The sequence below is a fragment of the Anguilla rostrata genome, chromosome 9, assembly GCF_018555375.3.
Source record: "Anguilla rostrata isolate EN2019 chromosome 9, ASM1855537v3, whole genome shotgun sequence".
NCBI classification, from domain to species: Eukaryota; Metazoa; Chordata; class Actinopteri; order Anguilliformes; family Anguillidae; genus Anguilla; species Anguilla rostrata.
In genome coordinates, this window is record NC_057941.1 from 22,088,388 (window position 1) to 22,317,238 (window position 228,851).

Consider the following 228,851-nt stretch of genomic DNA (forward strand, 5'->3'; position numbering starts at 1 on the left):
ACTGTTTTTTTCTACCAGAAAGCAGGCATGTATTTGTTTGCTGCTCCTCTATCCAACAGACTTCTGCAACCCTGAACCTCTAGAGGCAGGATACATAACCTACCATTTCATAACAAAGAGCCTAAATTGGAAACACACTTGTAGATTTTTTTATTTTTTTGTTCATTTTGTTTCGTTTCTTTAAAAATGTGTAGGACCCCCGATTCTGTCTATTTTCTTTTTCTTTTTCAGAGCAGCTTTAAATAGTATTGTTTACGTACACATACGCAATAAAATATTAACTACCAGTACAGTCTGTTGACTAGAGGAATATTGACTACACATTTGTTGTACTGTGCTGCTGTACATATCGTGAAGGGGGGTCCATGTTAAGAAAATGTTCCCCAAAGGTCACAAAGAGTTTGAGATATAAGATACAGGGTTCAGGCGCCAATCAGAACGCTCCTGCACCGCGACTGGTAAACTTGGCCCTCAAGCTCTGATAGTCATCTTGGCCATCGACTTGGACAATAGAAGAGACTTGCACAATGTGGGCTACAAACCATACCATGACACGTCAGATGAAATGGCCAAGTAAACCATCATGCCAGGTCCAAGTTTTTTGGAGTTGCAGTCTTGTTTCCTCCACAATTTCCACTGGTTATGATTATCTTTGTTTGTCAGCTTTCAGAAGAGGAGAAAGAAAATGATCCATGATTGCCCATTTAAATTTTCTCTTCTTACAACTTTGGCTAAAACACTATAGCTGTATGGGTACTTAGGCGAGTTAAAGTTGGAGTGACGCAAGGGTCTTTCAAGGTCGTAACAAATTAATTCAACTTAAAAGTTGTTAATAATATCGAATACTACAAATCAGAGGTAAGAAATCCATTACAATCGAAGGTAATCATAACCAGTAATAAAAACAAGTCATCATCCGTCAAGAGATTGTTTGAAAAGACGCACTGCATGGATCAGATTTTGACAACCCAGATCTTGTTATTAAATATGGATTCGATCAAAACCCTGTATCTGCCTCACACTCTTTACGGACAATTTATATATGTCACTCAGAAAATGTATGGTGTACAATCTGTATTTATTCATTAAATTTTATACAGAACTGAAATTCTGTGCTTCTAAGAAGCCTATGCGTGAATAAAATATCAATATTTATTTAATGTTACAGTATTGCTTAAAGCAGCAATGGATATAAAAATAAAATAAAGTAACTTTCTTATATCTCAAAAAATGACACACTAAACAAACAAAAATAACCCTTTCCCCAAGTGCGGATAAAAATATCCGCAATGGTTACTAACGTTACATTTTGTTATATAATTATATTTAATAATATGAAGTCTTAAACCTAAATTCATTTGTAGCATTTAGCAAAATTTGATTATTCACATTGTAGATATCTATAATAGAGGTCTGCTACATGTCAAGTCACACCTTTCCAATGAAGCAGATTTTAAACAATATATTCCCATTCAACCATAAGCTTCCTTTGTGTGCGCCATTTTAAATTTATACAAAAAATATATTGCCAGACCTTGCTTATATTTACAACGTGAGACAAAAGTGTGTGTCTGAGTGTGCGTCAGTGGTAGACCATGACAGCATATTTCATACTTTTCTCCCTCAACTGTGACCAGGTCCCGGGTTCGCTAGCAAGGCCAAACTGTCTAACTGTTGCCAATCAGCTTCCGCTTCTCTTTCTCTAGATTTGCACCAAATCGCCATGTGCAATGCCATCATTAATATTATGCACCATATTTTTTTGGAAAACGACCTATATAATTGCGCAGTGGCCCCAAACGAATAAACTGGAGAGGGATGACACATTATTGACTGAACATTTCAAGGATCCGTGAGATTCCTATTAATTTCAGTATATTCTCTTGATCTAGTGAGCACAGGCTAGTAGAGTGGTGAATGGCAACTCTCCAGCTTCGTAGGGCGTTGTTTAGTGATACTGTTTTGAAATAATAATAAAAAATCGGGCAACCTGCGGAGTCAGGCTCTACAGTTTTATGGAACCGAGTAGAATGCCCAATGTTAATTAAATTCTAACAGAGTAGGCTACATATGAGTATAATAGGGACCATAGCCTATATAATCTGTAAGAGTTTATTTAAAACTGAACATTTTACTGTGAAGAATATTGAATGGAGTCCGGATGATGCCATATATGCCTAATTATTTTTCATAGGCTACAACTATTGCGAAAAAGCTAGTGTTTTACACGCTGAACAACAGTGAAAGACTTGGACTCTATTCTTACTCCAGTTATTTCTGGCGTCATCTCATTAAACGCATGAAAGGAAATATTCGAGCTTCAGTATGAAAACATGCACGCGCACGCATGTTGGCCACTTACACACGCATTTACTCAAGGTATACTATAGTCTATGTCATATGTACCGTAGTGTTTAGCAACATAATTGCTAAAAATAGAAATTATTTAAATTAAGACTTACTTTTAAACATTAGGCCTACATCTTCAACGCGCCAGACACACAGCACATTCTACCGTGTAGCCTACTTTATTGTCTATTTTTCTCCGTGGCATAAATAAGAAACAGTAACCGTCTTGTCTTTTTCTGAATCTGTTACAAAAATATCTTTTGATAAATAGCAACGATGCCCATCTACCTTACCTAACAAGGATAGGTCTCTAGCGACACATATTGGCCGTCAGCAGACGCCGAACACGACCGAATTATACCGCGCGGTCTAGTCTATTATTCTTGTACCATCAGACGCAAACGCGCATGCAAAGGACAGCCATTCTCTCACTCGATATTTATAGCAGTAAATATTATATAGAATCTCATACGTACACACAGTTTCGACGTAAAAAAAAATGTTTTAAAAAAATCCCACAAAGAATGTATAAGTCTGTCGGCAAAGCATATCCACAATCTAAAGCAATATTTTTAAATGCACGTCCGATTATGTTTAGGAAAATGTATAAATCGCTGCCACTTTCATAGATGAAATGCACCACATATACTGCATCTTGAATTATATTTAAAAAGCACATATATTTTGTAAATAAACTGCACAATACACGATGATTTGCACGTATGAGTGGCAATGATTGATATGTTGGCCAACTGAAATAAATAGCCTAAAGAAAACCAGTCACTGAATTTTAGAGAAAACTTATAATGAACAATAATACGCACGTTATATGCAAATACGTTATATGTAGCACACATCAAGGCCGTGCGGAGACTCTCTCAGGGCCGATGCTCAAAGTGAGAAAAGGGCAAAGAAACCTAGAACCTAGTTATTTCACAGAATATATTTTGTCAAAACAAATGAATACAAATGTATGACAGCAACAATAATAATACTTTTTTTTAAATCAAATCAATGGGGCACATCGGGCACTTGGGGCAAAAAGGGCAGGTGCTCTGGTTACCCGAAGCCCTCCCTGCATGAGCCTGCCACACATTAACTTTTACTACACAGGGACTGATTTAGTAATGCTAAGTTTAAACGTTGGTGAACGTATGCAGTGAAATAATTGCCATGGCATAACAATAATTACGCTATGTGAACAGATCTTATTAGTTGAAAGATCATTGCACACAACCAAGCTTGTTATAAAAATAAACAAGAAAGATTGATTGGTGTCATATTACAAATGCATGTGTGGACCGTATAGTGGTTCCATAATGTTTGTTTGTGTGAGGAATGTACGTTTATTGATGTGCTTACAGTGATTATACACTGAATATGGACGATTCAGCATTTTAAGAAAAATGGTACTGCAATCATGAGTGAAATTTAAAAAAATGATTTGCTAACATGATGACAAACCTGACCTGAACACCACACTACACCCTATCAACAATTAATTAATTAATTAATTAATTAATTAATTCAGATAACAGAGCTGCATCCTGACTGTCCAAGCACTGTAGGCAGGTATATGTTCATAAGACCTTCCTGAAAAACCAGGCCCATTCAATCTATCCACTCCCCTGCATGTTACCATATATTGATATTTCCTATTTGCTTATACACTCTTAGAATCTTATACATAAGATCTATATGTATAAATTTTCCATCATATATATTATCTATGTCTTTTAAAATACATATTCTTCAGTGGATGACTGGAATAAATTGACATCAAATAAAGTTAGCTTACTTTTGAGTAATGTTTTTTAAGTTTAGATACTGTCCCTAGCTAGTATTAGCCCAGCATTAGGACAACTTAATTTAGCCTATAGCTTAGGCGACACTATATCAATGAGCACTAAGCAATAATCTGAAAATTAAGTCCTGATCGGGAGAACATATGTGTGTCAGCCAATGACTGGGTAGGTATTTATTTTGATTTACAGGCATACTATGCAGGATTTCTTTTCTTGCTTTTCTCCTGTGTTTACAATCAAAAGTATCTCCTCCATTCTCGATCCTGCCTACAACCCCACGGTAGTGACGAAGCTCACACACTAACAAAACAACAAGATATTTTCCTCTGGCTAGCAATGTCGTTAGATTTGTAACATCATATTGCAGACTGCTGGAATATAGCGATAGCTACATTCATACCAGTTAGGCAGCCACAAGTATGCCAAAATGTTCGACTGACATCTGATAGCAAAAACATTCACTTCGCTGTCACAGCTAACTTTAGCTTAGTGGTGATGGAACTGACCTACGCTAGCCACTACTAGCACAGCACCAGTGGGTTCCAATCTACCCCAGCCTGCCTGGAAGAAAGGCAAAATTCTGTAACATTAGCACATATTCATAAACACATCATTTCATTGTCGCTTTTATTTTTATTGATTTATTATTATAATTTTCTTTTGCATCTTTTCATAGTCTAACTTTGTGTGTCAGACTGAGTTATATAGCAGCAAAGTTATATTGCTCTCCCGCTTTGTAGCTCAATGGAAGGCCACCTTCCCCCAAATCGGTGAAGAAGCCTAAAAGACCTCCAACTTGCTGCCTAGTACAAGCCAACCCCTATAGCAACAAAGGCATAAGACCGCACATTCACCTAAAATGTGAATTCAGTGAAAAATGCAATGTGTCTCTCTGACCACTGTCTGTTGTAATCAAACTGCAGCCGTATCCAGAAAAAATACATAACTTATACGCAATAGTAGGATTTGCCGACTGGTAGTCTCACCCCTATTTCCCAGCTAATGATAGCCAGCCAGCCCATATAAGCCGAGAGAAGTGGATTGGAATCTAATTTTGTTATTCTTATTCTATTGTTACTTAGTAAAAAATGTAACCCACTACAAATTCACAGGCCATCATGGCCAGCCAGCTAACAATGCAAAACATACCTGAATTTAGTTATCTAATAACGACAGCTACCTAACATTAGCGAACGCTCACCAGCCACTTGGTTAGCGTTAGGATAGCTACTAAGGTGGCCTTATCTCTCCAACACTAACCCAGCTGAATAGGCACCACTGTAGTAGCCAATCCATACACTTTTCAGAATAACAAATGCAGGCAAGCAAGTCAGTTTTTATAATATTTTCAAGGTGAAAAATCCTGCATAGTATGCCTTAAAACAAAAAAACAGAGAGGAAAAAGAAAACAGCAGTTTTAAGCCGAGCACTAATATGTGTTAATTTTGCCCTCAAAACATATACAAATGCTCCTTTTATACATTTCTTAATTATTTCATATAGCTATTTTCTGTAGTCATCCACATCTTCCTGGCATTCTCTGCCTTGCATTCAGCAAATTTATGTACTGTGTCAATGTATAAAATATATCAACAAATGTGTGTTTAATATTTGTAAAAGATTCAGTGGCATCTGCCTTCAAAATGAATTAAAATATATTTCACCAATTTGCGGAGTAAATTCACTGACCAAACATTACTCTGAAAAAACCACACAAATGCCTAATGTCTGTAATTCATATTTTTAGATTTAAAAGTAAGCCATTATTTGGGGTCTGTAAAAATAACACATTGATTAATGATGGATAGATTTTCCACATCCAATCAGCACAGCTTAACGTACATGGTAGCCCTTGGGAAACAGTTGGAGCAGTCGGCACAGGATGCAGGCTTATAAAAGGCAAATTCTATGTTCTGCAGTGTACATATCTGTCCTACTCTCAATAGTCCTTTCCAATCCAAGCTCCACTGAATGTTTTTTCAAGCTCACTATTACAGATCACTATGCCATGTAGTCACAGACTTTTCACTATTTTCAGTAAGGTTTGCCTGGTATTCTCCACCAAGCTTACAGCTTAGCAAAACTGGAAAGGGCTTTTTAAAGATTCAATTCCAAAGGCCCAGTGTCAATTTCACTGCTACGTTCTTTTGTCCTTAGAAACACATTCTTACACCACATAGGCTGTATTGTCAACCAGGGATGGGAAGTTTCAATTGACTTGGATTACAGGGCCTCATCATTCATTTGCAATTCCCACACTTTGATTGTGCCAGTGATGTAACTGTACTTCCATACGTCTGACTGCTGCACACACAGACTCATGTCTATGTGAGCCTGACTTGTGAACTGCGGTGTGATATTAAGTGGTTGTATGTTTGTCTGCGCTCTCCCAAACAGAGAAGAATTGCAGCAGTGAGCACTCTTATGAAGCAATACAGCACAAGAGCCTTTGCTGTATCATGAATAGAGTCACTGCTACAGGGGTATTATTAGGCACAACGCAAAGCAGAGTGCCGGCAACCCCCTGTAGTCATGACTGTATTCAAGATGCAGCATGACCTCTCATAAAATGGTTACAATATATAGAAGCAATTAATTGTTGATGCACTATTATTTGTTTTGTAATATTAGTTCTAAGTAAGGATTTGTATGTGGAGTGATCCTGTTTACATCTACATCGACATTTACATCCATATCAGGTGATCTGCGTAGTAGTTACAGCCAACAGAAATAAACAGGAACTTAAGATCAGAACTTAAGATAGCCACAGTACAGGCCTGGGAGAGCATCACCAGGGAACAGTCTGGTGATGTCTATGGGTCACAGACTTCCGCAGTCATCAGATGCAATCACGGCTTTAGTGCAGATTATGCTAATTATGTTAATTCGTCTAATTACCTTTGCTCACCTAAAATGGGGGGACTATGTATAAAAAATAATTTCTACAGTGATCACCCAATATGGATGTAAATACCCTCAAATTAAACCACACATTCTGAACTTTAACTTCACATTCATTGTTTCATTTCAAATACAATGTGCTGGAGTACGGAGCCAAAACAACAAAAATAGTGTCACTGTCCCAATACTCCTGCATTTACCTATATATACAATTAGGCATTCCAAATTGAGGAGAAAAGAAATTAAGATTAATTTCCATAAATTATTTGCATTTAAGTGAAATAGATATATATCTGATGTAATATTATGATCTGTCAGATCAAATTTTCCATTTTGTTGCATGAAGTTCAGACGATTCTACCTTTGCTGACCCCCAGAGGTAAAGCGTAAAATTATTACATCAAGAAATGTGGTTTTAGCCAAAGTTTCTACCTGATTAAATTAACCAAAATCCTAAATGAATGACAAAATGAATTATGTCAGTACTGAAACAAAAATAAACGAATGAGACACGGCAAAAAATTGACCACTTTCATAAATTGCTGGCATTTCTAAATTGGAATTAATATTGCAATATAACAGTCAACCTCATGGATATACTTTACATTCTAGAATAGTGTATGGTACCAACAGACACAGGATCAATAGTTAGTTTTTTTTTTTTTTTTTTTTTGTTTTTGATAATGTAGTCGATAAGCTTTTTTGAGTATGAAAGTGAGGAAAACAGCAAATGCATTTACTCTTACTTTTCATTGTTTTAAAAATTATATAAAAGCAAAGTAAGACACTTAACTCTTTTTCAACTGCATTGTATTCAACTTAACTTAACACAGCAAGTGTCTATTTGGCTATCCAATGGAAAACAATTGTCAATGCATTACATTTGTTGGTCTAAAACCAAATAATTCCTATACAAAAGGAAAGTATTTATTGCAAGTTCTACCCCCATTGTTTCCATTTGATAACCGGCAGATTTTCACAATAATGAAGCGTCCTTCTCTCAAAGAAGACCAGGGGTTTGATGAAAAGGTGTCTCTATTCACAAGATGGAAATCACATCTACTGATACTGCTTATCAAAAGACTATGGAATACTCACAGAAAACTTATTTTAGATTTTTATGCTATGGTATAGTACACCAACTTCAATGCTGGTTTTGCAGTACTACAAGTCAAAAACCCAATCAAAACCTAAATAATGGCTAATTTGACCAAAAACGAAACAAGTAGCAGTAAGTTTCCTCATAAAGTTGTACAACTATTTTCCTTATGCACAGCAACCACAGAGCTTCAATATTAAAGAAAAAAAGTGCCACCTGTTTAAATGAGTTTATTTAAGGGAAAATTATATTTTAGCTAGACTGAATCTGTCCATACTATTCCTCCATTATAAAATGCTGCTGTCCTTATTTCTCCATGTCAACATGCTGTTATCCTATGCTTAGCCAAAATGTCTGCACACACAGTAAGTTTAGGGGAAGGAATAAAGACTCCTCACCCATCCTCCAGTTAAACAAAATCTGTATGAAATGAAAATTATCACAACCATGTAAACAGATCGAGTTCAAAGTACTTTTTTGTTGCTACAAAATGTTAATGTGTATACATAGCACCTCCTTTGATGTCACATTTTAAAAAATAAATAAACCACCAAGAAGTGGACTACAAATACTTCTGCACCTTCCACTTTAAATTTCCTTGGCTAAAACGACAGAAAAAAAAAGTATTTTTAGTGTTCTTGAAATATATTTAAAGTGGAAGCTTCAAACTGTGACTAAAGATTCCTGCCAACTACACAAATGTAACCTCTTCAACCCTTTATCCTTTGAAGCCTACATGATATTAATTTCAGGAGCACACTGCCTTGACAAAAGCTTAGGGGTGTGTCATTTATCACTAAAAGAACAAAATTTTGTCTTCCGCCACATCAAGTGCCAGGCCAGATGTTAGTCATTGACTTTCTGCAGCATGTGAACGATTTGCAAATGTGTATTTTTGTTTCATTCAAGCTACTTAGTCCATTAAAATGAAACTAAGACATGGATAATATGAAGGGACTTAATTAAAGTTTCAAGAGACTTCCCAGCCTTTAGTGACCTAAGGTAACCATCGTTCCACAACTACATAATGTATTTAGTGTGCCCAGCAGTAAGAGCGTAACATGCCACCAGTGGCCCAGCAACCACACACATCTCAGCCCTACAGCCTCAGAGTCCTCCGAGCGGGTCAAACGCTCACACTATCCTGACATCGCCCTGCTGCCCATGTATAATCATAATATTACAACATCTATGTCAAATAATCAACATTAGATCGCACCAGTAATAAATGAAATGTTTAGAAAAATCACTGTTGTGGAAAAGCACCAATTTGAGCCTTGAGAGATGTTGTGCAGTGGGTGTTAAAAAGCTTGCAGCAGACAGACCTTAAATCAGACCTTAAATCACAAATACTGTTGAGTCACTGTTTCATTTAATGGCAATTTGATCACGGCCCCTTAATGTAGTGCCCTGGATTTGAAAATTTTAAATTATGAGTCTCAAAGCTTTCTACACATTTGCAACAGAAAGGTAGTTTTTAGAACCTTTGTCCAGGGAAGTGGTCTCCAGTTCAGCTACTAACCAATCTGTTGCACATTTCACATAGAAATGCTCATTTTGGGAGAAGTAGAGCCACTTGTTAAACCATTGCAATTAAGGTCATTGTCTACTGACTATATATAATTTAATGATGATTCCCATGAGTTGATTTTGGTTTGTTTGGTTGTATTTACCAGTTCCTTAGGCAGAATTTAATCGCACATTCTGATGCCATTTACACATTTTAGTGCACTACTGACCAGCCTGAGAGTCAGTGATGGACTTCTGGCTCCGTTCATGTGACCTAACATTGGTTGTGCTGCTCTTCTTTTTGCATACTATGTATGCACATTTCTGTGACTGGCCCAGGTCTGTCACATGGGCAGCTTCAAACAGTCAGGGAAAAGTACACACTGTGTGCAATGAGAAAAGCAACACAGCCAGAAGCAGGAACAAAGATCACTGATCTGGGATGCGACCCCTGCCCAGGAAGGAGAAACGGACTGGGAGGAACCCGCCCTATTGACACTCACTCCAGCCAAGTTTAGGTCTTGGCTTCTTTTGGTATCTCTCAGGGCCAGCTTTAACTTCAGCCCAGCTGTGTATACTGAGATACAGGGGTGTGATGGCTCTGACCACATGATGATGCAAACATTTGCTAGACTGAATTGCTCTCATCTGAGAAATGGATGGTCACAAATAGGTCAACAGGACTGTACTCATGACATCCCACAGGAGTCATAGTATCAGACCAGAAAAACCTTGGTACAAACACACCTCTGGTCAGGTTGACTTCTGTGAGTGGGGGAGGCGGACGCCTGCGGCAATGGGTTGTGACAGCAGAACCCCCATGCAGCATTACCACCACCGCCCCACTGCAGCAAATACGCAATGGTTCAGTCCAGACCAGTCCATGTCCATTCCTACTGGAGAATACACACAAACATGTACAGATTAAGCACCCTTTGATGTTGAGAATCTAAAATAAACACTTCAGCTGCAATAGATGGCCTCTTGTAGCCCCGCTATCCCACAATTGTGTTTGTCCCATCAGTGAGTTTGAGGCCTCTTCATGGTACAGAATGCAGACGTGAGGACTTTGGAGGTGCCTGTAGGCCACAGCTGGGCAACTACACAAAGTAACAACAAACAGCAACAACTTATATGACCCAATGGATGTCAAGGCTACAAATATGGCCAACAAAGACAGTTAATTTAGTTTTACAAATAAAAATAAAAAACAGGCAACTAGATGCATTATGAGCCCCAGAGAGGCCCATAAGAAGCCTTCTATATATTTAAGTTAGAGCTCTCCCCAACATGAAATAAAAAATACTATAGTATCTTATGGCACAAAATCCTATCCTCCTCACAGTACAGTACATGTGTTGTTTTTATTGATTAAGGAAGTGGTAGTATTTTTGGCATTACTATAGTACTTTTTGTGTCTAGGGATAGGAGCCCTCTAAACCAAACATACTGGCAAGAGTGCAAGGAATATGAATAAAATGTGACGACAAATGTATATAGCCACTGAGCACCATAACCAAGATTTTGCTCCAGTGCAATTTTGTTTTTCTTTTTTTGGCTTTTTCAGAAGAGAATAAGCCAAAACCTAATAGTGAAAACACACATGAAAAGGCGTCGGTTATAATGATAGCACTTAAATGCTCAACAAGTATTTTTTTAAATCTACAAATATAAAATCTCCCTTTATATTTGACATTCTATTTAGGGTTACATTTGTGTTTGGCTGCAGCGAAGAAAACAACCCTCTGTTCAAAACAGGCGCATCTCTGATTGTGCTTTACATTAGAAAGCCTTTCCTGTGGTTTGACAATATGAAACATTCAAAGGAACCAAGTGGTGCTTCTGAAATTTTAACTAAGGTTTAAGAATTTATCATGGTCCACGAATAGTGAAAGAAGAGAACCAAGGACACCCCGCCTATGACTGAAGTGTGAATTTTACAAAACATGCTTTTGCTATTTTACAGGAATCTTGTGTGTTTAAGTGGAAAATCAACACAGCAAATTATCTACAGGAACATGATAACAGCTTACTGTGAAAAGTTCAATGTTAACTGTTGTTGTTAACATCGTTAACTGTTAATTAACAGATTAAATAAAGAATTCTGCTTTAAATAGAAATACAAATAAATCTGTCTAAGGGAAGGTGTAAGTCCATGTGTTGTTACTAAACCCTTGTCTGTGGTAAACTGTTCAGTATTCTGAGGTATATATTGTAGAAGCAAAAACCCTGTGTTCTACAAATGAGGTGACTGTCCCTAAGGAAGGGAACACCGGCAGACTAAAGCATATGACGGAATGTGAGCAGTGTGATTGGTTGCTGTAAACGACTGTGACCCACTAGACTTTAGGTTGCAAAATCTTTTGATGGTCTGTTAAGTTGCAGGAACACTGAGCAAAGTTTCTCAACAAAATGTCATAATAATACTGTAATAGATTTTTGAAAAAGGTTTGACATACATTTTTAAATGACTAAACATTAAAATAAACGTTTTACCATCTAAATCTTATACATTCCTAGTGATCTGGTCCCTTGTAAATTAGGCAACCTTTTGAAAGCTACGCCTTCCCCTCTAATTTTCTGTTTTGTTTTGCACTGGAGTAAAACTTTGGAAAAAAAAATGAATAAAGCACTCTTCATTCAATTAATAAAACAACAACAGTACAACCCCAAAGGGTAAAACCATTGGTTCTGGATGCGGATGGCAATCAGTGATTTGCTGGGCCAAATCAGGTGATATTCAGTGGAGAAGGTTGCAAGGTGAGATGGAAAGGGGTAGAGACATGGTTTTAGCTGGGCGGTCTCAGAGAAGCGTGGCGTGGTCTGGGTCCCCTGTATCCATGCTGGCCAGAATGGCTTTCTGGTCCTCCCGGGGCGGGCGGCGGTACAGCAGAGCGGAGAAGCGGGCGTACGGGTCCTGTCTGGCCGGCCTTTTCTTCTTCTTGCGGAGGTAGAGAGCTTCTTCGGGCTGGAGTACCTGAGAGGCGTGGAGCTGCTGGGTCTGAGAGGGGGCCACACCTGGGAAGGGTGATGACGGGCAGTCAGAGAACCAGCAAAGATGGGCTGGCATGAACATGCGCTAAGCAAAGAGTCAAAATGGCCAAAGACAAAAACTGGGAACACCACACCATTTGGGTTCAAATAACCAGCCCAATATCAATGGTGTAGTAAGCCATTGTTTTATTTTGCATTATACCTAAACATTAAACTTCTTTTGAAAAACAACAACAAAGCATTGAGACTACTGAGAAGTTGCGGCTAAAGCCGCGTTTCCACCGCAGGAACTTTACCCCGGAACTAGGAACCTTTTGAGGAACTCAGTGCGTTTCCACCGCAGGAACTAGGGTCTAAATTATTTATTTTGGGGGTCTTTATTTTACCCCCAAAAAGGTTCCTGCTCGGGGGGTAGTACTTTCCAAAAGTACAGGAACCTTTGGGGTGGGGCGCAAGCACTGAAAATTTCTGATTGGTCGACTACTTGCAGTGTTATTTTTTTTTACTTTCAACCGCCATGTTTAAAAATATCCAGCCACAAACCGATTGATTTTCATAATAACTTAAAATCAAACTTGTATGTTATGCGGTGCAGTAGCCTAGTTTTGGTTATAGCCTGCCAACGTCTTGGAATTATACGTGTGCTCTTCTGTTCTTTTCTTGCTTTAGTATTTGTTTTATAAAATGCTAAGCATTCGTGCTGGGACAGCATATTACGTACCAAAACATTCAAACGGATTAATTTGGTTGCTGAATATTTTCTTCCTGATTTTCTTTGTTAGCCCGTTGTAATTGACTCAAAACGTTTGATACAGTTATGTGAGGTATGCGGTAGTTCTGCGTAATTCACATTGGTGATAGCCTACAGTAAAAGCAAATTGGAAATCACCTTCCGCACTTTTTGTCAGGGTAAAATAACAGGTTAATTCTAGTAATCGTCCCTTTAGCTTTTTCAGACTGCCATAATTTTTTATGGGATATATAAAACAGTTACAATCTGACTATTGGCCTGTTATATCCTATTTGTTGCATAACAACGGTCCAAGTTCAACTACCAATGACAGTTTTGCTTGACAACGGTAAAATATGCCCAAACGGCTGCAGAAGAATATTTCAATTCCAGGTGATTAAATCGATAAAAATCAATAAATACAAAAGTAACCATATACAGTCATTGTTGGTAGCCCGTTGTATATAAGTGGAATAAACCCCTCCGGACTGTCCCGGTTATTAGAAAATAATGTAGGCTACTTCGGTGGTAGTATGGGGTTACAGAAGAAATCATAGGACAGATGGACCGACGACAACGTCGCTTTTTCATACGTCAGTGGGCTAATTTGCCTAATCTTCGCGGGACTTTAGACTGCGGTGGAAACGCAGACAACCATGGGCTGAAGGAACCTTTTAGTTCCTTGAAAAGTAGTTCCGGGTACTTTTGGTGGAAGTACTTATGAGTCATAGCACTTTCAAGACACTAATCAACATCAAAATTGAATTCTCTTAAAAAGTTATATCCATTGAAATTCAATAAATTTATAAAACTTTTTCTTTGGAGCTTAATATTGCATACAGTCACAAGCAAATAAAATATAGGGGAGTCTATTTTCCTGCATGATATGGTTTCTAGTAGGTTTTTCCCCGGTGTCTCTAGTATTGCATAGTGGGAATTCTTCTTGTCCAGAAAGACAAATGCACCAGCTCCTTTGGGATAATTCCTGTTGCCTCCTTTTGCATTTATGCCCTCCAGCAACCTCTTGGTGACTATCACCATAATATGCTTTCATTAACATTTATGAAGATTAGATAGCCATGAGTACGAAGATGAGTAAGTGATTCGTCACATGGTTGAGAGAGCGAATGGTTTCCGGTGGGTACAGTTGAGGTTGAGTATTATTTATGACAAAGGTTAGCATCCAGGTGAGGTTTTTTAGGAGAGTGAACAGTACAGAAGCCATGATAACCACTTGTCTGGAGTGGCTACAGCTACTGCAGAAGTGATTTACAATACTACCTTCTCACACCTCAGTGGAGGGATGCTGGGTAGTCTGAATCACCTGCTGCATAAGCATAACCTGACTGAAGCCTGCAAGACAGGAAGTGTCCCATTAATCCCTGCCTGACCACAGTGACTGCAGGTCTGCAGCACAAACGGCCAAGGATACATTTGACCAGTATGCAGTTAAACCAATTTGAACTCCAATTTTTACTTTTGCTCCAAATTTCGGATGGTATCCAAAGGCTTGTCTCATCATTATGGTATCCTCCTGTGAATGTTAAAGGGTCCAGGGAAGCACTTTTCCGCCTCCAAAGCAAGGTTGCCAGTCACTCCTTCTATTCAATCTGTAGTCCACCAACTAGGCTCTGCGTTAAGGGAGTGCACGTCTGATATAGCTGGTCCAAGTAGACTGCAGGTGACCAATTGATTGCAGAAGTTTCTTGGAAACAATCCTACTGACTTCTCACACCGTTGATAATGCTATAACCAATTATACCCTTCCCATTGGGGCTACAGTGGCAACAATCAGAACTGGAACCAGGAATGGTCAGGATGTCATATCAGACTGTGTGGCAGGTAGGATGAGTCACCAAAGAGTCTGAAATATATAGCATACACTATACCATTCTCATGTGCTTTTTCTGTGCTCTACCTAGTCGTCATAATAAAATGAATATTACTGCTGTTACTACTACAACCATCACTACTACTACTACTCCTACTAATAGTACGAACACTTAGACAGAAGACAAAACATGTTGAGTTCTAAGATTACAACTTCAGATTGTACAATAGACTGGATTATAGTTTTCTGAGGCAAGAGGTAATGGATTTAAAACTTCCATCAAATAGCATGCAATCACCTGTTTTTCTTCTAGATTTAGAATTGTTGTTGTTGATGACAACCTTCTTGGCTTTTTTTATGCGTTGATATCTCAGTGCGTCCATCCTCTCAGACCCTGCAGTGGCACTCGATGCACCTAGACGTTTTCTGGGAAGAGAACAGGGAAAAATGCCAAATCAGTTTGGGGCAGACCTCATTCTGGACGTCCTGATGTCCGCTATTTGTGTTTCCAGCACCCTCTCCTCAAGTCAAGTGGTGCCAGTGTCAGTGCCATGCTATAGGCAGCCATTGGCAACCTACAAATCAACTCCAGTTACATCCTCAGATTCATCCAAATAATCTGGAATTATTGTTGTTGTTACCATTATAACTATTATTATCATTACTATTATTATTATTGTTGTTGTTGCAAATTTCTTGTGTGACAGAAACAAAGATAATACCCTGTCATACAACATTTTGTGATGTAAAATTGTGCTAAGATTTGATTATGATCATCAAGTGATTTGAAGCCTATATGAGTAATGGCACTTTTCTCAGTGCCAAATCAGCAGATCTATGTGAAGTGCACTTTTCCCATTCATCTATTTTTTGCAATATATTTTATCAATATGGCCAGGTCTAAGAGTGTGTGTGTGTGTGTGCGAGCTGTTGTCTTCCTGTCAAGACTTTGGCACTCTTTTGTTTATTGACACCCTGCAGATGCTTGCAAATACACACACAGGGTTTTCACGAGGCACAGAAACAAGGGAAACAGCGTTATAGGGAGGCTGTCCTTCTGCCGCTGCTGTGGAGAGAGAGATTGGAGGCCATTAGCAGGGGGGGAAAACACAGCTGAGCGACAAAAGCATCATCGATACTGTATGCGTTCATAGACATGGATACTGTCTACAATGGGCTTCACCATGCTGACAGGGGGAGAGATGGCGGGAGGGGGAAATGGCTACTTGGGAACAGTCACAGAAAGAAAATAAACCAAAACACTTGGACGACAAATGTAACAACTTTATTAAGAGACTGGTTCTCTTTTTTCTCTCTTTTTTTGGAACTGAAGAGCAATATTTAGCGATGGCATGCATGGCATTTTGCACATGGAACATGACTTTAAAGGGGAATACACTCAAAAGCACTTCATGGTGCAGTCAACCACAAATTCAGCAGCAACCAAGCTGCCGTACATCCCATTCTAACGGGCATTTCCCCACTTTTAACACATTTCATCAATACATGTTAATATTTTTGAAGGACACTTGCTTCTCATGGATTTTTGGAAAAAAAGAAAAGAAAATTGAGGCTGTTCTGCAGTCCAAAATATCATTTACAAGTACATGCTTCAAGTATCTGAGCAGATCATTTGCTACACATTAATCACAAGAATGAACACAAGAATGTACTATTACTGGTCAAGTGCTTTTGTATTTTCCAGTACTGTAATAATCCATTTTTGGCACATATGTAAGCATCCAAAAATTGGTGACAATATTTTTTGTGATTCATAGACTAAGTGTGTATTATGAATAACTGAAATGTACAGCTTTCAGTTATGCGCATTTCTGTTAAAGTGCAAATACAGTGAAAAATGTACATTCTTTTTCTCTTTCACTTTTATCACCAAGCAGGATAAAAGGTCACCTGTTTAATATCACTCAAAACTGATGAAATGTAAAAAAAGACTCCTTTCAGGTAATGGCTGACTGTCAGTGTGAAATGGCTGGAAGAAAGGAGGGGTGTGTTAAGTGACAGCACTTAAGACCCCGTGGGAGTGAACAGGGAAGTGGACATCTGAGAGAAAGCGAAGGGAAAACAGTTACTCACCTATATGTTCTCATGGTATTTTTTGAGGAAGCCACACTTTCACACAATCATTCTTTTACCCAGATCAAAGTACAAAACTTATACAAGCTGTCAGTGATCTACTTCTCACCAAGGCTATGCCCCCTCCCCCAAATAAAAGACTAGCTGACTGAGTGAGGGATGTTTTATTGTGGTTCTGGTAAGCAATCAGGCAAGATGAGATTATCATGAGACTTTCAACTCAGTGATATTACATGAAGCAACACATCCCTATTTTTCAATACTGCAGAATTAAAGGCTTTCCATCAAAGAAGTGAGGAAAAGACATCAATGCTTTTGGCACCTCAAGGCTGGCAACCCAACCTGTAAGTCCACAATCAATCAATCAAACAATCAAAATTCAAGTGAAAATGCTTTCATTGAAAATCATGAAATGACTTGTGAGTCAATATTTTCTTCCTCCTTATTAAAATCCAATCTCTTTAGCCTTTCTTATCAGTAAAACAATATTCTCCACCCCAAAGCATGCTGTCACAATTTAACCATTGTCAAGTATTCCACTATAGTGCAACCATCATCCACATATTACATGGGGCTACAAGGATCCCTTCTATTTTGTAATTCTCATCCACATGTACCCTGAGTATTGTTGAGACCCACACTTTCACTTCAGCACCAATAATGTACATCTCTAAAAGGCTCCTCAACCCCAGAAAGCACAGTAAATGTTTTCTACTAGAATCTTCTGTTTCAGCTGTTAATAGTTCAGCTGATATTGCTGTAAGCTGTGTACCTCAATTGAAACTTTGTTTCTATTTAGGGCAGCGTAATTCCATGAAAAAAAACATGGAAAAAACACTCAAAAAATTCCCTCAAAAGTAATTTATATGTATGAAACCTTGTTATATGTGGCTATGTTATATGGTCCAATTGGACAGCTCTCCAAAAACATACCAGCATAGGCTATCCATCACCTTTTATGTCCCATGTTATAAATCACAGTTTCAATTTCATGTAATTTCTTAAGAGAATTAGTGCACACCTGGTTAAATAAATTCCAAACCATCTTTCTTTCTTTTCTGTAGCTATACCCACAAAAGCACATTGAGAGGTGTTGTCAGAGCCTATTGTGGCATCATCAAGCAAAGGTGTCGAAGGTCATTTTTACACCTTTAACTCAACAATCTGTTACAAAATTTTACATCGTTGGTTAGCTCATTACACAATAAATTATAAAAAATCACTGTATTTGATCTTTAAAGCACATTCTCCAATAACCTAACATAAAATCTGTTTCTGTGCTAACATACTGTGTGGACACCTAATTATTCTGCAATTAGTACAGCGAGAGTACACAAATTATTTAAGACTGCAGAACTCATATACAAAACTTGAAAGGAGAAAATAAAATACGATCTCTTAAGTTGGCACGGGTATATAGTTGGAGCGAATTAAAGAAAGCAAGACCCGTAGACTCGTATTCCCCTTTAAAGGAAGAGGTGATCATAAGCCCCACCTGCTGCCCCCCCCCTTTCAGACATGGATCCAACCCTTACCTATTGCGATGGAGAAGACCTGGTCACAACAACGCTGCCCAGATAGCTGAGATCAATCAAAAAACAAAGCAGGTCAGACTCCCGAGGCCATTACAATGACCAAACTGTCCCTAATTGAGAATGATGGAGACATTGCAACAAGATGAGAGCGGACAATCGAGCTGCAACATGGTTTTTTTTTTGGGCTGAGTAAGCCTTCCACCTCCCCCCTTGGCAGTTAAACCTGGGGCTCCCTAGGGCAGGGGGTGGGAGAGAAGGGTAGGGGAACAGGCGATCATGCGGTCAGGCCACTATAGAAGAGGATATTCCCCACCACCCCTCGCCTCCACCCTGGTTCCACCCCTCGGTTTGCTATGTTGTTCAGCACACTGCTTACTGTAAGCACTCTCCACATTGCATCACAAACAGCGGGGGTTCCTAAAAAGCCTGAAGTTAGTCACAACAAGAAGTTTGTTTTGCCTCAATTGAGATGGTAATGTAGGGCGGTGGGGGTGGGTTAAGGCGTTGGGTGGGGTCTTGTTGCTGGGTGAAAGAGAGGTAAAGCCATGAAACAAACCAAAAAAAATAAAAATAAAGCACGAACAAAAGGGAAATTGGGATCAGCAAGTGGTTGCTGGATGCACTAGAGTCAAATCAGAAATGCAAGTTCAAGTAATTAACTACACAGTGAAAGAATTTGAAGATTTGAAAGGTTGAATTCTCCAGAATTTGATTATGAAGAAAGGTGGCACTTGCTTCACAGCAAAAAAGATAAGAACCCTTAAAGTTTATCTAGTTAAAGTTAAACTAGTGTTCAGAGGATGAAATGTGGATAAAAAATAGATTTTCTTTAAATATGTCAAATAATTTTAATTGGGAAGGGAGGGAAGCCAGAATTTTAGGATTTTAAAGATGGCACTTCATGGATGAGTGATAAAATTAGACACTACACACACAGACACAATAAGCAGCTGAGTGAAATGGGAGCTATTCCTCATGAACTATTCAGATGAACAGAGTGACTTCAGAATAAGAAAGGACATATTTTCTAAATGGAAATGATTTTCACCTTAATATGCAGCTGTTTGATAAGCGGTTATAGTACAAGAACAGTGAAGTCCTGAGAGCTGTTCTTGATAAAAAATATATCGATCACAGATAATCTTTTGAAAACCTTTCAATATTTTTGGATGTTGAGGTTAGGCATGTGATGCAGTGAAACACAACAACTTATTAATATTTCTGAGAATTGAAGTCTCAGTGCATCTGAAAAATGAGAAAACCTGACTTGGGGGGTTGCAGGGACAGGGAGGGCAATCCTTTTCTGCAGATTTGGCGGGAAGGTGAAAGCTACTTCCCCCTGACGGCCTAGTGCACCTACCCAGAAGCTGACAACTGAGGTGGAGAGGGCTCTGATGGAAGCATCTCCTCGTCTGTCCTCCTCTGGGATGGCATCTGCCCAAAAACGTCGCTGCTTTCCATGGGGGGTGATGGGGATTGGGATGGATAGCTTGTGGCGGTGGTGGCAAAGGCCATGTGGGAGCGGTAGCTGGGGCTTGCCCGCCTGCTACCCTGGCCCTGGGCGGGCGAGGAAGAGGGAGACGACCTCCGGGAGAAGCTGGCCGCAGCTGGGGGCTGCAGGGTGATCTCAGACAACTCCGGAGGTATGGAGGGCTGGACAATGCCGGGGCGGGGCCGGGGCCGGACTACAATCTCCGGGGAGCCCTCGTGAGAGCTCAAGGGGCTCTGGGTCAGCGGGGAGAGTCGTGATGGCTGGAGGACCACCTGGTGCATGCTGGGCTCCATTCTGCGAGGGGCCCTGGGACTGAGTCGGGGCCCAGGATCGTACCAGCGTGTGTCCAGGCTACCAAGTGTGCTTGGGCTGCCAATGTAGGCTGCCGGGTCAGGGTAAGGCAATACCGGTACACCCATACCGTGGCTCGTGTGTCTTAGCTGCCCTAAACTCTGTGCCCCTTGCATAGTTAAACGCTTGGCTGGAGGGCCCTGAGGCTTAACCTTGCTGGGAGACTTGCCCGGGCGGCTCTTTGGGGCCTCCAATGGCAGGATGCCAGGGTAAGAGGTGACCTGGAGGGAGGAGGGCTGGAGGCTGCTGGGTGGAAAGAAGTGGGGAGGAGGCATGGTAGGGTCTCGGTGAAGATACAAAGGGTGATGAGGCGGGAGGATGAAGTGGGGCCCCTCCAGACCGGAGAAAGAAAAATCAGGGTGTTGCCAGATGTCCGGAGAGTGGGAGGAAGGAACGTGCGTCAAGGGGAGGGTGCTGCCAGAGGAAGCATAGTGCTGGATCTCCCCTTCCCCCATCTCTTCTGGGATGGTGGGGTGACCAAAGGGCCCCTCAATGGGAAGGTAAGGGGGTGAGGACATAACAGAGCTAAGCGGGCTGGTTTCAGGCATGTAGAAGGGAGGCAGGGGGTCAGGATCCCCGGGGCTGCCAAGGTAGCCGTAGTACTGGCTATGGGTATAGATCCTGTGGTGCGGCGGGGCTCTGATTTGCCCTGTAGCTTGAAGCCGACTGCTCTCCATGATGGTCATACCTTCCATGGGTCTGTGGAACCGGGGACTGTAGGCTGGGGGCTGCATGTAGGATTCCTGGCTGGAGGAAATTGGGGAGATCTGTTGGGGCCTGAGCGTAGCCATTACAGGGGGCATGGGCCCGGGATCATCATTCTCTTCATCCGACTGACGGAACTCAGGGTACAGGTCGGACTCCTCCACGAAGGGGAAGCCCTCGATGCGCCGCAGCTTGACAGAGGTCTCCATTTCGGAGGGGTCCATAACAAAGCGGCCATCGGGGCCTCGGCTGATCAGCTCAATGGGTGTGGTGGCCTCTGCTTCATGTTTGGACACGCTGTACTTCTTGCTTATTATGGCCCTCTTGGTCTTCTTATAGAGGGACAGCTCCTTTTCCTTGCCAGGGCTCTGAGGAACCTTCTTCGCAGGCGGGCCCCGCCCATCTTCTGAAGACTCGGATGGGGGTCCGAGGGAGCGGATGCTCTCAGGGCTCACTTTCCCAGAGGACCTGTGGGAGAGACAGAGTACAGAAGTTCATTCAGTGCAGTACTCCCACTCTCATGGGTCACAGAGGTCAAGAGGAAAGCAGCAAGCTTCTACATTCTCTGGGAAAAAAAGTTCACAGCCAGCCAAATTGAAAATGGATAAGAGTAGCTTAAACCTTCTGCTACAGACACTAATATTGTGAACCACCTTTCAAAAAAACAAGGAACCTGTACATCACCTACACATGGGGATAAGCACCATCAGCACAATAACTCAATGCAATCAACTATTTGTATACACCCAACCACAGACAAATAGGAAACCTCTATTTCATATTCAGTATACGGATAGGTTCCCCATTCAAAAAATGATTTCACAAATTTGAAAGATCAATAAAATATCAATTATGTATCTACTGTTTATGAATGCTGAGTGTTTTATTTTATGAACTTCCAGATGTCTAAGTCCCATTACTTTAGCCACTGAGTAACTGAATGGCAATTCACATTCTTCGACAGCAGACTGGGCAAGAGAATTGTTGTGGTGAGTGGCTCAACCATTTTTCCTATTAACAAAAACAGCACTATGAGGTCTATGGTTGCAGACACACTATTCCAAGTCATGTGACTTTACTGGTCAACCATGGAGTCACACAACTCCTTGTAACACCCCACTCTGCAGTATTGTTTGTGTCAGAGGTGTTCAACAGTCGTTTCAGTGTTTTTCAGTTGCATCACGTCAAGAACACACTATAGGCCCATGGGCATTAATTAAATATGAGGGTCATATCTCATCTGATCAGAAAAAATGGGTGGGGCAAGTGACCTCATCATCAGTGTCACATTCCCTCACCTTATGCTCCCACCATTAATCATGATCTTGTCTTGTCAGGTTAGGCAATGCTCACCAAATAACCTGCTGTGCTGGCTGTACACAGGCTAATGCTCCTTTATTATTTGTGTCAGAGTGTGCTGTATTTAATTTGGAGGGCCACATCCCCAGCCGAGAGGTTTACCTAGAATTGACTGTATCCTGGTTTCACCCTTATGAAAAACCATATGAAATGTGCCTTTTCATGTGTGCAAATCATAAATTCACAAATGAATTAAAATATTCACATATTTTAATTCAAGAAATTCACTTTTCAAGTGAAAAGAAAATGTCACATATGAATTGAACATTTTCGCTTACTTGGCTTTTTTCACGCGAGTGAAAATTTCAACTTGCAAAAACAAGACGTGACATGAAATCACGTGACTGAATAGTTCAAACGTGAACTACAATTTTCACATGTAAAACAAAACATGTAACTTGAAATAGCATAAGTTACTTTTTCCTGCGCTCATCTTAAAATTGGCATTATTTTTATAGTTCAAGTGTATTCTTCACGTTGGGTGTTCACATGTGGTTTTTGAACATGTGATTTTTTCATAAGGGCAGCCAGTCCAGATAAGACCAATATATAATCAGTAACACACATCCTTACTGTCCCAGTGACCCCTGACCTCCATGCATCAGTTGCATTGTTGGTCAACACACTCACTGCTGGTCTGCATTTCTCTTATTTATTTCTGGATATGTCTTGTCATTACTCAACCTTCCTTGGGACACATACTCTCCAGTCAAAGTGATCTTTACACTTTCACCATTGGTCTCTGAAACAATGTCAGTTTTCACCCACACATTAATGTATTTTTAATTGTTCTAATTTGTCAGTTTTGATTTAAAAATATGTAATTCTGGTATAAAATATCAGAAGGTATCAACATAAGTGAGATTATTCACTCACTGTATAGCTTAAAGTTTGTAATGAAAAAGTGCGCACTTAGAATATATTACATTCTAAGTTGATTTGTAAATTTCAATGTTTCTGTGTGTACCAGTATGTGAATCAAGAGAGTATTCATTAAGAACTGAGGAATAACAAGCATGTTCCAGAAAATAAAAAGAGAAATTAACACCATTGGTTTCATTCCATAACAATTTATTGACAGTAGCAAAAATACAGCTTGTGTTTGAATGTTCATAGATGATCACTTTTTTCCTCCTGAAATGTTGGGTTGAACAACTAGGTTTGTGCACATGACAGTGGTGGTGAAGGAGCTGTACTTCCATGACAATCAACTTTTGAAGCAATGTTGTTCCTTCTGTTACTTCCAGTCCTCCTTCACAATGTCTTCTGAAACCGACTGAAGTGCAGTGTGTGACAGAATTACAGTCTACTGACCATGGATGTACAGCTGAGGGTACAAAGACATGACCGCCATTGGCCAGGCAGTGTCCATAAAGATCCATCTACAATGACTAAAGTAACAGCTAACACTTTAAAGAGATTCAAATTAAATTAAATCACCAAAATTTAAATACAGAATGTGACTTCATACAAAACAATCAAAATACTGCAGATAATAACTCACACTACGTGAGGGATATATTTTGGGAAAGCAGAGTATTATGTTTCCTTTTATACTTTGATGTTGATTTTGGGAAAATAATCTAAATAGTTTTCATATTTCAGTTCACTTAACTGCATTAAACGCACCTCAACTTACTGATTGTCGCTGCAATGGTGATCCCTGTATTGAACCACACCCATGACTTAGGTGAAGAGTTAATTTGTCACAGGATATCGATGCAGATAAAAATGCAAACATAATTTTAACGTCCTGTATTCACAATGAAAACATAACCATAGGTGTCCAGTAAGTATGACCTGTCCTGTTCATAATGCTGGGGGGTTTTGTGCTTCTCAATAATAATAATAATCACTGATGTATGACTTATATATCTATATAATGAATACTGCATGACACTGGAAGACAAAATGCAGCTGCTAACTGAAACACACTATAATTTTGACCACTGTACATAAGCTTACAGTCAATATAAAATTATTAATGAACTAACTTTTAAGTGATATTACGAAACAGAATCTCAGAATAAATAAAATGAAAGACAACTGTAGAGGCACTGGCCGAGAAAAAAACGCACTATGAACTCATAATATAACTAAATTTTATGTCACCATGCATTGCAAACTCATTAAAAACAAAAAACAAGTCAGCAGGTGGGCGAGCATCGGCACCCAGCAGAATGACTGGCATGGTGCGGTCAAGCTCGGGTGTGCAGTAGCGTGTTCGTCACAATGAGGCAGTGATTCAGGGGCCGTTTCCCTGCGAAAAATCTGGAAAGATACGAGGCACATTGAGAGGATCATTCTCTGACAGTCTCGGGGGCACTCACTGGCACCCCCTGGCATCACATGCTATTTGACCGTGACAAGAAGCCATTTTGGTGATCATGACCACTACACAGTGAAAACTGTATCTGTTTCCTATAAGAGTTAATGTCAGTTTGAAGATGACAGTGTCACTTCACCACAATTTGCAGCAGGGAGAGAATTTACTGAATCTGTGAAAACATCGTTTTTAAAATAAAAGTTTTACTTATTGTTCGAGATTCGGCAACAGCAAATATCAAGGGTCGACAGGTTGTGATAGGGTCCTTTCTTGGTATCTTCAGCTTTCTCACCCTAAACTGTGCTTTATCCAGTGAGGAATATATACATAGACCTTTCAATTACAATCCTTATGTCATTTCTATTTGCCAAGTCCCAGAAAAAATGTGTTGAAACAAAATGTTTCACTTTTTTTTAAAGAAAGCATTAGTATTGGTAATACATTCTATGAAAGGTCCTTCATAAGACCGACATTAGTCCACCACAAGCAACACATAAACACTGATAAATTGTTATGTCAACAACCACAAATAGGCATACAGCGTGTTATGGTATGATATGGTGTTATGTGGTATTAAGGACCATTCATAGAAAGCTTTGCCATAAACTTTATTGTGATGTTAAGTTCTGACATATAGATGATTTTTCTGCAGATGAAAAGGTGCTCTTTGTTTTCTGACAGAAACATTTTGTCAGTCACAGGCTCCACACTTGTATAAGTCTATAGCCGCGTTTCCACCAAAATTACCCGGAACTTTCAGTCCCAGGAACTACTTTACCAGGAACTAAAAGGTTCCTTCAGCCAATGGTTGTCTGCGTTTCCACCGGGGTCTAAAGTACCGCGAAGATTAGGCAAATTAGCCCACTGATGTATGAAAAAGCGACGTTGTCGTCGGTCCATCTGTCATATGATTTCTTCTGTAACCCCATACTACCACCGAAGTAGCCTATGTTATTTTCTAATAACCGGGACAGCCCGGAGGGGTTTATTCCACTTATATACAACGGGTTACCAACAATGACTATATATGGTTACTTTTGTATTTATTGATTTTCATATATCCTCTCAAACACATTCATTATGTTTTTATGCGAACATTCGCTTTCATGTCTTGACATCCGAAGCGACAGAATGCATTCACATTTATATGTATAACTGGCAACAACAGCAGAAAACATGCACACGTTGTAAACAATTTGCTGTTTGATTACTTTCTCGTCGTCAATTCCATATAGGCTAATCGCAAAATGACAAGAACAGAACGAAAACTCGGACTTGCGTGAAAATGTAAATTAGTAGTGGTACAGCCACCGTTTGCTTTCCTTCGAAGTTACTGCTAGCCGAGCAGCGAAGTGTGCCCTCCAGATGCGAACCATGCACCATAAATTAGTCCATAGTCTTCCTGGTCTTTTCGTGGAATTGAAAAATGGCAGTAAAATGGAGTAAAATTACGGCAGTCTGAAAAAGCTAAAGGGACGAATTAACCTGTTATTTTACCCTGACAAAAACTGTGATTTCCAGTTTGCTTGTACTGTATCACCAATGTTAATTACGCAGAACTACCGCATACCTCACATAACTGTATCAAACGTTTTGAGTCAATTACAACGGGCTAACAAAGAAAATCCGGAAGAAAATATTCAGCAACCGAATTAATCCGTTTGAATGTTTTAGTACGTAATATGCTGTCCCAGCACGAATGCTTAGCATTTTATAAAACAAATACTAAAGCAAGAAAAGAGCAGAAGAGCACACGTTATAATTCCAAGACGTTGGCAGGCTATAACCAAAAGTAGGCTACTGCGCCGCATAACATACAAGTTTGATTTGAAGTTATTATGAAAATAAATTGGTTTGCGCCTGCATATTTTTAAACATGGCGCCTGAAAACAAAAAACACATAAAAATGCTGCGAGTACTCGGCCAATCAGAAATGTTCAGCGCTGCAAGCTCCACCCAAAAGGTTCCTGTACTTTCGGAAAGTACTACCCCCCGAGCAGGAACCTTTTGGGGGGTAAAATAAAGCCCCAGGAACTAAATTTAGACCCTAGTTCCTGCGGTGGAAACGCACTGAGTTCCTCAAAAGGTTCCTAGTTCCGGGGTATAGTTCCTGCGGTGGAAACGCGGCTTATATAACTAGATTGAATAATCACAGTCGTCACCCCTTAATAACCGTGACTTGTTACTCTGGGATATACAGCCTGCCTATGCTTTTGAGGCAGTTGCCGATTTTCACTAAAGGGAGATATTCACCAACATGTGATGCATTTAGCGAAGATGCATTCTCTGAAATGTGGTGAGGGTTAGAAGTGAAACTTGGATTTGCTTTTACAGAAATCACCACACCGTGCCACTATCCTGAAAGTGTAGATAAAAAGTATTTATCAGGGTCAGAAAATGTAACATTGAAGTGAATAATCATTTTATGTCTGTGAATGTAGTGTAGTTGTTGCCAATGAAATTATAACATACAAATCTGTCTTCAATCTACCACAGTAAAAGAAATACTGTAGGAATCTTCTAAAGAGCACGATGTTGGTAGTTAGTAGGCACAAAAAGTACACACACAAAGGGGCAAATCACAACCAAATCAATGAACAAAAAGAATAAAGTGGGGAGTCTTCTCTGGGCTTTGCTAAATCCCATACACTGCAAACCCACAACCACATGTCAAATCCCATCATTACAAGATCAATTCATGAGATCGGTTAAAATATATGGTAAGGACGCCTTTCATTGTTAGACTTGCCTGGACCTTCCAGATGATAAGGACAGCTAAAACTGTACATGGTCTGATTAACAATGACAAGGTCACACACAGTGGAACCCACTGTTACCCGAAGCTTAGCTTCTCAGCACCCGTATTGGCAGGAGGAGTAGAAGGGGGCAGGAGGGTTGTAGGGAGAGGGCATAGCTGGGACCTGTAGGAATAAGTTTGCCATGGTGCAGGAATACAAGGTTGCCACGGCGCAGAGAAGATGAAAAGCAGTAGCAGGGGAAAGGGGGGGAGAGATACCCATGGGATGGGAAGAGTCTGGCCAAAGGGGGGGGGGGGGGGAGGAGCCAGCGGTTCAATGCTGCCAAGGCAATGGCCAGTGACACAGGCCTCTATAGACACACAGGAAAGTCAAATCTACCTCGACCCCAATACATTTTCAGCATCTGAGCTGTAAGGGTCTTATGTGCCCAGCAGCTGTCAAGCATAAATTAATTAAAAAAACAGCTGATAATTATTGAAAAAAGCTGTGCATGTGCATGATGGCTTCTCATAAAGCCATGGCTAATATTGCATTGCTGTACCTGGATTATAATGCCGGCACAGCAGGCACAGTAGTTTAATGTAAAGGGAACTGCTGGCAATGAGAATAATGTCCAAAGCAGGGGTTATATTCTACTCTTCCTTTATCAAATATCTACCTCACGCGTTAAGTGGCTTTATGCCTCTTTGACCTTTACGAGAGAAATGTCCTCACCTGCTGGCCACCTAAGACAGACTATCGCAGAGAGCCAAATGCAGGGACAGCCTCTGTTGGTCATACGGAAATGTAAAGTGCCTTGTTTTTTTAAAAATTAGTCTGTTTTGGCATTGCCTGCGAGTGGACTGTGCCTAGCACCACACATGGAACATGCCGCCAAGCCAGCGCACACTGCTGAATGAGGTGCGGGCACTCACTGAGGACTGGCGGGTGGGGGCCTGTAGCTGCTCCCTTCTGGCCCCTCCCAGTAGGGCTCAATACCAGGCAAGGGGGTAAGAGGAGTCCTGTGGAGGGGGAGACACAATAGAGATGGGAGGGGAAAGTTGGCCATCAATTAGGCTGCACGCTTCCACAGACCAAAAGAGCAGGAGGCGAAAAGAGAGAGAGAGGAAAGGCTGCATGAGAGAGGGAAGAGAGGAAAAGGAGGACAACTGGGTAAGTACTACAGTGAGATGTCACTGATTATAGAGAGACAGTGAGACAGGGAGGGAAGGAGAGAAAGGATGAAGGGAACAAGAGAAAAAGAAAGAAAAGGAGAATGAGAGAGCAAGAGACACAAGAAGAGATGTGGCCGCTGCACTTCAAAGTCTCTGTTTATTAGTCACAATGATTCATACATCATACAGTTCAAAGCCCAGGCATGCTAAGAATATATAATCATCTCATGCAATTTTAAATTAACATCCCTCAGTAGTCTTGGCTTGACACAATAATTTTGCAACTGTATGATTTTTGGCAGACTTTTGATATACTTATAGATTCAGTCGCTAAGCCAGTACATGCTATTAAAACTAAGGTGATGGCATTACATTATAAGTATAAAAGCTACAGTTTGCTGAACAGGCTGGTTCAATTTTGTAGTCAAGAAAACTGCAGCACACAAAACAATCTGATCCTAGATCAGGCGAGACAGCTGAAATAAGGCATTGGCACTTCAACCACACTCCATCATCCACGTAGGGCACCATAAGAGTCGAAGGCAGTAGTTCACAAAAGGGAAGCTCATTATTCTTATTATTAGGCTTGCCAGGATTCAGTGAAGTGGATAGAAATGATGGCTACTACTGACATTTGTTTGTGTTTATTTTCTGGATATCACATAATCAGCCCCAGGAACATCATTCTAAAATGGACAACAAAGACCTAAGTAGCAAATTTGAAAATGATGATTGAGGAATGTTCTCTCTATGCAAAAAGGTGTCCATAAAATCCAGGTAGGTGCTACATGCCAATCTCAGTAAGGTCACTATGAAAAGATCCTGAGATAAGATGAAAAGTGCTAAATAATAATAAAAATAGTAATAATAGATGGTTTTCAATTACATCCCCCGGTCTCACATGTGATTTTGAAACCGTCCTTCTGTCTGTATTCCAGGTCTTATAAATGGGAATGGGAATAGGAATATTTAGGAATGTCAATCAGACAGAGTTGTATGAATCGATATTTACCAGTTTAGTTTAAAGATGATGATAGAATGTTGGCAAGCCCAGTCATACTGCAATTCATCACTGCTGTTACTTTAAGATGCCAGCATTAATAGGCAGATATAAGTGGCACAATAGGTTTACATTATTAGGACCTAAGAGAAGTCAACAGACATCTGGCTACTGTTGCAATGCTTTTCAAATTCAGAATGTTGGTAAGGACTGCTGTGTTGTAAACTGTGAGGTAAAATTTATTGCCAACAGTTTGAAATCCTGTAAAATTTTGAATGCCTTGTAAAATAAAGTGTGGAGGTACAGTGTACGGGGTAAAAGTGGATGTTCTCAGGAGTTTGGTTCCAATATACTTAATGTGAAGCACCATAGAGAGAAGCGGTACACTGCTTGTCTTATGAAATAATTCAGAAGCTTTGATAAAATACTGGCAAACATTAGTACACAATTCACTGGTTTTCTCAAGATAACTGTCCACAGACCTCATTAGCTGAATAATAGACAATATCTAGAAGAAACTGGAAACACATCTTGAGGTTTGGAGTGTTTGCAAAATGATGCCACAATTAAGGTATACATTTAACTCTGTAATGGAGAAAAAGCTCAACAACAAATTCCTGTACTGACAATGAGTCTCAGAGTTACAATGATGTACAATTCTAACCATAGCATCAAATACACAGAGGAACTCGTTTATATAATCCAAACATAAGCCAAATCCATAAGTCATCAAAGGTCGAAGTTATTATAACTGGAAGAAGAAAAACACACACAAAAAGTAGGGTTAATAAAAAGAAAAAAAATGCTTTCCTCATTATTCCAATGCAGAATCATTTTTGCTTTGTTTTGCAGCTCATTTTATTCATTTTATAAAATATTGTATAATCAGGAAAATACACAAAGCATTGCAAAAATTCTACCAGAGCTGGCTTTCACATGAGTTTACCATGGTAAAAAAAACCCTTAAAGAAGAAGGTCAAAGTATGGAAAAGCCAAGGCCAAGCATGGTAGGAAGGCGTGTCAAACAGTAAAAGCGGAACACCACAACATGCACATTTACCATGGTAAACTTAGGCAGAAAATTACTGCATGGTTGCCAGACATACATATACGATATACGTGTGTGTGTGTACAGGTACTCTCAACACTGGAAGCATTCTCTGACAGAAACACGATTTTGGACACTGATGCAGGAAATAATATGGTACCTCTTGTTAATAGCCTTCATTTTAAAACACACTTGTCCAACACCGAGACAAATTAATGAAAGTCACCAAAATCTTGTCTATTGCTATTACCGAACCAATTAAGTTTCTCTGAAAGACTTCTGGACTTCCTGATTCATAAATCTGTCAGGTTTTGGACCAGATTATTGTATGAAAGTGTGTGTATATGTACACTTCAGCACAGAGGCGTGTATCACGATAAAGGCAAGGAGTCCCCTTCACCAGTTTGTGAATTGTTAAAAAAAAAAAAAAACAACTCACATGTACTGTTTGTAATGCGATAATGCACCACTTTTCAACCACTGCTTTTCGGTCAATGTCTCTGAGGTCCTGATCACACAGCAGCATGCAGACAGAAGAGAAACTCAGACTGAAAACCAGTGACAGTGTGACCGTGCTATGCGGCCACTCCAGTTTCAAACTGAATCCCAGTGACACTGTAAATTCTGTTTCCACCCCAATTTCTGACGGCAACCTGCTGACAATGTGAACTCTGTTTCAACCAAGTTTCTGAACCTTTGTTTCTGAGTATGGACACACTACAATATGAGGGTGCTAATGTGACCATTTAAAGCACTGCACTTAGCTGGTCAATCACATTATGGCTAGGGTAATAAAAGCTTAAATATAGAGACACACATGCCCGCACACTCATTCTACTTAAAATTATGTTGTTAAATAAATGCAGAAGTAATTAAATAAACTGTGACAAGCTCTCCAAGATGGACAGCATATAAATTTAGCAGTTACATTTGACATGAACATGTGTAATACAAACATATTCAACTTCATCAAAGTTCCTGGAAAGTGAACAACAAAAATGTTAATTTGGCCGTGCAGTGAAAGTGTGCTGTTTGTTTCCTATTAAAGCAAAGATCAAGACCTCAAATTTAGATGAAGGAACCCAATGTTGCCTGCACACTGCTAGATTCGGTCTGCAAACGAGATCATTCGTACTTCTTATGTCAGAAGTGTGGGCAGGGCTGATCGTGTTAGTATCAAAGTGCTAACTGTCCACTGATCATGCCTACACACCACCCACAACTTTTATCACTGATTATGACACCCTCTTAACTCCAGGTCAAACTCTCTGAACTAGGTGTGCCTTTTATTTACTCTGCCAGTAGTGATAAATTGTATGGTTGATTTGTTGCTGTTAATGAAGCAGTATTCCAAAACAACTAACTGCAGCAAAGCCAGGAGAAGAGAGTGAGTGACAAGCAAATCCAGCACGCAAAACACTGGAGCCAGAACCACTATAGACACCAGTCCATTAGGCAGCAATGGGAACAGTGAAAAAAGATCGCTCCATTATAGTTCCATTAAGTTACCAAGCTTTCATGAATTACAGAAAACCTGGGAACTGGTATCCCCCTCATAATTTAAAACAGTATTTTTCACATTTCATTGGAAGGAAAAGACAGCACGCACAGTATACAGACAGCAAAACACAATATGTGCATATCAATTTATTCCTTTCAAAATATATAAATCTCCTTACTGAGTTACCTTTTTTCAAATAAATTCATACGAAAATGAAGCTCTCGACAAACAAATAGCAAAAGGTAGCATACTTTTCACAAAATGAAACGAAATCTAAAATTATAATGTGATGTAACTAATTTAGGAAATCATTGCCTGTATTGTGGATGTGTTATTTTCATTATTTAATCTAGAATGAAAAATAAAAAAGAATATGAAATGAAGCACTTTTAAAATATTCAAAAATAAACATCTCATTTGAATGAACTAATTCTACCAATGTGCGTACACTATTGCTGGTATTTAAATTAGGCAATGGTTTACTAAAGATTGCTTATATGCCAGGCATGAAATTCTGAGCAAGCCAGTACTTTATACTTTATATTTTGGAAAACTAAAAAGAAAATGTGAGCCAATCAAAATAACTGAATTTGAAATATTAATTAGATAAATTCAATCAATATGCCCAGATGGTAGGAGGTGGAATGTGACAGCAGCTGACATTGATCAATCACTGGAAACCAGAAACTGACATGGTCAGCACTAGCCAGTAAGAGTTTATTATCTTTTGTCTGTAGCTTCAAAATGGCCAAAGCTGTGCAAAACCACCTGCCAGGTATCTTTACTGATATGAACTAAAGCCCATAACACAGCGCTGTCATATGATTTATTACTTACGGAGTCTCAACGCTTTTTCTGCAGTGTGTGATCGAAAGAGGGGGATCTAGAAGAGAAAATAGAGGGAGGAAAACTGAAGATGAGTTTATTAATGTCTGATCAAACATTTGGAAGGACAGCAACAAGTAAACACTTTCAGCAGGGGCCTGTATGACAAAGCAGGATTACAGAGTTGGATAACTGCACTAAGTTAAACCTGGAACAGCTCTTTTTACTTCAGTTCATGTTCCAGATTTGGGAGTGTTCTAGGTTTTTACTTCTTGCAGTTGTGTAGCGAACGCAGTAATCCTGCTTTCAGATACAGGCCCCCGGGGCTCTCAAATCGACACTGCTCCTGGTTCTGCTGCTTTTGGTTCTTACTTGGCACTGAATTTATCGATTAAATCAACCCAGTTAACTCATGTCACCAGGTTTTTTGGGCCTGGTTACTGAGTTTAAGGTGAACACAAAAACCAGCAGAGGCTGCAGCCCCCTAGGATGTATAAGGCTAGAGTAGTCCTGATGCAAAGCATTGGGCACAATCTGGGGGGCAGGTTGGGACAAACTGGGAGAGTGTGAGCGAAATTCCTAAGATCATACTGTACATGCGATAAGTCAGCAGAGCTGAAAATTTACTTAAGGTGTCAAGATAAAGACCCTCTATAGGCTATATCATCGGGGCCTCATATGGTATTTCTGGCTGCAAGTCCATTTCTCTGCAGGTCCATTGCGATGCACTTGTACTGGTGTAGGGCCATTATTTCTGCTCTCTAATTCAATGGCTTGAAAGATTTATGAGCCCATAACCCACTTAATGAGAGAATATATGGTCTATGACTCACCCTTATTAAAAGTTAGCCCTGACATGTGTTCCGGCATATGTTAAAATATGGAATTATTATGTTTTAAATGTATGTCGAAACAACAGTTCATGTGAACTCTACCTAGTGCAAATCATGCAATGGGTGTCATATTTGATCTGACGTAGTTGAATGTCAATGAAAAAGTGTTGCATACAGCAAGTTATTTGTGAGTCCTGTATTATTCTGCAAACTGTTTCAAATCCTCCCATGAACCACTAGGGGGTCTCCCACAGTTTTGGAACCACTTATAGAAAGCCCAGACACACACTGTATACGTTAGTAATTGGAAAATGAGATATCCTGAAACCAAAAAAAAAAAGGAGAAGCAATATGTTTCATCAGTTACATTCCGAATTGAACCAATCAACGTGTTCTGCAGTGGAGAGCAAGATCCTGTGATTGGTTCAAACAAGTTCATTGTTGCTCCACCCATTATAGGGTCCAGGAAACCGCACTCTCCAATCACTAGTTGTCTGGTTCCTATATAACTGCACCCGAGGACAAATCTTTCAATGGGCAGCAGGCGACACTCACCTCGCCTTCTCTTGAGCTTGCGGCGGCGCTGCTTGTTGACAAAGCAGGCTGCCAGCGTGCTGAACAGGATGGCGGCCGCCAGGAAGCAGATGGTGGCCACGATGCCAGCCACCACGGGCCTCGCCAGACCCTCGTCCACTATGTCTGGGGGAGGAAAAAAATCTGAGGGAGACAGAGGGGCACACCTCCAGGGTCAGACACTGGTGTGGTATCACCAGAGATACTGTAAAGTTCCAACATGGCAGACCTCACAGGCCTTATGTCCCACGTGTTGCTGAAGCTTCTGTTCCAGCAGTAGATTGTCTAGCGGCTCTAAGTCTCCAGTATCATTTTGTGATATTAGTCAATTTGTGTTAGAATATTTGCACAATATTTACAGAGAACGACTCATACTCCCACAAAGCCACAAACTGTCAATATTATGAGGAATTGTTAACTTGGTATTAACATAAATCAAATGAATCACAGTTTTTAAATCAATGACATTTTAACACATTTTCCAGACACTTTTACTAAACAAAAAGCTGAAAACAAGAACATCCCGATAAGCACAGTCAGGTGTCACAAATGGCCAATGGCCCAGTTTGTATTGAGTGTGAACACACTGACACTCAATATGTTAGTGGTTAAAGGGGCAGTTCACCCAAAAATTAAATGAAGGTATGTTTCCAATTACCCGGATTAGTGTCTGTCCATCCATAGAGTTCAGTTGAAATGTGACACGTTTTCGCGATATAGGCCGCCACTCAAACTGAAAAAAAAGGGCCTCGCGTTTCCATCTTCATGTGGCCTAAAAGCTCCAGAGCTTAAAGTATGTCAATAATATCCGTCCAAGTCCAATGCAGGCGGACTAGTATAAAATTTCAGTGGTGGGATCGTGACTTTGAGAAAAGCGACCGTTCGTTCGTTGCAGATTCAATATAGCAACTTTTTAACAACGTACTTTATTAAAGCACAGAACAGATTATAAATTCATGGTTTAGATATTAACAGGTGTACAATTTAGGCTTTGTTGTAAAACATAACGTGAAACTCGCTTAGGCTTATGTTAAATACAGACCTTATTTTTTGCATAAATTGAAAACACTTTGGGAAAAACAAACCTTGGAAACCTGTAGAGGGAATCCATCACTAAAAAATACTAACCCACTTCTGGGTATTGAGACTACAAACTGCAACCCTTGGCGTGGTTTGTTTGAAACTATGCAGATAGGCCTATCTGGAGAACAGGTCACATTTCAGCAAACCTATCGATCTGGATGGACAGATACTCCGGGTAAGTGGAAACATACCTTAATTTCATTTTTGAAGAGTATACATACAAAACAATATGAATATTATTCATACAAACTGTACAGCAATGCTGCCTCAAAGCTCCCACATAGGGGTTAAATATTGCAAGTTTTTTTAAAGGATGTCCATATATTGTACAAAACAACTGCAGTCATCAGCATTTAAACTTGGATTCGATATCTGGCTGCCACACTGGAATGTGGATCTTGATTTTTAACTTTACAGCAATGCACTAAAAGTACTAAAAAGAGAAGCCTATGCCTATATCTTGTATATACGTGGACATTTTCTTATATTTATTATGTAAGTGTATGTGATCATGCATACATCTTTCTTATTTAAGCTTGTCCATTCCAGTGCAAACTTATATTAAAATATACCTCAAAGATTGTTCAGCACCACAACATTCTTTTGCAATATCAATATTCACTAAATAATGTTCTCGCTTAATTCCAAAAACAAAACATATAAAGACATGTAAAACTACATTTAAAAAATAAAGCTTACAACCCTTTCAGAACAAAAGCTTAGAATAATATAAGCAGGGTCACCATTTTTTCCTAAAGGAGTTTTTGCCTTTGCATTTCAGTCATCCCTCAGCAGTAGCCATCTTTGATTTCATAGAATTGTTAGAAATTAAGCACATTACACCTCCCCAGCCATCCACGTTGGTAAGTCAATTGCCACTTAATTGTGATTGACAGAAATGTTACCACACTATCACATTCCACATTCAGTGTGGTTATTGGAACAACAGACACATGAGAGTAGCACATTATAGCGTTGTGCGACATAATTGTCTTTTTAAAAGAAGAAAAAATATGAAATGCTACTCATAATAATAAAAAGGTCTGGAACAGGGGTGGGCTAAAAAGAATATGAATTTGATTAAAACAGACAGACATTAAATTAAAATATAAGGTTTAAAATTAGTGATTCAATTAAATCATAGTTAATTTTTAAACAGTGTCCTCTGTCTTTACTTAGTGTAAACTTAATGTAAACCATTTGAAGAGACAGATCTTTCTGAATTTATGGCTGGAAGTATGGTTTTGCTTTCTGTGCAATCTTTGGAATTATTTTCTTGCCTGTCCCAGAACACCCCCGGTGACACTGCAGTGCTGTTTTCTCATGATGAAAATAATTTGTAATAGAGGAGTTTGGAAGAATTGCTCTCATCAAATCCATGAATCTAGACCAAAAGGAGTTTTGTCAAGTCAAATCTGCACACTTGCTTCAGGTTAAAAACCATAATAACCTTAAGGAACTTGAGAGCTGGTTGAAAGAAAAGCAATTTCTTTTGGAGTGCATCTATGCTGTAAAATGTCAGTATCTCAGCAACTTCTCAGATTGTTTTGACGCATTGCATATTTATTGTTCCGACTGTGCTGTGCATCTGCTGAGCCAGTGTTTGGTATTTATTTTTCTGTTTCATGTAGTCTGATATCTCTACTCTCAAATCAGCAGATCATTTCAGAAAGGATTTTGCCATGTTCTACATTTAATGCAAGCTGTGCCCCAAAATTCTTGTTGCACAACAACCCCATAAGCTGCTGCTGCCAGCACAGTAGTATTTAGTGAGATGTTTATTTCCAGGTCCACAAATCTGGAACTGAAACTAGGACTTTATCCAAAAGAGCACAGTACATTTGCCTACTACTGAGTATACTCAATAGTAGGTTTCAGACTCACCCTGGGAATGTTAGGACACAGCAGAATAGCACCTGACCAATCTTGTTTTGCTCGGATCAGGTGGGGGTTTTTATTGGTACGTCTGAACCTTGCTCCATTATTGCATTCCTTAGAAGAGATTTGTAGTGCAACTTTGCAATGTTTAAAAAACTATTTTTTAGCAACTCCCAATACATTATCAACTTTGGTGCAATCTGATGCAACAGTTTTTCCTTGCAATACACATACAGCAATGTGAAAACGAAGGTACACCCGGTCAATATCTCAAATCCATCGGTATATAAGTCTGACTCTAAACTTGGTTGCTCAAAGACATTTTATTGTCTGTCCATGTTCACTTCTTCTCCATGTGCTGGTAAACGAAAGTGCTTTTATGAAGGTCACAATTAACTACTAACTGTATGATTAATCAAGTGATTGTGCTAATCCAGTGCCTAGGGGGATCCTATGAGGATATTGATTTTAAAACAAGGTTAAATCTGCGAGTCATGTGCTTTAAAAAATGAGGACACATATTACAAGTACTGAAGTGTCAAATCCAAGAGAAAGTTATGAATCATTCTCCATGATAAAAGTAGTTCATACACCACACTGCATTTCCTGAGGAAAGGATTTTGCTGGATAAGTTATTTTTTTCCAAGAACGGCTTTGCATGTTGAAAGTGGGTCTGTTCATTTATCCAACAGGGGGCAGCAATGCACTTTCAATTGAGAGACCTAGCAGAACTGGACTAAAAAAGCAAAGAATGCGGCATTGCTCATACAGCATGCCTTGGTTGCTGGAAACCAAATGACGTAATCTCCGTTTCCTAATAATACAGTTTAACCAACTGCTCCCTTACAAAGGATGCACTACACCATGGCACCATTAAATTATGGCTACTCAACTCCAGGTCCTGTGGGCCACAATGTCTACAGGTTTTTGCGCCAACCATGTACTACACCACCTGATTTCACTAATGAGCTTACTGTACTTCCTGAACCAAAGAGGTGTAGTAATTAGTGAAAACAGGTGGTGCAACCCATGATTGGAGCAAAAACCTGTGGACAACGTGGCCCGCGGCAGCAGGATTTGAGTAGCGCTGCCTTAGGATGCTGCTTTTACTAATTTTGGACAAGCTGCACTTCCATCTCAAACGTCATTTCTCACCACATTGATCTCATTAATTGTGCTCTTGTTTGCGGTATAGTAACGGTCAGCATTTTGCACACAGGTCTTCCTTTTCACTCACCTGTACTCGAGACTCCCACTACGTTACTGGGCTCACTTGTCAGGTCCTCCATCACGGCCATTACACGAAACTCATACCAAGAGTCCTGCAGCAAAAAGAACCAGCTCGTGAAATTGTGCTTAAACCTGGCTTGCCTCTGTGGACGGCTGATGGTGAACTGCTAAATGCTTTCCTGCATTTTTGATGCGAAGACGCCTCGTGTTTTTTTTATCCAGCTGTGGTCCGACTTTCTTGTAATGTAGAGGCATTCCGTCAAAATATACAACTTCTGGTCTGTTGTGTGACAGTAGCCCACGATCAGACTTGGGTGTAGCACAGCGAGTTAGCCGGAACATTCTGGCCATTTTCAATAACGGTGAGACAGGAGGCCCCTTGTCTTGTGCGCCCAATAATGTAGCAAATGGCTCAACATCAACATCCTCCCACGTCTGGTGTCACACTTCTCATCGCTCTTCAGCCCCCAACACCTCAACACTGAGGTCACACACAGAGACCGCCGCACAGGTTCCAGAATATTCTGCTGCTGTCATAGCAACTGCTCCCTCACACATGCACACATACACACACAGACACATGCACTCACACACACACAGACACACACACACAGGTCTGCAGGGGTTGTAACTAGTGCCCTCTGTGAACAACCATGCTAATCAATACTCCAGGGGAGGGAAAGAAAATGTAACTTTCTGAAAATAAAGCTAGAAATGAGACATTAACCATAATTCAAACAAGCTGAGAAGCAAAGTGCAATCTCTATTTATCGAGTAACAGTGAGAAGCACAGTCTCCACACAGCTACCAAAATTGGTTTGCTGCTTTGGATAGGGACATCTCCTAAGCGCACACAATCGTAAGACGTATGAATTGTGATGCATTCAGGTTCACCGCTTGGAAAAAGAACAACAAAGTGCTGGTGCTGTAAAGATCGTATGGGCAATTGCATACATGGGCAAAGGACCCTTAAACAGGACAGCAGCTCTAATGCCACTGGGGGGCGATAATGTCAAAAGAGACCAGAAGAAAACTGGCAGTTTATTCTGAACAGACTTTTTATTTCTGACCTGAACCCATCGGGAACTGTTTGGGTGAGGTCGGACTTATTTTATCAAATACATACTTCAGGTCAGTTTCAGAACGCATTTCCACATTTGCATTTCTATATCCCGAAATAGCACAGGCCAGTGTGTACACCGTAAAAAGTCCAATGTTAATTCAACTCTAACAGTGTTAATTTGACTGTTATCTGTTAAATGTTATTAACAGATAACATTTGGCCCACATTCCAGAGTGGGACCGAATGTTACCTGACAAATGTTGAATTAACACTGGACATTTTACTGTGTACATGCTCCCAACATTTTTATTTAATTAGGCAATAATGCACACTATTGCTTGCAATGCTTGGTTTAATTTGGTAATGATGCAACAAGCCTATTTGGATGTACTTAATTTTGTTTGCATAATAAAATGTACTAGCTGAAAATGTTTAATTAAGTCGCATTTGTGGCGTTGCTTGGACAGAAGGCAAGAATGCACTCCATTTTGTTAAGATCTTTTAAACAGAACAGAGTATTAGGCTATTCAATTTGTTGCTTTTGAGAACATGGTTAAATGAAGCAGAGAAATGGGATTTGGGCTTTGCCTGAGAGGTAACATATAGCCTACAAGTTCAACAATTTGGGAATTAGCCTATTAGCTGACATTCATTTCATTTACTCAATTTTAGAAATTGAAAGGCCAAAAAGCAATATATTATGCAGCCTACATAACTTTTCCTTAATTGTTTTTGGATGCCTATTTAACTATATTTCTTTTCTTATGTTGTGTTATATTGTGGTTAAACATATGTATTTTATTTTTTTCATCCAATAAGCCAAATCTTACTATGACAGCACTATGGGGGAAAATGGAAATTCTTGTTGTGACTGAAGATATATTTCAGCATTATTTCAGTTGGATCAGGTCAGGCCATTACTGTATATTCAAATTTAAATTTCAGGCCCAATCAAAACTCTACCTGTACTCAAAATCAGAAACATTTTTAAGAACAACATGTTTTGTTGTACATTATAAAGAAAAATGCGTACGGAAAAAACTGCTTTACGGGGGAAAAAAATCATAGTGTCTTTCTGTCACAGTAATGGGGGGCAATTCACCTGAGAAGCACAGACTGTAGTTGAATGTGATTAGCTCAAAAGCTCCCAGACTGAACATGCTGAGTGTTTGCTAAATCTAAACCTTCACCAAACTCTAGGGTTGTTGAAAGGGTACAGTACCTGCTGCTTATAAACATCACTCTGCTGGCTGCTAGGCTCTTTAAACCAGCCGAAGAACAGGTTTCATCCACACACTAGAAAAACTCAAAGCTATTTACACAATTTTTTCTCTGAAAACTAAATGTCAACTTAAAATGCGTTGCACCATTAAACTTCTGTAACGGTGACAATAGCAATGTTGCTGACAATAATACTAATGCTAATAATACAGAAGCTTCAACACGGTCACGGGTGGGTGGGTATGTATGTATGTGCAGGTGTGTGTGTGTGAGTCTATCTTCAGCTGACTGCATGTCTATAATTATATTTGTCTGCAGTCTTAAGTGTTAAATCTTTTGTCTTGGTGTAACTTAGTCTTATATTTGTTTTCATTGCACAAAATTCCAACATTCAGTTTCATTCCATTCATCAGTTTCCTTCACCAAGCCACTTCTTTTCTCTCCGACCCCCTTTTCTCTCTGTGCTGTCCCTAAGCCCGATGTACACAGAAGGACATCTGCGAGCCTAATTAGTATTCTAAAAACATTATGTTTACACTTTCAATGGAGGGTCCTAAATTAGAACTATGCCACCATAGCATTAATATTTCATACACAAGGACAGTATATGAGAGGGGAAAATGGGCATTTGGGTTACTGTATTGCTCACATAGGCATGATATAGTTTTACAAAAGACTGTATGCAGTTGCCATATTAGACCTGCTACTAACAGTCTTGGTAGTCTCAATAGTCTCTAAGTATAAATGGCAAGATAACTGTACTGAGCATAATAGGGTGTTACTGTGCACTAGGTTTGGATATGGCTGCAGGCACTGCAGGAATGCGTTCAAAACAATCTGATCTGCACACATTCACCCTGCTCTTTCACTTTATATTTCATCAAAAGTAAAGTTCAAATGTCCACCCCAACTTGCGCCATTGATTTGAAGTTATTTCTATCCCGTTTCCAAAACAAAAGGCTAACCTAAGAATTCCAAAGGTGATTTAACAATATACACACTACTGTGGCTGCATTTTTTCCCCTTTACTCACGGTACTTTAACTAATTAAATGCATTTGTTTTCTGTAGTAAGTGCAGCACCTTAAGAGCCTGCATTGAACATGCCTGCATTAATTATTATAAATATCATTAAGGCAGCGAATGCCAGAGGATGGAAGTTAAAAGGTGTTCAATTATTCAAAAGGAATTTTATTTGAAATAAAGTGTTGGTAAACAGCGTAGCCGGGTCTCCGATTGCTGGGCGCGGGCGCGCCGTGGAAACAGCGTGGAACACACCTGGACCAGGTCTCTCGCCAGCAGCTCCGTCTCTCCAGCTGCGATGGCGTCGTCCAGGACGTCCCACCTCTCCCCGAGGCGGAACTCCATGATGTAGCGATCGATTGGCGACGTGTGATTGGCTGGAGGGATCCATGTCAATAGGACTCCCTGCTGTGTCCGATTGGCTGTGAGGCACCTCGGTGGGGTAAGCAGCACCAATGGTTCAGGGGTACTTATAGGAAATACTGAGGAAGAGAGAGAGAGAAACAAGGAGGAGTTTGGAATATTTCTATTGACATAAATATATAGATGACCGACAGCATACTCAAGCCATATCTTTTCAACAGTTCTTTTTCAAATGCTTGGATGGGACACAATACGTATCACTGTATTTTTTGTTAACAAGCAATATGTTTTAAAATCAAGTAACCATCATAACATGACTTATAAACAATGGTTGTTCCTTGTTCATTTTTTCAATTTCTCTAGCTACACTGAGAAAGTCCACAGCTTGAGTAACATTATTGCATAAACAGGAAATCATTGGGAAAAATCATTTCAAAGGTGTGGGTATTTAAATGCAAAAATTGATTTTTCTATGAATTTACAACAGTACATTTGTGCTAACTCATTGATACTGTGAAACTGTGATGACTGGAGTATTTTTCAGGATGGTTATTATGCAAACACATGCACATATCATCACAAACACAAGTCAAGACATGCCTAGCAGTGAGTGATTATTGGAGGCTAAAAAATGTAATGGGGACAATATTATGCAGGGCTACTTCAATATAGCAACACAATCAGTCACCACAAGTATCACTACAGCTAACTGAGGCTTTTCAAAGCAAGTAACACTGGTTAAGCATTTCCAGAACAATTTGAAGGACAATCTCTGCAATTTCGTGAAAAGGCCTATCGTGACTGATATAAAATCACATCACCCACCCCTCGTTCCTTTGGTGCTGAATTAATATCATTTGTACCTGATGAGAAACTAAGGAAGACCTTGCTTACGTTATACAGAAAAAATCATACAGTTGCATTACATATAGTGTACATACATCTACATACATAGAAAAAAATCTGAAATATAAAATATACCTGTACCTATACCACATACAAAGACAGACAGACAGGCAGATATATCAGACGGGTAGATATATAGACGGGCAGACGTACATATAGTGCAGACATACAGCCTGAGCACTATGCCCTCTGTCACTCACCTAGCGTGTTCACAGTGACGACCTCACTGAAAGGCCCTGTGCCCAGCTTGTTCTGAGCCAGGACGCTGAACTGGTACGCCGTCTCGGGCTCCAGCCCCTGCACCAGCAGCCAGTTCTGAGTGCCAGTCACGGGCGTGGAGAGCCAGTCGTGGGGCCCCAGCTGTGCCCTCTTCACCCTGCGCCAAGACAAGCGGGCACAAGCGCCCCGCACGGTCATTTCACGCCCTTCATCCGTCGAGACGTTTGGAACTTACACCACACATACTTAGGCACCCGGCTCTCCCATGGGAAAAAATCTGACCCGTCAGACTATTCACCAGAGCCAATTCATGTCAGCCCACGGTGCTGGGTTTGCTTGAATTCAAAAACATTTTTTAAGGTTATTCTCCTCCGTGACCAAATAATGCAGTTTTGGGGTTGGTACAGATGAAAGGACTAGAACTTCCCCGGTTTTCAACAGACAGAGTGACAGCCACCTGCATGCTCATCTCTCAGTGGTTACCATTAGCGTTCACCTCCTGAGCACTGAACAGGTGACCCATTTCCTTTGCTTTCCAGCTGCATAGAGCCCCGATTGGAGTGTAGGGCTGGACCATGGCCTGGAGGTATGGGGGTGCACCTCCGTTAGCAGCCTTGTATGCCAACATCAGTTTTGAATTCGTAACCATGCCTATGCACATAGTTCATTACTCTGAATAAGTGTATCACTCAGATTTGATTTGTCCTTATAATAACAGGCATTAAAGACATTTGGAAGCATACAACTTAAATGAAGATGTGTCCACAAAGGTTAAATTCATCAGCGGACAGAGCACAGAACACAGATCATCTCACATAAGTACCTCTTTAAAAGGTGTCATGTTCCCTATGATTTGTATTAAAATATTCATTGATGGTGAGTAAAAAGGGGTATAATTTCAGCTGACAGACGCACGGAGTGCCTGAATGTGGGGGGGGATGAAACAGGAGGGCCAGCGCTTATACTAAATCACAGAAAGCGTACAGCGCATTAACCCGGGCCAGGGCAACGTACTGTACAGTACATTAGTCGCACACACGCGATTCTCACGTCCGCTCTCCCGACACATATAATGGGGATAAAGGGGGTAAAGAATCTCACACACGCATTAGAGAGTGGGACGCGTCTCCCCCCCGTGCTAACTACAGGTCCGAGGGGCACGAGGCTGTGCTGGGGTCGAGCGACGCGTTCCCTCCGCCCGTCAATGTGCGCGCATACGGCCTGGCCTGTCTGTCAGCGAGGCTTCGGGGGGGAAATCTTCATCTCTGAAAGGCGCATCGAAGGGCAGCTCCGGTGACGGATGAAACGCTGTCGTGGCGGGCAGGCGCTAGACGGCCACACGCGCGCGCACACTGAAGCCTAATGCCGTTATTAGCCCTGACAAGAACACAATGTTTTACGACTCCCTGGCAGGGAGGAGAAGAGCACAGACAACTTAATTACGGGTGCCGCTTTCCTGTCAAGATGTTTGAGAGGCTTTTGGAACCAAAACAAGGGCCACTCCTCCCCGGACAATAACTACGGGAGATTTAGATGGATGAACTGAAAAGGACAAACTGAAGGGGAGCGGAGGACGCGTGGACCATACAAACAACGTCCAGATGGTGAACTCTTAATCTAGGGACTTTTTTTCAGTTCAGGGACATAGAGAGATCTGGACTTGGCCATCTCAACTCACAGCAGTGTGGGAGGGAGGTCTTCAACTACTGACCATTTACATCTCAGAGCAGTGTGGGAGGGTGGTCTTCAACTACTGACCATTTACATCCCGAGCAGTGTGGGGGGGGTCTTCAACCACTGACCATTTACATCCAGAGCAGTGTGGGAGGGGGGTCTTCAACCACTGACCATTTACATCCAGAGCAGTATGGGGGGCGGGTCTTCAACCACTGACCATTTACACATCTCAGAGCAGTGTGGCAGGGGTGTCTTCAACCACTGACCATTTACATCCAGAGCAGTATGGGGGGGGTCTTCAACCACTGACCATTTACACATCTCAGAGCAGTGTGGGGGAGGTCTTCAACCACTGACCATGTACATCTCAGAGCAGTGTAGGAGGGGGGTCTTCAACCACGGACCATTTACATCCAGAGCAGTGTGGGAGGGGGGTCTTCAACCACTGACCATTTACATCTCAGAGCAGTGTGGCAGGGGGGTATTCAACCACTGACCATTTACATCCAGAGCAGTGTGGGAGGGGGGTCTTCAACCACTGACCATTTACATCTCAGAGCAGTGTGGTAGGGGGGTATTCAACCACTGACCATTTACATCCAGAGCAGTGTGGGAGGGAGGTCTTCAACCACTGACCACCCACATCTCAGTACAGTGTGTGGCCTTCAACCACTTTCCACGTATATCTCGGAGCTTCTGGATTACACCCCTAAGCTGAAGGCAGAGGGGCCCTGTGTTCACACGCGCATTAGCATCTGCTGTATGCCTGCGGTGACAGCCTGCCTCAGCAGGAGCGCATCTGTATTCTAATCAGGCCCGTGCTGTCCTTAAAGGATACAGTCCCGGTCCACTTAGCACAGACTGCAAAGAACAGATCCTACAGTACACAGGGAGACGACGCCTTACACTGCATTGACCTTACCCAGGCTACATATGATGACAGGACATGTGTACTGTTCCCAGAGCAGAGACTGGAAAGTGCCAGTTCTGAACCACCATAGTGTAAATGTATGTGTGTGTGCATATGAATATTTATATAATTATACATTATATATTAAATATATACATGCTCTATGTATGTATGTATGTATATATGCATGGATGTGCATGGAATGTGTGTTTGTCAGTTTTTGAGCATGGGTGTGGGTAAGCATGCTGCCTTTGCCAAAGGACCTTGAAATTACAGCGCCGGTTCATGTTAATCTCCCCAGCACCACGGGCCTCTCAGCATACTGAAGCTGTCCTCTTCTGCCAGGCCTGCCGCTCAAAGTCAGGAACGTGAGCTGCTTGTTCCACTCTGCCCCTCTCACGTCCATCCCTCTAACACCCCTCCCCCCCCTCCTCACTCCCTGCTAAAGCCCCACCCGTCCCATCTCCGTCCCTGTTTGCACACCGTGGAGAGCAAGGTTACCCTCACGTCCTGCCTTCTCTCAGACTGCTGCACTGGGACAGTCACAGAACATAAAGATGTCACATTGGAACACTTACAATAGATGTGCAGAGGTTGCCTATTCACCCCCTAAGGAGAGGGAGACTGGGAGGACATCAGCGCTAAAATGGGAGAACCCATCGGCTGAACATTTGCGAGATTGAGCATCTGAAAGATGCCCCGTGATGGCATAGAATGACATAGTGTGGATGATAACACGTACATAAACAATCTCAACAGATATAAATTCGGTATAAATCAGCCAAGCGAGAAACAGTGGAGCACACATTCCCACCCCCCCATCATCCGTTATCCACCCCTCCCCCACACCAACCCACCACCACAAAACAGAGCAGAGCTGCGAAGCAGGCTTCCATTCTATAGGAGCGCAAGCAGAGGGGTCTATAGAATGCGGATATTCAGCGGGAATATCGGCAGTATGGGATTGGCGGAGGGGGAGCGCAGCTGCGCAGGCGTGCGTTATCCGTTCTGCTCCGAGCCAGCGCACACAGAAAAAGCAGATGCAGAGCATGGCCCCTCAAGCCGGTCGTCATAGCACCAGGTAGAAGTATTTTTCGCTTCACGTGTCACATAACAGTCCCACACATTCTCAGAACGCTGTCTTCCAAGCTACGACCTTCAACCTTTCACCCTTCACCTTCACAAGACTCACTTTGGTCCTCACTGACTGTCGTCTGGTCGTTTTTAGAACAGTTTTTGCCTCACATGACACCACCTTAATGGAGAGAGGGAGGGCTCTGCGATGACCATGGCTCTTTGACCTTTCCCCCAGGGACAAGACTGTAAAACTACACAGAGCCTTCCTCCTCCATATGAAGGACTACGTTCTGCTGGCTAACAGCTGTAGCTCTGAAGCAGCAAGCTTTGCACATCACCATCTTTGTCTGGAATCAGTCACTTGCAATTCAATATTATTTGGTCGAAATGGTCAATAAATATAAAACATGCTTAGGGGGCTGTGATATATTTTTAGCACTACAATATAAAACAGTGTAGACGGCACAGCTGTTGCTGCGGCTGAGTATTCTAGTGACATTCTGAATCGTGCTTCATCAGAATAGTGTCAGTGCAGACGGCATCAATCCCTGCATGGCAAGCAGGGTTTGAGTTCTATCACTACAAAGAGCAGTGCCTCAGTTAGCAGTCACTACAGAATACATACACAGCACAATCTCCTTCTCCATGGAGAAGCAAACTAAAATGAACTGTTTTTAACATATAAAAAAGGCTAATGAAAACCCACAAATATACTACAGACAAGTCTATGAAAAACAGGCTGTTTCTATTTATGGCGTCTAAAATGAGTGTCAAATGTTATTAAAAAGAAGGCGAAGGTGAATTCATTTCCTCGGCATAGTGTGACCCAGTTTATCATGTGTCTACTGGTGCGGCATATGGCAAGGGTTGCATGTCATTAGCCTTTAAAGCACGTTCCCTTATTTCTTTTCACAGTGATGGAGTGCTTGAAGGCCAGGCTAATTACACACAGCAGTGCTATGTGATTGTCTTTATGGTCTTATTAAAGCGTTCCATATAGGCCATCGTTCATTAGGATTCAGTCCCCAGGATGGTTATGGCCTGATGATTTTGCCCTGATTATATTTGTATACCCAACGGTCAGGGGGCCACGTGTTGTGGATGACCAGTCGGTGTGCTTTACTGTCCTATATGATTACTGTGGGTAGATGTCTCTGCTGCAGGAAACAGAATTCAATAAGACCCACGGCTCTCTGTTGATCTCGGTCTAGCTCAGTCTCTCTCCTGCAACAGCTCTGAAAATTCTTCCTCCAGTAACAGTTGTGCATTGACCTCAAGAAATTAGCTTCAGAATATCTGTAACCTGCCTGTTAGTGGTTAAAATATGACCGGACTGGATACTGAGACACTGAACATGAGCAAATATATAATTAATGAAACCGTGCAAATCCATAATCCGAAACTATCATGTGCCCTGATTCCAGACAAAATCCTGTCTTTCAGGGGGAGTTTGGTTCATGCTGGTAGCAGATGACTGATTCCTTAAAGACCAACCGGCTGTACAGTCAATGCACAGTAAAATGTTCGTTGTTAAATCTAAATTTACCCTATTGGACTAATATGTACTCTGTAAGATTTCAGTTAACACTGGACATTTTACTATGTACAACAGACTGCACCCATGTACTCTCTTCCTGCTCTTCCTGCTCTTCCTCACCTCCCCCCCCCCCCCACCCCCATCCCCATCCCACACCCCTCCCAACACTGCAGCAGCCGAGTCTCGCTGGCCATGCCCCACCCCCCCCCACGCACCCCCTTGGTGTCACAGCTTCTCACAAGCAGGGTAGAGCTCAGGTACAAATGAGAAGGAAAGAAGCAGAAGCAAAGCATGCAGGGATGACTCACACATGGCCGTACCAGACTGAGAATGTCTGTTCATATCCGCCATCATATCCAGGCTCCCAGGAGACATTCGCCAAGGTCGTCGAGGCCGAAACATGGACATTGGTTGGGGGGTGTGGGCTTGTGCCTGGGGAGACACACAACAGTTTCATCAGCGCATTCATGTCCGTCCTATTCTGGAGATGTGACGGCACGATGAACACAGGTACAGATCTCAGGTCAGTCCAATTCTGGAGATTTCACAGCACTATGAACACAGGTACAGATCCCAGGTCAGTACTATTCTGGAGATTTCACGGCACTATGAACACAGGTACAGATCCCAGGTCAGTACTATTCTGGATATTTCAAAGCGCTATACACACTAGTTCATCCAGCTGAAAACATGGGCCTTGTATAGGCCATGTCTATGGCCACAGACTATTCAAGAGTGATCTTCCCTGTACAGAAACAGGTACCTATCACTGTCTGTCTCTCAGAAACACACACACGCACACACACACACTCGTGAATGCACGTGCACACACATATACACTGCTGCACACATTCATACGTAACCACAACAATATACTCTTGGCAACACCCACCCAGTCTGAACACAAAAGGCTTAAAATACCACTACATATTTCAAAAGTAAATTCATTTAGGGTCAAGAAAAGTATGCATTGAAAAGATATTTGCATACCTGGCAGAGCCTTTATACAACTTACAAGGCATTAGATAAAATAACATAACCTTTGCTTCATGCCAAGAACATCCGTTTCCATGACAACACTGGCACTTTACCCAGATTTTCCTGTAAGTAAACACATGAGCAATTTTCTAAGCTGTGAATTTCAGTTACATTCAATTTAAATGTAGGAATAGCTTTGCAATAGATAGGCTTCAGTATTACTCATTACTCATAAAGCCTACAAGCAGCACAGATTTACTTTGGTAGAGATTTTGTTCCAGAGCTGAGGACATCGGGCCTGATTCTGACTACGCTGGACAGCTGTTGGGAATTTAACTGGTAAGCAGAGAGGAAGAGATCTGTATTCTGGGAGTGGTAGCGCTCAAGTGAGTTACTTACCTTGAAAGGCTTCTGTAAGCATCCTGCTGTGTACCTGGTTAGCACCTACTGTGTGAGTCATCGGGCAGAAAGATGTCTGCTTAGCACACGAACAGTGTCATGCAATGCAGAATATGGGATGGCTCCACTAACAGGAGATATTGCAGGAAGGAGCATGGGGGCCAGTTCAGGTCTGGGGTAGTGGTAATGGAGGTCACCTACATACTCCTTAAAATATTCACATAATCTCCACAGAGCAGCCACACTCCACCTTTGACTGCTTAAGGGGGGGGGGGGGAGTGGGTGGTAGGTGGGGGCGGGGGTAGAGGTTGTCATAAAGGTCTGCAGATTTCCACATAAAATCGTTAAAGCTTAGCTCCTGGCTGGCATCCCCTCACCTCCAGGGCTGCTGGGAGTTTTTGATAATGATGTCAATTTGATGTGTCTGCTGGCAGGAGGTCATAGGTCAAAGCCATTTAATTTAGAGCCAGGTTTCACCTCAGCCAGGCACATGGATGGGACTGCATCCCATCCAAACCGTGCTCTCCTAAGCATCTTTCCAGGCTAAGAATGAAACCTCATAAAAATGATTGACCATATACCAAGAGTATACGTATCAATTTGTTAGCTTTTAAATCATCTTCTGAGATTCAGTAGCATTCATGTGACTCAGTGAAGAAGCTGGCAATACAACACAACAAAATGTTCTTTCAACCCCCTCGATTTACATGCACTATGTACATCTCACACCTTACTTTGTCAAGAATGTAGGAAATCAGAGTGGAAATGGAAACGAGATAAACTGGAAGTTTACTATGAGATTTTTAAAGATGGCCTGGCCACTTTCCAAGAAGCTGTCACAAAGAGTGGACAAGGGCAAAATATAATTTCCAAAAACTGCCATAGACCTAAAATTATCTTTAGCAGCATTCATTCTATACTTAACTCCCCTGTTTACTTTGGTGTAGATGCCTCCACTGAATTTCAGACTTTGAAATTTTTTGTGAGGTTGCGGTTGAGAACATTAGATCAAACATCACTCCCTCTGATTCTGACTCCTCTTCATATGTGGCATGTCCATGGAATTAAAGTTTGAACCATTTTCTCTCCCCTCCTTATCAGATGTTGTACCTCACAGGAAGTCCACGGCCTCTCCGCTTGACGTTATCCCTTCCCGTCTCAATAAAGAGTCATTTAATGTGAAGGTGCCGGTATTCTCTGTATTATTAACACCTGTTTAGCCACTGGTATTGTCCCTGCCTGTTTCAAACACACAGTTGTTCAACCCCATCGTAAGAAGCCCACCCTTGACTCCAGAACGCTTAGCGATTTTCATCCTATTTCTAAACTGTTTTTCCTTTCCAAAATCCTGGAAAATGTAGTCCATTTCCAGTCTATTTTAAAATCCATTTTAAGGTTTTACTTTTTGTGTTTAAAGCTCTTAATGGGCTGGCTCCCTCTTGTATTACTGACCTGCTCTGCCCATACGCCACTCCTAGGCCACTGAAGTAATTCAACCAGTTGCTTCTGTCTGTTCCACAGCCCCGGCTAAAGCTCAAGGGTGACCATACTTTTGCAGTCTTTGCTCCAAGACTGTGGAACAGCTTACCACTCAATATCAGGTCTGCCCATCCATCTGTTTTTAAATCGACTTAAAACACACCTATATGCCCTAGCATTTCCAAATGTCTTATGTTAAGATTTTCATTTTTTTCCCTGTGTGTTCACATTTGTATATATGTGTATTTATTTTGTACAGCACTTCGGTTCAACAGTTGTTCTTTTAAATGTGATTTAGAAATAAAATGTACTTAGTAATTTACTCACTGTACATAATAGTAAGGTATCAATCAGACACCTCTCAAAAAGCAAATTCAGGAGAAAAAATATGTTAATTCTATCACCATTCTATTAGTCCTCCTAACATGCTTTAAATGTGCATTGGCTGTCTTTAATGCACTCTGTGAGGCATTATGTTAGACTGCTACTGTATATGCAATAGTCTTTTATTGAGTGGCTAATTGATTTGTCAAATTTGCCATTTGCTTCCTTGTTTAACTAGCCTATCCCCAGTATGGATGGGAATTGACTTGTTAACACTGGCTGTAAAACTGTTCAGAGGTGATTTGAAAAGGCGATATCAGGAAAAAATAATGTATTAAAAAAACAGCACAAAACTGAAAATTCTGCAAAGCAGGCATTTATTCCTGTCGACACTTCCTCACCACACTTCCTTTTTTGTCCCACCAGGGAGAATGGAGGATGCGAGGATATGTTTTTTTTAGCCACAATCGAGCAGAGCAGCAGCCAATTACACAACAGGGATTTAACAGGCCTGGAAAACAACTACCCAACACCTGGTTATTGGCAGGAGGTGATGGCTGCTTGGTTGCTATTCAGAGACTGTGAGTGCACAGATCTCTCTAAAGAGTACCCAATTACAGCGCAGCGACAGACTTCAACAACCCCACAAAACAAGACCCACTCAGGCAATGTCAGCATAGTAAACCAACTCATACGGTACAGCCTGACCACTCAGAAATGGGATGAATTATTGGACACAAATCTCTCTTTTTTTATTTTTTAAACCTGACATCTACAAAAAGCTTCTGTGATTTCCTGGAGGTTGTAATGCATGATAACTATTTCCATATTCATTTGCCTTAATTGCAAGTGTCACTTTAGCACTTTAGTAAACTGCTGCACATCTGTGGTCAACAGTTTTTGCATTTTTACAGCAGTTAGCTTTTAACACTCCCTTTTACCTTTTATATGTACATGTTTCTTTCACTTCCTTTCATGTAAAATATTTATAATCAGACCTGCAGGATTTACCAGCAAGCAACAGGGCAGTGTTGTTAGTAGAAAGAACCCAGCCATCTACTCAGAAGGTTACAGGCTTGATGCATAGGTCCTGTTTTGTTATGCCTTTGATAATTGCTTCAGCAAGCATCTAGCCAAATAAATGTTAAGTGGGCTATATACTTTTAAGTATTTATTAGTGCACAGTCTCAACTGCACTTAAAACTACACTGAAATTACGATGTTTACCACTTATTTTGATACTAATATGCAACCTGTGGTGCTACCTATGAGAAAACGACAGTTTCTGAAGGGGTTTGGTTGGGTGTGCCAAGGACGCATAAATCTGCTTTGCCGTGGCCATTGGCTCAATGATCTGGCACGTCCAACTAATGACTTTTCCAAGGGTTCATTTCCCATCAAACACTGACATTTTTTCCTTTTTTTTAAAGAAAATAAATGTTATTCACCGATTACACAGGCAGCTAAAAGGCAACAAGGACATCACTACATGCAGCAGCTCTGGCTGACTGAAGCCCACCCTATCCATGCCCGAATGAGGCCAGCAGTGCCCTGGCTCCTCTCAGTCCTGCTCAATGATGCCCAGCCTGAGCTCCATCTTACTTAATGAGCCACGCGGGGGTCTTTTTTAAGCATTGTGTGTCCGCGTTAAGCTGTAACTGTAAGACAGAATGGGTGAAGTGCCTTGAGCTGGCGGCTGAGGGGGACTCGTACCGATCACAAGGAGGTGCGTGCTGGCAGTGATGCTTGTGGCCACGTTGGTAGCGACACACTCCCACTCCCCATGGTCCTCCTTGCTGAGGGATTTGAACTGTAAGCTGCCTCTCGGTAGGACGTTGTGCTTGCTCCTGCTGGGCTTTCCTACCTTTACACAGGAGGAAAACAACGAAGGCATCAGCAGAGAGAGACAGGCAGACTGAAACAGTCAAGGGCAGTCAGACAGACAGACAGACAAACATACAGCTGTAGACACAGACTGCATCAGTTAAAGACAGACAGAAAAACAGACAGATAGGGAAGCAGATATAGATGTGCAAGCAAGGAAGATACAAAGACATACAGGCAAAGACAGATTACATACAGATATACATACAGACACAAAAATACCCACAAGCCTATACAGACAGACAAGTGAAGACACAGAGAGACAGTGGTACCACAATAAACACTCTCAGAAACTAAAACAGCAAAGACAGATGGATACTGGCAAAGACAAACAAACAGAAACAGATATGCAAAGACTTACAGAGAGGCAAACGGACTGACAGATAAGAACCAAACAGTCAGAAATATGGGGTCACAACATCATGTGAAAATGCAACGAAGAAAATATCTTGTTGCATAAAAAATTAGCCATAGAAAGCCCAACTAAAGCCTTTCACGAGGGTTCAATCATAAATGCACATTGACCTCCTTCAGTGGCGCACTGACTAGAAGAGCCAGATCCACATGAGTACGTTGAATGTAACTGTGCCAGTGTTCCAGTCATGGGTCTACAGGAGACATTTGCGAGTGGGCTGGGAGAGGAGGCAGACTGCAAGCACAAACAGGGGGGGCCTTTGATTTTTATGTGTACCAATCAAAAACTGGGCGTGCCTTGGACACCCAGTACACAGTGTGCTGGCACTAGTGCACCGTACGGTAAAATAACAGTAATTCAGGGCCCAGTGAACGTTATTAGCCAGGATAGTGGAGGATGTTCAGCGTGCACGGAGGGATCGGAGGTGACCTGCCTTTCTCCATGTGATGTTTGGAAATGGGTCTCCCTCCGCCTCACAAGGGATCACCAGCTCTCTCCCTGCCTCCTGCCGGTATTCTCCTCCCGGTACCACCGAGAATTTAGGGGGATCCTGTGGGACACGGGGAAGAACGCCGTCTCAGCTGCGGCCCAACGCACGGTGCCACGCCCACTGGGCTCTTTTGGGTGGAGCAGTACCCTACTGTACCTTTAGCACCAGGGGGGCCGGGGGGGATTGTCCCATGGTACCCAGGGCGTTGTAAGGCACACAGGTGTAGGTGCCAAGGGAATCCTCTGTCACCTCCGCCACACGAATGCTCCCATCTTCCATTTGGCTCCAACCAGGGTACTGGGACAGAGGAGGACCACAAAGATGCCACAGTGAAAAATCACTTAAAACAAATAAGCTTTTCGTATTACAGCCTCATTAATAATTTAACTAACTCCCCACCTTAGACAGTGAACTCACCGACTGACAGGTTTGGAATTTAACATTTTGACTGAACTTGTCAGCTTCATCAACAGGCACATTTGTAATGTTGTAGTACAGACTGACATTTTGACTGACTGTAGCACTTAGTTACAATGTCATTGGTTCTTTTGTGCCCACTTTACAATGACATTGACATTAGCATTAGTAATTCATTATTTTCACACCCCAACAGTAGCACTTTTAACCATGTATTAGTACTGTCAGAAATGTATGAAAGGACTGAGGGTGGAACCTGTATCCTTTGACTGAGAGCCAAAAGGGGAGGGTGAGAATGTGAAAATGAAGTGTAAAAGCTTATCTCCAGGAGTGTGCAGAAGCTAACCCTTCTGCAAACGAAGCAAAACTCAAAATACGCCATTTCATTAAAATTGTCATATTCTCTACCATACTGATTGCCTATTGTGAATGGCCTTGATTTTGAATATGGAGGATCTGTGGAGAAATTAGAGGGTAGAGTTGTGTCTGTTTCTGGTACTACCGAATGCTAGGGAGTTCTAAAGATAGCAGGAATATTCTCCAGCAGCGGGGCTGCTGACTGTGCTGTGGTCTTACGTTTAGTGTGCAAGTGCGTGGTGCCTGAACACACGTTTTCCCTTTTCCACTGCCGCAGTTAAACGTGCAGTTTAATCTCGCAATCCCTTTTTATATAAACGGCAGGCAGTTGCTTCAGATATAGCCAATATACTGCGGTTGTTTTTTTCACAATCTGAAGGCATTTATAGCCTAATGTCTTTTTCAATTAAGGCTGCTTTGTCCTGGAATAAATAGCAGCATTTTTTCCCATTAACTGCACTGAGATTACAATTTAAAAAAGTGATATTCTGAAGCTGCCTGAGTGGGAGTTATTGTTTTTTAATGGCTGTGAAGTGAGGAAGAATGCAAAAGCCATGTGTATTCTTCTTCTTCTTCAGGTCGGCAGGCATTGGGGGCTTAGGTGTGTGGACTCTATTCTGTTCTTTGTGATCTATATGCCTGTCAAGCACATCTGAACCAGATTGTTTGCTCCCTGTCTTGTAATGAGAAAGCAGTGGTAAAATAGTTATGATTTATAAATTCTGAAAAAATTGGTAATACAGAGAACCGTGATATTTTAGGTCATTCAGTCCTAAAAACCGGTACTGGAATAATGCTACTAGAGCACCCTGTCAACCTTTTTTTGTTCACTTTTTCTTGACACTTTAAAACCTTTCATATTGCTCCAACACGCTAAGAGATGCTCATCTATACCAAGAATATTGCAGTTAGATCAGCTGGGTTTCTCCTATGCATCCGCCAATCATGTTAGGCCGACTGGATGTGCAGCCAATATGAGGGCAACTTTAGAGTGATTCACCTTCTCCACTCTCAGAGGGAGGCCATCTTTCCTCCACTTGACCATCGTCACGGGCGGGTTGGCATCCACAGGGCACCGAATGAATCCTGGCAGGCCAATGGCCACATAGATGACTGGCGGCATGTTTACGACTCTCGCAGGATCTGGGATAAGGAAGAACCCACAGACACACACACACACACACACACACACACACGAGTGTGTCAGCTAAGGCTGAAGAAAAATACATAATTTAAAGTAGTTTAGGTACTGTGTTGCACAAATGTGAACTGTGTTCCTGTGGAAAATGTTTACATGGGTATACTTTTTTTCTCTGCGGTTACGTTTGTTTAAGTTAATCATCATGACAGATACTCAAATGGCCTGTCACTGGTTGAACAGATGCCCCTTTAGATGACATTAAAAGCAGGCTGAATGTACAGTCCCTTGAAAAAAAGGTCAACCCATTTAAACAGCCTCTCTCTCTCTCTCTCTCTCTCTCCTCCTCCTCACTTACACACACACACACACACACACACACACACACATATATATGTACAGTATACATACACACTATTTGTAGCTCACACGAAGAGGATAAAATGGCACCTAAACAAAATGAGATGGTGCTTCAGCGAAAGCACATCAGTTAAGTCTATTCGTGACTGAAGGACAGTAATAAACCAGTACATGTATGTCAGTCAGATCACATGAGGCTCTCTATGTTGCCACCGGACTCTTTACGGAAAAGTTTCACAGCCCTGTCAAAAATCTAAAATCTAAAATCGGGCCAACGTCATTAGAAATTACACTGGGTGCTTAAGCTGAGCAGACAGACTAAAACTCCATCAAGTAATTAGATTGTGCAACAAAATGAAAATACACTGGATAGACAGTATAGAGTATGGCTTGCATTGAAATTTGTGGTTGAACCCTCTTGATGACATCTATGTATGACCACTTGCACCTCTAATTATATGGCCTCGCGCACCTTATGGAAATATGCGAAAATACCAATTTATTTCAGGATGCGCTTGATCATTATTATTCCAACCGTCAGCATGGCCCTGATAACCTTGTTTTGAATACTCAAACCATGATCATCCCGCTGGTCCCTCAAAAAGAGACAGGATGATGGCTGGTCTGGGTAGGCGGATGTGCTTTTTTTAAAAAGGCAGAGCAGAAGCTGAGATGTGCAAAGGAGAAACCTGTCAACGACATCTTACAGTGACACCAGCATGAAGGACACTGACGTTAGCACTGAGAAGACATGAGCACTGCGACTGACTGTGAGGCGTCATCATTAATCGTCGTTTTCTCAGCTGCGTGTGCTTTCATTAAGGACAAGCCACAGCCGTCTTCACAGGCGAAGAGTAACTAATCAACGGTCAAATTTCAATTTCACTGCTATTTTTCTCTCCATTTTTTTTAGCCAGCTGATAAAAATTCTCTTTCCATTTAGCTTTTATCACTGATCCCCTGTGATGGAATTCTGTCCTTAAAGAAGATTTGGTGATTACGGCTGTCGTCGTGTCGACTCATTGTCTTGCAGAGCCAGCAGACATCCGCAGCACATCACACGGTAAGAGGCGCGGGCGGCGGAGCTAGGGCACGCGTGGAGATGCTCGGGAATAAAAGCTGAGTGAAATCCATCTCGCCGTTGCTCAGCGAGGTGGCCCGCGCTATTTTTAGCTGCAACGGCGCTCTGGGAGTGCAGACAGACGCGGAGCTCTTGTGTTCCCCCCCCCCCTCCCCCTCCCCCACCCCCTCCTCCCGCCATTCTGCTGTTCGCCTCTCTGTGGCGCTGTGGTGTCGCGATACCGTCGCGCGTCTCCGGGGGCCCACCGGGTGTCTATGGAGGCCACCTGCCAAGTGTCTGCAGGTGACGTCATTGCAGAAGCGAGGGCTTCCGCTGTGCTGGAGCAATGATGTCACCTCTTCTAACACCCCCCCCCCCCCTCCTGCTCCCCATCCAACACTACAGCAGATAATTATCTCTTTCTGGCATATAGCCACCTCACCTGGATACCCAGCCTCCTACCCCCGACTCAACCCTCCAGGGACTGCAGGAAAGGCCTGCTGTCATTAGATGTCCCCAGAATAATCACAGAAATCACAGAGAGGGGTTTTAATAATGTGGTGTGCCAGGCTCCAGTGTGCTGCAGAGGTATATCCATGCACTTGTCTCTCTCCCTCTCTCTTCCTCCCTCTGTTTCCCTCTCTCTCTGTCATCTAAAATCCTGAAAAAATCCTTGTTTTCCACCCAGTAAGACATCTTGACTGTCAAAGCAATGTGAGGCTTCAGAGAGGTGCATATGTGGCAGAGGAGGCAAGCGTTACGCTGTTTTAAGGACTATGATGTCACTAGCACAAACCATTGTTATTGGTAGATTGTGGAAGGTTTATCGCAGTATTTGCTTAGAGCTGCCCTCCACAGCTTGCCTCTGCTGTGATGTCATAATCCTCCCTGCTGCACTGCTGGCTCCTCAGGGCTAAACCTTACTCAAACAAAACAGAATTTCAGGTTGGGAGCAATAAAGTCCACCTGCCTGTTGCCCTGGATACCTATTTTTGGGTACGGTATGTTTCATACGCGTCAACCGCTTCTGCACGCTCTGCTTAGCCCTTTGTATCTATCGTAAACAGCCTAACCAATCTTCAAAAAATGTTTTACACATTTGGAAGAAAAAAATTCACTAAACTAAAATTGTTATTGAGGGGGGGGAAAAATTAAGTAATTTGACAGATCTCCTTCTGGGCACAAGGCTGATGTGATATACAATGGGCTTGCAGCCAGGAAGAAAACATCTGGATTGCCGGCAGACTGAAGGTCAACGATTGTGGGAACAAAGGAGCGCTTCAATCTGCAGGCTCTCATAAAAGCGAGCCAGTGTTCCAGGGATCAGAGCTGGGGCTAATGTGCCTTGACTTCCAGCAGTCGGAATTTGCTCAGAGACTGAAGAAAGCCCCTCCTCAATTAAAAGCGATGTGGATGCAGAACTCCTTAGTCTGATCCCAGTTTAAAAACCCACAGCAGCCTGTTGTAGGCCTAAAAGAAGCTTGCCACTGTTGCACTGCATTGCATTCCATCCCATGTACAGGGCATCTGTAAATGCGTACATTTTATTCATTTATCAACCCCAATGAACAGCGTGCTATGTGTTAGATACAGTAGTAAAGGCTCCCACCAACATTATAAAACTTAACCTTTTCCTTAGAAGGCCACTACCTTCTTCACTAGTTGTAAAAAGCGAATCACAGCATTTCAGCAAAATATTTGCAAATAATATTAGCAAAATCGATAATTAGGGGGCCAGGGCAGACAGACAGACATCCTCCCATCTGGTGTCCGTCTGTACCGACTCCTGAATGGTGGAACAAATGACCTAGCGTCTCAGAACCTGAGAATAAATGTCCATCTTCAGACACCAAATGAATCCTGGTTCCCCTCTCCTCCCCACTCTAACACTTTTCATCACATTGCATTTTTCTTCTTAGGGCTTGTTATGGATATAATCTTTAGGGTTTTAGCCAGGTCTGGGACCATTGCTCATGTAAATCAGGTGAATGCACTTATGTTCTTCTGTAGTTGCTATGGATAAAAGCTTTTGCTAAATTAGTGCAAAGCCTGTCAGAACTATATATACATCATGGTGAAATATATATACTATGGTACAACTCAGCAAGAATCGGATCTTCATGGCATGTAAACAGTGCATTTCTTCTCATTGATAAGTAGTAATGAATGTCTTTCTGCACATCACTGTATATAGATAATTGTATATAGATTGTACATCATTGTATATAGATATAGATACATATAGTTACAGAACTAGAGACCTATATAATGAATATAAAAATATATACTGACCCTAAAAATGACTGGTTTCTCTAAAGCATACAGCCAAAGGACCAGGAGCACAAACGTATAGCCAATGAAATACTCATACTCACATTGCACCGTCAGGTATGCTGAAGCAGACGGTGGGCGGCCAAGGCTGTTACTGGGGCTACAAGTGTATTTCCCAGCATCCTCTGGTTTCACTTGGGAGATGATGAGTGACCCGTCAACCAAAATTCTCACCCTGCGCTTCAAATCACTAGATGGGTAGAAAATAAAGATAGTGCAAACATTAGCAAATTGAACATGGACAGGGAAGGCAAGTATTCAGTTGTCAAAGGTGGACAATGGAAAATGGTCACAGTGATGCTATGTAGCTATTAATTAGTTGCTTACACTATCGAACCAACACAAGGGCTAAAAAGAAAGTGTTAAAATGGCAGCACAGAGAAGTAACTGTCCCATCTTTCTGAAATGCACCAAAATGGCCTCACAGAACGATTTGATCTACAGCATGTGATGCACAGCATATGCTGACGTGAAACTACAAAGTTTATTTTCATTATGAACTCGGCTGACATACTGTAGTCAATGAACATCTCCCGCATTTCAGCAGGGGTCGGGCCAACTTCTCTGAAATGTCCAGGGGGAAAGTGTAAGCATGAACTGCTTGATGCAGACCAGCATGTAATCAATGGAGGACCTAGGGGATGTAATGTTTCTCTGACTTCAGCAGATGCCCTGACAGTTAAGGTGCATACAGATACAGCTCAAAGCACATCTTCATTACCTCAGCAAGGTAATTCAGATGAAAATCATGGGGAAGACTGATGTGATATCAAAGAACCAGTGTACTGTACTGGGCTGTGGTGTGTAAACTTCCAGATTAGTATAAAAACTGCATTATATCAAAGTACTGTATATGCAAGGACATCGTGGTTCTGGTTTGCTAGGGCATATGTGAGGATGGTGTGGTTCTGGATTAGTACAGTGCATGAGGAAATGGTGTGGTGCTAGATTAGTACAAGAATACATGAATTTGAATAATATGTGTTATTTTTTATTGAGATTATCTACTAGCTGTATTTATAGGATATTGTTTTCTCTTTTTTTTCCCTCAAAAATCGATGATCTGAAGGGAAACTTCCATTTAAAACAGAACCTAGAGTCGCTCAATGAGAACGCTAAACCCCAGGGACAGCGTTAAGTAAGAAATACCAAGCATTTATAGAATGTACTTACTGTGAGCTGAGTACAACCAAATGAACTCTTTCCTTTGGGTTCATTTCTCTCTCTTAATTAACTGTAAGCTTCAATTAGGTAAAAAAAAAAGTTGTGTGACCATTTTAAGGGGTAACCTACTTACATTTTGTGAACACTTGGTGCTATTCAATATTTATTTATGTATGGTTTAGAAAACCAGTGAAACAAACTGGTGTCAAAAAAGTGAAATTATAACTGTACATTACAGATAAGCGAGCTCTCTCAAGTCTCGACAACTGAAAATGCCTTCTCTGACAAAATGGCGCCACAGCAACTTTTGCATCTACAATTGCACCCTCCTCACACTGTTTCCACATGTCAGGGAAGCCTGGAAAATACTGTAGACAGAGAGAAGAACTTCTCTGGAGTCTATAGGTCACGCACGAGGGGCTCTGGAATACCTCAAGGCTACACTTTCTTTATAATCAGCTTTAGCCAAGCGTGTGATCACACAAGCACCATGTCACAAGTTATCCTTGTCATGGACAGAAAACCTGCAGTATTTGCACCACAGTGGACCTTGGCCCTGCCCTGCAGGCACAGGACCCTGTGGTTGGCAACAGGACCCAGCCCAACTGAGAATTCTACAACTACTGTAAAAACAAGTCTGCCAACAGGTCGGAACCTGAACTTCTGCACTGTTCAACCCACAACAGTTTTCCAGACTCATACAGTAAGTGAATATGTCAGCCTTGTGAGGCCCGTGCCATCGGAGAAAAAACAAAGCTACGCAAAGGACATGTCAGAGCAGAGGTCATGTTTGAGAGAGTCATGTGGTGGTGGTGGCAACATGCTGTTGGGAGGTACTGATCTGCACACCATCTGGATGGGACATCCCCTGTCCACTATGATATCAGCCCATCCACAAGATTTGTGTAATTATTGAGGGAAACAGGGCTTAAAAGATTTGTAGCCCTTAAAGGGCATGTCTATCAAACAGAAAGAAAAGACTATAATATTTCTACAGTTCCAGTATAACAAACTCCCCCATGGCTGTAAAAACATTTCCTGGAACCTTGGAAATGCATGGCTACTTCACAGCCAGAGCAAACACAGCAACATTTACGCTTTTTGAATTCAAATAAGCCAACATATGTGGAAGTGCTGTCAGGTGAACCCCAGAATGCATCTCTCCCCCTCTCCTTATCCCCCCCTTCCCTTACCCCCAGTGACCTTGGACTTGTTTAAATGATGCACTCAGTGATACACTGTGACCTACTGCACATGGGAGAGAGAATTTGACAGAATTGATACGAGGATGATACGGAATGTCTTTTCACATCACCAGTGGCCAAGAGTAGTGAAAAAGAGGGCTACAATTCCGCCAGACCGGAATAAAAAATGGAGAAAAAAACAGACAGGATCCAACCAGCCTGTGCTTATTCATTCAAACACTAAATAATGTGAGTCACATCTAATGCTGTAAAGAGATGATACTTGCATCGACAAAGCTCTATGTGACAGAAACGCTGCAATCAATAAATGTTTTTTTGGCAAACATCACACAGTGTGCAGGAGTTCTCCTTATTCACTTAAGTTTTTGTTTCTCCTGTGCACCTGTGACAAGCCTGTTTTCAGGCGCGCATTTAGCTCTTCACGGACACATCTAATGCCTGCCTTCCATGCAGGGTGCATTCAGCCACATTGCACATCTACAATTATTTTTCCATAGACAGCATGCAGGATTCATAATTAACATTAGGGCTCATTTTGGGGTCACCAAGCTCACAACACTTTCATTCTGAGCTGTGCCGCTGTGCTGCTTTGTGTCTAAATGCATTGTGGGAATGAGGATGCTTGAAATATAACTTGTGGTCATTACGCCAAATTAAAGGTCACAAATGGCTGACACACTAAGCATTTTCCTTCACCAAGATCTTTGACTGTAATTTGTTGAACTGAATACATATGCTTACAGTGTGCCGTTGCCATGACAACATTCGGAGAAAGCATGTCCCAGGGTGACATGATCACATGATTGGGATGCCATTAAGCATGACTGTCTGTTTTTCTACTCTAATGTAAGATCAGTTGTGATGTCATAAGGCGTCAACAAACAGAGAAACTAGGAATAAAGAAATGTAGAATGACAAATACAACCAACAGAAACATTGCAGTGCTGAGATGAGCAGACCTCTCAGGACATATCCTGCACAATAAAAATGAATTAGCGACGCATTCACCTATATATACATAACTGTCAACCAACTTCACACAAATTTAATTTAAGAGGTCATTCGCTCACCATGAAACAGCAGCAGAGCATGCTATAAGCAACATTCAGTACTGCACAGACTACACCCTAAGCATGTGTCACAAACCTATAATCACAGAGCTCAGACAGTGAGAATGGTACAGTAATGAACCCGATCATAACTTTACTTCTTGAAGTAGACATTATCTTCCTCCCAGAACCAGGTATATGTCAGGTTGCCAGGATACGCCTCAGCTTGGCAGGTGAAGAATGCATCCTGGGATATGTTTACTGTTATGTTCTCCGGTGGCGACACAATAAATGGTGGTCCTGGAAGAAAATAAAAAGTAAAGAGTCAAAAGTCATTTAAAGTCATGGAAACAGGTCACAAAGGCTTCAAAGAGTCCACGATAGACAGGCCGTGAATCATTTGGGGGGTGGGATGGGTAGAGACAGTTCTAACAGATTATCATCTTTTGAAAAAAAAGTGCTACATTATGAACATAATTGATTGATCACCCAAGTTTTTCTCAGCACAAATAACAAAACGAAATTCTCACAGGAAAGGTTTTTCTGACCGATGTTTGCACAAGCTGTACTGATGGAACTGGGTCTCCCAGTCGGCACTGTGGGTCAAAATCCGATCCGGATCACGGGGCACATCGCTGCACAGATAGCTTGGGTCTGAAATGATTGTGTCTGCAACGTGAGAGGCCACTTGGTCCCGCTGCCATTTGTTGTGGCAGGCGTTCATTATGAATTAATAATGAGCACACAAATTTTAAATGTTTGTGATCACAACAGTGCTCAATACTGGTGGTGCCTCCCTAAGGATGACTGGGCTAATCACCAAATTGTGATTATAATATTTCTACCAACAAATCATGGTGAACATAATATACACTAATATTCCATAACTTCTACATAAAAGTATCAGCTGAGCTGGGTCTGAAAAGAGCCTTGTGAAGTTTGGACAGATGCACCACGTACATCTTTTCTGTTTATGTTACAACATGTTGTACAAGGAGCAGATTTGCGCATATAGAGAACATGCCATGAGCATGCCCGGCAACGGCCTTTTTCTTGAGGGTGCAGTGCAGGGAAACAAAAGAAGCATGTTTCCTTTGTACTGCGTGTACTGTAGTGTATTACATAACGTTTGCTTATATGAAATAAACCCTTCCCCCGTTTCAGGCTTCACCCAAGCCAATGCAAGACTCCAACTTCATGTTTCTCCAGCTGTGTAATGGCTTTTCTCTGTTCCCACTGTCCCCTGTGGCACCAAGTTTTGTTGAGATCACTACAAAAGAAGAGCTTTACTCAAAGCAGAGCTTTCTGCGGAAGAAAACCAACACCGGAAGGAGAGTCCGTATTTTCAGACAAAGCTCCAAGAAGCATGATGGATCAGATCACATAAAAGGCAGCAAAGTGTATGGGCAGTTCTGTGAGGTACATGTTCAGTGATACCGACAAGAAGAGCCAGTTTGTCATTGGTATTATTATCGGAAATACAGAAATACTGATTGTTTTCTGGCCAGTGTTAATGTGTTTTTGTGGTCTGTGTGTTTGGAACTTCCTAAATGTTTTGCCAGAGAACAGACCGCAGGCGACCTTTAAAGTAAGGTGACTCAGTCAGCAGCCATAAACAACCCGGCACTGGCAGCCAAGTTAGATTAGAGGAAATTGTGAGACCGTAACAAGCGTAAGAGGCGATCTCGCTTCCGCCAGCGAGCCGCCCGGGGGAAGGGAGCGGGGAATGAGTCAGCATTCCCCTCGCCGCCGTCTGAGCAGACGTCTGGGTGCTCGTAAAGCAGCGGGGGCTTCTGGGAGCGCGGCGGCCCAGATGGACGCGGCGCTCCCGTTCGCCGGTGATGAAGTGCGGACGAGCGGCGCCGGTTAATCTCCTGGCCCCGCGCCGTCCCCCCCGGGCGACTCGCCGGTTATACGGGCGCCTGCGCCAGAGGGGGGGGGGGGGGGGGGGGCGGGGACCGTGTTCCAGATGCTCGCCGTTACTTAAGCCAGACGGCGCGGCTCGGTCACGGCGCAGGGGGGATCACCGTCACGGATTTTAATCAAGGAGCCGATTCCTCCCCGCCTGACTTTACACTAATGGTGCATGAAATGCTCTCTCAATATGCATTCTGGGAGAGGAGGAGGGGAAAACGAAGAGAAAAAAAAAGCTCAGATACAGAGAGAGGAGAAAAGTAAAAGGGAGAGAAAGAGGGAATATGAGAGACAGGCCTTGAAAGCAAGGTGTGTGGATTTCCAAGCCAATCAATGACTTAAATGAACCACTGGTGCTGAGAACACCCCAAAAGCCAGCAGACACTGCGGGCCTCCAGAACTGGAGTTCTGTGCTCAAATACATGCCCTGGTCCCATTCTCTTAAATTTCTAATTCCCTAAGTCAAACAGAGGGGGGTGGGGTCAGGGTGTGGCATATTGTCAAAAATAGTGAGTCTTGCACAAAAAAATGTCACATTGCAATTTTTAAAAAATGATTAAGAACTGTAATTACAAATGTATTTTTAAAAAAACCAATGTGTACATATTACATCTTTATGATTGTCTGAGATGTGGAATTTGATTAAACAGATATTTTAATAGTCTACGGCTCCCAAGACTACATTCAAGTAATTGAACCAGACTTATTTTTCTTCTCAAGGCATTGCATGAGAATAGTTTTCTGCATAAATAATCACACTGCAAACAGATCTACACAAACTTACACTTTCAGGCATGACATACTACTATCAATTATTAATGAATTACCTGTTATTTCTGGTAGTGTTCATGAATATTTAATGAGAAAATGAGGTTTGAACAGCATGATCATTGTATTAATGAAAACTTCAAAACAGGTGAAAGAGAGTGATTGTGCGTGTGTGTGTGTACGTGTGCCGGTGTAGCCAGCTGCCAGATCTGGCCTCTCAGAAGCTTCACAGGAAAGTGTGGATCATATTAGTAAATCAGCTGTGAGCAGTGTATGGACAGGACTAGGCTGGGAGAAAAATCCAATGGTGGAGATGTGCTCGAGATGATCCTTTTCTGGATTTTTCATTTGCCTGGAGTTTAGAGTGATCCCCAGGAGAAAGGATACAGCACAGTGCAGTACATTAGGGGGGCGTACCTGCGTGTTCTACTCTGACTGATGTCTGGTACAAGAGACTGAACATGAATGTTAAAACTCAAAACAGCCTGGGAATTGATTTGGTCTAGAATTTGCTCCATTAATTCCGTGCTCTCCAGTTGTCCTTGTTCCCCTGTGGAAATCACTTGTCCGTTTCCGATGTGTTGTGAGCGCAGTCAATACGGCCCATTGCAGGATCAAGTACACACACGCGTGGACGCACACAGCTGGCGCGCTTACCTTGGACAAGCAGGCGTGTGGTGTGGACAGCCTCTCCCTGCACGCTGTAGGCCCGGCAGGTGTAAGCCCCTCTGTCCTCCCGGCTGATCGACATCACCGTCAGACTTCCATCGCTCACCTGTGCGTACAGAGGCATGGTTAGCAACAGACATGAGATTACTGCACATTCGCACCTGCTGTTCAGTAATAATTCCATCGCCCATCACACAGTGAAACAGAATTTCAACAAGGCCGACTGCAATGATACCTCAGCACATTGTATTGCTGTTACGTTACATCTTGCAAAAGCGACTATGGGGCTGTAGTTTTGTGACAATGTAACCGTAAACGCACCTGGGCGCAAATGGAATGGCTAGTTTCATCTCGCACAAATGGAATATTTTTTGCCTGTGCCAGGTTTGGTAGCCTCGTGGTCAGCAGTAAACCCGTTGGAATCAAGATGGGTTTGGCGCCACGATAGGGGGCATGTCATTGGAAACATCTGTCGCTGTGTTAAGTTTGGTGGTCAGTAAAGCGTTTGCATTTTAAACCAACTCAGACCGGGTTTACTGTGATGTTGCTATGAATGCGCCTCACAAAACCAGGGTCAGAAATGAACTCCCGCCAAGCGCTGAATGTGGGTAAAAAGTTCGGTCTTTGTTGGATGAATAAATTGAGGTCTCCTGCCAAGCTGGCTGGTATCTTTTTCTGAAACCGTTTGACTTTAACCGCTATGTTTATGGGGCTGAGATGATGTGGGAATGATGATATGACCCTCACTGTCCACTGCACCCACTCACAGATATAACAGGCCTGTCGTTGGCTGTTTGACATTGCAGTTTCTCTCTTGAATTTTTCATCAGTTACACTCCATCAATCCTCACTCGTGTGACACGTAGTTCATTTTTAGCATCTAGCCTTACACATGTGGTAACACATTGAAGGAGTTAAGCCTCCAAAAAAAGAAAATTAAGACGGAAAAAACAGGAAGAAGTTTTTGCAAAACTGACGTTATAATGACATATCAGAGTATGATCCTCACTCTGCTGTTGAGTTGTGGCACACTGACAGAAGCCTAATTTTCTGAAATTACAGGGCAGAGAGGTGTGTAAGGGCACAGAAGAAGGAGATTTCTATGCAAAGACACACACTCATTCACTTAGCATTAGCATGACTGTGAGATTGTATAGTACCCGCAGATTGTTGTAGACTGTACACAAGTTTTGGTACTGGTGGAGTGAAACAGGTAACAACTGGAGTCCTGTCGGGCCAGTATCTATGGCTCTTAATAGCATGTGCTCTGTTCACTGCAATATTAAACATGTACTTAAACATGCCACTGCATGTGAATGCTCAGGTTTGCTGTTCTGTGCCGTGTTGAGGTACTCTCATGGTTGTGTGCACCCCTCTCTGCACATCTTTTAGGTATGTTGCCATAGCATAGTGCCCTGGAGCTTTCCATATTACACTCTGACCTCTAACTTCGTAATATTTTTGTAAATATTTTTGGCTGGATAAAACTAAATTCTGGCTGCTAAATTTTGTGTGTTTCAACACACAACAGAGATGTGAGAAATATTTTGTTTATTTCAATTTGACGATGATATGCAAACTGTGTTCAGATATGCAGCCCAATGTTGGCTAGACATTGCAACTGTATGGAGTTAATCAATGTAAGCTACTTGAATGAAAGACACAAAGAACGTGGGAGACAAGCACCTTCGGCTAGCATTTGGTTGTTAAAATAGGGCCCACCAAGTCCATGGATATTATGACTATTTCTATGTGTCAACATCAATTACATACTACATTTTTGCCATAATTTAGCTTTTTCTACTCTCTTGATATCATTCCTTTGATGTTTTCCAGAGGGGAAAATATGTGTAAAAACATTAGCTTCACCGATTCGATAGGCAAGATGTTCAAGGGCTGATCATGTCTCAGTGTTAAATTAAAAATGTGTGTGAGTTAGTGAATGCGTATGAAGGCAGTATGTTTTGAATGCAACAGAATAAACCTCCACTACATCAAACATCACAGTCTCTGAGTGTCTTTAAACATGGTCCAAGTCTGTTTGCAACATCTTACAGATATATTGTCAAAATGTCTGCCGTGCAGGAAGAGTTTTTTTTCTCTCTTTGCCTTGAGCAGTATCCTGGCAGGAGCCAATTACATGTTACACGTAGGATCCCCGGGGTTAAGGAACGGTGCATCTGCATTTCAGAATGTTGTGTACATATGCCAGCCAATCAGAAGCATCAGCACTTTAACATGTGCCACACCGCCAGCCGCCAACAGAATCAAAGGTAGCAATTCCCAGCAATATGCAACTGAAGCATGACTGCAGATTTTAAATAAACATAACGGTAACAATGCCAATACTTAACAGTGAGGGCGCACATAAAATCTTGGCAAGTGTATACTCATAACAATGATGTCATTGCCATTGTGCTTAATGAGTATGTGCAATAAGCAGATCTGTAAAACTTGCCAAAAGTAATTACAGGAATAATTAGAGGATCTAACATTACATAAATACTAATCTGTAATTTAAACAGCCATTATGTCTTGCTCTATGCAGAAAATGTTCAAGAGCAAACGAGGCTATACGGTGTATCATCCAACAGAAGCAAGATGCAAGCCACAATGAAATGTGAATTAATTATGAAATCATATGAAAAATCAAATTTCCATGAAATCGAGAGATCAAAAAAGAACTCCCCATTTAAGTAGAGCAACTACAATGTTGAGACAAATGAGGAGGCATGCTAATTAAATGTTAATTAAGATGTACACCTGAACACATGTAAAGGTTCTGATGTTATTGAAGATCTGTGGTAGCATACCCACCCACACAAAGTTATTTTTCTCCACATTCAGACTTTAATTTGTCGCATAAAAATGGATCAATGCACATGTTGTTTAGAAATTAAATGAATGTAAAGGATGTCCACAAATTAGTATACTTAAGTGTTTTAAAAATATGATTTTTATACAGTATATTTTGCAACAACAAGGCAAAACCACAATATAATTAAACATGGCAACAGAGATCTACAGTGGATAGCCTGAATAAGTGTTTGAAAAAAATGTAATAGTAGTACATCTTTTGGGGATGGAAACAAAGTTCTTAAAGTACACTTACAGAAAGTATATTTTCATTTCATTAATGTACATGCATTTTAGTATCCTTCTTGAAAATATACATTAAATATGTATTATTATAAACAGGTTCGGCAATGAATGGACAAGTTCTATACTAAATATAGCATCTCATCTGTGTTATGATATCATTCTACTTCATGTGCTATTTTGATATAATATATAATTGTATAGATTGTGATGTTACTGCACACAATTTGTACAGTTCATACAAAATTAGTGAATATTTATTAAAAATGTACATTAAAAAAAGTATACTTACAGTATAATATTTTTTGCTTGGGTAGTTATTTTGTTACAATTTCAGTATTACTGATTGCAAATGTGCACATCATCAATTTTTTTTCAATGTGCATGCATAGAAATCCCCTTTCTCAAAGAAATGACATCCAAACCCAGTTTAACTTAACTCAGCTAAATTAGCCACATTTCCAGCTACTGCATGCCAATGCAGTTGGCATGGTTGGCTGGGAACCCAGCCTCCTTTCCTCCAATTTGGATCGCCTAATTGTGTTTTCAGGCCCACCTCATCATTGCAACATCTCTCACCAATTTAGGAGAGCGCACACAAGCTGGTGCTCTGGTGTTCTGGTCTGCCTGGGTGCAAATTCTCTGGCTGTCCCATTTTAAAGCCCATCTAATTGCAGAGGCTGGCCAAGTCAAGCGTGATATCTACTGCTTCGACCCTTCACCAAGACTTCACCCACAGTAGCCCGTCACCGGTAATGATGACATCCGTCAAGACTCTGGACAAGAACTCCTTTATTTAAATCCACAGAGATCCACTCTGCTTCTTTAACCAGCTTATCTCTGTATTTTGCATGAGATGTCAAACCAAGGTCCTGACTCACTGTGGTCATTAAAGGTTCCATAATTCTAAACAGCAATAATAATCATAATAACAATAATAAAATTAAATGCCAGTTATAAAACCATCAAGTCTAACTCTAAAAGATACCTCAGGTAGTTATTTCTTTGAAAAAATAAAATAAAATGGGGGAACAAAGGGATGCAGATGATTGCTCAGTATACATTAGCTGGCATTCAGGGCTATGTTGATGCCTTAAGCTGACAAGAACTGACATTCTTTTCAATTATTGATTCTTTAAAGATATTAAGCCAGGTATAGAGGATGGAGTGGAAGACTCTCAAAATATAGAAAAAAATGCCTATGGTACATTGAGTACGTTACACATACAATAGGACTACTAGAGTAGACCGATGTCTGCGTCGGAGTTGCGTTCAAACCGCCCTGGGCATATGAATGAGCAAGACCTAACCTTCTCTCGATGAAGCATAATGTAGCCTTGAAGATATAAATCGTCATTTACCATTTACACACAACTGCTCAGAAAATGAAAAGCGTAACAGCACTAGACAAGCGGGCGTACATCCTCTCATAGAAACGCTTATTTCTACTTTTTCCATTTTTTGCAGGTGGCATTAAGATTTCACTGAGCCCCGTGAAAAATGCATAAGGTCGCTTTTCTACCGGGAGATCTGCGGGTAGGTTACGACATGGAGGCCAGCCATTTACCAGACGCGGAAATGTGGAGAGACGTATCACACGATCCCGCCAGTCGCCTACGATGGGTATTGAAGAGAGCGGAGGCTTTGGCCGGTAAATAATTCAGGTTCTCCATCAGCTTTGCTCCGTTACATCAGTAGCAGCTGAGCTGCCTTGTAAGGATCACAGAGCGCGTTTGACTGTAAGATGAAGTGAGGCTGCGCCCCTCCGCCTCCTACGCAACTTCTCCTCTTTAGCGCGGCTCGGCGCACCTGCAGCTGCGCGCGGAGAGTACCGCTCAAATGCTGCTGGCCCAATGGAGTGCGTCCACATCTCCTCCCAGCATTACTGCGCAGACCTGCGATTATGATACGCTAAAACTGGGCTGCTATGCTACAGGTGAAATGTGTGCACACACAGCTGGACTGATACCTCTGGAACCACGCCACTAAAAATGACCCAAAACCTTGCCAGTTCCTTAGTGGAGGGAGGCATTATCAAACGATAGCCCAATTGGCATGAGGGAAACATTGGCTCATTAAATAGAATTAAATGGTTAGGGTAAAAGTATGAGGACGGTAGCCTTACAATGGATGAGAAAGTCTTTTCAGTCAAAAAAAAATATTTATGCCCAATCAGTAAAACCACTAAAGATTAAAAAGTCAAGATGCTTTTTGCCTGACAAGCGCAAGTGGCACAGACCATAATCTAAACTTCTACAGGCAGATTGCCATGGTGACTGATGGGTGCCTGCAGACTCTAGAGCGGTTACACCACATGTCTATTCCCTGCTCTTCACTTAAAACTGGCATTTCCTCCTGTGTTCCAAATGGATAGAGGATAGACGGATGGACAGAAGGAGACAGAGACTCGGAAGACTGCTACGGAGAAGAGGAAGAGGATATGTAGTAGATACGTCAGATAATGCAATGGCTAGTGACAAGAGGAGGAGAAGAAGAGGCTTGACCCGCTGCTTGTGAACCTTTGTGCACACACTGCAATGCAACCCCGTCACAAATGTGAGCTGATGGCACAAGAGATGACATGGAAATGCTGATTCCATCACATACACTGTTTGTACCGCAACTAAAGAACACTCAGAAACGCTCTGCACAGCATATATTCTGAACTGAAGAAATTCTGAAATTTATGGACTTCCGTAATTACATTTTGTGGCCTGGTCTGATATGCAATCTTTTTTCTTGTACTTCTAAGCAGTACACTGTAATGGAACTATTGACAGGAGACAGAGAGGTGGAGTTTGATCAACAGCTATGGCTAGTCATGAATGGTTATGTCAATAAATGGCTATGGCTACTGTAAGTAATTAATAATGAGTTACCACACTAAAACTTTCCGTTAAGGTTAAGTGTATTACATCAACAGTTTTCAGAAGTGAATTGTTTAAATTAATTTGCTACAGTACATATTTTACATATTAAAAAATAAATCCATATTGCACATTATTCTATAATTGTAATTCAAGTCTAACACCCACAACCTATATCATGGCTATCTAAGCACACAGTATAAAACTACAGTACCCTGTACAGCTGTACAACTGCTCACATACACACACGTATTCCCATGCAGACAAGCACACAAACTCCTAAATGAGTGCATAAAATAACAATATGAATAGAAATGTACCGAAACCTAATATACCTAAACTTTAAGTGTGGGCATTGTGCAGACCTAGAGGAGAGAACCAGCACTGTTATACTTACATCTCATGGCATGGTGATTAACTGATTATATAGACAGGCTGTAACATGTAGTGCTACTCCTAATACAGAATACACACCTGAAGATGAACTGTCAGGTACAGTAGAAAAAAATAATAATAATAAAATCTTTTAGCACTCCTCAAGACAAGAGATTATTGTGATTATGATGACGATGGTGCCAAATAGAAGTCGTAACAAATTACTCATAGCCTACTTGCGCTTAAATTAAATACATTTGTACATAAATTTAAAAATTGAGACCAATAAATTCTCCATTCTAAACTGCTCCATGAAACCCTGGCAGGGGAAAAAACTCATATTGGAAAAAAGATGATTGGTTTAATGAATAGTCGTGCTCCTTCTGGTGCAGAGGGAAGATGGATGTGTAATTGGCCTGTCATTCTCAGCCATGACCTCCGTTGTTTGAAATAGAGCTCAGCACCCAGCTGAAGCAACACACTCGAATCAGCCACTTCACTTTAGAATCATAAACTGTGCCATTAAGGACTGCCAGATCTTATTTCTGTCTTTGGCAGTTCACATGCAATGCCATCAGTCAGATCAGTGCTGTTTGTTACAAGGGTCTTAATTTTAAAACTATTTTTAAAAATAAAAATGCATTTCAGCCGTAAGAACCCATGGGTGCTTATCCGTATCTAAGCCCAGTAAGACACTGTGATACAAATACACCCTGTAAAAAATGTATGGATTTTACAGTACAAGTCTGTAAGACAGCAAAGAAATGAAATTCTAAATGGCTGAAATGTAAATAACTGTATTATTTATGGTGAAACACCGTAATAAATTGAACATTTGTTGGGTATACAGGCTCCCACCATATGCTTAACACATTGTTATTGTGTTAATATAAAATTAAATTTTTTTTTTACTGTGCTCTCAGACATTTCAAACTGGGAAAACAAAACTAACTGCACTCAAAGTCCACAATAGCAGTTAAGTTTGAAACATTCCATATGGATAAAAATACTTCCAATGAAAGACTGTGACCTGCTGCTGCACCCCATGCACAATGTCTCCTAATTGGACAAGATGGCAGGGCTCTCCAGACACAGCTGCAATTTGAGCGCATGCTTTCTCAGTCTAATTAAAATAATAAATTATTTAGCACAGCATAAAAATTAACAGTGTTATGCTAAAAAAAAAAAAAACTTTTATTGAGGCAGAATTAAAAAATAATCAGTCAAACCCGCAGACAGTTTAATATGTTTCAGCAATTATTATCAAGCACAGCCACACAAGAGTGTGCACTGTCCAGAAAGCCATTTCAAAAAACACTCCAGGCATACAAACGCCAGTGTCACAAAGCCTTTCACAGAGAGTATGACGGGATGTGCAGTCAGAACCCTGAAGTGTGCTTGACAATGTCTGGACTCCACTTCCCATCAGCCCTTTTGTGAAACACTCTGTGGTGCCCCAGATTTAGGAAAATGCTGAATCTGCTTTGACTGCCCCCAACTGTGCTCATAACTGTGACATATGTCTCATGTCTCCTGGCAGAAAATTGATCTACCGAGCTGCCGGGTCGTTGTGTTTAACGTGATGTTTCAATTAAGTCACTGAGATATGAGGCCTTTCAGCTTCTTTTAAGGTATTCTCCCATGTGGTGCTGTAAATGTGACTGGCAGGGCTACTCCATAGTAGTTTTAAACAGGGGAGTTACACTTACGACTTAAGGCCAGAAAAACCAGAAAAATAAAATCTATTTCAATCTTCACATCAAAAAAATGATGTGCTTTTTATTTCAGATAGTTACATACCTCGATTTGTAGCCATGTTGAGTGGACTGAGATATTCTGGACCAACTGATTTCAAGAACAAAATTGGCTCACAGCTAGTACTTAGACTGAGTGTAATAGTAGCATGAATTTTAAGTGAAGCAAAAATAGAGTTAATCAGCCACTCAGAAACAATACGATCACTCACTCTAGTGAGCCTGTTAAATGTGACAGTGCCTCCCTGGTGACCTCCCATTGGCCCGTGGCAGGGGCAGGCAGCGAGGTGGGCAGAGAGGCAGAGGCTGGGAGACGGGGCCCGGGTGGGGATTTGGCCCGTGGCAGGGGCAGGCAGCGAGGTGGGCAGAGAGGCAGAGGCCGGGAGACGGGGCCCGGGTGGGGATTATTGGGAACAGGGAGAGAAAGAGAAAGCCGCTGAGGCCTGTCACTTCCGCTCCATCACAGACCAGGGAGCGCGAGCGGGAGTCTCAGTCCGGCCAGACCAGGGAGCGCGAGCGGGAGCCTCAGTCCGGCCAGACCAGGGAGCGGGAGCGGGAGCCTCAGTCCGGCCAGACCAGGGAGCGCGAGCGGGAGCCTCAGTCCGGCCAGACCAGGGAGCGAGCGGAGCCTCAGTCTGGCGTCGGTGAAGGAATGTCACGCTGCACGCGCACAATAACCGATATACACCGAGCTGAGGGGGTGGGGGGGTCACTGAGGAGAACAGTGAGGAACAGAGGGTGGGAGGGCCATCATTTATGACACAGTTCAAAAGGCTCCTGGGACCCTTCTTCAGCTGGTAGAGGAAGAGTACACGCCATTACTGAGTACACAATAGTACAAGCACCTCCCTGTGGATTTTTACTTTCTATAGCCCTGCCAATAGCTTCTTCTTGTACCAATTACCAACACCCCCCGCACGCAATCTGGCCATGGGACACATAGTGCACAGGCAACACACCTCTCAACAACTGAAACAGGGAGGTGCTTGTACTCTTGTGTACTCAGTAATGGTGTGTACTCTCGTACACAGTTTCAGCTGTGAGATGTACAGGGAGCGCTGTACGCTGCACAGTGCATTGACTGACAGTGGGAGAGAGCTGGGATTCAAACAAAATAACTAAAATAAAAAGATAAAATAATTCCTTTGAGCTCAACAGCGTGTTACATAAAAACAAGAATCTGAATGAATGATTCACTTTTCCAGGCTACTGGAGAACTGTAATTAGAGAAATGAAACAATGGAACTGTGACCTACGCTTTGGGGCTTCCCTCAGGAACAGTAAACACACATTTTAAAATGCTTTAAATTAGCTTCTAATTTCAGTTTCAAATGAACGCATGATCATAAATCATTAGAACTGATTCATGGTCATGCATTCTAGACAAGAGAACACTGAATGCAGAATAGAGTTAAGAACACCACAGAGTATCATTCAATCAGATGAAGGTCACAAAATCTCAAGTCCAGTCAAGCACGACCTACGGTCTGTGCCCTACAGTAGTTCTTGTCAGGAAGTGTGGCTATTGAATTAATCTTGTCGGCATGGGTGCCCGGGATAAAAAGTGCAGCCCAGACACCCAGATAAGGTCAGTGGAAAAGCAGGGATGTCATAGGTGGCTTACCTTGTACTTCCTGCTGTTCCCCAGTAGTTCCCCCTCTCTCAACCAGCTCACCACAGGTTTCGGGTTCCCAAAGGCAGTGCAGCTCAGAGTTATGCTGCCCCCTTCCTTGGCCTCCACATACTGTGGGGGCGTGTCTGTGAAAGTGGGAGGGGCTACAGAAAAGAGAAGGAGAGAAAATGTAGTGTAAAACTTGTTTCAGACTCATAAGATTCCATTTCTTTTTATGACAAATACTTTTGAGACTTACAGAGTATGCATTTCACCAACCATACAGAGACAATGAGTAAATAAAAACAAAACAAAAACGGCAAGCAAAATGGCCCACCAAATAAAATGAACAAAGCAAATCAATTCTAGATACCTCTACCCTCCTGACCCCTCAACATTAAACCATTTTTGCCCAAAACCATTCCCATCCCACATCTGCCCCAGACCAACCAAACCCCACCCCAAAGACCCAGTGGGGGGCATTCTATTCTAGGAGTGTGCAATCTTATCCAAAATGGCTGATGTAGGAGCAGGTTTTTGTTTTAGTTCAGCACTAAGACACCTGATTCTACTTACCAAGGTCTTAATTGAAGGTGTCCTTGTGCTGGGCTAAAACAAAAACCTGCGCCCACATTGGCCCCTGTCAGATGAGACTGGACACCCTTGTGCTCCACCATGGCCGAACATACAAAGGGAGAATGCTGAAGCCGTTTGAGTTTAGGTACCCGTCGATGCTGTTCTGAGCACAATCGAGAGGTGACCCACAGCAATTAATCCTGCAGGTGCACCTCAGCGAGACATTTATGGCCACCTACGATATACGAGCTGACTCCGGTAGGTGCTTTCGCAGTCACCTCAAACCGCATTCCCTGTGAACCATTTCCCCTTCTTTCCCTCTGTTTGCATATCTCTGGAGACTTCTCCCTTCCAGGCTCTTGATTTAAGAGTAACACCGTGACCGTGACCGTGACCGCACACACATACACGCACACACGCACGCACGCACGCACTCCCTTTCAGTAGCACACAGAATGAGAAGGTCGTGGGTCTCTGTGCGGGCACCAGGTCTGAGTACTCGGCTTCATTTCCCGCCTCAGTGCATTTGTGCCACGTACTGTGTCGGTTTTTCAGAATTTTTTGTTAGTTATATTGTGGGGCGACCTAGCTCAGGAGGTTGTCTGGCACTCGGAGGGTTGTCGGTTCGATCCCCCGCCCTGGGCGTGTCAAAGTGTCCCTGAGCAAGACACCTAACCCCTAATTGCTCCCAACGAGCTGATTGGTACCTTGCATGGCAGCCTTTCACCATTGGTGTGGGAATGGGTGAATGAGAAGCATCAAGTGTAAAGCACTTTGGATAAAAGCGCTACATAAATGCAGTCCATTTACCATTTATGTGGAATATCGACAAAAGCATTACATGTTTCAGCTGTTAATATGTGATTTTAGAAGTCTGCGGAACAGGGAACTAATTGCCCCTCTCGTTGAACCCCACAGACCTTTATAAAAGATTTCCTGTTGTTCTACTGGATTGCTGCAAGCACATTATTGGATCTGGATATTTCCGTGAATTAATTTCATTTGCTGATAATCCACTTCAAACAGGAGTTTATAGACACATATATATCGAAAATCCCATTTGCAAGATGTTATTAAGTACAGTCACTTCAGTTTCTCTTCTAATAAAATAGTTTGCTAATCATTCCAATCATCTGAGATATACCAACTTTCCAAAGTGTTCACTCTCGAAAAGGATGTGTTAATATCCAACACACGTTTGCGTTACTACATACCACATAACCTTCAAAAAATTTTCTGTCAAAGTTACTACTTTTGCTTTACTGTACAAATGTACATTTTATGTGTTACAAAGGGAAAGTTTCTAAAACAGGCCATGTTGAAAGTAACACAAAATGTGTTCTCCTTACAGTAACTAGACACGGAGGTGTGTTAGAAAATGACACATGATGTGATTATCTGTTATCTTCTTTGGAAGTGTTCAGGGAAAGGTTCTCAGTGCTCTTCTATGTTTAGATCCGAGTGTGGAATGCATTATTAGCATTATTATAAATAAGCTCCAACTCGAAGCAGTGAAATGAGGGGAAAGATTCTCTGATTTCTCAAGCGTGGATCTGAGGCAGGATGTTGGGGAAAGGGAGAATCCACCCCAGCTTACCCTTCATTATTTCACTCACGGTGGAGGCATATTCCACTGTCCCCACTGTCCTCCGATTAACATGACCATCTGCCAGCCTCTGCATTTACATACCACAGTATCTTAGTCACTCTTTACTTGCCCTTGCAGCTATGATTTACCATACAGTATACAGAGAAGAACAAAACTCAGCAAAGTTAAATGCTTGCAAAATAAAGCAAAGGGAATATTAAACATTAAGAGTTTAAAAAATACACTTCAAGTCACATTTATTCACAATTAAATACAAATATCAATTTTATATTACACTAATACTTCTTTCCTTGAGTGCAACCATCTCTGTTACATGTGCCTGTCAAGGCAGTTTTTTTTTTTTTTTTGCTTTAAGGCACAAACCCACAAATGCCCCTAAAAAATATGTAAAATATCCTAAATTGCACAGGAAAACTGTCTGGGCCATTACTAAAACAGCAGAACTGAAATTATGCTTTTAGAACTCCACAAAGTGAACTATTCCTTAAAGTTTACTCTACAAGAATCATTCAGCTGAGCTGGTGGACTGCACAAAGAAAAAAAGGAGAGCATGTCCACTTGTGAAACACAGCGTGAAATGGACCTAAGAATCTAATTGGACGTTTTCTTTTAATGTTTCTGGGAGACAATAAAAGAAATTGGTTTTATAAAAAAAAAAACTAAAAAAACAACCCCGAACTACTGCATATGCAAATGGAAATTTCAGCGATATCGGTGGGACCAGGGGGAAGCTGGGTGTCCCCATCTGTAGGTACAAACGCAAGGAGGCTTAAGGGCAGGGTTTTACGATAACGCTGGTGGAAAAAAAAATCCCGGATTTGGCCCGAGCGCTTGCGAAAAGCCGCAGCAGCAGCCGGGAGGGGGGAGAGCGGCGCTCCGGCGCTCGTCGGGACTGGCGGCGTATCGCTCGGCCCGGGAAGCGGAAGACGGCCGCAGTGCTGCAGCAGAGCCGAGGAGCCGCTCCAGCGCGCGCGGCTGCGCGACTCCCAATGACGCGCAGTCTGGACCGGAGGTCATGCTTGGGTGAGCTACACTCAAGGCTCAGGAGGGCGGCAGTGAACTATGATGGTGGCGCTGTGATGGTGCTTTATGAGGACGAGACAATGGAATCTGTAGGTCCAGAGAAGCACACACTCGCATGCAGAGGTGTACGGTACACACACACACACTCTCTCTCTCTCACTCACGCAAGCACATCCACATTAAAAACATTAAAACACAGCCACAATTTCACAGGCTTACACACACACACACGCACACACGCACAGTATGTATTTAATGAAGGTGTTGAACATAATAGATCAATTCAAGCAAAGATGTAATTGGCCAATTTAAGACTGACCTAAGCATGAGTGAGTAAGAGGCTGTTAGCTGAAGGACCTGCGTGTGCATGGGCGGTGTGTGACGTGAGCGAGTCGGAGTCATCAATGAGAGTTTGCTCCCAAGAGCACTGCCTACTGCAGCAGCCTAGCCCTCCCTGTCCTACATTCTGCCTCATTCTGAATGTGGTGACATCATCCCTGAGAATGAAGCAATGCTACACTCCTCTTTGCAGTGTGTCATAATGTCTCAGCTGAGTTTTTCCCCAGGTGGCCTTGGAGTGTCAGGGTAGGAGAGAGAGGGAGAGAGAGAGAGTGAAAGAGAGAGAGACCAAGAGAGAGGAAAGGCAAGTTTTCAACTGTATTGCCAAAATATTAACATTCTATATATTTCACACTAAGCTGGTTTATCCGAGGGCAAACTAAAGATAAGATAAGAAGTAAAGAAGGAACTTACACCCCACACAGCATAAACTACTATCAAAAAAATACTTCATGTATACGGACATAGGTCTGTGTGAATGACATAAATGAAAAGCCAGAATGACAGAGTCAGCGAAAGAGAGGAAGGCAAAAAAGCAGAAAGCAAGAAAGTAAGAGGGAAAACACTACAGACAGACCGTCAGTCAGACAGACAGACAGACTGAGGGAGGCTTGGCTGACTCTCAGACAGTCACCCCCAGATGATGAGGCGGTTTTGGTGCTGAATAGAAGCAGTCTTCACAATCCCTTCACTGTCCCCAGGTGGGGAGGAGCAGGAGGGGGGAGGGAGGGGGGACACCTGCAGAAGGAGGGCAGGCCCGGATCCAGCGGCGGCCCTCTCTCTCGGCTTGGCGGGCCGCCCGGCGCGGCCGGCGGGAATCAAAGCGCCAGTGTAGTGCGCGCCTGGAAAAGGGCCGCGAGCACAGGGGCCGCTGTGTGCCGCGGGACACCTGCGTTTCCGCTAAAACAGCCCATTCCACGCGGCCGAGGGGGGATTCAGTCTGAATGCCGGGTCTATCACGGCTCCCCTTCCTAAAAAAGCACCGGCTTTCTGGACCTTTCTCTGCCTCTTTATTCCCTCCAGCGCCTCGGGGCAGCTGGAACAGGCGCAGAAAACGAAGGCCTGATTTAGGCAGATTTATTTTTCTTCCTGTGGCCAGTTGCATCTGCATCCCAGAGTGATCAAGTGCGCGACTGAGAGTCATGTAATGGGCAGAGGCCATCTGTGCATTGCGCCTATATGCCAGGGCTGAATATATAAGTGTATTCAGGCAATCACTCACTCACACACACACACACACACACGCATGCATGCGTAAGGCATTTATACGCACACTTGTAAGCACACATCAGATACACACCCGTGCACACAGACACAATGAACACATTCAAACACGTGCTAACACACAGAGATATACATACGCACACGGTAAATGAATATGCACACACTGAACACACACTGAACGCACACACAGACATACACACACACACACACACACACACAAGCAAGCGCACACACAAATCACTATCCCTCATCCGCACTACATAATCGTTATTCTGGAGATTTAAAACTGGAGCAGGGGACAGATTACATCATCGGTGTGTGAAGAAATGACACCACTGTGAGCGCGTATCGCGAGCGCAGATTAAAACAGTGCGAAAAGCGGCTAGCTATAACAAGCCCTGGAGGCAGCTGGCAGCAAGGTGCCGAAAATGCACGCAGATGTTCCTGCTCCCCCTCCCCCCTACTCCCCCTGCCACACCCGCAGCAGCACAGGTGAGATCGGATTGGCAAAAACCTATGAAGACCAGGAGCGGTGACAAGGAGTTGGTAGTTTTTAGTGATGTGGTGTTAAATTCTAAACTGCTGCTTCTCATGTAATCTACAAGGTCTTCTTCATGTCATTTCCCTTCCACATCTTCCTCCACTGGCTACCTATACCAGCTTTGATCCAATTCAAAACCATGGTCCTAGCCTGGCAGGAGCTGTCTGAAAGGACTGCTTCATTATATCTTCAAAGATCCTCAGACCCTGCACACTATACCAGAGGTGGGCAACAAGGGCCATATCTGTTTCTGGTTTTCATGCCAACTTCTGGCCTTAACTATGCAATTAGCCCTAACATTTACGCCATCTGACCTTTTTGCTTCATTCCTTGATAAGCATGTGAATGACAGCCGAAGACTGTTCTTGTGTCCCTATCTGAAACGTGTTTCTGTGATCTAATTTACAAGTGAACCAGTGTTGGTTTACACAGTCAATCAGCTCATTTACCCAGGGCAATTGGTGGAAACAAAAACCTGCATGCACACCGGTCCTCCAGGACCAAAACTGCCCACCCCTGCACTAGACAGACCTCTCTGTTCTGCAAGCTCAGGGCATCTGGCGCCGCCCCCTGCACTGCCATGTCACGTCTCCTGTCTGTTCTGGCCCCGCCCCCTGCACTGCCATGTCACGTCTCCTGTCTGTTCTGGCCCCGCCCCCTGCACTGCCATGTCATGTCTCATGTCTGTTCTGGCCCCCTTGGCGGTAGAATGAGCTTCCCACCGCTGTCGGAACAGCAGAAACCCTGCCCAACGTCTGACACGGACTGAAGACCCACTTCTTCAGACTGCACCATGGCTCTCCTGGCTCTTCAGCAATCTGTTTCTTTCTTTTTGCATTTCCCTTTGAGATAATGCTCTAGGTATGGCTGTGTAAAGATGGTCATCTGTATAGTGGTATTTAGTTTTGTTTGTTTGTTTGCAATTCTAATTGTTGGTTTGTTCAGCAAACTTTTCTAATGTAATGTTATTTTATGCTTTGGTCTGAAATTTCCTCAACCCCTACCCTCACCCCCCTGAAACAAAGTTTCAAAGTGAAATCAACTTATAGAGCACATTTTATTTATTTTCAACTCAAATTCTGTTGAAGTTGAATTATACTGCATGCGTTTTATACACTGCGATAGATTGGCAGCCTGTCCCGGGTGTATTCCTCCCTCTCGCCCAATGCATGCTGGGATAGGCTCCAGCACCCCCCGTGACCCTGCTCAGGATAAGCGGGTATAGATAATGGATAGATGGATGTGTTTTATACATTTTACTGTAGACACTAAACCTAACCTCCACCTTCCCCCAACCCACAGGAGAGTATGAGATAACGGACTCATGCAAAGCTTTTGTTCATTTTATTCTTTGTAAAATTCACGAGCAACACTCAACAAGCATATTTTCATGGAAGAAAAGTCAGTGTGTTTCTGCACACAGAAAACTGCAGGCTCTAATGACAATATTCCACCTAGGAGTTCCAAATGATGTTTTGGAGAGTTAAATAGCACCACATAACAAACAGCTCACACTGACATTTTGCAAACAGGGACATTTGATGTCTTTTATTGCAACTGTGACTATTACTGTACATAGAAGATCCAGACGGACAATAAACAGAAAATAATGGCTAAGACGGTAAATAGAAAAGGCATTTAGTGGAATACATTTTCCTATACTTACAGTAAGGCCATGCCCTGTGCACTATGCATCCATCATGCTGTATTTCAAACGATATTATCATCACACCATAATTCTCATCTGTGGCATGAAATATAAGTATAAAACTGGAGCTTCACTAAGACATAGGGATGAGGCACACAGACCCACACAAATGCATAAACATGCATGAATACATGCACATACACACACAGGCTCACACACACACACAGATGCAACTACATGCAAGCATAAAAAACGCACACATCAAACACACATACACATGCACACACGTATGCACATACAAACACAAACATCACAGACACCAGTAAGCTGAGTTTAGGCTTATGTTTCATGACATACATCTTAAATATTTATTTTCCAGATGCATTGGCTGGATTGCTGTACACCGCAACATTAAGTAATCTAAGATCACACCTACAGTTTACAAATTATGTTAAATCACAGGAACACATGAAAAGATCTAATAGATCAAATATTAAAATAAATACGAACTCAGAAAACAATTTCTAGATTAAATATGATACCGCTTTCCTAATGCTCTGGCTTGCTCTATGTTTTGAAAAAAGTGAGAATTTATAAGACATTCCACTCACATTCAGCTGAATATAAACTACTTGCACCAATACGTATACATTGTAACTCTGCAATATTAGTGAAAATGTTTAGATTTCCTTTGGAAAAAACAAATTCCCACATTTATGTCTTTCATGTCTGGGTATAGGTTATGTCAAACAAGCTCCAACTTTTCATGAGTTATCAAGAGAATTTTACCTTGCATACACAACAACACATAGTGAAGGTCAGTGAGCTTTAATTAGGGGATGCTAACATGAACCCAGAGACTGTCCTGACTCAAATGTGTGATTTTTAAATGTGTGATCACCCTGCAGGTGCTGACGTCCTTTTTAATTGTCTGGATGGGCTAGGATGTAGTTGGACTATGTCTGTAAGTTTGAGTACTTAGTAGTACTGTGTCTGTGTACGGTTGCGTAGATAGTAGGACTATGTCTGTTTAAAGCTGTGTATTTGGACTATGTCTGTTTAAGGTTGTGCAGTTAGTAGGGCTATGCCTGTGTAAGACTGTGTACTTGGACAGTGTCTGTGTAAGGTTGTGTACTTAGTAGAACTATGTCTGTGTAAGGTTGTGTACTTAGTAGGACTATGTCTGTGTAAGGTTGTGTACTTAGTAGAACTTAGTAGATCTTTCTATAAGATTGGGTATTGCTCTGTATGAACTTGTATTATTGCAAAGAGATTTGTTATATTAAATTATTTTGATTTACAAAGCTTAACTTATTTTAGTTTAACTATTTGTAATTACCTTACAATATTAGACAAATATCATTATTCATCATATTTTCTATTCAAATATTGTGGAAATTCAACACAGAATTAGACGCTGATAATAAAAAGTAATTTGTTTTGATTGGTTATCTTATGTATGTAACATTAAATACACATAACAATTGAAAAATGGTTTGGTAAAAATAAAAACAAAACAATACAGATCATGGGTTAGGGAATACGAGGTTGGAAAAGAAAGCAGGATTGGGTGAGGGGGGAGGGGGGAGGGGGATTCATAACCCATTCACTTGGTGAAAGCAATCAGTGAAGAAAACACATTTTCTTATCAAGGGAGACGCTTTCTTGCCAGAGACAAATTGCATGTGATCAGAAGCATACTGAAGTATTTGAAAACTGGACATTGTGGATAAGTGGAAGTGGAAGTGGGGGGTATCTATATGATCTCATTGCAAGCAATGTGTGACATTGGCTCCAGTCTAGAATTTGCCAACTCTTTTTATTATTATTCCTGTATGTATGTTTTTCCCACACCTGTACATACTTGTTCTTTCATTTTATCATCTGTATTTGTGGTCTGCTGGTACTCATACTCATTATACCATGTAAGGTGACCTTGAGCGTGCAGACAGGCATGTTTTGTGGAACTTGAAAGCTCAAGTCAAAATGTCTCAGATACTGTAGAATAGACACAGTGACCTATCAAGCCATATGTGATCTCTCTTCCATGAAATGGGAGAGTATGCAGTTTGCACAGGGTGTTGTTGCAACGCAGGCATTATTCTGTGTCGCGCAGTAAATCTTCACCCATGTACAGTGGCATGCTTTTATGTGACCTAGCAGCAGTTTTGCTTTTAACATATTTTAATATGCTTTCAACATATCAGATGAATATTACTATAAATTCATTACATAATGACTTCATCCTTACACGGCAGAAGAAAAAAACATTTCAGCAAAGCATGAGAGAAATGTGTTAACCATCAACATAAAATATCTGGGAAAATATCATGCAAAGGGGGCTATAATGCTAGATAAAAATGCTATAATAGAAGCTAAATGACTCGACTGAGGGTCTGTTAGGAGCTCATTTGGGAAACTCAAAGCAGTTGACATTCAAAGCAGGCTGCTGAAAGGGAAGGATTGAAATGGAAAACCGAGAAGATTCAATAGAAGAAAGAGGGTAAGAAAACTCTGATGTGCGGATATGCGGCGCTAATTAAGAAAAGAGGAGCAAAGGAGAAACAAAGCGGCGGGTTCTGTTACGTGACATTCGGAGACGAATGCAAATCCCGTCTCAAGAACCTCCTAGTTTTCAGCTGATTACGATCTGGAAATCATCCACAGAGACAATTGATGCTGGGGGCCTGGCAGAAAATTCTGCTCCCAGACACCCCCCCTCAAAAAAAATGTCTAACGCACAACAATGACACCTCACAAGACATAGCCAATGTGCCATGCAGATTTTTTGCTTTTTAATTCCTTTCTTTTTTTATATAATACACATACGTAATCACCTTAAGAGACCTGATCTGCTTACACATGTAATCCCTCTGCTTTGTCCTTCTCGCTCTGCTCTCCTGAAATCATGGCTGCAGGCTAATTTCACGCAGTCAGGGTTAAAAATAAAAAAAAAGAAGTAGCAACGCAACACTTATCGTTTTGCATAATCGACTTAGGGGCTGGCGACAGCGACCATGGATGGTAATGCAGTCTCACTCAAACTGTCCTTTTCCATTCAGTATTTTCCCACACTGGCCCCCCTGCGGTGGCACAGACACAGCAAGCTTTTCTTCAGGACAAACAGATGAAATGGAGCAGATGGGCTCCTTGGAGTCAGGCTCGGTGCTGTATTCATCAACATGGTGCCCACTGTCATTAAGAGTGGCCAAGTTTTAATTATAATGCAATTATCAGACAAAGAGATCAGCGTGTGCTACCAAAATAAAGGCATTATATTGCTAGACAGCACAAAGAACGCTGGTAACTGCACATTCATCCACATTAATTTTGAGTGTAATACAGCATTCTGGGCCTTATAATGTGGTGTATCCAGTTGAGGCACCTAAGCTAAGTGCAGTGATATGATCTATGGTTCAGCTTGAATCTAGAAAATGGCATCCAAAATATGGGCAGGGTGACAGTGACCATGCAGCCATCCAACATCGCAGATATACTTCTTCACAAAAAAGAACCCCGCAAATGCTGGCACTTTATGACACCCCCAATGATATGCATCAACCGCAGAAACCGCATCCCAACAGGAGTGTGAAGGAACAGACTATATTGACGAGAAGTTTAAAAAAAAAGGTAGGACACAGCAAATCAAGAAGGCTCTTAAAACTGTGATAGTGGGCCAGACCAATGAGTGAACTAAGCTGAGAGCACTGGTTTAAATCAGAGCTTGTCGAAACTAGAATTGTGTGAACAGTTCATTGATACCACGATTCACATAATAAGTAAGTACAGTAACTGCGGTTTTAGGAGGAAGTAGCTGTAGTGTCAAAGCAGAAGCAGTTTCAGTGAAGAGGCCATCTTTCAGGAATACAGACAGCTACCATCAGCGCCTGGACACTAGATGGGAGAGTGAGGTTCCCCGAGCCACAGTAGGCATGGGCACAGACACAATGAGCTGTCCATCACTGATATGCTTGAACCAACCACAAGGTCAAACATTATTTTTCCACCACTGCAGGAGAATCAGCCTGCTTTCAGTACCATGGACAGTTACCCAAGATTCAGGGAGACGCAGGGCCTTCAGGACCAGGGACAGCGACCGCCTTCAGCCTTGCATGCTGCATGCTACACTTGCAGTCCCAAATTAGCACGGCTGAAATGGAGTCCCTCATAAAAGCGGGACTGAGTAAAAGGGGTTCTGCTCTGAAGAAAATCAGACTAGACCCATTGCTTTACCAAAAATCTATTTAAATATGACTTAGTGCACTGTACAGTATATCAATTGCAATTTGACATAGTACACTGTACAGTATATACACTGCGTTCGCGCTGTCCACTGGAATAATATATAGCCTCCTGAGACTGAGCAATTCATTTTTGTCTGTTGTAGGAGACATGAGTCTCTGGTCTTAATCTCAAGAACCATATATCCTACATCACAAGGCTTTCAATAAAAAATTTTTTTGAAAATATTTTCACTGCAAGACGTTTTTATCATCCAAGACATTTGTATTGTCAAAAAAGTAAAATATTTTTTTTCTGCCAGGTGTTAGGATATCTCACAGTGAAAGAGAGTAATGGAACTATAGATGGCTATTTCACCGTTAACTGTGACTCTTCAAACTGCTGTTCAGACAGCACAGAGCAAGAGCTGAACAGAATGTACAAACTGCAGCAGGCTTACAGCATTTGTCTAAACGCTGGAAAAACTGAAAAGAGAATCAAAGGAGTGCTGAGCCGGTTAATCAACGGCTGAGGATGATGTCATCTTGTGGGATTAAAACACTGGATCCTCAATATGCCATAGTAAGAGTAGCTCATTATTCCCTTCCCTTAAAGAGGCATCAACACACATTGTCACAAGCCTCTACTCCCAGGCACAGTTTCTTAATTAAACACAGAGCCGTCTACCATCTAATTAGCACCTGGCAGACCTGGTGATGATGATGTCATGAGCCAGGCTGGGTAAGGAGTGGAGGAGTGTGATTTTTATCTTGTTCTATTTCCTGTGGCAGAATTTCAGACACACGACCGTGACGGACACCAAAAACACCATTTTGCAAAGTTTGCCAACTTCTAGCACCTCGACGGTAACTCTCCTTTAGAGAAGTAGACCAACCGTCAGTCTCTTGCTCGCAGGATAGTAGATCTGGGACCAGGAATGCTTCACATAATGACATGGCTGAGGCGTCATGTTGGACTGTCTTGCACCATAAATACTGAAAGGCTTTAAAAAAAATCAATTTGATGGATTTGTGCTTGTTTTTTTAGATTAGCCTTTTGCTTTTTGTGTGTTCAGTGGCTAATTCACATAGAGTACGGAACTGTACCTATTTACTTATTCATCTGTAAGCCGACCAGGGAAATACTGTCACTGTCAGTTTTCTGCTAAAACCCAGCCTCACAAGCCATCTCACAAACCAACCAGAGCAAAGAAAATCACTCAGTGGTAAATAAAAGAAAAAACAAACAGGAAATAAAGATGTAAATTCCTTCCCTCTGTGGGTATTCTGCTAAATCTCTGAGGATTAGTGGTGACCTGGAGTCACGCAAAAATCATTTCACCAAGGTCATCCTGCCAGGATTTGCAGCAGATTTTTGATACCGAGTCTCAAAGGTAGCTTGTGCGTGAGAGCATGCGAGCCGTCTTCTCCACCTGAGCACGCCTCGCTTTGAGTGGCAGGGCTTGTGTGGGCGGGCGACCACGGGGCACCAATACACTGCCCCCGTTTAAGTATTCCCTCGCTGGAATTCAATTACTAAGCCACTGATTGGCAGCCTTGTGGTTTGAGCGTCCGCCACAAATGTGTGGTACACCAAAGATTTTTTAATGGCGCCTTGGCACTGAACGAGACGTGAATGGACAGTAAACCTCTGAAATGAAATACACCCGGGAAGGATTGTAGAACTGCTCGACTGTCAGGATTTACAGCCATTTTCACATACCTACAGAACCGTGCCAGGGAGGTAAATTGATTAAATCGAGATTGTCATTGGATTCAGATGATTTAAGTGACAGAAAATGATTGTGTGAACTAGAGGTACAAGCCTGCATCCTGAGCTCTGTGACATCAGGTCAGATTGGCTATGGGCCTGCTGCTAACACGGAAGTTTGTGAATATTAGCATAGCAATACTTCTTCCAGCTGTTAAAAACTATTGACAACAGGGGCGCAAAGCTTCCAGATATTGTCGTGTACCATTATGCTCAGCTAGCTTAAAACAGCTGTATTTGACAGCACGGGAGAGGCTTAAGTTACTCAGAATCATTCTCAGGACTAGGTAAGTTACTCTGAGCCACAGTGACCCCCAGCACTCAGAGTATGATTTACTCTGAGTAACTCAATAGACTACTAAAAGCCTAGCCAGCAGTGCTGCTTTTTATATGAATTAAGGTCTGGCATATATTTAAACGTGAAGGTATCATCTTTCAAATCATAAATCACTTTAATTACTTAAGATCATTGGACCTTTCAATAATTTAATTAACTCATGTATTTCCATAGAGCTGAAGAGTTACTCAGGAAGAGTGCTCAGATATGCAAGTCAGATATGAGATATAATGCTACACTTTGGATGTATCCTTCCACAGGATTAGTTCCCTTTGGCTGATGACCTTATGCATTTGCTCAGCAGGCTAACCATACCTCTTGTATTGCGGAGTGACCGGTGAGGGCAGACCTACTCCCGTTACAGATGCACTTAGTTGCTCTGGATAGATATATGCCTACTAAATAATACATGTGAATGTAAAGGTAAAGACACAATGGGATGCAGTGATACAAGGAAAAAACCATCTAGCTTCAGCGCAGCATCCAGCCCATGGGCATTTAGAGCACGGCTACAAATCAGGTGAAAGGGTCAGATTGGTTTATCACTGTAACACTTCCAACCAGAAGGAAAACAACCAGAAAAATGTTGGGGATTAAAACCGCCAATGTGGACCACGCATAAGATGCACTGATATCACATTAACCTGGGGATGCGCTGAAAGCAGCCCCTGGGAAGGCTGAGATTACGCCTCTCCGCACACCATTACCATCGTCCTGAGAAGCCAGCTACCCAACGCAGACACATGGCCAAGCCTCGGTAGCAGAGTCAGCGATGGAAGAGGTCAGTGAAGAGGATAACAACAGCTAAGCCACAGGGTTTTCCTATAGGGTCTGGCCAGTATAGGAGCCAGAACAGCAAGGCAGGATCTCTAACCTGTTGGTATATATGTGAATATGAATCTTCTGTAGCAACTGACGTCATTGCAACACCCTCCAAAACCTTCAGACACATCCAGAATTTCAAAGAGAAAAATGAATAATGGAAGCAGCGCTTCCTGCAAACTTCTACTGCAAGTGCATGACATGATTGACATGTTTGATTTCTTCCGCATCTGCATGTGGGATAGTTCTGATGTCTCTGTTAGTACTTCACACAGAAATAGCTTGTTAAAACAAAGGGGATCAGTGGGACACTTTGTCCACTGTTTATCATAAGTGCCTGCATCCAGTGTGCTGAAACAATGACATCACGCCCAGGCGAAACGCACCGCCACCGGAGAACGCGTTCACTTGCAAATGAACCATTCCCTTTGACGGCTGAACTGCAAAGCGCTGCTAAAAATAATGGTGGCAAATATTAGCGGTAGCTGCTTGTGTACTGTCGCGCACCGCTGTGTTCTGACGGAGACAGATCTGGGGCCAGGCCTCGTCTATGTGGCGGCGCGTCACCTTCAGGTGGACCCAACGCCATTTGCTCCCACCCCCGTGATTCAGCTCAACAGGGAGGCTTTGGGTGCCATGAACGCACATCGTTTGGGTCTCTTTGCTCACTGCTCTTACTCATGAACAGGGTGAGCCATGACTATAGGTCATATATAATAAACTCATTTCCAGGAATGGCAGGTAGGATTTTTCCATAAGATTTTCTTTTTTAAACGCTGACATTGTCCTGAGTTCAGCACAAAAAGTAGGTTTGCAAGTACCAACTGATGAATTAACACATTTGCAGTGCACGGTGAAGATCGAAGGTTTTGCTGAACAATAAAGATTGAGAGGTAGGAGTTTGACTGTTACCTAACTTTACAGCACCTATAAATGCTGCACCTATTTTCCATGTAACTTGTTCCTGTTACTGTCTTACTCAAAAGGTCATCTTGAAACTGTCTGGTTTGGCAAGACCTTAGATAATAAAAGAACATCCAAGAACATCATTCATTGCTTCCCAAACCACAAATGATTCTTATGACCGTTTCCATTGTCACTTTTCAAATCAAAATACATCAAAATCATGCAGTGCAGCCTGGTACTCCTGCCAATATAACCCTGCCTCCCAGCTGCACAGAGCTCACTGCATCATCTCCTCGCGGGCCCCGCCCCCTTTTTCCTTAACTGGCGTGACATGTTCCTCACGGCACCCTAGGCAGGCTGCCGACGTGTGAGGGTGCTGAATATCACAGGAACACAGCATTGCCGCGGTGGGCGGGGTGTTCTGGGGGGGGGGTGAGGTGGGGTGAGGGGGGGTAATCAACTCACTGACAGCCCCAGAAAAGCTCTGCCCTCTTATCACGCCACCAGCAGCTTCTAGCAGCTCGAATGACAGGCTGCGCAAACGGCAGCTTCATCCATCATAATTACATGCGGTGTGCCAGCCTTGGGGAATCTGCGAATATCCAGCAACAGAAATACATTCTTGGACGAGCGCAAGGCGTCTGGTTTTTTTTGGGTTAAAGGCGGTCGCCGGTGACATCATATGATGGGAAAAGGGACGGTGATGTAATTTCAGCTCTTTCGCAGCTCCTAACCTCTCAACACCACCACTAAGGTCCAGCAGTCGAAAGGGTGTTCGCATCTTAACACTGTCCTTGACCTCAGTGCATGTGACCATACTAACACACTAAATCAGCATAAAGCAATATAGCCAAGAAACATATTTACTGTATCATCCTAGGCACATTAATATGTGGCAACATAGTCATTAATGAGGGGCAAAAATGTTTTAACAAAAACTCAATATTTGTGGTAATTAGGTGTATCTATAAAATCATTATTCTATTCTTAATACAGTACTTCCATAAGATGTAAAAATTGGGCTAAATAATATGTGAGTTATTGCTTACTAGTCAGTAACAGAGAAAATTGCTGAATTATCAGGAGATTAACAATACAAAGGCTGCCTGCTTAAAGTTGCAAAGCAAGAAGACCTCTTAATGTACAGCAGTCCACCGAAACATCAACAGTGAAGACAAACTGATTCAGGCTTTCCCATTACTCACATTATTTATCACTGTATGTTATCGCTCCGAGCAGCAGAAGTACAGGGCTATTCGTTTTTAATGTAATGAGGGATGCGGCTTTATTAAGGAGTTCCGCCTTCGCAGCGAAGCACAGCAAATGGCGATGAGTTCGCCCGCTCTGGCTCCAGGGCACGGCCTTGATAAACTGGCCTGTCACCGCTCCACCTTGTCGGCGATGAGCGGTTCGATTAAAGAGCGCCCGGCCGGACGCGGCATTTTACCGCCTCCCCGTTCTGTATCTCTTCATCAGCCCCCTCTCCCCCGTTGCCTCGCCCCGCTCCACGACCCTGCTCCTGCCCTGTCCCCGGTCGGGCCGGCCGACGATAAGTCGCCTGCCCCCGGCTTTGGGTCCCGCCGGGCCCTCTCTTCCGGATGAGCCGAGCAGCGTCGGAACTCAGGGAAAGATTTAGATGCTATCACAGCTCGCCCTGCTTCCATCTGAACAAGTTGTAATATAACAGTACACGGTGTAACTTCTGTGGCTGGGTTTTCGAAAGGACATTAAAAAGAATAGTGAAGAACAGTGCCCGGCCCAAGGTACCCATAATGCATTTTGCTGCACTACGTTGCTGTAAATACAGCAACAGCAAAATAAATAAATAAGTAAATAAATAAATAAATAAAAGATGCCAGGGCTGTCATCTTAAGTACCCCTGTAGCAGGCTGCAGAAATAGCAGTCGGCTTGTTTATCAGCAGAGAGCAGGGCTACGGAGGCGTGCTAGGCAGCGTTTCAGGAGAACAGGCCTGTGTGTGAGTGCCGCACTCGGCGAAGGTCGTTCTCCGGTCGGCGAAATACCCTCACAGACGGGCGACTGCTTCCGCTCGTAGCGTGCACATGCAAAAATCACCACTGGTGACGAATTACAAAAGGCTTAACATCCTGCATTGCGTTCAGCGCTCACTAGTGAGACTCTTTGGTCACGCAGTGAGGACGATGACGTTCGGAGGGCTTGCTCACCGTTCACCGTGAGGTGCACCCAGCTGCCATTGTGGAAGGTGTCGTACTGCTGCTCCAGCATCAGGACCTTGCACTCGTACCAGCCCTGGTCGTCAGAGCGCACCTGCTCGATCCGCAGCGAGGACTTGCCGTACAGGCTGGCTCTACCTGCGCAGGGGAGAGAACAGAACTAGGGGTCAGGAACGGTCACCTTCCAATGACCGAGTCGACGGCCCACAGACCCCAACAAAGCTACTGTGGTGGACAAGACAAATGGCTGAGTCCTGTGATGTTAAGAAATAAAAAAATTTTAAACAGCATGCAGGCGTTCAGTTTAATTCTTCCACATAAGTTCTAAAATAATGTTTTATCTGCATATGCACCAGCTGATTCTGTTTCAAAAGTAAGAAACTGCAGGAAGGTCTCCCTGAACATGGAGCATTGGCAACATAAATACTGGATGGAAATTCAATAATGCACTGAGTAAATAATGTTCCCCTAGTCCAGGGAAATGCAGCAGACATGCTTAGACATGGGAATGATTGTGGTCAACCTCTTCCAGGCAGAGAAGCAAGGAAGGAGGACTGAGGTAACAGAATGGCAAGAAAGGTGTTGAACAGCTTCGCTAACATCAGGTGCATTATTCTGAGAGAGATACGGGCACCCGATGCAAAAAATCAGACATGGACAACAGACGCAAGAAAATCCACCACTGTGGGCGTAAGGCTGGCAATAATGTCAAAAGTGACATTATCTATTCTTTTTTTTGAGGGGTGTGTGAGTGGGGGGTGAGGGGGGGCGAGGAGGGGGGGAGCGGAGAAAGGCAAATTTGACTGTCTGAGATCGCTCTGGCAGGCTTCACAGCAGATGGCAGCCAACAGCATCAGATAAACAAAGAGCTTTCAGAAGTACTCCAGCTGAAATTGGTAGCTCCATAGTGACACTCACAGCTCTGTTTATTTTTTCTCCATGCCCTTGGAATAAATCTCTTAGCCATGAATGAATGAACTCTAATTTTGCTGAAAGCTACACAGTTGGACCGATATACACATCTCACTACTTTCCCTGCCACTCTAGTCAAGTATTTCCTAATGAAAGAAAAGTCACTACATTGCTGTACGGACATCTTTAAGCAGACCCAAAAGCATATATGGTCACATATCCCAATTAAACCATCAGTATCATAACCGGTGTCAGCACTCCTGCATAAGCGGCCTACTGGATAATCCATTACAATGTTAATTTATAATGGAAACTGTTGAGCTTGGTGAAGCGCTAACCATTACGCAAGTGCAGGACATTAAAGGTACACCCATACTAGGACAATTGGACCTCCACCACTGTATGTGATTGATTTTTACATACCATCAAACTGTGAGTGAATTTTTCCAGAATCCCAAATTCAGAGGTGCAAGAACTAATTCACCTCACATACTGTAGTGAAATGAATGTGTGTATTTTACATTATTAGATTTATTGTTGCCCACTGTTCATGTTATGGCAGTTTTAGTATTTAAAACCAGTTAAATCCAATGATTTTTAATTCATCAATTCACATTCTGAAATGGTATGAGCTGCCAAAACTTGGATGCGTCCACCAAAACTCTAGTCTTATTTAGGTTAGTTGGACAAGACTTTTTCAATATCAACCCATATCATCCAGGCATGTACATGTAAAATGTCAACCAGAAAGTTTCTCACACAAAAAAAAAGCATATCAAAATTTTTTCTGTCTGCATCACACCTGGGCAGGATACTGGGGGATGCTGGGTATTCCTTAAAGATGAATAATGTACCAGGTGACCATTGGTTATAACTATATCTTCTAGTCCATATGTACAGAAGGCATCATTATATGCAGACCACCTCTTTTCAAACTGAAAATTCTCACACACTGGCATGAAAAGGATCTGGAATCATCTGCATTCAAGGATGAATAGAAAAGGCTTTAGAATGCCTCATATGCGGGAAGTGCAAAATAATAGAACATAATGAATTGCTCCAAATCAAGCCTCAGCGCAAATGCCATCCTGTTTTTAATCAACTTCTGAGTGCTGTCCCCCTGGCAGGTGTGGCTCTGTTTATGACAGGTCTCAGGTCTACCATAGAGACCTGGCAGGTGTGGCTCTGTTTATGACAGGTCTCAGGTCTACCGTAGAGACCTGGGGGAGGAAGCAAGCGTCAGTTTTTTTTTTTTAATGTATATTTTTTCAGGGTTTTTTTTTTTTGGTTGAAGTGCTGAAAATCAATACCGCGGGAGGAGAAATAGGCCACGGCCTGGCGGTAACAAAGGAGAGCTTTAAAAGTCAAGTCTATTTTTATACGGCCGATAAAGATTGGATTGGAGTGGAGAGAGACAAAAAAAAAAAAGACAGAAAAAAAACGAACGGTTGCGGGGGCCGCAGTTTGTCCAGCGGGCCGCTTCTTACCGCGGCAGGGGGGCTAACCGCGCCGTACGAGTCGCTCCTGCGCTCCGGTCACCGTGGCGATCAGCCTCAGCTTCGCCTGGCCCAGGGTATCAGCCTCAGCTCCTGCTGCACACGGGCCTCTGCTTAAGCTGTGCAGCGGCTGAGGCTGAACACAAACCCCGCTTTTCCTGTGAGCGCGAGCGCAGGGCCGTGGCTCTGCGGCTGCCGTTCTGCTAGCATGCAGAGTTAGCGCGGCGGGGCGCCGAGGGGTTGCGGTTAGGGTGGCTGCAGGCCAATCAGCGGTCGAGTAAACGCTAATCAAATCAGGTGGTCGAGGTTGCAGGACTACAATGGGAAAGGCCTGAGAGAGCTTAACTTGCTCCATGGCACTGCCCCTTTTAACAGCCCCCGCCCCCCTGCCCTTTCCCCAGTTTTGAATCTCTGTCCCACACATGCCACTGCAGCTACAGCACTGCAATGACTTTTTCACAATACAGGCCACACAATGCAGCAGGATAGATATAGCCCTTTAATTTGGGTGAAGCTGCACACCCCCTATGCCAGACGAAAAGTATTTTTGGTGCCTGGCAGATTCCCTGAAACCCCGGCAACCCTAGAGGATTGTGTCTCTCCACTGTGAATACTGTATATGGTCATATTCAGCTAATAGGGCTGGGCATATATACTGTATCAAGTTTGTCAATCACTTACGGTAAAAGCTACAAGGCTTGAGGCTGATTGGCTGTCTTGACAACACCCACTCTATATCAGTGCTGATGTTTTTACCCTGGAAGCATTTCACATGCCCTCTGAAGTGTGGATGCTTACTACCGCATCAGGTATGATTAAAGAAAAAGATGAAAGAAAGCCAATATTCTGTGTGGCAGTGATGATTGTTAATACACTTCAAAAACATTTCATAATTGTTACGTTTTAGCACCTAGCCCTATCAGTTAATGATCTAGTCCAGGCTCAAATCTACAAAGCCAGTGCTACGGGACTCACCTCCACTGATTGAGCCAGTTGATGGCATTGACGGCTTAACTCTATAATGGTTACATTTCCTAAATGTGCAGTCGTTGATCCCCACAGACACAAATGATCCTTATAAATAATTGTGCATAGAGGACACTCAGGATGGAAGGTCTTTCTCAATTCAACACAACATTTGGTTTTGGTAATCCATGTCTGTCAATCTCTCAAGCAATGTGGACCGAGTGGCTAGAGTGACGCCCATGGAAAAATAACGTTATGAAGGTTCAAAGAAGCATTTAGAACACAATCACTTTTCTCTTAGCATTCAGAGATTGGAAAAGAATAAGCAAGACAGTCATACAATCTATCTATCTGACTCAACTTCCTGTGAGGCACATGAATTGGCACAAATGTAAGGAGCATCAATGTCATCATCACTACAGCCTCCAGTGCCCCATTAACCGCCCACGACCAGCCCACTGCCCCCTGCTTCAGCTCTAGCCTGATAATCAGACCATTGTGTGGATGAGGTGGGGCAGGTCAAAGCCGGTGCTGGATGTGGACCAGGCCAATGGGAGCGCGACTCCTCTCTCACAGCCAGGCTCTCTCTGCCCACTGTCTCCCGTGCCCCGTTCAGCGTCCCCCAAGACAAAGAGTCGCTGTGGCAAGCCCCCGCAACCCGCCGCCCGCTCACAGACCTGGTGCCCAGCATCCAGCGGGTGAGGGAATCTCTGATGGAACAAAACAGATTCCTCCATGTTCACAGGAAATCGGGGTCATGCAATAAAAAGAGAGGAAATTTTCACATCGCTCATTTAATACTGCTCGCGTGTGCGGGGGCTGCTGCGTGCTGGGCTGTGGCGAGAGGGCGCCACAACGCGGACGGACATTTAAAGTTTGCCCCAGATGGACGGCAGCAGGAAAGCAGACCTCTTAACAGGCTCCTTGTCTTGCGTCTTGTTACAGCTCACAAGGGAGAGATTGTCTCACACATGAATGTGCCATTGATTCAGAAACGGGGAAAATGCACGACTGTATTTAATGCTGATATACAGTAAGGCAGTCAACGTTCTGAGGCGTAACTAAGCATCGAGATGCCGGAAAAGAGCATGTAGTTATGTATAGTACACCCAGAATAACGCTAGTGTTATTTGGGTAATGGCTGTGGGAGTCAGGCCTCCTCATGTGGGCTTGAAATTGATTTCTGTTCAGAGTTTGAAATTCGAGACACTTTTGATAATGAAAATGTTTTTAGAGCAAACAGACTCCTGATAATTGCAGATGTTCCTTGTGGTGTTCTGCCCTTAACCAGACTGAGTTGACGACAGTAAATGAAGTCGGTTGAAATAACTAAGTACAGTGGTGTCTCAATTGTACATTTCAGACCTAAACTACTTTATTTAAGCTAACTTTATGAGGGAACCTGATCTGCTGGTAAAAAAGGGAAGGTAATTTTGAAGGACAAAGATGCAGGTTAAACAGACAGATGCACTCTGCTCTGTCAGCAGTATTAAAACAGACAAGCTTATTCACATTCCCTGAGAGAACCGGACATTAAAAGCATGCTCCCCGTCTGTAGCGACTTCTTAAGAACCATCACCACTTCTTTGGTTTTCTAAAATTGCCATGGTTTTACATTTGACATTGTCTCTGCTTCAAATCACTGGAGTACATTTTATGATTTAACATACATACATACATTCATAGAAAACACAATTTCCCCATTTTTCTTCTATTCACGGCAGAGAACTCTAATCGGCTGCCCAGCTATCATTAGCTTGCAGTCTGTCTACAGACACCAGATTATGCCAACAAGTACAGTATAATCATTTCATTAGCCCTATTATTTTCACAGCTATTATGTCTCCCTTTGTTGATGTGGCTGTGGCTTCAGCTTCACAGATTTCGCAGCTACCCAGGAATTACTGGATTGCTATATGTTGTGTAAGGAGGGAAGTGAAGCCACGTTCAGAAGCAAGGCCCTTCCTCCACTTCACAATACTCATTTAATGCTCTTAATCAGACATCCAGGGGCAGTGGAGAATGCCTTTTTCCTGTGCTTAAAATATGCCTACTCTTTGAAATTAGGGGGGAAAAGCTCATCCTAATGATCCCTATTTGTAAAAAATTATATTATGCAAAAATAAAATAATCATAAAGTAAATAAAACACATAGCTATATATTTCATGAACGTGCTAAAAACAATGCATTTTCATGGCATCTGGTAGCATTCTGTAATACATTTGCACAGTATTATCTTTTATTTCATTTATTCCTAATTTGTCTTTAGGGAAAGAGGGTCACTGAGCTGTAGAGAAACATAAATATTAACATGCAAAAAATATTAAAAGTGACAGTGTCATTTAAAGAATTATCAAACTGCCATGCTTGGAAACAGGTTTGCTCCTCCGTTATTGTTCTGTGTATAATGCCTTTTAAACTCAATTAAAAAGTATTATCAGGTTACATTTTATCCGATCCTGTAAAATCTTTCGATACCAAGATGCATGATAATTAAAGCCAAATCCGGAAAACAGGCCAGATACAATAAAGTCACAGCTTGTTTGAGCTGAGCTGATATTTCAAGGCAATCGAGGAATAAGCACTTTTCCCATAAAAACTGTCGCCGCTCAGGATGTGACCCAACGACCTGCAGGTGCAGGAGTTCAGTGCTCCAACCTCTCGAGGAGGGTTCTGAAAGGGGTTCCAACACCCCTTTCAAAAGGGCTGCCTTTCATGTCGACAATAGTGAAAGCGCGGGGTTTGATGTGACAAACAGGGTGAGCAGTGTTTCAGCACTCTGTCCCAGTGGGCTCGGTCTTTATCTGATGCAGACGGCCTCTAATCTATGGCCCCCCAAATCAAATGGGATTATTGTTCCCTAATTGCACGTGGCACATCAACTGTAAAATGCCTCCAGCTAAACGGACAGGGCGAGTGTATTTCCATGGGAGGGCATTGTAATTAACGCACATGCATATGAACTGGCACAATTTAAATTTAAATTAACACTACACTGCTCTTGGACTACTTCCCATGGACACTCATTTTAACCTGTGGTTTGTTTTTGGTTCTCTGCAAAAACCTAAAAAGTTTTGGTATTAATCTGACGGCATGTGCATTGGTTTGAGCGTGAACTAAGTGAAATGCCCTTACGGGGTGGATTAGCACATAAAACCATTTTTTCTTGATGCTGTTAATTTCTCGGAAAGTGAATGTCTTGGAAAGCCTTTATTGCAATATTTTACAAAATGGTTGATATTTTAAATCTGCTGCGAAGCATTCGTTAGCATTGATCCTTGATGGCAGAAAGTAGATTCATAGGATTAAACTCCATTGGCAGAGAGAGCTAAAGGTTTAACAGCTTCAAGTATCAGGCCTCCATCTACATCTGAGAATATATTCCAAACAAGAGCTCTTTTAAAATTTGCACGTGCCCCAGGGAATGGGAGCAGGAGGTGGGGAGTCAGTGTGAATCATGCAATGCTGAACGCTGAGACTTCCTGCCAACAGAGAGAAGTTCAGAGCCTCTTACCAGCATACTCTGGGTCCACATGGGGAGGGTAGAAGCGGAAGTTGATGAAGAAGGGGATGGGAACTCCAAACTTGAACCACTCCACCACATAGGGCTGGCCGTTCAGGGGGTGGGCCACGTCACATCCCAGGATCACGCTCTCTCCAGCGCGCGCCGTCACAAACTGGGGCTCCTCTCTGTTTCCGTGGGCACCTGGAATGGGGGCATCAAGGAGGACTGCATTGAGCAAAGTGATGATGATGTCAGCGTCTTTACGTTTCAGCCCGTTTTATATGCTTCACAGAAATGTGACGTGCATAGATAGTTTCCCATGTCTGAACACTGAAAACTGAAAATCCTCCAAATGCTTGTTTGACATTATTTAAAAATAACCTTCGGACTTATGGCCTCTTTGGACGTTTTTAGTTGTTACTTTCTCATAGATTGGAACTGGGAAGCTAGCTCATTGCAGATTCCCAATCCATCAAAAAAAGGGAATTAAACCCTGTGAGATATCTAGTGTTTAGTTTATGGCCTTAGAGTGAGAAACAATGTAATTGGACAGGACAAACTTGTTTGAGGCCTATAGAATATAATATTGTTATTAAGAATGTCGCCAATGAAAGTCACACTGATACACTCTATGGGTCACACCTCCGGCAAAGTTGTCCCTGAAGACACCAGAACACAAAGCTATTTATGGGGTGTCTGGGTCTGGATTGTCATAAGGATTCTAGTTTCCTTTTTCCCATTTTAAGTTTGAATTCCAATCAGCGATATTCGATTGAAATCAACTGAAAGTCCTAATGTCTATGTAAATTTGGTTGTTGAGGCATGCGAGTTGTAATTTACAAACATCACATCTGTTGTTAAAAGCAGGAACACATTTCCATCTTGTAGAGGTATTCATTAGCTGAGCTGAATTACCTCCTAACATTTTCCCGTTTGGTCTTGTTAGAAAGTGGCTAAAACCACGAATCTTTCGATAATAAAATCGTGGTGCTCTGCCCTGCTTTCAACAACATAATTAATAAGTATTTTAATTAATAAGTACACGGACAGTTTTTAGATAGGCCAGTCCTTGCCATAAATTAAAGGTACCTAACCCCCTTTCCACACCTTAACTCAGCATCACCTAATCAAGCACCCTCAATCCCTGCTGGGCTAGGCATTTAAGATGGGCACAAGAAAAACTTGTCTTGCGGTTGGTGAAGAAGGGTTTTCCTCTTTTCATTGTTATTCTAATTGACTGCTTCTTACTGAAATTACTTAATCTGATATCGACTTTATATACAAGTTTGTTTTGACTTACTGGTTGATTCCACCAGGTTACTGTACACTGGCCTACCAACAACACATTTGGAGATTTAATTTATCATTGTCATTTTCACTAATAATTATTTAATTAAATCACTTCAAATATATTTTATATGTAGGTTGTGAAGGGTTTTAGCATGCAATACCACTTGTGTTCAGTATTCAGAGTCCTAAACATTTTAACAAGGGCACTGACTGTTGGAACCACTGTATTCAGAAAATAAACATATTTTTTACTTAATCCTCACCCCTCAGACAACCCATAGCCGTCCACTGTCAGGGACGTCACTTTAGCCATTGGACCAGGCCCACATTGTTTGACTGAAGGATGTTAAAATTTTTACTGATGCATGCAAACTGGTTGAAATACACCTTTTCACTTGTCACTTCTTGAGTTACTTTAGCATGCAATTCAGATGAGGCCAGCATATGGGTGAAAAGATTTACTCTGTGAACAAAAATACTGTGTTTAATTACAGAAGCACCTAATAAGTGTTCTCTTGAGAAACACTAGTCATTGTACAGGAGTCGAGAGCTAAACAAGCCTGACAGGACATTTGCGCAACAGCCAGGGTTCTGATTAAATTACCAGAAACCACTCTTCTATCTCTTTCCTGACAGTGTATGGAAAATGTAAAGTGCATTAGTGTGCAAAGTGTGAAGTTTGATGCTTTTTTAATGGTGTTTTATTGCTGCCAATGCCAGAGCATCAACACGACACCAGGCTGGTCATTTAACAAGCCCAATGACCCAAGGGTGATTTTTTTGTTCCGAAAGGTTTTATAACAAGAAACTCACTGGTAGTTAGTCCACACACAAACACACACGGCCTACCTAAAGCTGACCTATTGGAATGCTAAAGGTCAATCTTTCTGCCTCAACAGATAAAGTATGTCTTTTGGTTCACATTCTGGTGAATATTGACTTGTGTTACATACTGTCCGTTCCCACCAATCAGAATTAGGAGAGCAAGGAAGAAACCAATCAGACATGCTCATAAAGCACAATGGGGGGCAAATCATTGCCCCTTGAAAACATGTCCATTGCCCATTATATTAGTGGGGTAGGATCAGGGTGCCTTAAAAAGCTGCCCCGTGCTACACTGGATCAATAACAACCTTTCGCGCTAAAGGATGACTAAGAAAGGCAGACCATATAAACAATGTGCTGAGACTGTAGTGCAGCGAAGGAAACAGGTTTTCACCGGTTTCAGAAGGTTGCAGGTTTGGCTCCTAGGTGGGGAACTGCCAATGATTGCAGCTGAGCTATTGGACTGCAGAGTGAAATAAATCGATGGTTGGCTGCATGCACTTTGGAGGATTTCCAACTCACCTATAGTCAGTCTGAGCTTTGTAACACATTTTAACATATCACTCAATTGGATTTCATTTTGTTTTCACCATATATTTTTTGATGCATTGTGGAGACCTGAATTCTGACACTAAACAATTATAATTTAAAAACAGTCCTCAGTTATGTAGGTCTACTAGAGCATAGCTTGCTTCAGTGATTACTTGTAGTAGAGTTCATTCTGTGATCCAAAGATGCATTCAACTACAAATGAATAGAGAGGGAAGATCCCATTCAGATGAATGTGTTCATTTAATCAAACTCTGTATGTTTTGACCACAAACCTGAAATCTTTGATAAATCAGGATAAATTTTCTTAAGCCTGAAAATATTACAGAGGCCCTTGTAACAAGGTTATAGCCAAATAGTGAAAGGAATAACAACTTTTTTATAACAACCATATGAAATGACCTGGAAAGGGTTCATTTATGGGGAATAAAGATAAAGATAATTCATTTCGGTATAGGCCTAGCTGACTACTACAATCAAAAACAAAGCATTTAATTTTTCCTCAGCAGGCTCATTTACACTTTACACACATAGCAATCCTACCCTGATACACATTGAAGTACACTCTAAATGCATCCCATAAGTCAGAAAACATAAATTATTGCCACCTGTAATTCCATGCAATTCAGAGAAATTAATTAAGAGAAGAAAGAAACCATTTAAATATTTTCCACAATTTACAAATAAACATACATGCATTTTCCAAGGAAACACACAATCAGAAATTAATCAATGGTATCATTATTATTATTATTATATTATTATATTATTATTATTATTATTACCCATCCATCCATCCATCCATCATCTATACCCGCTTATTCCAGTTCAGAGTCACGGAGGGAGGTTGCCGGAGCCTATCCCAGCATGCAATGGGTGAGAGGTAGGAATACAGCCTGGACAGGTTGCCACCAATCTACAGCAGATGATTATTATTATTATTATTATTATTGCTGTTTAAAAATAATAATAATAATGATTATGATGATTACAGGAGAACGATGCAACCAGACATGTCTCCCTCAAGTGTATACCCAAAGTCTCCCCCTTCTCATGCTACCTATTGCAGTATCATGTGGTGATTGGCTGCTGGTGACATCATAAGCTGGAAAAACAAGCCCTGGAAGGGATGACCTCATTGTTTATATCAGGGAGAGCAACAAGCAGTAACGAGCGGGGCCCATGTCTCTTCCTCAAGAGATTCCGCAAGGTTTACGATGAAAGACACCGGGGAAAGGAGGGGGGCAGTCAACAGCCCGCTCAGCGAAATGGCAGGACGAGGGACAGGCTGAAACCTTTCTCAGCCGACGTCGTGTCGAATATACCGTATCGCCCGTCGTCCCATAGAGGGGGCTCAAACATGCTTTCTGTTGCCATGACAGCAGGCTGGCTGGTCCTGGTGTCTGTTGCATCGCTGCATCTGACTGAACGTGTGCTGCGGCTCGCCGAGGCGACAGCAACAAATGGAGGAGAGAGTCACCCTTGATCTGAGGTCGCGGTGTTGCATAAGTCGCACTGCGTCTGCATCGCTCACAGCATGTTACAATGCGCCACAGTTTACACATCTCCACACAGACAGCGGGCCATCCGTATCTTTAATGAACAAAACAAACAGAACTGATTAAATTTACTCTGTGTTGTGCTCTGCAACATCCAGGGGTTTAAACTGAAGGGTGGGATTGATAAGCTGTCCAGGAATCACTCCCTCATCAGTGGAGGCCAGAGTGCAGTCCGATCAGAGCGAACGGAGGTAAGCTCAGTGGCTCGAGACAGAATTCCGGGTGGTAGACCTAGCGCTAACCCGGGAGATAGCATTGACGTCTCTCAGCCGGATGTAGAAAAGATCCAGACCCAAGAGTGTTCTCTCTAACATGCAGAGGGAAGGAGGGGGGGGGCAAAGCAAGTAGGTTAGTAGGCTTCCTGTCTTAGAGCTCAGGATGTGTCAATACACTGAGGATAGATACAGGTGTACAGGGGTATAGGGGTGCACGGTCACCGCAGGGCACTGCTTTTATTGCTCAGCTGGTGTGGAGTAGGGAGGTAATGAAGGAGCAGGTCCCTTTTCTATCCCTAAGAGTAAACCCCATACAACATGTGCAAGGTGGAGAAGCGGATTCACTGTGTGGGAGGACCTTGGAACACCTGCAGTTTGAGAACCCTGGACAAAACTAATTTATCTATGGTGGCTGAAACTGCTGCACAAGGAACAGCTGGGAGGGTTGCAGGATACAAAGTGGAGGGCATCTCCCTCTGTGCCCATGACTTTGGCCCCATTCTGGAGGCTGTTTTATAAACCCCACTCTTCAAATTGCTGGAGATGTCCAATGGAAGATTTTACATAGGTGTACACTATTTCCTCCAAACACATGGCAAGGAAATTCAAGTTGAATGTGTCCATTTTGTGAGTAAGAGTAGGGAAAGGTGCTATAAAAGCATGATGCACCCAGAGATAACCTGATGAGTATGCGTTGGTGCTGGGCACAGAGTCCATGCCTGGCACCAGCACCCACATCTGGCTGAGTCCCAGAGGTCAGGGGGACTTGTCTTTAACTTACAGTATGAGAATCTCAAAGGTCTTCAGACTTGTTATCTGGGTTGGTACTCAGAGGTCTTGCGACTTAGAATCGATTGCTAGAGACTCAGAGGTACTTAAACCTGTTACCTAACTCAGTACTCAGAAGTCTTTCACTTAAAAACTGCTGCTAGAAACTCAGAGGTCTCTTGAGACTTGTTACCTGACACGGTACTCCGAGGTCCCTTATGACTTAGAATCTAGCACTGTCTGTGCACCTAGCTCTGAGTGAGATATGGGGGCTGATTCCGAAATTCAAGCATACATGCCACATTGCCCAGGACACCGTCTCACCAAAGAACACACACACCAGCTCTCTTGGGGTTCATAGCGGGGTTCTATGTATTTTCGAAGCGGTAATAGAGCTGGAAAGGAGGATGCAGATAAGGTGAAAGTATGATGGTTTATTAATGCACATAATCGTCAGTTAAGTCAGCTATGTTAATCATGGAATCAGATTCATATAGCTGAGGTGAACACACTGCTTAAATGTATTTAGGATTTTTTTCTTTGTTTTTCATTATTTATATATTTATTTGTCTTTTTATTTATGGTACATTTAGGCAGATGGGAATTGATCTGTAAATAAATAAACAGTTTTTTTTCCATAGTTGCTTAAACAGTGCTTTGGAAAGTCTCTCTCTCTACCATTTACTGATTCCTTTGGGGCACTGGGAGACTGGCCCCATTCTTACACTGAGTTGGGCTGTTAACCTCTCTTCTGTTTCTACTGTGGAGCTGGCTCAAGCAGGAGCTCACTTACTACCTTTAAAATTACTTCCCCCTTGCATTGCCTGCAGCCAGAGCTGAAAAGTACTGCAAAACTGCTATTATTAACAGCAAACGATATGCAATTAAAAATTCACACTTGCCACACACTTTTTTTAAACACCTGGTAAATACCAAGTCAGTCATCTGTTTGCTGATTTGGTCAAACCTTTCATTTTCAATGACTGAGACGAGAACTCTACTTTTCCTGCTGTAACTACCTCGTATTTCCTGTTTGTTGAGCACCTTTCACATCATTGATCCGTATTGTACTCGGATAAACTCAGTTTACTTAACACTGAATAACAGTGTTGTCTGTGGCACAGTTGAAGTGCAATGCAGTTACAAAGCTAATCTGGCCGAGTTATTGTCGAGCTTGCACAGAAAAGCACCTAAACATGAACAAAGCAAGCCAGTGTGGTTCCAGCTGCGTGGTGGTACAAGAATATCAGTTCCCCTGTTTGACATTTATTGTTGTAATTCAAATTAAGTACCTTGCTCAAAGCGTAGAATCACAGTGTCCCCCCTGGGGTTTAAACCCACACTGTCTATGCTAGAATCCCAATTCCTTAACCACTCCACTAACGGTGGAAACCAACTTAAATGCAGCTGAAAGAGCTTCCTGTTCGTTCCTTCCTGCTAGCTGTCTAAGTGATGTTGCACAGGCTCTTTAAAGTCAGGAGCGGTGCAGCTCGAGAGCTATTTATTCCTCCTCCAGTTCTCCAGTGTCCCTCTCTGTTGTATTTTCTGACAGCCTTGCTTTTGTAACCGCGCCATGCAGCAGTCTCTGTTTCTCTGAACTCTTTGTTTCCAGGCTAAACCTGCGTTTAATCTCTCTCCTGTTTCTCGTTTCCTCCCTGGGCCTGTGAACGCTCCACTCTGGTGTACCCTTCTCCCTTCCCGGTGGATTTCTCTGAGTGCGTTCTTACGTCCTGCCTGCTTTAGCCATGCGGTTCTTTTCCTCGTGGTGCACTGGAACCTGTCCCACACTGAGATCAGCGAGGCTTATTAAACGTGCTGTTTCATCCCCGAGAGCCTCTCTCCACACCCTGCCAGCAGGCTTAATCACTGCTGCTAGCTTCATCCGCAATTCTTCCACTGTGAGGTAGTGGCTACACATGCATACAAAAATACACACAGACACACACACACACACGTACGCAGATACACACACACATGCGCACACACACACACACAAACATAGCTCATCGCTTTGACAAGCACAGAAAAATCATTCCTCACCATTTCATGGTGACAACTACGTGAAATCAAATATTTTCAGAGATACACATGGATCAATTTGTGTGTGAGTATGCGCGTGGGTGGTTGTGTTTGTGTGTAATTACATATAGGTCTGCTAGTTTTGTGCACAGAAATTCATATGACCTCTTACCTGTCTTATGCAGTTATACTTCCTGCTTGTAGAGCCTATATTATCACTGGCACTGGCTCCTGACAACACTGATTAAGAGCTGACTTTCAGTTCTAGAAGGCACCGGCTGTAAAAGCTGCTACGATAATTGGCTCTCGAACTCAGTGGCTGCTGAAGACTGTATAACTGTTAAGATATTACTAGATATTCAACAAGTTTTTTAGTGGTTCATTCCGATGGACCACGTTATCACTATAGCAAACCACAACACGGCATATCTTGACAGAGTCCCCTTTAAAAAATAAGATATTTGAGACAACAGTTCTGCCTTTTTTAGGTAATCAGGGGTAAAACATCGTCTAGCTCTCAATGAAAAGAATAAAACAGCAAGATTGTCTGTGTGAGTAATGTGCGCGCTCTCAAGCAGTGTGCTTACACAGCCGCCTGCAGTGATTCCAATTGAGCTGCTGTCCAGGTAATTCCGCGCACAGTATGACAAGTCTTGCGAGACTCACAGAGGAAACTGTTCTTTAAAAGTAGAAGCACGCTTCTTTAGGACCTTCTTTGGGGCATTTCAATTCAACAACGTCTTCAGAATAGTACTCAGCTACCAACCTATATCTTGGTGCCATATGACAAGACAACGATATCATCAATATCAATATTGTTTTATGCCAACATTCAGCACCCACAGGTCATATATACTGGAGTGTTCGACGGTTGAAAATCTGGCTTATCTTCACAACTGAAAGTATTTTTTGGTTATCCGCTACAGTGGTCTTTTGCTATTGCTGAGCTCGCCAGTGCATTTTTGCTTCCCAACAATGTATCTAATAGTTGATTTTTATGCACCCAATATTTTGGCAATGTCTCTGATTAATTTATTCAGATTTTGAAACCTCGTGGCCTGTTTTACTGGCATTGGCACTTTTTCGGATCTCATGTTGAGAGACAGCAGCACCAGACTCTAAATATAAATTCCACACCTAGACACATCAAGACCTTTTGTTAGCTTTCCTGTGAATGAACTAATGATGCAAAGACACACAGTTGGCCAAGAAACAGCTCAGCAGCCAAGTAGCCAATTACTTTTACTCCACTAAAATAGGGGACATTTGTGTTAAAAGGGCTTTATTTCTTACACGGATCACCTGATATGAATACCCTAAAATTAGAGCTGACAGTCTGCACTTTATCCTCATATGCATTGTTTTATTTGAAATCCAGAGCACTGGAGCACAGAGACAAAACAACAAAACTTGTGTCACTGACCCACTACTTTTGCATTTTACTGTAGTAATGTGTTGCAATATGTTATCATCTGTATATACTGCAATGAATTAAAAAATAACAATGCAACATATCTCACACAAAAATTCATTAATAGAATTGTAGAAATTAAAGTGGAAAGAATGGACATATTTTCTCAATATGGTTTCCATAATGGAGATTACAATTAACACTTTTTAATGTTGGTATTTAGTATTACTGATACATGATACACACAGTTTAGGCTCTCATACATCCATGACAGCTCTCTATAAAATACAATAAAAGTTTACAAAAAAAGATCTAATATAGCAAATATTTCAATTATCCACTGGAATCCATATTGTCAGGGGTGAAATTCCTGATTTTGAGAACCTAATGTAGCTAGATCACCAGGCAATATCTCCACGACAGTCCAAATCTTTGCTGAGAAAAGTGTACAGTGTACAGCAAACCTGTAGGTGCTTGGCTAAATTAAGCCATCCAATTAAACTGCAGCAGCAAATTCACTACAAGTCTCTTTCAATTATAGTTTGCAGTGGAAAGTACAACTGCTAAACAATAGTAATACTGTTAATGAACCACAAGTATTCTAAATATAGCACGGGTTGAAACAGCTACTGTGTTTTTTATTTTTATTTCGCTCTGCAGGGAATACTCTTGCTCCAAACACTGTATGATGTTGTTTCATAGCAATAGATGAACGATACTGTATGTGTACAACCTGAATCTATTATTATCCAACAGTCAGCAACATGACCTGTAACTGACTGGTAGTGAATGAAAAAGATTGACTGGGAAGTGAGAAGGAGATCTATTGTATATCTGTAGTTTTATATTTGACCAGATGTGAAACAAATGGTTTTCAAGAGCAAATGGATCTAATTAAATTACTTCCTTTTGATCACCACCATACTTGCAGCCCATATTGCCGGCTTCAGATTTACTGCTTATAGCAAAAATTCTGTGATGATTTTAGAGGCTAATAAAATAGCAAACTGCAGAAAGAATCTGACCTACTTCAACTAACATTCCACCAACCCCATCTCTCCAACAGCACTACCCCCGAGGATCACCGATTCTGCCGTATAAATCCTCTTTAAAAATTAATCCTGAAAGAGACCGCTTACGGATCCCTTTCTTTCTAATCATTTGTTTTGCTTTCTTATCCCGCTCTTTTATTCTGCTTCGTTGCTATCAGATGGGAGGACTTGCTGAAGCACTGGTTTAGTGCATTGATGCATCCCATTGTCTGGTATCAAGTTCTGACCATGCCAGAGGTAACTGTGGCTGGCAGTCCTGCAGGCCTGTATGTAAGTGGTCATGGAAGGGTTAAGCAGGAATGGAGGGTTTCATCGCCATAGCGACTAGTTGATCAGTCTTTCTGTCAGACAAGTTTCCTCATATTCATAATGGAATACCATCTTCCTGATTTATCCACGGTTTTTGACATGGTTTACCATAAGATCCTCCTGTCTACTCTCACAGAGCTGGGAGATCTCAGGTACTGATCTTTCCAGAAGGCTGTCAGTACCTCATACACGGTCCCCAGGAGAGTGTACTCAACCAATCCTCAGCCGGTTACACATCTCCAGCTACACCTTGTATTTTTACTCTTTATTCAGACAACAGGAAAGAAGAGAGGGTTACAGAGACAGGATCAAAGTGCAGGAAGTGGAATGCTGGGCAACTGAATCCCAGGTCACACGAGGCGAGTGTCTGCATATGGATCAAGACTATGAGCTTGTTGCTTTGCGGCATCATGTTTTCATAACTGCACTACAGTTTCCATCTTGCTATCTGTGTTCCACATTTTTTATTATTTAATGCTTCAGTCACCCTGGATTAGGGCACCTGGCAGAATAAATTAAAACTAATTCAAATAAACAGCACACACAAAAACTGTCATTTACACCGGTTACCACACAAACCTGGATTGAGCCTGTGGGCATAAACTGACCCGACGCACCCTACAAAATTGACTAACCAAAATCCCCCCTCAATTAGTCAACAAGCATCGTTTCAATGGAATGAGCTGCTCTGATGACTCGGGACAGATTTCACAGCAGATCGCAACCTGGTCTCTGTGGGAAACCAGCCAAGAGAAGCACATGGCAGGTTAGCTTCATTGCCCCAAAAATTAGGCTCCTCGGAATTGGCCGCGGGGGTTGCCAGCCTCAGCGCCACCTAGAGTTAGGAGGACCTCAGGCTTGTCCAAGAAGGATTCACGGTAGAGGTATGGGTCTTTTGAATAAAAAGCACCTAAGTGCAAATGTGCAGTTGTGGCCATCTCTTCCTTATTTTGAACAGCGACAGGCTCTGGTGCAGCCTGAAAGTGGAACACGGTGTTCCCGTTCCTCTACAGGAAGCGTGACCGATCCTCACCTTGCCGCCGCGACAACTCACGAGCCCCTCCCACCCCAATCCGCCTCAGTCAGCAACCCCAGCCTCGGCAACCAGCAGCAAGCGCTGTTACAGCGCCACCCTCCATTAAATATTTCATCGGCGTCGTAAATCAGAGCCCGCATGCTTCAATCAGACGGCAGCCCGTGCCTGTGCGGCGCGCTGAGGAGGAGGATGATGATGCAGATCACTGCTCAATGATTTCTTCCATAAAACAGCCCCCGCCTCCGAGATGACATTCAAGGTGAAAGTCGAAACCGAGTCTTATCTGACGATATTAGCCTTTAATAAGCTTAAGGAAGTCCTCGAAAGCGGCCACAGGGCATAATTTTAGAGTAGGGCGGACCGCTAATTTGGGGGGGGAGAGTCAGAGGCAGAGAATAACACAACGATTAGGATTTAATGTCCAGTGAATGGCAGTTCTTTTTGCGTAGGTTGATTGCTTTTTACCCTAACTTGCATTCCGCGATCCGGCGAGATCGTCTTGATGGATATTGTATCTGACAGCTCTGCAAATGGTATCGCGACGGCCTCCTCTGATTGGCTCTTCCTTGCAGTCCCCGCACAATGCTATTTCCATTATAATTTCTCATCTGCCGCACAAAAGCGCTCTTATGCCAACCGTAGATGACTGTTGATTCATAGTGGTCAGAACTGCCGAGGGGACCATCAAGCTCTTAAACTCAAGGTAACACTAAATACGACATTAAAGAAGGGGTTCGATAGGAGAAGGTTGCTTTTTTTTGAACAGCCAGAGAATCTCCACGCTTCTCTTGTTTATCTTCAAACTGTGTGTAAAAAATCTAAGCAAGTGGTATTATTATTATTTATTATTTCATCTAAACAGTATAAAAATATAAATGCAAATTGCTTTAAAAATCAAATTAAATGTATAGCATGAAATACATTGGTTAAATTCAAAAGATGCCTTCTAGTAATCAGAATAAAATATTAATAATCGAAATAGTGTGAGTCAGACAGGATTAACAAGCTACTTTGCTACATATGTCAAACACATTGATTCATGTTCAATTTCAGATAAAGTTAAGTTTATAAGCCAGTTTAAAGTTGGCAGATTTCTCACTGGTGGATGACTTTAAAGAAGACAATAAAGCTGTGTCTGGTTTTCACCCGTTGCTGATTTATTGAGCCTAACTTCAGATGACTGATGATGGGTCGAAACTGCTCTCATCCACTGAGAATATTAATTCTTATCGTACTTTACAACAATAAACAACACCGCTATGTATCTGCTTGACAGCCAATCCAAGCAGTTAATCACCATGACACTTATTGCAAAATTCTAAGAGAATTATGGAATTACATTTTCTTTTTTCTTGCTAATATTCCTCGTTAACTGCAGTATGTTATCCTTCAGATCTCCTTTAAATGTACTGAACGTTTTTTGCTACTTTTTTCCCTACTGTACATTGTGTGCCTTTTCTAAAACCCACTGTTGCAGAAGATTCCAGTAAAACCAACAAGAAATACAATAGGAAGCATCGCTTGTTTAGTTCAGTGTGGGCAAACAGAAATAAAGGTGCAACTGACTGTGAACAGTTTATTGCTGAAAGTATAAAAAAAGAAATTACTTTTAGACAAGCTGCCAAACATAGATCCATAACTAAAGAAAACCCTTTACCAGCTGCACAGGAATCATTCAGTGTGGGCCTAGTGTAGGTATAATGGAAATGTATGGATGAGTCACAGTGCATAAACACAGCTATTGTATTAAAGAAGGAATAGATCCCTTTGGACATCTTTTGTAATTCCCTCCTGTCTTCCTTAATCAATTTTTAATTTTCCACTTTTTTATCTTAAGAAGCTTGTTGTTTCTGCAGTCCTCTCTTTACAAGACCACCATGTCATTTAGAGACCGTGCCTACCACTTTAATCTGCTTTATTCTGCAGAAGAGTTAATCCACTTGGTTTGATTAAGCTTGAACAGTTTTCAGACAGGAAGAGTGTGGATCTAATCAAGTTAAAGTTCAGCGCGTGATGAAAAAGTCTGCTCTTTCCTTCAGTATAGTGCCTTTCTGCTCAAGGTGGTTAAAAAAGTGTGATCAAACTGACTACTGCCCTAAGCCAATCATGAGGCATATACAGTCACAATGGGCCTCATTCACAACTTTTCTTAAATTATTCTTACTTTTGTTCTTAGAAATGTTCCTATGAAAAACCAATATGGAATTCATGACACGTGCATATCTCAGGTGTATGAGATGACGGTTGCTGACGGTTAGTAAATTTCATGCGCAATCCTGTTCATGTGATTAGCATAAGGAAACAGCTATGAGCATACAGAGATAAGAAAAAAATGATGAATGCTGAAATGTTCATGGAAACATTCCTACACGCAGTTTACGATCAAATGTGATCGTATGCATGTTTCGTGAATGAGGCCCATTGTGTGCTGTTCACAACAACAGCTCAAATAACAAGACAAATAAAGGCCAGCCAGGCAGAAGAAAGTTCACAAATACCTCAGCAAGAAAGGACTTATCGATAGCAGCTGAGTGATCAAAACTCACTTGCTCTCTGCCTTAAAGGGCTTCACAGAATGACTGAATATAATTTTACGGTTTTATCACTTCCATTTTGTAGGTGTGGCAATTAGCAATGAGCTGTTTTTCAGATTTATAGCAAAGGTTAAAATGGCCGCTTGCCGTTGAAAGCGGAATGTTAACTGGCCACATTAAAAGCCGTGTGCTTGCAGGATAATGGTCGAAAATCACTTAATTGGGGGCTTCTTGTCGGAGAGGGTGGGGGCTGGGTGTAGAGTCCGCAGTAGTGAGTTTAATTAACACTGTCTGTTCAGTATGTTCTGCATGGTGTGATCACTAGGGCCTTGTGGTTGGGGTGGTATTCGGGGGGCTTGGGGTAGCACTTGCAATCGTGACCCTCAGTGGACGGAAGATCACAAGAGGCATAACAGACCACGCGACAGTGAAAGTCAGGGCTGCTTTCAGCACCTAAATCAGGCACTTACTCAAGCCTGCCTGATTTACACAGTGCAAATGAAATCACAGAACCCGCAAATTCAAAATGTATACTTTCAATCACACCGATGAAGGTGACATCCAAAACACACATTAGGTAATGGGGGGTATTTTAGTGCTCCATCAAATGTATACCAATGAAAAAATATATATCAATGTGTTCATATAAAAGAAGGGAGTGTGGGGTCTGGATATTATGATGTGCTGAGCTGTGCTATAAATTATATAGGGGTGACCTTTTTGAATGAATGTATTTTATTACATGCTTTTCTTAGAAGCAAAAGTGAAGCTTTGCTCAAAGGCAAGAATAAAGTACAGAACTTCCTGGTTCAAAAACGACATCACGCTACAAACCAGGACCCACCGTGGTTTGTCAGGACTGCCAATCAGACATCTAGTGGCAAAGAAGCTGAACCTGACTGAGTGGAGAGAATAAAAGGGGCAGGTTCCAGTGGGACTGCACAGTGCGAAAGCTGTGGTGGCAGGAGTACAGTATTAATTTCAAGCGCCAATGTGTATCAACATCCCAAATGCATTGTGGGAATGATGGAACCAAGGAAAAGTAGATGCACGAGTATTTGGTTAGGGCTCTGTATTCACAAATAGAGGGGTGTGGGCTGGAATCCAGAGGATGTTTCCATTCCCTGCCTGCTGGTTATTCTCTGACCACAGCAGGAATGAAACACAAGGCCCCAGGGGTAACGCTAATCCTCCCTCTGCACCAATCACGTCAGATAGTAAGTTACTGCTTTTTACAGAAACGTGCCATTTTATCGATATATTTACTTACACATTTTTGTTTACGACCTTGTGTTTGTACATGTGTTTGGTATCAAATATACTCTGGATTCATATTTCATCGATAACATAATTCTTAAATATCTGGCAGCTGTAACATTTTTTTTTTCCTATCAGAGGCAGCAAGAGGTTAATCTTCCAGGCAGAAGGAGGATTTATGACTATTGATTGTTATTTATGATTTACAGAATTACTTTTCTCCTATTCCTTCTCTCACTCCCTTCTTTAGAATGATGCCATCGTTTCTCTTGCCGCCACTGTTTCTGTTGTTATTGTTGCTGCTAATGCTACTGAGGTTTTAATGATTCAGTGTGGTTATGTTGGTAATGTAGTTAGGGATGGCTCAATACTCATTCATCCGGGGGAAAAAATATTGGATTTCGCTTATTAAGTTTTAATGGTTGTGTGCCATAATTACACTTTGATTGCTTGCTGGAAAAAAGATATGTCCCTTGTTGAGATAAAAAATTAATCTCAGCGTTCTGTCACAAGGCTCTTTTCTCAAAACCGTGCGACGGAGGTGAAGTATATTTGATGTAAACAACCGCAGCTACAAAACTAAGACAACGCTGTGCATTGCGTTGCTGTGCACAGTATTTCCATCGCCATATAACAGCTGGCTCGCGACAGTCACAATGATGTGGAAGAAACAGCGCTCTGCTCTCTACGCTTGTGAAAGTCCAAATTTTAAGCAGTCCAAAATACTGGCAGCCACATGGCAATTTCTGGGCAAAGCTAGGAAAAGAAACCACATTTTTCAGCAAAGTACAATTACAGCTGACTAAAAGAAAAGTGTGTTAAGAAAAAAAATCAATAAAACGGCTGTTGGGTGGCTCAGGCCTTAAAGACTCTCTCCTAGGCGCTGCAGATTCGCGCCTGGGCTATCCCGCTAGCTGACCAGTACTACTGTAGGTTTATCCAGCAAGGTTCTTCAAGTTACTGTCACATTCATTCCTCCTAGTGAGGTTCCAGGCCGCCAACACGCTGCCAGACGTTTTCAGAAACGTACGTGTCTTCCAGGGACGCGCTAGCTCTCCTGCAGTGCTACAGCATGTGGAGAATGCACACTAGCTAGCGGGCGAGTGCACAGGAGGAGCTTCAGTGGCTGCGCTGCAGACTGTGAGAATCACAGTCGGCCAGGGCTCTGCGTCTCAGGCTCCCCTGAAAAAGAGATCTCCCTCTCGCCTGGGACTCACCTGGATAAATAAGGCAGAAATAAATAAAAACCTTGAGAAAAAATAAATAAATATATGGGAGAAAACGAAAATGTGGCCTACTACAAATTTTCATTAGATTCAGCTCGGTGCTTTTTAACAATTAATCAGCGCATCGTGTAAGATGTTCAGCTGACACAGCAGAAAAGGTTTCTGGATTTAATCAACACTTGTCCCTTTACCTCTGACTTATAATGCAGGCCTAAATCCCAGTAGGAAAAAAAAGGCTTACAGCAAAATCCAGCGTAAGCACCCCTTATAACCCAATGCAAATTTGTATCCTATAAACACATTTTATGGGCAAAGAAAGTTCCAACCCCAGGCCATTTTCTGATATATTCTAAAGATTCAAAAATTGGCACTAAAAAGCATCTGGCTGAACAAAGGAAACGTTCGCAGATTTATCCCAGGGGCTGATGTCCAGGGCTGCACGGTGACAGACACTTGACTCCAGCCTTGAACACACACCAGGCACTGGCAGGAGCATGGCTAAATGAGGCAGGGCAATTAGCCCGTGGACCCTGGATAACATACTGCCTGGCTAATAACGGCTGAATGCCTCCGTCAGACGGTAAGTACTGGAAGGTCAGCGCGCTCCAGGTCGTTAACGTTAGTGCTTTCATTTTCCTAATGGAACGCCGCTGACCTCGGATGATCCTGCAGTTTTATAGACGGCTTTTTAATAGGTGTGTATATTTCGGAGCTCAACGGGGTCATGTCAGCCTTGCACTATTACAGGTTCCCAGCTTGGCCACGTTTGTGCCGCTTGCGGTTTGAAACCACGCGTGTCATTACCCGTTTCGACCAGGAAGTCAATAGACAGGAACAAGGGGCCGGGGAAATGCGACATTGAACTTTCGTTTTAAATGAAGCGACACACAAGCATTGCTTTCCCAATAGTGAGTGTTCAGTCTGATGTGGACTTAAGGGTCTGATGTGGACTTAAGCGGACTTGAGACAGTAGCCATAATGACAGGACTCCAGCAAAGTTCCTTTAAGTGTCAGTATTTGCCACACAAATGGAGCCTCCTCTACTCTTCTATTGGTTAGCTTCGACAGCGCTCATCATCCGGTACAGGCTTAAATTCTAAATAAAAATCAACCAGCATGGTCCGAATTTAAACAACGACTTCACCTCACCTCTCAGTCTCCCATGACGCTAAAGCACTTACACCTGGGGACGAGCCTTGTGCTTCGGGGAGACGTCCTCCTGCCTGTTCACCTAATTGCCCCACTCTTTTACCCCAGCCCTTTCACATGTGACACACGCTGCAGTCTCCCGCTGTCCCCGACCTGCCAAACCCACACCTGCCACCAGCGCTAACGCCGCGCGCTGCTCAGCATCTGGCAGACCGGAATCCATCACCTCAGAAGCGTCGCTGTGATGGGCTCGGGGAGGGAGGGTAAATGAAGAATAAACGGCTGAGGGCTGAGAAGACAGCAGGGGCCCTTCTACAGAGAAAGGCTATGTTTGTTCTGCACCGAGGCGTCTATTTGTCAGCATCTACATGCCACCATCAAATGGCCGCATGGCTGAGACACACCGTGAGGTATCCCTACGCCGATGGCCACTGTGCTCACTCTTTTTATCCGTGAAGGGGGTGGGCCCGCCGACAGGGGGCGTAACCACGCCTGCCGGAAAGGCGGGCGACCAAAGACGGCATGCTGCATGGGTGGACGGGCCATTGACGGGGGCAGGACCGAAACAGCGACTCCGCACGGCCGAAGGTCACCTTGGACAGCGTGGTGAGGTCCGCACCGGGGCCAGAGATCTCCACGCAGTCACGCTAACGCTCAGCTGCTCGCTCTGAACCTGAGCTTTCCATTTCAGTTACATTAAAGTGTGGAGAATACAAAGGGAAAATGGGAAAAAAGCTCAATTATTAATGTTTCTCAAGGGACCAATGCAGCTTATCAATAATCGAAAGAGAAAAATGGAAAATATGTGATTAAGTAAATAATTCAAGATTGCTTTATTATGACTACAAAGAACATTTGTTCAGTGTAGTTGAACACTTGTTCAACTATACTGTACACAAAATTTGGATTTCTTAATAAAATTATGCAAAACAAGCATATAATCATTATTTGCCCCATAAACCAATTTTGAATTAAATGAATTATAATCTGCACAAAATGAGGAAACACATCAAGTTTACTCTTTATGAAAGAGGGAGCATGAATTGAATAGTACTCAAATAAATGAGATACCAAACGCACAGATCAACACTCTATTGTTGGCCAAATAGCAGTGACAGTATGTCCAGTCTTCTGACTGTGCAACTTTCCTGAATGGCGTGTAGCTTTTGTAATTAATGGAACTCACATTTGGAACTTACATTTGATTTTTCTTGAAGGATGAATGATTCTGAGCTGAACTCAGACTGGAAACGAAGGAGACTGGACCGCACTGAAACCGCACACCATTTCTTTCTCTCATTTCCCCCCTTCTCCTCTTACAGTCTGACACCTGTCACTCAATTACCTCGAGGTTAATCGACGGACGAACAGCTTGGCAGTGAAATGAGCAACCAGCTGCTGCTCCGGAGAACAGATCTTAATGAGACTGAGGGAGGTGCAAAGGGAGAGGGAGAGAGAGAGACAGGAGGTGGTTCTGCAGCTCCCAAACCTCATCAGTCATCCCTCATCTTGTGGTGGCAAGGATGCTAAGCGGTAGACCACACAGCATCACCACTGCTAAAGCATCTGCGTTTGATACACGGTAGGGACTATGACATTTGAGTCCAGAATGGATGTGGCTCAGATAAGTGATGTGGCTCAAACAACAATGCTAACCTTGCTGGCCAAAAACAGCAGTGCACTTGCTATGGGGAGGCTGATGGTAATGGACGTGGAACTATACTTTATTATGGAGGAATCTCGATGTACTCAGCTGTTATCAATGCTTTGATCAAAGTACAAAATCAACAGGTACAAATCAATAGCAAAGGCATTTACATGCGATTTATGGACATGTAAGTACTCAGCACAGTCTTACAAAAGTGCAAGTTGATTATTAAAAAGTAGTGGTGAAATAGGGTATTTTGCTTTGGCCAAATGAGTGAAAAACATGCCTGGTATCGACGTACACACACATATACATGCACACTCACAGAAAAAGACATATTATACACTCCCACTGCTTTTCAACAGTGGAATATGCTATTTAAAATGCAATCAAAATCAAATTGAATATGGGGGCAACCTCATGTAATTTCCTTGAGAACATTACATTGCACTACATTATTTAGGCTTATTTTGCTTGCTTATTCAGAGCAGCTTATATGGTTTACAGTACATTCCTTTATAGAGCAGGATATTTTACTAAAATAATTTAGGTACAACGTCAGACCCCACCTGGGATAGGAACCTGCAACTTAAGTTACAAGTACAATTCCTTGCTACATACTAAGGACAGATGGAGGAACTACACTTTATGTGTTACCTCTGCAGGAGAAAGGGAGTCAGAGAGAGAAAGGAGAGAGAGAGGGGGAGAGAGAGAGAAAGTCAAAGAGAATGAGCTGAAGGGAGAGAGAGGGAAAGTTAGAGAGCAAGAGATGGAGCAGAAGTGAGTAAAGGAGCTTATTAAAGTCACCCAAGGACCTAAATTCGAAGCTCACAGGAAACTAATAGCATGCACTGCCTCTCTTGCACTGCAGCCATGCGGCTGTCACTCAAACAGAAGACATGCCTGAATATTTACAAGGCCCGTGCTTTCCCACAGGCTAATTCCCATGCTAAACAGTCTCCAGTAAGCGTTGCGGGGGAAGGATTTGGGTCTTACAGTAATCTTTATCAGAGCGTGACATTGCCTTCATATCAGTGTGGCGAGGAATGGATTTCTCACCCATTATAACTGCACCCTACAGCATCACCACCGCTCTCTTGCTTTACCAAGGCCTGCAGTAATTATCCAAGACAGCTTTTGTGAATGTGAAGGTAACCTAAGAGTACTAAATCAATGATTAAATTTTAGTAGTATGCAATTCAGATAGCAGTTCATGTACTGTACACAATGCATGGTTTTTTACTGGAAAGAAAGGTGAGAATAACTAATAATAGGTAATAATACTGTAGCTAATATGTGAAACAATTGGTTTGCCTATACTGTGGATAATACATTCTCCACACTTACATCAGGCAAGTACAGTATTCCCTGCACTAATCACAGCAAACCAGGTTCGGTCTCATTCAGTGCGATAAATAAAAAAGTAAGTCCCGCCTGAGAAAGGGCTGGCTGCCTTTAGCACACGGCACTGGTAAATTAGTGTTAATGGGCCACACTGTCGCGGTCCTCGCCTCATTCTTCACTTTTTATATGCCTCACTTCACCCCTGGGGCATCGCTGCTGCTTGACACGGTGCGGAAACAGCGCCTCGCTAGCGTGCTAACTGAAGCGCGGACTCCACCTCACCGCAAATCTTTGTTTTGCTGTTCTTTAAAAAAAAAAAAGATGACTGTAAGATGCGCATTTATTCGGAGCTCGGAACTGATTTCGGTTTAGATTTTCCGGAAAACGTCAATAACAACCTCAAAAAGAATGCCGGTTTGGCCGGAACTGCCAAGCAACCACACGATGAGGATTACAGGGCTGATTTCCAAATTTTCACTACTTTCAATGAAGAAGGTCTAGGTTACATAAATCCATCCATCGGCTCTTGAGTGGTTGATTCAGTAACGGTGCTCTCCATGATCACATGCACCCGCATTGTGGGTTTGATCGTGTGAGTCTGCAGGAGTTGGGCACAGTGAGTTCTCTCCTGAAAATGAGCCTGAACTCCTTCAGGTACAACTACATTAACTTCCAAACAATAGAGCCATGCATCTGCAAGTTACCAGCTGTCGTCACTCTTTGGGATTCACCTCTCATCCTATCAGCGCTAGCGCTCCTGAACCGCAGCTAGTGTGTGGCCTGCAGTCTGCAAAATAGCTGTGTGCTCATGGAAAAGAGCGACGGCAGACTGAACACACCTCAGGTCAAATGCTCCTTGCACAAGTGCAGGTGGCACCACGGTGACTCACGCTCCATATTTCCATAATGGCAAGAACACCTTGTGGGTCTTATGAAAGCAACAGCTATTATTCCAACAGTGATAAAAGCAATTCTAAAATGAAAGTAGATAACAATGAACAATTAAAGTGTAACAGAAAAGAAAAAAATTTGAATTGCCCATTCATCGGCTACCAAAAAAGGTAATGTCTCAAGCATAGTGGCACAGGAAATGCTCGTCAGGGAAAGAAGACCGGAGATGAGACCTGGTAGGAAGCACAGGGGAAATGGACTGGGCTAATTTTCATCTCCTGGACTTCCTTTCATTTTTCAGGCAACAAACAGAAGTCGGTCGATTTATAAGCGAGAAAAAAAAGGTTGAGCCAGATGACCTATCCTAACAAGGTCTATGAAGATTTTTAATTATGAAATTTCCTCCCTGTTTTAATTTCCCGTTAGTAAACAACCTCTCTCAACTTACGGAACAAGTTTTCTGGCTATTTTTTGCCTCTTGAGTTACCACTGTACATCCCAGTCCTGTAGGTCAGGAACACTGCAGCTGACGGGAGTGCACTCCTCCACTGCACTCACCTGCATGTCAGCGCCTGTTCACCTGCACGCCTGTCATGCCACTGAGAGTAAGAAATGTAGCGTAGCCGCAGGAGACCTGACTGCCCATCCCCTACAAGCCCAATTGTGTCCTGCTACAGCTCCTATGCAGCCAGGGCTCAAACCACTGTAACATCCAGCATGTTTTTGTGGGGGAACGCCTTTTCTGGCAGGGCCGCTTTGGATGATGGCTTGCCGTTGGCAGTGATGGCTTCCAAAATCTCTCTTCATTTAATCCCATGTTAAGTGGTACTACAGTTCAATGGGTTAAAGAAAAAAGAAAAACTATGGCAAGCAGGCAGTTTATGCACACACACACACACACACACACACACACACACACATGCACGCACACAAACACGCACGCACGCACGCACACACACAAACACAAACACACACACGGAAACACGCAGACATCTTTATCTGGTGCATTACGCACAGACCTGAGAGGACTGGCTGACTACAAGGAGAAATTATCCTCATTTCTGATAGTGTTTATCAAAACCTCTCAAGAGACAAACACGGACGCTTGGCTCAGTTCTACATCACGGTATCAGTAGGCTTACAAGCCTAACAGACACAAGCTGTAGACCACCCCCCCCCCCCAATCCCACCCCAATTCCTCCTCTTTTCCGTGTCGTCCCATTCCGAGAGCTCGTACAAAGTCGCTGTAAACAGCGTGAAATCACGAGCGGGTTCTGTTCCAAGGGCTGCACCGTCGGGGCTCTGTGAGCGCTCCGCGGCGTGACTGAGCGTGACTGAGCGTGACCACGCACGCTTCCAGCCCGCCGGATCGTGCCCGCCCGCGCAGCCAAAGGACTCCTGCCCACTGCCGGGGGCGGCATGTGTGTGCCGCCGTCTGCCAAGTCATGCGTGTGCCGGGGAAAGATAACACAATGAGAGGAGGGAAGGGGCAGGAACCGTAAGACAGACATGCCTAGCACGTTAGGGTTAACATTTCCTTTTAAAAAGCAGAGAAGGAGAGTGACAGGCGGGGGACACACCACTGCCTGTTAAATGAATTGGGGCTAATTGTTTGTTTTTAATGGCCGTTATTGGCCAGTGGATTGAGAACTCAACAGGTAGCAGGGCTGCCCAGACAATAGGATCCGTGACATTGCTGGGCCGTGAGTTCCTCTCCACCTCCCTCCTGTCTGTGGAATCACAGCAGGTGTGCGACAAGAAGCTGCCAGAGACGTGCTGACTTGCCAGGTTTCTTTAAAAAAAAAAAAAAAAAAACGCAGGCTTGACACAATAAGGGAATTTTATTGCCGCCCATGCTTAGTTCTGTTAAACAAGTCAAAAGATAAACTGCTTCAATATCAAAAAGGAGCAACCAACCCACATACACTCTTCCTCAGACTTATTGGCTGAGTGCTGCCTTTTGGGAAACTCTTGGAATCAGTCAGAGAGATATCATAGCAGCCAAGAATGCTTGGGCCTGCAGGTTGTTTAACCTAATTTGTGTGGCACACGCCACAACAGAAAGTGGTACATATGGTTGCGCCATTGTTTTTACAGCAGTTAAACTGGCACGTTCAATGGAACAGAACCTAGAAGAATTGCATACCAACAGAATATTTCATTTCCCTGTTTTTATAGATGTGTATATTAGACAATAGATTATATTATTATATCTCATTGCTGTCTGACATTCGGACATTTCCGAATGGGCTCATTGAATGGTCCTGCTGTAGACCAGGTTTGTTTAAGTGGTCCAGGTTTCCCCTGGTTACTGCCGCATCACTTCCTCCTAACAATATGCCATGTTCCCACAGGCTACAAGTTGCTGTCAGTAAGAATTCCATCTCTCTTCTGATCAATGCTAGCTCTACTGTAGAACTGTGTAGTTTTTAGTATGGAGAAAAGTCACTGAGTTGTGGGTGAATGCACAGCTACCGAAAGACACCGGGGCTAGTTAAAAGGATTCACTTTATGAAAAAACATAAGTCTAATAAAGATTAAAGATGGACTACATATCAGTCACCTACTTGATATCAAATGCCCAGTCAAGGGTGGGGATTTGTGGTAAAATTCCTAATTTAAGCTTTCCACCTTGTAGGAAAATCGGAAACCTTTCCCATGTGACCAAACTGAACTTTTGTCTTTATTGTGGCATAAAATGACAAACTTGGGGACAGGCAAAGGCTAATGGCAGTACTTTACATCCCAGCAAATCAAATCTTACATTCTGAAATGATAAATGACATTAATAACCACTTAGCGTTTTGATAGAATTACCCTGAGTAATGAAATAGTCTGCACAAAAGCTCTCTCTGCATATTTCCTTGTATTACTGAAAGCAGTCTGGCATTTTCACTAGACTTTGATAGAGGGCACAAACTCTATACTCTATGCCACTGCTATCCTTATGTTAACTGCCCTCCACAAGGAGTGGGGTTCTGCTCACACCACTGCCCTGGCTGGTGGTGGGTGTGGTTTGGTCAAGTTTTCAGCTAACGCGCAGCATTGCGGTCTACGTCGAGCAGAGAGCGCCGCCAGTTGCCTTAGCAGTCAGTAGGGTGAGGGGTGGCGGGGTCACTCAGCGGTAACCTGAACAGGCAGAGCGGCAGCAGTTGGCGGCCGCAGCTTTGTGTGCGTGCGCGCGTGTGGCCGAACGGCAGGCGGGCACACAGAGATGATGCATGCTTTCAGGGCGCCCTCAGACAGATAAAGACTGATAAACTTAATTTCTGCAGATCTATAACACCGGCGGACAGGAAAATGGAGATGGATGAGTGGCTGGAGATGTGGAGATGAATGGGAGGGGGGGGGGTGCAGGGTGAGGAGGTGTGTGGGTGAGGAGGGGGGGGAGAGTGGAGGGGGGTGATTCAGGGCCGTGGGTGGTGAACGAGGGCAGGGTCAGGCATGCATCACGGTGGGGAAGAATGAGATTATTTCCTGGGCAGAAGGTAGGCCAGGGCAGCATGAATATTTAATGTGGGCGGAGGAGACGGGGTGGAGAGAGCAGACTGCGCTGCTGCATCAATGGGAAGAGAGAGGAAGTGGATCAGCCAGGGGGGCGGGAGGGGCACAGTGCAAGGCCTTCTCTCTATGCCAGCTCTCTCTCTCTCTCTCTCTCACTGCCTCCCTCTCTCAGCTGAAAATCAGACACAGAAAGTATAGCTTTTCCTGTGACAGTACACACACACACACACACACACACACACACACACACACACAGGGCATGTACTGGGCGCACAATACTTATGCAAATACTAGGGCTGTCAACATTCGCATGGAACTGAATTTGAATATATTCAAATATCACTTGCAAAAATATGTATATTGTCGGGTGTAATTATGTATAATAATATGTACTGACACTCCCTCTAAAATAAGGCCTATGCATCATTGTCCACAAGGGTGTAGTATAGCACAATAGGACATTGCCAACACTGTTCAAAATACAGTGAGCTCCAGTGTTTTGTGTTTGGGACAAAACACATATTTTTTCTTGATTTGGCTCTGTACTCCATAATTTTAGATTTCTAAACAAACAATTCACATGTAGTTAAAGTGCACATTGTCAGATATTATTAAAAGGTATTCTGAAATGTTTAGGTTTCACTATGTAGAAATTACAGCAACCAACACAAGGACCACAGTTGTGCTAATGAGACTCAAGGCCAAACCTTAGGCTTATAAAAATCAACTGTTCAGAACATCATCAAGAAGAATGCACTGGTGAGCTAAGTATGCACAAAGGGCCTGGAAGGCCAAGGACGACCTTTGCAGTTGATTACCAAAGAATTCTCACCATAATGAAGAAAAACCCACAAACACCTGTCCCACAGATCAGAAACACTCTTCAGGAGGCAGGCATGGATGTGTCTGTGAATACTGTATGCAGAAGACTTCACAAACATAACTACAGAGGCTACACTGCAAGATGCAAACCCCTAGTTAGCCACAAAAACAGTATGACCATGTTTCAGTTTGCTAACAAGTACCTAAAAGATTCGGCAGAGTTCTGGAAAAAGGGCCAGTGGACAGATGAGATCAAGATTCACTTGCATCAGAGTGATGGAAAGAGCAAAGTATGCAACACTGTGGTGGGGGTGTCACGGTTTGGGCATGTGTGGCTGCCACAGATACTGGATCACTTGTCTTCATTGATGATGTAACTAATGATAGCAGCAGCAGAATGAATTCTGAAGCATACAGAAGCATCTTATCTGCTCAAGTTCAAGCAAAAGCCTCCAAACTCTTTGGACTATCTCAAGACTATGATCCCAGAGTTTTTCAAAAACTGGAAAATTCTTGTCTGGCCAAGTCATTCACATAATCTGAATCCAAATGAACATGCGTTTCATATGCTGAAGAGAGAATGTATAGCAACGAGCCCCTGAAACAAGCAGGAGCTGAAGATGGCTACAGCAGAGACCTGGCAGAGCATCACCAGAGAAGATACTCCTCAGCACCTGGTGATGTCTATGGGCCACAGACTTCAAGCAGTCATTGTATGCAAAGGATATGCGACAAAGTACCCAACATGACTATTTACATAAACATAACAATAATTAATATGTGTCAAACATTTTGGTGCCCTGAAATGGGGGGGGGGGCTATGTATAAAAAAGTGCTGTAATTTCCACATGGTAAAACCAAAGAGTATAAAAATGCCCTTAAATAAAAGCCGACAATGTGTACGTTAACAACATGTGAACTGCTTCATTACAAATCAAAACCAAATCAAGAAAAAATATGTCTTTATCCCAAACATTATGTTGCTCACCACATAATGTTTTTAGTCATTATGCAACAGTTGGGCTACACTGCTATTCAAACAATCGTGTAATTATCTCAAATAACAACAACTAACCAACAAATCAACCCAGAAAATAAAGCACAATGTTTCAGCAATGCAATTTTCCATGGCTCAGCATTTATTAAACACAATAGAAGATGGCACTATAGCGCCCGTGTGTGTTGTTGTTGGTATGGCAGCCATGTGGACCGTTGCTAACGACCGTTGTTTGTTTTCATTTTGTGATGTGACAGGGGACATTATGTCAGACAGCTACCCATGCCACATAAACACTGAAAAGAGACTTGCATTCATGAATGTGATTTAGTGCTGGAAACACGCACGCGTGTGTGCAGATACAAAGATTTAAATTCACATATATACTATCAGTTTGAATGATATTTGAATATTTTTTGACAGCCCTAACATATACTTATTTACAGACTCATGCACGTACATGCATGCACATCCCTGCAGGTTTATGCACTCTACACACACACGCAGATAGGCACGGACTGTGTGCGCTCACATGCGTGCAGGAGGTCACGTGAACGTGTGCGTGCGTGCGTGCGTGTGCAGAGAGTAATGACAAAACCCACTTCAATGCCACACGAGCATCATCCTGGTGGAGGTATAGATGGTGTAGGAGCGAGCCGACAGCACCTGCAGAGTGATTCAGAGGCTTAAGGACAGCCCCTCCAAGGCTCTGCACCACTCTAAGCATTCCCCAGAAGCAGCTCAGAGTGCTTTCCCTAGTACCCAGCCATTACGCTGCAGGTTCCCTTGAAACACCGCATTTCAATCTTGCATTACACACAGGGCAGTTTCTGCTCTAGGGAAGAGAACATACCAGACCTTAGGGGCTTGAGGCCTTGCAAGTTTTATGGTTTGGCCCATCTTTTATTATTATTATTATTATTATTATTATTATTATTATTATTATTATTATTATTGTTATTATTATTATTAATAATAATAATATAAATATCAATATTAATAATAATAATAACAATAATAATAATAATATTGCTGGTTTTACATATGCCTAATTTCAGAGATTTTAATGAAACTCATCCACAGTTATAGTAGTAGGTGCTCATTTATACCGAAAACACTGGTGATGGCTTTCATTTCCCGATTGGCATTTCCCATAAGACAAATGAGGAAAACGATGGGGGGGAAAGCTAAACTGAAGGCTGCAGCCATGGACATGCTCCCTCCATGCTTGCTTATCAGCTATGTGGGTGAACCTCTTTCCCAGTAACTACACAGGATGAACGACAGAAGTAACTGCGCCATCACGTTTAGCGTGTCTAAATTTAATATACTAAAGGGCGGTGCAGTTGGAAATTAAATTCAGAGAAAGCAATTGGTTGAACATCATGTGTCCATACAAACTTCAGTGTTGAAGTTAATTTTCTCATTTAACTCAATAAAGCAATGATAAACTGATGAGGTGGGTGGCGCTAGTATTAACATCTTTAATAATTTAGCCATCTCTTAACTAGGTCGCCAGCATGAGAACAATTTGCATGATCACCTGGACAAGCAGAAACAGTCCAGTTACGCAATGAAAGTCTAACATTATTTTAAGTGCAGCTGTAAGACAAGTGTGAAGCATACGTAACCTTTTCCGACACATGACAGCACGAGAAAGCGCCAGAATTATTCTTTGTGTTTTATGACGGTTGACGCAAGAGTTATATGTGAAGAATGTAACCATGCATGTTTTATGTGCACTGTGGACTCCATAAAGCCAGGCCATAAAGGCAATGCAATGAACTGTAAGGCAGCAGCCATGGTCGATCGGGAGGAGCGTCTGGAGAAGAACTGGTTAGCAGTGGATGGTGATGGGGGCTTTAATCCAAAGGTCCATTCCAGTCTATTCAGTAACGATAAACTCCATGTGCAACCTACATTATATAATACCGTGTTGAATTCACCTGGTCCTTACATGTGGGCATTGAAAAAGCTCAGAAATAATAAAGAGAGGCATTTTGGGGGTACACAAGGTGATGCGTCCACTAATACCTTTTAGAGACACCCACCCCACCCCACAGTACAGAATTTAATCGTGACTGTACCAGCACTGGCTGTGTCTGGGAGAGGCACAGTGTAAATATGTAATATTAGTGCTGGCACCCAGCAAGGAAGGGACTCAATTGGCGGGATTTCCTTCACCTAATCACACAAGAAAGTCTCTTCTGTTCAAATAGGTGGCTGCAGCCTGCTTACACCAGCTGAGCACAGAGAGCGGACGTCTGGCGCAATGGTAGACTGCAGAGTAAAACTATCAACACCAGGTTGTAAAATTGTAAAAATGTTTGTGGGATAAAATGGCATTACGTAATGAACAAAAAAGAACCTATAAATACTGTTCTGCCTCCAGATGCACCTACTGTTTTGGAGCTGAAGGTGGGCACATGTTTGTTACTGTAAAGAATGTATGATGGTTTGAGAGCCTGCACATTTGCTCGGTTGTACCGTATTTCTTAACGATGTACTGGCTATGGAAACCATGCTAGTAGCCAGAGGGTGGCATGTTAGCACACCGGCCGTGAAACAGCCGCTGCAACCTTAAGCAAGCTCTCGAAGCTGAACTGCTAGACTAAGTATCTAGCCGTACAAATAGATAATTACATTAAATGTAAACCGCAGCGCGTGCTGCGCTCTACCCTGGATGAGGACGCCGGCCGAGACTGTACATAATGTACTGTAATAATTCAGCAGGAGCCGTAATGCGATTGCTGTGGGCTGCAGTTTTTCTCCTCTCTGTCTCCATTCTCTGCAGAGGCCTTGAGCGTAAGCATGAAAATATCTTTAAAAAAACGGTTACCAATCGAGGAGGAAACACAGCCATGAACCTCTTTATGGCAAAAAAAAACAAGAGAAGCCCTTTCCGTACGGGATAATATGTCTTCATGTACTTAGTCTGCACCTGGACAAGCAGTCCAGACTTCGGGCCTGACCCACCGGTCGACCCCGGCCGTGGCATCAGAACGGCATGCTGGGCCAGAGAAGGGGGAGTGTGGGTTACAGGGGAGCTAGGAGCCGCACCGCTTTCCCAGCGGCCATGCTCAAGTGTGCCTGGCCTTGTGCAGCTAATACATGGCCTGCAGCACCAGGAGGAACGGTCAAACATGGCAAAAAAGACACTGGAAATAATGATGCCAGCTCTGCTGTGGCATACGGCAAGAGCGGCAGAATGACAAGAACCCTCAGCAGCTTTAACTGTGCTGGATTGGCCAAAGTGAGCATGCCCACACACTCACACACACACACACACACACACACACAAACCATCATCTCTCATCATTTGACTCTCTCCATCACCACATCTCTCTACAACACGCCCCCTTTCTCGCTATATCAAAGTGCCAAGTGGAAGAACGGGCGTTGCTCATTCTCCCAGCAGCCCTGCAGCCTGACGGACAGAGAGAAGAAGCACAGGACTTTCCCCTCGCTCCCCGAGTCCCGCTTTACCGCCATCGGCAGATTTAGATTCCGCCTGCATTATCGCCCGTTCCATTACTCCTCTTTGCTCCCATAAAATATTTAGCTTTAATCAGCAGATGTGGCCTGGATGCAGATCGAGTCTAATTTGCCCCGTCCTGTCTTTGCCAGATTCTCCGAGTTCCGTCAGAGACTCTGATTCATTCCACAGCGGGGGCACCGCTGATGGATGGGCCACTCAAATCTATTCTAAGCTGACAAGACAATGATGATGCTTCACTTCTGTAGCTCAAGGCAAGAAAACGATAGCGTCAATATTTCTCTTCTTAATAGCGCAATGAAGGAAAAGAAATCTGGACATTACCTTGAGATGTATGTCTTGAGTCCTTCGGCAAGCATATGCTTGACAATGTCCTACTGTGCAAGGATATTTCATTTGAAGAAAGCGTGTTGTCACAGCGCACACAAATGAGTTCCTCCTCATAACTCTCTGATATAAATGCGATATAGAAATATATACATTTATCTCACAATCAGTTATTTCTAGCTATTTGTTCAGAGAACCAGGTCAAACCTAGCACCGGCTTCATGCAAGTAAAATGCAAACCGCATTGATTTTAAGACGCAAATTCTGCATCAATCACACGCAGCGATAGCAATAGGAATCCCATCAATTCAGCTCGTAAATATCACTAACCGCAAGTCCCTTCCCTGGAAGCAGAGCATCCTGACCCAGCAGCTTCTGGGAGAGGAAGCTATAAAAATGCACCGGCTTAAATTCTTTACTCAGGGCTGAACTGATGACTGAACACCCCCGCAGACAGACAAGAGGAAAGTAAAGGAAAAGAGGTGGAGCGATGGATGAGAGAGAGGACACGTAATCATTACCATTCTCGCTATCATTTGCATTAATGCTAATCACGCTCCTGGGAACTTTATGTCTGACTGGGGGCTTACGCACAGTTGCTTATTAAATAGTGTTGCACAGAGCACGAAATGGGTTAACAGCGCACTGTCTCAGATCCAGAGAACTCCAATCACCTTATTCGGTTAATAGCAATTTCACGCTTCTAGCGACAAACTAACTAAAGGAGTGTGATAAGTTTCTTTTTTTTTTTGCTCTCGTCTGCAGAACTGCAGGTGGCCAAATCATTTACATTCACTTAAGGGAAACGGCCAGGCCATTATAACTCAAGCCGGTACGGCCATTTTCTCCCGATGACACGTGTGGTCATGTGACCTCTCACAGCACACCACCTAACTGAACTGGCAGCATATTCGGATTTGAAGGCCAGGAGAGTGACCTCATGGATTGGATAAGCCAGAAGGCTGCTGAGGCATGGACATCTCAGCCTATTGCTGAGCTAGGGGCCCAGCGGGAGCAGGTTCCAATTGGCCGGGCCAAACCCTGCTCTTCGGGGATACAGGATGTCAGTAGCTTCCATGACATCGTCGATATCCGCTGAGGTGTACACCCATGTGGAAAATTTCTATTTTTAAAATAATAATTTTATTTTCAAACAACCATAATACACCCAATACAGTGTATAACCGGACTAAGAAAATAATAAGGAAAAAAATATGCTATTTATTGTGTGTGTGTGTGTGAATGTGTGTGAGAAAGAGCATTTTTTGGCATAAAAAATTACTTCATGATTAAAGCCAGGAATGCCATAAGAGAAACTCCTCCTCCAAGAATGTACTTTGAATAAGCAACACTATGCAACACTGTTTCTTTGTTTAATAGTAGAAACTTACTGCAGCATTTAAGTTTATCTCTCAAGCTTATATCTATTACTGTTATTGTTTGACACAACCGGATATTCAGGCTAAATTGTATTCCTTTATGCATGGGTAAAATCCTGATGACCCGTCTGGGATTCAAACCAGCAGCCTCCTGGTAAGAACAGGTCACACCTGCATGTATAGTTATGCGTTAAAGGGAAGAGAACTCCATCCGCTGAGTGCATGCATTGTTCTGTTCATTCCATGGCAGTAAAGCACACTCAGTGCGCGGAAACAGGCTTCCGAGAACACAGAGCTAAAAACCGTGCTTTCATCCCAGGACGTTCAATTTCAGCAAAGCATCACTGGTTGTGCATTTCCCCCTTGCTCAGTTCCCCAGCGACCATGCAACCCACAAAAAGATCATAAGTTCTCGCCCCTAGTGTCACCGAGACGTGACGAATATAGGAGGCGTCATGCAGGAAAAAAACCCAGAAGAGCAAAGCGACCATTCCCTAGAGGAGGCCACTCCCATGGGCCACGCTCAATCCAATCAAATTTTACCGTGTGCAGATCCACAGAGCTGTGTCCAAATCCTAAGTGTAAAGTAACGTAAAGTAACTAATTTATATTTAAAGCTTGTAGATTACTTTGCAGGCACAAGGCTGTTGTTTTGCTGTTTTCTCGTGTGATATACTGGGTATGAAGACACTACACAGCGTAATCGAATCTCCAAGGCCCAACCCCAACCTCCTAGCTGAGGTATAACTTCCTGCTAACAGAAAAGGTGGTTCTTGTATCCTGGTGCTGAGAACTTCCACACATGGACGGACGGACAGACAGACACACACACACACACACACACAGAAAGAGAGAGAGGGCGCTTGTCTTCCAAGATTCAGAAATTACTTTCAAAGGTTTTTTACTTTTTCAGTTAAAATTGCATGCACTCAAGACACGCACATTCATTCCAAGCTGGACTTATATTAGCCTAATACATTGAACCAACCTCACACTTTACAGAAAATAAAACAACTTACACTCACTGAATATTTGAAGAGCTTGTCAGAGTTGTTAGATTAGACTGCCTGTTTAATAATCACTACAGTTCTAATTATCAGCAAGTGTGATATGGACCATGAAGAAATATCAGAAGAAGAGACATTTGGTATTCATATCGGTAGGCTGTGGATGGCATACATTAATCCAGCCCACATGTCAAATGATGATGGAGCGTTTTTTTCCCCTGTTTTGATAAGACTAAAATAGTTACACATTGACCTTAATGCTGCCAAAAAATGATGCATAATTCATTCACCTCCGCTGCCGCCACCTTTCATCGCACTGCGGTTCCAGGCGACGGCTTTCACCAGCACTTCCTGTCTTGCATCAGTTCATTCCAGATAAGAACCAGAACAACAGGGTCAGTGGTTTTCAGCTCTTACACCAGGGACAGGAAGGGGGGGGGGGGTGCATACACTCAGTCAGTCCTGGCCCAGATATCCCATTGACTGGCATATGAAGGCTGGCAGCTTTTAAGGAGCTCAGCCGCTCGCCCGCAGCGAGAATCCGGTTATCTCCCATCAGCTCCAATACGGACCCGCTGACGGGTCTCGGTCTGAGTGGCCTGGACTCGGTCCAAACGCACGTCCAATTACCGCGCAGAGACCTGCCACCTCCACAAACACTGCCATGGTAACCCCCGCATACCAAGACATACATAAACAGCCGCCTTAACACTGGAGATTGAGCGTGTATCTTATTCAGAGAAGCATTCGTGAGATGACCTAAATCTGATCATAAGTGTAGGAGCATGTGTCTTTGCTGTGGATCAGCATCCCACGTGTGATGGGTATTACGTATGAAAGGAACTCCAAAAATTTTCATTTGGGGCTGGCAGGGAGGTGCAGAATCAGCAACAGTGCCTCGCTGCCAGTAAGGTGCCGGCTGGGCTCGTAAACGGATGGTTGCGAGTTCAATTCCAGCAATACCACTGAGTAAGGCACAGCATGCTGAAACAGCCCTATCTGCTTCAATAAAGATCGACGGCTGCAATATAGGATTAAAGCCATGTAGATAAGGGCCTCTGCAAAGCAGATAAAATAAAGCAGTTCATAAGCCAAGCCGTTCCATACACTGAGTGCCCTGTCTTACGCCATGTCCAGGCCACGGGGGAATATTGCAAACTGAAGGCTGCGCTGAACAGCCTTCGAGGGGCTGGAGAGTGGGGAATGTCATCTGGGGGAGGCAGGCAGATAAGACTCATAGCCTAGCATCCAACAGTGTAGAGCTTTGACTACAACTAACCACCACAGCTGGGCACTTTTAAAAAGGCATATCCCAGAAAGCACGATTATAACAATGAACATTTTTTAATGATAAGATTAATTCACAGTAATAAATGGTGCCCAGCTCCTGTGAAGGACTTGCGAGATTTCCCCATGAGAACTGGGAGCTATGTTTATGTAGTTTTCCCAGAGGAAAACCACACAGGACTTAAGTATGCCATTAAAGTGCATATTGGACATACCTTTCTCTCCTCCCCTTTTGTAACTCCTTAGGTCTGGCTCTCGAGTTGCTGCTGTGCAGCCCTAGACCTGTGTCAGCACCACTGCAGTATTTTAGGGCCTTTCGGGCCATGTAATACTGGAGGTACTGGGCTAGCGACATGACTAGAGAGCTATATCTCTCACTGATGACAACCAGTAGCCTGTGGGCACCTAGCACACTACTGGGAGGAGCTAATGTAGCTTTAACCACAGGAACTCTGCAGGGTTAAATCCACACTACCCCTGGCAGAATGAGGCCAGCATGTATCCCACTCCTGCAGCTAATGACAGATTTGAGATACAAAACATACAGTAACAGTACATCTGCATGGTTTGGCCTATACTTACTCAACATTAAACCGCACCATAAACAACAATTACAAATCTGTATCTTATCAAGCCACCATCTACAAAGCATCTCAGAGTAGGAGCACTAATCCAGGATCAGGTTACTATTGTCCATATCCTAACAATAACCACTAGGATTTTGCATGTGAATGCATGTTTCATACTACATAACTGGAACATCTGACAAGCATTTACAGTATGTCATGATGGTTATGGCTTTGAATGGCAGGGTAGGTATATAATAGATTTCATTACAGAGACAGTTATTGTATATGAGCAATGAGGGTTTGTCTGTTTCTGGTTTTAATGCCTACTTCTGGCCTTAATCGCTTAATTAGCTCTAACATTTACACCATCTGACATTTTAGCTACATTTAAGCACATGAATGACAGCTGAAAACTGTCCTTTTGTATCTATATGTGATGTTTTCCTGTGATCTAATCTACGAGTGAACTAGTATTGGTGTATACAGCCGATTCGCTCATTTAGCCAGGATAATTGGTGAAAATAAAAACCGGCATACACACCGGCCCTCCAGGACCAGAATTGCCCACCTCTAGTGGTATAATGTAAACTAGGATCTTTATGAATGTCATCATCAAGTTAGAAAAGGTTTGCAAATATGGTAATAAAGTTGCAATAACATTAATGTAATGATATTTTTAAGTCAAAAATGTTATATTTAATCCATTTTTGGTGTCTGTTGAGTGTTTATTTCTACCGTACATGAACAATTTTTAGAGTTTTTTGTTAATATTAGTAAGCTAGGTTTTGTATACATCACATATGGTAGTAATACAATTTTATTAATGTCCTATATTCGGTCAAATCATAACTGAAAATATGACCATTGTTAAAGTCAGCTTGTCCCAAGGCAAACCTATCGCTGCGAAGGTAAGTGTGGTTCCCAGACGGTACGGTGAGAGTTCCTTGAGATCTCTTGAGATGCTACCGTCTGAGTTCTGAGACTACATTAATGTCAATGTGCCATTCTGCGGTACTCTGGAAAAGTACCAGACAAAATGTTTCTGCACAAATATGAGAACTTGCTCCAACATTCTGAACTCCTGCTCTCTGCTATTTCATCCAGAGCCTGGGTTTTAGGGTCCATGAAGTTACTGTAGGGGGTCCCTGGCCAGTTGCACCTTCACAAATAGAACCTCCCCTGCCTAATTCTCCCACACCCACTCCCCCTGGTCCGTGATCACAAATCCTGAACCCAGCCCCCACCCCCCAGCCACAATGTCTCCCACCTCCCTCAGGTCCACAATTGCAATCTGAACCTCCTTCTTTTAATAACCCATTTTATTTTATGATGGAGACCCCCGGATGCCTTCGAGCCTGGGTGAGGGCCCCAGAATCAGAAATGGTTGAAAACCCTGGGTCTAGTGTGAAGTTCCATCTCCAATAACTGCAGCATAAATACCTTTTAAAATGGGAAACTGGACCTGTTTCGCACACGGAACAACCTGTGGGCATGACGACTTCTTTTCCACGGAGCTGGGCGGCCATTGCGTCAGAGTGAATTTCATGCGCTGTTGGCGCAGGCAGACAGCCAGTCGACTCATTCACCGTGTGATGATATGGGAGACATGAAACCCACCCTGCTCTGGGGATGCTTTGGCTAACTATGTGCAACCCTTTAGGGAGGTAGGCCACTGTTCGCACTGGCATGGTTAGAATCTAAAACCTTACGTACTTTAAATCTGCCTCCTGAGGCCAGTAGTACCGACTGCCGGTTTTCACTCTTTTCCTCCAACGACAAACTGATTTAACCTGGGACACCAGGGGAGTGGACTTTGTGGCCAATCAATCAGTGCCATTGATCGATCAGTTAATTACCAGGTACAACAGAAAGCTAGGAGTACTACTAGCCTTGAGGGGCTGATTTGAGTCTGCCTTGTCACAGCACTAAACACTACTAAAAACCCTCCTGGAAAATATGTTTATTTACTATAAAGTACAAAACTATTTAAACTGTTTAACTATTTTCTGTCACAGACAGTAAAACCAACACAAATTACCCCATTCCTTACCTGTAAATTATGCCAACAAAGGCATACAGAAATGGCCAGAGCATTGCCATTATGTCTGGCAATGGGCAAAGTAGACAGTAAAGCACAAAGTAGCTATATTGTTGTGTTCCCAGTCTCAAGTTTAAAGACTATTCAGGAATCGCTGCAGTAGAGAAGCATGAAAAAGTATGAAGCACAGTCATGCTTACGGAAACAGTGTGTGACTACACGGCCAACACTGTTACTCCTTTTCCTGCTTAGAAACATGGATCTGGAAACTGGATCTATTGGACATGAAGGTCTTTGTCTCAGTGGGTCACTTACTTGTAAAGTAATGAAAGACAATGACTTTGGCAGCTTTAAATTACTGCCAACTAGGTTCTGGTGACTTTCATGGATTTCAGTTTCTTAAATGCCATTTATCTCACTAAAATCATTGAATGCGAGATCCATTTTTCAGGGTGATTGACAGAATTCATTTCCTGGGTTCAATGGCACTCAAAGCAATTCCCTAACGTGTTCTGTTAAGGCCAATCACCACGTCAGCTGACCAATATTAGACATATTATAACATAAGAATAGGAGAAAAATTTATACATGCCAAGCTCTATTATAAGCCTTCACATTATAGGCGGTGTAATACACTATAGGGGGTGAGAGTAGCTGGCCAAAGACTATCCACATGTGTTCTAATTAAACAGGTTCCGTTTATTCTCCTGAAGAATTCCCAATTCTCGTAAACCACACTGCAGATCGCAGAAGTACAGCAAACAAAACCACAGCTACTTAAAAAGAACATCACCTACTCGCAACACAAAAGTGATCACGACGAAAGAAAAAACACCAGCGGCAGCTGGCATCCACACGGGCCAAATGCGTGGCACACATTACACACCATCATCTCGTTTTCGTTCCAAAACTCCCGCTGACCTAGAAAAGCGAATATGGAGAAGGGTGGCGGTAACCCATCCCCACTCAGAGGACAGGTCTGTCTCGAGCGGTCGCGCTCCCAGATTAGGGCACTCAGGCGCAGAGGGGGAGGGGCTTGCGGGAGGTGCGAGGGTCCGCAGGGCTGAGGGAACTCAAGGTATCTCTGTCTGCTTCTCGAAGTGAGTGGGCAGATTGCTGCTCTACTAAATCTGCCTCCGACACGGCGACTGCAGGGAGATCTCTCATCAGCCCCCACCTGCTCTGACTGCAGCCTGCACGCGAGTGCACGTGCGCATGAGTGTGTGTGTGTAGGCGTGAGAGGGTGTATGTATGTGTGTATGTGTGCGCATGTACAGGTGTGTATGTGGGTGTGCGTGTGTGTGTGTACATGTAGGTGTGTGAGGGTGTATGCGTGTGCCTGTACAGATGTGAGTGTGGGTGTGTGGGTGTGCATGTGTAGGTGTGTATTCTGTGCCCACATGTGTGAAAAGCACCAGATTAGTCATAATCAGTTGAAATGAGAAAGACATCATTCGGCATATGTTCACATCACGTTTAAAGATGCTACATCTTTCGAGAGTGGGTGCAGAGGAGGTGTAGGTGAATGTGGGTGGCTGTATTCAGACTGAACAATTGCAGCACGGTCTGCTACTGTCCTCCGACCCCCACCCCCACCTCCCCAAGGCCCCCGAACAGATCTCGCCCTAGCTATCCCATAAAGTTCGAGGCACTTTTAGCAGAGAGATTTCCGCTGAGTTTGTGTTGATAGAGAAAAGCAGGGGGACTGGCTCCCGTCCAGTGTAGTGCTGGCAAAAGCAGAGCCATTTGCCAGCTGACAGCTTGAGACGGTGGCAGTACAGCAGTAGGCCTGAGCCTGTGCAGCTCTGAGATTCCAACACTACGCGGATCCACAGTTCCACAGTTCTTGGCCGTGAAGAATGGAGAACAAGGAGCATATGCAGGTGTGTGCACGAGGCCAACAGCCTCGGTTACAAACCCATGTAACCAAGGCAAGCATAACCATTATGCTACATGCTACAAGCTCATGAGTACAGTAAGCCTTTTGATGGAATAATACATACAGATATGGATATACAGATTTACTGTATCAGTTTCTCTCAACAAAAAAAAAAACTAAGCTAAAAAACAAGACAGTGCAAAAGACCTGGTCTGCTCCTACCTAAAGAAAAAATATGGAGTGCAGACCATTCCTGAATGTTTCACAGGTATTTCGTTCTGTAATTATAAAGCCTCAATTGCAATATTAAGTGCACACTGAAAACACACAAAAAGTCACCGATCTCTGCATCCTTTGTAGAAAGGATGACAAAGAGGTCTGAATTTTGAATTAGAATTCCAAAAAATCTAGGATCAACACGTATGGCATGGACAAACAGGATAACAGAAAGACAAGTAGTACCACAATACAAACCAAGACAGTACAAAATATCCATTAAAAACCTCGTATCGTTTTACTACATAAAATAGCTTTTTTGGACCTGTCCTTAGCGAAGAAATTGCGGTCTATCACAGCAATTACGCACAGGGTCATAAAATGCACTCCCCCTTGTGGACACCGCTGAAAATGCAAGGCTAAGTAAGTCCACCTGGATGAGGTAAACTAGTATACATTATGTTAAGAATAAATAAATATCAGGCTATTTTTTAGATAAATGCGTCTGGAGTTTTGCACATACAGGAAAAACGTGACTAGCATTTATTGCATCCATGGATTTATATAACTAATTGCAAAACAGGTGGAAATTATACATTTTTTGAAAGCAAAAAGCAACGCACAGATAACTACATTAAAATACATTAAAGTACAATTCAAACATTTCAATCATAATCATTCATGTCATAAAATAACCCCAAGTACTGCACTCTCCCTCACACACACACACATATGCATACGCGAGCGCGCGCGCGCGCATTGTAACCCAAAGACACCAACTCTGCAGTCGTAAAGAAACCAGTCTCCAATTGTATATTTTTACAACAGCATTTGGTGTAAGCGGTTACTCATTACTGTTCTACACCACGCTGGGAGCTCGCACGCCCCATTGCAGAACCATCTACCTAGGCTCGTCACAGTCACATTAATCTCCTGGCAAAAAGGAATTCACAACGAATGGCTATTTATAGAACGTACAACATACCAATTTGATTACAGCGGTCTGTCTGGCAAGTACTGGGTGCCTTCTTTAATCACCAAAATGTTTGGCTATTAATGCATGACTAAGGAAAATCTCGTTATTCTCTTCCACGAATTTCATTCATATTTTCATCAGCACGCAATATTTTAGTGTGGGGCTTTCCCTTTTTTAACTGTGCAGAATAAGGCATCTATAATTACATCAGTAAATCTTCAACAATCAAAGACTAATCTCTTCTAGAACTATAATTGTAATGCCGTGCGTTTCACCATTTTGGTAGATTTATAGCAGACCGCCTAAAATCCTAAACCGCAAATCGTCTTCGTACCAATCCTTGAGACACCAAAGTGTCCAGCGCTGATTTGGTTAAACTAGAATTAATACAATTGCTTATAATGAAACAGCCCGAACACCTGCAACAATACGAAAATAACTGCTGTGAAATTCAAATAATCACGTATTTATATATAACCTGCATGGCAATTTAAAGTGCATTTGAATAATCTCAGAATAAAACATTTACTGAGCAAAAAAACTTGTGCACGGGAAACATCACACATTGCACTTCAACTCACCTTGAGCTGCCGTTCCGCGGGTGCTGACAACACTTGCTATCAAAGTGGCCACATACCAAATCATAGTACTATTGCCAACCAGAAAGAAACCTCATCATATCTCAAACTGCGCCTTTCAATAAATCTTTCATAGCCGACCCCCCTGAACGGTGAACGCACGATCTGCTTCTGATACCCTTATATTCATGCCCTATACACTTTTTCCTCTGCTCTTTCCTTCATTCTTTCCCTCCCCTTCTCTCCGTTCGCATCCTCTCGTTGAGACGGAGCACCTGCACCAGCGAGACGAAGGCTGACGGAGCTGGCTTGCAAAGCCAACGTGAAACCAAGCATGACAATTTAGCTACTGGATCCGCCTCCGCTACATTTCCATTGGATAGCGTGGGAGGTTTTGGGGCGTGGATTGGTTTCTCCTCCGTCGCTCCTGTGAAAGTACCAGGCGAGCCCTGTTTCAAGGTGAGTTGGAGCGTGAAGTTTCACTGGAACCGCAGTATCATGCGCAATAACAGAGAGCCGAGTTAGCATCTTCTCATCATTTCGCCTTGGCCCTTTTTAACACTGGAATTGCACATGAAGTTCAGCAAAGCGATTCCAGCGGAAAGCTGTAGCCTACACTAGATCCACAATATGTAGAATGACCTCATACAAGTCGGTGCGAGGGAAACATTTACGCTACGCTCGTTGTGTGTTAGGGACAGCCTCGCCGCAGCCTGCCAATGCCTGAATGACCGTAAACTTGACTTTAAGCTGCAGACTGTTGCTAGCGAGACACGATCCGCAACAAACTGGCGTCTGTCTAAATGCGTAGCATGTTTTAATATATCGATGTCTTACAGTACGAGTAGCATACCAGCCGTTTGTCTCCGGAAAATTATGTGATCAGTCAACGTGATAGGCTTTCATTACCTGCACCTTGCAAATCTTAGCATACTGTTCCAGTTGCCCGAGTGTCTCCCCCTGGACGTAACATCAAATAAATCTACAATCCAAATTCATTTACATGACGATGTACCGACGCTAGCTGTGCGAATTATTTCCCATTTAAACGCCTGAAAAGCATTTTGTCTCAGGCACGCACGCACGATGTTGTAGATAGCCTAATAGTTATCAAATACAAATAGACATCTTGCAAAAATCGGTAATCTGTGGTGATTTATCTGCATTTTGCCGTAGAACTCGTGCCATTGCGGTTTGTATTCTTATTCTATTGACGCTTATCTTATATCAACGTTACGGATTTCAAAACGTAACGTTAAAAAGTCAGTTTAATCGCTTCACACTTTATACGGTTTGTAAAGATAATCTAAAATTAAAACGGAGCATTGGACCATGAAGCCAAATACAGCACCAGAAATAGATTCCTTCAGACAGACAGACGGGGGCTGACTCCAGTTCGGACTTACGCAGAACATATTCCTTCTAATGAAAGACACATCAAATTAAAAAAAAAGAACCATGTTCTAATTTTTGGCTAATGTGTGTGTGTGTGTGTTGGGGGGGTAACATTCCTGGCCGAAGGGGAAAGTCCACTGTTTAGTCCTACTGTCCAAAGACCATTTGTCAATGGCAATTCAATGTTTGCTCCCTCCTCTAAAATAAAATGGGAATTACTGAGTGCATGATTTAGTAGTAGTGGAAGCAGCAGCAGTAGTAAAAATACTCACATTCATTTTATACTAGAATTCAGTCTAATTACAAATGTGTTTACGAAAGTTTTACAAATATAACCGAAATAACAGTTTAACATTGTGCTAATAACTTCTTGTATTACTCATATTGTAGATTAGATGGAGGAAACCTGGGTGATATCAATCATTAGAAAATGCCCATAGCTCTCAGTAGTAGCTACTAAAAAATTTGGAAATAATTTTTATGACCGCTTTTTAGTGTTCATTTCTGTTCTCTCTCTACTGAAGACATTTTTGGGGCCAAATTCACCTAGCAAAGAAATATTAAAGATGAAAATACACAAAACATTTTATTAAAATACAAAACTCTGCCTAACACTTGTAAGAAGACACCCAGCCTATACAGATGTAAAGATGCACTACAGTAAAATATTTACTGTTGCGTAGGGTACCCCAGACTAATTGGGTGATGAGATCAAATGAGCTAAAGCAACCTTTTCATTGTTATTTTTAAAGACTATTTTGTTTTGAACTTTGCCAACTATGAGTCATGTAGTTTTTGTCTGGTATTTTTGGGAATGAACAACAATTATTCGTCATTAAGATCTAAAACTGAAATCTTCCATGTGTAGGCTTTCGTGGCACTCCAAATTCTGTTGTTCCATCTCCCACACCAATTATTTTTCATCATGTGTTATGCAGTGACATAACGTGCATTCATGTCTGTGGAATGTCTTTTAAAACTGATATGATCAATTTAATTTGTATTTCTATCAAGATAAAAGCTGGCTACTTAGCAACAGTTTGTTGCTGCTGTAATAGTATTTCTTATAGTACAGTACATTTTGCCAAATCTTTCCCATTAAACTGATTAAGTCTGTGAAGGGTATAATAGAAGGTAGTGGAACTAATTAAGCCACACAATAATCAGTTATCTAAAAAAAAAAAAAAATTTAGCTGCATTTCAATTTACGAAGTGGAAAATCATATTGTCTGGATTTTTCATTAAATGACCAGATAGACCATCTGCATTAGAATGCAGACTGACTTAATTGTCTCAATTGTGAATATGCTATTACCATCTAAAACAGACATGGAACACGACATAGGGCACATATTTTATATATAATGAGATTATACAGTGCCCACCAGTAGTGATTTATCCAGGGTTTTGGATTTACACCAGGGGACCAACACTCGCTTCACAGCTGAGTGTGTGCCATTCAAACTGTCATATAGAGGCTAAAGCCCTAACTGGCCTACTGTGTGGCTGCCAGCCACTCTCATGGCCCAAGAGAATCACCAGGGATGGACAGTTCCAGTCAGCAGAGTGTCCCTGGGCTGATTGCTCAATAGTGACACCTCTGGTTGGTCAGAGTCTTGCAAGCCAACATGTACTAAATGACCATGGAGTGTAGAAATGGATGGAAATTAAAAAAATGGTGTTGGTGGGGTGGAGTACAGGACCCTTTCTCTGGCAGTTGGTTGGCCTTGATTGTAAGGTATGTCACCACAAACATTTTTTGGATCTGGCATTCACAAGGCTTATAATAGTGGAGACTGGCCTCATGCCAAGGCGATGAAAGTATTGACTTTTTACTGAGTAAAAAGAAAGGTATCCATCCCAACTGTGTTTCTTTTACATAAAACACAGTTGGTGTGGCAACACGATGTAGATAACTGTTTGCTAATTCCAACCATGGTTGATGTACGACTACCTGCTGAGTCGTTGACTAAGTGTCCGATAAAGTCGACAGACACTCTCAGACACCCTCCCTACATACCTCTGTCTCAGGGGTGATTCATATAAACGAGCCTCGAAGTGAGGACTCCAATCTTGTCTTTGAACATGTTTGCCATGAACGCTTTCTTTCAGCCAGCTGCAGATACAACTTTCCTGTCATCTTTACCAAATGTTGTGTCTGCCTCTTAAGGAATATGCAGATTATTCTGATCCATTGTATTTGCATTTATCGACACCTGAACGCCACATAAATCATACCAGCCTTTCACCCGGTTTGGGAGGCTGGCTGAGTGGGCAGTTGCATAGTGAAATTGCAGTAATCACACAAGATGATGATGGCCCTGATCTAACTTTTCAGCTCTGCATTTGCTTGCACAATCACACACTGCACAGTAGTTCTTTTGTGCAGCCATTCATATACAGTGTTGTTACACATTTTACATTGAAAAGTGAATTACTCCCGAATTACATAAATGCACCTATCCCTCCTATAGGGCATGACTGCATTTACTCTATTTATGGTGAAACAAACAGAACCACCTCCATGATTAGTCACTGCACGGACACTGGTACAGTGTAAATATAAGAAAACTCACGAGGCCTTATCCTTGATGTTCCTACAGGAAAAAATACAACCATAGAACGAGGAGGCACTGATATCAATCAAAGATAACCTTGAGGGAAGCCAATTAGAAATTCTCTTCCATCCATCTGTGCTCAGGGTATGCATTCCATCATATTATCCTTTATGTTTGATCTCACGTACTTTGCCATTATTAAAGATTGATGGGAAATCTTTGAGAATGTCCTCCTGCTTAGGTGTATATTCTCAGCTTTTATGTAAATCCATTTGGGCTTTTTAAAAATACATTTTGGTTTCACCGTTTAGAAATTACAGCACTTATAAATAGTCTTCCCATTTCAGGGCATCATAATGTTTGGGGAAAATGGCGTCAAAGGGGTTTCTGAGCAGAGATGTTTCTGTACACTTCAAAATTCATCCTGCTGCTGCAGTCAGCAGTCATATCAATATAGACCAGTGAGTCAGTTCTAGTGGCAGTCATACATGCCCAAGCCATAACACTACCTCCACCATGCTTCACAGTGGTGGCATGCTTTGGATCATCAGCAGTTCCTTTCTTTCTCCACACCTCTCTTCTTTTCATCACTTTGATTTTTTAACAGATTTTAGCTAACTTGGCTGTTCTTTTCTTGAGGCTTACCAGTGGTTATTATTCTGGTGTACTGTTGTCTTTATGGTAGTTTTTGATACATCTATGCCTCTATTCCGGACAGTTTTCTTGATCAATTTAACTGTTAAAAAAGGGTTTTCCTTCACTGAAAGCATTCTTCGGTCATCTACTACAGTGGTCTTCCATGGTCTACCAGGGCCTTTGCTATTGCTGAGCTCACCAGTGCATTCTTGCTAATTAAATAATGTACTATATTTTGACTCACCCAATGTTTTTGATACATGATGGCCTGCTTTCCTGGCAGTGACACTTCTTTGGTCCCCATGTTGAGAAATGACAACAGACATCAAAATGCAAATTCCATACCTAGAAACAACTCTAGACCCTTTGTTCGCTCTTTTTTGCATGACCTAATGATGCAATAACACACAAATGGCCAGGGAAACAGCTGAGCAGCCAATTGTCCAATTCCTTTTGGTCCCTTAGAAAGGGCTCCAATTTGTACGTGGTTCACCTGATATGGATGTTAATAACCCTCAAATTAAGGCTGACAGTCTGTGTTTGAACCTCATGTTCCCTTTTCATTTCAAATCCAATGTGCTGGAGTACAGAGCCAAAACAAAAATATAATAGCACAAAGTAGGAAGATTTTAAACTATTTTCCTCTATGCTGTCCCTTGTTCCCAAAAAACGCATTTTTAAAAAGCCTTTGGAGAGTCATTGGCTTAGTGTGTGTCTTGCATATCAAATAAATCGCTCCCTGGGGTTCAGTTTTGACTTCTCATCTTTTTTTTCTGAGGAACACTGGCATACTGCCAGGCTCTAGTTGGATTCACTTTAAAAACTGTAAGGTAAACTAATAGCAATCAAAATAATTAAGTATTTTTTATAACACTCAAAAGTAAAAGCATTTTACAATAAATGAACATATATTGTGTTTTTACTCTATCATAATGTACTCTAAGACATTTTACAATAAGATAGAAAAGCAACACATCACACTAATAAAAACTGCTGATCAGTCTTCAGAGAATAAGCTAATGTGGATTTTAATGACTTGTATAAAGGTTATTAAAGGAGCCGTTTAATTGAAGAATCACAGAGAATGCTACAGTATGTCATATTCTATCAAAGTAAAGGACTGAGAAAGTATTTCAGAGTGCTCAGTGAAGCAGCACGAGTCCAGTAAAACCCTGTTTGTTCCTGTTAGCTTAGAGGGACAGGGACTCCAAATTCCATTTTGTTCAGGCTGCAGGACATTGCTGGGAATTGAGTGGTAGTTCTACTCTTGCATTGTCCGTCGGAAAACATGGGCTTTACAGCAAGAAAAAAGCTCAGAGAATTTAGAACATCAAAGCGGCTCCATTTTAAATGTAGTTGCTGAATATACGGTCTGAAAAGCACCAAATAGCTAAATGTGTTTGACAAATCTCCCAAGCTTTCTCTTTAAATCCCTGGGTTTGGATCCGCCAATGTAGTTTTGCATTGGCGAATAAAAGGTTTTTGGATTTTTCACTCTCCAAGTATGACTTTCTCTTCGAGAAGTTGCAGAATGATGCGGTGAACCCATCGTTGGGTCATGACGGGATTTGAAGTGGGTTAAAAGAAATGAAAAAATAACTTCCTATATGTTATGCATTTTCCATAAACTTTCACAGAAGTCAGATTAACCACAACACAAGATACATGCAAAGTAATAGTTTCTTAAAATGACAAGACATTCATTTAGCAGATTTAGCAGCTCCTATCCAGAGCAACTTATAAGTGATATATAAGTACATTCACCTGATTCATATGAGCAAGTTACTGACAAATAACTGATCTGGCTAACAACATGACCAGCAAGTAAAGATGTAGCATCAGTAAAGCACTAGCGGAATTTATCTATAATAAGGACCAAAGTACTAATTCTATATACATACAGACTACAGAAACCAAATGAGATGAGAATTCTGCCAATATTGTATCATTGTAAATGGTTATCTGAAGAAAAATATGTTTTCAGTGTACACAAATGCCAAGTTACAAACACATACAAAGATGTTTTTATTAATGTTTTTAGGACTGTGTGTCTGTGGTCATTGTGGTTGTTACTGTGGGAAACCGTGGAAAGTGACAACTCTCTGTGCAGTATACTGTAGGTATGGGGCATGCCACCTCACCAAGGCGTAACTTGGTGGGATGACATACCTGCTATCCCAATTGTCAAACATGTTTGCATTGTTGTTCTTCACTCTGGACTAAAGTGACTGCTAAATGTGAAAATGTAAATAAATAAAAAAAATGTCATTCATTGTAAATTCACGTCTTGTATATATTTATGATACAATGACATCACAATTTACAAATGCTTAGATGCACTAGTGTGCTTAGCCTCTGCATTGCCACTTGCAGCAGATGTTGAAAAAGGAAAAGTTAAGGAATCCCTGTCTTGAAGGTTGAAACTCCATGACTCATGCCAGCACATTCAGTGACTGACTTACCTGCATCTCTAATAAGCTCTGCAGAAACACAAGCTCTCAGCACGCTGCAGTGAGGGAACTAACACACAGGCCTTGGAGCACCATCGCACCTCACAGAGATGATACTCCAGACATCCGTCTATCCCAAATGGTTTCCTTGTGCATCACAGGGAAACCGTGGATGTTAGTCTGTGCTGTGTTTAACTCAAAGGTACAATATTTCGAAACTGCCAAGGGATTGAACTTCACCGGATCCATCAGACGCACACAAAGGGTCCCACAGGCAGTCACAATAGGTGGACAAAGTGGAGGATTTCATTTATACACCATCCACTGCTTGACAACTACAAGCTCGTTCATTCGTGGTCTGCCACCTTGGATGATAAATCTGTGATTGACTGGGTCCTGTTCAAGTGTAGACAACAGAAGGTCCTTGAGTATGGTGAACAAATCAAACAGCTCATTAAAATTTCAACACCCTTCAAATCTTATCTAGAATCACCATCAGGTACAGTACAGCCTGTCCCACACAATAATGTTGTTTTCACACTAAGTTGTTTAAAGTTAGTAGAAGCTTCCAAAGAAGTCCTTACAGTCTTTAATTGCCGTCTGAATTGCTTCCCTTATTGCAGTGCCCATGGTGTTTGTTCATTCACTCACTGTTGATGATATGAGCAGCACATTTGCGGAAACGTTCTTTGTTCTCTCCAGTCATTCAGCACAGTAAAGAAAGACAGCAGGAATTTTTTCAGATCTGGAGACATTAAATTAAACACCAGTGTTTACAAATTTTAATCTGATATCAAAATGATTTCTGAAACCTTTGTATAGAGCTCAGCTTCCTTCTGTGTGAAACAAATCTGAACCAGTTTAACATTTGTTTTTGTTTTTTTTAATACTGATATTTATTTACTTATTTCCCAAAAACTTTGAGAGGTGGCTCCATAATATTAAATTGATAATGGGAACACAAATTAAAGGATTATTTATGTTCCCTTTGTGGTCCAAAATGTACCAAATACTCTCTGTTTATTCCTCTTGTCTGGATACATGTCAAGGGGCCTCAATTGTGACATGACCTGGATAATTTCAATGTGCTTTTTTTGTGTTGGCGCAGTGTTGTTGGGGGGATGAGAGGGGGGTATGTCTATCCCATGTGCATTGCACCGACCCCCCCACCCTGGGTGTTGGGATCCACTGACTAGGGAGTAATGAGCCGGCAAGCAATCCCCAATCTCCCTCATCACATCCCCATCCGGTGGCACAAATGACATTAGTCTCAAATACTCTTAAAATCCAATATTTCCTTTGCCTCTCACTGTGCGAAAATGTCCTTCTTTCTCAGTTCAGTGACTCGTGGGTATTATGGTTAGTCAAAACAAGACATGTATTTACGATCCATCTCTGCTTAGAGGCACTGATACAGAATGGAGCGTAGCTTTGAGGTACCAATGCTTCTAAAGACAGAAAACTGACTATATTTTATCTCAACCCTTGCGAAACATTGTTGAAAGATAAAATTTCACTGAATATATTAAAAATTTTACTTTTTCCAGAGCACTGCACACCTAGTGTAGCTATCAGAGACAGACTGTGGGTACTTGACTAACCAGGGGAATAATATAACAAACATTAATATGAGACCTTTTTAAATAATAAAAGTATTATTAAAGTTGGCTGCAGTTGCAACCATGCAGATTGTATTTTTATATATTTTATAGATTCACTTCTCATTACTTTCAAAACATAAAATGTTTTTCAGGCTAATGTGTTTTACCTTTAAATTTGAGTAATATACTGTCAATAAGAAACTGCTTTTGTGAGCCCCACAGAAGATCATTCATGAAATGCAATAATCAAATAAGTATAAACAATTTAAACATTGGACTGTGGTGAGATTGGACCAGAGCCAAAGTTTGTATCTGTATTTTAAAATACAATGAACATAATTGCATTACAGCTGGCTCTCTATTATTTTTGGATCAATAAAATACATAGACTTTTAGAGGCTGGCACATTGGGTGTGCTGTAGGGTTTTTTATTTTATTCTATTTTTTAAAGATTTACAAAAGGGAACACTGTCAGGGGAATCCTTCTAGAATTCATGCATGCTTACACAGACTATGCCCTTTTCACAGTTTCAAGTCTGTCTCATTTCTCCTAATGAAAATCGAATAAAAAATTCAATGACAGAAATAAACATTCAACACTCTGACCTCAATGTTGGCAACATTGTCTAAAATCAGTTCCAGTATGTTCATGCATTGATCATTAAAATTAGCATACCTATAAATGACAAGGGTCATAACCAGGCCAAACTATTTTTTTAACATACCCACAGGAGATACGTAAAAGAAATAGCTACTATGTTTTTCCACATCATTAGATGATTTGTATATTTCAGAACAATAGCAAATATGTCTCAAGGCAACTCGTCTCATCTGTGTTTTTGGGTGCATTTGGGCCTGTTTAATAAAATATCACTTGCAGTAGTGATAGCATTATGTGTGGAATAATGCAATTTATCAGATCACTTCCAGTTTTCTGTTTTGACAAGATGACAGCAATGGCAGATGCTGTACTCAGCATGGCAGAAAACCAGGCCTCGGGACCTAAGGGGGGCGTCAAATTTCGGATAATTGGGCCATGTCCTACAGATGCAGCCAATAGGTTATTCCTATAGCCTGTGCACTGACACAGCACAACCTCGTTCCAAAACTTCCTGCCTCTTAAAAAAAAAACAGACTACTTCCCTTTATCTAATCTTTACCCCTCGTAATTATTGTTTTTCTTTATCCACCAGCCCCATTCAACAAAATAAATTACAATTGATCTGACCCTGTCCATGTGGTCAGGGACATTAACCCTGTTAGAATGCAGGCAATATTGAATGCACACATTCAATACACACAATTCATTGTTTTTCTTTGTTTTTTTTTTTTGCTTCAGATTCAGAAAAGAAAATGTGAAGGGCTTTGCGTGAAATATGAAGTTTGCATCATTGCTGTGCCACAGAAAACTCCCTGCAGCTGTCTCAGCCAAGAAGCTTTTGCTTTTATTTTCCAATGCTGTTTGAAATGTTTAGTTCATACTTTATTTCTACTAACAGTGAAGAGAAACTGTACATGTTCCAAATTTAGATTCATTTGTGATGTGTGCTTTAAGCACATCAGAGTAAGTATTCCAAGTGGGATATGCACATAGTTAGTTTGTTATTATTCTTCTATTGCCATCTATGAAACTATATTCAGCTGCACTATTTATCTGAAATCTCCTTATTCATATGACCACACCCACAATATATTTCACAAGAGCTATTCATTCTGAATTAAAAAATGAGAATAGAAGACCAGAGGATTAAAGTGCATATTAATGTGGACATCTAGCCTAAATAATAAATAGCTCTTAGCTCTGGGTTTCATAATTTCTCCCCTAGTCCTGTGCACTCATCCTGCAAAAGACAGTTTAAGAAAAAGGTTTCCCATATTCCTAAGAAATATTTCATGAAGCATAGTATGTTTGCAAGAAATAAATATTGTTGTCTGTTTTTTTATGGTCTTCACTTTGCAAACTCATTGCAGTTTTTTTTAACATAACAGTACTCACATATTTATTTCATGAATTTACATCAATTACTTATAATGTGTATCTTTTTCACATGGGAAAGAACATTGTTCTGAAAGATCTTTTCACAGAGCAATTTAATGTACTCTCATACATTATGAAATTCCATGCATATTGATAGTTCTGTATTAATCTTAGCAACTGAAGTACAATAGTGACAGTGACATTTAATTACAGTGGCACAAGCATGCTCATTTCATTTGCAGCTACATTTGTCATTAATGTGTGAAATTGTTTTCGCCCATGCGCCAAGCCACAAACATGCCACCGATTCAGCATCTTGGTTCTTAATAAATAAACCGAGGACTTGATGAAAATTTATGTTGCTGGGGGTTGCCAAAAATTACAGTACAGTATATGAAAATAGTACTGCATAAAAAAATTGTGTGGCATTCCCTGATAAGCAATCTTGCTCAACACAGATTTCAACCCTGACCATGTTATTGGCAGCTGTAGTAATGTAGAATGGCTGTAGCATCAGTGAGGCTGGGAAGGACTTACACGGCAAGGTATCCCCCGCTTTATTACGCAAGGGCGATTCTTCAGGTCAATCAAGTGCCTGCAGTCTGCCTCTGCCACCGACGCGAGCTTCGCAGGCCTCTGAACACATATCTGCACAGCAGAGATCAGCTGGTGGACTGCGGAGTGAAAAGAAGCAGAGGCTGGCTGTGGAGAATGACTGGCTGACTGGAGGAGAACGCGGAGTGTCGGAGGAGGGGGCTGGCTGACGTGTGGCTGGAAAACACCGTGTCAGCGGGACAGGCCGACAAGGCGTGCTTGGACAGTACTTGGAGAAAAGTATTGAGATAAAAAGTACTCACTGTTGTATAAGGATGCATAGGAGAGGGGCACATGGGCTAGGATCGAGTTCACTCACGCTACAGTCCTTTTACACAAAGACGAGGAAGAAAACAAAATGCACCTGAGCCAGTGGCATGAAAATGAGTGGCATGAAAATGAATGCAACATGTTTGACACTGCATTATATTAAACTGAATGTGGTGTCTGCAGGCAGGGGGGAACTCTATAGGAATAGCCTGAATGCCAGACATGGGGGTGTGGGAGTGGGAGAGGAGAAGTACAAGCAAAGTGACCTATCTGGCATTAAACAGATGTATCAGTGAAGCATCCTTGTCCTGAAGACAATAAAAACATGCTGCTGTGAGCCAGAAATAAAAGCTGACAAGGCCATTAATTTCTCAGCTGTAATGCATTGTTATATTCACTCCTCTTTAGGGATAATCGCTCTTCAAAGTTAAATGCCCAAAATTAATGTGAACCAACATTAAACAGTAGGCTTGACAGCAGCAACTAATCATTTCAGTAAGTTTCATCTCACAATAATGTTTAAAAGATGGCTATATGCATACAAACTCTTTGGCCAAGGGCTTTTTTGTTTTTAAATACAAGATGAATTTACATAAATTTGCAGAGCCACCTAAGAGGTTGTGCTGAGAAAACGTACGTTAGCCAAATACTAAGCATTTCAAATAGCCAATTGCACATGGCAAGCTGTAGACTGCTTGTTCGGTATACTCCCTCTGAAACAGGGTTTACACAGGACCAGAAAATGATGCAAAATTGTATCCATTTTATCACTATTATTAGGATGGCAGTGTCATATAATGGGTAAGAAACTGGTCTTTTAACCTAAAGGTCACAGGTTTGATTCCCAGACACTGCTGCTGTATCCTTGAGCAAGGTACTGTACTTAACCTGCATTGCTTCAGTATACAGTACAACCAGCTGTATAAACGAATGCAATGTAATGCTAAGTTGTGTAAGTCGCTGTCTACTAAATGCCTGTAATTAGACTGCAATGTATGAAACAACAAAGCACCACCTACAGTGAGCTCAATAATGTTTGGGAAAGAAATATATTCTTTCTTTGTATTTGGCTCTGTACTCCACAATTTTAGATTTGTAATCAAACAATTCACATGTGGTTAAGGTGCACATTCTCAGCTCATTCTCAGATTCGTTTTAAGTATTTTTATACACTTTGGTTTCCATACACACAAGAAATATTCCATATTATATTTGATTTATAATTATATTATTAAATAAGAATACTACATATTTTCCAGATTTAATGTATAAATCTGAACAAACAGGATACTTACTAAATATTTGATGCAAATCTTAGAGTATCTGTTACCTTTAGTCAATTCAGTTTGTCATAATTATACCTGGTTGCGGTTGTTCCCTGCACTTGGACCGGTACTTCTCTCTAGGGGTTTTGTCATACTTGTTCCTGGTTATGGTTATACACTTTGTTGTACGTCGCTCTGGATAAGAGCGTCTGCCAAATGCCTGTAATGTAATGTAATGTAATACCTTAATATTTAAATTACTGAAAACACACTAAAATGCATTTTACTTCATGTTCTAGCATGGGTACGCATAACATTAAGGAATGCAATTTATGGAAAATCATGCTTTTGGAGAAACTCATCAGTTTTTCTAATGAAGCTTCATTAAAAACAAATACGCTCATCATATTTAACTGAACATCCCAACCTCAGAGATGTAGTGGAGAACAATATTGATGAAATGCACCATTTAGCTCGAGGGAAAAGGCACAAATCTATTTTTTTTCTACCATTCATGCTCCAGGCAGCCTGACTGAACAGCTCTCAGCCTCACAGCATAGTTCAGTTTTTTTGTCAAAACTCTGACTCAGACAGGACCGATGCAATATAAAAGCAACACACAAAGGTATGCCTATGATTTTAAGGCTAGTATTCATTTCATACCTTGGAAGTGAGCCTAGAAAATTCCTAAATAAAAAAACGTGCAACTACCGTTACTCTGCTTGAAAGCGGCTTTGGTGGGTCAGAAGGGGGCAGTCATTCCTCAGGTCAAAGCAGACCGCCAATTCCCAAGTGTACTGGATGGGACAGCTGTCTTTCTGAAAAGACATTGAGCTAATGTCCTAACCTGAACATTAAGAAATCCCACTACGCTCATTTAAAGAGTAGGTGTCTTCACCCCCATGTTCCAGTAAAATTTCCAAACATTTCCAATATGTGGCCATTTAATCTTCCCTCTTACAGATGACTGGCTTCTTTGTCTCTTTGCCTTCCCTCCCTCTTCACTTCATCACCTAAATACAAAAATTAGCCATGAATTAACTTCTCTAGATAAAGGTAAATAAATGTAAGTAATACATTTATAAATGAAGAAGTACTGCTACCATAAGAAGAAGGAATCAACAATATTTAGAAATAAATGCACCATAGTGATTAAATCAGAACAATTATCTTTGTGAATACAGAATGTTGTATTTATTACTCAAAATATTTAAAAATGAGTTGATTATTTCTACATTCTGGTGTACTGGTGTAGGGGCAGGCCTGGCATGTGTGCCAAAACGAAAGCTGCTGATTGGTCTATGGTCCTTTCATGCTGTGTTGATTGAAGGATGGTAACTGAACTTTCAGAGGTATCAAACCAAAAATTCACTGCCCACTTCGTCACTAGGGAAACAGACAATCTAAAACAATAAAACAACCAATCATTGCCAAGGGCATTTAAGTTCACTGTCAGCATTGTTTCAGCCAAAAAGACAAATCCCAGTTCCTGGTTGTAATCTGTAATTCAGTCGTATTTTTCTGATTACAACTCTTCTTGTAGAAATTCTCAAGTGTTTCAATTTCATATATTCTGTATCTTATGTCGAAAATGCAAGTGTTTGATCTGGCCAGAGAGATAGTATTTCTAGAAATATTCACTCGAGTATTGCTTATTATGAAATAACTAAATTTAAGCTTACAGGCTTCTCTTATTATTTTGCTAAAATGTTAAACTTGTACAGCTCAAAGGTATATTGCAAAGCTTTGTTTGAAAAGTAAAAAGAAAGAAGCTTCTCGTGTGAGATGCCTGTTTAATAAAACTTAAGGAATTGGAGGAGCAATTGGATTCTCGTGAAAAATAACCAAAAACAGGTTCAGGGCAATTATAAATTGAACGATACGTATTCCGACTCCCGTGTTGTGCTCACCGGGCCCCAGTGATTATATTGTAGATTTATTCAAAATTATTTTGGAGCAATGAGCTTTTTGAACGATCAAGTTATTTGTACAACTTGCCTGAGGCTTAGGTTATCAAGAGAAGAAAAATCAAGATTCTCCTTCACAGAAGCATGAGGGGTCAGTTTGTAAATGCAGAAATATATTTAAATGGAATTTATTCACATATACTGCTGGTGTCCACGTTAAGTATTCTATATACAGCATAATGTGTAAACTTGGAGCTACTTTCCACAGAAATATAGCCTAATGCTATGCTACCACTTTTAAAGACTTGCTATTGTTCCACACTAGCGAGTTGGCAGTTGTTGATGTTCACTATGACGCTCTACCATTTTCACATGCCACGCTCAGAATAAAAGGACACCTTTTCAAACTTTATAAAATGAACAAACCAAGCAAAAGTAATCCCCTCATCCTTCTGGTAAGCCAGAGCAAATAATTGCATAGCTGTCGGCAGGCTTCTCTCAGCACTGGCAGGGCTCCATCTCCAGATCCAGGGGTAGCCTGGCATGGAACCCTCGCACTGTGGCACTCCCGATTTTTCGGTGGGAAAGTAGGTCAGCCGGATAGTGGCCAGAGTGCTCCGCGGGTGTTGCTCTAATGCCTACTCCAGTCCAGGGCATTGCTGTGCCTGTCTGACTGACTGCCTGAGAGAAGAGACATAAGGGACTGTATTCTGCTTTCTGTGGTCAGTCTGCAGCCTGAGAGGCCGAGAGATCTGTTTGTCCAGTGTGCACGTCTGCAGGAGTAGACAGGAGTGTGCTGCCGGTGCCCACTGCTGCTCTGTAAAACAGAAGAGCCCAACCTTCCTGCATGTCACAACCTTCAAGCAGCATCCCCCACCCCTCCCCACTCCCATGCAAACTTGACTTTGACTAGCCTGCAACACCCGATGAATCAGAAGAGGACTGAGATAATGTCCTCCTCTCAGGTCAAACACAGCTTATGATTTCACATCGCCCAAAGTGTCATCCCTGCACTTCTACACAAGCAGTTCAGATTATGTGCTGCCTGCGTGAGTTAGCCTGCATGTTTGTGAGCAAAAGAATAGTAAAAATGTAGATATTGAGGAGGACAGTGACTTACAGTTGACACTTGTGAGCTGCCATGATTCATTAGTAGTAAATAATTTTCCCCAAAAACTCTTCCTGTGTTAAATGAATAAAAAAATGTAAACTTACCTACATACCTTCATAGAGGTCTAAAATTCCAAATTCAATATCAAGGGCAGTGATGACTTTCTATGTCTCTTCTCTCCGGTGATGCAAATACGCCCTGCACTCTGCAGCTCCGGCTGCATAATCCCTTCCCATGAGCAAGTGAATTTTTACAAAGGCAGCTTTAATATAGAATAACCGTAAGCCCCATTGCCCGAATGTTTATAGCAAAGTTTCACAGACATCTGTTCCCCCAAGATCCGGGGGAAGTCACACAGTAACACCCCTGCATTGATCATAGGATGAGTGAACTAGCACAGATTTAATAGTGTTCTGGCGTTTGACGTCAGAGTGTAAGTGTATAGCATCCAAGGTCAATCGCAGCCGTGGCGCAGATGTTGTAAATAATTTGCGCTATATCAATGGTGGAATATTTATAATAAGATGACGCTGGTGCTGTGTGGATGATGCGAGTGGTGACAGCAGCAGCTGTGATGTAATTTCGGAGATAACACAGTGTTCATGGTATCATCAACAGATGGCCAACAGTCCACAGGCCTAGAAATCCCCCGTCCTCTGTCAGATAGACAACGTCAGCTGAACGTCACAGCCAGGAGGCAGACAGGGTCCCCGAGTGGTTTGTAGAGGAACGGGGAGTTCGTTCCACCACTGGGGAGCTAGGGTGGAGACGCTCCATGTTCGAAATGAGCGAGAACCATTCACACACACAGAGCAGGAAAAGCAAGTCGCTGTCCTGTAGATAGGAAAGGGGCTGTCATATTGACTGCAGTGGAGGCCACAGTGAAGACTTCGAACCTGACCCTGGAACCAACCGGCAACCAGTGGAGTGACTTCAGCAGGAGAGTGACATGAGATGAGAACTCTGGAGGATCGAAGACAAGTCTAGCAGTGGTGTTCTAGCAGAGTTGTAGTGGCTGTATGGCAAATGCTGGTAGGCTTGTGAGAAGGACACATTGAAATACACTGCTTGTTTTCAAAGAGAGGAAAGGAGGAAAAATCACGCAAGCAGGCAGTGGCAGGCAAGAGGAATGGGGATTGGGGGTGAGGTGGAGGAGCAATTGGAAGGATAAGAGTTTGTGGAGATCGATGACTTTGGCTGCGATGTATCGTATCATCACTGTAGCTTGGTATTTGTTCACAATTGTCTATCGCGCTTCAGTATCAGAGATCTGATAAGCTGGAGAACTCATTTCAGCTCCGCAGGCTTGAGGTGCATAACGCACAGGTTGAGGCGGTGCATTTGGGCCAGAAATATACGTTTGCCACCCTTCAGCTCCATTATAAATCGCAGCTTCATTGGAGAGTGAGTAAGCCATGCTGCAGGCAATTTTCAATGCAGGTCTAGCAGACACCTGGGATGCCACCCTGCTTTGTAATTAAGCAGCATGTTTGAGACCCTCAGCATGATGTTCTATTCAGTTAAGATGTGGGCCAAATAGGAATATATGCTGTTGAGTGTGTTTCTTTCAATTGCCTAAAAGCACATGTGTAAGTATTCATGTGATTCATGCAAGTATGTTGCATGTCCTGTTCATTTGTGCTTGAGAGAGTGTCTGTTGATGAGCACATGTGTGTGAGCACCTGTGTGCATATGCATTTCCTGTAGAGCGTGAATGTGCTCATGAGTTAGCGATGTCTGGATGTTGGTACAGTATGTTCATAAGACAGCGCCAAGAAGACTGTCAGACTCACTTATGCAGGGTTACGCAAGGGAATGACACTATTTTCGTCCTGGTTTCACATTTGATTCATGCAAGGCTGCTCACGGGCCTGTGCCATTTAGCTACTTTATTAGCTGCTGCACACTGGCAAACAAACAAACGAGCACGCACACACACACTGAACCTTAAATGTTTTGCTATTTATGGATATTTGTTCTTCAAAGCTGCCTACCAGTGGATTCATCTTTGCTTTGAACAGACCCCATTTCAATTTTAAACAGACTGGCTGGACAAATACATCATTGGTCAAAGAAGAATATTCACCATACATGTAAAAACCAGAACATGAAATAATAAATAAGATCAAATTCTTGTCGTCCTGTTGTGAGGACATGTCCTCTGCGTCTGAAAATTTGAAGGAATAAGAGACATTGCCTAAAAATAATCAGGTTGAATACAAATTGGAAAGCAAGTGACCAGACACATAGCAAAGTTGTTCAAAGGAGATTTAAAATGTCCAAATAAATTAAATTCACTGGACAAAGTTTTGGACTTTTTTCAATTAAATAAACCATTCCGCCTCCTTATCGGGCTATAGATGAAGCAGCTCTTCGGCCAGCTGATGCCTCATCACCAGTGCTGGTAGTGTATCTCAGTTCCTATTGGCATCAGTATATGCAGTTCACTATCACACCTTCTAAAGTCCTATGTGTCCTCATTTATGTCCAAGACATCAATGACCTTCGGCAATGTTATGCAACACACAACTTCTGAGGGCAGTATTGTAATTGTTCCACCTGACTTATGCAAACACGTGAAGTGCATTTTCAGCAGTCCACACTCCTCTCTATTGGGCTACCATGCATGTTTTTTAAGTTTTCAATTGAATGACAATTAACACAAAATATATGGACAGCCATTGGTCCCCCAACAGCTACCCCTCCAGGGCTGGATCCCCCTGGAAGACTGCAAGAATCAGTTGACCAATCATGTCTTGCTCTAGAATAATTTGCGAATACGTGCACAACCTTACACGTAGCATCATAAATCACCTGGATGTTGATGGGAGTGTGCTCCCTTATGGTTCACATAATATTTATACGGGCAATTTCATTCGTCATCATTACTGCTAATTTGGATCACTATCATGACCATCCATTATGACATGTTGTCTTGTATATTGTATATATATTTTTTATATACATGATAATAATCTTTTACATTGTAATCCTGATATTTTTATGCATGCTTGTACGTCCCCCCGTGTGTGTGAAAGATAGGAGGGTTTATGTGCATTCTGCACCCACCAATGTAGGTGCACATTTGTATCTTAATATTGTGCCCTGAAAATAACAATGAAACTGCGATGTTACTTAAGACCATGTGTTTGTTGGTCATAATGCATACGCTTTCAGCTGCATCAAAATAGCAATACGCCACAAATGACCATGCCCATTTCAAGGCCAAACCCGCGCTACATGGGCCCAAGGTCGTTTGCTATTTAAACAGCATGGGTGCTGGACGGAAAAATGACAATTGCGCATGTCTGATCCCGGCAAAGACGCTCACGCTGGGCTACTGCTGCATTGTGCCGAGTGTATAATCGAGCTCATAGAATACAAAGCTGCAGTATCAGCAGACATTATTAGCCAGTCAGCCGATATTGATAGTTCGCTAAACAATGATACAATGCTGGATATTAAACAATAGCAACCATTCAAACATAAAATTACTGAAAAGTTGACATTCACTACAGGCCTCAAATCGCTTTACAATGACAATGGTGGGGGAGGGGGAGTTCCATGCCTCGATCACCAGCAATAATATCAAATTGAGCATAACTACTCCCATCAAAACCAAAGTCCAATGCACATCAGCACCTCAGGCCTAGAATTCTGGCATGACCAGCACTTGCAATTATGGAACATTAATACACGATCACTTTATGAATCACCATCAAGTACCACTCAACATATTGGTGACCCCTGTTATCATGTTATATCCCTGCTATCAGACGTGCATACGTCTGTATTCTTAGAGTGGTATGAAAGTGCAAAATCTCATGAATGCAGTCTCCGTATCCCCAGTGGTGTGTCTGGCACCCTAAGCAGTGGCAGGATTCTGCCCTGTCCCTGTTCCCCTTGGCCTGACACCCCTCCTTCTCACCCTTCTCAGGTACCCTGCTCTATTCAGCTGCCGTAGGACACAGCTGGCTGTCTCCACTCAAACGTGAATGGGTGATTCCCACAGTTCTCTGGCCTGTATTTACTGTAGACGCAAACAATAATTGGATTTCATTTAAGGGGGAAAATCCTGGGCAATTGAATAGGTAAAAGGAAGGGGGAGGCGGGGGGCTGGTGAAACACTGACATTACCTAATAAAAGCCTACAACAAATGATTCTGGGGCAAAGTGATTACATCAAGTGACCTCATATGAAAAGAGAAAAATGAAAGTGGGGGAAACCAAAAAAAAAAAAAAACCTGCAGTAGAGATGTGTGGGTGCTGCAGTCAAAGGTTATCTCTCCAGTGTCGAGCGAAGAACTAATTACAGAGTTATAGAAAAATCAATGGTAAACACTAACTGAATAAATGTTTGAGAGAGGGTGAGTGGTACTTTACATTCTCCCATATAATAGTGTACACAAATGTGCAACAAGGCCAATTCAACATAAATTCAATACAGAATATATTTTGCCACAACAGGTCCTATTTACAATTCATAAGTGGAGAGATATCAATAATGCGTTTCATGATTTCTAAAACAAACACAAAAGCACAGGCTAGAACACAAGACTGAACTGACTGCTTAAATTGAATTACATTTTTCCATGCTAACATTAACAGGTAACAGTAGCCAACTGGTACAGCTGTAAGGGAACCAGAACCTTGCATGTGTGAATCCTGAGCGAGACTCCTGTACAAAAGTAGCTCATTTCAGTGACCTCATTGAACCCCGGATTCAATTAAATCTGAAGAGTGGAATAAAAAGTACATGAAAAACTTTAACCCTCACTGTATTACTAAAGTACAAGTCCTTCCTTTAAAATGTATTTGCAGGCCTGAATGAATCCAGGGGTCATTGTATTGCAATATGGGGCTAGTTTAGTCAGCTCTATAGAGCAGCTCTACCATACGGAACTATTTTAGTCCATTGCCAGGAGAAAAAAAAAGCAGTGGTGTTGCTAGCTTGCTAATTATGTTTGTACCGGATGTTGACGTGTCTGTGTGTATGAGTGTGAGTGTAGATGCACCCCCTAAACTAGAACCTCAGAGATACAGTACAAATCCGGGGGGTTATATGAAACTCTGAGATGTTCATAACTTTTAAAGTGTTCAATTAAAATGGTTAAAATGGAATGGTTACTTGCATTAATATAGCCTTATTTTTAAGCACACTCTCTCATTACATTACAGGCATTTAGTAGACGTTCTTATCCAGAGTGACTTACACGTTTTTTTTTACATTTACATTTTACATTGTATCCAATTATGCAGCTGGATATATACTGAAGCAATGCTGGTTGAGTACCTTGCTCAAGGGTACAACAACAGGGGAATCGAACCTGTGACCTTTAGGTTACAAGTCCAACTAACAATCAAATAAGCTGCAAAGGGATATCCCTCAAATAGACGTTTTTAAATGCATATAATTTTTACAGATTTTTTGTGCAACTCTCTAGACATAACCACAAATCAGAGAAAACAACATGCAAATATTTCCCATAGAAGAAGGAATGGCCCTAGACAGACCAGAAAGCCCAAAAAGTAAATGTCCACGCAGCCCTGTGGAAAGTGATATTAGCAAGGCTCTGAATGTTTGCTGCAGATTATTGGGAGCCCCTAATCTGCAGGATCATGGAGGTTACGACAGGCTTGGCGTGATCTCTCACTTGGCAAATAATTGGTTGTCATCAAAGGCTTTAAAAGTCATCCAAATACGAAAATGCCACATTGGCACTAAGACCAGGCTGTGTGATTTGATGGCGCGCAGCCATCTCGGTCGAAACTTTGACCCAGCAGATTCGGGCATCAAACAGGGTGTGTTGCTGCAACCACTGGAATTCTCAGCCAGTTAAAGATGAACGTGTGTGGCCTGTACAGATGAGCGCAGAACCCTACCTTCCTGCCACAGAGAAAAGGTTCACTCCACCAATATCAACAGCCTTCCTCAACAGACCCACAGACACCCAAACCGGTAAACGTAATATGCTACTGTACATTATGGGGAGAGCACAGTATGTGTTCATGATTAAACAAATACCTGCAGCATTAATAACATTGATTTCACCTCTTTCAGTGATATCAGGGGGAGAGGAGGATCTTCACTGGGTGCCCAACCCCCTTGCCCCCAGATTCCACAGTTTACAAATGAGAACTATAAGGGACCATGTGTAAACTGTGTCCATTTTAGCATAATGCTAGTAAATAACACACCGTGAGCTCCATAATATTTGGGACAGACGTATGTTTTCATGATTTGGCTCTGTACTACACAATTTTAGATTTGTAATTTTAAAAAATTCATGTGATTAAAGTGCAGAATTTTAGCATTTAGTAAATGGCATTTTTATACACTTTAGTTTCACCATGTAAAAATGACAGCACATTTCATGTATAGCCCCCCATTTCACAGATGGCTATACAGGTATTTGGTCAGGTGTGTTCAATTGCTACCTTTTTGCAGGTATACGAGAGCTTTTAATATCTAGTCTTTAATCTAGGCAGTTGATTGCTTTTGGAGTTTGTTATTGGCGTTTGGCAACGTGAGGAGCAAAGCTGCGCCAATGAAAGTGAAGAAAGCCATTATGAGGCTGAAAAATAAAAAATAAACTGTCAAAGACATTGGGCAAACCGTAGGCTTACCTAAATCAATTGTTTGGAAACTTGTTAAGAAGAGAGTACTGGTGAGCTGAATAGACCACAAAGTGCATGGAAGGGCAAGGATGGCCTCTACAGTTGATGACTAAAGAATTCTCAGCATAATGAAGAAAAACACCTGTCTGACAAATCAGAAACACTCTTCAGGTAGTAGGTGTGAATGTGTCAGCGACTACTGTTCACAGAAGACTTCATGAACAGAACAACAGAGGCTACACTGCAAGATGCAAACCACTAGTTAAGCCGCGTTTCCACCGCAGGAACTATACCCCGGAACTAGGAACCTTTTGAGGAACTCAGTGCGTTTCCACCGCAGGAACTAGGGTCTAAATTTAGTTCTGGGGGCTTTGTTTTACCCCCCAAAACGTTCCTGCTCGGGGGGTAGTACTTTCCGAAAGTACAGGAACCTTTTGGGTGGAGCTTGCAGCGCTGAACATTTCTTATTGGTCGAGTACTCGTAGCGTTTGTGTTGTATTTATTTTCCGCCATTACCCGCCATGTTTGAAAATATGCAGCGGCAAACCAATTTATTTTCATAATAACTTCAAATCAAACTTGTATGTTATGCGGCGCAGTAGCCTACTTTTGGTTATAGCCTGTCAACGTCTTGGAATTATAACGTGTGCTCTTCTGTTCTTTTCTTGCTTTAGTATTCGTTTTATAAAATGCTAAGCATTCGTGCCGGGACAGCATATTACGTAGGCTACCAAAACATTCAAACGGATTAATTCGGTTGCTGAATATTTTCTTCCGGATTTTCTTTGTTAGCCAGTTGTAATTGATTCAAAACGTTTGATACAGTTATGTGAGGTATGCGGTAGTTCTGCATAATTAACATTGGTGATGCAAACTGGAAATCACCTTCCGCACTTTTTATCCGGGTAAAATAACAGGTTAATTCTAGTAATTTTCCCTTTAGCTTTTTCAGACTGCCGTAATTTTACTCAATTTTACTGCCATTTTTCAATTCCACGAAAAGACCAGGAAGACTATGGACTCATTTATGGTGCATGGTTCGCATCTGGAGGGCACACTTCGCTGCTCGGCTAGCAGTAACTTCGAAGGAAAGCAAACGGTGGCTGTACCACTACTAATTTACATTTTCACGCAAGTCCGAGTTTTCGTTCTATTCTTGTCATTTTGCGATTAGCCTATATGGAATTGACAACGAGAAAGTAATAAAACAGCAAAATGTTTACAACGTGTGGATGTTTTCTGCTGTTAATGAATGTGTTTGAGAGGATATATGAAAATCAATAAATACAAAAGTAACCATATATAGTCATTGTTGGTAACCCGTTGTATATAAGTGGAATAAACCCCTCCGGGCTGTCCCGGTTATTAGAAAATAATGTAGGCTAATTCGGTGGTAGTATGGGGTTACAGAAGAAATCATATGACAGATGGACCGACGACAACGTCAGTGGGCTAATTTGCCTAATCTTCGCGGTACTTTAGACCCCGGTGGAAACGCAGACAACCATTGGCTGAAGGAACCTTTTAGTTCCTGGTAAAGTAGTTCCTGGGACTGAAAGTTCCGGGTAATTTTGGTGGAAACGCGGCTTTAGTCACAAAAACAGTATGGCCATGTTAGAGTTTGCTGGTAAGTACCTAAAAGAGTCAGCAGAGGCCTGGAAAAAGTCACAGATGTGTGATAATGACGAGCACGCCTTTATGAGCTGAAGCGCATATTATCATGAGCGCGCTTTTAAGCATCGAAGCGCTTAAACCCGCCACGTCCGCATGTTTCACTCCCGGACAATTTCCCACCTTAAAAATACACTTTCGCGAACTTTCATAATTTACCATACATATTTTATCTCATGACTGTTCCATGCATATGTGAATTAATAAGTGCACAATTATTTCGCATGGCATGGATCAGCAGAGAGATTTTTTATAAGCGCTGTTTAAATGTGAAGTGCTTTTCATTCACTACTCACGCCCAACTCCGTCGCTTCATCTCCGCTTCTGGTTTTGCACTCGCAAACGGCGCGCCAGGGCACGCGCATTGTTAAAGGAATAACCGCACCTATTGTGTTTAGCGAGGGAAGGGGTAGGAATGTAAACTTCGCTACAATGAAGTTAGTGTATTTAGTAATGTTGTACTGGCGATCTGTGCTTGGTTTACAATGTATTGAAGTATGAAAATATTCCGGTTTTCTACAAATATATTTGTATTCCTTTTGAACTGCAGAGACATGTACATGTAGTTTCTGTGAATTGTTTAACTAATTGCCCCGCGGGAATTTGAATTTGGTTTGTCCCTCCACTTTAGCGGGAGGCTGAAGAGGATAAAATCCAGTCTGTGCCGGACTGCGTGGGGGATAGGTCTGTATAATTGCTGTGAGTTACATGTTTTGCAGTGAGTGCAACTTGGGAATAGACTAAGTCAAGTCTGAGCACTTGTAAATATTTATTCTTTTCTTTTGTTTTGCTAAAGTCTTTATTTCACTGTAAATATTTAATCACTATACCACCAGCTGCTCAAAGAAAAATAAAAAATATCTGTTTTTACTGAATCCCTGCCTCCTGAGCCTTCCTACAACCTCCCTTGACTGTGAGACGTTTTACCGCACAACAAAGATGAGACCAAGATTCACTTGCATCGGAGTGATGGCAAGAGCAAAGTATGAAGGGTGAAAGAAACTGCCCAAGATCCAGAGCAAATCTGCTCCCCATTTGTGAAACATGGCGGAGGGCATGGTTTGGGCATGTAAGGCTGCCACTGGTACTGGTACTCACTTGTCTTCATAGATGATGAACTACAGATGACTACAGATAGCAGCAGCTGAATTAATTCTTAAGTATACAGAAATATCTGCTCAAGTTCAAGCAAATGCCTCCAAACCATTTGGATGGTGCTTCATTCAATGATCCCAAACATACTGCTAAAGCAACAAAGGAGTATTTCAAAGTCAAAAAAACTGCAAAGGATATGACACAGAGTAGTAAAGATGACTACTTTCATTTACATAAAAAGTAAATGTCCCAAACAATATGATGCCCTGAAAAGGGGGGAGGAAGGGGGCTATGACTAAATAGATCTGGAATTTCTACATGGTGAAACCAAAGTGTATAAATATACCTTAAATAAAATACCTTAAATATAAATGAAATAAAATCTGTTCTGTTTTGTACATTATGTCCCAACAGCTTAAGATAAAATAGCCAATGGGAATACTGATTGGAAAGCCAGAAGAGCACCTTTGGGCTTTAGTTTTTAAGCTGGAACAAGAAAACTGGTAAATACTTCATACTTTTCTTTTTTAATACATGGTTGCTAAATTAAGAATTATTTTGTAAAGATATTTGAATAATTTACATTTTGTGTAAAGCTGTCCGCAAGCTGTATGGCAAGCAATACTTTGCTTCTTTGTACAGGAAATGTAAAATATTTAAAATGATTCAGCTGTGATGATAAAATTGATATCCTTTCAACACATTCAACTGTGGCTTAACAACTGTGACTTATATAGCACCTTTCAGGTCATGATCTCAAAAGACTTTACCGTGTATGGCAAAAAAAGGGAACTTAGCTCAGTTAGCTACCCAGACTCATCATCACCTCCCCCTTTTTCATTTATTTATTCATTCATTTTTTTGATACCCAAACGCAGGGAGATGACATCCTCCCTACAGCCAGGTGTGATTTCTGCCCCAAATCCAATAAACCCAAGCATATGAGAGGGTATCAGATGTGGTGTATCAGGTGTATCAGCTCTATTACAATTATACTATACACTCAACTCTTTCTAAATAATAATAATAATAATAATAATATATATTATTTATGAAAATGGTTCCTATGTTTCTTTGTTAATTCCCAGTTGACTCGAAAGACTACCTCCTCAACTCCATGAATACACCTCCTGTTAAATCATGTTATAACATGTATTTGCCAGCAGAGGGTGTGCTGAAATTCCACATCTTTTCATTGTTGACACATACATGAATCACCACCTGTCACTATCAGGTAGGCTGCAAGCACAGAGTGGTTCAGTTCTTTCAAATAATTCTCCCAGTAGCTTCATGCATTGTACCAAAAGAATGCTTACAGCATTTCAAGGTTCTTTCATATATTTAAATGGTATGAATTACCAGAGCATTTATAGGAGATAGCCAGTAATCGGTGCCTCATTGAACTGAGAACTTGGCTGCTGGACAAGCAGAAGAAGTATACGACAGAAGTCATTACTCTGAATCCTCAATAAAATAAATGCTCATTGTGTAACAATGATAAAACTTGTTACCTTCGGTCTTGTTTCTAGTTGTCCCAATTACTTGTTTAGACATACTGTACCATACATGCTCATTAACTGCCCTTTTGCGGAATAGTTACAAAGCCCTAATTTAAATTCTTGATGTGTTTGTGGTAATGATAGCATAATATTGCACCAAAAGAACTGCACACTGGAACACAGCTACAGGAACCATTTTTGGACTGTCGCTGTTAATGTTAGGTCATCTGGTCTATACACAATACATACAAAATAACTATTGGCCTCATAGAATATATTACACATATACAATACATTTTTCATAGTTACACCCAAACTCTGCAAGTATTGTATCACCTCTGTTTGAATTGATTTTATACCATTAATATTCACTGGGCACTGTTATCGACATTCAGGTGAACAGGCAAGAGCACAAGTTAGCGTAAACCCACTGCACCCAATATCACAGGGTACAGGGGCACCACCTCGACTACGGCTTAAAAGCTATTAAATAATCAATTACATAATCCCGCTCCAGCCTCCCACATCCCCTCAGGTTACGGGGTGCACGTCTGCAATGGAGAAGATAAGGAGACATTCTCCCGCTCTTCATTTCAAGTGGGAGTGGCTCAATAGTCACATGGTACAAGGAAATTAAACCATGATGTCTTTAAAAGACACTTTTTTTCCCCATGCGCACAAATGAGATTTCCCAATAAAAATCGCTCCAATCTCTTGCAGGCCCCAATGTCCCGTCCAGTCATACTTTGTGATTTTATTCCCCCAGTGGAATTTCAAAGTGCAACAATATCTGTAGATGACCCCCAGCCCTAATGAAATGCTTTGGGTGGATTAAACTGAATTAGTGCACATAAGAATGTGGTGGCAGTTAAAGCATTACAATTAGAGCCTGTGATGGGTGTCTTTGGGTTTGATTTCCTGGTGAGACACTGCGATGTGCCCTTGAACAAGGTGTTATTTTTACCTTAGTTAATGCCATTACATTGTTACATTCATAGTAGACACTGTTATCCAGAATGACTTCCATGACCTAACATTTTTTACATGTTATCAATCATATAAATTAAAACTTTTACAGAAAACAATGCAGTTTTAAGGTGCCTTGCCAAAACAGCAGAACAGCTGCATCTCACCTGGCATTCAAACCCCTCCTGTTCACAATCCCAGTTCTGAAGCTCTACATTGTGCCACTGTGCTGTTACCTCATAATCTAAGCCACTCTAGAACAGAAGGCAATGCATGTTTTCAGTCTTAATGCCAACTTCTGCTCTAAATGATTTAATCAACCCAATCATTAAAACAAGTTACATGTTTTGACAAGCTCACACAACACAGCTGTAGACTGTTCTTGTATCCCTAAATAAAACAGCTTACTGTGATGTACGTAATCTACGAGTGAGCTGGCATTGGAGTTCACCAACCCTGCTCTGTGCATTCAAAGGCCGATATTTTGGTGTGAGTAGTGGTGCGGAATAAGCAGCTATTCTGTGGCTGAAAGTGTTTTCCCTCTTATCTTCCCCCATTGTCAGATAAACAGGGCAAAACATTCTACTGTACATATAGCTCTATCCTGATGGTATTTCTCAGATATCCTTGAAACGATTAACAATGAACTCCTGCGCTTCTGACCAGCAGAAATCTTTGGAGAAGCAATGTAGCCGTGCAAGCAACTGCCAACAGCAGCACAATGCATGCATTAGATTAGTTTCTCACTTCCTAATCTGGTGTCCTGAGATGCACAAAGAGGAATGGTAGTGCAAATGGAGCTCAGAGCAAGAAAATCACAGCTGGTCACATGCCAATAAATTACCACTAGTGGAACAGGAAGCAAGAGCAAGATACACGCAGCATGCCACACAGTTTAAAATCTGCCTTGTATTGGCTATTTACTAATAATGCGTTCATTAACTTCAATTAAATCCTGTTGCAGGGTTATTTAAAAACCCATTTTTATTCGTTTTTATAAGGCCCTCATCTACATTCCATCAATAAGATTAGAACATTTTACTGTATACAGTGACGCCAGTAAAAATAAACATACACATAGGCCTATATTTTGCACAGAAAACCCCAAATGTTTCCCTTCAATGGAATTTCTGTCTTGCCACTAGAAGCCCAAATGTGAGCATAGTCATACTGTTATTTTAGTCTCAGTCATACTGTTAATGCCTAATACCCTCAATTGTACTGTTAATGTTTCATTCTCATGATTACATCTCACTGATCAAAGTAAATCTTCAGTGAGGATTAGCTCATTTTCAGTGCAGACACTCGATGGAAACAGAAAGCACATTTACTGAGTTTGAATGTTTCTTTGTCTTTGAATACTACGTTTGGGGGTGAAATAAAAAGAATTCTGGCCAATTGTTACAATGACAATACAGCTGAATAATTCATCTGGTTTGGCGGAAATTGTGCTGACTATGCTCTCGGTTTAATGGCAGCTGGTCATAACTTATTCCACTTTGCGTTTGTTCTTTTCCTTTACTGTGTTTTATCACTGTGGAACAGTTAACAGTCTCCACTGTAAGAAATCTCCCTCTTCGCTACAGATGCAAGCCTTGTAATTGGGAAACAGATGTCACATGCCCCTTTCTTTCCCGCTTTGAGCTGCTATGTTTTTTTAGAAATTTATTAGTTCTTCTTTTGAAAATGTGTGGATCCCTGTGGGGCACAGTTGCTTGTTTTTGTTGTTGTTTTCTGCCATTTTCACTGTTGATGAACTAGACAGATTCGTTTTCAATCAACTACAGAATGTCGAATGAGTGTCAGCTTCCAGTTCGCTAATTTGTTTCCAGGTTACCTGGAAAGTGAATTGGATTTAAGATATTAGATGAGCTACAAAGTGGTTTTTGTTTACTAAATCCAAGCTAAACAGTTATTTGTATCACAGAAGGATAATAGAATATGGGGTTTGCACAATTATTAATATGTGGTACTGACATGGATATCATGACTAATTCACCAGATGATTGAATGGTGTCAAAGGAAAACACTTCAGAGTCAGACCCTCTCAAAATCTAACATTCAACAATTATCGTTTAGGCAAATTCACAACTCTTCCATCTGATACAATGACTTCACAGCTCAAATTAGGCAGAACACGTAGCATGCTACCTGCTTCCTAATCTGATAGAAGGCATCGAGGCAGGCCGACAGATACGATTGGGCATTTTCAAATCCGGGAGATAAACTTACGCTATCATCCCTCCTCCTGCAAGTATGACTTCTCCTGTAGAAATTGGTCAAAATCTGTGCCCCATCACCGTAACACAAACCTTTTCCATGAACATTTATCATTTTGGCATTTTCCGCAACAAGCAGTAGAAACATTTTTCCACACACCGTCATTAACCCCAGCCACATGTCTTGCTATGTTGCACGCGCAAAAAAAAAAACAGAATAACTCAATATGGCAGTACTTTCAGTCAAAGTCGCTAATTGGTGCTGATGCTCCAGATTATGCAATTGATATTTACCGACGTGAGACACGCAGATTCATCACACATGGCTGCCTTGTTTGTTTGCGTGTGCCAAAGCTAAAGGTTAACAGAGCTTGTGTGACTAGCATACTGCTGATAGGCAGCATCATGTGAAGTGCCAATGACATCACCAGCACGTTTTCCCTCCAGTCGCCTTCTTGTCCAACAAACAACACAAATTAAAAATACTGCAAGAGATGAGTCTCTTGCAACACAATCATACATAAAAAGTTAATGACATTCGCTGTTGTTCTCTTATGTATTCGATGAATATGTTTTTTTTTAAATTTTATACCTAGTTGTGCCAGCTAGCTAATTAAATGACTGACTGGAATAAATTCAGCAGCATAATCTGATCTTCTCTCTCAAGAACATTCAGTAATAATCAGAGCTTTACTGCATGACACACCTACAGTATGTTCATATTGCCAAAGTATTTAACATTTCTAAAGTACACACACAACACACATACATATTTACAGCTAAATGTAAAAGTACTAGGACAGAGGCACAATTTTTCTTGCTTTGGCTCACTCCAGCACATTGAATTTGAAATAAAAGAATGAACAGAACAAGAGATTAAAATGCAGACTGCCAGCTTAATTTGATGGCATTTACATCAATATCTGGTGGTCCGAGTAGGAATTGCAGCCCCTTTTATACATAGCCACCCCCCCCCTTTTTAGTCATGGGACAAATTAACATAATCTGAAATAAAGTCATATTCAGTACTTGGTTGCAAATCCTTTGCATTCATTGACTGCCTGAATTCTGTGACCCGCAGTGCTCACCAGACACTGGGTATCTTCCCTGGTGACGCTCTGCCAGTACTGCAGCCATCTTCAGTTCCCGTTTGTTTCTGGGGCATTTTTCCGTTAGTCTTGTCTTTAGCAAGTGAAACGTATGTTCATTCCTGAAATGGGGAGCTGTGTAGAAATTTTTTTACATTTTTACATTTTATATTTTAATACATTTAAATGTATTCAAATATAATTCAATAAAAGCTGATGATCTGCACTGTAACCACATGTGCACTGTTTGTGTGTGTGTGTGTGTTTGATTTATACGTACAGGTACAATAACACAAACATTTACTTACAAATTATATTTATATATACACATACTTATACATATATGCATACATACATACATATATACATACACATAAACATACACACATTCAGACAAAGAAAGGCCACTATGTGATACACTATTACTCTGTTACCTGGGTTTGAACAGCCAGCCATTTCCAGATCACTAACCACTTCACCTTACAGTTCATTTAAGCTCTCATGTATAAATGCTCAGATGACTAATTTTAACACAAGTATCTTGTGTTAAAAATAGTCATCTGCATATCTTTGAAAGGTTTTGTTTAAAAAAAAAAAGATAGCCTGGATTAGAGTATGCATTTGGACACTCAAAGTTGCGGAAATCTCCTATTCCAACAGTTTTTTAATCCCATTCCTGCTTGTCTACAGGGTACTGTACATCAGAATTATTTGAAGGTAACTTTCTGTGACTTGACCATCTCTTTCTTGCACCAACTCTTTCACACCTTTCTTCAAACACCAGTGTGTGACATTGTGACATCTAAATTGGTGATGCACGGCCTTTTGTACCAGAAAGGGTTGAGAAGGGAGAGAATTTATTTGAAAAAGCCACTTTTATTTTTCTCGTATGCTTCCGTTTCCCCTCTCAAACATCCTGAGTGGCACTGAAGAGGATTCAAAATGAATGCTTGGGAGGGGGGAAAAAAAGCTCACTGGGTGACATCAGCAACAAAGAGTTGGTTTGAGTGGCATGGTAGGACATGTCCAATGACACGGCCGATCTCAGGAGACCACTGGAACCATTTTGGCTTTGGTAACATCTCAGCCAAACAGACAGGAACACGACAGGGGATGAGCTCAGACATACAGGCATCAACGCAAGAAATTTCATTCGGAAACTGTTTTGCAGGTGACCTTTCCAAATCAGATTTTCAAATCCTGCCAACTCATGATACAGATACATTGAAGCTGGGTCACTGAGTCGGCCAGTAAAACCATATAATCTCAAACCACAAAGAGCCAAATAGCCAACTTCATTTAAAGCCCTTTAGACGATACATTTATGGTTAAGGGTTTTAAATATGAATATGCAATAAAAGAATGCATAAAATGAAATTACAGTGTGACTTCCAAGTACAACCCTCTTGTTTTTAAGGCTAGGCAATAAATAGGGGTTCTCAATGAATCTCTGAATGCCTATGAATGCTGCACTACATTGCAGAAAGTATTCTACCGCTTCCATTCTTCTTCATAGATGTGTCAGCTCTCTGGCAAGACAGCTGCTTTATCTGCCAGCATCAACCACCTCCTGCATGGCTTCAAAAATCACATCAGGCTTACCAGTGTGATTGAATTACAAGTTCATATGCTATTAACTTTTAATATGCTATAGTTGGTGCTGTACGTCGCCATAGTGATTTTAAAAGGAAGCATCTTTGTCGATGTAACAGCGGCAATGCATAACGGACAGCTTAATGCGCACATCTGAACATGCAATAAAGTTAATACAGCTCACTGGCCTACTACTTTACTCCACCTCCACCAAAAAGGGATGGTTGCTTGACCTCTGAAACAAAATGTTTCCTTATTAGTGTACGCAGTGCACAGACTCAATACATGCATCCCCACTGTATGTTTGCATCGCACGCCAATGTTCAAAAGTAAGGAAATTATTCTGCGGCCACAGAAAAATAATAAAAATTGAAGTAATAAATAATGAAATGTAACTGCACATTTTGTAGTGGAAGATCAGTTAAAGGGTGCAATCATTGGGAATTACAATCCAACTCAAATCTAATATTCAATAAGTCAATGCATGCGTAGGAATACCAGCTGCGATATAACTAAAGGGACTGGCTGGAACTTGTGTAACGACAGGGGTGGACGTTGGATCTGAGTGGTCTGAATTGAGCAGCTGCAACACGTCTGGCATTTTCTGGGTCTCTATCAGTGGCCACACCTCAGTCTGCAGACAAATCACACCATTAATCTTGGTATTATTTTTACAGGAAAGAGCAATGCTCCATTTGTTCTTTCTTGAATATCACATCAGTGTGTTTATCACTTGTCCCTTCAGCAGACTGTAGAAAATAAAGAAGTGAATAATTTATTGCTTCATTCACATACCCTAACAACATAAACATCGCTGCTCGTAAAAAGGCTCTCCAAGCATAAGATCTTTCAACGGCAATATTATCTGCAACATATAACATTATAATGTCAATGCACATCATGCAGATTCAAAATTCCCAAAGGTATTGACACCAAACAGTCATGGACTTTTTAAAACTTCATGTTGTTTAAATAAAATTTAAAAAAATTAAAAACAATTATTTGAAATAATGGAAATAATAAGAATAACACGTACAAGAATAAGAAATCAAAGGATTGTACTGTTCCTGAGATTTGTTTTTGTAATGTAGTGGTAAAATGGAAAGGGAAAGGCAGAGAGAATTTTAATTGATTTCTTGTTGAGCAGGGGAAAAGGCAAGGACAAATTTTCAGTTCATCTACTTCCAATAACATGGATGAGCAGCCACTGGGGAGGGCACGGAAGATTGCTCAACATGAAGACAATGCATTCAGCATGAGGATAATAATATTTTTACTGGTTTTGCTTTTTTTTACCTTTGTGTGAGCACACAACACAATCTGTGTTCTTACAGAATTTATTATATCAGATTGATTGGATGCAAAAGGTATATTTGTGTGTGAATATAAAGAACTACACAGTAAATAAAGAGAACATGACTGAGAACCGATTCAAAGAAATTCAATCAAAATGACTAGAACTTCACTGTACTGCAACTGTTAAGTTGTGACATAACTGTCGAAACAGAATACTAAGAATATTTTAAACTGGGATCATACTTGCAATAATTATGAACAAAAGTTGTTGTACATTTCGATGTACATTAATGGCTTTCAAATAATCAGTTTGTTCATGAATATATGAGGCCAACAACAGTTCATCCTCAGCACCATACTTGGGGATATTTGTACAGTCAGTGGTGTACGATCTGGCTTAGAGGTCTCTGGCATATCCCTGGGCAGGCTGATGTCAATCATGTGACGTCATGCACACAGGTGAAAAACAGAAATACTCTAGTGACATGGGGTTTGAGAGGCATAAGAAAACCAAACGGAGTGTGAAATGGAGAAGGCAATGAAACTAAACCATAGGGGCGAACAGGAAAAAAAAACTCACAATGGACTCACACAAGATAATCCTTTGAATTCTTTATCTGAATATAAACTGCGCAACATTCATGCAGTGCATTATAATGCAAGCAGTTTGTAGTAGTGGCTTGGTTGGAACTACTGAATGAGCACAACAGTTGGAACAACAGTCAGTATTTTCACCACTGTTACCAAGTGACCCACATATGCCATGTATATATTTCAAAATAGAATAATAAAAATGTAATATTGTAAATGTAATGTAATATTGCTTAGAGTCAGGGCTCAAAAGCATGCTGCCATTACAGGTAAAGGCACTGCTCCCTTGGTATAGTCACATCTGTGGTGGCAGACTTTCTGACAGGGAGCCATTACACTGTGAATCAGTGTGAATGAAGAAGCTGCAAAGAATTTTGTACCATCTGAGATTCTGATTTCCACTGGATCAGACAGCTGGAAAAGTATGGCCCTTAAGTAACTTTATCAAGATTTTATTACTTTGTTTTCTTTTGAGTGAAACAGGCACTCAATCTTCAACTCCCAGTTGGCTATCTAAATAACGATCATTACTTGCATTCCACAAATAAATCACTATTAAAACACAGTGACACTCCAGTGTTCTGTAAGACAGAACTGAACCCTTCAGTTCTGCAGTAGGACTAAGGGACTAAGGTTTGTAATTGGACTTAACCATACAGTTTCTTGGTCCTGAAAAATTATTGAGATATCCAAAATAGTCACCAAATCATTTAATTAAATGTCACTTTTAATAGTACTCTGCTGAAAGTTTTCTGTACAAAACATTGTCAGATGTAATGTGCTTCTGATACCATAATGCAGTTGGATAATTTAATAATTAGGCTTGTATTTCAGAATTTAGAGTGAACAACTTACTTTACATTCGTACATCTCTCTCTCTCTCTCTCTTTTCTCTATTTCAAGCAGTATTGAGATTGAAGAGGACAATGTGTTCTCACAAAAATCAATATCAGTCAATAAACATGCTGGAGGCTGCAAGTTTGTAAAAGGAATTCTAGGGGTAGTAATGGACTCTTCTCACTCTCGATGAATATTTACCAAGAACAAGTAAGAATTTATCAACTGTAATAGAACATTTTTTTTTTTTAATAAAGTGAATAAATATGCTGACTCTTGCCATCTAAATGATTATTCCATATACACTGTATGTGCTTGAATATCCTTAACATATCTAGTCAATTAATCGATTCCATTTCAATTAAACTGTTGCTGGAAAGTCCAGCAATATACAAGAATGGAGCCATCATTTTAATTAATAACATGACGAGTGATGGGATTGGGGGGGGGAGGGGGCTGTGGGACAAATGATAATTAATATGACTTGCTGATGCTTTGCATGAAAAAAATAGTGCTTCAAGGTAATTGGGAAATCTGCAAATGTCTTGTCCCCTCCCTCGCGCGAGCCGTAGTTGGCGCATAGCAGTCCATTAGTCATCCGACAGCTGGGCCAAACAAGCCAGAAAAGCTCCTCCTACGGCCATCTCCAACTGACCTTTAGCGATGATGAGCGGGACCGCTCTCCCAGAGTGCGGCTAGCTTCACCTGCTGCGCTCAGCGGCCTCGTTAGCCACCCAGTCACCTCAGGTGCTCAAAAGCAATGAAATTTATAGTAAGTTGCCCTGTGGTTCTTCTTTCTTTAACCCTGACATCTTCAACTCTATATCGGCACCTTTGCAAAGTGGTAGGACACCTGAGGGAGAAGCCTTTCCAAAATACCCTCACCCCTTGCCTTCTCCAAATGGATTGAATCACTGAAAAGCCAGAGCAATTAAGAAAGGTCCTAACTTTTCAAGAGCAGATCTGTTCTGCTCTGCAGCCTATTACACAATGTTAACATACAGACCATGGCACATACTTAAGAGTCACATCTCCAATGTTCTCTAAGGCAGGGGTGTCCAATCTCGTCCGAAAAGGGCCTGTGTTGGTGCAGGTTTTTGTAAAAGCCCAGCGTTATCACACCTGATTCTAGAACAAAAAGCCGGCACCCACACCGGCCCTTTTTGTATAAGATTGGATACCCCAGCTCTAAGGCCTTATTACACTAAATAAATATATAAATAAATAGGCATTCCTTTTTATGTCAGAAAATGTATAGGCCTAATGTATCCTGGTACAGTTAAAGACCACCAGCAGGATAAGAGATGCAGGTGGGTGTTAGAAATGTTTATTTTGTTTATTTTCTATACTGTCTTGCACCATGTCAAAATTAGTATAAATAGGACACTACCTGTATGACACTTGCCTATTTTACCACTACTTAAGCACCATAGTGGCCAAGGTGAACATCACTTTAAGCCAGAAAGGAAAACATTTTGTGCTTAAATGAGCAGTCTGCAAATAAACGCTCAGTGGTAACAGAAAACAACCACATATTGGCCACATGCATTGAATTTGTATTGACAGGGAAAGGAACAGTAATTCTCACAATCTGGTTCTCTTTGGAAAATGTACTCCAAATCGTGGAACACAAAACAGTACATATACTTGGCACTTAGCGAAACTAAGTGATATATTACCATTTTTTCACCATTATTGGTGATTTTATATGACCCCACTATTTATAAGTAATAAACTAATTCAGAAGAACAATTCAGTTTTTTCTCAGAAAAAGAACAAAAAGACATGGTAACAACAGCATTGCATTCAACACCTCATTGTTTCAGTTCATGCTTTTCTGAGGTTTTTACTGGACCACATCCATTCCAATTTCTCTGATGACGAAAAAAGACAGACAAGCCATAATGGCCACGCATACCCATGCATCCATAACATTCGTCATCGGGGGAGATGGGTGCGATGGCGTTTGATCCCGGCAGCTGAAACACACACCTCTTCTCCCCCTATGCCTGTTACTCATCTGATAATGATGAGCAGCTTAGCCTACATGTGAACAGCATCTGATTTGCTCCACCTCCACAGCAGCTGTTTTCATGCACACAGCCTGGCCATGCCTTCAGATGCGTGACAGGGATTACAGCAGCTCTCCTCAGTGTTCCTGAACGCGCAGTTCTGCATGTGATGCCTAAGTAGGAGGCTTTGATTCTTCTAAAACAGTAGAAATGTGTGCACAAACAAGTAAATGAACTGCATTTTTTCAGAGAAAAGCATGATTGTAATCTCCAACATTGTCTTCGCTGTCTTAATGTTCCTTAGCCGATGTTATTCGGTATTAGTCATTCGTTTATCACTAACTACATGCATTGAGCAATTCTATTTCAACACTTACGCTTTTCCCACCAGGAAAGTGTTAGGCCCACACAAGACACTGCCGCAATGAAGTCAATGCCACGTCTTGATGTTCGCGGTTGTTATTATTAGTAGTATTATACATCACCTGCATTTTATTTATATGCCACTTTTCATTCCAACAGAACCATAGTGTATTCAACAGTCAAGAAATAAAATGAAATGGAATTTGATTTTTTTTTGCTGAAACCACCTTGGTTGAGATTCACCGATGAGAATATGTTAGCCCATCAAGGCCATTCAGTCCAGTATTATGGGAATCAGGAGCCCATGTAAGACGGTTCTGAGCAGCGGGGATATGCAGCGGGTGTGGGCCCTCTCTCAGGGCCAGTGATGGTAATGAGGCGAGCGCATGTGTGGCAGCAGCAGTGTTTCACGGAGATGAGCTCGTAACCCCTGCAGAAAACGCTGAGGTGTGCCACAGTTTGAGTATGGGTACATCAACAATGCATGTTTGCATATTGCAGAGATTTATGCTCCAACCCATAACATACTGCTTCTTCTACTCCCTGCACTAAAGGTTGGTGCATTATGACGTTCCTTTTTTTACAATTACTTCTTTATATTATGCTGGAAACAGCATGTGATGTTTTTGGCATGAATTATGTGACATAAGAGGGTTATGAACGTTAATGTGTAACTTGACAAGAGGCTGTAATAAGAATCAAAACTACAAGTCTTATAAATCATTGATATTAATATGTTTGTGTCTTTCCAAAAATTGGTAATTGGTATGAGTCTAGGCAGGCAGAAAAACAGTTGCAGGCAGGTTTTACATTTTGGTTAGATGCCACGCTTAACCCCAATTAATGACATTACCCTTTCTGCACTGTATGTTTTAATATACAGTAAGTCTACCCAAACTATGTCAACTATGCATGCCCTATGTATGCCTCATTTCAAAAAGACAGTGGCTATTTTTGTGCATGACAAAAAAACAAGAAAACGTGTTTGTATTAAGGCTCGGACAGAATATTTGAAAAACAAAAAAGAAAAACCAAGAATGAGCAGAGTTCCTCACAATCCAATCTAGGGCAGTACTTCCAGAAAACAAGTAGGTCAGTGTGCCTCCTCTCCTCTTTCCTGTAACCTAGTACTTTCCCGTTTCACACGTTCCACAGCACATTTACTGTCTGTCTTCAATTATTTACAGAGACAAAGAAAATGTGGGAAAGAAAAAGAAGCTGCAAACATAGAATATGGACCGAGTGAGAGCGCTTCTCTTTTCTTCTCTTATACCTCATTTTTGCCTCATCAACAGCAGTTCGTCCTCCATGCTCAGCGATTTCTGCAGCGGCTTTCCAGGATGTGGGGGCCATTGTCTGGGCTGAAATAAATGCACAGAATAATAACTACGCCCTCGAGAGGCATTGTTACAACATATAGATCCCTCAGCAGAAATACCGGTAAAGAGAGCAGTATGAATGCACCAGGCAAAGCAATAAGGAACATGCATGAATGCAAATATAAAGATAAACGGACAATCATCTTGAGAATTTAGATAAAACTTAAAAAACAAAACTTTGATTTAAAAAAAAAAAAAAAACAGTGGCATCAAAGCAAATGTGTGTTAATGATTTTGTTTAGGCAGGACGCACGCTCCATTCTCCGTCTCGGAAAGAGAGAGAGAGAGAGAGGCCCGATTAATCAAGTGCTTATCTAAAAGAGTGATGTGAGGACGCTCGGACAGAGATGCATGGGGAATTTTAAAAGGACCCAGTCAATGGAAATTCAGAGCTGCGCAGCGCTTTCATTGCCCCGTCCGACCCACCCCACCGGGCCTGGGGGGGATTACTGTTTAGTAGTCTGTCCCATGATGCACTGCAGCATTTCACCTGAGCGGGGCGAGAGAAAATACCAGCGACTTTTCCGCGCCGATTCTTCACTCGGCCCGCGCTCCGTTTATTGATATCGGCATCGCGCCCCGCAGTTGCTACGGCGCCTGCCTCATTTGCATACAAGGTCAAGTTCGCTTCCTGTTAGGAAGCGCTCTCAATGGCATTTTCTCCCGTGTCCTACGGGTCACCTGATCAATCCTAATTTGCTAACAAGTGAAAAATAAAACAAGCACACTTTCACATGCTCCTGAAGCATATAGCACTCTGTGTAGGAAGTATGGCTGGAATGATGCATGGATTTAGACTGCAGTATTGGAACTTTGGCTCCATTTCTTCCTTTGCTCTATGGGCTGACTGCAAATTTGCTTGTGTCTAGCTCTTGTGGAGTTTGCTTACCATGTTAAATGCACTTGTTGTAAGGTGCTTTGGATAAAAGCCTCTGCCAAATGACTATAGTGTAACTGTATTGCTATTTTGTTCAATTTAGATTTCACTGCTTTCAGATCAGGCAATGGATGAATGCTTTTTATGTTCTTACGAATAATGTCTTCAGTTAAGCAGACTAGTGCCATTTTAAAACCACCTGTGTAAAATATATCTAAGAGTATATCAGTATATTCATACCTTCTCAAACACCTCTTATTACCAGTACATGGTTGCAGGCCAACCCTGGCTCCACCAACATTCATTTTGGGAAAACAACCATGTGAACATTTTCATTTTGCTTCAACAACAGATATCACAATGGTGAGTGAATGGTGGGTGTGTGCTGCGATAGACTGCTGGCTTGTCCAGGGTGTATTCCTGCCTCTCCCCCAATGCATCCTGGGATAGGCTGCAGCACCCTCCGCGACCCTGCCCAGGATAAGTGGGTATAGATAATGGATGGATGGAAAGAGATATCACTCTCAGTAGATTGCGGTAATATTAAAGAAACCCTCATTATTTTTAAATGCCATCGAGGGTCATTTTGCAGATTTCCTACATGAATAAAGACATATTATGGCCCACTGAAAATGCAGGCATATGACATTTCTAGTCAAATGTGTAATTCATTCACATTAGTATGAAAAAGTGGGGCTCTGCGTGTTAAAGGCAGCTGATTTAGGTGCTGATGTGTGAATGAGAGTCAATGTCTACAGAGACCATTAAAAATTTTACTCTAGTATTTATCACCTAGTGTACAATGTTTTAGGAATCAAACATACTATTTTATATTACTTTAGCAGACCCATTTTCAGAAGTGGTTTGTTCATTTGCCAATTGTTTTTGTTTACAGCACAGTTTGCAGGTTTTATTAAAAGGGCAATTCATTCTTCATAGCATCTCATTTGTATTTTCTGCAGATTCTGTCTTCATACAGAACATTTTGCATTTCAAGCGTGGCATTTTGATGGCATTTATTAATGAAGTTTAAACACTACTCCATTTATTTTGTAATTGAAATGTGGACCACAGTCTGATTGCGTTTCAGTGATAAACACTCAGACCAGGTGTCTAATAAAAAAACATGGAATTAGGTATAGCACACTCTGTACTAAATAGACAGAGGTGATGCTGCCATTTTCTTTCCTTACAGCAGGGGTCTGTATAAGAGAGGTATCGACAGGGACTGTGTAACAGGTTGCACTTGAAGCCTTTACATAATAAATTCGGAAGTGAATAAGCCTCTGGGAGATTCCCCTCTATTGTTAATGGGAACCTTCCTGCTGTCTGCTGATGCTGGCCGTACTGTGGGGCCAAATTGGATTTCTGTTTATTAGAAAATGGAAGGCTGTCACCACAGACTGTTAATGGTGAAGCTGTGAGAAATTAATTGAGCCAACTAAGCTCAGACTTGTGGGAGAAACTAAATCAGAGTGTCTTCCACGGTCCTCTTTCAGACGGCAGGCAGTCAGTGACTCGACCAGTGATCTGCCTCTGAACAGCCACAAGTGGTGCTGCTGGGTGTGCTGGACACACAGCCTACTGATATAGTTGGTGCATGGCTACCTATCAAACTCTCTGCTTTGCAAAGACACAATCTAAGACTGTGCAGCTGACATTAATGAAAGCAAACTTAAATTCGCTGATGGATGCTGGAGGATCATATACAGGCCCACTGATTTCGTTCAGGGGTATGGTACCAGCCATGACAAGTGTCAGCTGTACGGTAAGTGTCAGAGTATCAACAGTACAGGCACAAAGTTGTTGTTAACTGCACAAAAGTCTGATTTAATCAACATCCCCGCCCACAGCATCTTGTTTGTTTCTTTTCTTGTGGCAATCCTTAAATTCTAGTGTGCTAACTAGAGCATCTGTTGTTGACTGTCTTAGCCTGAATCATCCAGGCTGTCTTAGGCCTAACTTCTGTCTCTTTCTTGCAGCATCTGGCCATTGCCAAACTGTCCACCTATTTTAAAAGCAAAAATATAAATGTACTCACTACAGCGCGTGGGTGGCTATGATTGGACAAGCAGGTCGGCAGTGGCCTCTCTCACATACAGTTAATTAATACATAAAGTACATTTGCATTCACTTAGCAAGAACATAATGTTTTTTCTGGGGCCTTCGATTTTTTAATGGTTATAACTCATTCATTGATAAAATAAATAAATAAGAAAAAGCCATTTGTTTTACATCAGTTTTAAGGAGAGGCTTCCTAAGAAGATATAGGCTACTGTATTAATCAGCAAGTCTACATAGCAGTGAATGCAATTAGTACAAAATCCAGCAGCCCCAAGTGCTTGCCTCAGGAGTATTTTGCCACACCAAGAATTTCAGTCCTGATCTTCGGTCATTGCTCTAGCTCCTGTTTAAATTCAGGGACGAAGTTAAGGTTCTCCTGACTAACTAAAAACCATTCCATGGCCTTATGCCCTATACATATAGTGCCTGGACCTCACCGTATGCTCCAGGATGCAGTCTTGCTCAGCAAGTGCCGATTTATTTGGTGACCCAGCCAGTCTTCCGAAACCTGGGAAGACCTAAACTATCACCTGACCGGAGGAATGCGGTCGGGACATCCGGACACACGTCGGCTTCCTCCCAGTCCTCCCTCCTTAATGCCTCAGGCCAACGAATCCCCCATTGCATCCTTCACTTATATCCAATCTAGAAGGATATGAACTGGATATCAGGACAACTTCCAAGCAGCACCGCGATGCCCTTTGTCACAGTGTTTGTTTTTTATTCATACAGGCCCCGCTAATGAAGCTGTCTGCCTGTGTGAGTGATTACCCCTGGAGCGCAGTGCGCAGAGACGCAACATGCCTCATCCAAACTTTATTTTTCCCGCACTCAGCGCATAATTACAGTGTAATGGAGTGTCGTTCTTGCTGTAGCCTTTTTAACACGTTCCTTCACTAATTTATTTGTTTTTTTCCCCCCGCAAAGTGCAAATTTCACTCATGGGTGAAAATTCAATTTAGGCGCACTGCTGTAAGTCCCGGCACACACAAGAGTGCGCATTAATAAAACATACAGCCGTAACGCGATACAGATTGGCCATCAGAGGGGATCAAAACAAAAACTTGTTTCTGTATAGAAGTGCACCATGAATTCTTTTATATTTAAATTTTATTCATTATTATTATTTAGACACAGACCTGGGGGGCAGGGGTTGGGAGGACTGCTACAGGGGTGGGAGGTGGGTGGTGGTAATTGACAATTGTATTGCAATGTTTTAATAATGTGAGAATATTGGTAAAACAAAAAGTTCACCATAAGCACGGGAGCAGACATTTGCTACCAGGGCAAAAACCTTCTGTAGACAGAACAGCGGGGACACCTGCGGGCTTTTCTTTGCTTGTGCGATGCTTAACGAACGCACCACACGATCACCTAATCGTGCTTCATTTCACACCCACAAAAACAATGAAGGCATACAGTGCTGAAAGGCTGGCTGTATTCTGTCAAAGAAATTAAGGAGCAGAGAGAATGTAAATGGACTGCATTTATATAGCGCTTTTATCCAAAGCACTTTACAATTGATGCCTCTCATCTATGATTTACAATTGATGCCTCTCATTCACCAGAGCAGTTAGGGGTTAGGTGTCTTGCTCAGCGACACTTCGACACGCCCAGGGCGGGGATCGAACCGGCAACCCTCCGACTGCCAGACAACCGCTCTGACCTCCTGAGCTATGTTGCCCCTTTCTTTTGAATGCTTATCCTCTGTTGGTCTGCACGTTGCCAACACTTTTGCATACTATGTGCACCTTCTCTTTTACAAACATACCACACAAAGCAATATCACTTCTGAAAGAGCACACTTTTCCCTTACTTCCCTCATGAAACCTCTAATGATGTTGACCAACAGTGAACATTTTACAGAGCACAGGAATTATTTGTGTGTTTTATATAGCTTTATATAGGCTTCCAGTGAGAAAGGAACTACATTTACAGTAGTAGAAAATCAGGCCTACAGTAGGTAAAGGTGTAACGGCTTCTTACACTTATACACTCTGAGCAGCGAGTCCCACAGTTCAGTCCCCTCACAGGCCTTCCAAGCCCACCTGTTTTTCCGGCTTATTCACTTTGTCACTAATTACAGTGCCCCCCCCCCCCCCCCCCAAGAGAGCAGTGCACTCTTCTCAGAAGCACCACAGCAGAGAAGAGCAACACTCAACCTGCTGTTGTCTCTTTATCCCTCTCAATCCTTTCAGGCAAGCACTTGCCAAAATGTGCAAAATGTGATCAAAAATGCAGGATTCTATACAGTATGTTATTTTACAGGGTAACCATCCACACACAAAACTACAGTCTTAAATTATGGTATACTCTGTTTACATACAGGTTAAATTGGGACTTGGGAACCCTAAAATGGGATGTATCCTGAGAAATGTGTGGCAGCAGCAGTGATGGTGATGGGGTGGTGGCAGAGGGCAATGGGTAATGAACAACAAAATAAATGTAATACAATGGTACAAGCCATCTGTCATAGCTGAAAAAAGCTGCCACATTGGATGTTATGATAAGCTCTGAAATATATAGGCTACTCTCTGCAATATACTGAGCAAATGCTAGAATGAGCTGCCTGCTAAGCCTTGACCCCATGATTAATAAAATTAAAAATAAAGTACAATACGTATCAGCCTAAAATGTCTCTAATGCACCATGCATACATTTTCAGAAAAGCAATGTTCTAAACAGTATTTATTCTATTGATGCTTTGGCAATACGTACAGTGTTTTTAATTCCGCAAGCGTCATTAATTATGAGTAAAGCTGGGTGTTTGTCATGGTTGGAAGTGTCTTGGATTCTGTGATTTTTGCCTTTATTTCGCCGGTCCGAGACTGCCCCCATTTTTTGTTATTTCCGCATTTTGTTTTTAGTGCTTTCCATGATTTCCCGGCAGTTTTGGATGGTAAGTGTGAACTATAACTATAGAGTTATTTGTAGGCATGTTATGTCTACGAATTGTAAAAATGATGAGAAATCAGTTGTTATCCTGTAAAATAATGTCCGTTCCCTCTTTCGTCCACCTGCTTCTTTACCAATATTTCTTATACAGTCGAATTAAAACGCAGTATAATGTACTTTCAAACAAGGGAAAATTCAATCAACGGTGGCATTTTCTTTGCTCTTTGCATTCATCAGACGGCCGTTTGCTCGTAAGCCACCTCATTTCTTTTTAAAATGCGTAAACAAGCCGGCAAGCAATGTAGTAGCTGCCTACGTTCTCTTAAGTTAAATGGTTTCACTTTAAAACGTCAACCAGTAAAACGCCGGCCAGTAACACAAATTCGCTTATAAGAAATCGTAGCTAACTTTGAAGGGAAGTAAAGTTTTCTAAAAGTTCTAAAATACAACTGATAAATAACTTACTGCTTCTCAACAGGCGCTCTGTTTTGTTCGTTCTGCCCGCGCTGGGTTTCCGCCGCCTCTGTGAATTCATTCAAGAGACATTGATTTTTTTTCATCCTTTTTTCTGATTGGTTGAGTGTGGAAACTAGCTTGTTCGATTCAAGAAAACTTCATTTTTATCCCTAAAGTTGCCTGGACGTCAATAACCATCGTCCCAGTCCAATTTAACCCCTCTGCACATAGTCAGTTTCTTGTATATTTTCTATTTTATGCAGTCGAGTAAAATTTTATCTGCTGCTGATAGGTGACCTTTCTTTATATGCAAACGCTCATGACAAAAAAAGGCACGCCGTCTGAAAAGCCCCCTTAGGAAGACAGATCACAATCAATCTTTATTAATTAACTTTCGGTAGATTTTGATTGACATTGTAGGAAGGGACACGTTCTGCCTTTGTTGTCTGCACAGATTACAGTATGTGTTTTTGAACGTGTGTGTGTATAAAAGGGGGTGACATAGCTCAGGAGGTAAGACCGATTGTCTGGCAGTCGGAAGGTTGCCGGTTCAAACCCCGCTATGGGCGTGTCGAAGTGTCCTTGAGCAAAACACCTAATGCCTAACTCCTCTGGCGAATGAGAGGCATCAATTGTAAAGCGCTTTGGATAAAAGCGCTATATAAATGCAGTCCATTTACCATTTACATAGATGTGTATGTGTTCGCATGTGTACATGAGTGTGTATGTGTCTGAATACATTATGTTCACACATCTGTATTTGTTTATATGTGTATGCATGTGTGCGTGTAAATATGTTTATGTTTATGTATGAATTGTGTGTGGATGTGCACACATACTAATTGTCTATGCTTGCATATGTGAATGGGAGCGCACCATATTAATGTACCTATACATGTATTTGTGAAGTGCTTACATGTGCACACAGCTGAGTCTTGTTTCAGGCTTAATGTAGTCTCTGCATACATTTCACACCCTGAGAAGTGAGCGTTTTCATTATCAACATTGGCTTAAGAGGTCACTAGTGCTTCCATCATTGCCTTGATCTTAGCCGGTGCTCACACAAATCTATTCTCATTTTCTCAATGGTCGCAAAGTTGTAAATCGCCCCCGCCCCCACTCCCTGCTTTGCCCGGCTGATATTTTATTGAGGTGCTTCAGCTTAATTATGATCATGAGAAAATGGAGTGGCTGCCTTGTTCACAGACGAATCTTTATTCCAGGTGGACGGGGGAGTTGGGCATGACTAACAGGAGAAAATCATTGCTGATGGACCATCGCAATAAAAAGAGCCATGAGTCTGGGGATAATGAAAGGATCAAGCTGGCACATTTACATTGGTTACACTGGTTTCCTCAGTCTACCTAGGACTTCTAATGGTCAGTCCACAGCACTCAGAGGTGCACAGTAAGAAAAAAAGAGAGGAACCCGATCTTGATGTATGGCAATGATATACAGTCTCAAGGGCGGGCGACACTGTACACCCTCGGGATTCAGTGGAGTTTTCCTGAACAGCTGATTGAATATGTACACACATTCCTCTGGCTATCCTAAAGCTTTTCCTCTCACAAAGGTTCACAAGTTCACTTCAGATACGGACCCTGTCCCTCATCAATGACCATCTGCTGTTTGCAGGGTGGCTTACATAAGCATGGAGGACTAGTAGGATGTTTTCACCGACTCTGAATTTCTAACCCTTTGCTCCTATCATCCTTTGCTCACTCCAAGAGACCAATTGCATATCCTGTCACACTTACGTTAGACTGGAGAGTCAGCACACCCCCTTTCCCACACTTCAAGCTTACTATGCTTTAAAATCATGCATAAAATAGTACCGCCTGTAAATGTGGGCCATTTTAATTGTTTGTGATTTATTTTTTGTTATTTAGTTATACACATGAGGGGAGACAATAACACTTTCCTTTCATGTCAATTATTAAAGGAGTACCATGGTGATTTTCACACTTTCTCGGTTTTATGTGCCATTTGCGCAAGAGGCATTGAAGAAACACAATGAGCAAAGTATTAAATATGTCCGTTCTGTATTTTTGGAGAAATATGCGTTTTAAATTCATCGTCCCATTTTCAACCGGTTGAGAAAGTTGTCATTTTTCTACGTCACGAATACAGTAACCACTCCTATTTCCACGCCCCGTAAAGAAATCTGACAGGACACACCGTCCTGCTGTTCAGACAATGCAAATATTTGACTAACGTTAGGTCACTTAAATTAGAGTTCCTTTAGATTATTTCTGGTTATATTCATTTAGCTAGCTAGCTAACGTTAGCTAGCTAGGAGGTTTGCTTTCATAAGGCAATGTTATCGATAACGTTAGCTTGCTAGTTCGCTTTTATGAGGACGTTATAGTTGTGCTTTTATCTTAACTTGGCTAGCTAGATAGCAAAAATTGTAACTGGATACAAGTCAACGTCCTTACCTTAGCTATCTATCGATACTTGATATACTACTAAGCTAGCTAGCTTGTGAAAATTCAGTCTCCCAAAGAGAGCGTATCATGGGGGTAGCTATGGTAACGGGGAACGGTCTGTCAATCATAGCTAACTGACAGTTCTCATTACCACGCCCAGACGGTTCGGGTGAATTTTTATAGTGGGAAATTTAGGCTTAGAAAAATACGTTTTAAAGTACATTGAAATGACTGAAGAATAAAAAAATTATGCACATTTGTTTTGTTGTTGCCTGAAGACAACTGGGAAGTGTCACGTTCAACCACCATGGTACTCCTTTAATGCATTATGCAAGCACTTCAGTGTGCCTGCATCTGGTCTGTTTAACATAGTTATTATGTCTGTTTAAAAATTAACACTGTGTTATTCTAATGGGAGGTGTGAGTGAGAGAGAGCAAGTTCTCTGTTGGAGGCGAGACCTGACAGTCAAGAGTTCAAGTCCAGGGTCACTGTCAGCACCTGGAATGATGATTTCTCTTAATATGTTACACAAAACTTCATCATTTATAGTGGCTATGCTTAATTTTTCAGTTTTGGTACATTTGGCGACATCTGTGGTGACTGGTGGACTCAGAAGTTGGCTTTCATACTCCAAATGCCAGAGTTCATTCCAAACTAAGCTATTAGCTACTAGGAGCACACTGAGTGTTTATTTTTCCTAAAAGATAATCCAGCGGTACTGTATTTTGGAGAAAAAAGACTGCCTAGAAACAGCCAATATGAAAAATGAAGGATTGCCACATTTTAAAAAAAGAAAAGAAGCCCTGGAAGAAGTTGTGAAAGAAGCCCTGGAAGGTCATGTACATCCACTGAAAAACCCCTTTCTCCACAAGGAAATCCATCTTTTTTTACATTTTTGAAATGCCAAAAAGTAACATGGACAAATGGTGAAGCCGCCCTTTGATGTAATAATGCTGTGCAGGAACATCTTACATGATTCGGTCTCGATGTGTGACTTTAGCTGCTGATCACCCTCTCTGCTGACATCACCCAACATGTTCTAAGATGCTGTGCCTGTCCCACAGTGGAGACACCAGCCCACCCTTTATGGCCTTCAGAGGTAGAGATCGAGGCAACTTTTACTGATTCACTTGAATGCCTGAGCCTTGGAAAATCCTCCCAGGGGAGCCTGGAGAATGTGAAGCTGTCAGCACGCTGGACTCCTGAGAATGAGCAGGGGGGACCAGCTGTATTTGCATACCTTAGTGCGGCACTTGTTGTGTATGCTCAGCTGTTGTGGCAGGTGACTGAGAGTGACAGCTGGCTTGTGAGTCAAGAGACAGAGGAGGCCCATTAATAATCAATGGAATTCATTTAGAAAGCGATAACCGTTTGTTTGATGTAATTTCCATGACGGGCACTGACGACTGAGGAGGCCGCTCTCTGGCTCTTCAGTAATAAAAATGAATTTGGCTCGTAATGTGAAACAGAGCACTCACCCTGGCGGGTGATTGGTTTAGACTGTAAAAGGGTCCCAGTATATTGCAGGTTTTTTGTTTTGCAAAGTTCACAAATTGTCATTTAAAAGCATTTTTAAAGTCCACCTTAAAAGCTGTTCCTTTATCTTAATTTGCTAGCCGGGATTGTTTTTCCACAGGCAAGACCGAGAGGTTTTGTCATGTTCTGTACAGTAGTGGTAGTCTATGTTTTATCCCTAAAGGATGGCTGGCTGTTAGCAGTTTCTGGCAATTACTGCTGCAGCTTATCAGCTAGCAGCTGACATGGAGTGCATATGAGCTGTATCTACCATGCAGCTGGGCCAAAGAAAGGCCTATGGATTTGGGCTTTGAGATGCAGGCTAAGCTTAGTGACAAACAAATAATGTTCACACATAATTGAATTTCCCCTTGTCACTGTAGGAATCACACTGAGGCAGTAAAACCATCCCAGTAGACCAGGAATAACTAAATATTTCAATAGCTAACCAAGGCTTGCCATTGATTAAGTTCTGTGAATCCAGGCAGTCACCAGATGCTTACTGCTTTAAAACAAATACCTCAGACAAATACAAAAAATGTATAAGTATAACAAAGTCTCAGGCAGTGCGTCTATCCCGTAGCTAGTGGACTGAGGGTGGAATTAACATAAATGAGCTTGGAAATGCAGTTAATAAGCTCTTTGTAAGTGCTTTGGAATTATAGGGCTCAGAACAGCACAGACTGTCGCGCTTTACAAAAAAACAATTTAGCGAGGCCCTCAAAATGGGTCAAGGTTAATTTCATACATTTTTTTATTGTTGTTTTATTTTTTACATTTAAAACATTGCTTGCAAATTGTACACACAAGCTAAAGCTTGTACACGTAAGTAGTTTAAGTGCAGTTTAGTGAATTGCTGAAGAACTGCACATCCCTGTGGTGTTTTAAAATAAGTCACATTACCACTTACTGCCAATGGGAGTTGGATGTAAGGTCTGGGAAGTTGTTTGTGGCTATATTCAAAAATACATGCCAAAATATAACTGCTTCTTGCAGACAATGAACCTTGAAGATCCATAACTGATTACAACTAAAATGCAATCTAGGATCATTTTAGTTTGTGTGAGTTTTTCTGCGGTGAGTTGAAAGGGCAGGCTAAAATCAGAAGTGATAACTTGACTCTGCCTGACTCCGAGGTGTAAGATGATATCTGAACAAAGATGGGTTCAGAATCTCTGTAGTGGGCTGAGAAATGATGCTGGTGCACTATGACACCACTGAGAGCACAATTATGCTTTTTGTCAGAGAAATTACAACTAATACTGTTCTTTCAGACAAATAAGTCATAAAAACTTTTTGGTTTAAGGTAAGAAGACGAATTGAATTATAAGGCATGGTTGATACCGTAAATTCTGGTGAATGATAGCTTTTCAGCTAAAATTTGATGATGTGTGTGACATTGGATTCTGAAGATCAAAGTGTTTCATGCCTTGGCAGTTTAGAGAGGTAGTGCTGGAGTTTTTTTCCATTGGACATCCACGTGGAGAAAGAGTTGTCATGGTGATTGCTAAATTTCTTACACAAGTTGACAAGTGAAAAGAGGGAATTGTAAGATTTTTTGAATTAGACATTAAACTGAGGCACTGATTAACTGTGTCCATTTACAGATCCAGTCATACCTATTGAAAGAGTAAGACTGTTATCTCCTCTGTCCTGAGCACATTATGGTTTATAGTCTGACACTCAATCTGGTTGGCTGATCATCCAGTTTATAGTTTAATAATTTACAATATACTTGTAGCTGTGTACTAAAATGCTTTAAAGATGACAATAAAATATAAATGTTGATTCATATTCAGGACACATTTAATTCCTCTTACAGAAACTAAATGTGAATTTATGTTCTAAATCACATCTGATTTTAAAATAGCTATTTATACAATAAAAAAACGTAGCTCTTGGCTTTTCAAGTGGAACGATACATTCAATTTGCCCAAGCAGTACCATTTTACTTTTACTGTGCCCTCTGGGGTATTTTCATTTGATTGAATGAAAAATCAATGTACCACCTTTTATGTTTAAATACAGCATACATTCTTCAGGTTGGAAATTTGTACAATCAAATCAAATGTGTCATTACCACAGACAATTGCTGGATTCTGTAAATTAACCCTCAAATGCAGATCTTGTAAATTTTAGGATTGATTTCTTTTGGATTTATGTCAAAGGTTTATTTGAATTAATGAAAGCATTAGTTTTATTCTGGACAGCTGCTGTAGCTGGCCTTAATCCAGCACATTCCCCTTTAGCAAGGGAGCTGTGTCAGTGCTTTTGCTGTAAATATGGAAATGCTTCTTTTATCCGTCCCTGTGTGCATATTTGACTTGTGATTAATCTAGTTTTATATGTTTTGACAACTGCTAAATGTATTATTATTGTGGCTACTATGTTCTGCTTTACTAAAACAATGATCTGCACAGACCTTTTTACTGTCCAATTAGCAAGGCTCAGCCAAAGGGAATTTTGCTATTCCACACATTTATCAGTGTGACTGCTGTATTTAAATCTGACTTAAACCCAATAACTTGGGAAATCATTGACTGTCTGTGGCTTTGTTTTCTGAAAATTGAAAGAAAAAAAAAAAAATCTGAATACCTTTGGTAAAAGCATGGTTTTATTGCCTACTGACAGTGTTGACAGACCTGATGCATTAACACAGCTAAAGACAGCCTTAACATGCAGGTAACCATGAAGAGCCATGAACACCATGAAAAAGTATCAGAAATGTATGCTAATTGACGCACTTCTTATGATAAGAGACAATCTACAGCAAACACATTTTGGGACATCAGCAAATGTTCCCTGTTAATCATTGTTATTTGTCCTGTTGTGACCAACTCATGAAAGTCCATAAAACTCTAAGTGTCACACACTCCCCTAGGCATTACATGTTTGCATTATGGCACAGGGCCTCTGCGGTTGCCTGAGTAGGTTTAAATGTAAACCAGTTGTTCAACTCCAATTAGCACAATGAAAAATGTTTTTGTTAATACAACTTCTAATGTACTGCCCAACCCAACCCATGATGAAATTAACAACTTCACTACCACCCAGGTATGTTTTCATTCCTGTTGTGACCAAAATAGGCCCCAGTGAGTGTTTTATGCCGGGTATGCACTGCGCTACAGCAATACCATTTAATTAAGCCTTTCATAATTCATCAGTTTACCCTTTAAATGGCAATACACTGTGGCATTGTTCTCTTGCACTACTCTTTGTGTCTATTTTGATTGAATTCTTGGGCAAACAGACCAAGGTAAGGTTCAGCATTATGAGCTTCATCTTGACTGCCCTCTGCAAGAGCTCAATTTTTCACTGCCTAGGAGGCAGATTTAAGTGTCTTTTCTGAGACCTTGATAATTTAAAAATAACAGATTGTTTTGTTTTGTAGTTGATTATGAATTGCCATGTGGCATTTGATATTAAATTATGTCTATTCAGTCATCAAAAGGTATCACTACTAATTACTGGCAAATCTGCCATTTATTTATTTAAATTTTTTTTTTTTAATTTTCTTTTTTGTGCGAACAGCTAAAAGTTCAAATGTGGTGACTATAGCATTTCATTTTTGGATTGTTTACTTTGACAATTAAGGAAGTAAATGGAGTATGAGTCTTGGTTATTTTACTTGCTTATTTACATTTTCTTTATTTCATTTCACCATTGGTCACAACGGACCATAAAAGAGGTGTATCCTGAATTATAAAGCCCATCTCATTGTTCTTAGACATTTGACATTTGCAGAAATAATAACAGTAATCACAGCTAGAAATCAAAAAGACATTTAGCACCTCTTGTACAAGCACTATAGCCCATTTCAATTATCCTTCAGCATTTCCCATGAAACGACACATCTAATGATGCTATTATTACTCTCTGTTCTCTATTCTTCTGTTTTCTGTTATTGTTACACAATCAGTCCTCTATATATACATATATATATATAGATAGATAGATAGATAGATAGATAGATAGATAGATAGATAGATAGATAGATAGATACATCATATATATGGATATAGATATGCTGCGTAAATTACATAATTCAGTGTTAGGCATAAAACATAAAATACAGAGCAAAGGGTGTTTACGGTAACCTGTGGGGGTGTACTGTAATGGGGTGAATCGTACTTGCAGAGCAGGAGAAGCTGTACAGTGCCAGAGGGGAGGGGACGGCAGGGGTGGGACACCCAGCCAGATGACTGTATGCTGCGCAGGATAACTGTCTCGCTGAGAGCTAGAGCTCACTATTGGACCATGGCTGTGCTTAACTGTGCATAAAACAAACAATGCTTAAAGGATTATCCTGAACCGCAGCAGGCAGCTGTTAATGTCAGGTCACAGCTTTCCGTATTCCACATGCACAAGCAAAGCTGTCTACTCCCACTCAGACAAGCACTGCAGGGGAAGCCCAGTACAAAGGCTCTGTTTTAAAGGAGTTCATCTGTTTTTCATTTTGGAAAAGAAGCACATATATACAGTAATGTCTTACTTAACCTTTTAACCTTCGTAATTCAAAAATACTGCTACTCCTAATAATAACAATAATAATAATAATAATTATGCATTCATTTATGGCGTACCTTTCCAAGTTCTGTACAATCAGTTCTGACACATTTATTCAAGATTATTGTTGCCATTTTTGGTGCCAGTCGGATAGCATGGCCTTTACTCCGATAGAATATATTCAATCCCTCTTGAACTGATGTTCAAGCAACTGATGTAAGCCTACCTACCCCCAAAATAGCAGAGCGCGGGGTCCCCCGCGCAGCGCCGAGGTGCTGATTTGTGGCCTGAGCGCTCTCAGCGGGCGGCGGTAATGGAAGCACGCGCCCGGAGTGATTACCCTCCTCCTGCATTAATGCGCCTTTAATAAAGGGGGAGGGCCCCGTCGCCGTGGGATCCACGCCGAAATGGATAATGCGTCTGGATGTGTTATTGACCCCCCTGTCCCCCCCTGTGCCCCCCTGTCCCCCCCTGTCAGCGGCACGCCAGGCTTGCTGCTCACAAGGGGTCTCATTAAGTGACAGGTCACCTGGAACACTTGAGAGGCTCATGCCTAAATCAAGAGTTCACACATGGCACAGAGGGGACAGCCTAGTTAATTCAAAAACAATTATATATATATATATATATATATATATATATATATATATATACAGTGCTCCATAATGTTTGGGACAAAGGCTCTTTTTTTTAATTTAGCTCTGAAAAGGAACTGCCCAAAAGAACAAAAGCACTTCCACCGCATCAGTGAAACATGGTGGGGAAGAGGGGTTAGGGTTTGGGCATGTATGTCTACCACAGGTACTGACTCACTTGTCTTAATTGATGATGTAACTGATAGCAGTAGCAGAATGAATTCTGAAATGTACAGAAGCATTTCATCTGCTCAAGTTCAACCAAAACCCTTGGACGATGCTTCATCCTACAGCAAGACAATGATCCCAAACATACTGTTAATGCAACAAAGGCATTTCTCAAACCCAAAAACTGGAAAATTCTTGATTGGCCAAGTCAGTCACCCTATCAGAATCCAATTGAATGTGTGTTTCATTCGCTGAAGAGAAAACCTGAGGGAACTAGCCCCTGAAACAAGCAGGAGTTGAAGCTGGCTGCAGTACAGGCCTGGTAGAGAAGATATTCAGCACCTGGTGATATCATATATATGGGTCACAGACTACAGGTAGTCCTTGCATACAAAGTATATGTGACAAAGTAATTGCGGGCTTCTGACCAGATCAGTGCTTCCAATGGGGTATTCACCATCTTGTTTGAGATTGCATTGCCTAGCAATCTCAACACTATTTTGCACAGTGAAGAATGGATCTTGAATCTTGGAATAATTATTTGTCTATATTGTGGAGAAACTGACCAGCAGTAATTTCATAAGTGCACCATGCAGTGAGGAGAAAGTGAATTAATCGTGGGCAATTAAATCAGACAAATGATAATTTCACTGTGCTTTATTGGAGTCAAACATTAGGCAAACATCACGCAGAGTAAGAACAGCAAAATAATCAATTATTAAAAATTCTTTGCCACAACTTAACTAGTTTGTCTTTTTATTCCCTTGCTCGCAAATGTTTTGAAGCCATACTTGTACAGTAACATTACAGGCCAGATACAGTTGGAAAAGCACCGCAGGAAAAACGTCAAACGAAGCCACCTCCTAATTGGTCAATGGGAGTTAAACACAGAATCCGCTCACATGACCTCTCACACCTGATAAATTCAAGCCGACAGTGCCCAAATTAGTTTGACATGTCAAAAATCAATCAGGGGACTGTAAGACTGCAACGTAAAATCTAACATTTTTCTGATGATTTGGTTCCAATCTAAAAAAAAATTGGAAGCCCGCAACTTGTATAATGTTTGCCCACCCTTAGCCGTTTCTGTTCTAATCTTCACTGAAATTGTGGATCTTCTCTAACCAGGTGGCCTCGCCAGCCACACAGATTCAGGGCCACCACTGTGTGTGGATGTTGCCCATTCTGTGGTTGTGCGGGGGACTGTGTGACACTTTGTACATGCAAATGGGGGCAGAAATGACACATAAAAACCCCCCTCCATTTTGGTGATCCATGACAGAGACAGGAACTGAGCAGGTGACTGACTGTCAGGGCTGTGAATGAATCTTTATTACAAATACTCCATGTTTAACAAACCAGCTGGAAACAGAGGAGAGGTGAGGAGTCCAGTAGACAGTCTGTTGTACATGACAAAACAAGGCAAACAGGTCCACTGTTGTGTTGTACAGTATACTGGTGTTTTTCGCATCAGGGAGAACTGCGGTGTGACTCTTCCTTCCTAACCTGTTGTGGCTGAAGAGCCCCACATTTGCGTTTGACAAGTGCCTTTACAGGTTACAAGTTACATCTCCACTGAACAACAATATGAAAGTTTTATCAATAGTAGTAGTTTAATCAATAGGACTGTTTTCATAGTGAGCTGGGCTCACATTGTCGAGATAATAAAGGTCTTGGTCTAAAATCTGAATAGCCATTAATCTCATCTCAAAGAATCCATCCCAAGGTCTATTCAAGGCAGTATGAGTTTGTGAGTTCATGGAGGAGCTTGAATCTTATGTGTTTACACTGAGCGGTGCACTTAGTCTGTTTTTGTGTATTGTGTGTGAGTGTCATTTAGTTGAATAATCTGTTCACACAGGAAGGTAACTCCATTTCTCTTAATTATATCTTGTGGTAACAGGCTTTTTTCCCCACACCAAATTAGGGTATTGAAATGATAAGATACACGGCCAGTCTACTAAAATCAATTTAACTATTACAAAGACAATGCTTTTAACTTAAATTGGCCTGTAATTGCATAGCTTTGAAGGTACAACGTCAAGCAAAGAACGTCAATTCAGATAATGAGGGTAAATTTGTGTGAATTTAAATCCCACAGGGTCTGTACACATTTGCCATCAGTTTTTGATCATCGGATGCATTAAATAAAAAGCCACATATTCAAAAAATTGGCAAATTTGTGCAAATGCTGTCCTATTTTGTGACTTTAAGAAAATGAATGCCATCATGCAATGTAAGTATTACATTATTCAGCTAATTAACTGCTTGATTGTCATTCAGGGAACACAACCAGAAACAGGTTGAGAAAAACTATTAATTTGAAGACCAGCTTTCCGTCACCCCTAATGTCAATTTAATTAAATTATATTTTATTTGAACAGCAGTTTTTACAGTGGCACTAGCACAATGGCGCTTTTTTGAGAAACAAGAAATCGTAAAAATTTGACTCGGTTCAGTTTCCTGATAATGACACTGACATGTATGAGATATTTCAAATACTTCTTCATGATATGTCATTAAAATTTGGCAGTGCTTTCCAAAAGCATGTCTTGAAGACATCGACCTCAGTACATGCTTCAAGATACACAAAGGAAACCCCACTTTCACCCAGGGTACCCAAAACAACTACTGGACTAATCAAGCTTATTATTTCCCACAAAATAAAAAAGAACTTAATCTAGACTTAATCTAAAGTCAATGTTGCAGTTTGCAGAGCCAGTCCCACTGTTATAGCATTTATAGTCTAAGCTTTTTATTTTGTAATTACACCTTCATACTCTTCTGGCTGAATGGAAGCAAATCCCAGCAGCAATGCTCCAACATCTAATATGAATCCTTCCCAGAAGAGTGGAGGTTGTTATAGCAGCAAAGGGTGGACCAACTCCATATTAATGCCCATAAATTGGGATGAGATGTGGGATGTCAGGTGTCCACATACCTTTGGCCATGTAGTGTAGCTGGTAAACTAAGAAGTCCAGACAAAGATGCATACACAGATCAGGAGGAGTGAGGCAATGCTGTGGAATGCTCTGTGAGCACAGAGTGCGGAAAAGGGGAGGAGGCTTCTGGGAGAAGAACAGAAATGTAAATGCATTAGGAACTAGATAATTACTGTATGATGTTATGAAGTACAGCACATGTAGAACTGTGAGTGGTAATTTGGAAAAATCCTATAAAGTGCTATGGCAACATAATGGCAACATATCTGAAAGACTTTCAGACAGGGGGTACACACAACCATGAGAGTGATCCTGGATTGACAGGAGCTCAGTGCAGCAAAGAACAGCAATCTAGAGCATTCACATGCAGTGAATGGGCTCAGGGGCCTTCAGTGATTCAAGGTCAGTTCAGAGTTGCAAGCAGTGACTAGGTAGTAAGAGGTAGTAATTGCAGTGATCATATGATGTCAGGTGATTCTGGTGATAGTTTAACCAATCATAATTGTGCTGAGAGCAACAACATGGTCTGAGTTTACCCAAATCAGTGGTTTACGCCATATGGTAGGTCCAGAAATCAAGGGTGAACAAAGCCATGCTCTATCATCATTGCTTGTAGGCTGTGGTAGAACATGCTTATAGGTCAAAAACTCTCCAACAAAACCTTGAGCTCATAACCGAATGCACTGTTTTCCCTCCTGTTTGTCAATTAGTCAGATAAACCCTTGAATCAAATTTTGGCAATGACCTGTCCCACTATTCCAAGTCACAATATGGCAGTGTGAAACTTGCGCTGTTTCTGCGCACGTCCCATGATGCCATACTCTTACATCCACATAATGCATCTGGCATGAAGCACGCATCTGAGTTAGTAAAATGTTTTACTACTGTATGTCATAACTGAAATTAATAGCCATATATTAGTAGGCTATAGGGAGTATTGAAGTTTCATATTTGCAGAATATACGTCAAGAATATTTACAAAACCGAATATAACTAAAATTGATTTTTTTTTTTTGGTAATGATGTCATACTTTGTTTCACAGTACATTCTCCGTACGCACATTGTGTTATTTTCCACCTAGAAATAATCATCATTCCTCCTCTCTCTTGTTCGTAGCCCAAGGAATGTGGGAAAGTGTCGAATGAGTAATGCTAGATACTGACCGCATCGAAGATCGGCAGATACCACCCTGACTATTATGGCCTCCTGCAAGATGCAGATTAGATCGGGAATGATGTAATGTTTTACACCATTGGGAAGAGGGATTTGGGGAAGGTACAAGTAACACTGGCGGGCCTGAAATTGAAAACATCCAGACCTTTGCTTTCTACAGAAGCTTTGATACCTTCAGCCCAGCAGCACCCTATCTCAAATAGAATCAGGAAAGGCAATTGGCTCACTCCAAAAAATCTGGCTGATCAGGGTATGCCTCACGGGGGCATGAACAGAGATCCACATCACTGAAGTCGCAGAGTGACCTTTATCTAATTAAACTGAAGATGGGGAAAATTTTATTTTATTTCTTTTCACCCCTGTTTACATATACTGCAATATACAGTCAATAAACAAAACTGAGACTTCACCTTGTATCACAATCCAAACCAAAACATTTTGTTTTCATATTTATTTCACCACACAGAATCAATAACAGCTGTGTTCCATTTGTAATGTATAATGCGACCGTTGCTTTGAGCAAAAATTTCTTAATCCTCAAACCACTCCTCTAGCTCAATAAAACATTCTTTAACCCATATTCATGTCTGAATCAACATCACTAGTGTATTTTTAATGATTTATAATATGGTTATTCATGATTTATTAAGAATTTATAAGCAGACAGTGTATTTTTAAAGGATTCATAGTGTACTTACTAATGTTTTATTAAGCATCATGGCAGACAGCATTCTAAAGTGTTATTTTATTAATGATTTATGAATGCCTTGCAATACTAATCTTTGTATATATATATATATATATATATATATATATATTGCAGTATTGCAGATTTGTTTAAAATCTCCAACATACCTAACAAAATTAAATAGAATGACCATGCTTAATTTAAATTCTTCATACCTTAATTCTTCATAACTTGTATAATAACATAATCTTCCTGCAATGTTATTTGGCGATGAGGCTCAAGTGACAGCCAAGGAATAGGAATAATGTTCCTCCTGAAAACATATACCTTATGTTCTGGCAAGAACAAAAAAATCATCATTGAATAAGACATGGCAACTTCCCTCTGGAGCTAGATGGCACTGGTGACAGAATTCTACTCATCATCATTTCCTGAGGCTTTCTTGGAAAAAGTTAACTTGGAGCTGTTGGAGAAAAAAAAATGACCCTATATTTCTTCTTGAAAAAGAAGGTGGGGGTCACATACACAAAAGAGGATTTGGCAGTGGCAACCGGGGAGCTGGAGACAAACCTAACCTTTAAACAAATTATTGCTCGCAACCTGTCTTTGCTTGTTTCCCTATCAAAATATGAATTTGCGTAATGATCAATGCCAGTGGGTGTATTGATTACCAGTTTCATTTCATGATACACTTGTTCTTAATATCACAATAAATGAATAAATAAATACATTTCCTTATATCTACAGATTACTGAACACTTGGATGAATGCCAAAATTGTATAGGCTTACTCACTGGCATTGACCATTCAGCTAATGAATTGCCTGACTTAATGAAGGAAAGGTGAAACAGTTTGAGGACAATCAAAGGTGTACATTTCAGCCTCTTCTATTTCAAGCCGACAAATCACTTCTGCTTCAGAGATGAGCCTTCTAGATTCTAGCCTGGAAACTGGGTGATGTTCATTTTCACAGTCACCCACAGTCACCTCTCCTGTGATCCCTTCCAGACCAAAAACATCCCTCTGAATATTACTGAGCTTGTGGGCTTTTTATATTTTTTTACCAGCCAAATGGGACATGCTGCTGTGGTAGACCAGATGGGATATTCTTCAGTCACCATTTTCAATGAATTAGAAGGGAATAAAGATCAGACGCATGTACGTCATGGAAAGGAATCACGTTTTCACCCCTCACTTTATCATATTTTTAAAATAAATTCAACTGCAAGAAACTGTGCATTTGAAGAAGGCTTTAATATGCAACCATTTTGCTGCCGACACGTATTTCTGAATGAGAGCTGTGAGAAAATCAAGCTGTTGGAGGACAGGTGAACTGAAATACTGATTGTAGATTGTTGCTTTGACTGTTGCCCTTCCAGGGCTTTAGGTGTTATCAGGCAGGTAGTCAGCAAGTTCAGCATCTGTTGATTACTGTAGCTCTGAAGGGACAGGCACTGCAATGTTTCCAGCTTGAGAACTGCAGCATGGAAAATAAATTAGCAAGAATGATTATCGTTCAGGGATCAGTTTCAAGACAAAGGGTTGTTGGTTGATTTTTTTGGTGCTCTTTTGGTTTCTGTCCTGATATGTATGCCTAATTGCCTGTCGCAGTAAACATGGGATGTTCTCTGATGCTTAATGAACAGTCACTCAGGCGTATACTCAGCAATCAATACAAGTCCCCATACTTTTTAGTAACAATCACACATGTACAGAGTGGTCAGTCAATATTTAAATGGTTTATTGCTATGATTTAGTCCCAAGTCAATCGAACTGCAATACTGTGTGCTCTTCATTAACAGTGAGCATGGATTTATTGGTATGTTTTCATATTATATGTATATATTTTATGTGTTTTACATTTCAGTCAAGTTTTATTCACCTTTTTTATTGATTATTGATTAGTGCATATAATTTCTAGGATAGTAAGAATGAATGAGTTGGAGAAGATGTGGGACTAGATGGGGGATGGAGAGAGCCTCTCCTTCTCCCATTCACACACACACCAACGGCGAGGCAGCCATGCAAAGTACCAACCAGCTCATTGGGATCAATTGGGGGTTTGGTGTCTTGCTCAAGGACACTTCGACACACACTCAAAAGACCTGGGATTGAACCGACAACCTTCCAGCTGCCAGATGACTGCTCCGACCGCACTGAAATAAAAATGAATTATACCAAAATATGAGCAAGCATCACCATGTTTTTTTTATTTTCATAATGCCATGACTTCTAAAGATCAGAGAAATTAACATTGAGATCACAAAACAGAATCTAATAACTAAGAAATGAATTACTTTGTTAAGCACAAAGCACATTGTGGTTTGACAGAATCTGGACCACATAACCCTTTTCAAATTGTAAACCATATGGATTGTTTTGACCAGCAAAGTCTAAATAATGGACTGATATTGTATCATTAACATTTCCCACACTGCAGGCTTGCATTGACCAAATGTCAAAATAATTTCCACAGAAATTACAGTCAGTTCATTTATAAGAAGAATTCCAATGCCAAAGTCTGCCTAATATCTGAATATTCCTCAGCACAGCTGTGACTGTTGCTGATCTAAATGTATCAATCAGATGGGGAAAAGCAGCACATCAGAAAAATGTATTTCGTTTTCCTTCAGACGTCTTTATTACACACAGAAAGGAGGATTCCGTGTATCGGAATGTCCTGACAAGCTGACAACCTAAAATACATTGAGCGTGCTCTCCCTCTCCCAGGGGCAACACTCATTACCATATAGAGCAGAGGAATTAATGTTCTCTCACACTCTTGATCGGGGAGCTTTCTTTGGAAGGTATCAATATCTCAAAAAAGTTTGCCAAAGTCAGCACTTCCGCTCTCCGAGAATAAACACATAAATAAATCACACCCAACTCAATGAGGGTGAATAAACAGTAAACAGGTAGCACTCCCACAAGTGGCATTAAACAGAGAGGGAGCTGCAGCCACTGTGAAGGAACTGAGAGAACGGAGAGAACAGGGAACCCTATGGGAAAAGCTAATGACGTATTTGCTATTCAATAAATTACGTAATATACGTGCATTTATTGAATAACAAACCAAAGCGTAAACATGTCTTTTTGGTTTCTACCTACAATAACGCAATAATACATAAAAAATTATCTTAGACACAACTTTCCTCAAAAATAGCCTGCTTTGCCTTTATTTAAAATGAATACAAATGACTGGAAGTCTATACAATCATTTTGAAAATGGGGGGTGTTAGGAAGGTGCAGGGGTAGTTAAATTAGCTGAAATCCTATCTACCTTTATTAAACCACGTTTTTTTTTTAAACCACAGTTAGTCTAATACCATCCTTTTAGTCCAACAGCTCATAGTTGCCATTTCTCTCTAGCTGCATTGAGTTCTTCCTGTGGTTGTGGTGCAATTTTAGCAGTGGTTTCTTTTGCTAGACACAAGATATTTGTCGACTGCCTCTTGATCTTCCTGGTCTTCTCCTGTTAACATCACGGCCCATCAGCTGGACCCTTCTGAGTGTGTGCTGAACGCTGCACCTGGAAACCTTAAGCTTCTTTGCAATTTCTCGCAGGGAATAACCTAGCCAAAATATAGTATGTGTACTTGGCCGTACACACCTAAGCTTTCATGCCTGTTTTACTGGCTCTACAGGCTGAAGGTATTAGGCTACTTGGGGTTTAAAAAAGAAAACCTAAGCTAGATAACATATAAGTCTGTTGTTGATCCACCGATATCTGCCAAGATTTTTGTAATTTCAAATTTGAAAGAACTCATCGACCTTCATTCACATTCATATTCATTTACAGCGACTGCTTATCAGGAAATCTTATACAGCACCACTAACTCTACAGCTTGCAGGTCACAGACTGCACTCAAACAACTGTATATTTATTGAGTAAGTTACCTTGCTTAAGTGTGTTATGGCAGTCCCTTGCCTGGGATCCAATCTGCAGCCTTCTGGCTTCACCGGAATACCCATAATCTCAAACCAAACAATCAGATTCTCCCAAATACAATTAGGCCTTATGTCCAGGAGTTGAGCTGTATGAAATTACAGTTGATAGCAGCTGATTCACAGCCAGAAAGGCAATACAAAGGCTATACAGTTACAGGGCTGGGCTGGTTCAGCGAAAATATGAAACCGTGTCAGTGTGTACGAGGTTTGTGCATTTAATGCATTATTTGTGACATTTCTGCCCATTGACACTTCACTTCACCCCCATCACACACACACACACACTCTCTCTCTCTCTCTCTCTCTCTCTCTGTATCGATCTAACAGGCTGTGGTTTGACACGGTCACGGTCATTAATTCCACTATTGCCCCTGTCGTTTTTTTGGCGCAGTCATTTGTCTTTCTGTCCAATCAGGTGACAGCTGGCAGTTCCTCTGGAGGGGTCCGGCTGGGGCCATAGGGGGGATTGGGAGTGAGTGCAGTGGCCTTACTTCAACCCAGTTTCTCCATGTCTGAGCCTGCATCTTTGGCTCAGATTTTATTCTAAATTGTAGTATTGGGAGGGTAAATAATGTGATCACTCTGTTCTCCTGCACTGCCACACCCCCACAACTCCCTCACACCATCCCACTCCCAAATGTGAAATAAGGGCAATACTACTGTACAGTTGAGTTACAACCTGTCATCCCACCTGTGTGGGAAGTCAGCTTGCGGGGGAGGTCCTGGTCATCAACAGCTGTACATCATGTAGGCGTCTGATGAACCAACTAAACCAATGTGATAAACTGTAATTCTAGTAGCACTGCATGGCACATACAAGCCAAACTCTTAAACATTAAGACATACTGTATTTAAGGATCATTGTCAAAATGAAAATCTCCCTGCAGCACACTAATAAAATTTTCAACAACTTTTGACCCACACACCGGAAAACACACCCCGCAAATCCGCCCTTAATAACGTGAAAACTGGCTGGCTGTGACGCTTGCTGTTAGTTGCATTTAAATGTGTCAGAGGGGTGGCAGAAAGTCTTCAAAGAGCTGGGAAATGAAAACCTCTCGGGTGGACTGCATTGTTTTTTTGTTTTTTTGTCAGTGGACAGCATGGGGTGGAGGAGGATGGAGGCCCTATTCAGTCTGAGAGAGCCTGAGTGCTGAAAGACACTTGAAGAGGGGGTGGAGTGGCCTATCCTCTCTAACCACTCACTCCTTACAAGTCACTGCTGTGTGACTCACTGAGCACCAATACTGAACCTTCCAGACCACATAAGCCCACAGAACCCCCCACATCCATCTTGGAACACTCATGCTAAGCAACTTACCGTGGCATTATTGTACATAACAGTTTAGAAGACTGAACAAATAAATCTCAGGCATGAGTCAGCTCCATGTCCAGTGTAGCATTTTCTCCTGCTTCGTTTATCAATATTTAAAGATCCAAAGTTAGAAAAATTGAAAGTTCTTCTGTCTAAGATAATGATTTCTGATTTGCAGGCCACCACTCAGACTGTTACTTTCAATAAATTTTTTTTTCACCCTATATGAAAAATCAATTCATTTTATTTTATCCAAACAAAGTGTTAGCCAAATAGATTGTGGCATATGCACATTCCATTTTAAGCAATATGGTGCTTATTTACAAAACAAAGAAGATGGCACATTCTTTATGTTCATTAATTTATTCAACAAAATACAACAAACTTCGTCAGTGTTTACTAGCATGTATTAGCATATTTTGTCTATGGCCTTCAACTAGGCCGATCATGAGATTGAAATTATATATTAATTATGTATTTTAAAGAAGTCAAACATACAATAACACAAGTCAATGTAAGCGTTTAAAATGACTTCATCAGACAAATCTAGTTATCGGGAGGGTAAGCTGGGGTTATTGTCAGGTCGGCCATGGAAACGGATGATCACAGTGGATTTACGGTCGCATGCTGAGGCGAATGGGAGGAAGCTGGGGAAAGGCTTCCGTTTCTAATTGCACAGTAAAAGCATGAACGGAGAGCTGCTGAAACCCTGTACCAGTCTCTCAAAACCAGAGCCGCCTGTCTGCCGTCTCAGTTCCCCCCACTCGCCGATCCGCGATGGCAATCTCCCCCATCCCTCCCTTCCTTGAAACAGGTTCAGCCCGTGAGACTGTCAGAAATACGCTCCATTTTTTCAGACGCCAATTTAAAAATAAAATTCTGCTGTCCTCCTCCAGGCATGATGGCACGATGGGATATAGTATCTGAGTAGTTCACAGTTTTCATACCAAATTTTTCTGTGAATTTTTCTGCATGACAGGCACGTCCTCTTAGTGTACTATATTTTTGAATACTATTTTTTTTTTCATACATTCGGGCCCTGCATACAGGAACAATACAGTGATGAAAGCTATTATGCCAACGCCTGGAACTGTGTTAAAATATGTGATGACCCCACGGTCGTTCTTCGCAATCCAGACCTTTCCGGAGCCCTCTAAAGCAAAGCTGATGGACTGCCGCTAAAAGAGAGGGCTGGCTGGCAGCTTGTGCTTCCAAAGAGAGCGTATGCTCATCCGGGCTCCCCCAAATTAACAGACGAAGCCGCCCAAATGAGACGGGCACACGAAGGCGATCCGGGATTCCAAACTCTCATTTAAAAAACTGAGGATAAAAATGAGTGATCAGAAGGACGCCGCACTTCATTTTCACATTGCGGTTGTCCTTCCTCCTGGAGTTTCAGTGACAGAAATAAACGTTTTCCAAAACACTTTCTTTTGAGGAAGTTTCCCTTAAAAGTTTCCAAGGTTTCCGAGCCATGGGTCTGCTATGCCTACACAGCCAGCGCACGTGTTTAAATGGCATGCCTTCTCCACACTAAAACAGTCATTCCACACATGAAGGTCAGTCAGACCTTAGGGATATTTCACAATTTTTCTAAATAATATAGCATGAATAAATACGGGTTTGTTCTTCGCAGCCCACAAACCCTCCTGCCCCCCCCCCCCCCCCACACCTAATGATGCAAATGTGAAATGCTTCATACCCCTTGAGCAATGTGAGTGTCTCATCTTGTTCAGATCTGGCACAAGCTGTACTGTACCTGACATTTGTTGGCGTGAGTCACCTATGTCCATCTGCACAGATTAGTAATTTGTCTCTGATTGAAAGAAATAATAATAAAAATAAAAAAACAGGAAGGGGGGGAGGGGGTGCGGGCTTGGGGGACTTTTTCCTCCTACTGGAAGTATTACACATGAAGCATGAGTCATCAAGCCCCCAACCTCGCCTCCCACCAGACCCCTGTTCGTCATGCAGACTGGCGCAGTTTGGACAAAGGGCTAATTGCAAAAACAGAAAAGAGTACTTGCAACAAATCCGTTGGCAAACCTACCTATTGCGCTCGGCTGCTTTTGCTGTCATCCTATGAAATCCGCTTGAGAATGGCGGCACTTTGTTCCCCAGCGTTGCTATGGTTTCCAGCTTGTTCGTCACACAAGCGTACTATAGCCCCCCCCCACCCACCCTACTCCACAATCACGGTACTTCAGGAAAAGGATGAGAGAGGTGACTCATTTCTCTGAGAGGAGGCATTTGCTGCAGGTATACTGACCAAGAGCCTTGTATTCACATTGCATAGTTGTTACTTATTGATATCTTGCAGGAAAGATTTTTCATTGTTCTATTTCCTTACTGATGCCATGCACATTTCTCAGGGCGCTTGGACCAATTAAGAGTGATGAATTAAATTCTCCTGTTTTGAAAAATGAATTCACTTTATTTTCAAATGTAATTTCAAATTAGCTTGCTTCTAAAATGTATTAATAATAACCAAAAACGTAATAATTTTTTATGCTGTTATTTAAACGTGCAATCCAAAAAATAAATATAACAATGCTGTGCAAATGTTCCGATTCCAGTGTGTGACGGACAGCAAAATATGGGATCAATGCAACATTAAAGCTTTCTGAGTTTTCCAGCAGTCTTCTGAACACTGAGCCTGGTTGACAGGAAGGGGCACTACAGTGCTGGGAAGTGGAGCCGGATCAAAGCCCCTCAATCTGCCATCCAGCACACACGTTCCAAATCCACTGCCGCGTGCGTGCGCTTGTGTACAGAGGAAAGGCGGGAGCCGCAGAATGCAGTGAGCATGTCAGTTAAACGAGGCAGACGAGGAAGCCTGCCTTGGGTGTCCATCATTCTGAAAACCACACTCTTATTTCTTTTTTTTTATTATCAATGAGACACGGATGTAACTCTGCACACCCTGTTATGGTTGAGAGACAAAGGAAAAAGAAATTATGCGAAAAGAACAATCACCTGTAGCTGTGATTGTCAAGGAAATATTAAAATGATATTCCAGTAATTTGTCAGTCTTGAGAATGCTGGATTTATCCCAATCGATAAGTTCATAAGAACATTGACAGAAATCAAGAGGGCATTATTTAAATTGTTTTTTCTTTTCCCATGGATAAATAAAGTACATGAATTGACATAACACATACCAGCTGCAATACCTGGGCAATGACGACTGGCTTGAACTCATGTGTTATAAGCCGGCGGCAGTGTGGTATATTAGACTATTGTACTGTTTAATGTATTGACTAATACTGTTACTGGCAGCTTGCAGGTTTGAATCCCAGCTGGGGTAATGCTATATTGCTGGGATAATACTGTTGTATTCTGGAGTCACATCAACATTCCAACCAATTTGGAAAATTGATGGTAATTGCATTGGTACATAGGCCTTATATGTCCACATGTTTATTCAAGTGATATGCAAAACATATTCAACAAGTGCTATAGAGAAAGGGACATTTGCTAAGCAATTTGATTATTTCATTACACAACTACATTTTTTTTTGTTGCCTGACCTGCCTTCACCAGTGGATTGAATATTTCCCCCTGAATTGAGCCACAGTGCACTTACAGAATCCACTGTAAATTTGGCAGAACATCCTAAAAAGACCCTATGCAGTGTTCTTCAAATAATATAACACACATGAAATCAGCCTCAGTGTATGTGTGGTAGGAGTCGTCAAGGTTTGTGATGAATTTGGAATGTCCAACTAAACTTTCCTTGGATTTCATTAAGTGCTGATCTTCCAACCTATTTCAAGATCTGGCCTAACCATCTAAAAATGTGTTAAAACAAGGAAACTGCCTGACAACCTACAACTTACAACCTACAACGGACAACGGACAACACACAAAAAGCAAAGAGCGTCTTAAAAGGGGTCTGAGTCAAAAAGGAATCTCTCAAAAAGTCCATTGAACTGAGGCATCTTCAGGCCTTATCCACTTGGCTGTTAAGTGGACACAGGTGCGCATCGTCAGCAATCAGGCCCTAATCAGCAACTCCTACAGGACTGAGACATGCGCGCAGATTCAAAGAGCAAAGGAACGTAACACTACGGATATAAAAGAGTTAAGTGTTCATTAAGATGTTGGGGAGAAATACATGCTGATTTTTGTAACTTTAACTAGAGAGAATGGAAAAAAACATGAAATAAATGTGGAATTTGTATACCACATATGTCACTCGATAGTTAAAGTGTTATAAATAAAATAATATCTTTTTTCACACTTCAGTACTTCAGTAGTTTTCTGACCAGATACTTTTTCACTCTTACTCAAGTAATGTTTAGGAGGTCTACTTCTACTTAAACTAAAATACATGTTCTTTCAAGAAACAATACTTGGGCCCAGGTTGTCAGTACTTTACAAACCTCTGGTAGAAAGTTAAAGAGAGTTAGCCTGTAACCATTGGGGGTGAAATAATTGTATTGGAATAGCAAGATCTATCTGAGGTGTTTCCAGGACAGATCAGAAGACATTTATAAACTTTCATTTGACCAGTTGCAAGTTTTGAGGGGGAATCTTATTGGCTTGTGCTCAGGTGGGTGTCTCACACTTTTTTTTGTATCTGCGGTTCAGGAGGCAGGACATAATGTTTTGTGTTGAATGTTCTGGCTCTCGAACAGGAAGTTCGAACCAAACGGTTTTTCACATTTTACAACACTCCTCATGTGGTGTTCCGTGGGTGTGTTATGCGGAACGTTGGCACCACTAGGTTGATGGGAGCCTGGGAGGGTAGCATACTGCAAGAATGCTGCAGTTGGCCACCGTATAATGTGCACTGTTTCATAGCATTGCTCTCTCAGCTGCCATGCCTGCAACTTTCTGGAACCCGATGTTTAATTCAGTCCCGTTTCAGTTTTTAAAATTAGTCTTACAATTTGGTGCTCTTGAATATGTCTCCAGTTTATCCCATCACCAAGTTAACCTGCAATGCCATGCTCCATGGACAAACAAACATCTATAATTCATGCCAAACCTAGATCAATTATCACTTACTTGAGAAGTGATTGTCATTATCTGGGACTCACTTAAGATGCAGTGTTGTACACATTGTGTAACTCATTTATATAGCCGGGTATCTACCACAGTGTATGTAACTTATGTAAAGTGCCCCAGGGTGCAACAGCATTTGACCACCCATAAAACTGAACCCAGGATCCCCTCACATGGACAGTGCTCAGGCACTCTCTCTTATGATCTTAATGGTAAATTAGCAACAACGTTAAAATGAACCATTGCCTCATGATACAAATTTAACGAATGCTTTCAGAAGAAACATGCCCTCTCCTCTGTGAGAGCCATGGAAGAGATCTCTCCCGCAGTTAGCGGATGAGTGAGTCCTGCTGTACTTCACACTAACTTCACACTGTCATATCCACATGCTTTCACATTCAATTAAGTCATAAGGTACTTATTGTTGACAGGAACAAGAAAGTAAATGGTGGTGGAGGAGGAGGGATGTGCAAATCACAGCACAGAAGGAGGATGGGTCAGTAATTACATCCATTATATACTTGCATTCATTAGTAATAGGAAGGTGTGATGGTGTAATCCTTCCTCCAAAACTTAAGTTTTCAAACTTAATTTCGATAGTATAAATATAAATAGTTTAAGAAAGGGATCTGTTGAGTGGTTCATCTTGCTAAGACAGTGTCCTTGTCAATGGGTGTGCCCCACTGTCTGATACGGCATTCTCGCCTGTACCGACTGCGGCTGGGATAAGTGGCCACGTCATAACCCAGGGAGGATGGGGGTTCATTCCATTCGCTTATTTTATCTGACCTTGCCTCCTCGGTCCTTCGATTAAGGCCTGCCATCTTCAAGGAGATTCCAACTTGTTACTGTAAATGCTGCTTCAAAGAGCAAGGCTCGAGTAGCTAGGAGAAAGGGAACATGAGTGCATCCTTTGCAGAAGTATTTTTTTTCGGAACGCAAGACTTATAAATGATAAATCAGTGGATCAACCTCTCCCCATCTGCCACTTGTGTAATTGACATGGCTTCAAACAGATGCTTGAATAATACCCCAATACTGTTTCTTTGATTCGTCTGTCTCCATGTCCTTCCCTTTCTTCCTTTCCTTGCTTCCTCCAATGGGTGGAGGACTCAAGGAAAGGAAGCAAGTAAGTTAAAATTAGCGATTGGAGTGAGCCCAACGTTTCAGCATTCTCTCACCTCAGCGCTCACCAGTGACCTCCCCTGGCCAGTCAGGTAACTGCAGTCTGCTTGGGAGGGGTTGTCGACGCTGTCTTGAATTCATGGAGATTATGCCGTGAGGCAGTCGAAACTAGGAGAAAAAAGCTCAAATCTGGTTATAGATTCACCTCAGTCTCGGTCAAAGGAAAACTGACATTGGATAAAAAGCTGATGCTGGAACCCCAGGGACAAACACTGTTTGCCTGTGATTCACCCAGAGGGCTTGACCTCAAAGATGTTAGTGCTCGTGTGACACATACGGGTTGTGAGTGTTGCAGAGGCCCAGTATGGGGGCTGCTGTGATGCTGCTGCATCTCCAGCAGGAATGACGTATTCTTTTAAAGACAATTTACCCACCTGCTGAGTTTGATAGTTCATGCCAGTACAGTTGCGTGTTTGTTTGTCTTTTTCTTTTCCAAATATATTTCAGGGAAGATTTAACAGTGCTTTTTTCAACAGAACATTTCTTCCTTAAAATCCCCAAGAAGGTACTTGTGTAGGAATACAGCCTTTGATGAGACCATACAATACATACAGTACAAAATCATAACAATAATTATATTTCATAATGGATAAATATTAAATCATGCTTCTCCCTGTCAAGTAAAATAAACAATGAATTTGTATATTTTTGGGAATGACAGGCTTTCACTGAGTTGGTGTTTCTTCTTTGTGAATTTCTCTGTATGTGCCTCCATTTTACTCACAGCAGGGCATGCTGCCATCAGCCTGTCATGCCTTTAGAAATCCCGTGCCACGCCGAGGGAATGCAGGTTCATTTCACTGAGTCAGAGGGACCTGGTGCTGTACAGTGTAATGAATCTGTCATTCAGACTGGAGTACCAAGAGAACTGCTTGTTCTGTCCTCCAGCTTGTATCATTTCGGATTTTTAAAAAACGCAAGCATTGGTCTATAAAAAACATTTGGAGGAGTGATCACGCACTACAGCTGTACCCCTGAATCACTTCACTAAAAATCCAATAATATAATTCATTTAGATTACATTACATTATAGGCATTTAGCAGACGCTCTTATCCAGAGCGACGTACAACAAGTGCATAGGTTTCATGATGTAGAGATGATGATAATAATAATAATAATAATAATAATAATAATAATAATAATAATAATAATAATAATAATAATAATAATAATACTTATTATCACAGTGAAAAAAAGCAAAGCAAAGTATGGAGGCCGAAAAGAACTGCGCAAGATCCAAAGCATCCTTCCTAATCTGTGAAACATGGTGGTGGGGTGTTACCATTTGGGTATACATGGCTGTTACATGTCTTCATTGGCTCACTTGTCTTCATTGATGATGTAATTTCTGATAGGAGCAGCAGAATGAATAGGGCAGGTTGGGGATTTTTCTTCATTATGGTGAGAATTCTTCGGTGATTAACAGTAGAGGTCTCCCTTGGCCTATCAGGCCCTTTGTGATTACTGGGCTCACCAGTGCTCTTTCTTCTCAATGATGTTCCAAACAGTTGATTTTGATAAGCCTAAGGTTTGTCTCTGTTTTTCTTATAGTTATCAGCCTCATAATGGCTTCCTTGACTTTCATTTCACTGGTCCTTATGCCAATTACGCCAGAACAAACTCCAAAGGCAAACAAAAGCTTAGAATCAAGACTAGACAGTGAAAGCTCTCTTATACTTGCAGTAAAGAAGCAACTGAGCACACCTGACTAATCAGAAACACCTGTGAAGCCAGGTGTTATATACAAATAAAAAGTTATTTCTACATGGTGAATCCAAAATGTATAAAAACACCCTTGAATAAAAATTGAAAATCTGCACTTAACTGCACATCTAACCACATATGAATTGTTTAAATACCAAATTAAATTGTTGAGTACAGAACCAAATTAAGAAAAAATACAGGTTTGTCCCAAACGTTATGTAGTTATATATATATATATATATATACCTTGAAAGAAATTGGATAACATGCGTTCTGGCATACATCAGTGTAATCTGGCTCCTTTCTGCTAATAGAGAGAGAATAAATAGTTGTGTGCATACGTGGAGCTGATGTACGTTGTACCCCCAGAGCCAAGGTGTGCAGCAGAGGGAAAAAAAGAAGAATGGTTACCTATGGAGGTTGATTCTTAGTGACTCAATGGTAACGTTGAGCTCATGCTGGTGACTCAAGATCCCAGGAGACATACTACAAGGTTCTAATTCATAACAGTGAACCCAACAGGATTGGATTGCCAGGCAACACGCGTCAGCAATGGCAACTCTAAAGTGGAAGAAAGGAGTGTTAGTCCCCTTCATATGAGGAATGACCAAGAAAGCTTTGATGAGAGTCATGAACATATGTGTGCTCGTGAGCAGATGTACTGTATGTGTGCAGGTGCATGTGATTTACTTAATACTACTGAGGTAATACAGAATGCAGGACAGGTTAAGAACATACTATTTGTATTATTTAGTTGAGGTAATAATGCTGGTATAAAATGTGTGGTTCCTGAGTCAATTAAGCAACCAGCATCCCACCATACCAAGATCTCAGAGACATTGGAAGAGGCATGGTTTGTGGGACAGGTTTGGCAGGAGACTCAGTGATGATGGCAGCTCAATTTGCTGAAGCTCGATGAAGAACCGTGTCTTCGAGTGATGTCGACATGGAACTCTGAGGGAAACAATCAGCAAAGGGCAACTGTGGTCAGAATTGTTGACTCCTGGATCGTGATGTCAGTCCATTTGTTCGAAGTGTTAGGCTAAACAGGTGAGCAACTCTAAATCAATTGACTGCCATTTTCAATATAGGGCATGAGCAGGCAGTTTAGTTAAGAACAGCAGGATACCATCAGGTTTCAGTGCACAAACCTACACAGACATCATTACATCTGCCAGTGCCCTTTTGCAAACACACTGGTGCAAAGAGCACAGGCAGCTGACTGCTGAGCACTGAAGCTAAAGTCAGATGAATCACCCTTCATCGTGTTTTTGACAGACGAGTGAATGCATGTGTGGCTCACACCTAAAGCGTGAATGCTTTGTCCCAGCATTGAAGGGCTCTGGTGGTTCTGTAATGTGTGGGATGCAAATTCAATCCTGATCATTACCTAATGAATTGGAGTGATCACTTTCATCCCATTTATTGCCTGTTGGGCATGGCCAGAATTCTAGGTACTGGTAGATTCTATCCCGTGGTGGATACAAACTGTTCTGGCAGCCCTTGGTAACCCAACACCCTATTTATGTTGGCGTTTCCACCTTTTGGCCACTACCTGGCTGTTCTCAATGCACATTCAACATGCACACATCCACAAGCAAAAAAGCACTCACTACTGGAATACAATTTAATTTATAGGCGATTATATTTTGGTTTAAAAAAAATTGATTATTTTGTATAAGCTTGGAAGGCCGGCACACTTCTATTGATAAACAAAGCGGAAGGTAAAGTTTCTATTGTTCCTAAAAAATCACTTGGGGCAAAAGTATATTTTCTCGGTGGAGTGTTTTCATTGTATTGCCAGGAAAGTGAAGACCTTAAAAAACGACAATTATGCTGAAATGAGTTAACCGCACAATAATTTTAAAATCTTGAAGATGCCTCCAGAGACAGGCTAAGATGGTGCCCTTGTGCATAATTTGGGCTGCATTCATACCTGAATGGTGGTAAATTGGCTGCACTTCAGCAGGGTCTAATGGGAGATTAAATGGCTGTTGTGTTGACCATTATTCATGAAAGAAAACTGATGACACAGCAGCTTTGCCTCTTTAGTGAATTTCACTAAATTTCACTAAATTCACCCAATACAATCCTGCTATTACTCACTATATAAATGCCTGCATTCCTGTCATTGGCCATGATTAAAGCCACTGTGTGTCTGACTTTGAGTTTTAATTATCAGACCTGCACTAATCAGATGCATGTATATAATAGGCCTACTCCCCCCTGCTCAAAATGTAACCTTGAGGATGACCTCAGTATAGAATGGCTGAAGTCACACCATGAGGCCTCTGCGAAGAAAAGAGAATTCAGAAGAATAAAGAGACAGATAGCAGATGGAAATGAGAGGACATAGTGTAGGCTGAGATTTTGGGTGCACACTGTGCCTTTGGGTACACACTAACCCCTAATAATGTCATCCAAGTAACTGAGTGCAAAAGAGGGTGACAGAGAGAGAGAGAGAGAGAGAGAGAGAGAGAAAGAGTTAAAATCAGCTGCATCTGGGTTGACTGTAATAGTCTAGCAGTGAGGAAAGCGATGCCGCGTTGTTCTCACACCACTCTTAGGCTTAAATATCGGGCCTCACACCCCTTGTTTTTCCACGAGGAATGTGATCGCTGGCGTAATGAAAAATCTGCGCTTGCATATCGCACATTGGACTTATTTTTAGTTGCAGCCTTCAAAATGAAAATGATCTCACATTACACCTTATTAACGTTGATTTTCACTTCTCACCAGGCAAGGCACCGAAAGCTTGGCTGGAGCGTAGGAAAAAAGGTCACTGTCGTTCACTTACGACTAGCTAAAATGTCACAACAGCCCTGCTTCCACAGACATCTAAAGAAATGATTTATGGGTTGCTAATGCCCAGCTAACAGTCTCCAGGTTTCAAAATTCCAAAAAAAAATTTCACAGCTCTGATTATAATACAGGCACTGGCTTCTGTTGATACAGAAATGAGAAGATAGAAAAAGAAAAATAACTTTTTAAAATTATGATGTAATGTCATGTACTTAGCAAATGGTTCAGAAAGAACTACTGCTTCTTTTTCTGATTTCAAATCCATTGTGATCAGCCGGTGTTGTTTTATGATGCTTTTATGACTCTTAAACACACTCCAGGGAAAAGTTTAATGTAAATCTTGTGCACAGTGGAAATGGTAGGAATAGGTATGTTCATACAGATTCTAACCCGCATAACTAACTCAATGTCACATACAGTTTGGCCTTTGCTAAACAGATCCATGAAGTCTCCTAAATGAATTATGTTCATTTAGATATATGCATTCAAAGCCAACCCAGATAAATGGTGCAGACATTTGAAAAACCCAACTTTCTGATTTTAGTGAATTAGATTTACCATTTATCCTCAGGAAACAATTTGTCCTATAAAGCTACACATTATAAAAATTCTCCGCAAGAATGAGACGATATTTCAAGCCTGTCTATGCAGCATCAGCAGTAACTCCAGGGGTTGCTGATTTATCAAATATTGCCCTCTAGTGTATACCTGTAGAGCAAATCAGACCCACACACTCCCAGAGTAATCGCTTCAGGTCTGTGAGGGTGAAGAGACATCGTCTGCCACTTATGAAAGCAGGCATACAGCTCAGTAGAGAGATCAGTATCTTCAGCCACTATGACCTCGGCTGATATGAGCTGAAATTAACCATCCAGGACTGAAGGAACATACGTCAGGTCTTCTGCAAAAGCAGGCATTCAAATACTGTATGGGATGGCTTTACTGCAGACAGGGTGTGCATGCGGGAATGCTCAGTTGACATCAGACCGTTTGGCAGTGCTTATGGAGAGTTTATGGTTTTGGTGGTTTTAGGGAGATTTTCATCTTTTCTATATAAAGGACATTGCAGCATGGCCTAGTGTTAGGTCAGCAATTAGAGTAGATAATGGTAGCTCTTTTATATGGAATGTCAGAACATGGTCTGGATGTATGTCTTTCATAGATCTTATATGTCATGAGTCAGGATAATTAAATAGCAGCCTGTTTGGATGCTGGAGATTTCAAGGTCTGGTTACACAAAGCTACTTCACATGCTGTTGGCCAGAATGGGTAAGAAGCTGCACATTCATATACAGTCTTTGGTTGGATTAGGACAGGATGCAGAGTGGGACAGGATGCAATACATTCACTGTTCTGAGAATGAACTTGATTAAACAGGTGTGTCATGTATATAAAAGCGTACACAAATGAAAGTGGCATCAAATCAGACTGCAAAAGTCTGTATACATGAGAGTGGCATTGAATGAGACTCTGCTGTGCCAGCCAGATGCTTTTACTTTTCTCCTTCACTAGATGGAGACCTTTAGACAGAAACATTAATGGGCCATAATGGAAGGGAAATGGAAGGACTGTCCCTCAGGTGCCTTATTTTATGAAAAACATGTTGATTATTGATAGGGTCAGTACGTTAGCCACTGGACCTTACTTGTGAGAAGATGCAGACAATTAAAAGTACTGTTTTCAAAATTCTTCATATGAAAAGTATCTCAGAAAAAAAAGTGTTGATTCTATTGTACAAATGTTTTTTTTATTTTAAATGAAAAAATGAAGACTTTTTTTTTATCAATGAGAAAGGTAAGATTATCTGACATCATATACCAACAGTCATTCTTTTATCATAATTATTTATTTATGCTGTATTCTTATAATTTATTTCAATCTATAAAACAGCTGCGGATGTGCATGGTGGATAATATTTAATAAATAATGAATATATTTTGGCATTACAGAATAATGGGTAGGGAACTGTTTTTGTTCAGGTTCAATTCCCAGGTAGGTTGCTGTCATTTATACCCTTGAGCAAGGTACTTAACCTGCATTGCTTCAGTATATATCCAGCTGTATAAATGGATGCAATGTAAATGCGATGTAAAAAGCTGTGTAAGTCACTCTGGATAAGAGCGTCTGCTGAAGGCCTGTGATGATGGGCAAAACACTGCGGTCTAGTCATCCCAGCAAATGCAGGGCATCTTTCAGAACTCCTCAAGAAAAATAATTCTAGGCCTGTTGGGACTGTTTTTACTGAGTACTTGCAAACAGTCCTGTGTGTATGTACTGTATCTGGTCATTTTTTGTACATTTTGTATTGTGCCTTAAAATGTTTTACTTTCTTTCTATTTGTTTCTGCTATATGCACAGAAAAGTCAAATTTATTCTTTTTAACATGACTAATAAAGAAATCTGAATCATCAACAACATTCAACACCTTGCTAAAATGGAAACTGCGCATACAACAGAACCGGCTGCTGGCATATACACTCAAGGCCATTGTTTAGGGCCACATGGTCCTGGACCACATAATAGCTGTTAAGTGGTGGGTGTGATTTATGTTCGAACACATTGGGGCCACAACAACCTACTTGTTTTGAGCCACCAAAACTCCAGGGTCAGCTCTGCCATACACTTATGTAGAATAAAATAGTTAAAATGCAGAAAAACAGTACTCTGCCACACAAAACACATCAGAAAGATAAGAACATTGTTTTGTATATTGAACTTAAAACAGATTAAACACAAATGGTGTATATTCAAAAGAATGGTATATATTTATTATTACATTATTACTTTATAAAAATAAAGCAACAATGACTGGAAACAAAGATGAGGATTATTAATTACATCTAAGAATGCTTTACACCCGGCCAAACAGGGCAATGCGGAACTTTCTTGCCGTCTCCTTGAAAGGAAACATTCTCAGTATGAAAGGAAAGACAAGTGCTGTAAGTATAATTGGCTCTGCAGTGCGACTGTCGGGAAAAGCGCTTCTATTTTCACTTGGCCATGCCAACCTGTCAGGCCAGGTTATCTGTGGCTGGGCCAAGTTTGTTTTTGATTGAAAAATTGACCATTTTTGGAGAGCTGATTTTGAGCGACTCTGCAAACAGGTATGAATCGAGCCTCCAGAAGAGGTGACGGGACATTAATAATTATAAAAATAAAAATAACAATGATTTATATTTATATAGCACCTTTCCAAGATTACTTGACAAAGTTTAAAAACACACACTTTTAAATCATTCCACACACCTTCCTCCAGGCAGACCTGCCAATGAAACATTGAAATATCAGAAAGTACTCTATTTAACAGTTGGGAAAGTAGGATCTAATATTAATTTAGGGTGTGGCAGCTCTGAATCCAGTCCAGCCTATTAATATTTATCTCCTTTAACAGGTTAACAATAACTGAATGATATTCCAAAGGAAGGCATACAACAGAAGAGCCCTAAACACTTTACATACAGTGTATGTCAGTATACGTATATTAAAATATTATACAATTGCATGTGACACTCCCTTTGTTGCTGGTAGTTTTAACATAATTACAACCAATTAATTACTGTAATTATACTGCAGGCTCTTTTTTACAGTGTAAATCCCATCAGGAAGTAAAAACAAATCTATGTGTAGCCTGGTGTTAGTTTAAGCTCAGGGGATCTTTAGACTACGTGGCGGAAGGAAGATGTACAAATATCTGCAAGCAAGAGGTCAGGATTCAAAAAGCACTGAGAGTCTTCAAGAGAGCACACTACAGTGAGTGCAAGCCTTTTTTCTGAGGACTGCAATCAATATCTTAATTTGTGCTCACAACTGTCACACATCTTGCTATTTTTATGCAGAAATTTCCTTATGGGACCAGAAAAGTTTCTATCTATCCAGCAAACAGTCACTTATTTCAAGAATGAATTAATAACTGTCACGAGACCAAAATTTTGAGTCTAACTGCAAGGCACCTTGAATAGCATTTTTAGTGCCAGATAAAAGTCAGAATTCTTACTGCGAATGTAAGCTTTCTGGTCATTTTCCCATTTAACCTGGTCAAAGTGCTGTGAAATTTCATATCTTGCTCAATGATTGAGCCATTAGCCTGCCCAACCCCTACACACAGTTCTACAGATGGCAACACCTGCCAGTGTGTCAATCATACATACATTTTACAGCAGGTTTTATCTTCCATCTCAGAAACAAGATGTCGGCCTGGTAAGGTCTGTTCACTAAATCCATCCACTTCTCATGCTGACATCCACATCTGATAATTTTAAAAAATCTCATTTTTAAATTCTTACTTAATTCTTCAGTTAGAGAAACAAGATTAAATAATTTTGAAGAAGACGACACCATTAAAATTAATTCTGATTATAAATCAGGACAATTAATCAGCACTTCAATTTATTTCATGCATATTCCATGAAAAAAAACTGTATATGTTGATATTCCAGTCAATGCTTTATTATAATACACATGCGAACACTACAGATTTGAGTATAGGAAAGTGGGTATTTAACAAAGTGGTTTGCAACTAGAGATTGAATTACACACAGCAGCAGTGTAGCATAATGGTTAGGGAACAGGGTTTATAATTTCAAAGATGAATATTCAATCCCCATGTGGGGTATTGCTGTTGTACCCTTGAGCACGGTACTTAATCAGAATTGCTTATGTAAATATTAAAATCCATAAATGGATTGTAGGAATAAGAATAAAAAAATGTATCAGATGGAGATGACATAGCTGATTGATGTAGTAGCTGAGCAGGCATCCTTAACCCGTGAAACTATATAAATCCCAATTTTTTGAAGTTTGAGTTTTTAACCAATAATACTAAATATTTCCCTCAATGGAAGGACCTTTGTGATTCAGTGGACCTGTGAGATTATCACTTGGGAAACACAGCAGCCGTGGTCTGCAGAACCCACTGCTGAACAGTCTACACCTTCCACAAGATTATGAATATTTACACTGCAAGCATAAGCACAAAATATAGGCTAGGTAATCTCATCCACATAATGGCATAAATGAACAATGGTAGTAAACCGACTTTTAATGAGGAATGTATTAGAGCTGCTTATTCACACACACACAAGCATGCACACACACACACACACCTAGAAGTGCTTGAATATAGCTTCAGTATGTAGTATATTAATTCTATATAGTACAGAATATTAATGTTAGGACATTTCCCATTAAATGCATGTGACTGCTCTTGGCAAAACAGCTGAACCTAAAGTGGGGCGATATTTTCTTGTCCGGTTGAATCTATGGTGCTCTGTTAAAACATAAATGACACTGCTGAGCTTTGTACAGTCACTTCGGCTAGCATAAGGGTGCAATTTGACTGGTGGAATTCACACTGTCCCTGTAGCTATTTCATTCGGTTACTCGTGGCACCTCCCAGTGACGTTTCAATCAGGCAAAATCAGGCATCTTAACAAAGGTAACGCTCTGACATACAAGTCAGGCTACCTTGTACATTTAAGCATGACACATTTTATGGTGCTTACATTTTTTAAAGCTTTGTAACAAAACAGAACTGATGAGCAAAAAGGCAGTACGCTTTTGCAAATAGGAAAATTTAAGATTCATTGGGTATTTTTGTTCTGCTCATTTCATTTTCTTACCTTTTCCTGGAAATTTGTATTCACCTACATAGAACTGTGTCTAATTTAATCTGATGCAATAATGGGATTTTTTTTCTTTCTTTGCTCTGTAATTTTGTTTGAAACGTTCAAAGCAAATCAAGTGACAGTAAATGACTTTCTTTATTATGAGTATGTCTAATATGAAATAACAGCACAGACACTGATGCACATGTGGACAGCGTAACAGGATTCATGTATTTCTGTGAACACATACCCAAAGCAACTACACATGTCAATTAATTAGCACAATTATGAAAACGAAATTTAATATGTGATCGTCTTTGTTTTATTTTTGTTTTTTGTTTTTGTAGTTTTTTTTTACATTTTATCTGAAACAATTCATTAATCATTTCATATTTAAGAAAAATGTGAAGTCTCATGATTTACATTATGTCTGATTTATATTTAACTTTAATTTGCCCTACAAAGGGCAAATCTATTCAATTGGAAGTTATGAATCTAACATTCAAATGGTAAATAGGAAACCAACTACACATATAATTAACACTACATTAAATTGCTGTATTTTTTATTCAATACATATTACCATAAAAACCAATTAGATAAAATAATAATAATAATATAAAGTGAAATAATAAAATAACAAATGACTGTATTATACAATGCATTCTCTAATATAATTTGTCCTTGATTACCGGCAGACATAACATAATATATAGGCTAAGTATAATAACAATGATGATTGGGATTATGAAGATGCCTTGCAAAAGAGTTGTGAGAGGTATGGAGCATCGGCCTCATTTCCTACAGTTACGAAAGTGAGTAGACTGTCGACGGCCTTATTTTTCAGTCAGACTGATGAAATCAGAGTCGGAAATTAATTGACAATGCAATAAAGTACTTAGCCTACTGATAAAACTGAAAAACAACAACAATTATGCAAATAATTAGAAAAACGTAAAATCGACAACACACGAGGAAACACAAAATACACCAATACGGAGTAGGCTATAAATACGGGTAGGCCTACCTTTCAGTTGATTCTACAGCAGACTATTTTTATTGAACTGTGCGCCCACTAGATGGAGCACGGTTTCTTGTGAAGTCTTTAGTCCCTTCACCTCCCTCCTTTCATCGTTTTCGCGTTTCAGTAGTACAGTCACGACGTTTTATCTCCTGCTGTGAAGACCGAAAGTGTAACCGTTGAGTACAGAAAATAAGCCACCCCTGTTGCCAGGTAACCAGGTGCAAGTTCAGCCATGTGATGCGACTACATTAGGAACACTACACAGTAGCCTATCATATGGCATCATTGAATTGTGTAGCATATTTATAATCTGATGGGGAACACCCTTAGCAGATAATCGCAACACCGTGTTGTGTGGTTTGTTCATTTGTCATGTACAAGAGAGACATGGGTCTGTGTCACATGAAGTAGACCAAGTGTTCTTGAGATGTCAGCTGTGCGGTATCTCATCTGACAAGTGGCCCCATTATCATGCAGCCTGAATCTGCCACAACGTCACCTGTCATCAATATTCAATCAATTTAAAGCATAATACCACACAGCTAATTTCACAAACCACAAAGGCTACGTGCTCTTAATATCCGTCCCTTGCGACAAAGTAGAAATGAGAAAAAAGAACACTGCGCAGTAAAATGTTCTTTCATAGCAGGTTGGTATGCCATCTCCTCTTGTAAGTGAATAGTTAAGAGGGGTGAGTGGAATTAACAAAAAAATATTAAACGCTGAATCTATTAGCCTATATTAGTAACCTACAATGTAAATGGCAGTTAAATCGAATAAAATGCAAACTAATTTAATATTGCATCAAATAAAATGCTATTTAATTATATATTGCATCAAGTAAAATGCAATTAAATGAAATATCGAAGTGTAAAAAAAGCTATAAAATTAATCATGTGAATCAATAAATATACAGGCACGTAAAATTACGTTCATGAAACGTCTATCCATGTGAAAACCTGACCGAAGGATAATAATCAGTAGGCTAGCTATACTTTTGCTGACTGTATGCATTTGTCTTTTGTTTTGGTAATGTTGTGTTTTTATGTCAGGCCCCCTTGTAAGTAAGCGTATAGGCCTACTCAAGAAGCGGGTTAAATATAGCTTCAAGTTTTACGCTTTGGGGCACAGCTATCGGTCCAAAGTGTAGTGCCCTGAAACTTTCAGATGGGCAGCGCTAGGACAAACTGACTTGGGGTTTTCACATTAAGCAGCAGGAATGTCCCCTCACAGCTTGTTCCTCATCGCTGTCATCCCCAGTCCAGTTGACACCGCGTGACGCAGACATGCTTTGAAGTGCACTGCAAAAATGGATGGGATTTTTACTCTTTTATTTATTTTTAAAAATTAAAACACAGGCCTATGTGGTGCATGGAGAAGTAACTTTATATGACAGGCCCGGTGGTAAGTAGCCTACAGTCGGCTACACCTGCGAGTTCGATTTATAAGCGCTTGAGCGTTCAGAGAAAAGAATGTCGGGATCACTCTTGCCTTGTAGCGTTCAAATGTCGTGGTCGCACAAGCTAAAAATTGAGCACAAATCCTCTACTAGTCCGTAGTGGCTCCAGAGCGTCATGATCGCCATTCCTGTCGCCTGTTGGGCTGGACTTCAGCATTCCACTTCACTTTCACATGCCTCTCCATTAGCTCTGTCATCGGCTGGAGAGCGTGAGGTCACATTTTCAATGCATTTTACTTGCAAAAGAAATGTCTTTTTTTTCTTCTTTTTTTTTTGTTAACTTATAGCCTACAGGAGAACAAATGCGATACTTCCGAAAACTCTGCTTGTAAGACCTGAAATGTTAAACTTGCGACATTAAAAGACGCATGCAATAGACAGTCACAAAAAGAGAAAACAAAATTACAGATATTGTGTCCCTGCAATGACCACAGAATGAATTACGAGTAAATTCTTGGTTATATCATCCAAAGTAGCCAGGGCAAATTTTCTGAAAAATACAAGTCTCCTTTCCTTTTATAGATAAATGAAGATTGAGCCGGATTAATACTCTCCTCGAAGCTTTTAGTGAATTGTCCATATTGCTTCCAACGCAACCCAGACGATACTCTCAATTCTAGCAAGACAGTCGAGGCTTAAATAATTCACCGCAACAGACGACGATAAAGTCTGCCAATAGTTTATTTTGCACTCATTTCATTCGAGCAACACAACAAATTGAATGTAGAGCATTCAGTTATATGCAGCGACTGGCAAATTTAGAGAATCCACTCGTCTCGTTTTAACTACAAACTAAAAATGTCAATATTATGGATTGTTATTAGAATCATAGTGATACGGTGGTCACATATGCTAAAAAAAGGGATTCTTTAGGGTTATATAGCGTGTATAACAATTTCCCCTAAGAGTACAACAACTGCAACAAAAATAAAGCCTGGGAAAAATATGTTGAAATATAGAAAACAAATCAAATCTTAAAATAAATAATGCTAATTACTGGGGAATTAAAGGGTAATGAGTTCTGATGTCTTGGAGAGATGAAAGCCTTAATTATGAATGTTATACATTTGGGGACTGTTGTATAGGCCTATCTGTAGCATAATTTGACTCTATATCATCAGTGACTAGCTGCCTTTGATTTAGCCTTTAATAGGTCCAATGCCTGATACCATCGCACAGAAAACTGAGATGCTCTTTTGGAAAAAAGGGAAATGCCTCCCAGAAGCTCTGACAGAATATAGTCACAAAATACGCCTCTGGGAAATATTCTGTTTTTGTCTAGTACAATGAGATGACTAATGCCTCAATGTACAAAGCAAAGATACAGTATACAGTAGGCTATATCATTGTTGATTTTCCAGTGACAATTCATGAGACAGATCTTTTCACTGAACATCCAGGAGATATGCAGTGCTGGTGATGTAACAGAGAATCAAAACTGACCACTCTAATATGACATCAGATCACTCTACAGTACAGCAGTCATACCCTCGGTTTGAAAGCCTTCAACTTTAAGAGGAAGCATCAGCCTTTGAACCGATAGCATCAATATGCAGTAAGATAGCACTTCAAAAAAATGAAGCTGCACTTCATAAAATTCAAACAGTACCCAACAATATGATGTCATTTTCAATTTCAGTCTGTCTCTAGAGTAGAAAAAGACCTATAAATGTCCCAGCTCCACAAAGCATGTTTTTTTTTTTATTAATGTGTTGCTCCAAAGGTTTAAAAAAAAACACGATTCAGCTCTGAACACTGAAAAGTACTGTAACCATCCAATCAGTTTATGCTTAACAATTCTGCCTTAAATCAAGTAATGAGCCCGTCTTCAACAAATTGTTGCGCTGCACATGAAACATAGAAAAAAGTGTACAGTGTCAGCACCTGCCTCAGTGAGTCTAAATGGAGAGCAATGTTCCCTTGAAACAATAGAAACCCTTTGAAGTTCACTTAAATATCTTTGGACAGGCTGTGTGATTTGTGCCAAGTAACAGCTGTAGCTTATAAATTCACTCTCATCAGTATTTGCGTTTAATCAGGTAGTAAAGGAACTCTCCCAGCATTAAGTGCTAAAGTGGAAAAGGGATGTAAAATTGTGTAAATATGGACTTAAAAAAAGATTTTTACTCCAACTTTCCCTCAGTTTGGAATGCCCAATTTGTCTGTTCATCGCTGCAACTTCCTGTAAGTTCAGAACAGCATAAGTAATGCATGCAGTCCTCTGAGACTAATGATGTCAGAACCCCACATCCTCCAGTTTAACTGGCACAGAAACTGCGTTTCAGGAGGACAGCATGTGTAGCTTGTGCAAGCAGACTGTGAGCACTCGATGGACCAGATTGGCTGACTGGTGTGCAATGAGACATGGACGTCCCACTGACTGATATCCTCCCTCCATATATATGGCCAGTTACTGCTGGTCCGGATTCTATACTGGACCACAGGGCCTATCCAAAAACTAGAACAGCAGCTTTACAGGATGAGCCACCCACCAACCACCCACCAACCACCCTCATGTTTCTTTCTTTGAGTAACAATACTTGGTCACTGAAATTAAAAGAGCATTTCTGTCGAAGAATCAACAAAATATAATAAATGTTTACTGTATGTTCATTACTCAAAGTTCCAAACAAATTACCACTGCAGTTACATACATTTCCTTCTTATGGCCTGAATTCTGTGATTGTCTGTCCATAACATCTGTCTGTAAACAATTGATTTTCTTTGTAAGTCAAAGATGAGGACACATGTCAGTGAAACCCAGACCTATATTTATATCTATTTGGCGATCCTGCTTTATTGCAGAGAGCTAATCTTAACTCATAGTTACCATACGTATGGAGAGTTTTTATTTCTCTAACAGAGTCTGAGGACTGAGAGGGGAACCTTCAGGAGAAGAGGTGAGAGTGTTGTTGATTTTGAGGAGAGATGGCAAGCGAATCACGTTTTGCCATCTGGAGCCCAGGTTTTCAGGCCAGTTCTGAGAATTCTGCCTTGGGGTAAAGCATGTGGCTTAAAATGTAAAGCAAGTTATACCTGAGCTGTGCCACCTGCTCTGATCACTAAGATGTAATGCTTCAAAAATGAAAAACCACCTCTGTTTAAATTCATGAAGAAGAGCACTCAAACACATTTGCTTGGAGTGATAAACTACATTTCCAAAATTATGTGGCCACGTGGACTGAGGCTGTTTTTCATGATTTAGGCTAGGCCCCTTAGTTCCAGTGAAGGGAAATCGTAATGTTACAGCATACAGTGACATTCTGGAGAATTGTGTGCTTACAACTTTATGGCAACTGTTTGGGGAAGGCCCTTTCCTGTTTCAGCATGTCAGTGTCCCCGTGCACAAAGCAAGGTCCATAAAGAAATGGTTTGCTGAGTTTGGTGGGGAAGAACTTGACTGGCCTGCATAGAGCCCAGGCCTCTATCCCATCAAACACCTTTGGGATGAATTGGAATGCCAACTGTGAGCCAGGCCTTACACCCAACATCAGTGCCCAACCTCTCTAATGCTCTTGTGGCTGAATGGAAAGCTTTCCCATAAGAGTGGAGACTGTTACAGCAGCAAAGGGCGGTCCATATTAATGCCCATGGTTTTGGTATGAGATGTTCAACAAGTGCATATTGGTGTGATTTTCAGGTGTCCACATACTTTTTTGAAGATGCAGCTGTGCAATAATGGCTAGGGAACTGGGCTTGTAAATGTCCAACTGTATAAATGGATTTTATTAAAAAAGAAGGTAATCTCTGAGTAAGTCTCTCTGGATAACAGTGTCTGCTAAATGCCGAAATGGAATGCAATGCAATAGTACAGCAGGAGCCATAAGCAATATAAATATACAGCAGCATGACTGGATGTTTGCAAAAGTGTTTCCAGAGCAACTCCTACATAGAATTCTACCTTTGATCAAAGAGGTACTGCACCGGAATGTGCAATAGTACATGTAGATTCCACCAGTAGATTTCCTTGGTTTAGAGACAAATATCTACAACTGCATGTTCTCCACTGAGAGGTGAAGTGCTGTGTAGTCCTCGCTTTAGAACTAGCAGATCTCTCTGTACAGAGAACACAGCCTGTCAAGTTCAACAAAATATATCAGTCACTGGGGAGTAAATAACTGTGAATCTTCAAACACACACACCC

At 41.5% G+C, this 228,851-nt stretch overlaps 1 protein-coding gene and 2 long non-coding RNA genes across 9 annotated transcripts; all 3 read right to left on the reverse strand.

The window, feature by feature from the left end:
• Nucleotides 1–8,369: 8,369 nt before the first annotated feature.
• On the reverse strand, nt 8,370–142,218 carry igsf9bb (immunoglobulin superfamily, member 9Bb). 7 transcript variants are annotated; one of them, XM_064351054.1, is made up of 22 exons: nt 141,318–142,218; nt 101,167–101,358; nt 94,269–94,415; nt 77,080–77,231; nt 67,349–67,466; nt 64,168–64,309; nt 60,636–60,781; nt 56,703–56,845; nt 55,085–55,225; nt 54,868–54,988; nt 53,853–53,999; nt 49,280–49,391; nt 43,740–43,915; nt 42,526–42,752; nt 38,972–39,056; nt 34,756–34,917; nt 33,380–33,425; nt 31,481–31,549; nt 28,754–28,840; nt 20,208–21,863; nt 15,517–15,644; nt 8,370–12,681 (listed from the first exon to the last, which is right to left on the reverse strand). In XM_064351054.1, the coding sequence occupies exons 1-22, from the start codon at nt 141,379–141,381 to the stop codon at nt 12,467–12,469; spliced, it is 4,476 nt and encodes a 1,491-aa protein (XP_064207124.1). In that variant the 5' UTR covers nt 141,382–142,218; the 3' UTR covers nt 8,370–12,466. The 7 variants fall into 7 exon arrangements, with proteins under 7 accessions (XP_064207124.1, XP_064207126.1, XP_064207123.1 ...); XM_064351056.1 differs by having other exon boundaries at nt 34,756–34,899; nt 49,268–49,391; XM_064351053.1 differs by having other exon boundaries at nt 49,268–49,391.
• A 35,871-nt stretch (nt 142,219–178,089) lies between these two features.
• Nucleotides 178,090–186,742, reverse strand: LOC135263266 (uncharacterized). Its single transcript, XR_010332420.1, has 3 exons — nt 186,608–186,742; nt 183,685–183,892; nt 178,090–180,288 (listed from the first exon to the last, which is right to left on the reverse strand). It is a non-coding gene; the product is annotated as an uncharacterized LOC135263266 (long non-coding RNA).
• Nucleotides 186,743–209,452: 22,710 nt separating this feature from the next.
• On the reverse strand, nt 209,453–212,704 carry LOC135263267 (uncharacterized). Its single transcript, XR_010332421.1, has 2 exons — nt 212,111–212,704; nt 209,453–211,813 (listed from the first exon to the last, which is right to left on the reverse strand). It is a non-coding gene; the product is annotated as an uncharacterized LOC135263267 (long non-coding RNA).
• Nucleotides 212,705–228,851: the final 16,147 nt, after the last annotated feature.

What these genes read in the sequence shown, in the direction of transcription:
- igsf9bb (XM_064351053.1), bottom strand. Translation starts at nt 141,381, where the DNA reads ATGATTTGGTATGTGGCCACTTTGATAGCAAGTGTTGTCAGCACCCGC. An exon ending in CATCACATGGAGAAAGGCAG is followed by an intron (nt 54,000 to 54,867) that starts GTCACCTCCGAT and finishes GTGTAAAGGTAG; the next exon opens with GAAAGCCCAGCAGGAGCAAG. An exon ending in TCGCATTACAAACAGTACAT is followed by an intron (nt 28,841 to 31,480) that starts GTGAGTTGTTTT and finishes CCCCCTCCACAG; the next exon opens with GACTCCTCTTACCCCCTTGC.